A 288358-nucleotide genomic window follows, 5' to 3' on the forward strand; every position below is an offset into this window, starting at 1 on the left:
ATTACCACTATTCAAAGTATCTATAGAAGTGATTATTTTGAGCACAGGACCAATAGAGAGCTAAAACTGTAGTTGAGGGAGGGCCCTTCGGGGCCCCTCTGGCACAAGGGCCCCGATGCGGTCGCTACCTCTGCAACCCCTATTGCTACGCCCCTGCCCTCAGTTGTGAAGTGGTTAATATAAACTACAGAATAATATAGCACTTGTTTGCTACATTTAATAATATTATATCTAAGCCTACTTTTGATATAATGTGACGACTGGGGGGAAAGAAAGAAGGACGTACATATTTGTTTCCAAACTATGGGAAGGGAATAGAACAGCTGGGGGAGTTCTGCTGTCTGATAGAGATGGGAAGTTCGGATCTTTTCAATGATCCGGATGATTCGAATCGGATCATTGAAGAGATCCGGATCTTTGATTCGAATCTCGGATCATTTTACTACCGGAAGCATTCGGGGGTGAAATGAACAGCAGGACAGGTCGGTGGACAGGAGAAGGGGAGGGAGTGGACACACAGAGAAGGGGAGATGATGGACAGAGGGCAGGGAGTGGACAGAGAAGGGAGGAGGGACGAGCAGAGAGCAGAAATGTTTGCACACAATACCCACATGCTGAAGTCATATGCTTTACATATATTTCACCTATATGTTCATCTGTACACTTTGAAAGAAAAGGTCGCACAGTGAAAGAAAGCATTCCCAGAAGTGTAGTGCAGCTGTTTAGTGCCGAGTGCAGGAGGATTATATTGCCTTTCAATCACACTGTCTGCAAAGTTACTGAGCTGTGCTGAGCCAAAAGCTTCCAATGTGATCACTGTGCAGCACTACGGAACAGCCAGCCTATAATGAGCAGCACATTGCAGCCAGTATGTGTGCTCTACACATATCTGGCAGTGGCACCCATGTCCCCTCTCTTTCATCTACCTGTCTCGCTGCAAGGCTGCCTCCCATACAACAGAGCGATCCATCTCAGCTCTGCTTCCAGGACCCCGCTGCCCGCTGAGAGGGGGCGTGTCGCTCCTGGCCCCGCCCCTTTTGCGATCCGAATCACTCATTTTGATGATTCGGATGATCGACTCATAAAATAGATTCGGATCAAAGATCCGAATCGTTCATGATCCGGACAACACTACTGTCTGATCCTCCTACCCACCAACAAAATGGCCTCCTCTCACGGCGACATCCTGAAAGCCCGAGTTACGTAGTGACCCTCTGCCCTCAGTGGGAGGGCGTTCACTGACGGAGTAATGACGGCATATCGGAGAGCGAGTCGGCAGAGAACCTCAGCGAGCTGCTAGAGTGGAGCACCCGGGGCTTATTCTTCCGTCCCAGAAACCGGAGCGCCCGGGCTATAAGAAGGAAAAGGCGGCGGCTGGGAAGGTCTGTACGCGCACACCATAGAGGCCGCTGTGACCAGGACCCGCACCCTGCTCAGCCCGGGACAAGGTGAGCTCTCTAGGCCCTTTATGTCCCCAAACCGGCTTAAGACAGGCAGCTAATCCCAGCTCCTATCCCTTTCCCGGGGGAGAGGAGGGGGCGCATGTCTCCTACAAGAACCAGCAGATCTGGCACTACAGGGTGGTATGGGAGCCACAAGTTCCCTAAGCTTGGATAAAGTCAGCTGGCTATTTCCCAGTAATCCTTAGTGTTACATTTTATTTTGGGACCTTATAAAACTAATAAATCTTTTTATGTAAGGGGTGAAGGCTATTTGCTGCTCTGTACATTGCTGTCATATCATTACACCTATTTATAAAGCTTTACCACCATCATTCTTCAACAGATTACTGGCTTCTGGCTTGTAGAAGATATGCTGATTGCCTACAGCAGGGATGTCCAACTTAAGTCACACTGGCATGGATATGGCCCTCAAGGACTGGAGTTGGACTGCCTTTGGTAGATTGTTTAGATTGTTTTGCTCTAACAAAAGGCAGTTTTCTAATCAATAGATAAGAGACCGGATCTAAGTTTTGGTCTCCCAATACTTTCCTATTGGTTCTGGGTTACTCCAAACTGCTTGGGTATTCTGTTGTAAGATTCAACTTGCTAGGCTGTTTTTCCCCCTGTTTAAAGAGTACTTCCAGTAAAATAGACAGAACCGATGGTGGGCTCTGTCTGCATGAGGACGGAGGGGTTGCAGAGTTATATACCTGAAGTCTTTGGGCAGAGAGATGTTCTGCCCCCTCCTTGGCACTGCGGTAGCGCCATGTTTCCTAAGACTGCCAAAGGTCCTTTGGGAACCTCTGCCTGTGTGTCTGCAGCCCGCCCCCAGCTCAGTAGCCCCCAATCAGGACATGGCAGCCACGTCCTGATTGGTGGCTGCCGAGCTGGGGGCGGGCCGCAGCCATGCAGGTGGGTGTGCACAGAGCCCTGGCGGCTATTTGAAAAAAAAAAATCGCCTAGGCCCGTTCTGACAAGCAGGCGATCACCTGCTTGGTTGGATAATGACAGGAAAGGTGAGTATTTCACCCCACAACCCCCTGTCCCCCCAATCCTCCATCATGCTGACAAAGCCTGTCATTACAGGTTCTGTCTATTTTCACATAAGGTACCTTTTAAGAACTGTAACTTTGCACTTTCAAGCTTTTTGGCCCTGTAGAGTTCTGGTTAATCCCTATTCATTTTGATTCCTGTAGTGCAAAATATTCATGTAATAGATGTATTATAGGCGCTAGTCTACTTAAAAAGACCCAGCAGGAATTCTAATGGGGAACAGGTCTCCAATCACAGCACCGTCTACAGCACAGAGTGTTGTGATTGGCCAAATAGTGTGGGTATAGTTTACAACAACCTATTGGATGCCTATCAGTTTGAGAGGATGCAGGTTACCCAATCACATTAGCTGAATTTCCCTATGAGGTTTCCTGCTGGGTCCTCTAAAGTAGACGAGAGCCAAAAACTGAGCTTACAATTGGGCTATAGTCTACTTTAGAGGCCCCAGCAGGAAACTTAGCTAATGTGATTGGATGGACAGCACCCTCTTGAACTGCTAAGTTCCCAGTAGGTTGTAGAACAGAGTAACAAAGCAGCTCGGGGTGACCCAAACCACTAGGAATGTATAGGGGGATAAAAGAGATCGAAAAGCTCTCCTATTAAAAAGCCATGCTTGGTGTGATTTGCCTTCTTAAAACAGAAGTAAATTTGCAATAATTCAGCAATAAGTGAACATTTGTGGTTACCCACAATGCACCACTACTGAATATGCAAATTCTCTTTTTGCCCCTGTAAGCCTGGCTAACATCCAGAACCGCTGGTGTATAGCAAGCCTATAGTAAACAATGCCCACACTATTTGGCCGATCACAACACTGTGCTTTTATTGGAGAACTGTTCCTATGAGGATTCTGGCTGGGTCCCCTAAACCAGACCAGTGCCCAGTTTTACCAGTATATTTTGTAAAATGCAAAATACATTCACTGACAAAGACCTAGCAACTCCAACTTTGTAGATCTTAAAGTGAACCCAAGGTAATCCTTGGGTCAAACAGATACTTGCCTAAGAAGAGGGAAGCCTCTGGGTCCTGCAGAGACTTCCCATGCAGTCGTGCTGACTACAGTGGCTGCCCGGGACCCCCTGGAAATCACAACCCTCTTCATGTAAGAGCAAGGTCGTGCTTGCACAGTAGTAGCAAAGAGCTACTTGTGAATGAGTGGCTTCGGCTTACTGTGCAGGCTCAGCTGTATTTGTACAGGCGCAGTACGGCCACTTTCCTGCATGATGAGAAGCATGGTCAGAACCAGGAATCCACCAAGTTCTTGTCAGATTTCTTTTGGAGGTCCACAAGTGGCAATGGTGGTCTGATGGACAGCGTGAGAAGCCTTCAGAGTAACTGGTTTTTGACATGCACAAGTCAGTAACAACCTGCTCTAGCAAATTACCCTTAATTTCCCAGATGGATATTAATCAGGCAGTAGTAATCAATGTAACAACCTTGCCCTACTCAATGATTGCATTTCAGTAGAAATCTGAATCTAGAATCGTTCAAGTGTTTCATTGGCTGGTGGAATACATACAGTGGTACTTGAAAGTATTTTTAAGATTGTGATTTATTTATTTTTAAATAAAATCCTACGTAGAAAACCTTGGTAAACAAGTGAAACTAAAATTTGGTTATGTATTTACTAAAAAGTAAAAGGTCGATAACATATCTGCTTATGACAAAAATGAATCCTAAGGATAATCATATAACCTGAATGTAAAATCTGGTGTCTTCATTATTATTTAAAAAAGGGGGGTTGAGGAAAGCCTGATAACACATAAAAAATATTTGTGTATGTGTATCATGGCTTGAACAAAAAGGGTGCCTTAGGCCCCGTTCACATCACAAACGCGGATGGCCACGCATGCGGAACGCAACGCATGCCATCCGCGTTTGTGTGCGTTGCGTGGCTGATCCCATCACTGAAAAGTGAATGGGACAGCCACGCGTTTTTACAAAAAATGCGTGCAGCATTCGTTCCCGGACCGCACAGGTCCGGAACGCATGTGGTGTGAACATCAGACATTGCACTCTATGCAATGTCTGATGTCGTGCGTGTCGGCCACCTGCACGCGTTTCCAAAACGCGGCTGGAAACGCGTGCAGTGTGAACAGGGCCTAAGGACCTCAAAAAAAGTTGTTGAAGCCCATGAAACTAAAAGATTACAAGACTGTCTCTAAAGTGTTTGGACTTCATTGATCAACAGTTAAGATTGTGTACAAATGGAGAAAATTCAAGTCCATTGTTACCCTACCCAGAAGTGGTCAACCATCAAAGGTCGCTCCAGCTGCAACGTTGATAGTACATTAGGTTACATAGGTACCCGAGGTAGGTTCTATGCAGATGAAGGCCTGTCTAACATTGTCAAGTAGTGATGTTCATGAGTCCACCATCATTAGAACTCTGATCTGCAATGGTGTGTAGCTGGTTAGCAAAGAGAAAGCCACCACCAATTCCCCAAAATATTGCTAACCATTTATAGTTTACTTAACATCATGTGGATAAACCAGAATCAGGGTCGGACTGGGACACTAAGGGCCCACCAAGGAAGTTTCAGCCTGGGGCCCGCCCCCCTTGCCTCCCCCCCCCCCCCCCCCCCCCCATTTTGGGCACACATAAACATGTGCTCTACAAATTTTGCATGATTTCATGGTAGGGAATAGATTGTGAGTACTTATGAGGACAGTCTCCAATAGGGATATGTCCACATGCGGCTCGCAAAAATAAATGAGTGTCACCACGCACTGGAACATGGGCGTGGTCATGATGAGTCATGAGCAGACTTAAAGAAGAAAAGACAACACAAATTTCAAGCAGATCAAGCAATCATCTGCAGATCTGAAAATCCATCCTGGTGGATCTGATCTGCAGATGATTGTCAGTTAAATCATGTGTGTATGATGATCTGCAGATCTCATAGACTATCATTGCAATTTGCAGGAATGGATTTTTTGCAGGAACAGATCTTTTGCAGATACTGATCTTTTGTGTCTGTACAGCATCTGTGTGTGCAGCCTCTTGCAAAGATTTTTTTCTGATGTGGAGTTCAGCTCCATAGAAAAGACTGTGTAGAGTATGGCTCTCATACTACATGAAGGGTGGTACGATTGGTCTGTGATCTTTCATTTTCAAAAGACTATGGTCTGATGTGTGTATGGGGCCTTAGCCACAAAACTTAATGGCAATCCCAGGGACAGAATGCGAGGAACATTTAATTGGGGTCACAGATGACAATAAAAACTCCTAGAAGCTTCTAACCCATTTCTACACCTTTCAGAATTTGCACTGTATTCTGTCCAGGTCCATTGATAGTGTAACTTTTCCCATTCTTATTTTTAAAATTGTATACTGAATTTTTGCTATGCACACCTGTGATACTAAAGTGTTTTTTTTGTTTTCTGTTTTTACATGTGCACTATAGCTATTTAGAACGATATCTAACCACTGCTTAATTTTTGAGAAAAAGTTAGTCATTTGTGCCACCCATCAATCAATTTATGCGATTCAGATCAAATGTGTAAGTAATACCATTTCACTCTGAGTGCTTCGAGCTTTCTTTTTTAAGCACTTTAAACCAGTGCTTTAAAAGCTGTTGTGTGAGTGTTCTCACATGAGCGTTGAGCTTTTTTTCTAATTGCAAACACGGGTCCTGCACCATTTTCTGAGAGTTTGCGCTTCAATGGAAGGTATATGGAAATCGCAAAGTGCTTGGAAAAGCGGTTTTGTGAGCTGTTTTTAATTATAAATTACATTAAAGAGATTCCGTTCCAGGTCAGAGTGGACTTCCTGATTGTCTGCAAACAGAAAAGCTTACATCGCAAAACAAAACAAAAGTGCTTACAGAAATTGCAAATTGATCAAAAACAGTAAAATCGCTTCAAAAAGCACTCAGCACTTGCATTTTATTATGTGAACTAAAGGGGGTCCCATACACTGTTCGATTTCAGCAATCGATCGATTTGATTCGATAGAATCGATCGAAAAATCAGTGAATTGATTGATTTGCGGCCAATTTTGATCGATTTGATCTATCTGACTGGATTGGAAATCTAGGTTGATCTGCTGCTGGCAGCAGATCGATGGCTCAAAGAGTTACATTGGATCTAATGGTCTATCTGATGTGTGCCACACAATTGGAAATCTGTTCCTAGTGTGTGGCACACATCAGATTCCTGTCAGATTCGACTTGACAGGCATCGGACAGAAGTCTGATGGTCAAATCTGCAGCAAATCTATACGTGTATGGCCACCTTAACCACTTAAAGAGGAACTGTAACGACAAAACGGCCCCTGGGGGGTACTCACCTCGGGTGGGGGAAGCCTCAGGATCCTAATGAGGCTTCCCACGCCGTCCTGCGTCCCTCGGGGGTCTCGCTGTAGCCCTCCGTGCAGCGGTGACGCAATATTTACCTTCCTGGCTCCTGCGCAGGCGCTCTGATGCCTCTCGGCGCCGAAGTAGGCGGAAATACCCGATCGCCGTCGGGTCTGCTCTACTGCGCAGGCGCAAGTTTCCGGCGCCTGCGCAGTAGAGCGGACCCGACGGAGATCGTCTATTTCCGTGCCGAAAGTCGCCACAGCGCCCCCGTGGGACAGAGGATGACGTGGGAAGCCTCATTAGGATCCGGAGGCTTCCCCCACCCGAGGTGAGTACCCCCCAGGGGAGGTTTTTGTTGTTACAGAGTCTCTTTAAGGACCGGGCTGATTTTTGCTGATCTGTGCTGCGTGGGCTCTCCAGCCCACAGCACAGATCAGCAGTGAGGCAAGGCGGCCAGACTCCTCCCCCCCCCTTTTTTTCCCCACTAGGGGGATGACCTGCTGGGGGGGTCTGATCGCCGCCGCTCCGTGTGGCCACGGGGGGTCTCCTCAAAGCCCCCCTCCGCATCGATCTTCTGCCTCGCTCCCTTTCCCTCCCTCCCCTCCTTCCCCTGGGCGGCACAGGACAGCGATGCGTCCTGCGGCGCCTCTGATAGGCTTCAGCCTATCAGATGCCGGTGATCCCCGGCCAATCGGAGGCGATCTCCTTTACAGTGCTGCTGAGCGGCCGTTTCCATGTAATTCCACTTACGATCAGCCGCCGTTAGGCAGTAGTTAAGTGGTTAAAGAGAACCCGAGGTGGGTATTTTATATCTTAAGATAACAGAGGCATATTTTGTGCATTTATTAAATGCCTCTGTTTCTCTGTATTGCCGCCTCTAGTCCCCAACCCCCCTGGGGTCTGCTGTGCACCCCCCCCCCCCCCAAAAAAAAAGCGACAGGCTAGCAACAATCTGATTGTCGCTAGCCTTGTATTTACCTGCAGCCTATCGTTCTATATCGGCTTCCCCGCCACTGCCCGCCTCCGTGTGCTTCCTCCAATTGGAAGCTGAGCTGCGACCTGCCTGGGGGGGGGGCTACTTCCTGGGTCAGGATTTCTCAGATCTCTTGAGGCGAATAGAATAATCTATAATGCACGCTTAATTACATTTTAGAGGGCTAGTGATGGATTTAGTATATTTATATGTTGACTTGTCTTAAAATGGTAAACACACCTTTGCCCAACATCCTTGGGCGTGTGTACTGCCTAGAGTTATGTGTGCCTTATGTCTAGGTACTGCCTCAGTTAGGCTTGGTTCCCACTTGTGTAGAAAATGTACCTGATCTGTAAGTTTTCTACACCTCCTAGAAGCAGTTCCTATTAAAAATAGGAAAGGCTTCCAGTTGTGGAAAAATATTGCATACGGTCCCAACCAGTGCTGTGGAGGCAGTACAATTATTGGGTACCTGGAGTCAGAGGTTTTGTAAACTGAAGAGGTGGATGATTTTTGTACAGACACCATGGAGCGCAGTTTATCCTGAGCGGTTTAACTTTTACCCCCCCTATTTTGCATCATGTCTGATGCATGTCTGAAATGATCTATTGAACCAAACCGAAGAAAAGAAGAAAAAAAAAAAAAAACATTGTGTATTCCCAGCATAACGTCTCGACCAGCTTACAGTAGAAGTTTAATAGGATTATTGAAAAATAAGTTTTTAAAGTGATTGTATTGGTTTGACGAAAACTCAGTAATGGAAAAGCAAAGGGATTGTCAAGGGGGTTCAAAAAGCACCTGAACAAGCAAAAAGAGTCATGATTGTAAATTGACTTTTTTTTTTTTTTTAGTGGCCTACACACAAATGCTACTGTTTTCTGTCCACTATTTTTCAGAGCAACTCAAAAATAAAATATACATTTTAAAATAAAGTACAATCTTGTTATAGTAATCTCTGATATATAGTAAATGCCTGGCTATAGTAAACCCTGTCCCCCAGTCCCAACCATGCACCTGTATGAATATACAGTGTATGATGGTTCCTGATGTAGTAAACTACTTGGCCAAGTCCCTTGGAGTTTACTATAAAGGGATTGTACTGTATATGGCATATTGTGGACCTTGCTTTACAGAAAGTATCAGTTGTGCCACATTTCTAACTGTCTGAAGGGGAGCTTCAGTCTAATGTCCCTAACACAGCCTAGTGGTGGTTTGAGTAAGCAGACTCTTCTGTAGTTATGGGAGAATTCAGCAAAGCAGGTGATCTTAGCACTGAAGCTACGCGTTAGCCCTAATGTTGTAGTGTGCGCCAAGCACAAGGGTAATTCAGGGTTCCGGCAATCACAGGACCCTGAATTACTTCTCCCTCCAAGTTGCTACGGCTTGGAGGTGGAATAGTATTTAGCGCCGCTGGGAATTTGAGCGGCAGCAGGGTGTGACATCATTTGGTTCACCCTGCTCACCTGCGGCGCCATAACACACACAAATTCAGGAGTACCTGGAAGAAACCCAGGGGCATACTATATCAGCTCCATGCATGTAGTGTCCTGCTTGGCATCAACATTGGGGCAGCTTGGGTTTTACTGATTGATGGGGAATTAAACTTCAGGAATCAAATTTCAGCTTCTTTCACTTAAGGAATATTGCAAATATTAAGAGGATCCTTCAGAGGATCTTCTAATCCTAGTTCACACCTTCATCACATCACGGCTGGACTATTACAATGCCCTCTATGCAGGCCTCCCAAATAAAGACTTACACCGTCTGACGCTAGTACAGAATGCTGCCGCAAGACTGTTAACAAGCCAACCCAACCATTGCCACATACCACCAATCCATTGCTTGCTACACTGACTACCTATAAAATCGAGAATACTTGTAAAAAATTGGCATGCTCACATTCAAATCCCTATACTACCTAGGCTCCGGATACCTGAAGTTTTGTTGCAACTGCCTCACACCTCCTACAACCTCAGATCAAAAGATCTAATAACTTGACCATCCACAGAGTCCAATTTAAAAACCTTTGGAGCTAGAGTGTTGTGTCATTTTGCCAAACAGGTCCAACCCTGGACACATTTAAATCAAAACTAAAAAGCCACCTGTTTAGTCTGGCATTTATGATCACATAACTTTTCCCATGTACACATCACTATGTACTGATCTGAGACAAGCTTATGTGCTTTGGGTCCTCAGGGAGAAAATGGCTTTACAAATGTTTTGTTGTTGTTCTTATAGTAGTACTGCAAGGCAAGTTAACCACTTAGTTCTCTTTCACATTCTCTTCAGAAACTTTAGACGTGTGTGTACCTTTATGGAAGCACCAGAAACAGATTTGAAGCACTCTGGAAAGAATTAATCTAAAGAAGCGCATACATTATTAAATCAGGTAAGCAATTGGTATCTTCCCTAATTGACGTTTTAGTTTTTACCTCCTTGGCCTGCTTTTTATATTGGATTAAAACCTTTCAGGAATCTGATCCAATATTGATTGATCCATAGCTTGCAATTTGCATGCTACTATCTGTGTAAAGTTAGCATGTTCTGCCTGTTTCTGTTTGTGTTCCTTTTCAGTACCCCAGTTATCTGCCACATACCAAAAATGCATGGTACAGATTGACAAATCCCCCCTCCTGCCCCATACCTATTTCCACCTAACTCCATGAGAGATTGGGAAGATACACATCGGAGTAAAAATGGAAAAAATACACCTTTTATTTTGAAATATAATATTGTCACCATACTGTACATAATGAACTAAGGGTATATTTTAAATGTTGTAATAAGCGTGTCAAATGGGCAAATGTGTGGGTTTTATCCACAGTAACACATTTTATTTTAACCACTTCCCTACTAAGGGGTTTTTCCCCTTCTGTACCAGAGCAATTTTAAACTTTCAGTTCTCCTTCAATTTATTTGCCTATAACTTTATTAATATTAATTAGGCGTGGTACATTTTGCTAAGAATTATTTTATTCTAAATGCATTTTAATGGGAAAAATAAGAAAAAAAAAAGAGAAAATTCATTATCTGTTTTTAACAGCCATTTTAGTTTTAAAATAAATGCTACTGTAAGTAAAACCCAGTCATTTTATTTTCCAATTTGTCCCAGTTATTGCAACGTTCACAATATTTCCTTAGAACAACGTATGGTGTTGGAAATAAACAACAACAAAAACAAATAACATTGTAAAGCACTTTTCTCCCGTAGGACTCAAAGCGCATAAGCATGGCTCAGACCATCGTGGTACAGAGGAAGGATTTTATAAGTCCGGAAATGCCAGGCTAAACAGATGGCTTTTCAGTCTGGATTTGAATAGCTCCAGGGATGGTGCTGTCTTTACTGGGTGTGGCAGGGAGTTCCAAAGAGTAGGGGCAGCATGACAGAAGGCTCTGTCTCCAGATTTTTTGAGGTGCACTCTGGGAGTGACCAAGTTTATAGAACTTGCTGATCTGAGGTTGTGAAAGGTGTGGTGCAGCTTCAGCAAGTCCTTCATGTATCCAGGGCCCAGATTGTCCAGGGATTTGAATGTTAGCAGTCCAATCTTAAAGAGTATTCTCCATTCTATTGAATTCTCAATTCAAATAAAGGTGCATTTTTTTTTTTTTAGTTTTGCATCCATCACTATTTACAAGCCCATATTTTCAAAATTAACAGTAATATACCCTTTTGACATACATAATAAAAAAAGTTCAGTCCCTAAGGTAGCTTAGGCCCATTCACAAATGTAAAATGCTAGCGATTTCTTTTTTTTTTTTTTTTGTTACGTGATTTATGCGTAAATATCACTGGACATTTTTGTATTTTTTGAGTGATTGCGATTGAAGTACATTGCAATTGTGATTGCTTAAAAAAAACCCTACAAAAAATGCTGCATGTAGCACCTTTTGCGTCTAACGCTAATCGTGAATCGCTGGTGATTGTGGCAGTGAGATCACTGCTATGTAGTTAACATTGCGACAGCGCTCTCAAAAGCACCAGCATTCGCCGGCGATTAGCGGTTAACGCTCGCTAATCGCTTGAGTGCGAATGGACCCTAAGGTTGAAGAGACTGCCCAATAAATGCTGCATCTGTCCATTATCCACAAAGGCAGTGCTGATTCTACGAAAAAAATCATATATAGTAGAATCCCTTTTATAGTAAACTCCAGGGGACCAGGAAAAGTAGTTTACTATATCAGAAGTTTACTATATCAGAATTGGTCATACATTGTATATTCATTTATAAAGAGAGATCTGTTGCCTGCCCATACACCACAGGCCGATTCCTGATAGATTCCAGCATAAAAATCTTAAAATCTTTTGAGAATTTCCCTTGTGATGCAACATCCTCTGTCTCGCGGCCCCCTGTGCTGTTCTGTTCACACCCCCTTCCCCATCCCCCCCATCCCCTCACCGGTGCAGTATACTTTACTTGTCCACGATGGTGCTGGCTCCGTCTTCATACACACTTAGGCGTGTGTGATGTTACGCTGGGAACCACATGGGGTGCGTGTATGAAGGCTGAGCAGCAGTGGACATGCACAGGTAATAGATACTGCACTAAGCACCGTGGGGGGGGGGGGATTTTAATATTAGGGGAAACTGTGATGGGGATTCTGTGACGTTCGTCGCTTGTCCCAATATCGCACACAGTTAGTTGCACACTTAATCAAAAAAAAAGTTGGTCCTACATGTTGCATCATGTCTGATCGATATTTGGGAGCAATATTGGCCCAAAATTGGTTGCATTGTCAATCAGGCATGCGCTTTTATCCGATTAGATATTACTGAATATGATGATCAGTCGGCTGCCAAGACTGCCTGATGTGTGGCCGATTTAAGAGCTGAATAGCCGTGGAGCAATATTAGTTGCATACAGACTTCCCATGCCTCTCCATAAACTACTAGACAAAACCCTGGGACCAAATAGCCAGTGCACCTTACATATTCTCGCTTACACCTGATTTCTGAGGTTTACTTTGTCAGTGGAATTGGACAGGCTGGCTTCTAAGCGCTAGATTAGCTGTTCGCTTCTAGTCTAATATTAGTACATATTGTATTGTAGTGTTATAGAATGAGGTTTATTTGTGAAGTGATGTTTGCCTTCCAAATATAATTGCAGAAGTTCATACATGAAACTATATTTTACTGAAAGGTCTGTATGAGCCGTTTGCTGACTTTCAGGCAGAGCAATGGGAAAAAAGTCTTTACTGTACTTACTTGCTGCGATAGATGTGGAAAACTGGCTACACCAACGACAAATATTACAAGTGTGACACAAAGCGATTAGGGCCCTGCCCAGTGCAGATTAGTGTGCTTTTCATTTTGTACCAGTTTGTTTCTATGCATCAAGGTAAAGACACTACAGTGCCAGAAAATCAGTATATCTTTGACTTCCCCAACATTGGCATTTTAAAGACAACCTGAGGCTAAAAATTATACTACTCGGAGAGTAAAGCATCTGGATCTAAGGCCTGGTGCACACCAGAGGAGTTTTTCTGAGCGTTTTGAGTTTTTAAATCTGCTGCTAATGTTATCCTATGTGTCTGTGCACACTGGAGCAATGAGGTTTCGTAAAAAAACCCATAGCATTACATTGGGAAGAGCTTTTAGAGGTTTCAAAAGCTCTTCCCAATGTAATGCTATGGGGTTTTTTTACAAAACCTCATTGCTCCAGTGTGCACAGACACATAGGATAACATTAGCAGCAGATTTAAAAACTCAAAACGCTCAGAAAAACTCCTCTGGTGTGCACCAGGCCTAAGTGAGGCTTCCCTCTCTGTCCTCTAGTCCCTTGTTGCTGCTCACGGCCCCTCCAGCTGATCGGGGGCCACACTCCTCTTCTGACTGAAGTGTGCCTGTGCAGTAGCATAGAGCCGCTTGTGCATAAACAGCGCCGGCTAACTGTGCAGTACTGCCGCCCTAGTGCTTGAAGAGTAGCGTGGCCCCGATCGCATTACTGACACGCCTTTGTTGTCTGTAATCTTTTGGAGGATCCATGCTCTGTGATGGGGAACAGAGGACAGTGAGAGAAGCATCATTAGGAACCAGAGGCTGATTTTGTACCTGAGCTTTGGCTTGGTTATACTGAAGGTAGGAAAACTTCTAAATGTGTTGGATAGTCTCTAGCAGATTTCTGTCTGGTTTTGTTGTGTTTTTAATACAAACACCTTTTTCTATGGTGGCATTGTTCAGGAATAGAGCCATGTGAGTTGCACTTTAGGCAGGTGACCTCATGTACCAGAAGTTCTGTATTTAATACTGGGAGATGTTACACTTATTAATCTGATGTCTCCTTGCCAGGTTAGTGCTCTGTTAAAGGAGTTTGCAGTGTAGCCTTTCAATAATGCTATTCATTGCATTTATTGAGGCAACATTCGCATTGTGTGAAGGAGCCGGAAGAAAAAGCTTCTGAGTAATCACAAGCCCATTGTCTTATCTTAATTGTAATTCAGTGCTTCGCTGAAATGTTGCACTTTAAAAGTTTTTATGTGTACTGTAGCAAAAGAAACTTAGTGGATCCGAGAAACTTTTACACATTTCATAATTGTGCCCCTTACATATATTTTATAGGGCATTCCTCAAGCCAAATACTTTTTTTTTGTTTATTTTAATGCCCTAATTCCCTATAAACTAAACCAGCGACACCCACAGCTCCTCCAGCGCCTAGGCATTCTGAGTCCCATGTAGCAAGTGCTCATGGGAGCTCAGTCTGGGGAGGAGGAAGCTTTTCCCGAAGGAGGAGCCGTTACTAGCCACTCCTGAGCTTACCAGAGCTGCTGAGATTTCAGAGGTAAGGGGGCAGAGAGGGGAGGAGAAGAGAGGGGAGTGGAGTTTTTACAGGCTAGAGACAGAGTAGCTTGCCTGTGAAATGACAAGCAAAATATGGCTGCTCTCATTTGATCACAGGAAGAAATAATCAATCATATACTGTTTACAGCTGTTTGCAGCTGCATTTACTGTGTAAATCTAAACGTTAAGATATATAAACAAGTTACTTGCTACACTTAGTTTTTCATCTCGGATCCGCTTTAAGGTAGCTAGATACAGTTAATATAATTCATAGAAGCAAAGTAGTAAGAGGGTGTCCGGTATGACGAAATCGGCGTGATCCCCTGATGACGGCGAAACACCAAAACTAGTCTGGACGAGAGCGGGCTATGATGCACCAATGATCGCAAGTATTTCTTCTAGTACCACAAGGGTGGGAAGTGATTTATCCGGAGAGGGCCCTAAGTGGCATAGGACCCTCTGAATGTGAGTGACACTTGCAGATTCTTGTTTGAAGCTTTTATACACAAAGTTGCCTTTTGACATCTAGCCACTGAGAACCCCTCTTTGTTTCTTTGGGTGCACTGAGCTGCACTTACAAGCACGAATCATTCAGGAGAGATCTCTGGAGGTGGAATGGATCTACTGTATGCCTAAAGGTGGCCATACATGGTACAATTTTTTCATCCAATCTTACCAATTCTATGTAGTATAAGGGAATTGCCTAAATTATCCTTTCAGTATATTCACTTAATTTACCCTTATACTACATAGAAATGGTAAGATTGGATGAAAAAATTGTACCATGTATGGCCACTATAAGACTGTAAACGCCTAGCGCTGTGGCTTTCTATGACATATTGCTTCTGTGGATGAAAGAGGATATATCCCAGGCACAGCTGCGGTGGTTGTACTCTGAAAGAGCAAGGGCTACCATATTGGGGCGTCTATACTTAAAGCGGAATATAACCCTGCATTTCAACTTTGCTCTAAAACATTATTTACAGCATACTATATGCAACCAGCATTTTTTTTTTTTTAATACTAGACCAGCATTAGAAGGGTTACACACACAGCTATAAAGTTTCGTGGAGGGAAATGCAGACGCATCCGAAGTTTAGATAGATACATTTAAGTAAACACAATGTAACAAGTGTGGAATGTGACACACACTCTGCACTGTGCAGGAGCTGGAGGACAGCCAGAGAGTGTGTAACATTCACCACTTGTTACATTGTGTTTTCTTAAATGTATCTATCTAAACTTCGGATGCGTCTGCATTTCTCTCCACGGAACTATAAAGCTCTGTCTTCCATTGCTGGTCTAGTAAAAAAAAAGCTGTTTGCATATAATATGCTGTAAATGTTTTAGAGCAAAGTTGAAATGCAAGGTTATATTCCGCATTAAGAATCATAATAAATCTATTGGCCATAAACTAACATTTCTCGTACCATGGACTTTCCTATGATTAAAATCTTTGGATGCCTCAAATAGGCTTGTATTCATTTGTTGCATTGATAAAAGGACTTGTCTAATGTACAAATCCCTGTTCTGATGGAAAAGAAACAATAGATAGACAAATAAAAGCTAATAACAGCGAGTCAATTCGCTTCCAGCTAATGTATAAATGCAGCTACGGAGTAAGTGATTTGCTCCTGTCACTTTTGATTTAACTGCCAAGGCTTCCTTTTTGTGCTGGAACAGGTAATTACATATTAGATGAAGTCTCCACTCTAGATTGTCGGTTGGCTTTTTAAAGTAGAACTGAAGTTAAAAAAAAAGTCAGATACCTATGGAGAAGGAAGGCCTTGGATCCTAATGAGCCTTCTCCCTGTACCCTTTTGGTTCCTCGTTCCTGCGATTCACACGACTGAGTTGTATGGATCTGGTGGGTTGCATAGGAGAACAATGCCCTCAGCCAAGATGATGCATCAGGCAGATCATTGTCGGACGCATTGGTGGTGGTGGGGTGGATTTGGATGGCCACTGTGCAAAGGGCTACTTTTACTGAGTACGATGTTGCGTGCGTACTGGGTTTTAGTGCTACAGTAATGTCCAGGGTGGGACAGGCTTAATTGGAGGTGCTGATAGTCGCAACATTCTGTCATTTAAAGCGGAATATAACCCTGCATTTCAACTTTGCTCTAAAACATTATTTACAGTATATTATATGCAACCAGCATTTTTTTTTTTTACTAGACCAGCATTGGAAGGGTTACACAGGGCTTTCAAGTTCCTGGAGATTTCTGCAGAGGCATCCCAAGATAGATGACATAGATACATTTTGTTTACATAAATGTATCTAAGTGTTGAATGTGACTCATCTCTCTCACTGAGGAGTTAGAGGACAGCCAAAGAGTGTGTAACATTTCTCAATAGATACATACAACTAAATAGAATGTAACAATCTGAACTTCTGCATATCTCTCCACGGAACTTAAAACCTCTGTGTTTAACCCTTCCAATGCTGGTCTAGTAAACAAAAAATGCTTTTTGCATATAATATGCTGTAAATAATGTTTTAGAGCAAAGTTGAAATGCAGGGTTATATTCCGCTTTAACTTTAAGCAGTAACTATTGTGTCAAAACAAGTTTTTACTGACACATTGTTGTGTATTATTAAAAGTACAAAACAAATGAAACAAAAAATAAGAATTTATTTTTAGAAAATTGTAGTAAACAATCAGATGTCTTATGCTAGGTACGCACCATACAATTTCTGGCATAATTTACCTGCCAGATAGCTTATTTCCAACATGTCCGATCTGCATTTGGAACTATTTTTCGATTTTTCAGATTTTTTTTTATCGATTTTTGTTCAGTTCTATGAAAATCGATAAAAAATAAATAAATAAAAGATTAAAAAAAAAATCTGAAAATCGAAAATTGTATCGAAATTCAGATCGGACATGTAGGAAATAATCAATCTGTCATGGTACATCTGCCAGAAAATTGTATGGTGTGTACCTAGCATTATGCAAAGTGGGACTTCTGTTTCTATTCTCTGCCTGTGAGTTATCAGTGAAATGCTTTTATTGAGTCTGTCTTCTGTCAGATCTTTGTAGGCACTGGAGAAAACTGGTCTTATTCCACTGAGTAGAACCGCTCTTAAAACAAACCTTAAGTGAGAATAAACTGAGCTATACAATTACACATATACAAATAATTCTAAATATGATTTTGCTGGCATCTCATCTTATTTTGGTTTAAAGGGTTAGTAATGTAGGATTGAAACTCTTGCATCTGCTGTCGCACCTTATCTATTCAGCTCAGAGTAACGATTACCTGTTAATATATTTGAATATTTCATCTATTCCGCTTCTGTTGTGTTTTTTCAGTGTCATGCTAGTTTGATGACCTGTAATTAGTTATCAGGTCACCTAGAGAAACTGTGATGTATAGTCTTGGATTATTAACCCTGTTAGATCAAGTAAAGGGGCCCATACACTGGTCTATTTCAGCCATCGATTGATTCTATCTGATCGTTTGGAAATCGATTCTGTCGAATCAGCCGATCAATTTGCCGACGATTTTGGATGGATGGAAAGTCTAGGTCGATCTGCTGCTGGGAGCAGATTGATGGCCCATAGAGTTGCATTGGATCTAATGGTCCAATAATGCATTTACAACAATAACAACAATAATATTTATATAGCGCTTTTCTCCCTGGGGACTCAAAGCGCTGTGACCCTGCATTATGCAGTCTCAAAGGCTAGGGAAAAGAGGTGAGTTTTTAGCCTTTTTTTTTAAAGCTGTCCAGAGAAGGAGCCTCTCGTACTGATTGTGGAAGTGAGTTCCATAGAGTAGGGGCTGTGTAAGAAAAGGCCCGAGCACCAAATGTTAAGTGTATCCTGGGAATAATCAGCTTCATCTTGTTGGCAGAGCGGAGGGTGCGTGGAGGGGCATAAAGTTCCAATAGATCCGCTATGTATTTGGGTCCTATGTGGTGTAGAGCCTTGAATGTCAGCAGGCAGATCTTAAAATTGATTCTCCATTTTACTGGCAACCAGTGAAGAGTTTGCAGTACTGGGGTGATGTGTAAGCTGCGGGGGGCATTGGATAGGAGTCTGGCTGCAGAACCTTTTCTGTAGATCCGATGAACAGGGCGTTGGAGTAGTCTAGGCGGGAGGATACAAATGCATGAACCAGGGCAGGTAGGTCTTCAGCTGGGATAAGGTGTTTAATTTTCGCTATATTTCTTAGATGGAAGAAGGAAGACTTGACGACAGCTGATATCTGCTGTTTGAGTTTTAGATTTCCATCCAGGATCACCCCAACGTTTCGCACAGATACTGTACAGTATCTCCCCCAATTGCTAGTTTGAGGTGGTGAGCGTTTTGAACTTTATCCATCATGTGTGGACCACCTACCACCAACACCACTGTTTTGTCAGAGTTCAGCCTCTGCCAGCTGGTGTTCATCCAATTTTGTAAATCCACTAGACACGCATTTAGGGATGCTGATGGGTCTTGGGTGCCAGGCTTGAAGGACAGATACAGTTGTGTGTCATCTGCATAATAATGGTATCCTAGGCCATAGTTCTGGATTATTTTGCCCAGTGGGAGCATGTAGACTGCAAAGAGTAATGGTGATAGTACAGAACCCTGTGGAACTCCATAGGGAAGTGGCACTGGATTAGAGTAGTGTGTGCCCAGACATACTTGCTGTGTCCTGCCAGATAGGAAGGTCTGAAACCAGCTAAGAACAGTACCCCTTAGGCCACAGTAATTCTTCAGTCGCTGGATTAGTATTTCATGATCCACAGTATCAAATGCTGCAGACAAGTCAAGAAGAATCAAAATTGAGCAATCACCCTTGTCCCTTGCAGTAAGTAGATCATTCATTACTCGGACTAATGCCGTTTCAGTGCTGTGCCTTTTCCTGAATCCTGACTGAAAAGTATCAAAGATATTATCTGTAAGCCTGGCTTCCAGCTGGTTGGCGACTACTTTCTCGATAACTTTTGATAGGAATGGTAAGTTCGCCACAGGTCTGTAGTTGGTTACAGAATCAGGATCTAGTGATGGTTTCTTCAAGAGGGGTTTTATGATTGCTTTCTTTAGTTCTTCTGGGAAAAGTCCACTTTGCAAGGAGCACTGAGTGATTTTGTGTAGTGCTGGCCTGATTTAGATCGATTTCCAATAGATTTCATTCTAAAATCTATTGAAAATCTGTTCCTAGTGTGTGGCACACATCAGATTGACTCGACAGACATCTGACCAAAATCTATCTGATGGTCGAATCTGCTGCAAATCTATAAGGGTATGGCCACCTTTAGAGTGCTATTAATGTTTTAGATAAAATCTTGTCATTTCTGCTAAAATCTGGTCTATCCTCCATCTGCAAGCTTTGTTCTACCTGATTCAGTACGAGTCTTGGTTGCACACCGTGCTTCTGGTGGTCCCGGCGGGATTAATTGTATCAAGAAACTGAATTTTTTTAATCTGTGTACAATTTCTGTAATATTTTGTTTGCTGTGCTGCACCCAAATTACCTGCCTCATGACCCCCCCCCCCCCCCCCCCCCTCCACCTGGGACTTACAAAGATAAGCTATTTAATTTTCAGAGGTATATAGTCTATATATGGGCAGCTAATCCGATTAGATCAGAGAGGAATCTATCTGTTGGTCGATCTGGTGGCAATCGACCAGTGTATGGCTGCCTTAATTGTGGGTTAATGGCAAAAGTTAGGCACAGCAAATAACTGCTTTTGTTTGTTTTTACTTGTTTACTGCACTTGCACTTATGAAAATGTTTAACTCTATTAATGGCCTTTTCTTCAAATTCTTCTTAGTTGAGATTTACCGTATTTTTTTTTTTAACAAATGCAAATGCCCAGAGTAATGCTGGAAATACACGGCTCGATTTTGAGCCACTTAGATGGCTCGATTGATAATTTCCGACATGTTTGATCTCCCACCCGTTCGATTCCGCACTCTATCTTGCCTAGGGAACAATAGGAAAAGATAAAAACGATTGGAAGATAAGAAAATTGCCTGCATAATCGAGCGTGGAAAACGATCGGGCATGAAATCAAGCGGCAAAATCGGCCCATGTATTCCCAGCATTAATCAGCAAAGAACTTTACTGAAGGAAGTAGGGGACAAACTGAATAAATACATTGCAAAGTAAGACGTTAAAAAAATAGAAGATAAATCAAGATATTAATGATACTCGCCTGTGTAATTTGTTCATGTTTGATACACCGTGAGCTTTTGTGTCAACATATTTATGTGAAACAGACAGCCCCAACTGCCATCCTCTCTAAATCTACACAAGGTGTGGGTTGTATATATTTGCATAGAGGGAGATACTGCCACACAGACGTCCCTGATGATGATCTCTTTAAGAAAAGATAAAGTTTGTTTGTAGGGAAAGTGGTTATTGGCTACTAATTGGGTTGAAGTTCATTCCTGAGTTTAAGTTCCTTTTTTAAAGAGAACCCGAGATGGGCAGATGGGTCATAGAGGCATGTTCTCTGCCTCATGACATGCCTCTGTGTCCCCACGCTGCCACTTTCTGCCCCTCCACTGCCACGCTATACCCCCCCCCCCCCCCTGGAGGTAAACTATCTCGGAGGTAAACACAGGGAAAGGGATTCCCTGTTCAAAACGCCCGCCAGGGGCCTTCCCGCAGGGTTTCCAAAGCTGCCACTGGGCAGCTTTCTCTTCCCGGCCGCTCCCCCACCTCCCTGCACGCTGTGAGAGACACAGTTTCTCTTTGCAGCGTCATGATCTATAGGTCATGAAAGTGGGCCAGCGCGCCACACGGGAGTGGCGGTTTTTGCAGCACCCCGGATCAGGTAGCCTACTTGTGTTTTTGGATTGATTTTTTTTTTTTTTTTTTTTTTTTTTTTTTTTAACCCACCTCGGGCTCTTTTTGATTACATGTTTTCTGTACACTACACTGATAAGTGACAGAATGCCATGAAGGATACTGTGTAGAACTCTGCAGGTATTGTTGTGCCTGTACTGTAATCTGATAAACTTTAGTGATTCATTATTCGGTTTTGCCTTGTAGAAGATAATCGAGACCTGTCCATTTTCATAACTGGGCTTTGCTGCTTTAGCCAGGGCTATGTTTAGTGGAAGGACACCAATATTTACTTCAAATGTGAAAATATTTCTTTCTAATTTTTGGACTGGAGGATTGCATGTTGGAGTGGGTAAATTCTGTGGCTGGCATCCACACAGCCCCTTTGTACAGACTTTGCTGAGTGTACAGCATTGCATTGAACCCTTCACCAGCTGTCTTGGCCACAACAGATAGACAGTTCTGATAAATGGTGAAGTATGTTCCTGCATCCCAGTAAATCAGATTCATGAGTATTGCATATCTTGTCACCACAGGATATGCTGTACTGTACTTAGTAATCCGTATACTTGGGAGAGACACTGCCCTCTTAGAATCAAACTGTTACATGTACTATGGCCCTGATTAACCTGTGAAGATCTTTTTTTATTTTACTTATTTTCGTTAATTAGATAATATAGTGGCAGGCATCTAATAGCACTTGCTTTGTAGGCTTGTGTTTCCTTAAAAAAAGCTATCAAATGGTGCAACATGACATTTAGTGTCCCTTTTCTGGTTGGCTGTTTACATACTGTAAGTACTACCCTCAACATCATGACAAAACATTCTTATTGTTCTGTGTGGCACAATCCATAGAAGGTGTGGTTTAAACTTCAACTGTGCATGTGACTCTGTACCCTCTCCCCAGTTGTGTGCATACACCCCATGCACATTTTTAATTTCACACACCAGTGAGTGTGGATGGATATGCGCGAATTTTGGAACTATTTCCAGACAGCGTTTTACACATTTGCGCAAAACTCTATATTCGAGAAGAATCGGCAGTGACAATCGCTGCACACTGTCGCAGCATGCCACAGACTGAGAGGAGCATAAGTGAACTGTAAACCAGGGCTGTGAAGTCGGTTCAAAAATCATCCGACTCCTCAGTTTATGAAACCACCGACTCAGACTCCAGGTACCAAAAATAGCGCTGACTCCTTGACTCTGACTCCTTAGTCTAAAACTTACCAGGGCTGTGGATTTGGTACTAAAATCATCCAGCTCCCGACTTTGACTCCTCAGTTTATGAAAACTCCAACTCAGACTCCAGGTACCCAAAATTGCTCCGACTCCACATCCCTGCTGTAAAACGAAAAATGTCCATGAACTGCTAACTTATTGTACCCCTACCAGTGTTCTCCCCGGGCTCTTTTAACTGGGTGCTCCACCCGGCTAATTTTGTTGAGCACCCGGCTGTCATCGGATCGCCTCCTTATCCATCTCCTCTGCTGTAAGCAGAGTTGCACCAACCCTGCATTTCCCCATCTATCCCCACCCGGCAGTGGCGTAGCTAGAAACCTCTGGGCCCCGATGCGGAATCTGGATGTGGGCCCCCCCCTCCCGGAAACAGCCCCCCCCCCCGCAAACGCAATGTGGGGGCATTCACCAGAAAATAAACGCAATGTGGGGGCATTCACCAGAAAGTAATCGTTATGTGGGGAAAGTCACCAGAAAATAATTATGTGGGGGCAGTCACCACAAAATAATCGCTATGTGGGGGCAGTCACCACAAAATAATCGCTATGTGGGGGCAGTCACCACAAAATAATCGCTATGTGGGGGCAGTCACCACAAAATAATCGCTATGTGGGGGCAGTCACCACAAAATAATCGCTATGTGGGGGCAGTCACCACAAAATAATCGCTATGTGGGGGCAGTCACCACAAAATAATCGCTATGTGGGGGCAGTCACCAGAAAATAATCGCTATGTGGGGGCAGTCACCAGAAAACAATCGTTATGTGGGGGGCAGTCACCAGAAAATAATCGTTATGTGGGGAGCAGTCACCAGAAAATAAACCTGTACAAATAAAAAAAAATTCACTCACCTGGCCAGCCTCTGATGTGAGCTCCCCGACGTGCAGCCAGCCTCCCCCGTGCAGCTCCTCCAGCGACGAATCGATCCTGCAGCGGAGCAGCCAGTTTCTCCCTCGCTGACAGGCAGAGTGCAGGGCTACGGCAAGATGGCGCCCGAAGCCCTGTACTGGAGACACAAATAGTCTCTAGTGCAGAGCTTCGGCAGCCATCTTGCCGTAGCCCTGCTCTGCCTCCGGGAGAAACTGACTGCTCCGCTGCGCTGCAGGATCCTGCTCTGCCTCTGGGAGCCAGATTTTAACACCTGGGGGGTCCAGGCCCCCGGGCCCCTCCCTTGCCTCTTTAGGAGGCGGGCCCGGTCGCCACGGCGACCCCTGCGACCGCGGGCCCTACGTCCATGCCACCCGGCTACTTTTTCATGCCACCCGGCTGGGAAAAATTTCTGGGAGAACACTGCCTACCCGACCCCTTTTCATGTTCCCCATTTTCCCATGCTTTGGCAATGCATGTATGAATCTTGGTCATGCCAATAAAGCTATCTTTGATTTAAATGTCTCTGTAGGCTTCCCTGTGAGCACAAAACGCTTAGCCTGGAAGTTCATGGCTACTAACCCTTGTCAGCATTTCCCACACCTGTCCCAGGGTTATCTAAAATATATAACCACTATAGTGGTGTAATGTTATTTTTAGATCAGTGTTTGACAAAACCAGATGCTAGGGAGAGAGGGGAAATTTTCAAGCAAAGTACTAACAGTGAGGGCCTGAGCCCACTGATGCAGTTGTGTCCGCTTTTCAGTTACACTTCAATGTACAGATGCTGAAAAGCGGATAGAAGCTGATACAACTGCATCAGTGGGCTCAGGCCCCGAGTGATTTTGCTGGTTTGCACGCTGACCAAGAAATGACCAGTCTATAACTCTGTTAGGTTTATTGTAGGTGTGAGAGACAGAATAACAATGTTAAACTGTTAAAGTATTCGATCCCCTATTAAAAGATGTCATAGTACTTAGTGGCAAAACGGTTGTTGGCAATCCCTTTTTTAGTTCATGGATGTAAATGTCATAGCTTCCTAGTGTATTTTGGCCCAGAGAGAACAGCTCCCAGTGTTGCATTATTTACCCTCTTTGAACCCAGTGGAGATTGAGCAAGTTTATACGTATTTCAAAGCTTTTAAGTGGCAACATTTTTTTTTTTTCTCCATTTGCACGAAGTAAAATCGGCTGGAGGGATGATCTAACGTTTTGTTTTCCTCATCGTCCGGAAGCTTTTTCATTTTATGAAATGCAGCTGGTACAGTGCCCAGAATTGGCTGTGCTAGAAATCTATCTGGCTTCCTTTTAAGGCTCTGCGCTAGACAATGTTATTAAGTTAATATCTTTTGTGCTTGTATGTAGACCTCTAAGAGACCAGACTACCTCCTACAGTATCTGCACTAACCTCTGGCCATTTGCAGACAAGGAATATGTGCTGGGATATCACAGCATTAGTAAGGCCTGAAAAATGTTTTAGCTGTAATGTTGTGTTTGCACTTAGTGAGTGCCTTGTTCTAAGATTAGTCCAGCCCCAGCTCTTGTATACTTTGCTGTGTTAAAGGTGATTCTGCTCTCAGCATTCATTCTTACTTTTTGCTGACTTTAAAGGCAGTTTTCACACTTGACAAATTCGCATTCAGTTTTGTGCAGTGTACATTCATGTTAGACATCCCATACAAGTTAGTGTAATTTTTAGCTCTGGAACTACGGGATGGGCTGAGAACTGGGAAGGCTGCATGGTATCTAGAGTCTGTCCACTGCATAGGTAAGTGAATTTCCTGCGGTTCATCTTAAAGCGTAACCGTAAATGCCCTAAAAACAAACTGTTTCACTTACCTGGGGCTTCCCCAAGCCCCCAGCAGCCGTCCTGTCCCGCTCCGGTCCTGCACTGTCTTCCATTTTCCCGCCACAGTGCAGCTTCGTTACCGTCGACTTGCGGCAACTGCGCCTGCGCGGCCTGGGCTAAGCGTAGCTTTGTTCACGTTCCCACCCACGATTGCGGCCTGCGCACAGTGCAGGACGCTATTGCGGCCTGAAACACGAATAAAGCTTTGCATAGCCCGGCGGGAGAACGGAGGACCGCGCAGGATCGGAGCGGGACAGGGCGGCTGCTGGGGGATTGGGGAAGCCCTAGGTAAGGGAAACAATTTTGTTTTTAGGGAATTTACAGTTCCGCTTTAAAGGATACATTCTGGGTGCTTACAAATAAATTACTTGCCTGGGGCTTCCTCCAGCACCCGGCTGGTAGCTTGGGTTCCCCTCGTTGCAGCAGCCGACCTGCGGAGGTCGACAGCCTCTGCGCCTGCAAAGAACACTCCTAGCTGCGAGAGCAAGCACAAGCGGCTCGGCTGCACGCTTGCACAGGTGCAGAGGCTGCCGCCTTGCCAGGTCCATTGCTGCAACGGAGGGGACCCCGGGACACTGTCTGGGAGAGCAGTTGCCGCAAGGGACACATTAGCTTCTGTTTTGAAGATGGCTAATTTTATATTTAGTAATAACTTGTTGATTGTCTGATAGTTGTCCTTTGAAGCAGAGCGTCTGTCAAAACTGAAAAACAAATCTTCTTCTTTAATATTTCTAACAGGTAATTCTGAAATTGACACGTTTGCAGGTGTTCAGTTCATTTCTTTCCTTTCCTAGGTCGCCCACAACCATTAGTAACTTGTTTTTCACCCGTGTGTATTTTAAAAGCACGATGCTTTTAGTGTTCAGGCTTTTGCTTTGTCACTGCAAGCTAGATGCACGATGAAACATGAGATTAATGGCTGTGACTTGTCCTTAAATACACTCCTGACGCCTCGTACTTATTGTAAGGCTGCAATTTTTTTTTCCAGACTGAAATTTTCATTATCGGTGCTCCTTACACATGTTGAAAGGGAAATGTCTTATCAAAACAATAGCCTTGGAAATGTGTAAAGCTTATTATCCGGCAATTAATGTCAGTTTAAAGCAACAGGTTTTCCCCTTGTTGTCGGGTATCATTATATTTGTTCACCAACCATTCAGCAGTCATCTTTCTATTTTTCAAACACATAAATAAAACACGTTTTGAATATACTTAACCTTTGTTGTATACATCCAAAGCAAAGGCGCTATAACCTTTTAAAGCTAGTACTACAAAGCGGTGTTGCTCAAACAAGGCTGTGTTCAGTTCACTGGCTTTTAGTCAAAACCACCTGAAATGTTCAGTTTCCTAAATTTAACCTATAACAGAAAAAAATGCCCCTGGCCTGGGTGGTACTTTCCTCGGGAGGGGGAAGCCTCTGGATCTTATCGAGGCTGCCCCCGTCGTCCTCTGTCCCATGGTGATCTCGCTGGGCCCCTCCAAACGACGGGCATGTAAATATTTACCTTCCCGGCTCCAGTGCAGGCGCAGTAGTGGCTCTCAGCTCAGGATCAGGCGGAAATAGCCGATCCCAGTCTGGTCCACGCTACTGTGCAGGCGCATGTACTGCGGCAGCGCTGGAGCCGGGGAAGGTACATTTTGCAGGCACTACTGATCCTGCGCGACAGCTTGACAAATTTCCAGCAAGACCACCGTGGGACAGAGGAGGACGGGGAAAGCCTCGATTGGATCCAGAGGCTTCCCTCTCCTGAGGTAGGTACCCCCCAGGAGCACTTTTTTCATTAGTCTCTTTAAAGGATACCAGAGCCCAAGCCCCAATATAAAAAAAGACATGGTATGCAGTCAGGAGGGTGTGAGCTCTCACTTACCGCTCCCTCGTTTGCAACCTGTGTGCTTCCATTGCCCCCGTTCTAGACCCCATTAACGGCTCCCTTTAACTCTTCCTGTTCTGGAAACCACGGCTGTGGAGTCGGTACAAAAATCTTCCGACTCCAACTCAGACCCCTCAGGTTATGAAACCAGACTCCAACTCCAAGTACCCAAAATGATTCCGACTCCTTATTCTAATACTTACCATGGCTGTGGATTTGGTTCAAAAATCATCCGACTACTCCTCAGTTTATGAAATCTCCGACTCCAACTCTGACTCTGGGTACCCAAAATTGCTCCGACTCCAACTCCACAGCCCTGCTGTAAAAAATGAGACGCATATCTTTGCTACTAATGTACTATTTCTTAGCTGTACTACGCATACAAATCATTATATCACAAGTTTATTGTCCCTTCAGATACCCTTTAAAGACCATGTACACCCCTTCAAGGCAATGGATTTAAAGGATCTGCTGCTAAAGTCTTGGTGCCAGATACCTAAAGACCCCTTCAGAGGCCCTGATTTCTGATTAGGTCAGAGCTGTTTTGTCAGCATAAAAGGGATATTAGGATGGTAGTTTTAAGGGTATAGTAGATCAGTGTTAAGGTACCCAATATTTATTGATTTTTATTGTATTCATAAAGCGCCAACATATTACGCAGCGCTGATTTATCCCATTAGATTCCCGGCAGATTCGATCACTCTGAATTGGATGGTAGTCCATTCCTTTAAATGCCCAATTGAATTTTGATTAATTTTTACCAATAATTAATCGAAAGTGTCTATCGGACAGGACGAAAATGTAGTTCGATCAAGGGAGATGCAGAAGTAGCGGTAGAATTACCCCACCTACTGTTGCACCAAACAGTAAGATTCCCTGCTGGAATTTATTGAAATCGTTGTGCTGTGTGTGGTAGGAGTGATTTTTCTTCCAAACGTAATTCCTTTCACAAAGGTTTTTATCTTTTTGAACAGATTGGGTTGAAATCTATGTGTATGGCCAGCTTAATGTACTTCTTGTAATATATCATGCAGATAAACCAGTAAATCCAGTCTAGGCTAATTGTATTTTTAACCAGCACTAGTGGAATTTATCTATAGAAGTGTTTTTATCTTTCATTTCAAAGTTTACTTGTGTTTGCTGTTGCTAGCCGTGGGTGTGAATGAGCTGCACTCCAGTTCCTTATGTGCAATGCTGTGATAACAATTCACTTAATTATGACAGCTGCTTTTCACTGACCATATAAGCATTTATGGAATGTTTTACATCCGATACGTGGAATCCCTCAATCAGCCAGTTGGATAAATGATACCAAAAGATGTGGCTTTTAATAGATATCTGTAGAATAAACATAGCTTGTAATAGATGAAGCATTTAAATGGGGTGCTGAATAATATCCAGAAGTGTTGTAGCTACACCCCTATTGCGAATGGGTAGATATTACTGGTTTTAGGTCTCTTTCACAGTGGGGCGGTGTGTTTGATGCAACGTTAAGGTCGCATAACGTGCCCCTAATGCAACGCATTGAAAGTCTATAGCTTGGATGTTATAGTACATTCTTTAGCCCTGCGTTTGGTGTGCCGTTTTCGTCGCCCAGTGATGGAACAAAAACGGCGCATGCGTTGCATTAAAAAAATAAAAATACTGAGCATGTGCAACACACACAATGCAGCAGATTTATTGCTAAACGCACAGCATGCAGCACTTTCTAAATATTGCTACACGTTACACACACAACGCAACGTGTGCACTGTGAATGTCGCACAGACTTAATATTGCTGTGCGTTAGTCCACGTTAAAACATTTTCTAACGGGCGACTTTAACGTCACACTGTGAAAGAGGCCTTAAGGGTCTGGAAGATCAGGTTTGTGTTACGGGAGTGTGTGTTTAGTCAGTAATATGCTTAGGTTTAGGTCTCCTATTGTTTTCCAGTACAGAAAGAGTTGAGCATCAGTTATCTATGCAGAAGAGCTTTTCAGAGCCCTAAAGCCCAATCTACACGATACGATTCTATTTACGATTCGATTAAATCTGACATGTCCGATCCTGATTCGATTTGTTTCAATTCGATTTCCCATTGCAAAACAATGGCAAATTGAATCGAATCAGGATCGGACATGTCAGATTTAATAGAATCGTATCGTGTAGATTGGTCTTTAGGCCCAACTTTGGTCAGCTACAGTGCTGTTATCTAAAGCAATTAAACATCAAAGACACAGACAGATGTAGATAAGGTTTTACTGGAGGGAAGTTTAAAGGGTCATCAGCTCTGCTCTGTTTTATAGATTAAAATACAGAGTATTGTTTGTAATCGCAAATATGACAGAATAATGCAATGTTATATATAGATAGAGATATAGATATATATATCTGAAAATAAAAATCACTCTTCTTTTCCACTAATTTTTTACTATCTGGACTCTACATGCAATTCATTACATTATTCGTTTTTTTTTTTCGCTTCAATGTCATTTTAATGCATAACTGCATAAATATACATGCACGACCTAGACTGCTATTCTCCGCAGGAATGAGGAGTCGGAGCAATTTTTGGGTACCTGTTGTCGGATGATTTATGTACCGACTCCACAGCCCTGGTAAGTATTAGACTAAGGAGTCTGAGTTGAGGAGTTGTAGCAATTTTGGGTACCAGGAGTCAGAATTGGGGGTTTCCTAAACTGAAGAGTCTGATCTTTTTTGCACAGCCCTTGTCTCCTGCACTATTCAGGGCCTTGCTTGGTGGTCAGGCAAAAAAATGGAATTACAGTATGACATAACATGCAATTAAAACTTGATTCTTTTCTTTATTGTTCAGTTATCGTGCTTACTTTTGCTGCAAATTAATGTAATCTGTGTAAAGATCACCAGTATAAATCTGGTATTGAGCTTTAAAGGAAGGAATAGGTCTTTAGGATTTAGTCAATAAAATGGGTACAGTTCAGTGTAAAGTTAATTCTATTGTTCAGATAAGGGTTGTTTTGGACATGGCTGAGGTGAAATGAGGTTAGTTTTAAGTCAGGGGTGAAGATTAATGTTTTTCTGAATTTGGGGTTGTTAAAAGAGAAACCGTAACCAAGAATCCAATTAATCTCAATCAGTAGCTGATACCCCCTTTCCCATGAGAAATCTTTTCCTTTTCTCAAACGGATCCTCAGGGGGTCTGTATGGGTAATATTGTGGTGAAACCCCTCCCACAGTGTTATGTCAGGACCATCGTCCTGACAGTTTATGGTCTGTGAACTTCATTGCATTGTGGGAAATAACAGCTGTTTCCAACTGCCAAAAAAGCAAGCAGAATCTCCTTCCACTGACATCACCTGCCAGCAGTAAAAATGTTGCCATGTGATAAATGTCAGAATTGTAAATCGGGGAGAGGAAATATTTTACAATAGGCAAACACTGACTGACTAAATCATTTACACATAATTGTAAAAATGAAGCACTTTTTTTATTACAATATTTTCACTGGTGTTCCCCTTTAACTCGATCAGAGTTTTGGGAAAAAAATCTGTTATTTTTGGTGCATGTTATCTGTGGCAATATATGGTATACACCAAACATTCCATTTGGGATCCTGACCAGTATGTTGTATCGTAGTATATGGTGTATTATGGTATGATATCAAGTAAGCGAAGGTCCGCACAATCCAAAGTTCATTCAGGACGTATCCCAATCAGATAAAAGAGTACTTGACTGACATGTTTCGAACCTACATGGTTCTTAATCGTAGGTTCGAAAAATGTCAGTCAAGTATAGGCCTGAACGATTTTAGGAAAAAATTGAATTGAGCGATTTCTGTCCAAAATTACGATTTCGATTCGATTCACGATTTCCTACAAATCAAGCTTTGTTCCCCCCCTATGTGCCTGTTTGTTCCCCCTCTGTCCCCCTGTCTCTCCTTGTGCCCCCTTTGCCTCTTCATGCCTCCTCTGGGTCTCTCTCTTGCCTCCTTTGTGTCTCTGTGCCCACTCTGTCTCTCTGTGCCCCCTCTGTGTCTTTCTTTGTGCCCACTCTGTGTCTCCTGTCTCTCTCTCTGTGCTCACACTGTCTCTCTCTGTGCCTCCTCTGTCCCCCAAGTTGCATCAGTTCTGGACATAGCTTCAAGCACGAGTCCAGCGATGCCAGTCTATTCACTTCCCCTCCTGCAGGCTCTAATGCACGGCATACTTCCTGTATATCATGTGACATACAGAAACCCGAAGTTTTGCCAAGCACAAGAGGCGGCAGAGCGCGATAGAGGATGGAAGGTATGTCCAACGCTGCGGGCCGCACGTACTGGGACTTTGGGAAAGTTTGAAGGCGCTTCTTCAACGTTCCACATGTCAAAATGACGTGATCGCGATATTCGCCGCTTTAACGATTCTGAAATTGTGATCTTGGTGATCACGATTTCGATTTAAATTCGATTTATCTTTCAGGAGCGGTATTTTTTCCTTGTTTTATCTGGCATTCTGGTATGACTGCAATATGTATGAAAGCAGTCCCTTGGCTTGTTTAGTTTAGCTGCTTGACTACTTGTTATCTAGTAATAGTTGGAGCATGGTTTAGAAGTATTCAATAAAGTGTGACTGTGTTGTGTATTCCGGCCTTCACTTTACTATGTGTGGGGAAATTGCATAGTCAAGTTACAAAGCAGAAAACTGCTTGTCATAGGGAGTTGCCAGGCAGCTGTTCTTATATCCCTCTGGTTCATTCCTGGAAAGAACCTTTTAATGACCTACCTAGTCAGCTGACGGCTTATAAAGAAAAACATCTTGTGAAAATAGTTTCAACTGTCGGACCATCTATTTATAGTTTTCGGTACAACCAAGTGTTGCACTTGTATATCATGTTTCTTTGAAAAACCTGAAATATGAAACTTCATACGAACTAGTAGAAGTACGGTATATCATTGGCAATGCAAATATGATGCCTGTTGGCTGATGCCCTGAACATTACTAGTGATGTAAATTGCAATTCTGTGTTGGTAATTTTAGGTTTACAAAATTGGGTATAGAAAGATCTACAAAATAAGTACAATTGGAGCAAACTACAGCAATGAAAGAGTTTGGCAACTGCTGTACATGCCTCAGTTTTTATTAATCCAGTTTTGGACCATCTGTCTGATGGTGGAGTTTCTCAATACATTTATTTAATAAGACCTTCAGTGAAAAACAAGCCTTTTGGCTATTGGGGCTGGTCTTACAGAGTTCTCAGCCAACATGAGGTATGCTACAAAATCTGTCATTTGGGGTTCTGCTATAGTGAGCAACTCCCCTGGTGACCGGATCAGTGTCCTTAAAGGGAACCCGAGTTGATGGGGATATGGAGGCTGACATGTTTATTTCCTTTTAAATAATGCACATTGCCTGGCTGTCCTGCTGATCCTCTACCTCTAATACTTTAAGCCATAGACCCTGAACAAGCATGCAGATCATCTGTCTATGAAAAATGCGACTCTTTTAGCTGCATGCTTGTTTCAGGTGTGTGATTTAGACCCCACTGGCCATAAATATCAGCAGGATAGCCAGGCAACCGGTATTGTTTAATTGAAATAAATATGGTAGCTGCCATAGGTCTCACACCTTAGGTTCCTTTTAAAGAGAACCTGAACCAAGTAAAATTATTTACATATGATGTACCTGCAAATGAATATTACAAACTTCCCTTACCGTCAGTTCCCCTCAGAAGCTCAACATTTTCTTCTAACAACGATCCCTTCCAGTTCTAACAAGATTTTGTCATAACTGAAAACTATCAGTTGCTGTCCATTATAGCTGAAAGGACAACTGATGTATATGTTACAGCCAGAACCCGAAGTCTGGCCACTTCGGGTTCTGGCTGGTCTCGACGTGTAGGTTATTACGTCGGAACACCGGCTCATGCGGCCAATGTGGGAAACGGGCTTCAATTTCGGACTTTGGCCGGCCAGAAAGCGTTGTGACTTCAGGTGGGCGGCCAAGTCCCGAAGTCCCACTCACCGCCGCCAGGAAGCTCCGCTCACCTCTCCTCCCCCGCTGCCGCTACATACTCAGTCAGACCTCTGATCAGGGCGACCGTAGCAGGGAGGCAGAGAGGGGCATAGCAGGCTGCCAGCTCACGCGAGACCAGCAGGACCCGAATACTTCAATGCAGAAGTGACGTGACGGGACGTCATTGAACACTTCTGCATATGAAGTGTATGGGTCTGGGCAGGTAGCGTGCACGCTGCTCTGCCTTTCTCCGCCTCTCTGGTCTCCCTGATCGGAGGTCTGAATAGCGCCTCCAGCAAAGCTTCCCCAGCCCAGCAAAGACCCCACAGCCATGCACAGCCCCCCAGCAGAGCAGCCATAGCCATGCACAGCCCCCCAGCAGAGCAGCCATAGCCATGCACAGCCCCCCAGCAGAGCACCCATAGCCATGCACAGCCCCCCAGCAGAGCACCCACAGCAGACCTCACAGCCATGCACAGCCCCCCCAGCCATGCACAGCCCCCCAGCAGAGCACCCAAAGCCATGCACAGCCCCCCAGCAGAGCACCCACAGCAGACCCCACAGCCATGCACAGCCCCCCAGCAGAGCACCCATAGCCATGCACAGCCCCCCAGCAGAGCACCCACAGCAGACCTCACAGCCATGCACAGGCCCCCCAGCCATGCACAGCCCCCCGGCAGAGCACCCAAAGCCATGCACAGCCCCCCAGCAGAGCACCCACAGCAGACCCCACAGCCATGCACAGCCCCCCAGCAAAGACCCCACAGCCATGCACACCCCCCCCCCAGCCATGCACAGCCCCCCTGCAGAGCACCCACAGCCATGCACAGCCCCCCAGCAGAGGCCCCGCAGCCATGCACAGCCCCCCAGCAAAGGCCCCGCAGCCATGCCCACCCCCCAAGCAAAGGCCCCGCAGCCATGCACAGCAAAGGCCCCGCAGTGTGGACCAAGAATGGAATAGTGGGACCCGGGTCCTGAATGGTTAAAAAAAGCATGTAAATGAAAAGCTGTCAGGAATTAAAGTGCTAGAAGTTCAAGCAAGTGCAAGAAGGTGCAGATGCAGTATATAGTATAAGAGGTAGTATGCTAATGAGCATGTAAACCAGTTCCAAGGTGCATATAATATCGACAGGCTATCATGAATCAAGCAATTCCAGTGTGCACAATGATACATACATAGTCCTGGACAGGGTCCCCTGGTTATGATATGAGGCAGCCAGATAAATAAGGGCGGAGGGAGGCTAGGCAAACGCTCCACACGTGGCGTGGTCCACGTGACCACTTTGTCAGTAAAGGACAACTTAAAGAGAACCCGAGGTGGGTTTGAAGAATATTATCTGTATACAGAGGCTGGATCTGCCTATACAGCCCAGCCTCTGTTGCTATCCCAAACCCCCCTAAGGTCCCCCTGCACTCTGCAATCCCTCATAAATCACAGCCACGCTGCTGACAAACAGCTTGTCAGAGCTGGCTGTGTTTATCTCTATAGTGTCAGTCTGCTGCTCTCCCCGCCTCCTGCAGAACTCCTGTCCCCGCCTGCCTCCCTTCCCTCCCTGCTGATTGGAGGGAAGGGACGGGGGCAGGGACCGGAGCTATGCAGGAGGCGGGGGAGCAGCTGAGACTGACACTACAGATGTAAACACAGCCTCACAGCACGGCTGTGATTTATGAGGGATTGCAGAGTGCAGGGGGACCTTAGTGGGGTTTGAAATAGCAACAGAGGCTGGGCTGTATAGGCAGATCCAGCCTCTGTATGCAGATAACATTCTTTAAACACACCTCGGGTTCTCTTTAAGTGAGCAGAATATGGAGGCTGCCATGTTTATTTCCTTTTAAACAATACCAGTGACCTGGCAGCCCTGCTGGTCTGGCTGTGGAAGTGTCTGAATCACACCAGAAACAAGCAAGCAGCTAATCTGTCAGATCTGACAATAATGTCAAATGCCTGGTCTGCTGCATGCTTGTTCAGGGTCTATGGCTGAGAGTATTAGAGGCAGAGGGTCAGCAGGGCTGCCAGGCAACTGGTATTGCTATAAAGGAAATAAACATGGCAGCCTCCATATACCTCTCTCTTCTACTAGCCATGTAACTATGAGTTGGTGAGTTCAGCAGTAGGAATGGTCAATGCAATGGAAATAATTCCAATTTTATTCAAATGCTGCCAAGGAGGAATTTTATTGGTCCACTTTCATGCTGCAAAAATTTGCATGATCCTGTAACAACTCGGAATTATCTGCATCTCATTGACCACTTAAAGAGACACTGAAGCGAAAAAAAATGATATAATGAATTGGTTGTGTACTATGAATAATTACTAGAAGATTAGCAGCAAAGAAAATATTCTCATATTTTTATTTTCAGGTATATAGTGTTTTTTCTAACATTGCATCATTCTCTAATATGTGCAGATTACACAACACTCAGCCTTTTAAAATGATTCTTTCAGAGCAGTCTGAACTAATGACCTCTCCTCCTGGCAGAGAAAAAGTAAATAGTTACCTAACAGTTGAGATAATAAAAGTCAGAAAACAGCCCTCTCCATGACTTTGAAAGTCGTAGAACTTAAAGGGGAACTGAAGAGAGAGCTACATGGAGGCTGTCATGTTTATTTCCTTTTAATCAATACCAGCTGCCTGGCAGCCCTGCTGGTCTATTTCTCTGCAGTAGTATCTGAATAAAAACCAGAAACAAGCATGCAGCTAGTCTTATCAGATCTGACTTTAAAGTCTGAACCACTGAAACACCTGATCTGCTGAATGCTTGTTCAGGGGCTATGGTTAATAGTATTAGAGGCAGAGGATCAGCAGGGCTGCCAGGCAACTGGTATTGCTTAAAAAGAAATAAACATGGCAGCCTCCATATACCGCACTCTTCAGTTCCCCTTTAATGGCTTTTTTGTATAGATAACTAGAGTTTCTTAACTCTTCCTGTACTGGAAACAATTAGACTGATGTATCTGATCTTAATGTTTTATTTCTTAGCTGTACTGCACATACAAATCATAATATCATATTTTTTTTTTCGCTTCAGTGTCTCTTTAAGGTGTACTAAAATAGCTGCTAAATATGCACCAAATCTGCATGTGGTATTACTGGCTTGTTCCAAGTTCTGTATTGCAACAAAACCCAAACATTTTAAGTCTGTGTGTGTAAATTGCTTTTATGTCAATGTATGCTGTCTTTTGGCAACAGATGGTATGTTTCAATACTAAAGGGCAATACCAGAGTGCATGGCTGTGGGTGCTCTGCTGGGGGGCTGTGCATGGCTGTGGGTGCTCTGCTGGGGGGGGGGGGGGGGCTGAGCATGGCTGTTGGGTCTTTGCTGGGGGGCTGAGTGTTACCTAAACATTGAAGGTCAAGGTCGTCTTCACAAGAGGATCATGGGAGAGCATTGTCATTTATAACATGTGTTTTATGCATTGGAGAGGGAGCAAAAGCATAAGCCCATGCATGCCATATATATTTACCAATATGGCTACCTCATCACTACGGAGCCACAAAAAATAAGCAGTTTATTTAGCAATTTGTAGTACTCATCTAGGGGTGTGCCATGTCTATTTAAAAACTATAACCTTTGTTTATAGGTCTGCTTTACTGGGTCATGGGACTTGGTAACTGTAATGTTAGAGAATGTGTTTACTAATGCAGTGATGCAAGAAGCTTTTATTCTTGGGAAACCTGCTAATCACACCAGCAGATGCAGCTACAAACAAAAATAAAAGTAAAGTTGCTGTACATCACACTTACCCACTAAAAATGTCAGCTATTTTTTGTACAACTTATAATGAAAACCTATACAAAACACAATACGTATCCTTACAAAATATTGTAGCTACAGCTGTAGTTAATACTATGCTTCAGCAGCAGTGACATGGTGGATAACTCCCTTGCCTTGCAGCACTTGAGTCCCAGGGTTTATTTATGGCCTGGGCGGGTGGTTTCAATGTATTGGTTGATATATTTATTCCTGATGTTTACCAGCCTTGGCAACAATGAGTCGACATGTATATATTTGCTTTGCTAGTTATGTTCATATTGCTTTCAGGTAAAATAGACCAGAGCGGATGTATGACCTAGAATGTATCATTGCCAGGGCCTTGTTTTAGCTGAATTTATGGTATAAAGGTACAAAAAAATTCACACCAGCTTCAAAAAAGCTACTTGAAATTGTCAGATCAGGTATTTTTTTAACATTGTATGGCCACACTTTTGTTTATACAGGTAATACCCGGTTAATGAACGAGATAGGGACTGTAGGTTGGTTCTTAACCTGAATCTGTTCTTAAGTCGGAACATTGTGCCATCTCTGTCCCCTGTACCTCCTCTGTGCCCCCCTGTGCATCCAATGTCCCCCTTTGTGTCACCTCTGCCCTCTGTACCTGCTTATACAAGTTTAAAAGCCATTTTTTTAAAATCAATTTTCTAAAAAGCTACAAGTCCAATTTGAAAAAAAAAAAGTGACTTGTTCCCACGGAAACACAGAATCCATGCAGTTCGTATCAGCGGGTCGTTCGTAAGTTTGGCATTCGTAAGTTTGGGACTAGATAGTATATGATATTCTGTTCCTTTTAAAAGGAACCTGAGGTGAGAGTGATATGAAGGCTACCATATTTACTACCTTTTAACCTTCTGCCGCCCGCGTCACGCCAGTAGGCGTGGCCGCGGCGGCAGCCCCAGGACCGCCTAATTGGCGTAAAGTCCTGGGGCTCTGTTTTGCATGAGATCGCGCGCATGGTGCGCGTGCATCTCATGCTCGGAGGGCGGAGCTCCGCCCCGCCTTCAGTCTCCGAGCGGCTATTGCCGCTCGGGAGACTGTTAGACGGCGATCACGCCGTCTATTCACTAGGTGCAGCGCTGCGATGAGCAGCAGCGCTGCACTGGGGACAGCCGTGTGACACGGCTGTCCCCATGGGGGACAAGACAGCGATCGGCTCTCATAGGCAGAAGCCTATGACAGCCGATCGCCATAATTGGCTGGCTGTGGGGAGGGAGGGAGGGAGGGAGGGAGGGTAGAAATTTAAAGTAACAGGGTTTTTTAAAAAACAAAACAATATTTATTAAAAAAAAATAAACATGGGGGGAGCGATCAGACCCCACCAACAGAGAGCTCTGTTGGTGGGGAGAAAAGGGGGGGGGGGGATCACTTGTGTGCTGAGTTGTGCGGCCCTGCAGCTTGGCCTTAAAGCTGCAGTGGCCAATTTAGCTAAAAATTGCCTGGTCACTAGGGGGTTTAGCCCTGCAGTCCTCAAGTGGTTAAACCATGCCAGTTGCCTGGCAGTCCTTTTGATCTTTCTGGCATCTGTAGTGTGTGATTCACCCATATGAAACAAGCATGAGACTTATCCAGTCAGATGTAATTCAGAGCATGTGATCTGCATGCTTGTTCAGAGACTATGGCTAAAATTATTAGCAACAGAGAATTAGGACAGCCAGCCAGTCAGTATTGCATTATTTAAAGAGACTCTGCAACAACAAAAAAATCCCTTGGGGTTACTTACCTCAGGAGGGGGAAGCCACTGCATCCTGTTGAGGCTTCCCCAATCCTCTTAAGCACTTGCCGACCGCCCACTCATAACTCGCGTCGGCAAAGTGGTAGCTGCAGGACCAGCGACGCACATCTGCGTCGCCGGCTGCAGGCTAATTAATCAGGTAACAGCCGCTCGCGCGAGCGGCTGCTTCCTGCCAATTCACAGCAGGGGGCTCCGTGAATAGCCTGCGGGCTGCCGATCGCGGCTCACAGGCTAAATGTAAACACAAGCGGAAATAATCCGCTTTGTTTACATTTTTACAACGCTGCTAACCGTAGCAGCGTTGTACTAGATCAGCGATCCCCGGCCAATCAGCGGCCGGGGATCGCTGTCACATGACAGGCAGGAGCCTGTTAGAGGCTGCACAGGACAGATCCGTTCCTGTGCAGCCTCCGATCTCCGGGGCAGGGAGGGAAAAGAGGGAGAGGGGGAATCCTGCCGTGGAGGGGGTTTTGAGGTGCCCCCCCCCCGCCACCCACACACATGCAGGAGCGATCAGACCCCCCCCCAGCACATCATCCCCCTAGTGGGGAAAAAAGGGGGGTGATCTGGTCGCTCTGCCTGTTGTTTGATCTGTGCTGGGGTCTGTAGAGCCCACCCAGCACAGATCTTCGAAATCAGCGCTGGTTCTTAAGGGGGGTAAAGGCTGAGTCCTGAAGTGGTTAAAGGGAATCTGTGGTATTATAAAAATCAATCAAGCTGACACTTACCTGGGGCTTCTATCGGCCCCCTGCAGCTGTAATGTCCTGCTCCGTCCTCCACCCGTTCCCCACCGCCGGCCCCGGTTTAATATTCGTCTAAACAGACAAATAGTGGTCGCTCCCACTGGCGTCATCGGGAGCTTACTGTGCAGACGCAGTACGAAGTTTTCTTGTACTGCACCTGCGCAGTAAGCTCCCAATGAAGCGCGCGGCTATGGCCACGCAGCTGCAGTGTAATCACTCGAGTGATTACACCAGGACAGGCGGCGAGGAACGGAGCATCAAAGGAGGACGGCGTGGGACATTACCGCTGCAGGGGGCCGATAGAAGCCCCAGGTAAGTATCGGCTTTGATTTTTAGAATACCACAGAACCCCTTTAAGCCTCAGGGATCCATTCTCCCCCGAAAATACAGCTGACAAGGATGTCGGCTGTGGCACAGGTGCAGTAGTGCCTGCAATATATACATGCTGTGATCACGCGCAGGTGCAGTAGCGGCTTTCTCATTGGGCTCATGTGGAAATGGCCTAGCCCGATCAGGTCCGAGTCGCCTGTGCAGTAGAGCTGCCCGTTCAGGCCTCGATGTCTGCCAGCACTGGATCACGCAGAGGGAAAAGCACGGGGGAAACCTCATTAGGATCCAACGGCTTCCCTCTCCCGAGGTTAAGTACCCCCCGGGGGCTGTTTTTTTTGTTTTGTTACATATTTTATTTAAAGGTAAATATGTCAGCCTCCATATCCCTCTTTACTACACAAGAACTTCAGTATTGAAATTAAAATCAAGCACTTTTTTTCCAGAATTTTAGAAAAAAAAAAAAACACATTTTACAATTGTTCTTTTTAAACCTGTGGGAAAATTTTAGACAAGATCTGAGATTGTTCCTGAAAATTCGGAACAGTTGGATGTTTACAAAAGCAGCCTGTAATTTAATCTTTAGACTGTGATAATAAAATGTAAATATCTAAACTACTTCTGGTTCATTTTACAGATCTGGTCTCGTCATGGATGAAGAACCTCAACATTCACACTGTGCTGGCTGTGTCAACCGGCGTTGTATGATAAGACCAGAGATTGGAGTATCATGTGACCTTGTTGGCTGTCCTCATGTTTGTGGGGCAGTCTTTCACTCATGCAAAGTAGATGAACATCGAATTTTGTGCCCACTAGAAAGAGTGCCTTGTTTAAACAAAGAGTTTGGGTGTCCTTTTCTAATGACCCGAAACAAGCTAGCCGAACACTTACAGTACTGTCCTGCCAATGTAGTGTGCTGTACAATGGAGTGGAATAGATGGCCAGTAAGCTATGCAGATAGAACATCTTATGAAAACCTTAGTACGGATGTTGATAAAGTGGAACAGCTAGATCTGGCCTTAGCATTGCAAGATCAAAGAATGCTCCTGGAGTCTCTCAAAGTGGCAACAATGATGTCCAAAACAACTGAAAAACTTGAACCTCAAGAAAAGGTTTCTGTTAAAGCAGAAAACGATAAAATGCTTACGAATGATGTTTCTGGTGATGAAGATTCCTACAGTGCATTTTATCAGGCATCAGTTGAAACCACAAAGAGTTTAGCTGCTGCTCTGGACATATTAAACAACGCTACAAGAGACATCGCTATGCTTAATGGTAGGTTAAGAGATGCAAGCACTGAGATGAACAAACATTTCCAGCTTTCTGAGCAAAATGGCAGATCTGAGATCCTCACAGATCAGGACTTTGAAGAGGAAGACATCATTGAAGCATCTAGTGGCGTAGCATGCAGTTCCTTAAAGCATTTGCATCATAATGGTTCCAGTGACTTCTACCCAGGAACAAATGATAGTTATGTAGCAGAAAGTGAGGACATTCATTTGAATCAGTCGCCTGTATTGTGTAATGGCTTCCATAAAGATGGAGAGGCTAGGTTTACTGCTGAATCAATTCAAAATGGTGCAGGGGTATCTTTAGATACTGGTGAAAAGCTTGTAAACCATAGTAGTTCTTCGCTTAGTGTTGAACAGCACTCATCCCCAAGCATCACAAATGGTTCAGAGGAGAAAATATTGGATAAAAAGGATGAACAACGCTTAAGAAATGTTGCTATCTTTGGAAGAAGCCCATTTCTGGGTAATTCTTATTGGTTTAGGGCAAAGACTAAAGACAAGGCAGTGGACACATCTGACTTGGAAGTAGAAGAAGACCCCATGGGACTCAGTCGCATTGATTTAGTTACAGCAGCTTTTCTGTTCTGTTTAGGGGAGTCACCTGGAGGTAGAGGGATTTCTGACAAACGAAGTGTAGATGGCCACCATATTGACTGTGGAACACAGACGTTTTCATTTCCATCTGCCATATTAGCAACAAATACAATGGTTGGTGACATTGCATCAGCTTGTGCTTGTGACCATGCAAATCCTCAACTTTCCAATCCTAGTCCATTTCAGACACTGGGTCTGGACTTGGTTCTGGAGTATGTTGCAGGTTACCAAGTCAAACAGAGGTCTATGTTTACATTTGTATGTGGACAGCTATTTAGAAGAGATGAATTTTCTTCTCACTTTAAGAATGTTCATGCTGATATTCATGCAGGCTTGAATGGATGGATGGAACAAAGATGTCCGTTAGCATATTATGGTTGTACTTATTCACAACGTAGATTTTGCCCTTCAACGCAAGGATCAAAAATTATTCACGATCGACACTTGAAGTCTTTTGGAATTCAACCACACATGTCCAGCAACAACGACTCTACAAAAAACTCTTCACATATTTCTCCTTTGGATCATTTTAGTAGTTTGCCTTATGAAGTTCTGCAACACATTGCAGGGTTTCTTGATGGTTTTACTTTGTGCCAACTTTCAAGAGTTTCTAGACTTATGAGGGATGTTTGCTCAAGTTTGCTGCAGGCCAGAGGAATTGTTGTTCTGTTGTGGGAAAAGAGACAGTATCCACATGGAAGCTCTTGGCAAATAAAAGAAAAGGTCAGTTCTTTGAAACATTTCCCCCTTTTTTAAAGCTTATTGATTTTGGGAAAAACCTTGTCTTTTGCATAACATGGTAGATGTAGGCATAGACTTGTAAGATTTAAAAAAAAAATGACTTTGAAGTTTGTTGTGGTCACCTTGCATAGTGTTGTAGCATTTTGCATGACATTTAGGCCTCTTAAAAAAAAAAAAAAAAATAAAAAAAAAAAAATGGGAGACTACACACCATGCAATTTCCTATCAGATGGACGGGTCAAGTAGCTAATTTCTGACATCTAATTTCCGATTGTTTTTCTGATCACTTATATTCCAAATTGATCAGAAAAGCGATCGAAAATCAGACTGGACCTGTCAGAAATAAACAATTCGACCTGCCTATCTCACAGGAAATTGCATGGTGTGTACCAGACATTAAAGTGGCCATACATTACTAAATAGCTGTCAAATCTGACCAGAGAGGGATCTATTACCTGCCTCACACTGCACACAGATTTCTAATTGATTACAGCATGAAGTCCATTGGAAATAGTCCTCCACCTGCTGGGCCCCCAGGTCTCTCCCCATGTATTGTGTACCCCCTCCCGCGGGTTCACCTATCCTCTGGGGCATCTTTTCCATTGCCTCCAATCTTCTCTCTTGTTGCCAGAAGCATCTGTACCCCCATGACTCCGTGGCAGATGTGTGACCTCGTACATGCCAGCAGGACGTGGTACAGACTTGGGACAGTGGAGGAGACATGCTGGCAGATAGGTGACCCGGGGGGGGGGGTGCACATTACACATGGGGAGAGACTGGCTGGGGGTCGTTGAAAAAGTGAACCCTTTCGAGCAAGATCTCTACATCATGCTGGATCCATCATTTCAATCAATTTATGTCAGAAATCAAAATTACAATCAGGTGGCCACGTAGATCATTATGATCTATTCTGCCGGCTATCGATGTCGCAAATTTAATAATCTATGGGCACCTTACACTTCAGGCATGTTGAGAAGTTCAGCCTTCCATCTGCTTGCCACAGAACACCTTCTGGCTGCAAATGAATACAACTAAATGGCAGCGTTTGTAATGCTGGGAATACACCATGAGATTTTTGGGCAGATAGATGGTTCAATAGATAATTTGCGACATGTCCGATTTGATTTTCGATCGTTGTTCTGATCAATTTCTCATAGAAGTGAATGTGAATCGATCAGAAAAACGATTGTACAGTAAATCTGCTGAAAAATCTCATCGTGTATTTCCAGCATAACACCACATTTTTCAGTATTTTACATGCCATGCAATTATCTATGTAATGTCACTTTTTGGCTGACATTGTTTAAAATTATTAATTGGACCACACAGAAAATGTTGATCGATTGTGGTGGGAACTGCAGTAGATTCAATGGCCCATACCATTGCACTGCATAGATCACTGCAATTTTGTGGTCAATTGATAATCGATAGATTTCATACTAAAATATATTGAAAATCTACGTGCAGTGTGTGAAAGGAATATATTCCTCTCTGTTTAGATCAGAGAGGAATCTATCTTTTTGCTACATCAGGTAGCAATCTATGAATGAGTGGTCACTTTAAAGTACACCTGTAATAAAAAACAAAATGTGCCCCTAGGGCACAATCGGGCTCTGCAATTTCTGCCGGACCGAATGGAAAGCTGCAAGTGCGCCTGCTTGCTTGTCACATGCTTGTTATGGTTCTTGAGACTGCGCTGCACTTGTTGGTGGATTTTCTTGGGCTGCCAGTACTGGATTGGGGGGCTGAGAAGGACTGGGGAAGACTCCTCCTGAGGTTAGTATCCCCTAGGGACACTTTTTTTTTTTTCCACTAAAGGTTTACTTTAACTACTTCTGGACCTTGATAATTGAAATCTATGCCCTGTTTTGATGGTTACCTGGCAGCCAGGGAGTAGATTTCAATTAACCGCCGCTGCGCGCATCCGCCGATCTCGCCGCTGAATCCTCACCGTCTCCCATCGCAGCTCACTCACTCTGCCTGTCTGACGGCAGAGCCCTATGAGCGTGTCAGAAGCCGATTTCATTGGCTCCTGGCCCTGTATTTCCATGTAAGCAACTCCCTTTGGCTTACTTTGAAAGACAGGGCCAGGAGCCAATGAAAGAGGCTACTGGCCAGCTCACAGGAACTCTGCCATCAAGACGCCAGAGTGGGTGGCCCAGGTTCCTGACGTGCGGCGGGTATGTGCAGCGATTTGCCGTTTCTGTACCAGTGGTCTCTGATCCTCAAAGGGGCAGAGACCGCTGTTACTTAAGTAGTTAAAGGGAACGTTAACTGAGAGGGATATGGATGTTTCCTTTTAAACAATACCAGTTGCCTGGCAGTCCTGCTGATCTCTTTGCTGTAGCAGTATCTGAATCTCACGCCTGAAACAAGCATGCAGGTAATCCAGTCTGACTACCTGATCTGCATGCTTGTTAAGGGTCTGTGGCTAAAAGGATTAGAGAAACAGGATCACCAGGAGAGTCAGGCAACTGGTATTATTTAAAAAGGAAAAATCCATATCCTTCTCAGTTTAGGTTCCCTTTAAAGGTGGTCTTACACTGATGAAGAAAGAAAGCTGGAGTCTTTTATTGACTCAAATATAAGTCTACCCAGCAAAGTTAATGGCCGCGCTTGGGGACCAGGAGTTGTTGATGACTGCACTGCATAAAGTATTGCAGCCAATAACTGCTCTAGGTCCCCAAGTGCAGCACTTATTCCCTGCCCTTCAGTAAGCATTGCAGCCCAGTATCTTTCCCCCTACCCTTTCCTTGTTAGTTGTGGCTAGGACTTTCAGACCTGTGTTTTCTTGGCATTTCCTTTATCAAGCAAGTGCCACTTACCAAATAGGAATGTCACTAATCGTACACACAATACTCAGTGTTACAGCCATTGCCTGGAAAAAATGTCAGTATCTCACAGGCAATAGATGCCTCTAAAACCTTCTCACTTCAAAAGTAAGCTATACAAAGTAGTGCGTTTCCAAGCAAAAGGTGGGGGTGGGAGCGGTTTTAATGCACACTGTGGCTTGCTCTGCAAAGGTTGAGAGAAAAGTGTGTCAATACCCGTACTTTTATTTGAGTCAGACCTAAGTTTATAGACTTATAGTCAAGTATATACGGATATAAACATACTACCACTCTCAACATGTGGTGTTTTTTTTTTGTTTTTTGTTTTTGTACGGTCATCACATGACATGCATGATTTGCACACACTGCCATTCAGCTGCATGCAGTTGTAGCTGAAAGGTGCTCCTATCCGGCAGCCAGGAAGGCTGGCTTGTCTAATAAGCGCGCATTACTGGAAAAAGTATGCAGAGTAGTGATGGTCATGTCTAGGAGAAGTCATGGAGAAACGTGATCAGATTAGTCAGATGATACATATGGAAGTCTCTGATTTGTTAGTCCTGATCATGTGCTGAAGCAGGATGTGATCACAGCGCATCAAAGCTTTCCAAATCTATCAGTTGATCAAACTGATCACATGATTCTCCATGAGTTCTCCTAGACATGACCATCACTAATGTAGATACTTTAGTCTGTGGGGTCAATGTGCAGCCAGAACACAGTCTGCATACTCACCCTTGGTGATCAATTAATTGTAAATTTCACTGTTGGTGCACATTTGGTTGCAATTTGTAGGCATATTAATTCAAGTCACAGCTTATTTTCTCTGGTTTCAATCTTCATACAAATTGCAACCAACTTATATCAATTCGAAAATAAATTTTGAATCTTATTGATCATTTCGAGTAACCTACAGTAATCCAATCAGCCTTATTCAGTCATTTGTTGATAATAAACTGAAAGCTATATGGAAAGGGTGATGGAGAAATCACTACAAGCACATATGAATAGAAAGCCTTCCTCTGGAAACAGAAACAGCTTGACATTTACAGCCTCCTAGCACAATGGCCATCTGTTCAAGTTCATGTCTTGCAGGGTTTTTTTTCTTTACACACTCAAGTACATTCAAGCTCAAATATTTCTGATTGTAATTTTTAGGTTGAACATTATTGGGTTTTGTTCAATCCTGAAGCTCCTAAAAAGGCTATTAAGGCTCATTATAGTAAACTCTGATACAGTAAGCATTCAGGTATGCTAGGTACACAGCGCAATATCTGACAAATTTACTGTCAGATCGACTATTTCCAGCAAGTCCAAACGGAAATCAGATCGGACTTGTTGGAAATAGTCGATCTGACAGTAAATCTGTCAGAAAATTACATTGTGTATACCTAGCATAAGTTTCCAGGTCCTGGCCAAGCGCCATTTTAAGTTTATAGGAGTAATGCCTGGTTTAGTAAACGCTGATATAGTATGTTCTGCTTACAGCACAGGAGGAGAATGAGGTGAGCCAATGGCAGATGGGTGTATAGCACCTGCTGTCTGATTACTGAGGGAATAGCCTGTCATCTGTGGCCTGAGCATGGCCGCAATGCTACAGTATTATCCAAGGAGGCACAGAAATTGTGACAGAGGAGGATGCTAAATACTGTACCTGCATTAACTGGAGTGTGATTACTGCATTTAAATCCCTACAGTAGCACTGTGCATTTTGATCTAGCTTAGACGCTATCTGTGCTCGCTTGCTGAAGCCCTAAATAGACTTGTAGATTGACTGAATTAAGAGCCAGTAATTATAGTTTACTTTATGCGCTTGAGTATGATCATTTCTCATACAGTAAATTTCTGATAAAGCAACTTCTCCCAGTGCCTTGGAATTTACTTTAGAGAACCTGAGGTGACATACTGAAATCCTAATAGGACCCAGAGCCATGTCATGTGCACAATGAGATGCCTTTGGATCATTATATTGCTGCTGCCAACCCCCCCCCCTCCCCCCCCCACATTAAAAGATCGTCAGGCTAGTGACAATCTGCTTGTCACCAGCCTGCTTTGTGTATGTGAGGCTTGTCAGCCAGCCTCGTAGCATCTATAACACTATCCCCCCTCCCGCCACTCTCCGCCTCTGTTAGCTTCCTCCAATAGTAAGCAAGCCGTGACCGAGGAAGTACTCCTGTGTCGCGGCTTGGCTTCCCATTGGAGAAAGCTAACAGAGGCGGAGAGGGGCGAGGGGAGCGTGTTAACAAGGGGGAGAGGCTACGAGGCTAACTGACAAGCCTCACATAAACAAAGCAGGCTAGCAACAAGCAGATTGTCGCTAGCCTGGCTATCTTTTAAAGGAAACCAGAGATGAGCACTTTGGCACAAATTAAACCTATCCTCCGATAGATTTTACAAAATAAATACTATACCAGGTATTTTCGTCGCTCTGGTGTGCCTTTTTTTTTTTTTTAATATATATATATACTAAAACTCCATGCAAAACAGTTAATCACTGATGGTGTGCTCCTCTGTCCACATTTCTTTGCAGCCTGGAGGATACTGTAGCATTACAGCCATGCACAAGCAAGTCACAAATGATTGGCAATTCCCTCAGTAATCAGGCAGCAGCTTGCACAGGAAGCATAGGTCTCACTGGCTGGTGCCTTTGAGGTAATCCACACAGGCCCAGAGTAGCGTGCAGATAGCGAGCAGACTACAAGTCTGACCACGGCTCATGGGTCTCTGACGCATGCATCCGCCCATTTTGCACTTTAACCGGATACAGAATACCGCATCGGCAAAAGAAAAAAAAAAAAGTTTACTATAACCAGGCTTTACCCCCATATACTTCACTGCTGTGTGATATTACAGTGCATAGCACATAGATACAGGAGTATGGAGAGATTTTACTGGCATAACTCTGTTGTACTTCATGCAATGCAACAGTGGCCTCTGCTGTCTGACTCAAGAACTGCAGACACTGAATGCTCAGTATGAAATGGTAAACCTGGTGTTTCACTAAACAAAACAGATTTGCAATAGTTACATGTAAACTGTTAGTAGTCTGAATTCAGCCTACATCCTCATGACTTTTTCATCACTGTGCTGAATTAGCTTTTACTGTTAACCCGTGCTCAACTTCTTACACCCCTTCTGTGTAAGTCTGTATGATCAGAAGGCCATTGTTTGTATTACTATACGTGGTCATCATACTCCATGGGGCATATAGGGAAAGGAAGTTGTCCGTTTTATGCTCTCTAAGGAAAATTGGCCTTCATTATGGAGTATCAACCTTCTACACTCCTTTTTTTCTTTCAGAATACAGTGCTTTTATGGCAAATGTTTCACAATGAAAGTTCCTTGATGGCATTGGCCAAATATCTCATATTGTATAACATAGAAGCATGCTGATCTATTTATAACAGACTAAAGCCTTATACATATGCTCAATAAACATGACCCTTAGTGATCGTGGATTCATCTCTAGGGCCACATTTCAGGGAACAAGTACTGTATGGACATGCTATCCAACAATGGCTGAGCAGCGTGTACTGCTCACTGAAGAGGGAAGGAGGGACAACAGGTGGCACGTGTGCCAGAGGTGTGCTGTGCCAAAAGAAATGGAGATAATAGGCTCTATTCACAATCAGCAGTTCGTTAAAAGCATTTTTGGATGGTAAAATACCTCCTGTGGTATTTTACACTTTTTTTTCCCCCGACTATGCATACTGTCATCCCTTTACATGTGCTGTAGCCATGGTTCTTCTATGTGCTAAAATACAAATATGCACATCTAAAGGTATGCAGGGATACCCGCCGAATTGTCAGCTTCTTCTGCAATGATACAGTGAAAGACCCACCAGCATCCCTGTGGCATCCAATCAGCGTGAGAAGAAGGCTGTGTGGCTCTCCCTATTGGATGCCTGGCTCTCCCCAAAGGCTGTCTTTCAAGTTACCGCACAGAGACAGCAGAGGGAGAGCCAGTTATCGGCTGCTGTGATTTGGAGAAAAATTCCAAACACTTTTGGCAGAAAAATGACATGCGGAAATCTTTGTGAACTGACATTTCAAGAGGTAATTCCCGCACAAGTCAGTAATTTACCTCATTAGTTGGGAACAGTGATTTTTCTGTGCGGTGAGGGGTTTAGTGAATTGTAACTTGGAAAGGTGATCGGTAAAATCCGCTGTTTTGAGCATTACCAAATGCAGTAATGCTTTGTGAATAGAGCCCAATGTGCTTGTGTTTGCATTGGCTGAGTTTTCTCCAGTGTAGTGTTCCCCAAACCTGTCCTCAAGGCCCACCAACAGTGCATGTTTTGTGGAAATCCACAGAGGTCATTAATCAGATCTGATGAGACACCAATTACCTCACCTGTGCATGTTTGTGGTTTTCTGCAAAACATGTACTGTTGGTGGGCCTTGAGGACAGGGTTGGGGAGCTCTGCTCTAGTGTGTGTATGTAATGGACTTCATTTTAGATGTACATTAAATGATCGGAAACAAAGATTGCTTGAGTCCTATTAGAAGAAATCTCGGTACTTATCCGTTAGCCGGGCGCATCCGGCAGGTGGCGCTAATTACTATTCCCCCTCCAGGCCGACATGGATAGTAGGGAAAGATGTAACTCTGGTGGAGTTTTGTCGCCACCTGCCGGATGCGCCCGGCTAACGGATAAGTACCGAAATCTCATTACAAATGATGTTGTGGATGATTTTCCAATGTTCCTAGCATGCTCAGTATTGGGAACAGGATGGATTATGTCGAAGAGGGAAAAAGACCTAAATTCCAGACTTAAACAGGTGGGGCTTTCAGTCAGGATTTGAACACGTTCGGAGATGGGGCTGTTCTGCATTAGTGCACTAAAGAGATCCATAGTGCAGCAGTACCATAACAAGACTGAAAGGCTTTCAGGTACACCAGTCTTAAAAAGTATTCCCTGTTTTCATCTGTGCATATAGTTTTAGAAAGCAATTCAAACTTTAGGAAGACCAAGTGAAAATGGCTTTGCAGTGTTTACCTGCAAAAAATAAAGCAGGTATCATTTGTATGTAAGCTTGATAAAAATCAGTATCTGTTCCTCATCAAACCCTCTGCATCCCGCCAGAACCCTCCCCTTCATGACTGCGCTCCCCTCGGTGTAGGAACGCGGCTGTATTGTGCAGGTGCCTGTAGGGATTCGCATCTGTACAGTAGCATGGAGCCTCTCGTGTATGGAGGACATTGCCATGCCTGAGTGGCTCCATGCGGCTGTGCAGGCTGTACTTTGCCCTGCACAGTGCGACTGCTTTCATAACGGAGGAGAGTGCAGCTGTGAGCACCATATTTGACATTGTTGAATATTTGTAGAGTCCCAGAGCAGGAGCAGAAGGTAGTAAAAAAGATTGGATAAGCCTCTGGGCTATTGGAGGCTTCCCTCCACCTATGTAAGCATCTAGCTATATGCACAAAAAGCAGTTATTAGTAGACCTGATCAATGAGCTGTTTACTTTCTGGGTTTATTGTAAATTTGTTGTAAACAATATGCATCTTGAGCAAATCAAGCATGTTGCACACTCTTTGCAACAAACTCTGCAGATCAGCATCTCGTTGATCTCTGATGTGCCGCCCAATGTATATACTGCATCATTTCTTCTCGTCACCAAACGTATGATATCTCCCTCAGTCACAGATGCATTAAAGTAGCAAACCACTAGAGATGGTTAGTTACAGGCTAATAATATAAAAATGACATGCACATTTAATGGGAATTGTATGCAGCTCAAAACCGGGATAACCAAATATGTCCAATTCCAAGCTGTGTAAATTTGCAATGAATTTGCATGCAAGTTGGAATTATTAGCATAACATTGACCATCTTAAAGGAAACTTGAAGTGTGAGGGATATGGAGGCTGACATATTTATGTCCTTTTAAACAAAACTAGTCTGTTTCGCCTGCTGATCTCTTTGGCTGCAGTAGTGTCTGAATCGTAGATCTGAAACAAGAATGGGGCTCTTCCAATAAGACTTTAGTCAGAGCACCTGATCTGCAGGCTTGTTCAGGGTGTACAGTTTGAGCTCAAACCCACTAGAGCGATTTTCGGAGCGTTTAGAGAGCGACACAACCGCTGGCAAAATTGAATACACTTTTTAAAATTGCTACTGAAAACTCATGAAATCGCTTGCAAACTGCTCATACAAAACGCTAGCGATTGCGATTAGCGATAGCGTTTTGTAGTGGGTTCCAGGCCAAAGAGAAACGGTAAGTTAAAAGGGGAAAAAATCAATACATTGCAAAGTGAAAAGTAAAAAAATAGAAGAGAGCTCAAGAAATGATTGATATTCTCCATGTAATTTGTTCATATTGTTTAATCCACACTCGGCCTGCACATAATCCTCTTTACTGATTGCAGACAAGAAAAAAAACAGACAGCTCCAACTGCCATTATCTATAACCACACCCCCTAACAATGCGATAGGCTAAAAGGTTGTTTTTTTTCTTTCTAGATATACAGTGTATATGCACAGAGGGAGATACTGGTTGCTTGGCAGTTGGAAACAGCTGTTATTTCCCAGAACGCAACAAAGCCTACAGACGGTCAACTGTCAGGACCTAGGTCTAGGCATCACACAGTGGGAGGGGTTTCATGACAATATCAGTCTTAAGCTGGCCACTAATGGTCCAATTTCTAGCGAAAAATCGTTAGAGCGATCAGAAATTCTGATCGGATTGGTTGTAAATAATCTCCATTGGCGGACACAATCGATTATGAACGAGTGAAAAAAATGTCGCCCGAATGAAATTTCGTCGAACGAAAATTTGGATTTTCTTGGTGGTCGTGATAGATAGGAAGCAAAGATTGGTTAGTTGATGGTGTAGTGAACGATTTTTCGTCCGATCAGAATTTCTGATCGCTCGAACGATTTTTCGCTAGAAATTGGACAGTTAGTGGCCACCTTTACAGACCCACGATGATCTTTTAAACAAAAGGAAAAGCTTTTCCATAAGAATGGGGGTATCGACTGCTGATTGGGATGAAGTTTAGTCCTTGGTTACAGTTCCTTAAAGTATTAGAGGCAGTTGATCGGGAGGAGAGCCAGGCAGTTTGCATTGTTTAAAAGGAAATAAATATGGCTGCCTCCATATCCCTCTCCCTTGAGATGTCTTTTATCAAACCACCTAAACCTTTTCTTCTTTATTTTGGATGGACTGAGACCTCATCCTGGATACAGACCTAACGAGATTTGCCTCACTGCACTCATAGTTAAAAAACCAAAAATGACTAATGCAAGCTCTTTTGTAGATTTGTTATAATATAAAATACATTTTTTTTTGAATGTTCTATATTGTGTTCCCTTCAGGTATGGCGCTTCAGTACAGCATTCAGCACGGTGAAGGAATGGAAATTTGCTGATGTTGTCAGCATGGCCGACCATTTGAAGAAATGCACCTACAACACTGTGGAGAAAAGAGAAGAGGCCGTCCCTCTTCCCTGCATGTGTGTGACTCGGGAACTCACTAAAGATGGCCGCTCACTCCGATCAGTCTTGAAGTCTGTCTGGTCTTGAGACTGAACCCTTCACAAATACCAACACTCAAGCACCGTTTTTAATCTCTATACAGTTTTACATATGACACTTCTTTTTTTTTAAAGGGAATGTATAGTGACTCATTTTTTTAAAAATATATATGTATTTATTATGTGTAGCGCTAAGGTAGAGGGAAAACAAATCAGGGAAATGTGAAATGTCACAAGTGGATATTTCATACTTGCTTGGAGCTCCGCCTCCTATATAGAGCAGCGTCTCATTTCATTGCTGTGTACTAATGCTGGGTACACACTGAGATTTTCTGGCCAATTTACTGTCAGATCGATTATTTCCAGCATGTTCGATTTGCTGTCCGAGCATTTTCTGATCGATTTCCATTCACTTTAATAGGAAGTCGAGCGGAAAATGATCGTAAATCGATCGGAAAGCAAATAGGGCATGTTAGAAATAATCGATCTGAAAGTAAATCGGCCAGAAACTCTGTGTGTACCCAGCATAAAGGCAACTCCTTTGTATACAGTAGGATTTTATCTTTCCTTACCCTTTCAGCTATATGAATGGGTTGTGGGACTCGGTTGTCATTGTGTTAGATAGTTATCTACTATAGCAGAAAATCAGTCGCACAAGTAGGTGAAGTCTTCAGGCAAGTACGACATCTTTATTTGCAATGTTTCATTTTTTTGTCCAGTAAAAAAAGTAAAATGTATATTTAGTATTAAACATAATAAATAAAACAAGCATACTCACGAAGTGCTGTGCATTCCCTTTAAAGGAAGCTTCTAAGGAATGCTGTGGCCTGATTTAGATGCATTTGTTGCTGGAGGCTGCTATTGCTTAAAAGCAGTGCTAGTCGGGGCTGGCATACTACTATTCATGGTTGGTGAATAGCGATGGTCATGTCTAGAAGAACTCGTGGAGAAACATGTCTTTTGTTTGATCAGCTGATAGGGATGGTCCATGAGATGCAAAGAATTTCAAGTTGATGCAGCATTATGTAAATTTTGTGTGCAAATATATGCAGCTTCAAAATGATCCAATCAAATCCTGCTGAGAGGTCCATTTTCAAGCTGCATACAGAATTTGCATAATCCTGCATCAACTCAAAATTAATTGAATCTCATTGACCATCCCTATCAGCTAATAGATTTGTAAAGCTCTTATTTGCTGTGATCACTTCCTGCTTTTAGCACATGGTCATGACTAGCAAATCAGAAACTTGCATATCTATCACCTGACCAAACTGATCACATGCTTCTCCATTAGGTTTTCTAGACATGACCTTCACTATTCATGATGCTACTGAGGTGTTCCCTGGCCCTGGACTTCAGCAGCCACCAGCATCGGGGTTTCTGAGGGAGCAGCTATCTTGAAAGGTTCTCTTCTGTATTTAACAAATCACACTGTCACTGTGTATATATAAATAACAATGGCTTTGGAAGTGATGTTTATTTTTTTTATAAAAATGAATAGTTTAGATGTGTTAAAAAAAATGCCTTAAAGTTTATGGGAATTTGAACGTTGCTGGACACGGACTTTAGATATTTAAAAGGTGGAAATGACAATAACTTCCTTGACTCATCTTCTAGCACAGTTTGCTGTTATCCTTAGTAGTAGACAGAATTAAATTTTTACTTCACACGACCAAAAATAATGTTTGATCAGCTGTATATGTCAGCATTAAACCCAGTGTTGTCAACTTGCAGACGTCATTTGTTTTTCACATCTTCCCAGAGCTAGATGTTGGCCTGGGGTCTATTTGGGTAGCAGCTAACCTGACCTCTAATAGCACCATTTTTTCTTGGTTATCTTCATGTACCATGAAATATGCACTTACACTTGATGATCGTATGAGGAGTATTAACAAACTCTATAATCGCACTTTACTTCAAGGCGCTGAACATTTTCAGGCTGCATTAGGGATCAAGTTAAGTCACTTGAGCAGCATATAGTATTTTTTTTTTTTCTGCCTTTCAGGGAGATTTTTTTTGTTTTTAATTATCATCTTTGTGAGATGACATTTAAAGAAAAAAAAAGGTTTTGGATCTACATTGGGATTGAGCCTGTATTTCTAATTGTGTCTTCCATGGTCAGGCTCTACAGGAGTGCCTCACAGGCAAAAAGCACTGATTTGTGATTTTGTGGGTTCTTTTATCTTATAGTTTTTTTTTTGTTTCCCAAGCATAATCCACACCTTAGTGTGGGTCCTTAACCGTATCACTAAGTTTCATCAGCTCGCTTTTTTTAGGTCGAGAAAATTAGTTTGCATCATCATTACTTGTAAGAAGTGAAAAAAGAAAAATGGGACAGCCATATAAAAAATAAATAAATAAAAATGTAATGATGAAGACTAAAAGGATTTACTTAGCTTTAATCCAACAAATTGGTATTTACACATGGTAGAGAGGGGGAGGGGAGACGACAAAAGGCAGGGGGTGGGTTAAATATAGTGACCCCCAATGTTGCATTTGCTGTTAGATTTATCAACCTCTTTTTAATTCTAATTTTATGGGTGTATATATGCAAGTGACGTGTAGGAATGAAAAAATGGCAATACGTTCAGATTCTTTCATTTATCAGCTATTGTTATTTTATCTGCTTCCAATTTTGTAAAAGTTGGTTTATTCCTCTCTTTATTGGGATTTGGGGTATCTGTTTCATGATCAAATAAATCTGACATCGTAGTTAGCCAGTCATTTAAAGAAGTGGACATGTGTTTATGCCAGTTAACTGGTATAAGTTCTTTTATTACCATTGTGCCTATAGTGATCTTTTCTTTTATATATAGTTTTAATCTCGTTTCGCTTCTCACCAAAAAGGGCAAGGGTGTTGTTAACAATATTGGAGGTGATTAATTGATACATTTTCTGTATAATTTTGAAGATTGCTATAGAAGTAGAGGGAAAGATGGCCTTCCTATGAGGGGTCGATCCTTTAGTATTTAAATCCCTGCATTATTGTAGGGGGAGTAGGTAGAATGAAGGACATTTATCTTCAGAAAGATTGGTGAACTATAAATTCGATGGTTGCAGGAGTTGTAATACATGACTAAGACCTGAATATCACATAAGTCAATGCAAGACTGTGTATTTTCCATGCGGCACAGAGCCAGTGTGATAAGTAAAGCAACCACATGGCGCGGAGCACCAACCTCATGGCACAGAGCAAGACACAACCATGACTCTTTGAACTCCAGAATTACGAATGTCAGCTAATTTTGGACTAGTTTCTGTGTAGGAACTGAGTTAAATCAAAGAAGTACACTGTAATGCAACTTAGTGGTGTGAATAAGCACCTTTAAAAATAATTGATTCTTTGTCGTCCCCCCAACCCCCCATCCCCCTTTTTTTTGTGGAAAGTACAGCACAGCACAGTTATGAGATTCAGCCTTTAAGGTTCCACTGAGAGCATATTCTAACATTAACTTGTACTAAGAAAAGCAAATGTTCCTCTTTCTAGGAAAGCGAAGAAGGTGTCTAGCTAAGAAGGTGTCTTTACTTCACAGCTGTCTTCTCGCCCAAAACCAGGGAGGTCCTTGGCGAGTGTCTGCCATGTCTTCAGGGTTGTTTATCTCATGGTTATTGGTCACTATAAGCTATGGGAAAAACTAAGATGGTGGAAGACCTGTCAGAACTGCTGTTTTGACCTTCCCATAGGGATGACTACTGGAAGGGGCAGGATGTGGCAAGCATTTTGAGAGACATAACTTCCATGGCAATGATAGAAAAGACACTGGAGGAGGAAAGAAAATGACTAAGGACCAGTGTGAGCCTTCCTAAAGGTAAATGGCTACTTGCGTATTAGGCTGTCCACCAGCACCAGCTCTGTATTTCCCCCGCAGAAAACTTTAGTCAGGATAGCTGCTGATTTATCACAAACCAAACAGCTAATCTATTCCATGGACGGCAGCTCAGTGCCACCAACCAAAGATGTTTAGTAAAGCTGCAGGTGAAGGTCCTGGTGTGCAGTTTTAGAGTTTAAATACTTACGGATAGTATTTCCCACCGATGTGATGAATAAGCTGCTATCATACCGGACACTAGCGGTTTCTGTGGGGAAATACAGAGCCGGTGCTGGTGGACAACCTAATACAAAAGTAGTGATTTAACTTTGAAGGAAGGCTCGCACTGGTCCTCCGTCCTTTTCTTTCTACTCTGGATAAAAGTGAATATCATAGCTTTAGGTAAAGTAGGGCAGAATTTGACCTTCCAGTGAGTCTTCACCTTAGTTTAATACCCTGTTGTGAGGAAATAAGTTACTGGCTTGGCTGAGTTTCACTTGTTAGGCCCTGTTAACACATCACACCAACACCACAGTGCACACTGCTCTGCTCCACTCTAATCACTTTTGGCAAGTCTTCTTATTCACACTGAGGGCTCGTTTCCACTGTTGCGGTGCGTAATCGCCTGGATTCCACTGCGGACTAAATCGTATGCGGATGCGTTTCCGCATGCTGATTTCCCCGCGATTCCGCATGCGATTTCGCATGGCTAAGAAGCAGGCGAATTTAACCATGTCACTGCCTGTGTAAATTGTCATAGCAGTACATGCGAAATCGCGGGGAAAACCGCATGACAAAGCCGCACGCGAAATCTGATGGCTCTGCCGTGCAGATTTCCCCCACACACCAAAACGCACCCGCACGACGCACAAGTGGAAACAATCCCATCCACTTGTATTGCCTATACGAATCCGCATGCGGTGCCTGCATGCGGATTCGCTATAGTGGAAACGAGCCCTGAAAGTAGTGTGGGCCAGTATCCATTCCACAGCCCTTATTGGGTTGAATAAGGCCCACATAACACCATTCACCTTTTGATTTTATAAATGAGTAATAATGAAACCCAACTTTTGGAGACTAGATCAGTTTTGTTAGTATTACTGACTGTGTGTAACCTTTATATTCTTTAGACACCCGATACATTTTAGAAACATTGCTGTGAGATCTCAAAGTGGAGATCTCTCTACCACATTGATGCAAGACTGGCGTTTCAAAAAACAGTGATCAGCTGGTTGACTACTTTAGAATAAATGGTAGTTATTGGCTGTATGTAGTATAAAAGAAAGGTAAGATTGTGATCTACAGTCCTTATATGTGGAATACAGTCTTATCGAATTACTCCAAACAATATTTTCACTGTGTGATGCTTGTAAATGTCTTTATTGGCACAATAAAGCCCAGTGTCATTCTTCAGAGACACAACATAGGTATTGATGACATGCTTTTTACTGTGAGCTTTATTGTAGATGCGTTTTCAGATATTTACTGTTTATATCCTGGGATATTTGTTTAGTCTGGCTGGATTACAATAGTGTGCTTTGCCTTCTTAAAACAGAAGGTACTTGCGATAATTCAGTTTTAAGTGTGTAAAAAGGCAAACCACACTAAGCATTGCTTTTTAGTAGAAGGGCTTTTCTGTCTCTTTTAGGCCCCTATACGGTCCTAGTGGTTTTGGGTCACCCGAGCTGCTTTGTTACTCTGTTGGATTGCTCTAGAAAGAGAACCTTTAAGTTTTATATACCAAACCTTTTGTTTTTGGTGTAGAAGTCTATAAATTACTTGTCATTGATTATGACCAGGCTACCGATTTAATCTATTTTTTTAATAATACGGTAGTATTTCACTTTGCTGTTTTGAAAAAAATGTAACCTCGGCCTAGGTTAGTCTTCCAACCCTACAGCAGGCACCATCATTTGTTGGATATGATACGCACTGGCCCTCTGCACTCTGCTATTGCACACTAAAACTGTGCTACTCTCCTATGAAGATATTGAAATGTTGTGGGGTTTTGACATTTGCATAGCTCCACCTACCCTCACATAACTTTACATGGATAGTGCAAGCAGTTGCTCCAGCAAGAGGCAAAGCTCTGCACACAACTGAGTAGGAGGATTCTGGGAATGTATCAGTTGGACCTGGTGCCGAGTAGGTTTGCACAGTATCCTGCTCTGGTCAGGGATGCATTATTTATTTGAATGGTACACCTAACACAGCTGCACCAAGTCTACATCCTTGCTGAAGTTCCAGACACCAAGATTGTGCATCAGGCTTGTAATCTTGGCTCTGAACATTCCGGCACCAGGTGTTTTTACTGCAGACTTCAGGTTATTTCACCAGTTTTTATTTTTTTACTTTTTAAGTTGGTATGAGGTTTGCTATCACATGAAGGATTTTTATTTATTTATTTATTTTTTTTAAACACTGGGAGGTTTGTCAGAATATTGGATTAGGAAGGACTGATGTGACATGTAATGGGAATTGTATTTTACGTCGGGTTAAGAGGAGTAGCTAGGTCACGGAGGTGGAATGGTATTTTGTTAAGGGGGGGGGGGGGGGCTGAAATGGAGAGAGACAATTTTTGGCTTTTTCTAGTACTGCTCTTCACAGTTGTGCTGACCGCCTCATACCAAAACGAATGGTGCCAAGATGTCAGAAAACAGAAACGCTTGTGTCGTTCTAGATGAAATTTGCCTTCTTAAAACAGAAGGAAATTTGCAATAATTCAGCTAGAAGTAAACATTTGTGGTTACCCACAATGCACCACTACTGAATGTGTCGTTGTAGTGATGGTGGAATAGGAAGGGCAAGTGTTTGCCACAGACTTTGTGCAGGGGAGGTTAAAGGACAAACGAGGGATATGGAGGCTGCCATATTTATTTGCTTTTAAACCATACCAGTTGCCTGGCTATCCTGCTGGATCAACAGAGGATCTCTGCCTCTAATACTTTTAGCCATAGACCCTGAACAGGCATGCAGCAGATCAGAAGTTTCTGACATTGTCATATCTGACAACATTAGCAATCTGCTGTTCTGGTGTTATTCAGACACTACTACAGCCAAATAGATCAGCAGGGCTGTCAGGCAACTGGTATTATTTAAAAGGAAATAAATATGGCAGCCTCCATAGTCTTCTCACTACAGTTGTCCTTAAAGTGGATTCGAGATGAACTTTTACACATTGCATAATTGTGTTCCTTTCCCTTTGTTTATAGGGAATTCCTCAAGCCAAATAGTTTTTTGTTTTTGTTTTAATACTCTAATTCCCTATAAACTAACCAAGCCACGCCCACAGGTTTTCAGAGAGCCAAGGCTCTCTCAGACAGTAGCAAGGGCTCATGGGAGCTCAGTCTGGGCAGGAGGAGGGGGAGGTATTACCAGCCAGAGGTTTCAGAAGCAGAGGGGAGGAGGGAGTAGGAGGGGGGATTAGGTTTTTTTGCTCAAGATGCAGATTAACCTGCCTCTGTGTAATGTTTACAAACATGGCTGCTGTCATTGTATCACAGGAAGACATGATCATATTCTATTAAAGCTGTTTGCAGCTAAATTTGCTGTGTAAACTATGAAAAATATGTAAACTTTAGATAAGATATATAGACAAGTTACTTGTTAGTTTTTCATCTCGGATCCACTTTAAGTGTATCTTTGCTAAAAAAAAAAAAAAAATCAGGTCAGGTTCATGCTGAAAGCTGTTTTTTGTTTGGTTTTTTTTTAAATTATTATTAATCCCTGATCGTGTAAATTTATCTCATTCCATAAGGTTCTATCATCCTCTCCTTATTTTGCAGTGATTTTAAGTGGGGCTGCTAATAAAAGGAAAATGGCTAGCAGCCAGGGTTCATCTATGACTGAGGTCCAAAGATTGTGTACAGAGCAGATTTTGAATATGGATAGAAAGCAAAATATATTTCTAGACCTCAAAATGGGCAGCTATGTGAATGAAGTAAAAACATTGCTACCTTATTTTTGTGAATTCCAATGTCTGGGCCAACATTACTTTTAAACCGATTCATTTTAATTTCTGTGTTGGTTATATTATCTGGGTGATTTAAACAGTAGCGCTGGCAAAACTGTTTTGGTCCTTTGCGCTCCTCATTGTGAGTCCTCTGCTGTGCATGGGCTGTTCTAAGTTCAACACTGTCGGCAAAACATCTGTCCAGGGTTTAGGGCTATTTACACTCCTCTTTTACATGCATGCATGTTATGCACTCAAAAGAATTCCAACATCTATTCCAGATGGAAGACTCATCACCTCATGATTTAACTCATTACCTCTCTAGAAGTCAGTAAATCCCTGAGATATTTTCTCTGAGGCAGTGTAAGTGCTGATTAATAGAGGGATCAGCTGTTAGTGAATCTCAGAAGTAAGTAGATGGATTGGTGCCATAGTTTTTAAAGCCTTCTACAGGTACTAGAGGGAACTCAGCTGAGACAGTTATTTGAGGCCATGTGGGCCGATAATCTAACATTTGTACAGCGATGAACAAATGCATTGTTGTCCCTCCATACCTTGTGCGGCATAGCATTGGCCTTCCTCCCCTTGCCATAGAAACAGTACATGTTCATCTACAGCTGAGCAATGTTTCCGTACAGCGCTCATGCCTGGAACTGTCGCCATTGGGATTGGGTTTTGAGCTTTATAGGGAGCAGTTATTGTGCATCTGTACTAAACATCCTGTGATAGTAATATAGGTTTTGTAAAATGCCATTGAGAAAGAAGGGACTGGTTCACTATGTAGGAGTCTTGGAAGAGCAAGTAAGAGTGCGAGGCTATCTTTCACACGTAACTTTACACAGGCTACCAGCTTGCTTTTATGAGGGCTCTTTATCTGCCTACTGGCTAAACTGTGGCCTAGGTGATGTCATGTGAGGACTTTATATGTGCCATTATTTTGCATTATTCAGAGCAAGGCGTGCAGTTTTCTCCTTTTTTCACTTATGCAGGCTTGACATAGAAAGTAGAGGCTAGAACAGGTCAGATTTTACTATGAAACATATAAAATTAATTACTAATATTGCACTTGAAGATTTATTTTCAAAACGAGCAAACTGCAGCAAGTCCCTGTGGAATAGACCTGGTCAGGTGTATGTAGCTGGTGCACAATCCCTCTGTGGGGTCACCACTCCACACATGGTTCAATAAAGTAAATATGAAGGAGGCACTCAATTGGCTTCAAACTTGCGTTTTATCAAATCCCAGTAATACACGACATGTTTCGAGGCATATCCCCTTCATCAGATGTACACCTGATGAAGGACATGTTTCGAGGCATATCCCCTTCATCAGATGTACACCTGATGAAGGACATGTTTCGAGGCATATCCCCTTCATCAGATGTACACCTGATGAAGGACATGTTTCGAGGCATATCCCCTTCATCAGATGTACACCTGATGAAGGGGATATGTCCTGAAACATGTTGTATATTACTGGGATTTGATGAAAAGTACGTTTGAAGACAATTGAGTGCCTCCTTCGTATTTACTAGATTTATTTTCAAAGTCAGATAAGACATTGTCCTTGATTCATTAAACTGCGTTGCTAAAGCAGCACAGCTTAATGTGAGGGAGCGCTTGTTAAAATGAAGGAGCGTCCGTTATGCATGCCATGCAGGTGGTCCTATAGTAACTGTTAATTAACATAGCGGCCGCTAGTGAAATATCACGATACTTCATAGGACTACCCGCATTTAAAGTTACGCATGTTGCTATGTAAGCAACTTGTGTAACTAAGGAAAGCAAGGAGCGCTGCTATGTAAGGCGTGCATAGCAGCCACTCCCTCATTTTAACAAACGCTTCCTCCCTACTAATAAATCATGACCAATATTTTTAGAGCTAGCTGTAAATGTTAATGAGATTTAAAGGACAACTGTAGTGAGAGGGATATAGAGGCTGCCATATTATTTCCTTTTAAACAATACCAGTTGCCTGGCAGTCTGCTGATCTATTTGGCTGCAGTTGTGTCTGAATCGCACAAGAAACAAGCATGCGGCTAATCTTGTCAGATCCGACAATGTCAGAAACAGCTGATCTGCATATGCTTGTTCAGGGTCTATGGATGAAATTTGTCATGATTGGCATTAACATTAGATCAGAAGTTGGATGGGACAGAATTACACAACATAAAATTTTAGACCAACTGTGAAAGTGCATGGACCAGACTTTTCACCCTGCAGGTCACAGGATGCCACACTAGTCAGTAAAAGTTTAGGCATATGTAGCTTTTAAATGAGCATAAGACCAATTTACCAATAGTCTGAATAGATGGTATAGTTTCTTGAAATTTGGGCCTACATATGCTGCGTCTACTTTTTTAAGCACTCAGTAAGGATCAAGAGGCATGGAGTAGTTTTCCAGTGTCCAGCCTCAGTTACAGCACTGTGATTTTTACCATCATGACTAAATTGTCATGGTATTATTTAATGCTGTAAAGCTAATAATATCTTCCAGCTCTTCTCCCTCCTCTAAAAATAGTACAGCAAAGTGTGCTTGAACAATTCCTGTCACACAAGTTGTGACCTTCTGCATTTTAGAACCATCTATTTTGTAGTTAACACACTGATGCAAACAATCAGTACATTTTGTAGGTACCTTGAGATACAAGATAATTGGCCAATCCAACCTTTTACTACTGGATGGGAAAACAATCCTATAAATCTGGAGGGTGCCTCTGATGCTCCCTGTTCAAGGAATACTAACTGGCCATACTGAGCTATCCCAGAGAACTGGCTCTTTTCCTCAGAGGCAGCTGGGAGTATAGCTCTGGCTCCCCCTGCCCCACCTCACAGGCATGAATATACACGTTTGGTTGAGCCAGGCATGTATGGTCTTGGAAATGTTTCTAACAGATTGTGCTTGCATATACATATGACCGTTGTTCAATCTGGCCAGATCAGTGCAGAAAATACATTTATGAATGTTACTTAGTACTTTGGTATCGAAGTAAATACAGTATATAAGTATTAGATACTAAAAGACCTTTAGAGACGTAACTGATTACCTGCAACGCCATCTGCTCAATATCCTCTGAAGCATTGGTTCTGTGCCTCTGTTTTAATGCAGTTAACAGTGCAAATCTTCTCCCAGCAATTTGACAGCTTTCAAAAAATCTTCACCTAGGTCCATCTTCTACTCTAAAGTGAAATGTTTTTGTTTCACAACTTGATTTTTTTAGTTCTGAAAGATCTACACTGTAAGCCCTCTTGCACACTACAATTCCGATTTGCAATTTTGATGTGATTTTACAAGCGATTCCGATTTGCGATTATTTTTTTTTTTAAAATCGGTCCTGCATGCTGCGTTTTCTGCGTTTAATAGCATCCAGGGAGAATCAGAATCGGAAATTGGATTTGCGATTTGCAGTGTGCAAGAGGCTTAATATTTCAGCTACCAGTATAAGCATTTTTAACTTTTTAAGAAGTTACGACAAAGTGAATGTATGGAACTAGTAGGATAATTTCTGAAAGCTTATTTAATGATGCTAAGAGCCAAGTGCAGTAGCTTACACAACTAGTCAGTATTCTTCTTATTCTGTATTACTTAAAAGGAGCCCAAGGTGAGACATATGGAGGCTGCCATATTGTATTTCCAATGCAAATTGCTTGGCTGATCTCCTGTCTCGGATACTTTTTTTCATATACCCTGAACAAGCATGCAGATCAGATGTTTGACTTGTTTGACTGCATTTGTCGCATGCTTGTTTCAGGTGTGTTACTGCTGCATGCAAGATGCCAGGCAATTTGTTTGAAAGGAAACAAACATGGCCGTCTCCATATCCCTCTCAGGCCTGAAACACACCAGAGGAGTTTTTCTGAGCGTTTTGAGTTTTTAAATCTGCTGCTAATGTTCTCCTATGTGTCTGTGCACACTGGAGCAATGAGGTTTTGTAAAAAACCCCATAGCATTACATTGGGAAGAGCTTTTAGAGGTTTCAAAAGCTCTTCCCAATGTAATGCTATGGGGATTTTTACAAAACCTCATTGCTCCAGTGTGCACAGACACATAGGATAACCTTAGCAGCAGATTTAAAAACTCAAAACGCTCAGAAAAACTCCTCTGGTGTGTTTCAGGCCTCAGTTCTGTTTGTCTTAATACTAATACTGATTTTTACAACATCCTAACCCTAAAGATTACCCTTACATTATCCCTGGTATTGACCTCGTGTACTTATTTGAAAAATAAGCTTTCATATGACTTAGTTGTAGTTTTTGGGAGTCAATAGTTCTGATGGATTGGAATGTCACACCTGGCATTCTGAAATGGTTCATGGACATCACCACAATGTGATTTGTCATTTTCTTTACAGGGAATATCCAGGCAAATAAGACATCTACTTCCCCCTTGGCTTCCTCCAGCCCCTAGCAGCTGATCTGTCCCTCGCTGCAGCTCCGGTGGCAGAGGCCAACCTCGCCAGGTCGTCCTCTCCTGCGACGCTGTCTATTAAGTCCACGTGGTCCGGAGTGTACGGCGCAGGCACCATAGTTCTGCGCCTGCGCAGTAAACTCCGGACCATGTGGACTTGATTACCAGCAGTGCAGGCGCAGTAGTGGACAAGGACCTGGGGAGGTCTGCCGCTGCACCGGAGCTGCGGCGAGGGGCAGACCAGCTGCTAAGGGGCTGGATGAAGCCCCAGGGTAAGTAGATGTAGTGTTTTGTTTTTTTATTATTTGCCTGGACATTCCCTTTTAGTAATGACCACCCATTCTTCATTAAACTTTCACCCCCACGCACTTGTTGACCTAGGAGTGCTGCCACCCTTGCCCCATCAGAAGTATGGTTCTGTCTGCCTTATTTAGTAAGCTTTCATTTGTGAGAACTGTTCAGCTTTAATAATTTCCATGAATGTTGTGTGGGACTCGCTCAATGTTGAAGCCTTCTGATAGCTGGTGACTGGTCCTAATGTAAGCTATAGATGCATCTTCCTAAATGATCATCCCCTGCCAATATCTACTGCTATTCAGTTCCTTACTGTTTAACTTGTATTCATACATGGTGCATAGATCGTTACCAGTAACCTAATGAAGTCTCCACATTCAATTTAAACATGAAATAATTATCCGTAATGTTTAAATTCCGTTACTTATTGTGTTCAAAATGCTTTATTTTCAATTATACAGTATTTTGGTGTATAATAAAATCTAATAAAATTATTTCTAATTATGTCTATTTTGGTGTGTTTTTTGTATTTATACTAGGACTCTCTTGATTTAATTTTTGGTTTTTTTTTACCCCCTCATGTTACATGAAAAGTACAGTGGTGCTTGAAAATGTATGAACTCTTTAAAATGTTCAATATTTTTGTGTGAATGTGATACTTACCCGGGGCTTCCTCCAGCCCCATAAGCCCATTTCAGTCCCTCCGCCCTCCTGTGGTCTGCCATACAGTCACAATCAGCCCCGGTAACTGGTTCAGTTGCGTCACTTGGTCTTCTGCGCATGCGGCGGGAGGCCTGTGCATGCGCAGAAGACCCCGAATGGCGCGACTGAGCCTATGACTGGGGCTGATTGCGGCTAAATGGCAGACTGTGGGAGGACGGCGAGGGACTGAGACCGGCTTATGGGGCTGGAGGAAGCACCAGGTAAGTATTGAATCTTTGTATTCGAACAGAAGAGGAATTATTACTATTTGGTCATGTATTTATTGAAAAAATAAAAATATGGTCTGCCTGTGGCATAAATAGTCCTGAGGATTATGCTAAAATTTTGAAGGTAAAATTGGGATCTGATGTTTTGAGTCAATGAGATATCGGTCTTGAATGGGGCAAATTGATTGTTACCATGCTGAAATGGCACGAGTTAAATGTTGCTACTAGGGTTGCCATGGTATGACTGTATACCGCGGTTTGATTGTGCATGGTAATCATACCATGCCCAATCGCATTTTACCGGTTTCCGCAGGGGGTGAAGCGACGCAGCGGTGGGGATGTGACGCAATGGCAGGTGCACCATCAGCGGCAGGAGTAAACGGATACTCACTTTGCCGGGGGTCCTGTGCGCATGTACTACATACTTCTTCCTACTTCCTGTTCTTGTGTTCCATCTCCCTGTAACAGCCCCCTGTTACAGGGAGATTGAACGCAAGGACAAGAAGAAAGAAGTACGTAAGTGATTGAAGGACCCCCGGCAAGTGAGTATTTGTTTACCCCCGCTGCTCGTCGCCCCCCCCCTCCCCCCACACCTGGCTATCTTTATTGTGGGCACCTATTCCTGGCTATATATACTGGCTGCGCCTATCCCTGGCTACCTATACTGCGGCCACCTATTACTGGCTACACCTTTTCCTGGCTATCTATACTGTGGCCACCTATTACTGGCTACACCCATCCCTGGCTACCTATACTGCAGCCACCTAATACTGGTTGCACCTATTCTTGGCTACTTATACTGGGTGCACCTATGCCTAACTAGCTATACTGGAGGCATCTATACCTGGCTACCATATGGGGTGGTGTGAGTGGAGCTGTGAAAAACACAGGGGATTTGGGCGCAGCTGGTGCCGCCATAGTTCGCAATAGAAGTTATGGCTATAGCGGCGCTCAGTGAGTAATTTGGGCGCCGTCAAAAGCCAGAGCACAAATTACTATAAAAACATGAATTCGTCTGCCAGCAATAGCTGGAAGCCGAATAACATCTTTCACCACTTGCCATGTTGACCTGGAGGGGGAATGGTATTTAACGCTGCAAGGACTTCTGCAGGAGCAGGGTAAACCGTTTTACAGCTGTACACTGCGCCCAGATCTGGCGGCCTAGGCATATGTATGCCGAGGGGCACATCTGGCTACCATATGTGTGTGTGTGTGTGTGTGTGTCCGGGTCCAAATAATTGTATAATACCGTCATACCGTGGTATTTTTTTTTTGACTGTTATCATACCGTGGATTTTTATACTGTTGCAAACCTAGTTGCTATGTGCGCTACTCACATCAGTGCGACTTAATTACAACGGGGGCATTCTATGTGTGTTACTGGCAGTGTAGCGTGTGTTCCTTACCAATGGCTGATACTTTTAAGTGCAGTGTCATAGTGATGTATCACTACTGCGATACTTCACTGGCGCATCTGCTACTACTGTTTTAGGTAAAAAAAGAAAGCATAACATTTAAATTCTATTTAAACACTTACATATAAGTAGTATGTTTCTCTCTGAGTAATATGAGCGGTAAATTACTATTTTTTTACTATATTCCTGTCCCTTACAGTAGGTAGTAAATATAATTCAGTTTTTGGACTAGTAGTCCACTTCCTCATGGGAGATTCTCAGTATTTCCTTTGCATTTTTTTTTGCAAAAGTATGCTCTGGAAAAGATAAATACTGTACAAAGATGGCAGTCAGTCTCCCTACCTGTGTGCACACTGTTTTGACAGTTGAGTTAAGCTACTGCCATTTAGAAAGTGCTTTTGAATTCATTTGGCAGAGGAAGACGGCTAGCGTTTACGTTTGTCTTGCTCTCACATTAGTATAGCAGAGCTGTCGGCAGGAAGCGGTGGTGTGTGGCGGCCGCCAGCGGAGATATTGGCGTGGGACCTTTTCCGAGGATATTGGCAGGTAAGTATTTCTGGTTAATTAAGATTAATAAAGGACTTTTTTTAGTCGTTTTTATTTCATCATATTTTATCATTTAACCCTTTGTGGAAATGGGTAAGGGGTACTTTGTGCCCTTATACTAATTTCTCCTGGGAGGGGGGCATCCCAGATGCCACCATGAACAAACCCCCCCCCCCTCCTCACCAGGGAGTTGGCGACCCCCACCTCCTGGGGCACCGGAGGTGGGGGAAGAGCCTCTTATCCATGGATTGGACAAGGGCTTTGGCGAGGGGAAGGTTTGGCCGCTCTTCTCCCCCAGAGCCCCCACATATCATGGACCATGCAGGCTGGAGTAGCTCAGGGTGCGAAGCCCCACTCGGCTGGGGCTCTGCATTCTGGCTATCCCAGCCTGCATGGGGGACAAGGGGTTACCAAGGCTTGGCAGGGGGGGACCCCACGACTTTTTTTTATTTATTTTTATTTAATATATATGTAGACAGCGCTCCTCTTCTTACATCTCAACCTGCAGGATTAGAAACCTGGACATAGTGTATTACTGTTAAACTTTACACACTGACACCCCAGTGTTTTATAGTGCTCCACACGTGCTCCACACTCAGTGCAATAATCCACACGGCCCCTATAGAAATGCAGGCTCACCAGATGTAATCCACCTCGTTTTTCAGGTGGGTCTCTCACATGAATCAATAAGCCAACGGACTAGCAGCTTCAGATCTCCAAAAGAGTTTAATCCAGAATCCTCTTAAAATCACAATAAAAACAACAAGGCCAACATAGCGTAAAACCATAAAACAATAGCTGCCAATGCCCTGCGCTAAGATGCACTCACGTCATAGGGATGAATATTGCACATATCAGGCCTCACATGAGCCTTACAGTGTCACCTCCAATGCGGTTTCGGCGTCCCGTCTCCGCTGTGTCGCTTCCCCTCGTATATAGATTACAACCGGCTTGCGTGTATATAGATTACAACCAGTGACGTCAGCCTCTGATGAGTCCTTGACGGACGAAACGCCAGACGTCACTGGGAGCAGGTTGGGGAACGCAAGCCGGTTGTAATCTATATACGAGGGGAAGCGCCACAGCGGAGACGGGACGCCGAAACCGCATTGGAGGTGACACTGTAAGGCTCATGTGAGGCCTGATATGTGCAATATTCATCCCTATGACGTGAGTGCATCTTAGCGCAGGGCATTGGCAGCTATTGTTTTATGGTTTTACGCTATGTTGGCCTTGTTGTTTTTATTGTGATTTTAAGAGGATTCTGGATTAAACTCTTTTGGAGATCTGAAGCTGCTAGTCCGTTGGCTTATTGATTCATGTGAGAGACCCACCTGAAAAACTAGGTGGATTACATCTGGTGAGCCTGCATTTCTATAGGGGCCGTGTGGATTATTGCACTGAGTGTGGAGCACTATAAAACACTGGGGTGTCAGTGTGTAAAGTTTAACAGTAATACACTATGTCCAGGTTTCTAATCCTGCAGGTTGAGATGTAAGAAGAGGAGCGCTGTCTACATATATATTAATTGACTGATCTGTGGATTCATGATAGCGAAGACTCTGAACTCTGTTGATATATGTTAAAAACAAACAAGTAGTGCATGGAAATTTGAGAGGGTGGGCGCATTCTGCACTATTATAATTTATTTTTATTTGCCACCCTCTGAACATAAAAAAAAAGTTTGAAAAAATAGGAAAAGATGCCAGGGATCTTTATGCAGCCACATTGCGGCTGTATAGCGATCCCTGGCCAAAGGGTTGCGGTTCCAGGGGGTCTGTACACACTGTGTATGGACCCCCTGGAAACCTCGTCATGAAAATTAATTGCTCTTTCTTTTGATATATGTAAATTTACACTACCATTAGGTTTGTTACATTATCTGTCATTTACCGCATTTAAATGTATACTTTTTTCCTCTTGTAACCTTAAAATCAATTTTCTCAAACTATAAGGTTTTTTTGAAAGTTTTTTTGTCTGTCTGTCAGAAGAAAAAAAACAGCGATGGGCTGTGTGTATTGAGCCGCTCTGGCTTCAGTCACCTCGGCTCTGCCTCTCGTGACTTACTTGACCAATTAGCCACTCCCCCCTCCATTCACAGAGCGGCTCATTACCCGGATCATTACACACAGCCCATCACTGTTTGTTTGTTTTTCTGACAGACTCGTATGGCTGGAGAGGGAGAGCAGCTCATTGCGCAGCAGATTCTGCGCTGACAGCTACCTCCCTCAATGCCTGCGTGCGGGGGTCCTTTAGATGTGATTGGCTAGTGATGGAAAGACTGGCAGCGCGTGAGTTTTTACTATACAGTTTGGACAGTTAGGCAGAGCAGGGCTAAACCATTTGTTTTATCAGTTTTTTTCCCCTAACACCTGACAAGGCTCCCCCTGCTTTGGCTTTACAGTTAAAAAAGTACGTCAGCGCTACTGCAGAGACTGACGGAGTGAAGCTACAGTGATATATGGCAAATTAAAGGGCCATGTCAGAAAATAAAAAAGACACAGTAAGGCTTTTGTATACTTGATGTATCTACTGTGAGGTTATTAAAAATGAAATGATTCGCGGGAGTGGTCCTTTAAGGAAATATAACTCCCACAATGCATTGCAGGAGTCTTACAGCCACAGTCATGACTCAAAGGAAAATGCATTGTGGGACTTGTAGTTCCTTAACAGCTGGAGGGCCAAGTTTGCCCATGCCTGGGTTAGGCCCAGTTCACAATAGCGTATTTTCCGGAATGTAACCGGAACGTATAATGTACAGATGGAACAAATTTGAAAGGATCTAATGTTAACCTATGGATCCATTCACATGCGTCCGTTGGTACGGATACGTTCCGGTCCCCGGACCTAAAAATTGCTGCAGGCCCTAATTTTCCAGACCGTTCTGCTTAGCGGAACAGATCCGGACAAAAATGCTGCAGCATTGGGGCAATGGAAAACAGAACGTTTCTTTACACTAGTGAAGAAACAGACTGTTCCATGGGGGATGGGGTGACTCAAATCTAGCGATGGGAGGGTGCAGCAGCTGGGCGGGTGAGGTAAGGTTTATACATACCTGATCTACTGTAGCAGCCGGCGGTAGAGGCTTCCGCATCATGTGACTGACGCGTCATGTGACTAGTCACATGATGCGCTGTGTAGTCACAGCAGAAGAAGAGGAAGCCTCTATCGCTGGTTGCTACGGAAAATTGGGTATGCATTGCTGAGTGAAAATGGATCCGATCAATCATTGATGAGATCCGTTTTCACTATGTGAACCAGGCTATTTACTGAGCCATCCAGATCGAACACGGTAAATCCAACGCTGGACATTTGGGCGCAGCAGCGCAGGAGACTTGGGCGCAGCCGGCGCCACCATAGGCCGTAATAGGAACTACGGCTATCGCAGGCACAGGGAGTAACTTCAGCGCCGTCAGAAGACGGACCTGAAGTTGCTTTTAAAACAATAATTCGGTTTCCAGCAATTGCTGGAAGCCGAATTATTTCATTTCCCCACTATCCATGTTGGCCTGGAGGGGGAATAGTAATTAACATGGCCCGGACTTGTGCGGCAGCAGAATCAGTCATATACTGGCTGTGTCCTGTGCCCAAGTCTCCGGCGCCGTTCTCTCTCGTACGCATCCAGATCCGGTGTAGCGGAGATCGGATCTGCTCACCATATCCTTTTGGCTCAGAATGCAGATGTGAACCAGGCCTTACACAGGTGCAGTGAAAAGGTGACTGCTGGCACAACAATGTGTGGTCACACAGGTGCAGTGAAAAGGTTGCAGTGACTGTTCGTACAACAATGTGCGGTTACACAGGTGCAGTGACTGGTATATAAAACTGCGTGCTGTTACACAGGTGCAGTGAAAGGTATGCACAGCACGGACTGGTATTGCAAATGTGCAGCTGTCATACACACGGGTACAGTAAAAAGGTATGCAGTGACTGGTATATACAACTGCATGCTGTTACACAAGTGCAGTGAAAGGTATGCACGGAGTGGTATTACAAATGTGCAGCTGTCACTCACAGCTGCAGTGAAAGGTACTGACTGCTTGTATAATATGTGCAGTCACACACACAGATGCAGTGAAAAGGTAGGCACTGAAAGTGCTGGAAAAAGGAAAGAAAAAAAAAAGAGTGCTCTCTGGTGCATTAACTTTTTAATATGCCTAGTCTCAAAAAATGGAATAAAACGTACAATGTTCAATTAAAAAGTGTGCTTATCACACTATAAAGTGTACATCACCGTCTCCTTCAGTTCTTAACAACACTCTGTGCGCCTCCACACTGTGGCCAATAGTGAGGGGAACCCTAGGAATTCCAGCGCCAGCGGGGACAGGATCATGGAGAAACCTCGGCAGCTGCCCTGCACCTATTGCGTCATGACGCGTTTCGGCGTTCCACGCATTTGGCAGATGACGCAATAGCACAGGAGACGCGTATAAAACAGCGTCCCGTTGCCCAGCAACAGTCGCCCTTACTGTAAGGCGGCCGCACTGGGTCAAACGGAGGAGGAGCGTGGGCTCGCATGGATTGGCGGCAAAAAATGGAAAGGGGCAGCCCGATTGGGTCGCATTGGGACGCCGTGTCCTCGCCATGCTCCTACAATCGTGGCAGTAGAGTTCCGTATAATAACAGTGGGAACTCTACAGTGGCCGCAAGTGATCAAGATTATACCGGTGGTTAAACACAGTATATAAAAGTATAAAATATATATATATATATATATATATATATATATATGTTGTAAAAAAGTGAATGGAAATGGAATGACCGCAGATATAAAAGGTATAAAAAGGATTTTTGTATATAAATATATACCTATATACATGACCACATTAGTAACAAGAAGGGTCCCCGAACCATTGCTCACAGTTCAAATTTAAATATTGCACATAAATAAATACATATACACTACCAAGAAACAATAGCCATATAATTAAAAAATGCATTCACTCTGATGGTCCAATTTATAAGCGCTTAGTAATAAGCAAATTAGCAATGCAATCCATTACTGACAGAGTATCCTGCAGTAGGGTCTGATAAATAGAGACTCAACTGCAGCTTCTACCACCGATGCTGACAGGGTTTCCTGCAGTAGAGTCTGGAGACAAGGCAAAGCCTCTGAATTCACAATATACTAACATCCTAACACTTGAACCAAGATGCATCCTTGCATAAAAAAGTACTGGGAAAAGTTAACCAATAGGGGGACAGTATAAGCACCAACAATGAATTGGGTCTTAGGAAGGAGGGGAAGGGTCAGCTGTGACTGTGTCTATTCCTTACCACAAAGGGGAAGGAAAGGGGGGAGCGGTTAGGGGAAACGGGGTGGGGGGGAACAAAATTAAAAAATTAAAATGAGAATAAAAATAAAAAATGATGGGGGGGGGGGGGGGCGCAGGGCATAGGTGTCGTGGAAAAAATGCGGTAGTAAAAATGGATGTGTTGGGGCCTTACTATTAGATGTATGTGGCCGCCTCCAACCCTTTCTTCAATCCTACTGGGTTTAAGGAATTGAATTTAAAAATCCAAAAGGATTCACGTTCACACAACTTCTTCAATCTTAGCCCTTTGTTGAGGTTTTTTAAAATCACCTCTATACCCATCACTGTCAGACTGTCAACCTGTCCCTCATGGGCCTCCTGAAAGTGTCTGGGAACTGTATGTTTCACACATCCATCTTTTATTTTTCTTCTATGTTCCCCTAGTCTTTGCCGCAGGGGCCTTGTAGTTCTACCAACATAAAATTTGTTCGGACACCCACATAATAATAAATAAACCACAAAGGAGGAGCCACAGTTAATAAATTATTTCACCTTCACTGTATCCCCATTGCCATCAAGAATTTCTGAAGTGCGATGTTGGATGAATCTACAACACCCACATAACTTCTGGGTTGTCAGGCAGCTCATTTTTCAACAATGGGTCCTGCAATACAATATCTTAATTTTTCTTTACAATATTTTTAATTTTAATTGCACTTTTGTTATAAGTGGTGACAAAGGAAGGACCTCTTTTATTATTTCTACATACTTTAGGCTTACTAGATGACAGGTATTCTTTTCTTCTTTTGCTCTTATCTTTAACCCCAACCCTAAAATCATCCATTACACTAGAGATAAATTTCCCTTCGTAACCCTTCTGTAAATACTTATTGGCAAGGACCCTGCTTTGTTCATCATAGTCCTTGTTTAGTGAGCAGTTCCTTCTCAGCCGACAAAACTGGCTTTTTGGTATATTGTGAATCCATCTTGGATGGTGACAACTTGACACATGCAAGTAGGAGTTCCCTGCTGTTAGCTTGAAATGTGTCTTAGACTGTATACATTTGAGTTATCAGCCATTAGGGTATGATCCAAGAATATGATACTCTCATTATCTATTATATGGGTGAATGACAGATTGAAACTATTATTATTACAGTATTCAACAAACTGTCAAATTCTTTCTTCCTACCATCCCAAATAATCAATATATCGTCGATAAATCGAGTATAAAATACAACATGCTTTTTAAATGGATTGTCACCCCAAATATACGTTTTCTCCTAGAACGCCATATAAAGGTTGGCAAAACTTGGGGCAAATCCTGCCCCCATGGACGTACCGCAGGTCTGTAAATAAATAGAATTCATAAACAAAAAAATAATTGTGAGCTAAAGCAAACCTGAGCAAGTCAATAACAAAATTGATCTGATCTAGTAAGAGGTCTTGATAGACCCCAAGAAAATATCTGGCCGCCTCCAGACCTTTTTCGTGTGGTATACACGTATACAATGAGGTCACATAAAGGGACGCCCAGCAATAGCTATCCTCCCATCTGTAGTCAGAAAGTAAATCAAGCACATTCTGGGAATCCCTGGTGTAGGCCTCAGTGCTCAACACACATGGCTGCAAAAAATAGTCGACATATGATGAGATATTTTCATGCAACCCCCCCATTCCAGCCACTATTGGTCTTCCGGGTGGATTGTTAGTATCTTTGTGTATCGTTGGGATTATAAAAGAATATGGGGTTTAAACAAGCTAGATCCGTGACCATTTGTCGAGACATTGTTGGGAAAGGTTCTGGGATCCTTTCTTGCTTTCCAATAGGTATTGGGAACACTTTCTTCCCTCTCATTATGATCTCTACTCGAGGATTTTTTGGAAAACTTTATAGTTACATAGTTAACTATGTAACTATAAATTTTTTTCAAAAAAAACCTTTACTGTCACCCATCCATTTTCATCCTGAGTGTTTCTATCCAATGCCTCTACTATAGCATTCTGAACCACCTCCATAGCAGCTTGATCATTTTCCTTGTGTTTCTCTTGATCAGAGATACTTCTAGAATCCGCTATTTTTGTGGGCCCTCAAGAGTTCATACCCTCCCATTGGAACACATGACCCAGGGCATAGTCTACTCTGTCCCTCTCAAATTTCCTGAGTTTCTTGTCTAAAAGATCTTTTTTAAACTCATTGACCGATGTGTCAATTTTATTTTTCCACCCTCTAAATTCCTTCATTTCTTTGTAACTTTCGAGTTCAATGAGAATGTCAGGAATGATGGCACAGGTTTTTTTAAGATTTCTTTCTCTTTGGACCACCACAATTTTCATCCAAGTGGTGGTACAGTATTCTGCCGCCTTCTGCCACAATTTATGCAAATCATTCTCAAGGAAATCGCACCCCTTTTTATTGTGCAAACCTGTAGGGGAAATATGAAAATCAATATATTCTTGCAAAAATGAAGAATCCAACCACTGTGTACATTCATAATTTCTAGCATCTTCCGGCTCCCTGAACAGTTTTATCATATCATCAACTTTACATTTCATTTGCAAATCACCATCAATCAATAACAGGTTCAGCATGATTCCTATATAAAAATCTCTGCGGTTCAACAACCACTATAGCATTTATCATTTTTAATAACTCAAGATTGTAATTTTTAAATCTCTCCAATTTGGGAGTATCACCACACTCTTCCATTCTATAAAAGTCAGCTCTCAAAACTGTACCCAAACTGTACCGTGATGTTGAAAGGCAAGTGGTGTCATCTCTGGCATACAGCGTTGGGTCAAGGGTCCATCTGACCACGTGGTCTGCAAAGCACGGTCAGGCCTGCCTGAAGACTAAGTCAGTCCCCACACACATCATCTCTGCCTGCACTGGCACTGGCACTGCCTGCCCCAAGACTAAGTCCCCACACAGCATCTCTGCCTGCAGGCCGCTTGACTGCCTTCTCTGCCACCACCAACAGGGTCCAGGACTCCAGGCAGATTCCTGAATTTTTAAGGCCGCTGCTAGCAGCAGCCACTATAATAATTTTTCTGGTACGTGTACATGCCTGCCTAATTTTTCTGGCTGCACTGCAGCTGCAACAACAAAACAAAAGGCATGTACATGTGTCAATTCCCCTTTGTGATCGTTACCTTGCCGCGGTGAAGGGGCATGTGTATCACAACGAAGCAATGACTGCCGGCTATATGAGTGTCTCGGGGGGGGGGGGGGGTGGACACACACCCAAGATAACAAGGTCGTTGCTTCATTGTGGACAGACCAAATTCGATCAGCTGGACAATCACTGTTCTGTCATTGAGCTACCTCAGCCCGGCGACCATATGGGCTGGAAAGCCGCCATCACCTGCACTCTCGTTATGGTGCACAACACACCAGTCCAGCACGCCCGTCACTACACAAACTGCTGTGTGCGGTGTGTTACACAGTGAGTTTGGTCTGTCAGTGTGAAGCGGTACACTAATTGCACTACCTTATGTATACACATGCAAGATGTTTTAAAGCACTTTAGGCTTCCAATTTAGCATGCAATGTGATTTCTGCCCTTAAAACGCTGCTGTGTGTCAAATCCAGATTTTTCCCCGGGACTTTTGGCGTGTATCCCACTCCCCTATGCAAAAACTTAGATGTTAGACCCCTTGAAACATCTTTCCCATCACTTTTATGGCCAGCATAAATGTTTCTAATTTTCGAAGTTCGCCTCCCCATTGAAGTCTATTGCGGTTCACGGACGTTCGCGTGAACCAAACTTTTTGAACATCCGAAAATCGGATGTTTGAGCCATCTCTAGAGCTCAATGGCTCTTTTGCACAGATAACAACTAGAGTTTCTTAACTCTTTCTGTACTGGAAACAATATTAGACTTATGTCTCTGCTCCTAATGTTTTTTTTCTTAGCTGTACTACACATACCAATCATTATATCAGCCCAGAGATCAATGAATGGGAACATTGATCACTGTGGCCATGTTGTGGCCAAATAATAAAACTACATGCACATACATTTTTATTACAAAAAGACACAATAAATTACATTTAAAATTAACTGTTTACCTCCCACACCCAAAAAATACCCAAATAAAAATTTTAACTAAAAATAAATAAAAAAATTACAATTTAAAAAAACAAAAACATAAATAGTTACCTAAGGGTCTGAACTTTTTTTTAATATGCATGTGAAAAGGGTATACAACTAATATTTTTTTAAATGATAAGTTTGTAAATAGTGATGAACGCAAAACAAAAAAATGCACCTTTATTTCCAAATAAAATATTGGTGCCATACATTGTGATAGGGACATAATTTAAATGGTGTAATAACCGGGACAGGGGCGTAGCAATAGGGGGTGCAGAGGTAGCGACCGCATCGGGGCCCCGAAGGGCCCTCCGTTAACTACAGAATTAGCTCTCTATTGGTCCTATGCTCATAATAATGACTTCTGTAGATACTTTGAATAGTGGTAATCATTAACAAACTGTTCCCCATTCCCTTCTTGCACCTCTGACACTGTAGTTGCCATTGGCAGATTTTGGTGCGCCGTATAAATTGTTATGTATAGAGTGCATGGGGGGCCCCATTGTAAAACTTGCATCGGGGCCCACAGCTCCTTAGCTACGCCACTGAACCGGGACAAATGGGCAAATAAAATACGTGGGTTTCAATTATGGTAGCATGTATTATTTTAAAGCTATAATGGCTGAAAACTGAGAAATAATGTATTTTTTCCTTTTCTTTCTTAATATACCTGTTAAAATGATTTAGAAAAAAATAATTCTTAGCAAAATGTACCATCCAAAGAAAGCCTAATTGGTGGTAGAAAAAACAAGATCAATTCATTGTGATAAGTAGTGGTAAAGTTATTGGCGAATGAATGGGAGGTGAAAATTGCTCGGATGCATAAGGAGAAAAAACGACTGAAGGCTGAAGTGGTTAAATAATGACTGTTTCGCAAGATACACATCTTTATGAATGTGAGAACTTTCTTGAAAATAAGTTTCCTCATGCCTGTTGAAGTCAGTTCATTTGGCGGAAATATGTTTTTGCCAGCCAATATAATTCTGTGCATATTCTCATCTGTGTTATTTCTCAATTTGATACAAGTTTTTATCATGCCCAATCTTCAATGCATAAAAATATTATTTGTTTAAAAATGTGAAACGTCGTGAACATTATGACACAATGAAAATTGACATATTTGGTTATTACTAGCATGGTACACACCTTCAATTATAACCGATCACTGACCAATTTTTCCACCTCCATGTAGTATGAGAGTTTACCTACACAGTCTGTTCATTGTAGTCAATATATGGTGACCCTCTCCTTCCCTTCCTGTACTCAGCGCATACTCAGAGCCCCTGATGAGTCAGGTGATATGATGAAACCGGTATGGGCAGAGCCAAGGCACACACGCGCTGAGTACAGGAAGGGAAGGAGAGGAGAGACGCTGAAATCCGTCCATTGGAACCTACAGGAAGCGTTTAGAGCAGGCTTTCTCAACCAGGGTTCCTTGAGGACTCTGCAGAGGTTCCTTGGCATTTTACCCCATCGTGGGGGAAGTATAATAGAGCACACTATAATAGGTGGTACTGTAACAAGAAGCACAATTGGGGGGTCAGGAGACAGTATAATGAGCGGCAGTGTAATAGGTGATAGTGAAATTAGCAGCCTAACCTACTTAAAGACCATGCCTCCTGAAAAATAAATGAAGGGGTTCCTCGAGACCAAAAAATTGTTTGCAGGGGTTCCTTGAGATCCAAAAGTTATTTGCAGGGTTCCTCCAAGGTAAAAAGGTTGAGAAAGGCTGGTTTAGAGGCTGTAATTTCTGCAAAAGGAAGATCCACTAAATATTGAGTTCATTATTTTTTTTTGTGGTGCTCAAATTTATGCACCTGCCTAATTTTGTTTAAACAATTATTGCGCACTTTCTATAAATGCAATAAACTGTATTTCACTTCTCAAATATCACTGTGTGTGTTTCCTATATGATATATTTAACTGACATTTTTTATCGTAACAACCAACTATTTAAACAGGAAAATCATGACAATTAACAAGGTTGCCCAAACTTTTGCATCCCACTGTATGTATATGTAGAGAGTTTAGCCTGTCTAATTCCTTATTTGTCTCTAATTACAAGTTGTAATTTGATCTCTCCCCTGTGTCACTTGACTGCCATGGCAGAGATGGCAGATAAGCTAATTTAAAAGCACAGGATGTTAACAATATAACCATTTGGTCCCCAACTGCTTCTGAGCTAAGTGCCTTACTGTTACCTATTTTTGCCTGGATTTTGACTACTCTTATGCCTGCAGCTTGCCCCGACCTCTGCCTGGATTATGACTACTCTCTGCCTGCCGCTGGCCTGTACTTACCTCTGCCTGGATTTTTTACTATTCTCTGCCGGCCTCCTGTACCGACCTCTGCCTGGAGTTTGACTACTCTCTGCCTGTCGCCTGCACCAACCTCTGCCTGGATTTTGACTACTCTCTGCCTGCCGCCTGCCGCCTAATACTGATAGCAAAAGGAATAAAGACCGAAAGAAATCACGCTTCTACTACCCTGATTGTGATGTCGCCCTTTGTGCCATTCCCTGTTTCAAAATATACCACACATATGAGGTGTATTAGGTATATACTGTATGTACATACTGTATAGTCTGGTGCCTTAATTGTACAGACTATTAATAAAGCTTATTCATAAATGTAAATGGCCTCAATGAACCTACTAAGCGAGCTCACATTCTTTATCGTTGTCATAAGGAACGGGCTAAAATTATTTTATTACAGGAGACACACTTCATGAAAGGGAAAACACCAGTTATGTCACATAATAGGTACTATCCTCATTGGATTAGCAGTGATTATGAAGGGGGTAAATCCCGAGGTGTAGCAATCGCCTTCCATAGAACTTGTCAATTTGAATTAAAAGATAGTAAGATAGATAAGAATGGGAGATTCATATTCATTAAAGTAGTACTCTCAGGAGTTCTTTTCACTATCGCTAGCATTTATTTACCCAACCTAGATCAAACTAAAGCTCTTAATTCTATTCTCCTACAATTAGATGAATATAAAGAAGGGAGGGTAATTATTGGAGGGGACATTAATTTGACCCTAAATCCACTATTGGATACTTCCAGAGGGGTATCCTCTATCTCTAATAAAAAAAACTCCGCCCCCTAAAAAAACTACTCTTTGAACTCCAGCTTGTAGACGTTTGGAGGATTGCTAATCCAAAAACTAAAGACTACACATTTTTCTCCAAACCTCACGAAAGTTACAGTAGAATAGACCTATTCCTAATCTCACACAATATGCTTTCATGGAAGATTTCCTCACATATTGGTTCACAATTATGGTCCAATCATTCTCCAGTTTTCTTACAATTTAAAATCCCGGGAGTTAAACCCACTCAATTTAACTGGAAACTGAATACGGTTCTGTTACAGGATCAGGAATGTAGAGCTCGCTTGGCACAGGCATTACAGGACTATATTGCTACAAATGTCCAAGGGGAGGAAGTTTCTGCAGTGTCTCAGTGGTATGCTCATAAATGCGTGATGAGAGGGGTTTTAATCCAATTAGGCTCCCAACGAAAAAAAGAAAGAGCATCAAAAATCATCTCTCTCTTATCAGAATTACAACGGCTTGAACAGCTACATAAAACTGTAATTTCGGATCAGACCTTTGGGAAGTTACAAGAGACTCGTGACTCCCTTAAAAAGATTCTAGAACAATCTAAATTAGATAATTTGCGGAGGTACAGAGGGAAGCTTTATGAGCATGCTAACAAATGTGGACGTATGTTGGCTTTTTCCTTGAGACAAAAGAGAGCTTCCACATATATACCAACTACCTTTAATGCACAAAAACGTAAGGTACATTCATCAGAGGAAATTGTCAGAGTGTTTCATACATATTATAATTCACTTTATAACTTGCACGTTTCTAACCCCTCCCCAGGACACTTAGAAAATTTTATGGCTCATAATAAACTCCCAGCATTGTCCAAAACGCAAATAGAGACACTAAATGAACCCATTACAGAAGATGAATTCTTTTTAGCAGTTACTTCACTCAAACCGGGAAAAGCGGCGGGCCCTGATGGGTTCTCCTCTGAGTATTTCAAACAATTTAAGGGTCAATTAGCCCCATTATTTACATCAGCTTTTAATGAGGTAGGTATGGGCACTAGTCTCCCTGCAGAAGCGAAGGAAGCCCATATCTCAATCATCCCGAAACCAGGCAAGGACCCCCTTCATAGTTCCAACTATCGACCAGTTTCTCTCATTAATGTTGATTTAAAAATGTACTCCAAAATATTAGCCAATCGATTATTACCTATTATTCCTGACATTATACATCCAGATCAGGTTGGTTTTGTCCCCGGGCGAGAACCTAGAGACAACACCATAAAAACACTTCTCCTTTCTAATTATTTGCAATCAGCTAAAACACCCGCTCTCCTTCTATCACTTGATGCAGAGAAGGCCTTTGATAGGCTTTCTTGGAATTTCTTGAAGGCCTCTCTGACTTAACTTGGTTTTCCACCTGGTTCTAGATTTTTTGATCAAATCTTCGCCCTTTATGACAAACCCACAGCTAAGTTAAAAATAAATGGTCACCTTTCAGATACCGTATGTATTAATAATGGAACCCGCCAGGGTTGCCCGCTTTCTCCCCTATTATATATAGTATCTATGGAACACTTGGCAATAGCTCTCAGAAATAATTTAGATGTACATGGTGTCTCTGTAGGTCGAGATCAATATAAGCTTTCCATCTTTGCTGATGATTTACTACTGTATATTACAAATCCAATGATCTCCCTCCCGAATGTCATTAAAACTATACAAGTTTTTGGGGATCTTAGCAATTTTAAGATTAACACCTCAAAATGTGAAGCACTAAATTTAACACTATCTCCTAGTTTATATAACACCCTGAGAGAAGCTTTCCCCTTTTCATGGAGAGATGATCAAATCACTTATTTAGGCCTAAAAATCACAAAAGATCCTGCTTTTCTTTTTAAGGAAAATTTTCTCTCTTTATTGACTAGATTCCAGGAGGATCTGCAACGATGGAAGGCTGTGTTGCATTCTTGGTCTGGACGTATCAATATCATAAAAATGAACTTGATGCCCAGATTGCTTTACCCCCTCCAGACATTGCCTATCTATATTCCTGCATCTTTTTTCCATAAAATCACTTCTTTATGGCTTAACTATATTTGGGGTGGTAAACATCATAGATTAGCCAAGAATATCCTTTATAGAGCGAAAGAGGCAGGCGGCCTAGCCCTTCCAAAACCTAAATTCTATCAATTAGCCACACATTTAACGAGAATTAGGGATTGGGCACTGGGAACTCGTCACTGGGTGCAGATAGAAAATAGGTTATCAGATATGGGTCTCAAATCATCTCTTTGGGTCTATCCTGATAGAAGATTGTTATCTAGGAAATGGCCAAATATTACTAAATTGACTCTTCAACTATGGGATAGATTACTAAGACAACATAGAGTTTCCTCATATTTTGGACCTCTAACACCTATTTGGAATAATATTGTCTTTCCCCCCCGGCAGGGTTGGACTGGGACACCAAGGGCCCACCAAGGAAGTTTCAGCCTGGGGCCCACCCCCCTCTCCTCCTCCCTCCCCCCCCCCCCCCCATTTTGGGCTCACATACACATGTACTCTAGAAATTTTGCATGACTTTATGGTAGGGAATAGATTGTGAGCAATTCTGAGGACAGTCTCCAATAGGGATATGTGTAAATGCGGCGCGCAGCTAAATGGGCGTCACCACGCACTGGAACATCGACGTGGTCATGATGAGTCATGGGCAGACTTAAAAAAAAAAATACAAAACACAAAATAAGTAGCGGCGTTATTCACAGAGATTAGGTCTGACCAGATACATTTTAGATAAAATATTCAAGTAGTTACATGCCTCATGATAATTCATCAAGTAGTCAAATGGCAGCAGATACCCCCACAAAATGCAATCAGGTTGACGGCAGATACCCCCACACAATGCAATCAGGTTGGTGGCAGATATCCCCACACAATGCAATCAGGTTGACGGCAGATACCCCCACAAAATGCAATCAGGTTGACGGCAGATACCCCCACAAAATGCAATCAGGTTGACGGCAGATACCCCCACAAAATGCAATCAGTTTGGCTGCAGATACCCCCACACAATGCAATCAGGTTGGCTGCAGATACCCCCACAAAATGCAATCAGGTTAGCTGCAGATACCCCCACAAAATGTAATCAGGTTGGCTGCAGATACCCCCCCAAAATGCAATCAGGTTGGCTGCAGATACCCCCACAAAATGCAATCAGGTTGGCTGCAGATACCAGGGCTGTGGAGTCGGTACAAAAATCTTCCGACTCCAACTCCGACTCCTCAGTTTCTGAAACCACGACTCCAACTCCGACTCCGGGTACCCAAAATTGCTCAGACTCCGACTCCTTAGTCTGATACTTAACAGAGCTGTGGATTTTGTACAAAAATCATGCGACTCCGACTCCCGACTCCGACTCCTCAGTTTCTGAAACCACGACTCTGACTCCGACTCCGGGTGCCCAAAATTGCCCCAACTCCGACTCCTCGACTCCGACTCCAACTCCACAGCCCTGGCAGATACCCCCACACAATGCAATCAGGTTGGCTGCAGATACCCCCACACAATGCAATCAGGTTGGCTGCAGATACCCCCACACAATGCAATCAGGTTGGCTGCAGATACCCCCACACAATGCAATCAGGTTGGCTGCAGATACCCCCACACAATGCAATCAGGTTGGCTGCAGATACCCCCACACAATGCAATCAGGTTGGTGGCAGAGATACCCCCACACAATGCAATCAGGTTGGCTGCAGATACCCCCACACAATGCAATCAGGTTGGTGGCAGAGATACCCCCACACAATGCAATCAGGTTGGCGGCAGATACCCCCACACAATGCAATCAGGTTGGTGGCAGAGATACCCCCACACAATGCAATCAGGTTGGTGGCAGAGATACCCCCACACAATGCAATCAGGTTGGTGGCAGAGATACCCCCACACAATGCAAGTCCCCCCCAGCTTGGAAGGGGGGGCAGAGGGCACAGATCAGCGGGGAAGCCTCCCCCCCTCCCTCACCTAGGGCCCCCCCCTTCCGCGCACCCCCCTCCTCCTGGGGGCCCCAGAGCTAAGAGGGAGGGGGGCACAGCTTGGAAGGGGGGGAATTGGGCACAGAGCGGCGGGGAGAGGGGGAAGCGTCCCCCCCTCCCTCACCTAGGGCCCCCCCCTTCCGCGCACCCCCCTCCTCGAGAAGTGCAGCCAGCAGCGAGCGGAGAATAGCTTACCAGCTTCAGATGATGCTATCTCTGCTCCGCTCCGCATGCCGCTGCTGCCCTGCTGGTCTCTGTCTCCTGTAGTGACGCTGTCCAATCACGCTCTCGCAGGAAGTACTGCGAGAGCGTGATTGGACAGCGTCCCACACTACAGTCAGAGACCAGCAGGGCAGCGGCATGCGGACTCGGAGCGGAGCAGAGATAGCATCATCTCTGTAGCTATTCTCCGCTCGCTGCTGGCTCAGCCTGGCTGCACTTCTGGAGGAGGGGGGTGCGCGGAAGGAGGGGGGCCCTAGGTGAGGGAGGGGGGGACGCTTCCCCCCCTCCCCGCCGCTCTGTGCCCAATTCCCCCCCTTCCAAGCTGTGCCCCCCTCCCTCTTAGCTCTCGGGCCCCCAGGAGGAGGGGCAGTCGGGGCCCACCGATGGGACCATCGGTGGTTCGGCGGCTCTGTCCGAGCCTGCCCCCCGGTTTTGGCTCTTCATACGTGATTCGGACAGCTATGGGTGATCAGCTAACATTAAGGGACTTGATGCCTGAAAATTTGACACCAACTAGGCAAGAGCTACAATCTAGAGGAAATATATCTAATATCCCACAGTTTGAGTACCTCCAGCTGGTACATTTTCTTAGACAATGTCTGAAAGGGGGATATTTGAATAGAGAACTTACTGAGGTGGAGAAACAACTCTTCTCTACCCCTCCTGAAAAAAAAGCACTATAACATGTTGAGGGATATGACATATGATTCCTTGCCAGCATATATCACCAAATGGCATACTGAAATAGACATGAATTTCACAGATAAAGAATGGGAGAAAGCTTTTATTTTTGCCAACATTTCATCCATTTCAAATAGAGGGAAGGAAAACGCATTTAAAATTTTGTCTAGATGGTATAAAGTTCCTGTGGTCTTACACAAAATATATCCAGAAGAATCCTCATTGTGCTGGAGATGCCTTCAGGAAGAGGGAACAATGGTACACGTTTGGTATTCTTGTTCTAAATTGCAACAGTTTTGGACTAATACCGTATATACTCGCATACAAGCCGAATTTTTGACCCCCAAAAAGGGGGCCAAAAGTTGGGGGTTCGGCTTGTATGCGAGTCATGGTGGTCCGCGGGTCCCCCCCTCTGCTGGTCCGCGGGTCCCCCGCTCCCCCCATGGCCGCCGCCGCCGCTATTACCTGGCTGCATCTTCTATTTCAATCTCCGTTCTTGTAAACATTCAGAGCAGCGCGCCCGGCGCTGCTACTGTGACGAGGCAGGAAAGAGCGTCCTGTTACTATGGGAACCGCTCTTTCCTGGCTCACCGCTTGTCACAGTAGCAGCGCCGGGCGCGCTGCTCTGAATGTTTACAAGAACGGAGATTGAAATAGAAGATGCAGCCAGGTAATAGCGGCGGCGGCCATGGGGAGCGGGGACTGGCTAAACTGGGGCACGTAACTAGCTTTACTGAGCGCTATACTAGCTAAACTGGGGCGCTATACTAGCTATACTGAGCGCTATACTAGCTAAACTGGGGCACTATACTAGCTAAACTGAGGCACTATACTAGCTAAACTGGGGCACTATACTAGCTATACTGAGCACTATACTAGCTAAACTGGGGCACTATACTAGCTAAACTGGGGCACTATACTAGCTATACTGAGCGCTATACTAGCTAAACTGGGGCACTATACTAGCTAAACTGAGGCACTATACTAGCTAAACTGGGGCACTATACTAGCTATACTGAGCACTATACTAGCTAAACTGGGGCACTATACTAGCTAAACTGGGGCACTATACTAGCTAAACTGGGGCACTATACTAGCTATACTGAGCACTATACTAGCTATACTGGGGCACTATACTAGCTATACTGAGCACTATACTAGCTATACTGGGGCACTTTACTAGCTATACTGAGCACTATACTAGCTATACTGAGCACTATACTAGCTAAACTGGGGCACTATACTGAGCACTATACTAGCTATACTGAGCACTATACTAGCTAAACTGGGGCACTATACTAGCTATACTGAGCACTATACTAGCTATACTGAGCACTATACTGAGCACTATACTAGCTAAACTGGGGCACTTTACTAGCTATACTAAGCACTATACTAGCTGTACTGGGCAGTATACTAGCTAAACTGGGGCACTTTACTAGCTATACTGAGCACTATACTAGCTATACTGAGCACTATTCTAGCTATACTGGGCACTATACTAGCTATACTGGGGCACTACCTACCCATACTGGACACTTTACTAGCTATACTAAGACACACTCGGGGAATAAGGCGGCCAGCATTTCCTACCCCCGGCTTATATGGGGGTCAATCATTTTCCCCTGGTTTTTCAGGGAAAAGTTGGGGGGTCGGCTTATATGCGGGTCGGCTTATATGCGAGTATATACGGTATATGTAAAATTATTAGAGATTGTCTAAATATAGACATTGACAATTCTCCCCAAACACTGCTGCTGCTAATGCTCCCTATGCCAATCCGTAAGTTTAAAAAATCCATATTAAGACATTTTTTTATCAGCAGCTCGTCTTACGATTCCTAAATTTTGGAAAACTACCAAGATCCCATCTATTGCGGATTGGCACAGAGAGATGCAATATATTGAACACATGGAACAATTGGTTCAAGAAACACACAATTGACAATTATCACATGCTAACTCATGGTTAATGTGACATATATATCTGGAATCAGAGGAGGGCAAAGAAATGTTAAGTTCTTAAAGGAGAAAAGGAGTTCTGGGGAAGTGGGGGAATGCGTTGCCCAGATTTGGATGAACTCCAACTACCTTAAATTTTGGATGATAAATGAGCTCATCAGCTGGTAGGGAGACCTGTTCGTAAATACTGACTGCTGCAGATAGTCTACTCAGTTATTATAATACCTAATAAATGTTCGCCTGTGACCCACCGAAGGGGAACACCGGGGGAAGGGGAGGGGGGCGAGGTTGGGATGGGGGGGTTAAAATATTGGAATTTAGAAGATGTATAATATGCGGTTGTTCTTGATTAATAGCACTTTGCCCTTTTTTTTTCACTTTTGCACTTATGATGTGATTATAATTTTCAGAATGTGTATCTGTATACTTGTGATATATTTCACTTTGCACAAAATAGCCCTTTGTACTTGTATATCTATGCAACACTTCTTATTCCAATAAAAACTTTTTGAATTCAAAAAAAAAAAGCTTATTCATGAATTTAATTATTTCAACAATTTTTTGTTCCAGTCTTTTATTTATATGCAGAATGTCTACCAGGCCTTTATTTTGATATATTTTGGTGAGTTAAGACTTAAGAATTGGAGGCCTAAAATTCTTGAAGAAAATGTGCCACTTTTAGACCCCTAAATCCAGACAGAAATGCACCGCCAGGGAGGTTAACCACGTGACTGTGGGCTTACACCCCCTAGTGACCAGGGTATCTTTTACAATTTAGGACTCTGCAGCTTTAAGGCCTCGCTGCAGGGCCGTACAACTCAGCACACAAGTGATTTCGCCCCCCCCTTTTCTGTTGGTGGGCTCTGATCCTTGCCAATTGTTAGTGCTGTGCTTATCCTTTCCTCAGGATTAACATATAAATATATTACAGTCCTTACTTCCAACGGGATGCGTTGCTTCTAGATTACCAATCTGTATATAGTTTACAAAATGTATATCCGTATATAGTTTACAAAATGTAACAACAGTTGCGATCACTCCTTAACAGTCCTTCACTCTAATCCAGTGTAGCCTTTATGAGAAAACGCCTTAATAAAATAATTATATATAGTATAGCCCGTATTTAATTTTCTATCACCCTTTTGTGACAAACCAGCGACTGCCACTCAAACCAAGGTGTGCATACACATGAAGGTCCACCACCTGCGGGCTCAGGCACTCCCCACCCACTTGTCCCTAAAGCCACATACACACGTTATATAAAACTTGGCCTAGGGAGCCAATGATGACCGCCTCTGCCAAGGATCCATTGTGCATACAGCAGCCTGTAACTTCTGCGGCCATCAATCCACCTGGTGGATCAATTCAGCCAAGCAATGGCCAAGGTCTTCTCCGCTTCCCCGCCTCCGGAGTTACATCACTCACATGCCACTCCATCGCGCCTTCACCCCTTACATACGTAGTAACAGAACATGTTGCTCGTCTATAGGCTAGTGACAGTGTCAGCCCAGCAATGTCGCCCAAGGGATCTGTTCCCAATTCTAGGTGACATAAAGTTCTGCCCATAATTATTCATACCCCTGGCCAGGGCAGTTTCTAGGCTAAATTGCACCCAGGGCGAGGGTGTAAAAATCGTGCCCCCTCCCTCTCACCCCCATGGAGTAGTGAACCTTTACTCTTTAGGGACAGTCACACAGCCACAGGTCACAAGTAGAACTGCCTACTTTCTAGTGACCATCCGCTCATCCAGGAGGAAGAAGGGACCAGGAAAACACACAGGCAAAGAGAGACCGGAAAGCCGACTCCTCCATGGGTGCTGCGCAGTGACATCCTGCAGTACCGCTACTGGACATCAGGTGTCATCACGCGATGGTGATGTGACGATGACTTGACATCTGACGCAGACAGCCCAGGAGGAATCAAGGAAGGTGATCACACTGGTAATCTTCTTTCATTTGGCTGCACTGCTGGTCGCCCTGCCCGCACTGCTCAAGAAACGTCCCTGCCCCTGGCAAATTTTGACTTAAAGTTACTTTTATTCGACCAGCAAGTAATTTTTTGTCGGGAAATGACATAGGTGCCTCCAAAAAGATAATAAGAGGATGTACAAGAGGCATTATTGTGAAAAAACGGTGGAAACGTTTCTCAGCTTTTATTTGTGGTTGAGAAAAAGTGTCCAGTCCAAACTTATTCATACCCTTCTCAATTATCAACAGAAAAGCCTTTTTGGCTATTACAGCAATCAAACGCTTCCTATAATTGCAGACCAGCTTTTTGCATGTCTCCACAGGTATTTTTGCCCATTCATCTTTAGCAATGAGCTCCAAATCTTTCAGGTTGGAGAGTCTTCTTGCAATCACCCTGATTTTTCACTCCCCCCACAGATTCTCGATTGAATTCAAGTCAGGACTCTGGCTAGGCCACTCAAAAACTTTAATTTCTTTTGTCTGCTAAGCATTTCTTCTCCACTTTTTCTTTGTGTTTTGGGTCATTGTCATGCTGCAATGTCCACTGGTGCCCAAGGCCAAGTTTCCCTGCAGACTGCCTGATGTTGTTGTTGATGAGAATCCTCATGTATTGCTCTTTTTTCATGGTGCCGTTTACTGTGATTAGGTTCCCTGGTCCATTGGCTGAAAAACACCCCCAAAGTAGTAGGTTCCTACCACCGTGTTTGACAGTGGGGATGGTGTTCCTTGGGTTGAAGGCTTCTCCTTTTTTACACCAAATGAATGAAACATAATTGTGACCAAACAATTAAATTTTTTATTTCATCTGACCCTAACACAGAAGACCAGAAGTCTTCTTCTTTGTCCAGATGAGCATTCGCAAACGTCAAGCGAGATTTTGTGTGCCTTATCTGGAGAAGTGGCGTTCTTCTTGGTCTGCATCCGTGGAACCCAGCAGTGTACAGTGTCCGTTAGATTGTCTGCCTTGAGACATTGCCACTACCAGAGCCCAGATTCACCAGGATGGCCTTGGTGGTGATCCTTGGATTCTTTTTCACCTCTCTCTTACTATCCTCCTGTCCAGCACAGGTGTCACTTTTGGCTTCTGACCACGTCCTCTGAGATTTTCCACAGTGCAGAACATCTTGTATTTTTTAATAATACTTTGCACAGTAGCCACTGGAACTTGAAAACTTTTAGAAATGGCCTTGTAGCCCTTTCCTGGCTTGTGAGCAGCCACAATGCGCAGCCACAGGTCCTCATTAAGCTTCTTTGTCTTAGGCCACATACACACATCAGACCATAGTCTTTTGAAAATGAAAGATCACAGACCAATTTTACCCCCTTCCATGTAGTATGAGAGCTTTACCTTCACAGTCTTTTCTATGGAGCTGAACTCTACATCAGAAAAAAATCTTTGCAAGATGCTGCACATACAGATGCTGTACAGACACAAAAGATCAGTATCTGCAAAAGATCTGTTCCTGCCCAAAATCCATTCCTGCAAATTGCAATGATAGTCTATGAGATCTGCAGATCATCATACACACATGATTTAACTGACATTCATCTGCAGATCAGATCCACCAGGATGGATTTTCAGATCTGCAGATGATTGCTTGATCTGCAGATGAATGTCAGTTAAATCATGTGTGTATGATGATCTGCAGATCCCATAGACTATCATTGCAATTTGCAGGAATGGATTTTTGGCAGGAACAGATCTTTTGCAGATACTGATCTTTTGTGTCTGTACAGCATCTGTGTGTGCAGCATCTTGCAAAGATTTTTTTCTGATGTGGAGTTCAGCTCCATAGAAAAGACTGTGTAGAGTATGGCTCTCATCAGTGGCGGACATACGGCCGTGCCGCCGCACGAGGGCCCCTGAAGTTCCGTTTTCTTCAGGGGCCCATTAAGTTTTTTTTTTTTAATATATATATATATTTTTTTTTATTTTATTTTCCCCCGGGGGGCCCCGACTCCTATCCTCCCTCCCTCACCTCGGGGGGCCCCCCTCCCGGTATGCGCGGCGAGCGGCAAATCCGGGTCTCCAGGCAGACGCTAGAGGGCTCCGCCGGCAGCCGCTTGGTCTCCAATATGTCGACAGAGTTGGCGACATATTGGAGACCAAGCGGCTGGGCCTCTAGCGTCTGCCTGGAGCCCTGAAGACTTCCTGCATTTGCCGCTCGCTCGCTCTCCCGCCGCGCATATCGGGAGGGGGGCCCTCCGAGGTGAGGAAGGGAGGGAGGATGGGAGTCGGGCCCCCCCACCCGGATACTCAAAGGGCTACCTGCCTACCCACCCGGCTTCCTTCCTACCTACCCACCCGGCTACCTAACCACCCACCAGGCTTCCTACCTACCTACCCACCCGGCTACCTAACCACCCACCTGGCTTCCAACCTACCTACCCACCCGGCTACCTACCCACCCACCCGGTTACCTAACCACCTACCCACCCGGCCACCTACCCACCCACCAGGCTTCCTACCTACCCACCCGGCTACCTACCCACCCACCAGGCTTCCTACCTACCTACCTACCCACCCGGCTACCTAACCACCCACCAGGCTTCCTACCTACCTACCCACCCGGCTACCTACCTAACCACCCACCTGGCTACCTACCTACCCACCCGGCTACCTACCCACCCGGCTACCTACCTACCTACCCACCCGGCTACCTACCCACCTGGCTACCTACCTACCCACCCACCAGGCTTCCTACCTACCCACCCGGCTACCTACCCACCCACCAGGCTTCCTACCTACCTACCCACCCGGCTACCTAACCACCCACCAGGCTTCCTACCTACCCACCCACCTACCTAACCACCCACCTGGCTACCTACCTACCCACCCGGCTACCTACCTAACCACCCACCCGGCTACCTACCCACCCACCAGGCTACCTACCCACCCGGCTACCTACCTACCCACCCGGCTACCTAACCACCCACCAGGCTTCCTACCTACCCACCCGGCTACCTACCCACCCACCAGGCTTCCTACCTACCTACCCACCCGGCTACCTACCTAACCACCCACCTGGCTACCTACCTACCCACCCGGCTACCTACCTAACCACCCACCCGGCTACCTACCCACCCACCAGGCTACCTACCCACCAGGCTACCTACCCACCCGGCTACCTACCTACCCACCAGGCTTCCTACCTACCCACCCGGCTACCTACCCACCCACCAGGCTTCCTACCTACCCACCCGGCTACCTACCTACCCACCCAGCTACCTACCTAACCACCCACCCGGCTACCTACCAGGCTAGTTACCAACCCACCCACCAGGCTACCTACCCACCCACCAGGCTACCAACCTACCCACCCACTCACCAGGCTACCTACCTACCCACCCACCAGGCTACCTACCTACCGGGCTAGTTACCAACCCACCCACCAGGCTACCTACCCACCCACCCACTCACCCACCCACCAGGCTACCTATCCACCCAACCACCCATGGGAGCTGCGCGCCGGATGGAGGCTGGGACAGGAGGTCTGCTGCTGCAGGTGAGTAAATGTTTTAGTTTTTTTATTTATATTAGCAGGTGTATGTTCTGGGCAGGTCTGCCACATGATTGCATGTATTTTCTGCGCAAATCTGCCGACATGATTGCATGTATTTTCTGGGCATATCTGCCGACTTGATTGCACGTATTTTCTGGGCATATCTGCCGACTTGATTGCACGTATTTTCTGGGCATATCTGCCGACTTGATTGCACGTATTTTCTGGGCATATCTGCCGACTTGATTGCACGTATTTTCGGGGCATATCTGCCGACTTGATTGCACGTATTTTCTGGGCATATCTGCCGACATGATTGCACGTATTTTCTGGGCATATCTGCCGACATGATTGCACGTATTTTCTGGGCATATCTGCCGACATGATTGCACATATTTTCTGGGCATATCTGCCGACTTGATTGCACGTATTTTCTGGGCATATCTGCCGACTTGATTGCACGTATTTTCTGGGCATATCTGCCGACTTGATTGCACGTATTTTCTGGGCATATCTGCCGAAATGATTGCACGTATTTTCTGGGCATATCTGCTGACATGATGTGTATTTTCTTGAGAAAACCTGCACAATTATGTGAATTTTCTGGGGAAAGGGTCACCAAAACTTGGGCCCACTGTCTTTGCGTTGCACTTTTCAAGGGAACCTGAGGTGAGAATAATCTTGAGGCTGCCATATTTCTCTCCTTTTAAGCAATACCAGTTGCCTGGCTGCCGTGCTGGTCCTCTGCCTCTTATTCTTTCAACCATAGACCCTGAACAAGCATGCAGCAGGTCAGGGGTTTCTGACAATATTGTCAGAACTGAGAAGATTAGCTGCATGCTTGTTGCTGGTGTAATTCAGTTTATTACTGCAGCCAAATAGATCAGCAGGGTCAGCAGGCAACTAGTATTGATTAAAAGGAAATAAACCCTCACCCCGGGTTCGCTTTAAGTTAGTTAGCTCCGCCCTCATCCAGTCATTGCCACGCCCATTTTTTGCCGCGGCGCATACCGCAAGCAGCGCAGCCACGAGGAGCACTGGAGCTGCGGCGAGGGACATATCGGCTGCCAGGAACTGGGGGAAGCTCCAGGTAAGTAGATCTTGTTTTTTATTTTTCTTCTCTAATGTATCCTTTAAAGTGTACCTGAGACCAAAAAATTAAAGTATTTATATGTACCTAGGGCTTCCTCCAGCCCCCTTTATGCCATGGGCTTCCTTGCCATCCTCCACTGGCTGGCCCATTAAATCTTCGATTTGCGATGTACTGCTCACGTGCGGCCTGGATGTGCATGCCACTATCGTGCTCTCATCACGAGTGCGATAGGGGCTCGCGTGCGGCCAAGCCATGCATTAGATCACAACTGGAGGTTTTATCTGGATGGCCAAAGGAGGATCGAATTGGCCCAGGACAGTGAGAAAGACCATGGCATAAAGAAGGCTATAAGAAGGTAGTATAGATGCTTTTATTTTTTGGTCTCAGGGTTCCTTTAAGTATCTTATACTTTCCAATGCCTACAATAAACTTTTTATTATTAATATGATACTGACAGTTTCCACAATGCTGTATAGCGTATATTGTCTTGTCATTTATTCCTCAGAGAGTTGCAATCTAATCCCTACCATACCAATATGTCTATGGGGATGCCAATTACTTTTCTGTTTTAGGATATGGAACTTATTTGATAAACAGGTGAGTTTGCACAGCTATGTGCGGGTAATGAGGGAGGTCATACCTAACGACTTGCCACGCACACTGTACTCTGCCATGCACTAACGTGTGTATGTTATAGAAGCATGGAACATTCTCTCCGGACTTTGAGCTCAGGCACCATGCACAACTTCCCCTCCCAGATGACCCCGCACAGCACACATACTGTCTGTGTAGCCCTTCCCACCTCTTGTCTCTCACTGAGCATGCGCAGAGCTATACATGCTGAGCTCCTGCAGGAAGGAACTGGAAGCTGTAGACTCGGCGAACTGGAAGCTGTAGCCGGCGAATTGGGTGACAGAGATTATCGCTGCACGGTGCACGGGGTTCTTGTTCAGACAAGTGACTGTCCTGCCTGCTGTGTGTACCAGCCGGGCCTTCACCATGCCGCCCACCATTCATCACCCGGGCAGCTCTGGTAATTGTAGTGTGTTTCTGAATGAGGCAACTCTCTCGCAGCCTTACATAATGATGTCCATGTGTTTCGCTGTCTCCTGGCCAGTTGGTGACCAGATTGTCTCATTACACATGCAGAACATGACTCATCGGTGATCAGCCTTCTACAATTATTTCCGTTGTTCTGAAATAAGTCGGTGCTATGTCTGTGTTTTAGAAGCTTGCTATGAATGAAGAACTTTGTTTATTGCATTGTCTAAATGTGGCCACACATGATACAATAAAATGACCCAATATTATGGCAATTCGTATTAATCGGTTATACAGGAAAATAGAAAGCTTTGTTTAATTTGTTTTGAGAAATCTGATGGAAATAAATATATATGTATGTGTGGAACGAATGGGAATGGTGGAATCTTCTGATCAATTTTTATTAAAGTTGAATAGTGTAGAGATGGCCACAATACAATTTGATGAACAAATGCAAATGCTTATTCGTGTAAATGATTGGAAATGATCAATTATTATTAAGTTTGGGACCACTAATGGAAAAAAAAAATCTCTTAAACAATCCGATCAAATTAACAATTTCAGCCTGCTGCTATTTTTCACCTTATGGATGAGAGGAATTTTCACATTTCGGGGCTCCTCCCTTTCATTCCCCAATAACTCTATCGCTACTTATCACAAAGAAATGATTTATACCTTGTTTTTTCTGCCACCAATGAGGCTTTCTTTGGGTGGTACATTATGTTAAGAGTTTTATTCTAAATGCATTTTAACGGGAATAATAAGAAAATAAAAAATGGAAAAAAATTAATCGTTTCTCAGTTTTTAGCCATTATAGTTTTAAAATACTACATGCTACCGTAATTAAAATCCACACATATTATTTGCCTATTTGTCTCGGTTATTGCAACGTTAAAATTATATCCTTCGTATAATGTATGGTGACAATATTTAATTTGGAAATAAAGGTGCATTTTTTCAGTTTTACATCCATCACTAATTTTTATACCATAAATTAATAATATTATTATTATTATTATTATTTATATAGCGCCGACATATTACGCAGCGCTGTACAGTGTATATATATATATATATCTTATCACTAACTGTCCCTCAAAGGAGCTCACAATCTAATCCCTACCATTGCCATATGTCTATATTATGTAGTGTAAGTACTGTAGTCTAGGGCCAATTTTTAGGGGGAGCCAATTAACTTATCCGTATGTTTTTGGAATGTGGGAGGAAACCGGAGTGCCCGGAGGAAACCCACGCAGACACGGAGAGAACATACAAACTCTTTGCAGATAGTGCCCTGGCTGGGAATCGAACCAGGGACCCAGCGCTGCAAGGCGAGAGAGCTAACCACTACGCCACCGTGCTGCCCAATATGCCCTCTTGACATACATATTACACATTTTGATTCCCTAAACACAGTAGGTGTAATTTTACTATTTGGGTACAAGATGTCCCCATTGAGCGCTTCCTATTCTCGTACGCTATAGGAAGCAACATTGTTGCTACATTGTAACTAGGGAAGTGACACAGGCATCAATGGTGGCCTGCGGGGAGTATAATGAATGAGAACTTTATTCCCATTATATATATCTAACGATCGGCGGCGGGAGGAAGCGCAGCAGCTCTATTTAAGAATAACTACTGTTTTTGAACAAAAACAGTGTTTATTCTCGGCGGACGAGAACGGATTGGCTCCTGGCAACATCGCGATTACGGGCATCCGCCCGCATGATCGCCTGCACAGATCCCCAAGCTGCAGGGACTTGACTATCGTGTCCATGCGGCTGCGTGAGGCGTACTTCCCAGCTGCAAAAATGGTTAATGAAATCGAATAAATTGGTACGGGATATCAACTTACATAATCATCTCTCCGTCTCACCTTGAAATTATGCCAAACTATGTACTAGAAAGATCTAAGGGAGCCAGAACCTATTCCTAATAATAATCAATTTATTGCATATGACCAGTATCAAAAAACACACAACAGTGGACAAGACACACTAGATCTTTCGAGTACATAGGTTAATGAAATCGATCCGAAATTTGCATCGTTCCCATCAATCTGTTGGTATTGGTTTGGAGATTTTTGTCCATTAGTGGTCCCAGATGATCATTTCCCATCGTTCATATACATAATGCTTTGTAAACTATGGTTAGGCAAATTGTACTGTTAGTGGCCACCTTAAAATTGTCAATTTCTTAATGGATTGAGGCAAGCAATTTTTTTTTTTTTAGGGAAATTCAGCTACCGTGATTGGGTGGATGGCACTCTCTTGAAATTGCTAGGTTAGCAATAGATTGTAGTAAACTACTCCCACACTATTTGCCCAATCACAATGCTTTGTGCTGTGGTTGGAAAACTGTTCCCTATGGGCCCGGGGTTTCCTGCTAGGTCCCCTAAATTAGGCTAGCTACACAAATTGAACATACGTGTGTGGTACTTTGTAACATTTGAAAAATATGACTAATCAAAAAAATGGATTGTAATTTTTAACTTTAAAAGACTTTTTAAAAATGGTATTGCGTGTTGCCACCTTTATTCTTACTTGTTCTGATTTATATAGTGGCAGCACCTTCAGCAGTACTGTATATTTGTGTGAATGGTTGACATTTGGGCTGTGTGCTGCATAAGCTAGTTCTTGAGACTGTAAAGCTGAGTACTCACCACCCAACAGATCCAGCGACGTCCCCTTGATGACGAGCTTTCGTTGCTTCCTCTTCCTGCTTGTGACGTTACACGACAGGTGCAAATGGGAAGTCAAGCGATCGTGGTACTTTGCGCGGAGCCGCCGGGGTTCTAAAAGGTTCGTTCCGCCATGCCGGTCGTAATCGCCATGCATCGCTTAATATTGTTTGTGTTATAAGCACCTGTACCCACATCACTCAAAAATCACTGGTCGTCAAACAAATCGTTGTGACAATTGTGTGGTGCGAATGGCTTTAACTGATCTAGCAGATCTGGACATGATGCTTTAATAACTTGCTGTCCCATGGCGAAAGCTTGCAACCCTCACCTGGTGGGTTGCAGCTACAAATCATGCAACCCACTCCGGTGAATCTGTGCCCTTATTAATTTTAAAGAGAATCTGTAAGAAGAGAAAGTGCCCTAATGGGGTACTTACTTTGGGAGGGGGAAGTCTCTGGAATCTTATGAGGCTTCCCCCGTCCCTACGTTCTAATGCTTTCAGCCGCCAAAAATTGTCGACGGTGCTGGGCTGCAGGATCAGAACAATCATGAGTGAGCCTTGAGCAGGCACAGTAGCGGCTTTTGTTCAGGCTCAGGCCGAAATAGCCAAGCACAATCTAATCTGATCTACTGTGCAGGCACATGGTGTCATGAGCAGTAGAGCGGATCTTATCGACTCGGCTATTTCCACCTGAGCCCGAACGAACGCTGCTACTGTGCATGCGCGAGATTGACACAGGATTGCGGATTTTCAGTGGCTGACATCGCTGGAACGGAGGGTCCAAGGAGGATGGGGGAAGTCTCATTAGGTTCAAGAGGCTTGCCCCTCCCACGTTTAGTACCCAATAGAGGCACTATTCTCTTTAAAGGCGTTGATCACTAATGATCCAATTTTACCTTCCAATTGAAGGTAATTCCAATCAGATTGGTTACTGTTGATGGTACCAATCAACAACAAACAATGGGATCGTCGGTCCATTTTTCGCATTGATCGTATCTGAAATGATTAGTTTGGTTATAACTTTTATTCCATTTGAGTCCTATAGATGATTTCTGATTGCTTCCTTTCTGATCAGAAAGTTGATCGCTTGATAAAATTGGATCATTGGTGGGTGCCTTAAAGGTGCCAATTAACGGTGGTTATTTATTATTATTTTTATTTAACTGTTCAGTGTTTCACTCAGATGCGATCATTTGATCAAAATTTTACTATCAATTTGTAGAGAAAACCACACAGTATGTGGTGAAAATCGTCATCAAAAATTCTATGGTCAACTGGAATACAGAAATGTGTCAATCGGAAGGTTGAATCTAATATGATCGTATCTGAAAATAGAAAATACACTAGTAATCAACCCACTTGTGAGAGCGATAGCTAATTACCTTCTGATTACTTATGATCGCACATATCTAATCAGATGGTTGCATCTGCGGAAAATATTGTACAGTTAATGGGCATCCTATAGTGCATGCATACATTCATTTTTGATTGGCTAATAACTGTCCAATTTTACCATCTCCATTTAGTATGAGACAACAGATTTTGAATATTATGAACAGATTTTGTAGGTACAGAGAGCTCAATATAGAAGACTGAGAGCTCAATATAGTGTAGTATTTGTGTGGTTCACAAAGAATATTATAAAGCTAATGAGAAGTATGCTCACAATCACAGGTTACCGCACAGGCAACCACTATCAAAGTAGGTGGGGAGAATTAGAACCTGATCCCACTCAGGTTTAAGAAGTCATTTTTTGTAAACAGAAGAAAGGGGGTCCCCTCCACCTAAGTGAACAAGAATTTGCAGATATTTGAACAGAGGCGCCAAAAAAGGATAAAAAAAAGTCTAAAAACTGCTTAAAAGGGGGAAGCTATGGTGGACTTACCTCAGAGGCGCTTGGCTGCACTACAGACTCACAGTTGTTTTCTCCATTATTTGCCTGATGAAGTGGGATTGTTACCTGCGAAACACGTTGCATTGTGGTGCTTCTAATGTTATTTTTTAATTGAAATAACGGTCTTATGTCTGATCTACGAGGGAGGTGAGTCCCTCCATTTTAAAATTTTTAACGTTTTTATCCTTTTTTGGCGATTGTGTTGAAATATCTGCACATTGTGTATGTAAGTTCTTATACTGCATGGAAGTGGTAAAATAGTGTACCAGGCTTTAAAGAGAAACTCCGACTAAGAATTGAACTTTATCCCAATCAGTAGCTGATACCCCCTTTTACGTGAGAAATCTATTCCTTTTCACAAACAGACCATCAGGGGGCGCTGTATGGCCGATATTGTGGTGAAACCCCTCCCACAAAGAAATTCTGAGTTCGTATTCTTGGCAGTTTCCTGTCTGTGAACCTTGCTGCATTGTGGGAAATAGGTGTTAACTGCTGTTTCCAACTGCCAAAAAAATATGTAGCAGCTACATCACCTGCCAACAGTAAAAATGTCACCATGTAATAATTGTCAGAATGTAAATCAGGGATTTAAAAGATTTTACAATGGGCAAACACTGACTAAATCATCTATACATAATTATTGTAAAAATGAAGCACTTTTTTATTGCATTATTTTCACTTGAGTTCCTCTTCAAAGTGCATCGGCACCCTAGAATGATTATGACCTCTCTGCTTCTGTTCCTGCAGCTGTCACACATGCCACTCTTCATGAAGAGCTGGATGCCATCCTCCGTGAGCGTATCATGGTGCTGGATGGTGGTATGGGCACCATGATTCAGAGGCATTCTCTCTCAGAAGAAGAATTTAGGGGGCTGGAGTTTGTAGACCATGGCAAGCTTTTAAAAGGAAATAACGATCTGTTAAGCATCACCCAACCTGACATTATCTACAAAATTCACAAGGTATCTGTCTATATCTATTTAAAACATGTCGTCTGTATAGATGTTTAGATTGTAGTTTTCTCTCATTTGCATAATATCACATATTTAACTATAGGGCCTAAATTATTGCTCATAGTCAGAAATATAGGCTTGTTCATTTTTTGACTGCCAACATCCAAGCCTGTGCTTACTCGTGTAATCCATGGAGTTAACTTTTTTCATTTGTGAAGGAAAACCAATTAGACTGGTGACCGAGCTTACAATATGGACGCACAATGTATATGCATCTAGATTCTTTTGAGGAATAGGGGAGCTTCCTGAGCCAACTACTCAGTAGAATTCAAAAAGCACAATTGCACTGAAGGGTAGGACAACACGTTTCGCTGTAGTTCCTCGCTTCCTCAGGACAGTAGTACTCAACAAATGGTGCCAAGTGGATTTGGTAATAAGACATGAGTGACATAGAGGTTTACAAAAGACAAGCAACCTCTTGATATGACGCTTAGCACGATTACTTAACTTCTTTGGTCAACCATGGCAAGGCCTGTTCTGAGTTGATCCTGTCCTGTTCAAGTCGCTGTGTATAATTTTTGCCACTATGCCATTTTCAGGGCGTCTTCTTATAACCTTGGCCATCTTTATGTAGAGCAATAAAGAGTCATATCTTCAGTGTTGTCTCATGAAAAGATGTAATAAAATATTTACAAAAACGTGTGCTGAAAAGTTACCCCTTCGGCTTATTTGCGAGTCAGTGGAGCAAAACAGATGGTGGAGCCGGTTTTGTTACTGGCAGAGGAGCATAAGGATTGTGCACTAGTGATCCTGCTCTCACCATCTTGCTCCCTGATGTGTCCAATCCCCCCATCCCCTGCAACATGGTGTGCAGAGTGCGCTGCTCGAATCTACCTGTGTCCTCTGGCTTGTGGAGCAGAGCGTGCAAGCAATGTGTCAGCGGTGCAGTGATCGTGGATTCTTCCTGTGTGGCAATCGCTGTCTCATATCTATGATGCCATCTAGTGGCTTCTTGAGACACAGCTGTATGATCCTGGAGCACATCTGGCTTTTGGGAGGGGGGCTGGCTTGTACTGGGGGAACATCTGGCTACTGTGGAGGGGACAATATTGGGGAGGGGGCTTATACGCAAGTCAATCAGCTTTTCCTGGTTTCTGAGGGAAAAGTGGGTACCTTGGCTTATATACGGGTCGGCTTATATGTAAGTATATACGGTACATAGAAATAATTTAACACAAACCTGTAACCTTTTTATTTTTAAAGTTAGATACCTAAGTATAATAAAAGCCTCTTAGGGCCCTTTTCCACTAGCAAATGCAGGTGCCTGCTTTTGCGATTGTGCAAGCTGCTTTTTCCGCTGCATGCTAATGCACCGTATAGCTATCAGGAACGGAGCACAATGAGAATCGGGCAAGTTGGTGATTGCGGCGGGAAAAAAGAGCGCGCACTGTAGGGCTTTTTTTCACATCTAAAATCAAAATCGCTGATGCTAGCGGTTTTTCTATTATGTGCACAATTGTTTTTTCCCCCCTCTTGGCGCTTACCTACGCGCTACGATTTTGTGTAAAGCGCTTTTGCAGAGCGATTTGTTTTTTCACTGCCTGATGCAAGTCAGGACGTGAACTCTCTGACCCAGAAAAGAATAAATACAATGTATTATTCTTAAAAGCGCGAACTCAATCGCTGCAAAAGCTGTTTTGTGTTTTTCCTATACCTTCCATTATAACAAAATCACCCCAAAAATGGTGCAGGCAGCGTTTTGGTCAGCGGAACGCTGACGAAACACGCAGATATGAACAGTCCCATAAGGATTCATTGCACAAGCACTTTGAAGATGATTTTCAAAATTGCAGGCACTGAAAAAAATAGCAAACGCCCTAGGTGTGAACAAGCCCTAAATCTCGGTGCACTATTGATCGGCAAAACAGCCGTTCTCTGCTTTTTGAAGTGGATCGAAGCTAGTGGAAAAGGGCCCTAAATAGTTCATAGGCATCGGTGTCCATCCACAAGCCCACTGTTGCTGCTGACAAGAGCTTGTCACATATGTCCTCATGGCCATTACCCTCACTGTACAACCACGCAAGTACAGCTGTGCACATATAGAGGGGAGCACAGCTGCAAACAAGAAGAGGGTCCGGACCAGCGGCTTTGTTGTCAAGGAGATTTGGGAAGCTTTTTGTCCATCCAGAGGCTTCTCTCTAAGTACAGTATCTAATTTTTGTTGTTGTCATAGTTACAGGTTTGCTTAAAAGGACAACTGAAGCAAGGGGGATATGGAAGCTGCTATATTTATTTCCTTTTAAGCAATACTAGTTGCCTGGTGGCAATGCTGATCCTCTGCCTCCAATATTTTTAGCCATAGACCCTGAACAAGCATGCAGCAGATATGGTGTTGCTGACATTGTCAGGTCTGAGAAGATTAGCTGCATGCTTGTTTCTGGTTTTATTCAGACACTACTGCAGCCAAATAGATCCCCAGGACTGCCATTTAACTGGTATTGTGTAAAATGAAATAAATATGGCAGCCTCCATATCCTTTTCACTGCAGTTGTCCTTTAAGGATTGCATTTTTTTTTTTTTAAATTTTTATAGTAAAGGTGGAGTTATACGTTTATGTTCACACTGCTTTCCATTAAATACGGCACTTTGACCTTGCAATTCACTTGTTGTTATAGTTTGGGTGTCGTGAGAACTTTTGTATTTGTCACAGAATGCTTGATATGTTTTTTTTTTTTTTTTTTTTTTTTTTTGTAGGAGTATTTGCTCAGCGGAGCAGACATAGTGGAAACCAACACGTTTAGCAGCACCAGTATCGCACAAGCTGACTATGGCCTTGAACACATGGTGAGAAGCTTATCAATATTGTGAACTCTGCTTGTGTAGCCACATGTATCTCACTAATCCCATTGTACACTGTGTTCTAACAAAGTGTTCCTTGTTACACTAATTATCAGAGGAGGTTATTGTGTAATGCTGACAGTCAGTTCTGAGTGAAATTGATATTTTTGCAAAGTCTGAATCTTATACAGCATTTAATGCTGTTAAAAAAAATCAGAAGATGTAAACCTATATTTTTCTGATGTCACATTGTTTAAATCATTCTACACTTAAAATTTCCGCTCCTTGGTCAAGAGTATTAGATTTTCACAGTCGACCGTTTTTCACGTTTGTGTAAATCTGGCCATACACAGTAAATTGTTCCGACCTATTTGATTAGTTTGATCCAGTTTTCTGGTAATACCTAATTGATCAAATTGTGACCACTTTTCCGACAGTTTTATGGATCTAAAGGGTGGAAAATCTTTATTGACTGGTTGAAAGTGGGAACATTAGGGAATCTTCAGCTGCATAGCATTGTTTTTTTTCTGATGAAATCAAGTAAAATTTGAGAGAAACCTCATAACCGCTACCCACATTTCTGATCCGAGAGCGATCAGCTGCTTGCTAATTAGGGCTGTCATCTACCCACTTTTGGCTATTTTAGCGTTAGAGGAATGTGAATCGGGAGGCTATATACAGTGAAAGCTCAGCTATCCACTCTACTTTATGCGGTAATAAACCTTTGTGTTTTGTTTTTGTTTTTTTTTGTTTGTTTTTTTTCCCCTTTTAAAAAATTTGTTTTAATGACTGTATCTCAACATTAATACAGCATTTATGGCAAGTATAGTGTAGGTATAGTACTGTATAATCTAGGCCTACTTTTAAAATAGTCCACAAGTCTCACCAGCACACCACAAGTTAAAGCACACCATTTATTGTGCCAATTTCCACAGTATTCCAACAATTGTTTCGGGGGCCACGCAGGGTCCCCCTTTTATCAAGGCAGATGTGGTTACTTTGATGGTGGATGGTGTGCCTGCTTCATCTGGAAAATACTACTGTTAACATAAACTTTCAAGCATCTTGAAACTACTACTACTACTACTACTACTTATCCAGCATCAGCCGATCATTGTTTGTGCCTTTTTTCTGTGTCCTCAAGTTATTTGTCACAAGCTTCTCTTCTAACGCAGGCTTACCGTTTAAATAAGATCTCAGCAGAGGTAGCCAGAAGAGCTGCGGATGATGTGAGTTGCGAGACAGGTGAGAATCTTCAGCTTGCGTGTTTGTTTATTAAAAAACAAAGCCAGGATGTCCTGAATGTATCGCAAAAAAAAACAAAACGCTTATTGTGGAAGTTGCATGTTGTAAAATTAATAATTTGCAAACCTCTCAGCAATACTTGATCTGGATTCATCCAGGTGATGATGGCAAATCCTCAGGGCCGGTTGTAGACTTTTCTCTGCGTGAGGCAAACTTGTGAGGATGCGCCCCCACCCCCCCCGATTTGGAATGATCGCACAGCATCCTACAATTTACTCTGCTTCATTTAATGAACTCACCCTCAGCCACTCCATTCCTCCTCAGGAAGGTACACGCAGTACAAGAATGCTGCCCCTAAAATCTTTGCGCCTGATGCAAATATTTCACCTTGCTTCATGAGATAACTGACCCTGCAAATCCTAACCAATTAATAGCAGAAAATATATGCAATGATTGTTTAGTCATGCGGGTCTCAAGTCCAGTCTTATTATAGAATGAGCCTCAGGGAAAGTAGTGCAGGTAGCTGCCCTTTTATGTTTAAGAAGCACTAAGACGTTAGAGAAATGGGGGATAGCCTGGAAAGTAACAGCCGGTTTCAATCGGCATGTGATTGCATTTGGAGTGAATGGTACCACTACAATTTATTTAGATGGTAGCAGTGCGGCATGCATGCGCCAATAGTACAAAATCCGGTGACGTACTTCCTGTACAGCAGGGAGCACTTCACTGAGCGGGGGGAGGACCTAACCAATTATCCTGTTGGTGCACTCTGCCGCAGGGTGTTTAAATGATGTGGTGCGATTGTCCTGTGGCAGGCTCTCCTGCCTCAGTGTTGTCCTGCTTTCTACAGGGAGTAGATTCCTATAAAATACTGTAGCAGGGATCTTGTACGGCTTGAGGAAGAAGAGCCCCCCCCCCCCCCCTCCTTATTGCACTTTTCCTTATGTAACCACACCTCCTTCCTCCCCCTCCCATGTTGTTTCCCCTCACCCTTACCCCAATTATAACTCCTCATCTTCCCTTTCATCATGTGACATCTCTCCTGACTCTCACCCCTATCCTTCTGTCTCCCCTAAACATTTCACCTCTGCGGACCCACACTTAACTTCCCCTTTTTTATTTTTCCTTCAGCCTTGTTACTGATCCTTGCCTTCAGTTACCCAGTTGTCCCTAATCTAGCCTCATATTACTGATGTTAATCAGGGGCAAGCTGTGTGATATTTTTACTTGCGGTGTGCTTAAAAGTTTAGGGCTCATTCACACTACAGAGCGCATACACGAACCCGATTTTGTGCATGCGTTGCCATTGTGCGGCCATCGCACAGAATACACGTTGTGCTGCGCTAGGAGAGCAGACGTTGGCAGCCATCCAATCAGGAGAATGTGTGCTATTAGATGTTCCCATAAGCGTTACATCGTATTACATCTTAACGCATGGGAACACACACCTGTAATGTGAATGGTAACATGAAAGTCTATGGACTTTCATGTTGCCATGTAGATCATACTCTCTGTGCGTTGCGTCAAAACTGACAGCGCAGCACATAGTGTGAATGAGAGAGAGTTCAGTTACAATGGAGGATGCAGAGGTGGAGACTTTACTAGGACCCCTGGACCTGAGGCATTCACATGGGGCCCTCCTTCATTAGGTACATTAGCTCCTTATTGGTGCTGTAGTGGTACTGATTGCCTCGGTGTGCTTTGAATAGTGCTTATCATTAACAAACCATTCCTTTCCCACTGCTTACTTACACTTCTCTTACACAGGCTATCTTTGGAAAGCCAGTTTTGGCAGTCTGCATCATCCCCCAGCACCTGGCAGAGGATCTGTCCCTTTCCGCAGCTCCAGGGTTGGCATCTGCATCGGAGGGTACCCCGGGACACCAGAGCTGCGGCGAGAGACATATCGGCTGCCAGGGGCTGGAGGAAGCTCCAGGCAAGTAGAATATTTTTTTCCACGGACATTCCCTTTAAAGTGAACCCGAGGTGAAAATAAACCGATGAGATAAATAATAGTATTTATGCTCCTACTCCTACAGCAAAATAAAGCAAGTAAAACAGCCTGGTTATGAATATGCTTTGTACTGTACATACTAGGCCTGAACGATTTTAGGAAAAGATTGAATTGCACAATTTCTGCCAGAAATTGCGATTTCGATGGACGATTTTCTATGCACAACGACGGATCAGCACACCGATGGGCAGTATGGGTTCCCCGAGTATAGGTAGCCACGTATAGGTGCCCCCAGTATAGTTTAGCCAACTATAGGTGCCCTAGGAAAGGTTTGCTAGCTATAGGTGCACCAATATAGGTAAGCCATGTATAGTTGCCGCAGTTCAGGTTAGCCAGAATAGGTGCTGCAATATAGGTTGGCCAGAATGGGTGCTGCAGTATAGGTGCCTCAGTACAGGTTAACCAGTGTATAGGTGTCACAGTACAGACTAGCCAGTGTATAGGTGTCACAATACAGGTTATCCAGCATAGGTGCCACAATACAGGTTAGCCAAATTCCCCCCCCCCCCCTTGTGTATATAGGCAGATCCCTCTTTAGTGTACATAGCCAGATCCCTCCCCCATTGTGTATAAAGCCAGATTCCACCCTGCTTTTGTGTATATAGCTAGATCCCCCCCCCCCCCCAGTGTATATAGTCAGATCCGCAAAGTGTATATAGCTAGATCCGCCGCTCCCTTAGTGTATATAGCCAGATCCACCCCTTAGTAGTGGATATAGCCAGATCCCACCCCTTAGTGTAAATAACCCCCCCCCCCCCCAGGTCTATATAGCCAGATCCGCCGCCCCTTAGTGTATATGGCCAGATCCCACCCCTTAGTGTAAATAGATTCCCTCCCCCCCCCCCTTAGTGTATATAGCCAGATCCGTCCCCCTTAGTGTATATAGCCAGATCCCACCCCTTAGTGTATATAGCCAGATCCCGGTCTATTTTCCCCTTGCTGCTGTTGGCCGATGTTACGTACTTTGCTCCCAGCCCTCTCCTCCGCTCCCCGCCCCCGCCTCCAGTAAAGTTCCAATTTCATTCGGCCCCTCACCGCATTGGAATGCCGCGCAGTGAGCCACCGTGAAGAGGGAACAAGTGTACACATAGTAACGCGGGGCCTGTGCCAGGAAGTGTGACATCACTTCCTGGCAGCCAGCGTTACTAGGAAACGCTCGCTGCCTCCACCATGGCTCACCCTGCAATGTGGTGAGGCATGTGGAATATAAACTTTTATGGTGGAGGGGGCCGGGAGCAGAGGAGGTGGCCGGGAACAGAACAGATAGCAGCGAAAACCGCCGCTTAGACGATCTGAAGAACGTCTTGGGCCTGTTAAAACCGGAAATCGCTCAGCCCTAGTATGTGTACACGTTTATCTCATCCTGTCACATGTCGCCTAAGGACACCTGAAGAGAGGGATATGGGCATATTTGTTTCATTTAAATTATAACAGTTGCCTGACAGTCCTGTTGATCTGTTTGGCTGCATTAGTGTCTGAATCTTACTCCTGAATCAAGCATGCAGTTAAGCGGACCCAAACCAAACATTTTTTTAATTCAAAATATTTAGTTGCACCACTCTGACACATACAAAGATAAATAAACACTCCTTCAAGCCTATGAGCATTTCAGTGCATGCTTTTCACCCTTCTCTTTGCACAGCTAGGGTTATACAGGTGGCAGCCATTAGCAATTCCTCCTTTGCTGGACACCTCCTACTCCACCAGTTTGCCGGATTCTGTCCTGGCAATATGAAAGGAAGAGAGGGGTTTCTCCAATAAATGTAAAATATTTTATATTTGTCATCATGCAGCTGAAAAAGGCTGCTATTTATTATTCTAATTTAGAAAATAGATTTTATTTCTGAAATCTTGTATTTTTATTTTGGGTCCACTTTAATCCAGTCAGTCTTCATTCAGAGCACCTGATCTGCATACTTGTTCATGGTCTACGGCAGAGGATTAGCAGGACAGCCAGGTAGTCTGCATTGTTTAAAAGGAAATAAATATGGCAGTCTCCATATCCCTCCCCGTTCAGATGTCCTTTAAAGGAAAGATCTGAGCTTAAAAACAGATCTACTTACCTGGGGCTTCCTCCAGGCTCTGGCAGCCGATCTGTCCCTTGCCGCATCTCCGCTCCCAGCCGGTGGCCCAGGGTTCCCTCCTTTTGCAAGTGACGACCTAGGCAGGTTAGCATCTTCTGCACGGGCATGCTGCTTGCGATCGTGCTCATGTGGCTTGGAGTGTTCTGTGCAGGGACAGATGTGCTGTGCCTGTACAGAACGCTCCAGACCACGTGAGTGCGAATCGTTGCGGCCGCAGGCGCAGAAGATGCCGACCATGCAATGGAGGGAACCCCGAGCCACCGGCTCGGAGCGGAGCTGCGGCGAGGGACAGATCGGCTGCCAGGGGCTGGAGGAAGCCCCAGGTGAGTAGCTCTGTGTAGCATGTCATTTTAGGAATGGCAGCGGTAATGGAGAGAATATGTGCACTTACTGTAGCAGTATAGGAATGGTGATGTTTAACCTATGTCTTATTGTTAGCAAATAGTTTTTACTTTTTTTTTTTTTCTTTGTAGGAATCAAAAGATATGTGGCTGGAGCAATGGGTCCAACAAACAAGACTTTGTCTGTCTCTCCCTCTGTTGAAAGACCCGATTACAGAAATATTAGTAAGTTGATGTTTTATGATACTTGAGAGAGGCGATGTGGCACTTGAGAGAGGCGATGTGGCATCCTTATTTTGAAGCACACCTGATGTGAAAATAAACTGATTACCCCTAAACAGGACTTTCCTTGAATCCTACATTGGTTTTCATACCAGATGTCAGCCTATGAATTTAGACATTTTTCTTCTCTGATTTTAAAGCGAATCCGGAAAAAACAGAGGCGCCATAGGCCCCTTATTTTTCTTGCTGCATATCGTGGCAGCCTGCTGCTGATCAGACTCCTCCGGTCGATGAAATTGACCTTCTTTGCTGCACACTGACTGGGGGAGGGGGGCGGGGTCAGTGGTGTTAGGGTAATAGGGTAAGGCAAAGGTAGAGGGAGTGTTCTGTTCGAGAGTAGGTTTAGCCTTCGTAAAATATTGGTAAACATTACCTATATTTTACTAACGGAATCCAGCTTTAGAATATCGTTAATTGTAGCGATATTCTACCAGCGGCGATCCCCTGCACCCCTTTTTTTCATGTATTCAATGGAAAGATCTCAATTAATAGTTTCTAAAGTAACTTCCCTCCTTCATTTGTCTACCACAAGTGAACTGAATTATGACTGGGAATCCCATGTATCTGCACATGGGGTATGACAGACATTTGGGATCCTTATATACGTCTAGCTGTGAACAGTCCAGGCAGCATGAATGAAGAAGCACTCGCTGCAGAAGACATGGGGATTTTTTTTTTTTGTGTGGCCTAAACTTGCTATCATATCAAATGTCCGTTCATATTTAGTTCGACCTCAATAGTGCACAGCAGAGCGTTGCACTCTTGTTGCCAGTTAGATCTCCTTGTTACCAGTCCAACCATGAATATCCTCATATATTGCAGAGTCCACAGAGGTGCATACCTGAGAGAATTGGTAAAGCTACCTCTCCAGCTCCATGCTGTGCCACCCCTCAGTTAAGCTTCACCCTCCTGTGTGTATTCACTGCAGTGTTCTCCAGGTCCACATCATACCGGTGTCCTCCACCAGAAAAATGTTCAAGGCTGATTGATGGTAATGGGAGGCAGAAACCAGAATGGGGCTGGATGACTGTGCTAATGCGGGGCATGGCGAATACCAGAGCGCATGTGGGAAGGAAAAGGTTGGACTGAGGAGACTGTGCACCATGTGCTGTATTACGGGGAAGCACGTGGCAGCAGGGAGTAGACCTTGGCGGTGGGGGGAGTAAAGGCCCCCCCCCCCCCCCCTTGGTTTATAGTCTACTCCAACAAATGTTTTACCTATTTGAGTAAAGTTGGGAGGCTCAAATTCTACTTAGATTAGTTTACATCAGAGCAGAGGTTTCAAACTCAAATACAAAGTGGGCCGACATTGAAAACTGCAACCAAGTCGCGGGCTAACTTCAGTGTCTAGTGGGCACCTCCCTCCCTGGTGTCTAATGCACACCCCCCCCCCCCCCTCCACTATATAGTTCCGTGGCGAGCGCTGTAATAACAGCGCAGGAGGTTTGGGTACAGCCGGTGCCACCATAGACTGTAAAAGGAATTACGGATATAGCAGCGCACAGTGAGTGATCTGGGCGCCTTCGGAAGACTGAGCACAAATTACTCAAATAACACTGTAATTTGCCTGCCTGTAATAGCTCGCAGCCAAATTACATCTTTCCCCCACTATGCATGGCGGCCTGGAGGGGGAATCGTTATTAACGCCGCAGGGACTTGTGCAGGAGCAGGGTAAGCTGTTCATCGGCTTTCCCCTTTGCCGAAATCTCCCAGTGGCTATATTATAGGTATGCATTTCTAGTGCAAACCCTTCCTCTCCTATATAGTTCCTTGTTGTCTTGTGATCAGGGCTGTGAAGTGGGTACAAAAATCGGACTCCTCAGTTTATGAAACCACTGACTCTGAATACCCAAAAATGTCTCCAACTCCAGAGTCCTGCCAATGCCCCCCTTACCTTCCTCACCTGTACTGTTCCCTGATGTCCAGTGAGCCCTCCTCCCTCCCCTATACTGTTACCTGATGTCTAGTGACCTCCCCTATACTTTTCCCTGATGTCTAGTGACCCCCCCCCCCCCATACAGTTCCCAGGTGTCTAGTGCTTTCCCCTTCCTCCCCAAATGACGTCCCTGGTGATCTAGGGATTCACCTCCAGTATGGCTTTCCTGGTGGTCTAGAGTGGACCAAACCTAATGCAAAATATGAAAACCACTTGAGGGCCAAATTTGATGGCTTTGCGGGCTAGACTTGGCCCTTAGGCCAGAGTTTGACATGTATGCATTAGGGCATATTCTGTATTTCTAGTTTAAAAGCCAGTGAAATCAAGTATGGTCAGCAACACCCCAGTAATTAAAGATCAATTACATTTATTTCGTATACGCATCAGCACAAAGTAACAGCAGCAGCAACAGACTGTTTTGATGGTCAGTCCTTTTTCAAGCTGCTATTGACCATCCCAAACCCCAGGCTGCCGCTGATGCTGCTGTCACTTTGTGCTGATGTTTATATGAAATAGTACCTTTTTGTTACACTTATTTAATGTTTTGCGTTCTTTGTTTTTGTTTTATTTTGTTTTTCAGCTCACTACTGTTTGAAATCACAGTACTGTTTAGGTCCAGGCTTATCAAAATGGTACAGTATTTGGTATAATGTAGGTCTTCCTGTTTTCCAGCTTTTGATGAACTTGTGGATGCTTATGCAGAGCAGGCCAGAGGTCTTCTGGATGGTGGGGCTGACCTTTTACTAGTCGAGACTATTTTTGATACAGCTAATGCTAAAGTAAGTGGTAACCATAACAGTCAGTTTATTTTTCTTTTCAAAGGCTACATGCCATAGTTAGGGATATTGTTGATAGACTATTGAGTTTAGATTACTTTCATTTTTTTTTTTTATGTCTCAGCTATACAAGTTGAAGTTAAACCGGGGTTGACCTGATTTCAATCTGTGCTTGTCCCGAGGACAAAGGTTCTTGTACACTAGCCCAAAGTGATAGCTAACATCAACCTGCAGATAAACTTATGCTGCAGAATAGCATCTCGCGTAGCTGGTCTGACATGCATCGCCGGTTGCCCACTGGCATCCACAGGGGGCATGGCCTTTGGCCTTAGTCAGGCTTTCAATGCACCTTATTGTAGGATTATGGGAGTGTTATTCACCTGTAAATAATCAGTTCCACTTTTATCCCATCATATGTGCATCTTATTTGTAGTAAATCTCAGGAAAAGGTTTGAAGCTTGAGAATAGTGGTATTCAAGGTTGCACTGTACACCAAATTATAGACTGTCACCATGGTTACAAAGACTAAATTTGACAATTTTAGAGATTCATAGCCGGCTGCTAATTAAAAACAGATCACTTTCTTTTTTTTTTTTAGAAATATCAATGTAATAAAATACAAAATAACCCGTAAAGTAGAGACCTGCACAGGGTTGAGTTTTCAGACCCACACCCCTAGGTCTCTGCCTGCAAATGACCCACCACCTGGTTTTCTGGTGGTTCCCAAACCTGCACCTGTCTCTCAAGTGCTTGGACCTGCAACCCGACACATAAACCAAACCCGCTTGTAGCTTTTTCTATTGGAATAAACACTGAAAGCACCAACATCCCTATCCCTTTTAATAATCCTACCAAGTAGTAAAAATATGTGGACAAATATATTAAAGACATCTAAATCATAAATGGCAACAAATTCTCCCTAAATTACTTCAGTAGAGGAAAAATTTATGCAAGTTGAAGTGAGTGGACCATTAGTATGCCTAATGAAGTGTACAGAATGGCTGAGTATTTGCTTCTAATGCTGATATGTAGAGATGTTCGATCTGATGCAAATAATACCTGTATATATACATAGTTAATGTTATTTTTTTACAGCTTGGAATTGGGCCAATCAAATTTACTTCCTGCTGAGTATGATTAGCCCAATTCAAAATGCACTCGGTTTGGATTTCTTAGCATCTCGCTGACCATTTCTAGTTATGTATTCACCTGGTTATTCCTTTGTGAGCTCCCTCTTTGCATGCCATAGGATCTGCATTTATGTACTCGTGATGTACAGGTGTGCCTGTGGCTAAGGTGTCTTTGTCCTGTTGCAATTTGTATTGTAGACCAAAAGGGTGAGAGCTGTTGATGTATTTTTCTGCATGATATATCACTTTACACAGAGGTGCACAGTACAGGTAGGGCCCCGGGCACTCACACCGCCCGGCATCCCGCTCTGAAAAACACAACCTTTTGGGCAGGAGCAGCGCGGACAGCCCCCCAATGCTTTCACCACCTGGAGGACCATCCACAACTGCCCCCACCACCAAGGAGATTTCCCACAAAACCTCCTCCCCAATTCATACAAAGAAACACACAGTAGGTAAGAGCACTTCCAAGCAGCACCTGCCTTATAAATGGTCTGCAGAGGCCTGTCAGCAAATTAGAGGCATAGTGTGTGCATTCAGACTGCAGTGCCAATTTATGCAAGGGCTGAACTGACCCCAATAAACGCCTCAAAATTAAAAGGAGGCCTTCAACTACATATATAAGGTTGAACTCTAGTATTGATAAAAACAACTTGCATTAAATTTACCTTCAGTTTATCGGGGTCAGTTCAGCCCTTGCATAATTTGGTACTGCAGTTTAAATGCACATAATGCTCCTCTAGTTTGCTGACAGGCCTCTGCAGACCATTTATGAGGCAGGTGCTGCTTGGAAGTAAGTGCTCTTCACCTACTGTGTGTTTTTTGATGTATCACTTTTGCCAACTTTATAATACTAGGATGGAAAACACACACACACACACACACACACACACACACACACACACACACACACACACACACACACACACACACACACACACACACACACACACACACACACACACACACACACACACACACACACACACACACACACACACACACACACACACACACACACACACACACACACACACACACACACACACACACACACACACACACACACACACACACACACACACACACACACACACCCCTTTCCCAGGACAGATCCATTTTGTTCTCCAAGCTGGAAGCCAGAAAAGAAAAAAAGCTTTTTCTTAATTGCAGGTATTGCATTACCTCATCAGTGGTAGTACAGCAGCATAGTACAACAAAGCCATCTGACTTTCAAAGGTCTCTAGCATCAAAGTTCATGCTGATGTGAGCACTGCAACGTGGTGAAGGCAAAGGCCTGTGATACGCTTTGATTAGCAGCTTAGAAATCAAAATACTTTTGTAGTTTTAGTCATTTAAAGACCAATTCCAGAGAAAAAAATATTTTTAAGTTTCGAAAAGTGTAGTTGGGGTTTATGTATATAGAATATCTTTATTTTTCATTATGTTTCTTCTTAGTCTTTGTCTTAGCAGGCAGTAACACAATCCAACGCAAGCATTCCAAATTTACATATGCAGCTAAAACTTTTTTTTTTTTTTTAAGCTTGGCGAGATTGAGGTGGGAGGATGTAGGATCTGTTAGGCTTGTGCTGCTGTCTTATGTCCTCACTGTGAAGAGTTCTGCTTCCTTTCTCAGTGATGACAGTTAGATTGCCCAGCAAGCTCATGGTGAAACAGAATTCCTTGGAATGTAAGGGGCTGCAAAGGACCGAAAAGCCCTCTTACTAAAATGTTATGCAAAACAAAACTTTGGCCTTCTGAAAAAGGTACTGTATATTCTGGCGTATAAGACGACTTTTTAACCCTTGAAAATCTTCTGAAAAGCCAGCGGTCCTCTTATACGCCGGGTGTCTGGGTGATACGCCCTATTCTGTGACTGACTTTCAGATGCTGAGGACTGTAGTGAAGCGGCGGAGGCACACGTGTGAGATCTGAGAGGCAGAGGAGGAGGAAAATAGGATACAGGGGGGCAGAGGGGTAAAAGAGGCGTGTTTTATGGACACAGCGCAATCTATTCTTCCATACCGCTCTGACAAACAGGTAGACAAGAGGAGAGCTGACCAATCCGCTTAGGGAGAGTTGACCAATTCAACCAGTCAATCACCTATATACTGGGTACCACATACAGTACAGCACTGTATCTGTTCATACATAGCACCAGTATGATTTTTTTATTTGGTGTGAGTTGGAAGAGGGGTAGTCTTGTACAGCGATTATATCCCAAACTCTATATTTTAACTGGAAAAGTTGGGGGGTTGTATTATACCCAGGAATATACGGTATTTGCAATTATTCAGGTTGGAGTGATCTCGGAGATGACTCCGTGCATCACTGCTGAATATGCAAATTATCCTTTGTTGTCCCTGTAAGTTAAATACACCACCAGATCCGCTGGAATGCAATGATTTCTCAGCTAGTTAAATGTACATAGCCACAATAATCCAACATGCATACAGAGCGTTACAGATTGGTTGATCCTCATCAGTGCATGGCATGGATTAATGTAGCTCTATGGTGGGGTAGGACTTGAAACACCCAGAGTTAGACTACCCCAGCAAGCTCATGGTGAACCAGACCTCCTAAGAGTGTGTAAGGGGCTACAAAGGACCAAAGCCCTCTTACTAAAATGTTATGCAAAACAAAAGTTTGATCTTCTTAAAAAAGAAGGAATTTACGATTATTCAGGTTGGAGTGCGTTCTAAGATGTCTCCCACAATGCATCACTGCTGAATATGAAAATCGTCCTTTGTTGTCCATGTAAGCTAAACACACCTCCAGAACTGCTGGAATGCAATGATGTGTCAGCTTGTTAATTGTACAGAGCCACAATAATCCAACATACATTGTACAGAGGAACTGTGAGACAGCAAATAAAAAAAAAATCTGATTTCTCATCTTCCTATTTTTAGTGTTTGTGTCTGAGCTCATGTTCAGGTGCTTTCCTCCCCAAATAGAAGAGTTTCTTGCAGTTTAGATCTTCTAAGCTAGAGGTGTTTTTTTTTTTTTTTTTTTTTTTGTTTGCCTTCCTGCCCAATGGAAACGCTTAAAATGTGCATTTACTTTGCAGTTTGCTAAAATAAAGGTGCTCTGATTAGGCAGTTTAGACATTTTGTACCAGAACTCAATCACTGACACTACTCATTTCCACTACTGTAGTTGTTTTCCTTGCTGTATTTGCCTTCAATAAGGTTGATTCATAAAAGGCTGTGCGGCAAAACAATCTGGTCGGGAAAATGCAGCATTCGGTATTTTAGACTTTTGTGTGCTAATTCATAAAAATTTTCACAGGTGCGGTAAAAGTTTGGTGAATTACCGAAGCCCGTAGACAACAACCTGTTAGTAACAGCAGGAGAGATTTACAAGCTGTTCCATGCAGTGAGGACATTGCAATAGAAGAGGCGTCCCAGACATCCCTTTTTAGATGTATTTGTTTTGTTATACTGCCTCTGCTTGCTTTGAATCTATTAGTCTTTCTTAACATTCTGTTTAATTGCCATAGCTTAGAAGAACTTCAAGAAACTTTACACATGCCATGCTTAGGTTATTTTCCCAACTAGCTCCTACATATCTTCAAAACAGGAACCCAAGAGGTTAAACAGCCACACAGCCTAAGGTATTCAGGGGTAGCCTGTTTTGTTCCATTCTCGCTCTGCTGCTACCTGGTGGGTTTAAAAGCTTGTCCAACTGGCGAAGGCTGCGGGACCTATCAGATTCCATCAGTCAGACTTGCAGGAGAACGGGCTATTTCTATTGGCTCCCTGCTCCTGTCAGTCAGAGCTGCTTCTGCTTGTGAGTCACGGCTCCCAGCACAGTCTCCGCACTCTTTACCACTTCAAAGCAGACGGTATTGCTTCGTGGCTTTTCCGCTTGTTGTAGGCTTTATGAATCGACCCCATTGAAGAGATTTTCTACACTTCTTGCCTGAACTGTGGGGTCACTGACAGCAATAAAATCAAACCATTTTTATCACTTTTTATTGAAGATGAACTGCTTAAAAATAATTGCTCTCTTTGAAGCACAATTTCACAAGAGCTGTCTTTTTTTTTTTTTTAGTTGGGTCCATTATGGCAAGCTAATGTTTTTAGTAAAGTCTGATGAACGTAAAGGAACACTATCGATTTACATATTTTTTTCCAATTGAGATAGAAATTGTTTGGAAAGTGCTGCTAAGTACTGGTTTATACATTTCACTAGCAACCTCTTTGTTGACTGTTATCAAAATACTTTCAAACTTTACTGGCCCAAAAACTGACGGCAGAATGAACCATGAGGGGAGGGGAAATTCCCCTCACACTTGATCAGTTAAGTGTGTGTGTAAGCTCCCAGCAGCTGCTGTGTTCTGTGTTTCTGACTGAAGTGTCTGAAGAGAGCAGAGGAAACTTGTTATGAACATTTGTAATTGTCACAGCTTTTCCTACTGTTTTTGCTTTCAGAGAAAAATACTCTGTAGTCTGATATGCAACACTGACTGTGCATTGAAGCAGACACCCATTCTACAATTGATTTGTCCCAATATAGCTAAATCCTACACTCAATAAATTAAAGCTTTTGCCTCTGATATTTAACATGAAAAGTAGGAAAATGTTTACACAGCTACTAAGACATTATTTGTACATTGTCATTTTAGAACACTTGGGTATCGATAGTATTCCTTTAAAGGAGAGGTCCAAGGTAAAACAAAAATCAAAATCCACTTACCTGGGGCTTCCTCCAGCCCCTGGCAGCCGTCCTTTGCCCTCACCGCTGCTCCGCTCACTGCCGGTGTCCTCCGCTGAAGAAGCCGACCTCGCCAGGTCGGCTTCATATGCGCTCCACGACGCTGGTCACATGGTTTAGCCGACGTCCTCAGGTCTCTACTGCGCTGGCTGGAGGAAGCCCCAGGTAACTGGATTTTGATTTTGATTTTACCTTTGATGTATCCTTTAAAATTTACCAGATATTTGAGCATTGGCTGAAATCCTGCCTTCTAAGAATTCCTAAACTGTTCTCACCGTAATAGTCTGGGTCCCTACGAAGCACAGCTCTAGAGTTGTCCCTGCATTATACCTGGGAACATTTGGAGGGGCTGAACTTGTGATACAGGGGCAGTGCTTATAGCTTACTGCTGTCCTCCTTTACGCAGAGAAATACCATATATGGGATAACCATGGGATGTCTTGAGGCTTGCTGTTGTTTGAAATTATTATTATAGTGTATTACTATAGCATTAAAGCCTTTTACAGAGTTCATAGTCCTATTAACTGTCCCTTAGAATAGGTCAGAGTCTATTGCATGTCTCTTGTGGCTGTTGTAGACTACAGTTAATTCTGGGGTGGAATGGAGTACGGTATGTATTATTGTATGTAGTACTGTGGTATCATGTCCATGCACTTGCAATTCATTACAATACATGGTTGATGTATATGTTGAAACCTCATTGTGTTCTTTCTTTAGGCGGCTCTGTTTGCCATCCAGAAACTGTTTGAAGATGAGTACAAGCCTACGCCTGTTTTTGTAAGTGTTAGTTTGCACATTATGAACAATTTCAGTTGTGTTTTGGCTGTATTTATGCCTTAATCAGGGAGTCGGCACCACCCTGTTTTATCAGAACAAATAATAAGCATAGGTCGCAGGTTGTAAGAATTGCTCTATATAATCACTGCCCTTAATGAGGTCCTGTAGTGTAGTGAGATAAAAATGGAGGTTGCCATATTTATTTCAATGTAATATAAATTCCCTAGGAAAGGGGTAGGGGTTGGCGGGGAAAAGATGTGATTTATGGCGATTATCTCATCATTAACTGTAAGGCAAAGTAAGGTAAAAACAAAACTGCACATAATCTTAAAGTGGACCTGAACTCTTGCACAGGACAGAAGGAAAACTGAGAAATGCACCCTGTATGTATTTAGTGAGTTTAGCCAGTCTTATTCCCCCTTATTTGTGTCTAATCACAAGTTGTAATTTGATCTCTCCCTTGAGTTGTTTGACTGCCATGGCAAAGATGGCAGTTAAGCTAATTTGAAAGCACAGGTTGTTAACAATATATCTGCTTCCATGAATCAGGAAGGAGAAACAGTGCAGATGTATTGCAGGCTTTGTATCAGCTGTAACAAATAATTTTTTTGTTTAAAGGTTATTATGGTGTTGTTTCTTTTAGAGCAGAGACGACGTTCTGAGTTCAGGTCCGCTTTAACCCTATATTTAACAGGTACCTAAATCTAACCATAACCCTGAGCCTTTATCTTTTCTCCTAACCTCTAGATATTTTCACCTAACCCTAAGTGAAAGCATCAGCTGAATCCTAACCTGACCCGTCACTAAACTCCGTAACCATTTAAACTGTTTATTTGTATCACATTCCGAGATTCTGACATTCATGCAATCTAGTGCCCAGATCACCAGCCTGAAAATGTCCAGCTATGGCTACTCAGAGACATGGTCAGTAAGGTGCAAATAATACAATCATGAATACAAATGTAATGCAGATTGTATGCAGCTTAAAAACTGGGCCAATCCAAATTGACAGAAACTGTAGTTGGCTCTACTCCAGGTAACATAGCATTTAACTAAGATTTTCGGGCATGCCAGAATTGTTTGCTTGTCAGTGAACATCTCTAGCTGCTGTCCAGTCGCCTATTTAAGTCTGGCAGTCCTTGCATGTTTGTACCGAGCAGTGGAAGAGGGGAAGATACATGTAGAGATCCCAGTAACAATTTAAAGCAAACCTATGTGTTTAATTAAGGCTAGGTTCACAGTAGGACATTATGGTGCTGCGTTATAAAGTCTTATAACACAGTTTACCACAATGCAATTAAAAGTCTATGCGACATTAGCGTCACATTGTAACGTGTAGCGTTATGGTAATGCACTGCTGCAGTCAGGGGCGCCTCTGGCCATTTTGTCACTCCAGGCAAGGAAACCTGTGGCACCCCCCCCCCCCTTCCCCGCCCTCTCCATGAAAATATTCGCAACGGCAGCTTTTCACCAGAAAGTAATCGTATTACAGTAGTGGTTCAGCGCAATACTACGATCCGCCGATCTACCGCCACTATACCACTGTGTCCAATTGTAAAAATGTACTGCTTGATTGTACTTTTGGTACATTTTTGCCATGGATTGATTGAAATTCTGATCGATGTGGTGGTTGATAATCGCCAGATTCGATCATTTTGAAAGAATCTGTCTGTAAAAATGAATGCATGTATTGGCAGCTATAGGCTAGGGTTACTAATAACAAGATTGGGTGATTCAATTGTAAGGGTAAGATTGGGAGGGGGGGGGGAGGGGGCAAAATAGAGAGTAACAAGGAACATTTATAATTACTTTTTTCCTGGCGGACTCAGTGCTGACTCGCTCAGTAGGCAGTAGCAGTGTTAGGGAGTCTTGCCCAAGGTCTCCTACTGAATAGGTGCTGGCTTACTGAGTAGGAAGAAGCAGAGATTTGAACCCAGGTTGCCTGTGCCAGAGGCAGAGCCCTTAACAATTACACTATCCAGAGAGAGGAGGAAAAGCACTTTTATTTTGCTTTCCTTTAAGACAAGAAGACAGCCAGCACTAGGGGAGGGGGGAGTGGAGAGAGACTGAGAATAGCCTGAGATGGAGCAGACAGCTTAGCTGTATTGCAGCCACATCACACAGCCTGTAATGTGACTCCTGTCCTGCCAGTCTCTCACACAAGGCTGCAGCAGCCCTCCTGGGGTCTAAGGACTGTCTAAATCTTTTCAACCTGTGTAATAATACATACCTCCCAATTTTTTGAGATGAAAAAAAGAGTGACACTTCTGCCATGCCCCTGCCACACCCCTGATCACTCCCCCGTCACACCCATAGTCACGCATACCATACAGATTTCATAAGAAAAATGTTGTTTTATAATTCAAACCACACTGGTCCTTTCTCTCCTGGGTCATTTTCCTTCATATTACATTTTAAAATTAGTAATATATCAATGTAAAGGATGGGACTAAAGTTTACAATCAAACACATTTTTAGTAGAGATATACTGTATATATTTACATAGAAAGAGGGACAAAATCCTGAAAGAGGGACACATGAGGAGGAAAGAGGGACAGAGTGACAGGGCTTCCAAAGAGGGACTGTCCTTCCAAAAGAGGGACATTTGGGAGCTATGACCTTATCTAGCTGACCACATGCAGTCTTTACAATGGTAAGAAAGCAGAGAGTTTTTTTTCTAAGGACACTGTAGGAGGCAAGCCTCTCTTCTGCATCATGCTGTGTACATTTACCAGCTTGCCATCAAATTGTACATTTATTTCCCTCAACTAGCCTAGTGCTTCACATTGTTGGCTCTCCATAAACCACAGACTTATACACCGTACTAGCAGCCTTGGGAAAAAAAAATCTCCCTCCTTCCTCCTGGCTAGTCCCGTTCTGGAATGCACACAAAGACACCATCCTCCTCTTAAGTCATAAGGAGGGGCGGGCAGGACAGGAGTCACACAGACACACTCTAGATCCTGAGATAACACTAACATTAGGGAATGCCATACAAAGTGTTGTAGACAAAAGGTTTGTAGATTCCTTATTTGAGGCTGAGCAGTAGAGGCTTTCATTAGAACTTTTTATCTCCGTTCCCTAAGTTGTCAGCCTCTAAGGACAGAAAAAATAAACTTTTTTCCCCTCAAATTGCCCTGCAATAAATCTGCCACTCTAGGCAATTAGCTGGTCAGCTGGTCTCTAGAAGCGCCTCTGGCTGCAGTGCATTAGCTCTAAATGCATACGTTACCAGGTACAGGAAAGCAAACTTTTCATTGCCTGTATGCTTTAATGTACCTACTTTATTCGAAGGTAACAGCGTTAATCTGCATTACCACTTTTTGTTGCATTGTAATGTTGCATTGCGACTTTACCGATGCATCAACGCAACATCCTACTGTGAACCTAGCCTGAAAAAAGTTCTATACTTGCCTCAGTATGGCCCAGAGGCTTCTCTGATCCTCACGCACACCACCAATGCTTGCCAGAGATACTAGTCTTCTTCGCAGCTGCGCTCTCGTCCATCAATGAGCGTGGCCACTCAGCACAGGTGCATACTTGTGCCTCCGCAGTGCGCCCGTGCTTGTACACTGACAGGAGCTCGATACTGTCAACATATTCAACACGCCTTTCTCAAATATGTTCAGTGAGTCCCAGCACTGGATCAGTGGGCACCAGGAGAATCTGGGAAGCCACTAAGGTAAGTATTCGATCCTATTTATTTACTTGGCTTGAGGTACCCTTTAAGGAGCCTGTCATACAGGAGTAGCAGTGAGATATCATGCAGTGTATGATCTATCCTTTTTTTTTGTTTTTAATAATTGTCTGACATGTATTTCTTTGTATCTAAATTATTTTGTTAATGTTTTAGGTTTCTGGAACCATTGTAGACAAGAGTGGGCGGACACTGTCTGGTCAGACGGGGGAAGCTTTTGTGATTAGCGTGTCTCATGCAGCGCCACTCTGGTAAGAGTACCAGTACTTACTCCTGGGGTTCCTGTATAGAGCTTGGAACAAAAAAAAATGATCTTTTGTCCATCGCAACCAATCGCGTGACCACTAGTTTGACATTTTTATTAAAAGGTGTAATTAAAATAAGTGTCCATGTTAATGCATAAATAAAGGCAATTGTGTTAATAATGTAAGTGGTTAAATTAGATGGTAAGGTTCCATTGGTTGATTTAACAAGTGTTTTCGTGCTTGAATAGGGGCAAGCTAGAATATGCTTGAGGTTTTTGGAAGTGTCAGTCATGTCTTTTGAAAGCACTTGGGTTGATATAGGCTGCAGTCAGAGATTTTCTTATTAACCACTTTGCATTCCTGGGTGCAAGAGACGGTAAGCCTAAACTATTTTAGGAAAATATTGAATTGCCTGATTTCTGTCAGAAATTGCGATTTTGATTCACGATTATCTTTAAATCATCTGTACACACACACACTAGATTTTCATCCAAGGTAGCCAGGTATAGGTGTCCCATGTATAGAAAGCCAGATATAGGTGCCTCCAGTATAGTTTAGCCAGCTACAGGTGCTCCAGTATAGGTTAGCCAGCCATAGGTGCCAATGTACAGGTTAACCAGCCATAGGTGCCGTAGTACAGGTTAGTCAATCATAGGTGCCGCAATATAGGTTTGGCAGTATAGGTGCCATAGTACAGGTTAGCCAGCTATAGGTGCCACAGTAGAGGTTAGTCAGCTATAGGTGCTGCAGTAGAGGTTAGCCAGTATAGGTGCCGCAGTAGAGGTTAGCCAGTATAGGTGCCGCAGTAGAGGTTAGCCAGTATAGGTGCCGCAGTAGAGGTTAGCCAGTATAGGTGCCACAGTAGAGGTTAGTCAGCTATAGGTGCCGCAGTAGAGGTTAGCCAGTATAGGTGCCGCAGTAGAGGTTAGCCAGTATAGGTGCCGCAGTAGAGGTTAGCCAGTATAGGTGCCGCAGTAGAGGTTAGCCAGTATAGGTGCCGCAGTAGAGGTTAGCCAGTATAGGTGCCGCAGTAGAGGTTAGCCAGTATAGGTGCCGCAGTAGAGGTTAGCCAGTATAGGTGCCGCAGTAGAGGTTAGCCAGTATAGGTGCCGCAGTAGAGGTTAGCCAGTATAGGTGCCGCAGTAGAGGTTAGCCAGTATAGGTGCCGCAGTAGAGGTTAGCCAGTATAGGTGCCGCAGTAGAGGTTAGCCAGTATAGGTGCCGCAGTAGAGGTTAGCCAGTATAGGTGCCGCAGTAGAGGTTAGCCAGTATAGGTGCCGCAGTAGAGGTTAGCCAGTATAGGTGCCGCAGTAGAGGTTAGCCAGTATAGGTGCCGCAGTAGAGGTTAGCCAGTATAGGTGCCGCAGTAGAGGTTAGCCAGTATAGGTGCCGCAGTAGAGGTTAGCCAGTATAGGTGCCGCAGTAGAGGTTAGCCAGTATAGGTGCCGCAGTAGAGGTTAGCCAGTATAGGTGCCGCAGTAGAGGTTAGCCAGTATAGGTGCCGCAGTAGAGGTTAGCCAGTATAGGTGCCGCAGTAGAGGTTAGCCAGTATAGGTGCCGCAGTAGAGGTTAGCCAGTATAGGTGCCGCAGTAGAGGTTAGCCAGTATAGGTGCCGCAGTAGAGGTTAGCCAGTATAGGTGCCGCAGTAGAGGTTAGCCAGTATAGGTGCCGCAGTAGAGGTTAGCCAGTATAGGTGCCGCAGTAGAGGTTAGCCAGTATAGGTGCCGCAGTAGAGGTTAGCCAGTATAGGTGCCGCAGTAGAGGTTAGCCAGTATAGGTGCCGCAGTAGAGGTTAGCCAGTATAGGTGCCGCAGTAGAGGTTAGCCAGTATAGGTGCCGCAGTAGAGGTTAGCCAGTATAGGTGACGCAGTAGAGGTTAGCCAGTATAGGTGACGCAGTAGAGGTTAGCCAGTATAGGTGACGCAGTAGAGGTTAGCCAGTATAGGTGACGCAGTACAGGTTAGCCAGTATAGGTGACGCAGTACAGGTTAGCCAGTATAGGTGACGCAGTAGAGGTTAGCCAGTATAGGTGCCGCAGTAGAGGTTAGCCAGTATAGGTGCCGCAGTAGAGGTTAGCCAGTATAGGTGCCGCAGTAGAGGTTAGCCAGTATAGATGCCGCAGTAAAGGTTAGCCAGTATAGGCAGTCACCATGTAGACAAGAGCGGCTGGGCACATCCAGTTAAAACAGCTTTTATTTGAAACTATTAAAAATTCAGCATCAGCAGCACAATAATGCCAGGAGAGAGAGGGATAAGCATGTAAGAATGGACCATTCTTACATGCTTATCCCTCTCTCTCCTGGCATTATTGTGCAGCTGATGCTGAATTTTTAATAGTTTCAAATAAAAGCTGTTTTAACTGGATGTGCCCAGCCGCTCTTGTCTACATGGTGACTGGCTTCGTGGAACTGACGTCTTTTTGGCTTTGAGCACTCTGGAGTGTCGCTCTGCAGTGGTCCTGTGCACTTCTCTCTCTATAGAGGTTAGCCAGTATAGGTGCCGCAGTACAGGTTAGCCAGTATAGGTGCCGCAGTACAGGTTAACCAGTATAGGTGCCGCAGTACAGGTTAACCAGTATAGGTGCCGCAGTACAGGTTAACCAGTATAGGTGCCGCAGTACAGGTTAACCAGTATAGGTGCCGCAGTACAGGTTAACCAGTATAGGTGCCGCAGTACAGGTTAACCAGTATAGGTGCCGCAGTACAGGTTAACCAGTATAGATGCCGCAGTACAGGTCAGCCAGTATAGGTGCCGCAGTACAGGTTTCCATTATTGATGCTTTAAAGGGAGAAAAAACATTGTCTCAGTTGTGATTATGTGCATTCTGCATTCTGTGCTAGTATTTCAAGATGCTGCTTGTTTATCAGCTTGAAAAATTCATGAATATTTTTGCATGCCTTGCAAAACAAGTTACTTGCGATCTAAGGTTTTACTGTATATAAGAAAAAAAGCACAAAGTGATACCGCTGAATAATTGGGAAACATTTCTTGCAGTTTAAAGGAAAAAGAAACTGTTTAGTTCTAAATATGAATAGTGTAGCTGTATCTGCAGGCCCACATTTACCTCACAGGAGCCTATAGGCACAGATATCCTGGCACCCTAGACTTTGCCATCCATGAACCTACAAAAACCTTCTGAACTGTATCCCAAGTGTGCTGGCTGGCCCAGCTGTCACTTCTCTTTTAGTTCTCTTGTCAGTCATAGGTAGCTACAGGTACCCCTTAGTATTATGTAGCCATATCATCCACAGTATTAAGTAGCTAGAGGTGCCCCTGACTGAAGGGAGAGCTGGTCAATGGAATGCCAAGGCCCGGGTGAGTAAGCTCTCATTTACACTCTGCTTAGAACTCTGCATAGGTAAGGCAGGAAGGAGGCACTTGGGGAGGGGAATGAGCCGCCTTTTAATTATCAGGCACCTGTAGGCATGTGCCTACAATGCCATATGGTAAATCCAGGCCTGTTTAGCTGTTTGTGTTTTTTTGAGACAAAGAAAAAAAGTAATGCTCCAACATTTTCTCCAAGTAGATTGGACACTTGTGTGTGAGTCTCTGCTCGTTGCTGCTGGCTGAGAAAGATGTTGCTATACAGCAGTAGCACACAGGAAGTTATAGGCTATACCTCAGATAGGATGTACATTTGTGGAGTGAAGGGAAGGGAGGGTTGCTCTAGATTTGATGACTCTGCCATGTAACCATACTTGGTGTAAAGCAGGGTGCAGTGCAGTCACCCTATCTGGCATAGAGAAGCTTTTGTTACCCATTAACATATAAATCAGGCTGACATCACCTAAAGCAGGGGTCTCAAACTCAATTTACCTCAGGGGCCGCAGGAGGCAAAGTCAAGATGAGGCTGGGCCGCATAAGGAATTTCACAATCGTGGCGCATCGCCGCCTCTGCCCGCCCCTCTCACTCTTCCTTCACAGAGAGGGGCGGCGATTGACGTCAGGAGCCCCTTCCAGGAAATGCCAGCGGATTGCCCCCCCCCCCCGGGCGATTTGGTGGCTCTGCAGCCCTCGTTTAGCGGCGGGGATGCGGCGGATTACTTGGGAGCACTGAAGCGAACTATAAGGAAGCTTTTGCTGGCGAGGGCCACAAAATATTGTATCGAGGGCCACAAATGGCCTGCGGGCCGCGAGTTTGAGACCCCTGGCCTAAGGTATTCATATGGTGGAGAATAAATCTTGTAATATTGTAGATGAGCTTTTAGCAGTTCTACAGTTGATGTATTCTTGCACTTCATTAGTGTTTTTTTTTACTTTTCAGCATTGGCTTAAACTGTGCTTTGGGAGCTGTTGAAATGAGACCTTTCATTGAAGCCATTGGGAAATGCACCACCTGCTATGTCATTTGTTATCCAAACGCAGGTAAGCAGGGCTTTGTTCTCTAGCACTGCAATCTAGTTGTGCTGTGGGACGATTGCAATTACTTTTTAGAAGATTAGCTATGAATTTCACTAAAGTTCCCAATAACCTCAGCTGCAGAAAGTTACTTTCTGTGTTGTGCTAAATGAGCTGCTAAACCTTGAAGGACAAGTGAAGCATGGTATATGGAGGCCGCCATATTTATTTCCTACTGCCTTACTATCCTGCTGATCCTCTGCCTCAACTACTTTCAGCCATAGACCCTGAACAAGCATGCAGCAGATCAGGTGTTTCTGACATAATTGTCAGATCTGACATGATTAGCTGCATTCTACTTTCTGGTACGACTCAGACACCACTGCAGTCAAATAGATCAGCAGGGCTGTGAGGCAACTGACATTGCTTAAAAGCAAATAAATATGGCAGCCTCCATATCCCTCTCACTTCAGTTGTCCTGTAAAGAGAAACTCCGACCAAGAATTGAACTTTATCCCAATCAGTAGCTGGTACCCCCTTTTACATGAGAAATCTATTCCTTTTCACAAACAGACCACCAGGGGGCGCTGTATGACTGATATTGTGGTGAAACCCCTCCCACAAGAAACTGAGTAGTACTCCTGGCAGTTTCCTGTCTGTGAACCTTGCTGCATTGTGGGAGATAGCTGTTTACAGCTGTTTCCAACTGCCAAAAAAGAATGCAGCAGCTACATCTGCCAACAGTAAAAATGTCACCATGTAATTAATGTCAGAATGTAAATCAGGGTTTTAAAAGATTTTACAATGGGCAAACACTGACTAAATCATGTATACATAATTATTGTAAAAATGAAGCCATTTTTTTTATTACATTATCTTCACTGGAGTTCCTCTTTAAGGTGGCCGTACACGATACCATCAAATCGATCAATTTACTTTTTGTTTTTTTGTTACATACCGGTAAATCACATAAAAAATTTTTTATAAGGGAAAACTATACCGTAGATTTTCCTGTTTTTCTTTTGAAAAAGATCTGATTGGTTGTGATGGAAAAATCAGGTTGATTGCTTTGAAAATTGAATGGTGTATGCTAGGTTTAATGAAATAATCTAATAGATATAAAACAAATGATTAGTTATTGAAATAAATGTAAGTTAATCAATGAAAAAAACATAGTTAAAAGTCAATTAGACAAAAAAAAAGAGAACTTATGTAATTTGAAAAGTCTAAAGAATGAACTAAATATTTGTGAACAAATGGTTGTGTGTCACGGGAAAAAATGATGTATATAATATAATCCAAAAATGAAAAATCACCAGGTCCTCTACACCCCACCTGTGTACATATATGCTGTATGGTACCTCAGCCCAAAATTTTTTTTTTTTTTTTTTTTTTTTGGAGGCGTCCTATGAATTTGCTAGCTTCACGTGCATTAAGCCGGCCATTTTTCAATTTTTCCTGTGTGCGACTGTGGGCTCGTCCAGGGCTGTTTCTAAGTCCTATGTCACCCCCCAAAACAAACACACACACACACACACACACACACACACCATGTGGCGTATAAAGTGTGTGCTTAATACAGGGAAGCCCCTGAGATGCAAACAATCCGCCCATCCTGTTGCATATCTTTGTACAACCCCTTCCTGCACTCCCCCAGCTTACTGTGTAAATGCAGAGTATAGCACAGCACAAGCTTTGTACTCCTCTCTCTTCTGGACTTCAATGCTGTGCTTCCCACTTTTCACTCACCAGTCGGCCTAGGGTACAGACGGAGGCACAGTAAGACAGAGAGATGCACAGGCAGGCAGAGGTAGAACAAGGGGACAGGAGGAGTAACAAGTGGACCGGAGGTACAGGGGGACCAAAGGAGGAACAGGGCATAGGGGGTAGAGGTGGCATGGGGACAAAAGGAAATACAAAGGGGGACAGAAAAAATGCACAAAGGGGCAGAGGTGGCACGGGGGACAGAAGGAGACACTGGGACAGAGGGAGGCACGGAAGGGGGCAGGGGGGGAGGAGAGGTGGCACAGAGGGACTCTGTGGAGGGTGCCTGCAACGTAAATCCAGACCTTGTGTTGACTGCTTTCCAGGGACCTGCGATTCTGCTGCTCCTCAGAACACCAAACCTCCTGCTGCTGAACACACCCAGCAGAAACAGGAGATGGAACACCCCTGGGAGCGGGGCTTAATCTAGGGCAATGAACCCCCACAAAAGATGGCACTCCAGGCAATGGCCCTGGGCTCATCACATGTAATGTAGGCTATTAGCATAAATGAGCAAACTAAAAAATGTTTGCTTGCTATTGCATTCCCCTGCATCTGAAGGCTTGCCGCTGCTCTCCTCCTCCCTACTCTATAGTATGGTGTATGCTGCTCGGCAGAGTCCAGTATGTATGTCTGCATTTGGTATCATGATACATACTGAAGAAAATAGCTGGATTGTGCCCATTGTCTCAAATCTGTTCACAATCCTATTAATCTTGTTCCATTACTGTCACAAATGGGGTTGGTCACTTGAGACTGGTCTTTGTCTCAAGGTATGGGAGGAATGCCAGACTTTGTTCTTAAATCCATATATATATATATATATATATATATATATATATATATATATATATATATATATATATATATATATATATATATATATATATATATATATATATATATATATATATATATATATATATATAATATTGTTATATAAAAATAGTTTACTGACTCCTGTCAGATGTCCTATTCGGTCAGATGTTATTTTCTGTTGTGACAAATGTAGCTACCGTAAATGTCGAATCTGATTTTTCGCATCCATTAACAAGCCCGTTGACTTTTTTTAAACTCCATTAGGTCTACCTAACACATTTGGGGGCTATGATGAAACACCAGAAGTGACTGCCAAGAACATCAAGGTACGTAACCCTCTTCCAATTGCCTTCTCTTAGCCTTTGGTCATTGTGATTGGATTAAATGTTTTATTTGGTGTACAAAAGTAATAATTTTTAATAAAACTAAAGGCCCCAATCTGCCCTATTGGCTGATTGCCTCTCCCAAAGTAATTGTGGTAGGGCTGTTTAAGGTAGGATAAAGGTGATGAGAAATTATTTCAGCCCTAATCTCAAACAAATCTCTGATTCAAGACTGATCTTGTGTTGAGTCTGGTTACAGAATTTAGTTATGGGAGAAACTTTGTGAGGGATGGTCAGTGAGATGCAAATCATTGTGTTCATGGAGAATGATGCAAATTCTATATGCAAATTTAAGCACCTTAAAATGGACAAATCAAATCTTGCTGTGGTGGAATTGGATTAGTCCATTTTCTAGCTGCCTCATTTGCACAATCCTTCAACTACAAAAGCATATGGTCAAAGGTTCCCATAAACTGTACAATTTTTCCTTCAGATTCCATCTAGCTGGGCAATTTTTATGATCAAATTGTATAGAAAACTGCACCATGTGTGGTGCAAATTGATGTGAAACAATTCATTGGTTGATTGAGAAAAGGAAAAAATATTGATCAGAAAGTTGTATTTTATGATCGAATTGGAATGTAAAACCTTCTTAAATTGTTCTGTTAATGGGTACAATCGAAATTGCCCTCCGATTAGTGTTGATCATTACATTCGCATGGACAGATTGAATCTGGAGGAAAAATTGTATCGTTAAAGTGACACAGAAGTGAAAAAAACCCTCATGATATAATGAATTAGTTGTGCAGTACGGATAATTAATAGAACATTAGTAGCAAAGAAAAGTATATTTATGTTCAGGTATATAGCTTTTTTTTTTTTTTTTTTTTTTTTTTTATAACATTGCATCATTCTCTAATAATTGCAGTTTCCACAACAGGGGGGGCTGGGGTAGAGATTTCAAGACCATGGCCCATATGCAATTCACCTTTTCTCCTGAGTTTTCTCCTATTTTAAACTTGTAAATAAAACGCTTTTAAGGTGCCCGATTGATCAAAAAGGATCCTTTGGGCCCACTAACTGAGGGAAAACCACCAACCAATAGGATCAGATGAATTGAATTATTGGTTAGCATTTTTCTCTTAGTTGGCCCGAACGACCATTTCTGATGGATCGCAAAAACCAGCTTGAACGGTCAATCGTCCAGGCGATTGTAGCATTAACGGGCACCTTTAGATTAAAGGGAACCTAAACTTAGAGGGAAATGGATATTTCCTTTTAAACAATGCCAGATGCCTGGTAATCCTGCTGATCTCTTTGCTGCAATAGTGGCTGAATCACACACCTGAAAAAAGCATTCAGCTAATCCAGTCTGATTTCAGTCAGAGCACCTGATCTGAATGCTTATTCGGGGGCTGTGGCTAAAAAGTATTAGAGACACAGGATCAGCAGGAGAGTCAGGTAACTGGTATTATTTTAAAAAGGAAAAATACATGCCCTTCTCAGTTTAGGTTCCCTTTTAAGAGTCCTTTAGTTACACCAACTGGCAAAAAGTAAAACCTCTTGGCCAGTAGGATTGTAAGCTCACCCACCAACGCCAAGGTAGACTCTTTTGGGGTGGGACCTACACTACTCTGGCCTACTCTAACTGGTGCTAGTCACCCTAATAGCCCTATTCTGTTGGATGCTATCTCCGGCGCCTAAAATAGCACTCATGCGTATGTGCACCCCGCTCCCATCCTACATCTCCTACTCTAATTGGTGCTGCTCACCAATCTACCTTGTTCTAGATTAGACCTACCCGCACACACACAGTCAACACTAGTTGACACACTAGGCAATATGTGTGTTTTCAAATTCATATGCAAGTCGGATAAAATAGGACATACACAAGCAATACTCCTTAGATGCAGTTGGTGGTCAAATTCATGTGCAAGTCAGAAGAAATGGATACACAGGCAGTACTCATGAAATGCACTTATTGGTCAAATTCATGTGCAAGTCAGATGGAATGGGACACACACAGGCAATACACGTTGGATGCAGTTGGTGGTAAAATTAATGTACAAGTCAGATGGAATAACACTTACATAGGCATTACACGTTAGATGCAGTTGGGGGTCAAATTCATGTGCAAGTCAGATGAAATGGAACATATACAGTAGCAAGAAATAGTATGTGAACCCTTTGGAATTATATGGCTTTCTGCACAAATTGGTCATAAAATGTTATCTGATCTTAATCTAAATCACAACATTAGACTATCACAGTCTGCTTAAACGAATACCTCACAAATAATTAAATGTTTACATATTTTTGAGCACACCATGTAAACATTCATAGTGCAGGTGGGATGGGGGATCAGGTCCTGATGCCCAACAGGTGACATTAGTTGTGAATGTGTATATGCCCTAATAAAGACTTGTCAGTGCTGTTTTAATAAATGCAGTCCTGCTGAGAATGTTGCTTTGAAAAATACTGGTTTATTGGTTCCCTTAATGACCATCTATGACCACTTTATTTCTTCTGTGCAGGAGTTTGCATTGGATGGTTTGGTGAATATTGTTGGAGGATGTTGTGGCACTACTCCTGCACACATCAAGTATGTCTAAATAATTTTACTTTAACTTTTTTAATATTATTTGAGCTCATACAGTGGTTTGCAAAAGTGTTCCACATTTTGTCATATTACTGCCACAAACATGAATCAATTTTATTGGAATTCCTAGTGAAAGACCAATACAAAGTGGTGTACACGTGAGAAGTGGAACGATAATCATACATGATTTCAAAACATTTTTTTGCAAATAAATAACTGCAAAGTGTGGTGTGCGTAATAACTCAGCCTTCTTTGGTCTGAGTGCAGTCAGTTGCCCATAGACATTGCCTGATGAGTGCTAATGACTAAATAGAGTGCACCTGTGTGTAATCTAATGTCAGTACAAATACAGCTGCTCTGTGACAGCCTCAGAGGTTGTCTAAGAGAATATTGGGAGCAGCAACACCATGAAGTCCAAAGAACACACCAGGCAGGTATTTTTTCGACTACAAAAAGATTTTCAAAGCCCATCCCACGGATTACTGTTCAAGCGATCATTCAGAAATGGAAGGAGTATGGCACAACAGACAAGGCCGTCAACCTGAACTCACAGGCCGAACAAGGAGAGCGCTGATCAGAAATGCAGTCAAGAGGCCCATGGTGACTCTGGACGAGCTGCAGAGATCTACAGCTCTGGTGGGGGAATCTGTCCATAGGACAACTATTAGTCGTGCACTGCACAAAGTTGGCCTTTATGGAAGAGTGGCAAAAAGAAAGCCATTGTTAACAGAAAAGCATAAGAAGTCCCATTTGCAGTTTGCCACAAGCCATGTGGGGGACACAGCAAACATGTGGAAGAAGGTGCTCTGGTTAGATGAGACCAAAATGGAACTTTTTAGCCAAAATGCTGTGTGTGGCGGAAAACTAACGCTTCACATCACTCTGAACACACCATCCCCACTGTCAAATGTGGTGGTGGCAGCATTATGCTCTGGGGGTGCTTCTCTTCAGCAAGGACAGGCAAGCTGGTCAGAGTTGATGGGAAGATGGATGGAGCCAAATGCAGGGCAATCTTGGAAGAAAACCTCTTGGAGTCTGCAAAAGACTTGAGACTGGGGCGGAGGTACACCTTCAAGCAGGACAACAACCCTAAACATAAAGCCAGGGCAACAATGGAATGGTTTAAAACAAAACATATCCCTGTGTTAGAATGGCCCAGTCAAAGTCCAGATCTAAATCCAATCAGAATCTGTGGCAAGATCTGAAAACTGCTGTTCACAAACGCTGTCCATCTAATCTGACTGAACTGGAGCTGTTTAGCAAATAAGGATTTCAGCAAGGATTTCAGTCTCTAGATGTGCAAAGCTGGTAGAGACGTACCCTAAAAGACTGGCAGCTGTAATTGCAGCAAAAGGTGGTTCTACAAAGTATTGACTCAGGGGACTGACGAATTATGCACACCCCACTTTGCAGTTGTTGTTTTTTTAAATGTTTGGAACCATGTATGATTTTCGTTCCACTTCTTACGTGTACACCACTTTGTATTGGTCTTTCACGTGGAATTCCAAAAAATTGATTCATGTTTGTGGCAGTAATATGACAAAATGTAGAAAAATTCAAGGGGGCCGAATACTTTTGCAAACCACTGTATTCTTTCAGAGCAACTTCAGAAAAGCAGAATATAAACTAGTAAATTGCTAGCCATTTGCAATAAACATTACAAGTGTGTAAAGGAAGTAAATTTACTTAGGAGTCCTAGGTTTACTTGTGCTTGTGTTTTTTTTCCTCTGTTTCTCTCTGAACGCTTGATATAGCTTGACTTAGTCACAGAACATTTATATTGCGTTTTTCTCCTGGCGGACTCACAGTGCCAGAGCTGCAGCCACTAGGGGGCGCTCTATAGGCAGTAGCAGTGTCAGGGAGTCTTACCCAAGGTTTCCTTACTGAATAGGTGCTGGCTTACTGAACAGGAAGTGCCAAAATTTGAACTCTGGACTCCTGTGTCAGAGGCAGAGCCCTTAACCAGTACTCTATCCAGCCAGCTTGATCTTCCTAATATATGTGTTTAGTGTGTCTGTTCCTTTGATGGAAACTTGAAATAAATAAAAAAAAAATTGGCCATTTACTTACCTGGGGCTTCCCCAAGCCCCCTGAAGTCCTCCTGGTTCCTTGCCGCCATCCCTTACTGCTCAGTTCCCTCAGTGTCACTCTCTGAACACTGGATGTGCAGCCTCGTGCTGCCCACCTTCTCCAACACGCACCTGGGAGCGGGAACATTCTGCCCTTGCGCAGTAAGCAAAAATTGCTAGCAATTGAGCAATCAACTTGCTGAGTCGCCTGGTTTATGGAGGGGACACTAGTAGAATTGAGCAGTGCGGTATGACTGTGAGGGACCAGGAAGCCTTCAGGGGGTTGGAAGAAGCCCCAGGTAAGTAACGGCCATTTTTTTTTTTTCAGTTGAGAATCCCTTTCAATCGTATGCTGAAACATAATAGAGACAACAACAACATATTAACTTCCATAGCAGTATGATTCTTTCCATATTTTGTTTCTGAAAGTGGTAATATTTTCTCTGGAAAGAATAATACCACCAAGTATAGGCAGCCAAACCCCCCCCCCCCCCACCTCTCCCCAGTTTAGGAATCCAGGGAGAGACCCCCGAATGTAGGTAGTCCGTGTACCCCCAAATTTAGTCAGAAAGCCCCTGCTGTAGGTGGCCAAAAAAGAGCCATATAGATAGGGCACTTTAACACTGGTGCGGCAAATTGCCGCACTGCTACCACAGCCTAATGAAGGTCTATAGGGGAGTTCAGACTTCCCACGTTGCGGTATGCTACGCCGGAAGTGCCAAATTTAATGCCAGCACAGAACTACGTTACCGCAGGGATCCTGCGGCGGCCCGGAAGTCATGTTAGTCTATAGCAACGCAGGTTTTTTTTTTTTTTTTGAAAAGTTGACGTCCCTGCTTGCATGCGCGGAAGCCTATTTTTACAATACACTTCCGTTCACTTCTGCATACCTGAAGCAGGAAGTGACCGCAAGCATGCTTGGACAATTGCCATACAGGGAACACAGTGTACTAATGCGGTGTTCCCTGTTTTTTTGGCAGTGCGACGGGCGTGACAACATCACATTGCTGATGCCAGTTTATAGTCTGAAAGCAGCCACAGCCAGAGTGTGCCCCCCTCCCAAGTATGGATAGCCAGATAGCACCACAATGTATAGGTAGGGCAGAGAGTTCCTTCCCCTCATTTTTAGGTAGCCAGGCAGTACCCTCCCAGTTTAGGTAGACAGAAAGTGCTCTTCCCCTTATAGGCAGCCAGAGAGTCCCCACCCGTGCAGGTAGCCAGAGTGTTCTCCTTACCCCCGTTCAGTTAAGGTAGCCAGTGGGTGCCCCCCCCTCCCCATTTTGTATTGGCCTCCAGATTGTGCCCCCATCCCCTTTGCAAAGACCGCAGGGAGCCTTTAGATCACTCACCTTCCGGGATACGGCCACGTCCTGGAATGCTTCCTCCTGTCCTGCGGTGTCGCTGCATCTCTATGCTGAGATCGCCCTCTGTTGCCATGTGAAAAATGCCGATTTTCTGCATGCTGGTGGAGCTTCTGGCAGATGGAGAGAAGACAAGCTGCCGCAGTTGAATCCCAGCGAGGTGTGTGATCAACAGCTCTGTGTTCTCCCCCAAAAAATTTTTGAGCCGGGTGGCATGAAAAACTAGATGGGTGGGGCACGATGAGAAAATGCAGGGCCGGTGCTTCTGTGCACAACTTTGCTTACAGCATAGGAGGAAGTGAGCCGATCAGTGTTGCCAACTCATCCCTTTAAATATGGACACTTATGAATTATACATGTCTTGTGGCTAGTTAGAGGCAGTTTAGGCACTGATTATGTGTGAGCAGCCCCAGAACCTGTATAACTTAGATGTGTCAGTGTTTAAAGGGATGAGTTGGCAACCCTGGAGCCGATGACAGCCGGGTGCTTACCAAAACTAGCCAGGTGAAGCACCCGACTACAAGGGCCTGAGGAGAACACTGGCTCTACTGCGATTGCTGCACCTGGCCCTCCTAGCGGTATCCACAAGTGTAGCTCAGGGCTACAGCTAATGGCTGTAAAAAGAATCCCAAGCTACACTTTGGGGTACCGCTAAGGAGTTAAAACCCAATTCCATTAGCAGATTTTTAATTAGGGACAGGGCGGAAAGTAGAGCCTTCTGTTGGATTTTTATTATGGTCTTCTGTCCTAATCTGTGAGACTTTTTAATCAAATGTTCAATGAGATGATTATAATTCTAAGTTGGAGATTTATGTTAATTATATGCAAATGTATCTATTATTTCCATCAACTTTTTACTAAAGTATCTTTTATATTTCAGGGAAATTGCAGAAGCTGTGAAACACTGCAAGCCAAGGATTCCTCCAAAATCTGTTTTTGATGGTTACATGTTGCTTTCTGGTTAGTAAATGACAATCCTGTATATAAAATAAGAAGCTTTGTAATCAGTGCAGTGTTAAAATGGCAGAAACCTTACTTTCGCCTCATCAGACCGAGGCAAGACATTGGGTTTATTATGGCAAGTGTTAGGCGAGCTTTACAGTGGCCTAACACACGCATTATAATGTGTGAACTGCAACTTCAGTCTCGAACATAGTCTTTAGTACAAAGCCTGCATGCAGCGAGTTACAACAACACAATCAGTTACAATGCAGTACTGTGATCAGCCCCATAGAATTGTATGGGCAGTCAGTTAACATGCAGAATTATTCTGCAATGTTACTGAGCACTGTGAATTAGGAATTAGCTCTCCCCCCCCCTTTTTTTTTTATTGTATTTTTATGGTACACTTTGTAAACAGAGCATCAAAAACACTATGGAGTGATTGAGTAAATTAGAGTTTTTTGTTGAACTCCATTTCTTTGAACTCTTCTCGCCCTGTTTACTGCCACTATAAGTTACATAATGTCCTTGACTTGTAACGTATATCTATCTGTCCTTGTATTGTTTTGTTTGTGTCTGTTAAGCAACTGCCAAGTCAAATTCCTTGTAAGTGCAAGCTTATTTGGCCAAATAAATTGATTCTGATGATAGGCATTAAGGCTCTAAAAAGCCCTAGTAGCACCATTTTACCCACATCCCAGCAAACCTCCAAGTCACCTGAAGTAATGTTGATCCAATAGTATCCCCTAACGTCTACGCATATATTCCAAACAATGTGGTCCTCCAGCTACCTTGGCCACATCCTCTAGCAACTACCCTGCCTGGCACTTGGGCACCTCAAATCACATACCATGAGAGTTATCCGATATGCCATGTGGAAGGCATTAAATTTCCTCCACTGGAGGAAGAATATCCTTAGTCCCCAAACAAAAATCAGTCTTAGTAGACATGGATTTAAACTGGTCAGAAAAGCAGGAAAAATCTTTACCATCAGGAAGGCGCCATCTCCAGATATCAGTGCTTACTGTAAACCTTGACAGCCATTCCAAAAATTGAGGATCGGATCGGGAGCCTTTACTGAGTTTATCTTTGTATGGGTCAATAATAGCATTAAAGTGACCTGCTATATAAGTATTAGGTTGTCCAAGTTATTTCTTAGTTTGGCAGCCAGATAGTCTAGTACTGCAATATTAAAGGGAGAAGGGACGTAGAGCGATACAACCATTAGTGTTTTTCCTTCAATGTTTAGAGTTACCATGGTGAACTTGCTGCCTGGATCAACACATAATACAGCAAGATGATTACCAACTATAGGATCGTTAAATGAAGGGGGATGCAGGGGGAAATTCCATTGATGTTAGCAGAAAGATCGTTAAAAGATTTGTCAACACGGGGGGCGTTGAAAGAATTGATCCGATTTGATTATTCTTGACTGTCTTTAAAAATACACAGGAACATCGTCGTTCATTGGCCGTCTGTAACAATCGTTAACTGCTTTTCTTCAATAGATAGTAAAAAGATAGTTACATAATGTCGATTGGAATGACCATTTGTCTGTGATTTTGACAGATTTAATCTTGCCATGAGTATGGTCCTTTACGTCTCAAAGTCAAAACTTTGTCACGTTGACCACAGCCACGCAATTTGTCCAGCAAAATTATCACAGCCCTCCAAAACTAAATTCTCAGTGCAGATGATTTCCTAAGGGGGCCCATACATATTTAGATTGCCACTAACAGATCAGACCCTCTTGAATTTCAATAGATTTCACCATAAAATCTATTGAAAGTCTTATCGGTTGGCAGCGTTGCACTGTTCAATGCCTTGATACACTATGGGCCATCAATCTACTGCTGCTCCTCTGCTATGTCTGATCAACTGAAATTTTCCCTCAGATCTTTATTTTGAGTACTTTATGCCATGGATCAATTGAAATTAGGATTGGTGAATCTTGTTGCATCATAGGTTTCCAACAGATTCAGAGTGATCGAATCTGCTGGTAAAAATTGATGTGTGTGTGTGTGGCCTGCTTTACCCTCATTTTAGTAGATAAGCATTTTCTACTTCTTGTACACAAACCGTACATGGTACATGTCTTATTTTCTTTACTATCTATAATTAAGTTTCTTTCCTTGTGCAGGTTTGGAGCCTTTCAGGATAGGACCTTACACAAACTTTGTGAATATTGGGGAGAGATGTAATGTGGCTGGGTCAAGAAAATTTGCCAAACTTATCATGGCAGGAAATTATGAGGTATGATGCTTTTGTTTTATTTTGCAGCTTTAAATGTGAACCAACATTCACAGTAATTCCAATCTCTTGTAAAATTATACATATCTATATAGCTCAGGGTACAGGCTCATCATTTTAAAGTAGACCTGAACTCTTGCACAGACAGACGAAAAACATAGAGAGATGCACTTTGCATGCATTTTAGAGAGTTTAGCCTGTCTAATTCGCCCTCATCTGTGACTAACCACACGTTGTAATTTGATCCCTCAGCTGTGACAGCTGACTGCTACGCAGAGCGCTAATTTGCCCATTCACTACAGCAAAATGCACGGCAGCGCAGATGGTCGTGCAATCACAGGTGCTGCGTTCCGATCAAACGGCCATCTGCACTTGAAAGTGTGAACGAGGCCTAAATCTGACAATGAAAAGCAAATACAATTGCTTTTTAAAATGCTGCAGGGTGGTTAATCTTACAGTTGCCTATCATCCTGTGGGTTAGACTGAATACACCTATTCTTTAATATACTGGCGCGCCCCCTCTGAGCATATTATGGTTTATGAGACATAATACATTCAGATACATAATATGCACACGTGTATATAAGCTCTGATCAGCACCATAATTAAAACCACTGCCAGGAGGGTGAAGTAAATCAGGGCTGTGGAGTTGGAGTCGGGGCACTTTTGGGTACCTGGAGTTGGAGTCTGAGTTGGTGATTTTATAAACTGAGTAGTCAGGAGTCAGATGATTTTTGTACCAAATCCACAGCCCTAGTAAGTATTAGACTAAGGAGGTGAAGTCGAGGAATCTGACCCATTTTGGGTACCGGGAGTCGGAGTCAGTGGTTTCATAAACGGGAGTTGTCAGATGATTTTGGTAACGACTCCACAGCGCTGCAGTAAATAACACTGATTATATTGTTACAGTTTTTATTTTAGGACCGATTACATCCCTGCAGTAATGATTGCTGGAAACAATTCTTGATCTTTTCAGATGGTCTTTCCAACACAATCCCACTATTAAACCATCTGCCAAGCAGCAAAGAATTTGTTAGTCTAAAAATATTGTATAATTTACATTTTAAGTTACTATAGTTGAAATCAGGGGCGCCTTTAGGCATAGGCAGTACAGGCCATTGCCTGGAGTGCAATTGGTCCTGGGGGCGCCATGTTGCTGGATTAAGCCCCACCCCCTTAATGAAGCCCTGCCTCTGACTATGGGTGTTGTATTACTTGCTTCTGCTGCATCTGCTTAGCGTAAGTTGCAGGCAGCTGCCACTGTGTCCCTCTGATGGCCCATACTCACGAGGGACTTTTGTCGCCTCAACACGCGGCGCGCGCGTGTTGCGGCGACAGGTCGCCCGTGAGTATGGGCCGTCGCGCGCACCCCGAACTGTCGCCCGCCGCTCATGTCGCCATGCGATTGAAAGTTTCAATCGCATGGCGACAGTCGCCGCCGCACCTCCCCCGCAACTGTCGCTAGTCCGCGTGAGTACGCGGACTAGCGACAGCAACCTCCATTGTATCAAATGGAGCTTCCGGCGGGGGGAGGAGGAACGTCGGCGACAGCTTCCGCCTCGCCGCTGGTCCCTCTTCCGCGTGTGTACGCGGAGGGACCTGGCGAGAAGCTGTCGCCGGCCTGTCGCCCACACGCTCACGTGTGCTGGCGACAGGCAACATTTGCAGCCCGTGAGTACGGGCCTTGAGTCTTGTGCATCCTTTTTCCCCTTTTGTGCCTCCTTCTGTCTCCTTGTGCCATGTCTGACCTGCTTTCTCTCCTTCTGTCTCCCTTTATGCCTCCTGTCTCCCTTTGTGCTGCCTTCTGTCTCCATGTGCCTCCTTCAGTCCCTTGTGCCATGTCTGACCTGCTTTCTCTCCTTCTGTCTCCCTTTATGCCTCCTGTCTCCCTTTGTGCTGCCTTCTGTCTCCATGTGCCTCCTTCAGTCCCCCTGTGCCACCTCTGCCTCCTTCTGTGACCCCTTTGTGCCTCCTTCTGTCCCCCTGTGCCTCCTTATGCCCCCTTGTGCCTTTCTTTGTCCCCTTGTGCTACTTCTTCCCCCCCTGTTCCTCCTTCAGTCCCACTCTGCCTCCTTCCATCCTCATGTGCCTCCCTCTGTCTCCCTTTGTGCCTCATTCTGCCTCCATGTGCCTCTTCAGTCCCCATATGCCACCTCTGTCCCCTTTTCCCTCCCTTTGTTTCCTTCTGTACCTCCTTTTGTGCCCCTTTGTGCCTTCTTCTGTCTCCCTGTTGCTCTGTCTGTCCCGCTCTGACTCCTTCTGTCTTCCTGTGCCTCCCTACATCCCCCTCTGCCTTCTTTTGTCCCCCCTTTGTGCCTCCTTCTGTCCCTCTTTGTACATCCTTCTGTTCCCTTTTGTGCCTTCTATTGTATCCCTGTGCTTCCTTCTGCCCCCCTTTGTGCTTTTTCTGTCCCCCATTGTGCCTCCTTCTGCCCCCTTTATTCCTCTGCTGTCCCCTGTGTGCCTCCTTCATTCCTCCTGTGCCTCCTTTTGTCCCCCTTTATGCCTTAATCTGTCCCCCATTGTGCCTCCTTCTGCCCCCATTGTGCCTCCTTCTGTCCTTTTTTGTGCCTCCTTCTGGCCCTCATGCATTCTTCTATCCTCCTGTACCTCCCGCTGCCCCTCTGTGTACCTCCTTCTGTCCTCCTGTGCCTCCTTCTGTCCTCCTTTGTGTGCCTCCTTTTCTACCCTTATGCCTCCTTCTGTCCTCCTTTGTGACTTCTTCTGACCCTCGTGCCTCCTTCTGTCCCCCTGTGCCTTCCTATGTCCCCCTGTGTGCCTTCTTCAGTCCTCCTGTGCCTCTTCTGTCCCCTTTTGTGCCTCCTTCTGTCCCCCTTTGTGCCTCATGAAAGTGGAGCCCTGCCTATGTGTATTTTCTTGTGAAACACTGCCCACATTATGTGTATATGTTTTGGTGAAACGCTGTCCGCACCCACGGGGGTGGGTGGGGGGGTTGCCACAGATTTTCTCGCTTGGAGTGACAAAATGGCTAGAGGCGCCCCTGGTTGAAATAACTGTACAGTGGTCAGCAACAATTAAACTACCGACAGGAGGTCATTACAGTGTCACCTGTCACATAAGATAACATTTCTCTGTCTCTACATGCTCTGTAACTACATTCCTAAAGGTGGCCACTATCCGTCCAATTTCTAGTGAAAAATTGTTTGAGAGATCAGAAATTCTGATCAAATTGGTTGTAAATAATCTCCTTTGATGGGCACAATCGATTAAACGATTATAAAAATAATCATCCAATTGGAGTTTCGTCAAACCAAAATTTGGATTTTCTTGTTGGTTGTGATAGGAAGCAAATATTGGTTCGTTGATGGTGACGTGAATGATTTCACTTCCAATCAGAATTATCTGATCCCACAAACAATTTTTCGCTAGAAATTGGATTCTTAGTGGCCACCTTTAGACAGTTCAGATTTAAATGGTGCCTCCTATGGTTCTTTTTTTAACCTTCTGATAAATGTTTGCTGGTAGTTCTTGCTTGATACTCGAGAGAACTGTCCCATTACAATCTGAAATGTATAACCATCCTAATGTCTTCTTTTAACAGGAAGCTTTGTCAATTGCTAAAGCACAAGTAGAGATGGGCGCACAGGTTCTGGATATAAACATGGATGATGGAATGCTGGACGGTCCAAGAGCCATGGCAAAATTCTGCAATTTTGTTGCATCTGAACCAGATATTGCCAGGGTGAGTCATTCCTTTTCATTTAATTGACTTGTTTGCCCCGTGTCTTGCTATATACTTATGTACAAGGTTTTTACCAAGAGCAACTGGCAACAATTGCAAAATGGCACGACCTGTAGATGTTTAGCTAAATACACAACTGAAATGTTGTTTTGTGATCATTTTAGATGACAGTTTGGCAATGATTGGCTATATCTTAAACAGCCTATTTTATTCAATGGAGGCAGAAGGGAAGGATGAGGACTACAGTAGAAGAACAGTATCATATGGGCGATTTTGATCATATCAAATAGACCAGATAATGTTTCTATTGTGCAGGTTCAAGAACATTTGGGAAATAGTGATCACAACATAACATTTGATCTGGTAACTGATAGGTCGCAGAGCAGCGGGATAACTAAAATTATGAATTTTTGAAAAGCATAGTTCAATCAACTCAGGCATGTACTAAGTTTGGACTGGGATAATATACTACAAGAGAAGGACACTGAAGGGAAATTGCAAACTTTTAAAATTATTCTCAATCAATATTGTAGTAAATATATCCCATATGGAAACAAAATGTCTAGGAATAAAAAAGGCCTCTATGGATGAATAGAAAGATTAGAGATAAAATTAAGTGGAAAAAAGAATGCCTATAAGGTCCTAAAACAGGAGGGGACCGAGGCTGTATGAAGCAATTAGAGTGCAATAAAACTTGTAAAAAAATAAATTAGGCTGGCAAAGATTGAAGCTGAAAATCAAATCGCTAGGGATATCAAATTAACCCAAAGAAGTTTTAGAAGTACATTAAGGTTGACGGTATTGGACTCCCAAAGGATGAGGGTGGGAACTAAATGGTAGATGACCAAGGTAAGGCGGAGTTATTAAATGCTTTCTTTGTTTCTGTCTTTACGAGGGAAACATCGCTGTTGCAAATTACAGCTGATGGGTTTCAATCTTACAATTGTAATATTAGATACTTAGCGCAGGAAGAAGTGAAGGCAAGACTAAATAAATTTAAATATAGATAAGACTCCTGGCCCGGATGGCATATGTCCTCGGGTCCTAAGGGAATTACGTTCAATTATCAATAAACCCCTTTATCTTATCTTTTGCTACTCTCTATCAACTAGCAGAGTTCCAATAGATTGGCATAAAGCACACTGTTTCCCATTATTTAAGAAAGCAAAAAAATCAGATCTGGGAAATTATAGACCTGTAAGGTTAACGTAAGTTGTCTGCAAACTATTTGAGGTGTTTCTAAGAGATACTTTACAAGACTTCATAGCAGAAAATATTCTTATTTCTCAGCATCAGCATGGGTTTACTAAGAACAGGTCCTGTTTGACTAACATGCTCAGCTTTTATGATGTAGTGAATGCTATTGTGGATATTGGGAATGATGTAGATGTGACATACTTGGACTTAGCAAAGGCCTTCGACTCTGTTGCCAACAAAAGTCTGGTGCAAAAGTGGAGGATGCAAGGACTGGGGAAGAGTCTGTGTGCATGGATAGGTAACTGGGTAATGGACAGAAAACAGTTGTGATCAATGGATCTTATTCAAAATGGGTGACTTTTAGCAGTGAGGTCCCACAGGGGTCAATACTACAGGGATTGGACAAAATAATGGAAACACCTTGAAAATCAACAAAATATATTTTAATACGTTGTAGGTCCACCTTTTGCGGCAATTACAGCCTCAATTCTCTGAGGTATTGATTCATACAAATTGTGAATTGTTTCCAAAGGAATTTCAGCCCATTCTTCAGTTAAAACACCCTCCAGTTCTTTTTGAGACGATGGTGGCGGAAATCGACTTCTTACTTGAATCTCTAATAACGACCATAAATGCTCGATAATGTTGAGGTCAGGGGATTGTGGTGGCCACATGAGATGCTCAACTTTATTAGAATGTTCCTTGTGCTATTCTTTAACAATTCTAGCTGTATGGATTGGGGCATTATCATCTTGAAAGATGGCATTCCCCTCCAGAAACCGTTCTTGAACCATAGGATGAACTTGGTCGCCCAAAATTCCTAAATGGTCTCGGCTGTTAATTCTTCCATGAAGGGAAATCATTGGCCCGGCGGATTTCCAAGAAATAGCACCCCAGATCATCACAGAACCCCCGCCATGTTTTACGGTTGGGAGAAGGCAGTCTGGATGAAATGCTTCTTTCGGCTGTCTCCAAACATACACTCGGCCGGAGGTTGGAAATAAGGTAAACAATGATTCATCAGAGAAAATCACATTTTTCCACTGCTCGAGGGACCAATTCTGGTGGTTTCTACACCACTCTAAACTCTTCGAAACATTTGTCTTTGAGAGCAGAGGTTTTCTAATTGCAGTTCTTCCGTGAAATCCAGATTTGTGCAGCTCCTGACGAACAGTTTTTGTGGAAACTGGGTTCTTTAGGTGTTCATTCAGCTCTGCAGTGATTTTAGGAGCCGTGGTCTTACGAGCTTTTCTAACAATTCGATTTAGAGTCAGACGGTCTCTCTGACAACTTCGACTATCGGCCTCAACTGTGCTTTGCTGAGGATGTTTTTCCTTCTCTTTCAAAGGCAGTCATTACTTTTCAGACAGTACATCTTGAAATGCCAAGCATTCGGGCAGTTTCTGTTACAGTAGCGCCCGCCATACGAGCACCAACAATTTGGATTCTTTGAAAGACTGAGAGATCTGCTATTTTTATAAATTATAACCCAACTTTGGTTTAAATATCTGTAAAAAAATTATTTTTTTTAAACATATCAAATAACAAAAATAATAAACAAAAAAAATTTAACATGTCAAGTTTTGATTGCTTAAAGGGAACCAGAGACGAAGCACCCTCGTGTATTTTACCATATATATCAGTGGGAACATTAGAGAAAACACCTACCCTGCTCTCATTGTTTCATTCTTTACTGCTGAGCCTGCTTCTAATCAGCCCTGATAAAATCCCTGACTTAGCATTCAGTCTGGCTTTGCTCAGGAATGATTATAGCTGAGTCTGCCTTTTCTGGTGTCTTTTCAAGCCCAAGCCTGCCCCCTTGTGGCTCTGCTCAGGAATCATAGCTGAGACATAGCAAGGCCAGACTGAATGCTCAGTCGGGGATTTTATTAGGTTTTCACCATGATGTTGCGCTCAGTCCTCAATCTTCCTGAGAGAGGTGTGAGACATGTGAGAGGTGACCGGTGCCGATGTGGTATTGTGATACGCAAATGATAGTGTTTTATGTACACAGTTTTAACTTGGAGGCCATTGGGTGCCTTATTAAAGCAGTTTTACGCAATGAAAAGTTTTTTGGTGTTTTTAGGATATAAGCAGCAAGGATTTATTGATATGCAGAAGTGAAAACAATGATCCGGTGAGCAGGGGCACAAAGGGGGTGTGTGATCTCCATGTCCTGTTGGTGATTATTTACGTTTCCCTCACGCAGTGTGTGTAAGCACAAGGGTGTACTGATGAGGCAATATTTCACAATGAGGAGGCCTGCTCTGCTGTGGTTTTATTTTTAAGGTTCTACAGATTGATGTGATCGTGTGTGGACCATTGGCGCGACTATTGTTCTAACTTTTAATTGGGGATTTTATTAGGTCTGATTAGAAGCAAGCTGAGCAGTGAAGAATGAAACAGAGAGCAGGGTAGGTGTTTTCTCTAACGTTCCCACTGAAATATATGGTAAAATACATGAGGGTGCTTCGTCTTTGGTTCTTTTTAAAACCTGTTCAAAGATTATGATGCCAAAATGTTAGGTGTTTGCATTATTTTGTCCAACACCTGTAGGTCCAGTGCTCTTCAATTTATTTATTAATGACCTAGTAGATGCAGTAGTAAGCAATGTTGCTATTTTTGCAGATGATACAACATTGTGCAGAATCATCAAGTCTCAGGAAGATAGTGACATATTGCAACAGGATCTGGATAGGATGGCTATATGGGCACATAAATGGCTGATGAAATTCAATGTTGAAAAATGTAAAGTCATGTGTTTTGGTCAGACCAATGGTCTAGCACATACAAAATAAATGGGATACAGATGGGGACGTCAAACTTGGAGAGGGACTTAGGAGTACTGATCGACAACAAGTTAAATAATCGTATTCAGTGCCAACACGCTGCAGCTAAAGCAAATACAATTTTGGGATGCATTAAAAGGGAAATAATAACTCGGGATGCTAGCGTAATATAAGGGCTGTGGAGTCGGAGTCGTGGAGTCGGGCAATTTTGGGTGCCTGGAGTCGGAGTCAGGAAAAAATGCTCCGACTCCGACTCCTAATGAATTTGTAACTGTAATTAAAATAGAAAATATGATAAAATGTTCCATTTCTCAGATAATAGTCATTAAAAATAATGTATATATACACTATATATACAGTAATAGCTGTGCTTAGTCCACAAAAATGAAATAAACCAATCAAAATTAGTTACTTGTGCTGCTTCAATAAAGCAGTCCCCGTATTTTTAAGGTCAGATATACATATCTGATTGTGACTGTATATATGATGTGTACACAGGAATCTCTTATATATACTAAATAACATCTATGCTCTAAGAATAAAGCCTGATGTGTAGCTGTGTCACTAATAGAGATGGTCAACGAGATGGAAATAATTCTGCATTGATGCTGATTTATGCAAATGTATGCACTCCCTTTGCTGATGAAATCAAATAATTTGATATGTTAAAATTTGGTTTGGTGACTACAAATTAAAGGGTAACTGAGACGGAGGAAAAGTAAAGTTTTATACATACCTGGGGCTTCCTCCAGATCCCTTCAGGCTAATCGGTCCCTCGCTGTCCTCCACCACCCGGATCTTCTGCTATGAGTCCTGGTAATTCAGCCAGTCAGCGCTGTCCGGCCGCATGTCGCTCCCACAGCCAGGAACATTCTGCACCTGCGCAATAGTGCTGCACAGGTGTAGTATGCTCCTGGCGGCGGAGTGTGTGCATGCGCACTACGCCCGACTGGCTCAAGTACCTGGACTCATAGCAGAAGATCCAGGTGGTGGAGGAGGACAACAAGGGACTGATTATCCTGAAGGCGGCTGGAGGAAGCCCCAGGTATGTATAAAACTTTAATTTCATCTGTAACAGGTTTACTTTGTTACACAGTAGTACTATACTCTACATATGCACTCCCCACAGAGCTGCAGGGAATTCACTGAGAATGCTGTGCACATTGAACACAGAGGTGTTGTCTGTTTACAATCTCCTCATTCCCCTGCAGAGTACCTGCACATCATTCTTACATGTACCCACACTTGCCTAGGGCCTGATAGATGTTCTTTGTTCCGGTTTGTACCTTTTACAAGTACTCTTACCAAGGACTAGTTTTAGTCTAAAGGGAATAAATATAGTAGTCTACATATCCTTCTCACTTCAGTTGTCTTGTAAAATTCCTAAGCGTTGGCAGTTAAGAGACGAATTTCACGTTACATACTTTTAATCAACAAAATTGTAATATGCAAATTAGAGGAGTCGGAGTCGAGGAGTCGGAGTCGGTGGAATCCTAAACTGAGGAGTCGGAGTCGGTGGATTTTTGGACCGACTCCACAGCCCTGCGTAATATTGCCCCCGTTTAACTCTCTCTGGTAAGGCCACATCTGGAATATGGAATTCAGTTCTGGACACCACATTACAGGAAAGATATTGCAGTTTTAGAGCAGGTGCAGAGACGAGCAACAAAATTGATACGTGGGATGGAAGGTCTCACTTACCAAGAAAGGTTAGATAAATTGGGTTTATTTAGTCTGGAGAAAAGACGCCTTAGAGGGGATCTAATTAACATGTATAAATATGTCAGAGTTCAGTATAAAAAGCTTGGCGGATGAGCTTTTTGTCCCTAGGCTTTTACAAAGGACTAGGGGACATGATATGCGCATGGAGGAAAAATGTTTTAGCCATTCATTTAGGAAAGGGTTCTTTACAGTAAGAGTGATTAAAATGTGGAATGCATTGCCACAGGAAGTAGTTATGGCAAAATCTATATCTGCATTTAAAGTGGGCTTAGATGCTTTCCTTGTGTTGAAAGACATCCATGGCTATAATTACTAGGTAATGCCCAATGATGTTGATCCAGGGATTTTATCTGGTTGCCATTTGGAGTCGGGAAGAAATTTTTTTCCCTTTTTGGGCTAATTGACATATGTCTTTTTTTTCAACCCCAATTAAAAAAAAAAAAAAAAAAAACCCAAAAAAAACCTATGTGCACAGCTTTACTGTCTGGTCAATTTAGACAGGTTTTTTTTTCCCATCTCTGCTTTTTTCACTATCTGTGGAGTAGTGAGAAGGAAGTGCTTTGTAAGCAACGTAAGCCGTGCTGACATTTGGGTTGACCAGTTGTTCCAAAATGCTAACTAGGCAAAATTCTGGACCGGGGAGCCAAAGATTTCTGCACAGGTACTTCTCCAAGTACACCAACTATGGACCTTGAGTGACCAGTACAGCTCATCTGCTATTATGTAACTGTTTTTGTTCTTCTGTGTGCTGAATCCTGCCCTGCGTAGGCTGTGCTTTGCTGTATGCAGGCTCTGCTGCTGTCTCCAGATGATCATGGCCCATCAATACTTCTTTCCCTTATGTGAGATCACCTACCTCTGTGCTCTCCCACCTCAGTCAGGGCGAATTTTCACTCTTGGTTTGTGCATTCACCTTGTGGCCAGATTGGGTTGGTGGATGGAAGTTTGGCCTGTGAAACTGTAATGGTGCTATGTCCACTCAGTTATTCACACACTACCTCCACCATATGCAGTATGTGTCTGAAGAGGTGATATGTTGGGAGGTCTGCTGAGTGGAGATAAAGATAGCAAGTGATGATGATGAGGTTGAACGAAGAGTGATAATTTTCTGCCTGTTCCTATGTTACAATAATTCCTAATGTCTTTTCCACTTACATTATTTGAACCATTGTACGTAGGTCTGTATAGGTCAACTTTAACAAGTAAAGAAGTATGCCGTACTGTATACTATTAACTACACTTACATTATTTTAGCTTTACTATGTCTCTTAAATCCATGTCCCAATGTTGTTTTACTTTCAGTTAAATCCCAAGTACAGGAAAAAGTGAATTTTGTTTTCTATATTATGGGACAGAATGAGAGCCTCTTAAGATTTTGCTGTTCGTCTATGCCCTGTTGTGGAGATTTTTTACTCTTGGGACCTCTATCAATCACCAGAGCATTAAACTGAGCCCTGGTGGTCCCTGGAACAGGAAGATGACCATAGTAATGAAGACTTGACAGAACATCTAAGCGTACATAAGCACATGCAATGCTTGTCCCACAAAATCATGTCTGTAACATTTTTATCCCAAGGGAATAAGGCACTCTGTAAAAATAAAATACATTCTCAAAGGCTGGGGAAAGTAAATGAGTTTTATGACTGTTTCTCTAGTAATTTCCAGGGTTGGGTCTGTAGCGTTTGCACAGGTTAACTTTGTCCCTTATGAGCTGTACACACACATTCTGCAGCAGTATTTTGTCGTCCTAGTCATTGTGATGCTTCATGCAGACTCTATTAGTCAATTGCTGCAGTCCTGTTATCTTTGTTGAATAGAGGTGTTAATTTATGTTATTACCTCTTTGTTTGCAGGTTCCTTTATGTATCGACTCATCTAACTTTGAAGTCATTGAGGCAGGGCTGAAATGCTGTCAGGGTAAATGTATAGTGAACAGTATAAGCCTGAAAGAGGGAGAAGAGGACTTCCTTACAAAAGCCCGAAAGATAAAGCAGTTTGGTGCAGCAGTGGTCATCATGGCTTTTGATGAAGTTGGACAGGTATGTAAGGTCTTCTTCTACCACATCCCTTTATAGTAAATCTTTTAAAGAAAGGTTAAACTTTTGTTGAAAAATTGATGTAGCATACACCGTTGCTGCACACGCTGTTTTGTAATATGTAATATTATTAAATTGCTCTTACTACTATGCCCCTACGCTATTTCAAAGTTAAAATAATATTCAAATGTACTACAATATACTCTCGGCAACTGTCATTCATAGAGGTTAATAATTTTGATAATACATAGTAGGGGTTTAAATACTCCATACATTCTAGATATAAATACATATTTATTAGCATATAGATCATAAAAATCTTTAAATGATGATCTAACTTTAAAGAGACTCTGTATCAAAATGTTCAGCCTTAGTTCTTCTATCCTATAAGTTCCTTTGCCTGTTCTAATGTGCTCTGGCTTACTGCAGCCTTTCCTAATTGCACAGTGACTGTGTTATCTATGTTATATGATCTAATCTATTTTCTTCTGTCGGCACAGTCGGGCTAAGGCTGGAATGCGTGGAATGTGCAGGGCTGCTTGTGATTTGTAGAAGCTATGCACACCCCCTCCAGGCCCCCAGCAGGCTCTGTATGACTCACACACTCTGCTTATGCGAGCCTATCACAAGCTGGTTAGTTTGTTTGTAACCACTGCCTAAAACTGGCAATTACAAGCCAGGTTTGCAACAGAGAGTGGCAGAAACAGCACAGAGGGGCCCAGGAGAACATAATGAATAGAATGGTATGCTTTTTGCTGTAAAAATGTTAGAGTAAAGATTCTCTTTAATACAGTTTTATAAAGGTTGGATGCGACTTCCAGTGACTTTGTTGGTTGGATCTCAGTCCACCAGGTACTGGAAGATTCAGCTCCATGGAAAATTGCAGACAATGAGCAATATTATAGTGTTTATTTGCATACATCTTATATTGCATTGTTGAATAAGATTTATGGCATACACTGTTCTATAATAGTTATTCTGCTCTGTTGAAATTGGTCTAATAGTTTGTTTGATGTAATAATCATACTGCTATTGATATGCCTTTTTATGAAAATGGCTGTATTTAAAAACCCCAATAAAAATTATTGAAACCTTACTTCTATGCCCTCATATTACCTAATTCCTAATAATAGGCACCCAATAATAATACACATTACCTAATAATATCGCCTAATAGAATCACTTTTATTCTCCAGGCTATACGAATGGTAAGGTGGCCATACAGAGTACAACCAAATCATTAAGATTTTCATTTTATTTGATGAAATCAGGGCTTTGGAGTTGGTACAAAAATCTTCTGACTCCTTAGTTTAGAATTCCACTGACTCAGACTCTTCCAATTTGCATATTACAATTTTGTTGATTGAAAGTATGTAACGTCACTGCCAAAGCTTAGGAATTTTAAAGCTATATTAAGATGGCATTTGCTTTTGGGAACTGAAAGCTCATTGCCAGACAACTGACACTACCCTGTCAGCCATCATGGCCTGTCGATGTGAATTCCCCCATCAAGTTGTCTGTATATAATAAGATTAACTGAAGCCCCATATCAGCTGGGTTCCAGCATGTAGCCGAAAAAAGGCCTCTGCCTTTCATATCTGATATAGAAAAGGCCAAGGCCATTTTCTGCAAGGAGGCGGATCTATGCACTAGAGCCCGGCTGATATGGGGTTCCATTGAATTCTGTTAAACAGACAAATTACAGGAACTCAAAATCAGTAAAAATCTGTTCATTGGTGGGGATCTCAACAATTCTCTCAACCCAAGTTTAGACTCCAGCAAGAAAAATAATGGAAAATACGATGACTGCTTTATTGCAGCAGCACAAGTAACTATTTTTTGATTAGTTTATTTAATTTTGTGGACAAAACACTGCTATTACTGTATATATAAGTTATTTATGATGACTATTATCTGAGTAATAGAACATTTTAACATATGTTCACTTTTAATTACAGTTTACATTTATGAGTCAGTCAGTGTATTTTTTCCAGTGTACCAAAAAATTGCTTCGACTCCACAGCCCTGGATGAAATGATTGATTGCATAGGAAATTCCACTTTTTTCTTGATTAATTCTGTAGAAATATTTGATATATACCTAAGTGGGTGTAGTGAAATCGATCTCTAAAATAAGTATATTTTTTTCACACCATGTGTAGCTATGTTTAGAAATCCATTCCATTGTTATTGTGGGGAGGTTAAAATAGATAATGTAGGATAAGAAAAAAAATGTAATTTGCTTTTTTTAAAATTCAGAATCAGAATCAGAATTATTTATTTCGCCAAGCATGACAGGATCATGCCTGGAATTGGGTTTGGCACATTACAAAGCTCAACGTCTACAAGGACATGAATAACAGTGCATTAAACAAGAGAGATACATGATAAAATTCCTTGCGGATGTTCTTGCCCGAAGAAATGAAATATGTCATAGTCCTGTTTAGTTAATGTATACATTACCGGTATAATATATGGTATGCTAAGCATTGTATTTGTTGCCCCATTCAGTATTGATTATCTAATTGTCTCTCTTCACTAAGGCTACAGATGCAGAGAATAAGGTCAGCATCTGCACAAGAGCCTATAACCTCTTGGTTAACAAATTGAATTTTAATCCTAATGATATCATTTTCGACCCAAATATTCTGACAATTGGCACTGGCATGGAAGAGCACGACAAGTATGCCATCCATTATATTGAAGCTACTAGAATGATAAAGGTGAGTGGCAGTCAGTATTCATACAGACTTTGATTATTTTTTTTTTTACCTACTTTATTCGCTTTTTAACTTTTTTCATTGCATGCATTAGTAGACCAGTGCTTTATGTTTGCATTTGAGCAGCAGCTCTCCTGAAAACTAAGCAGAGTTCATAAAATCTTTGTGTGGCTGTGCAAACTCATGGCTTCAGTAACATCAGATATCTGCATTGTTGTTGTACAGGATACTCTAAAGGGGGCGAAGGTCAGTGGTGGCCTTTCCAACCTCTCCTTTTCATTTCGTGGGATGGAGGCTATTCGTGAAGCAATGCACGGGGTGTTTCTTTATCATGCTATTAAGGTAAGAGTGCATCTAGGAAGCTCAGGCATAGCAGGATTATTATTTAGGCCATGTTCACAGTGGCTATTGCATTCCCTGCGACAGCAGGAGCGTAACGAATCTGGTAAGCAATGCCGCACATTGTGCTCGCGTTGCATCTGGTTTAGTGAATCCTTCTTCAGAGGGTTAGTGGGTATAAATTTTGTACATCTATCAGTCTCAGCACTGGTTTTCCTCAGGGCTGTGTGCAGAGCCCCCTACTCTATACTCTCTACACTCATGATTGTGTTCCTGCCCAGCATAGTAACACTATCATTAAAGTGGTTCAGAGATAAACTTTTACTCATTGCATAATCGTGTTCCGCACATATAGTTTATAGGGCATTCCTTAACCCAAATACTTTTTTTGTAATACTCTAATTCCCTATAAACTAAACAAGCCTCGCCCACGGCTTTTCCAGAGTGCCTTGGCACTCTCAGATCCATGTAGCAAGGGCTTATGGGAACTCAGTCTGGGCAAGATGAGGAGGAGATTACTAGCCAGACAGTGCAGAAGCAGAGGGGAGGAGGGAGGAGGAAAGGGGATTGAGCTGAGGGCTAGAGATGCAGTTGCAGCTTGCCTGTGTGTAATATAACAAACAAAACATGGCCGGTCTCATTGTATTATAGGTATAAGTAAACATAAACTGATGAAGCTTTTTATAGCTAGATTTTCTGTGTAAACTATCTAAACTTTAGATAAGATATATAGACATGTTACTTGTTATAGTTAGTTTTTCATCTCAGATCCGCTTTAAGTTTGCTTAAAGGAGTTATCCGGCAAAATGTATGAAAATAAGCACTACTTACCGGGGGCTTCCTCCAGCCCCATTCTCCCAGCACGTCCCTCGCCGCATCTCTCACCACAGCTGTTCGCCGCATCTCTCACCACAGCTGTTCGCCGCAGCTCGCTCCCCGGCGATGACATCAGGGCGACCTCCGGGTCGGGCTGTACTGCACTGTCAATCACCGCCTCGTGGGCCGGAGCGGACTGCGCAGGGGCAGCTGGACGCAGCGACACAGGGAGATTATTATAGAGCAGGGCTTTTCAACCCTGTCCTCAAGTACCATCAACAGTGCATGTTTTGTGGAAATCCACAGAGGCAGTTAATCAGCTCTACTGAGACACGAATTACCTCACCTGTGAATGTTTGTGGTTTTCTGCAAAGCATGCAATGTTGGTGGTACTTGAGGACAGGGTTGAAAAGCCCTGTTATAGAGTATTTATGTGGCAAAAGTGAAAAGATACCGGGCACCAGCTGGATTGCAAAAGCTAATTTATTTCATCCCATCCATAGACAGACACCATAGATCAGGCAGTAGGTCTAAGGGCCCGTTCACACTGCACGCGTTTCCAGCCGCGTTTTGGAAACGCGTGCAGGTGGCCGACACGCAGGACATCAGACATTGCATAGAGTGCAATGTCTGATGTTCACACTGCATGCGTTCCGGACCTGTGCGGTCCGGGAACGCATGCTGCACGCAGATTTTACAAAAACGCGCGGCTGTCCCATTCACTTTTCAGTGATGGGATCAGCCACGCAACGCATACGAACGCGGATGGCGTGCGTTCGTACACGTTGCGGTCCGCATGCGTGGCCGTCCGCATTTTGCAGTCTGAACGGGCCCTTACAGCCGTTTCGCAAGCTGGCAATGCTTGCTTCCTCAGAGACCTCTGGTGCCCGGTATCTTTTCACTTTTGCCACACAATTGAGGTCTTAAAAACCGGAGGCACAGTGAGCAAGTGCTAAGGACCCCCCAGAAGGTTGCCTTGCCAGTGCAGCATTTGGTGCCGATTGTTCTTCTGTCTACATATCACGAGTTATAGAGTATTTACTATGGACCTTTTCCTGATAGTGATTCTGTTCCATCACAGATTGGATCGTTCTTGATCAGAAAAAAAAAAATATTTTCGTTTTTCATTTGATTTGATCGTTTGTCAAATGCGAAAAATTAACGTTGTTATACCATGTACGGGCACCATAAGCTGGGACACTGCAATTATCCATTGGAGGTTGCTTAGATCAAGGCCCTGATATAGTGTGTTTGTTGGCCAGGCGTGAATGGTGTTTGGCAGGTGTCAGGGTGACTGAGGAAAAGCATGATGCAGATTCAATGCAGGGATGTGACCTGTGACTCAGCTGATTCATGATTTTATGCTAGGAATACACCGTTCTTTTTAAGCTGATTAGATGGTTCGATAGATAATTTCCGACATGTCCGGTCTCCCTCTTGAATCTTTGGCCGCTCGTTTTCTATAGAAGTGAATGGAAAATAAGAGAATCGTTTGCAGGATTGAGCGGCAAAAAGGATCGAGAGCAGAAACGCATGGCAGAAACGAACCGTGTATTCCCAGCACTAGGGGTGGGAGGGAATTGCAGTTTGTAGGGGAGTTTAACCACTTGAGGACCGCAGTGTTAAACCCCCCCCCCCCCCCCCCCAAGACCAGGCCATTTTTCTTGAAATTGGCCACTGCAGCTTTAAGGCCAAGCTGCAGGGCCGCACAACTCAGCACACAAGTGATTCCACACCCCCCCCCCCCTCTTTTTTTCTCCCCACCAACAGCTCTCTGTTGGTGGATTCTGATCGCTCCCCCAGTGTTTGTTTGTTTTTTTAATCAATATTTTATTATTTTTATGTTTCTTTATTTTATTTCATCCCCGCTCCCTCCCTACCCCTGCCAGCCAATCGGCGTGGCCGGCTGTCCATAGGCTTCAGCCTATGACAGCGGATCACTTCCGCACTAACAGAGGGGACAGCCATGTCACATGGCTGTCCCCAGTACAGCGCTGCTGCAGATCGCAATGCTGTACAGCATAATTAGATGGCGTCTAACAGTCTCCAAGCGACGATCGCTGCTGGGAGACTGAAGGCGGAGCTCCTCTCCACCTTCCAAGCAGGAGATACTAGTGCAGCCTGGCGCGATCTCCAGCTAGCCCCATAGAGAGGCGTGGAGCGGTATTGGGGCTGCCGCCGCATTCACGCCAATTGGCATGGATCGGTCGGCAAGTTGTTAAACATAAAGTCCATATGCAATTCACTTTTTCTCCGGGGCTTTCTCCTAGGTGATATTTTTAAACTTGTAGATAAAATGCCTTTTAAGCCACTAGAAAGAAAATACTCCAAATAATTCTGATAGCACTTTTTCGTCTACTTTTTGGTACTTGAGTAGTTGAAAAGTGCTGGAAAGTTATTTTAAATTGAAAATGAAAAATGATCTCCTAGGAGAAAACTCAGGTGATAAAGTAAATTGCATATGGCCCTTACTGTTCAATTTGGATCTTGCAATAAAGGTTGCTATATTTCCATACGTCTGCTGATCACCATTTTTATTATTTTCTTAAATTTTATTTTTGTACTGTGAAAATTGAAATTCCCTGAATTGCATGTGTATGGATCGAGCCATGTCTGTCACCAGAATGCTTTCAGTTTCTAGTAAGAGACTGAATACTTTCATTTCTCTACTTTCCCACACTCTCATCTAGTTATGAGCCATACAAGAATTTACCTCATAAAGCCATGGTTTCACACTGCCTTGGAAGTACATAACATTTTTTTTAACAAGGCGTTTTCACATCATTCTGTAAATAAATTATATAGCATTTTAACCAATTTCGGACCGACGCAGTACAAATCTACGTCGGGCGGGTGGCGCTGTGGTTCTGACCGGACGTAAGCTCTACGACCCATTCACCGCACGTCCACCCCCATTCCCGCCGCTCTCGCAGCTTTCTACCTGCTGCAATGTGCTGCCCTGCTGCCTCTATGGCGGCAGAGCACTGTGAGCCGGACAGGAGCCATTCTCATTGGCTCCTGGCCCTGTCATTACTGTAAGCCAATCCCATTGGCTTACATTGAGTGACAGGGTCAGGAGCCAATGAAAGCGGCTCTTGACCAACGCACAGCGCTCTGCCGTCATAGAGACGTCCGAGAGAGCAGCCTACGGCGGGGAAAGAGTTGCGGGAGCGGCGGATTTTTGCGGTGATTCGTCGGTATGCTGCGTTTTAGTGTACCAGCAGCCTCTGATCCTCAACCTATCTTAGTTCCTGGACGTAGTTTCTACGTCCAGGAACCATGCGCGCTCCCGCGGCCGATCGCGCGTGCATGCACGCTCCCGGCCCGCGGTTCGTTAGCCAGGCAATCAGTGAATCGGGCTATGGTGCCTGATCGCTGATTCCTCTCCCCCACTGAAAAAGCGACAGCTTCTCTCGGAAGCTGCGCTTTTTCTGGATGTTGCCTCCCCCATGCGTCTCTCTAAGCGTATATTACACTTAGAGTGACGTCATGTAAACAAACTCATGGCCGCCATCTTGTGGCCAAAAAGTAAAACTACAACTCAAAGTAAAAAAAAAAAAAATAAACACACATTTACATTATAAATCTATTGTTTACATCCCACCCTCCCAAAAATACCCAAATTAAATGTTTAATATAAAAAAAAAACATTACAATAAAAAGAAAAAAACATGTAAATATTTACCTAAGGGTCTAAACTTTTAAAATATCAATGTAAAGATGAAATATTTCTATATATTTTTTTATTTTAAACTTGTAAATAGTGATAGATGGAAAACGGAAAAAATGCACCTTTATTTCCAAATAAAATATTGTCGCCACACATTGTGATAGGGACATAATTTTAACGGTGTAATAACCGGGACATATGGGCAAATACAATACGTGAGTTTTAATTATGGAGGTGTATTATTTTAAAGCTATAATGGCTGAAAACTGAGAAATTATTTTTTTTCCCGTTTTTTTTTTCTTATTCTTCCTGTTAAAATGCATTTACATTAAAGTGGCTCTTAGCAAAATGTACCCCCCAAAGAAAGCCTAATTGGTGGCGGAAAAAACAAGATATAGATCAGTTCATTGTGATAAGTAGTGATAAAGTTATAGGCTAATCAATGGGAGGTGAACATTGCTCAAGTGAAAACGACGGAACGTGAATGGGTTAAGGGGGTAGTGGTTAACAATAATCTTGAAAAAACCCAAAGCAAAATAATAATGCAACATTTGTGATGTGAGATCTCTGTTTGGAATATCTAGTGGTGCTTTAAAGTTTTATTTATTTATTTTTGTTTTGTTTTCTATATGTGTGACTTAAAAGTAGATAAGGAAACCAAATTAAATGAATAAAGAAATGATTTTAGTTGGCCATGCAATAATTAAAAAAGGATTGGTTTATTGATTTTAAATGTCAGAGAATATGTGTGTTTTGATGTTTGTTTCTTCTGTAGATTGGGATGGACATGGGGATTGTAAATGCTGGCAGCCTTCCTGTATATGATGACATTGATAAGGAACTCCTCCGGCTGTGCGAAGATCTGATCTGGAATAAGGATCCTGAAGCAACAGAGAAACTTCTGAAGTATGCTCAGGTACTGCACTTTCCAGAGATTATTATTGCCATTATTAATACTGGTGCCTAATGACTGTGTGTTGTGCAGAGAATTACGTGGGACCTTGTGATAAGCAAGTAATTTGGGCACCGGCAGTGCTTCGGTAAAATGGGCACTGCACAGACAGCAATGTTAAAGGGTACCAGTTGGGGCCAGTCTGACGCAGAACGCTCCCGGCCATGGAAGCGGGACCGGGGTGCTGCCGGGCTGCACATCCGCAGTATGCCTAGTATTCTGGGGCAAATTGTGGAAGATTCAGGAGGTTGAGGAGAATGGTGAGGGAATGATCAGCCTGGAGGAAGCCCTAGGTATGCATCATTTTCTTTAATTGCGGTTATACTGGTGCTTGGTGGGTAATAAATCTTGTAGGCAGGGAAGATATCAGCAGAGGGTGAGTTTTAGCGCTGAAGGCAACCCTGATATTGGTGGAGATTGTGGCAGGCATGCCCAGAAGACCCCGATTGACACGACTGAACCAGTTACCAGGGCTAATGCGGCTGAACGGCAGACCGCAGGAGGACAGCGAAGGTGTGCTTATGGGGCTGGTGGAAGCTTTGGTATGTATCGAATCTTTCTTACTCTTTGTCTCTGGTTTCATTTAATATTGTATGTCTAATATTTTGACACTTGTAAGAATAGCTATGGGTGGTAAAATTACTCCTATGTTAAGTAGTGCGCACAACAGGGCAGACTTTTCAAACTCAGAGCGAGTATAATTGGAGAAAAATTGCTACAGATGTGAAATATGCATCCAAATCAAGGTTTCTGATTGGTCACTTTTAGCATCTGCTCTACATTTGCACCTTGACCTTTTATCGCATGGTATTTTAAAATGTGTCCTTCTGTCTGTTCTAGCACTCTTTTCTTCTATTAAAGGAAGACTGAAGTGAGATGAATATGGGAGCTGCTGACTTTATTTCCTTAAAGGACCACTGTTCTTAAATTTAAGATATACGTAAACACATACAAATAAGTATGTTTCTTCCAGAGTAAAATGAGCCATAAATTACTTTTTTTGTATGTTGCTGTCACTTACAGTAAGTAGAAATCTGAAATTGCTGACAGGTTTTGGGCTGGTCCATCTCTCCATAGGGGATTCTCAACATGGCCTTTATTCTTTATAAGCACACTCCCTGAAAAAGATTAATACAAAGATGCTGGCCAGCCTCCCTGCTCAACGTACACTTTTTTTTTGGGGGGGGGGCAGTTGGACGGAGCAACTGCCATTCACGAAGTGCTTTTGAAAATAAAGAAAACCCTGAGAAACCCCCAAGAGGACATGGGCTAGTCCAAAACCTGTTGGTTCTGTTAGATTTCTACTACTTACTGTGACAGCAAAATATGAGAAAACACAGAAGAAAAGTAATTTATGGCTCATTTTACTTGGAGAAATGTACTTCTTATCTGTATATATTTACTTATGTTTTAATTTTTAAGATTTTTACTACAATGGTCCTTTAAAGTGAACCTGAAGTGAATAAACTCACTTTAAACACTTGAGGGCCGTGGGCTTTACCCCCCTTAAAGCGGAATATAACCCTGCATTTCAACTTTGCTCTAAAACATTATTTACAGTATATTATATGCAACCAGCATTTTTCTTTTTTACTAGACCAGCATTGGAAGGGTTACACAGGGCTTTAAAGTCCCTGGAGATTTTTGCAGACGCATCCGAACTTCAGTTAGATACTTTTTGTTTACAAATAAGTAAGTGTTGTGACTCATCTCTCTCACTGAGAAGGAGCTTGGAGGACAGCCAAAGAGTGTGTAACTGTTTATCAATAGATACATCTAACTAAATAGAATGTAACTATCTGAACGTCTGCACCGAACTTAAAACCTCTGTGTTTAACCCTTCCAATGCTGGTCTACTAAAAAAAAATGCTTTTTGCATATAATATGCTGTAAATAATGTTTTAGAGCAAAGTTGAAATGCAGGGTTATATTCCGCTTTAAGGATCAGAGCCTTTTTCTCCATTCAGACCACTGCAGCTTTCAGGGTTTATTGCTCGCTCATACAACCTACCACCTAAATGAATTTTGGCTCCTTTTCTTGTCACCAATAAAGCTTTCTTTTGGTGCTATTTGATTGCTGCTGCGATTTTTACTTTTTATTATATTCATCAAAAAAGACATGAATTTTGTCAAAAAAATGATTTATTTTTTTTTAACTTTCTGTGCTGACATTTTTCAAATAAAGTAAAATTTCTGTATACATGCAGCACGAAAAATGTGGACAAACATGTTTTTGATTAAAAAAAAACCCCATTCAGCCTATATTTATTGGTTTGGGTAAAAGTTATAGCGTTTACAAACTATGGTGCAAAAAGTGAATATTCCCATTTTCAAGCATCTCTGACTATTCTGACCACCTGTCATGTTTTATGAGGGGCTAAAATTCCAGGATAGTATAAATACCCCCCAAATGACCCCATTTTGGAAAGAAGACATCCCAAAGTATTCACTGAGAGGCATAGTGAGTTCATAGAAATTATTTTTTGTCACAAGTTAGCGGAAAATGACACTTTGTGACAAAAAAAAGGAAAAAAGTTTCTATTTCTTCTAACTTGCGACAAAAAAAAAATGAAATCTGCCACTGACTCACCATGCTCCTGTTTACTGTCCTGACATTTTGGGGGGTGCTAAATTGTAAGCACCCCTGTAAAGCCTAAAGGTGCTCATTGGACTTTTGACCCCTTAGCGTAGTTAGGCTGCAAAAAAGTGCCACACATGTGGTATTGCCGTACTCAGTAGAAGTAGTATAATGTATTTTGGGGTGTATTTTTACACATACTGATGCTGGGTGGGAGAAATATCTCTGTAAATGACAATTTTTTAATTTTTTTTTACACACAATTGTCCATTTACAGAGAGAATTCTCCCACTCAGCATGGGTATGTGTAAAAATACACCCCAAAACACATTATACTACTTCTCCTGAGTACGGCGATACCACATGTGTGGCACTTTTTTGCACCCTAACTGCGCTAAGGGGCCCAAAGTCCAATAAGTACCTTTAGGATTTCACAGGTCATTTTGAGGCATTTGTTTTCTAGACTACTCCTCACGGTTTAGGGCCCCTAAAATGCCAGGGCAGTATAGGAACCCCACAAGTGACCTCATTTTAGAAACAAGACACCCCAAGGTATTCCGTTAGGTGTATGGCGAGTTCATAGAAGATTTTATTTTTTGTCACAAGTTAGTGAAAAATGACACTTTGTGAAAAAAAACAAACAATAAAAATCAATTTCCGCTAACTTTTGACAAAAAATAAAATCTTCTATGAACTCGTCATACACCTAACAGAATACCTTGGGGTGTCTTTTTTCTAAAATGGGGTCATTTGTGGGGTTCCTATACCGCCCTGGCATTTTACGGGCCAAAAACTGTGAGTAGTCTGGAAACCAAATGTCTCAAAATGACTGTTCAGGGGTATAAGCATCTGCAAATTTTGATGACCGGTGGTCTATGAGGGGGCGAATTTTGTGGAACCGGTCATAAGCAGGGTGGCCTTTTAAATGACAGGTTGTATCAGGCCTGATCTGATGGATAGGAGTGCTAGGGGGTGACAGAAGGTGATTGATGGGTGTCTCAGGGGGTGGTTAGAGGGGAAAATAGATGCAATCAATGCACTGGGGAGGTGATCGGAAAGGGGTCTGAGGGGGATCTGAGGGTTTGGCCGAGTGATCAGGAGCCCACACGGGGCAAATTAGGGCCTGATCTGATGGGTAGGTGTGCTAGGGGGTGACAGGAGGTGATTGATGGGTGTCTCAAGGTGTGATTAGATGGGGGAATAGATGCAAGCAATGCACTAGTGAGGTGATCAGGGCTGGGGTCTGAGGGCGTTCTGAGGCTGTGGGCGGGTGATTGAGTGCCCTAGGGGCAGATAGGGGTCTAATCTGATAGGTAGCAGTGACAGGGGGTGATTGATGGGTAATTAGTGGGTGTTTAGGGTAGAGAACAGATGTAAACACTGCACTTGGGAGGTGATCGGACGTCGGATCTGCGGGCGATCTATTGGTGTGGGTGGGTGATCAGATTGCCCGCAAGGGGCAGGTTAGGGGCTGATTGATGGGTGGCAGTGACAGGGGGTGATTGATGGGTGGCAGTGACAGGGGGTGATTGATGGGTGACTGACAGGTGATCAGTGGGTTATTACAGGGAAGCACAGATGTAAATATTGCACTGGCGAATTGATAAGGGGGGGGTCTGAGAGCAATCTGAGCGTGTAGGCGGGTGATTGGGTGCCCGCAAGGGGCAGATTAGGGTCTGATCTGATGGGTAACAGTGACAGGTGGTGATAGGGGGTGATTGATGGGTGATTGATATGTAATTAGTGGGTGTTTAGGGTAGAGAACAGATGTAAACACTGCACTTGGGAGGTGATCTGAAGTCGGATCTGCGGGCGATCTATTGGAGTGGGTGGGTGATCAGATTGCCCGCAAGGGGCAGGTTAGGGGCTGATTGATGGGTGGCAGTGATTGATGGGTGATTGACAGGTGATCAGGGGGGATAGATGCATACAGTACACAGGGGGGGGGGGGTCTGGGGAGAATCTGAGTGGTGGGGGGGTGATCAGGAGTCCCCAGGGTGCAGTTAGGGACCTAATAAAAAAATAGCGTTGACAGATAGTGACAGGGAGTGATTGATGGGTGATTAGGGGGGTGATTGGGTGCAAACAGGGGGGGTCTGAGGGGTGCTGTGGGCGATCAGGGGGCAGGGGGGGAATCGGTGTGCTTGCGTGCAGACTAGGGTGGCTGCAGCCTGCCCTGGTGGTCCCTCGGACACTGGGACCACCAGGGCAGGAGGCAGCCTGTATAATACACTTTGTGTACATTACAAAGTGTATTATACACTTTGTATGCGGCGATCCGGGTTCTAGTAACCCGCCGGCGCTTCCGAACGGCCGGCGGGTTACAGCGCAAGGGGGCGGAGCCAGTCCCCGGCGGAGGATCGCGTTACGAATGACGCGATCGCTCCGCCCATGCCCGTACAAGGACTGCCGCCTCTGTGCATGCGGCGGTCCTTGTGGGATCCACTTTCCGGCCGCCCCTGTGCAGTGGGCGGTCGGTAAGTGGTTAAAGTGAACCTTAGGCCAGAAAAAAAAATGAGTTTTACTCACCTGGGGCTTCTACCAGCCCCCTGCAGCAGTCCTGTGCCCTTGCAGCCACTCACTAATCCTCTGGTCCCCCGCTGCCAGCTAGTTTCGTTTTTGCAGACAGGCCCGTCAGGACTGGCCATGCGTAGCTTTTTCCGCATTCCCGACTGTAATTAGCGCTATTGCGGGCCGCAACGCGTACAAAAATACGCGTTGTCGCATATCTATGCGTGCGTAATGCGGCATAATGCGTGCGTAATGCGGCATCTATGCGTGCGTAATGCGGTACGTTTTGCAGCCCGCAATAGCGCTAATTACAGTTGGGAATGCGGAAATAGCTACGCGTGGCCAGTCCTGACGGGCCTGTCGGCAAAAACGAAACTAGCTGGCAGTGGGGGACCAGAGGATTAGTGAGTGGCTGCGAGGGCACAGGACTGCTGCAGGGGGCTGGTAGAAGCCCCAGGTGAGTAAAACTCATTTTTTTTTCTAGCTTAAGTGTCCCTTTAAGTTGGATACTTATCTATGTAGAGGGAAGGGATACCATAGTGCCTTCCAGGACCTCCGATCCTTCCGTTGTCCTAGTGCCGACCTTTTCCTCTAAAGTTATTTGACTTGCTAGGTTGGATACCTCTTCAGCTCTCCTCGGCCAGCCTTCGGAAGTGCTCACATCCTGGATTGTTGCAGCATACGCATGATGTCTTTGGAAGCACCCGGAGATACAAATACTTACGAAGGCTGCCTTAGTAATACCAAAGACACAGCCAGTCACAGGCCTTCTACCGGGGATGGCACTGGAACGACAGTACTGCCCGAGGACCTGGAAGGCTCCATGGTATCCAGAGCCTTCCCTCTACACAGATATCTGTGCAACTTTGGGTGTAATTTAAATTGTGTAGGCGGCACATCTGATTTTCATTCTTGTTCCAGCTCTGTTATACAGGCAGGGAATTTATACAATAGTCTGGCAAATAGCATTTTCATACGAGTGTCATCAGTAGGTATTTTATAGTCCATTCTCTACAGGTTTCCTATTTTAATAAATTGCAGTGCTTCTATTTGCTGTAAGTGCACGTTGTTTTCCTAGGGTAAGTCTCTACATGGCTCAGTCCTTACCTGAATGTTGTATTGGAATATGGAATGAAGAAAGAATGAATGAGATGGCATGTTAATCGTATGATGAACCATTGCCTCACACTGAGCTACACAAATGTTTCTGCCTTTCCAACAACCTCTTTACCTCACTGGAATCTAAAGCCACAGTATATGTGCACATGTGGTCTTGCAGCAATGTGTGACAGCATACATATTTTGGTAACTTCTTTTTTTTCTAGACAACAGGTAAAGGAGGTAAAAAGGTCATCCAGACTGATGAATGGAGGAATGGGACTGTGGAGGAGAGACTGGAATATGCTCTTGTTAAGGTAAATAATTTTTTATTTAGCATAAAGATTGGTAATGTAAAGTGAATTGATTTCAACTTGGTGAAATCAGAGTTGAGAAAGCTGGATTGTGATTGGTTACCGTAGCTTAACTAATGTGAACATGTCAGGAGAAATGTATATGTGCTGCCATTATTACATAGTGTCGTTACTTAGGCACTCAACATTGAGTGCCGAAACTGGGCGCCGTCATAGCACTAGTTCTATGCTGCGCGCCCCGTGCAACAGTATTTCGGGAATCCAGCCATTGCCAGACCCCAAATTACACCTCCCTCCGACTAGCAACTCAGAGGGGGAATAGTATTTAGCGCCGCCAGGAATTTGAGCGGCAGCAGGGTGAGCCGTCATTTGGCTCACCCTGTGCCTAGCTCACCGGCGCCATAATAATACATACGCACTTAGTTGGGTTGAAAAAAGACAAATGCTCATAGTTCAACCAGAAAATAATGTACAACACTAACATCTCCCAGCTGATCCAGAGGAATGCAAAAAAACCCCTATTTTAAAAAAATAAATTGCCAGCCTCCGGCTGTTATGGTAATCCTGTGACTTTTCCATCTAGTAAGTCCCTGAACAAGTTGACAGCCAATCAGCTTCTCTGAACAAGCCGGCTGTCAATCAAAAAAACCTACCCACCAGATACTTCCAGAGGAGTACTGAAGCTAAATGACTAGTATAAGAGAACTAGCAACTTTAGCAAAATAAACAGTGACAGCATAACTTTACTACTTTGAAATCAGGTTTTCTTTAACCGCTTCCGGACGCGTACGTTAAAAAGGGGCGCTGGGAAAAAAGGGCGCGGGGTTTTAAACGATAAGCATGGATAACGTTTAAAAATGTATTGTACTGTATTTCGTTTAAAATTAATGTTTTATAAAGTTATAAATCATTAAATAATGTGCATTAAATCGGCAATTGTAAAAACGTTAATCTTTCGTTTAAATAGTGAAACGTATAATAACGTTTAAAAAAAAATTACTAAGTAACCCTCCCTGTACCTACCCCTAACCCCTAGACCCCCCTGTTGATGCCTAAACCTAAGACCCCCCTGTTGGTGCCTAAACCTAAGACCCCCTGTTGGTGCCTAAACCTAAGACCCCCCTGTTGGTGCCTAAACCTAAGACCCCCCTGTTGGTGCCTAAACCTAAGACCCCCCTGTTGGTGCCTAAACCTAAGACCTCCCTGTTGGTGCCTAAACCTAAGACCCCCCCCCTGTGATAAGCATTAATAACGTTTCAAAAACATATTGTGCGTTTTTTTCGTTTAAAAATAATGTAAAAAAAAATTGTACTATTTTTCGTTTAAAAATAATGTTTGAAAAAAATATTGTACTGTTTTTTATTTAAAAATAATATTAAAAAATGTATAAATCATTAAATAATGTATAATCATGAGAAGCAGTAATAAAACATTAAGTCTCCGGGCGCCGCTTTTAAAACGTTATTTTTCTCCGGCGCCCTTTTTTCCTATCGGGCGCCCATTTAACGATATTTATTATGGGAGTGAATGGCGGCGCCCGATTTGTCCACTAGCCTCCTGCGCCCTTTTTTACTGTTACCCTTCCGGACTGCCAGAGTTGAAATTTCATGTTCGTTCACAACAGCCGTTTCTGTCACTGTTGCTGATCCAGTGATGCTGCAGCCCTCTCGCTGTGCTGACAGCACAGCTCCGTATTTTGGTTTGGAGCCATCACTGTGAGCCAATCACAGTAATCAAACCTCGTTTTAGAGGGGAAAAAGTATTTGAGGCCAGAGACGCCAAGTACTAAGGTATTTAAGGATAGCTAAAGTCACAGCTCAAAGTTTTTCAATCCTAATGTCAATTATCTTTGTGAAACCAAAAGTACGGTAAAAGGCCAGGAAACTGCTCATAGGTGTCACCAAGACTAATGGGAAGCATTCTATGCCATATTTGCCATTACTTTTGCCTCTTCTGTTTCAGATTTGCCTCTGCATCTTCCTTTCAGTTGGGGCTGGTGCACACCAGAGTGGGTCTGGAGCATTTTTAAAATGCTTGCAGGGGGAAAACCGTTTGGCTAATGAAAGTGAATGGGCTAGTGCACACCAGAGCGGTTCATTTTTTCCCCAAATGCTAACTCGGGGGCTGCAGGATTTTTTTTTTTATTTCTGAGGCATTTCTGCCTCGATGTTAAAGTATAGGAAAGTGGAAAACCGTTCTGAAAAACGCTAGATCGGAGTGGTTTTCCAGGTGGTTTTGTTACAGTAGCTGTTCAGTAACAGCTTTACTGTAAAAATATTTGAAATCTGCTACACAAAAACGCTCAAACGCTAGGCATGTTTAGAAAACTTTCCTAAAATTGCTATGAAATCTGCTTCAAAAACCTCTAGCGTTTGGCGGATCTGCTAGAGGTTTTTTGTGTGCACTGGGCCTTAGTAGTTTTTGCAGTAGGTGCAGCTGAGAGCATCCCAGTGAGTTTTGGAGATTGCTTAAAGGGAACCTTAACTGTAAAAAAAAAAAGTTTTCCTTACCTGGGGCATCTACCGGCCCCTGCAGCCATCCTGTGCCCTCGCAGTCACTCATGGCTCCTCTGGTCCCCCGCTGCCAGCTAGTTGACTAGACTGGAAGTCGGCCGGCCGCCATGCGTATGTTTTTACGCATCCCTGCTGGTGCAGGAAGCTATTGCAGACATCAACAAGTAAATTTTTACGCGTTACGGGTGTAATGCATAAAATGTTATGCATTACACTCGTAACGCGTAAAAATGTACTTGTTGATATCTGCAATAGCTTCCTGCACCAGCAGGGATGCGTAAAAATGTACGCATGGCGGCGGTCCGACTCCCAGTCAGCAAAAACGAATCTAGCTGGCAGCTCTGGGACCAGAGGAGCCATGAGTGACTGTGAGGGCACAGGATGGCTGCAGGGGGCTGGTAGCTGCCCCAGGTGAGTAAAATTATTATTTTTTTTTTACAGTTAAGGTTCCCTTTAAACAACTCCTCACTTCAAAAAGGACTTGCCAAAAGTGAATGTTCTATATTTTCTGTCTGTAGGGGATTGAGAAGTATGTTATAGAGGACACAGAAGAAGCAAGGATTAATAAGGATAAATACCCAAGACCCCTTCACATCATTGAAGGACCTCTGATGAATGGCATGAAGGTGGTTGGAGAACTGTTTGGAGCTGGGAAGATGTTCTTACCTCAGGTACTAAATTAATGTTCACTAAATGTCTGGCTGCTCATAAAAAGAAAAAACAATTATTTTTTTTACTGCTGGCATAGCTATTTAACTGCTTACCTTCTATACGACATGTATATATTTTTTATTATTATTATTATTATTATTATTATTATTACAACTTCTTGACTTATTTATTCCAATAATAAAGTGGTACTTTGTCAGCGCTAGGTAGGAAATAGATTTCTACTTTAATCAATTGGTTTGTATAATACAATTAAAATTGCATAAGATGTAACAACTGTTATAATAAATAACAAATCTACACGCACACTGGCACGCACCAGTCACACCCACTACCCTGCTGCAGCAGGTAAAAAATAAAAACAATAAAAAAATCTTATGTCAAAAGTGACAAAAAGTGAAAAAATGGACAAAGATGGCAATCTTCAAGGTTGAGGGATGATAATGAGGCCACTTATATCTGTATTATTTTCTCAATAGGATTCCATACAACTATCTTATATGGTGCAATCTGTAATGGCTATTCTCAATCGTTCTAACGAGTAAATAGTAGTGAGAATTTTGAATGAGCTCAACGACTTATTAGGACAATCCAGTACTGTCCTTCATATATCCACAGGCGTTCAATAGTATTATAAACTTGTATAATGTCCCATGAATAAGAGTATATTACTCACAGTCTCTGCAGATGATCAGATGGCAGCTGGCAAGCTGGTTATAGCAGTGATGTCTGGCAAGCTGACCCGGCTCTGGTGGGGATAGTGCAGCACTTAGATGGAAACTGATGTCCACAGTTATCCCGATCTCCGCTGCACTCCGGTGTGCAGACAGGATACACCTCCTTCCTCGATGATGCTCGTGACGCCATGGACAGCTTAGCCAATCGCTGACGCGCTTCCGAAGGTCTGCCTTCCTTTCTCAAAGCTGACTGCGAGTTGGAGGGTTCACTCTTTGAAAGGGTTTCCACAGTCTGCTTTGAGAGAGGAAGGCAGACCTTCCGAAACGCGTCAGCGATTGGCTAAGCTGTCCGTGATGTCACAAACATCATCGAGGAAGGAGGTGTATCCTGTCTGCACATCGGAGTGTAGCGGAGATCAGGATAACTGTGGACATCAGTTTGCTGGCTGGTCCAGCTGTCACTTTTCTCTTACTTTCTTTGTCCATCATAGGTAGCTACAGGCATCCCTTAGCATTAGGTAGCCAGAGAAACCCTCATTATTAAGTAGCTATTGGTGCCTCCAATTGAAGGGAGATCTAGTCAGTGGAATGCCGAGAGCTGGTTGAGTAACCTCTCATTTACGCTCTGCTCAGGACTGTGCATTGGGAAGCAGGCTACCTTTCCATCATTGGGCACTTGTAGGCACATACCTATAGTGCCTTATGGTAAATCCGGGCCTGGGGGTAGCGCTGGTGGGGTACAGGGCCCTTGAAGGGCGACTACCTGAAAGCACAGTCTCTGTCTAACTTACATATGTAGAATATTAAAATGTATTTGCTATTAGTGCTATATAACCTACACAATGAATATGCTTAACCTAGTAGGATCCCAGTCATTGATGTGGTAATTGCATGACTAATTATGGTGCTATTGAAAGATGCCAGAAAACACTGGGCTCTGTAAATGATAAAAAAAATAAAGCCAGATACTAAAGCAGTATGGTTGCAGACAAGTTTAAAATGGTCTTATTGCACACATTTATATAAAAATGCTAAATGTATAGAAAGTAGGAATACATGTAACTAAATGACTTTCTCTTTCTGGATTTGGATTTCTATGTGGCCTTTCCTAATTTGTTAGTTCAGATAGAGATAGAACCAGTCTAAGAATGTGTTAATCACTGTTCTGAATTGAATTTGAAAAGCATTATATTGATTATTGGTTATGAATATTGGTTAATGGAACTTTTCATCTGACCATTATCTTTATGCAGGTCATAAAATCTGCACGAGTGATGAAAAAGTCAGTGGGGCATCTTATTCCTTTCATGGAGAAGGAAAGAGAGGAGATGAGAGCTCTGTCAGGAAGTGTGGAAGAAGATGTGAGTCCTGTTATACTTTCCTGTCATATACGAAGAAGAGAATGTTGCTTTGGTAGTGTATTATGTTTTTTTACAAGGCTGTGATGAAATTTTTTTTTAAGGCCCATTACTGCAAGATGCTTCTCTGGGTCCCAAACTGTGCCTGACAGTATTCTGTTATGGTGTCTCTGCCTCTATATGGCGCCAACTTTTCCACAGTCCTTTACAGAGTATATTGGACATTTTACTGTCTCTCAGCATGGCTCAGAAGCTTATCTAAAGAAAAAGACGCGATTTACTGTATTTTTTGGACTATAAGACGCTCCTGACCATAAGACTCACCTAGGTTTAGAGGACAAAAACCAGGGGAAAAAAATATAGTAACCTGGTGCATCCATGGTGAAGGGGCATCTTGTGGATTATACCCCCTTTGTACCTCATGCCCCCTTGTACCTCTTGTGTCTCCCTGTATTCACCTCTGTCCTACTTGTTTCCTCCTCTATTCCCCCTTGTGTCCGCCTGTGTCCCCCGTTTGTCCCCCTGTGTCCACCTCCGCATGGGCACAGTACAGGGAGTCCCCAACATTGCGGCGGGTTGGAGGCTCATATTGGCAGGAGTTCACAAGTCAGGAATAACCTGCATCTGGACTATAACACGCAGTGACTCCCCCCTCCCCCCCCCCCCCCCCCACACACACACACATACACACTTTTGGGGTAGAAAAAGTGATTCTTATAGTCCAAAAAATACAGTACTAAGTCAAGCTGTTATTCTACATTTGAGGCGCTCACAGGGCAGGCCAGCATACAACAAAAAAATAAAAGAAACCCAGCTTAACCCACATGAAGCCAGTGGATACAAGGAATGCCTCCAGCTAAGACATTGAGAGATGGAGTTGGCTCCACATGTCCACTGTGTTAAAAAGAGCCAGCCTCAAGCACAATCTCATTCTTGGGTCCCTGCACTTATGTTGAATGCTGATGTATCCCACCAAGGCTGGTGAGTGAACTCATCTAAGGTCACCGGCTCTAAACCTTATGGGTTGTAGTTAACAGCAGGGGTGAGGACCAACGTGAGAATATCTCTATATTACTGTACCCATGTTATGATCATGTCTGCAGCGTTTACTGCTGGCTGCAGTGGTATGGTAACCCAAGCAGTTCTGGTGTCATTACATGCATTTTCTTGCATAGTTTGGTTTGCACTTAAACTAGTTGCTGATTCCATCTGCAGTCGCTCTGAAGTTAATGACAGTTTAATATGCTTTTGTGTAAACAAACATTGTCTGCTGCAATGGAGGGGCAATCCCTTTCCTGCAGGCTGCATATCATTGTCTGCCTTTTCCTGCTGTCAGCCTGTGATTAATTACCATTCACTTGTGTGGGAATCTGCAGGTCTGCTCCCATTGGATGACCTCAGTATAAAGAACTGCTTCCTGCAATGCTTGATGGGCTACCATAGTCTCAGATTCTGTCTGTTACTCTGCCCGTCCCCCACCTCGTTCCTAGTCCGTGTGGACTGCGCTGACTCCTGCGAAGGGGTCAGCGAGTCCTCCTAGTTCTGCTCTTGTTCTAGAAGTTGTTACTCTGCTCGTCTTGTGTCATATATTGGTTCATCGCCAATATATACGCATACTTGCGCATTTTGTTATTTTCTTTGTATTCGTGTTACGTTGATACATCAGTGTCGCTGATATATACGTACACGAACTGTTTATTTCCTGTGTTCAGTTAGTCAGCCTTCCAGCACGTTTTGGTAGTTTGCGCGTATCGTGAGCACCTGTGCTGAGCTAGTATCCTGTCCCTGGTCCTGTTTGTGGATTGCGTTCATCTCTGCGAAGAGATAGCGAATCCTTCTGAGTCCTGTTCCCTGTATTACTCCAGTCTTAGTCAGAGTTCCTGCTTATGTCATATATCGGTTCATTGCCGATATATACATATGTTAGTCAGACGTTACAAATAGTTTCATTGATAGCTGTAATTGTAATACGCTAGGAAATCATACTTATTGTATATTTCTCTGTGTTACGTTCGTCTATCTTGATCCTGCTATTTCCTGACTATCCTGTCCTGTCTTTGTGAGGCACGCCATTGCTGCAAACGCATTGGCTGCCTCATTCCAGTCTGTTTTATTGTGGACGCTTGCTGTCACTAAGTAGTGGCTAGTTAAGCAAGCGTTCATTCTGTCTACCTGTCCTGATCTCCTCAGTCCTGGTTTATGCGCTCAGCGCTACTTTGCGCTGAGACGTTATTACGAAAGTATTGTTTGTGGCTGTTCGGATCTGCGCCGGCTCTGTGCACCACAATCTCCTATTGGAGTCAGTCCTCTCCTCCACTAAACTGGGGATATCCTGATTCCTTGTGCTTGTGTGTGTACCTCCTTCACGTCAGCTTATGTGTTGCATGCTGACTGTGGAGAATACACCTCCAAGCTTAACATTATGGTAGCCCCCTTACCAATCCCTATTGTGGGGGGGATTTCCAGAAATTATGACACGGTTTGTCAGGGGTCCTGCTCCTTTAAAAAATTTGAAAAGCTTGGTCCTGAAGTTACAGACAAATTTATATCAGAATTGGTTAAAGTTCTGGCCAATCCCGACTTTCAGGCTTCTGCAATTTCTACCTGGTCTGATTGGATCGTTTGTGCTCTTTTTAAGGGCACACTTTTTGATTGGGCAATCGATGTCTTAGATCACACTCAGTTTAGACAAAGTCCTTTGCAATTTATAGCTTTTGTAATTCACAATTGGTTGCGCATAGATCCATTGCCTTTTCCTCTTAATGAACTCCTGGCAGCAGGCCAATCAGCTGCTCCTTCAATTGCTTGCAAAAATGATCAGCAAGCAGAAAGTGTTACTGATAATTTTCCTGCAGCTTTGAATAAATCACCAAAAACAGCAAGGTCAAAGGCAAAACGCAAACGTTCTAAGAAACGTGTCCAATCTGCAGAATCGTTATCTTTAGCGACTGCACATCAGACCTGCAATGAGATTCTGCCATTAACAGATAATGAAACGCAATTGTCTTTCAGGGGAGTTAAATGGACTTATGAAACTACTAATGAACTTTCATCACTGGCTAGGGAAAATAAAGATTTTTGTTTAAAAGAATTATCTGAGTATGATTATGAGGATATATTACAGAGTATTGAACAAATCAATCTATTCGTGCAGCAAGAAAAATTTGCATACACTACAGTCCAACACTTGCTACAGGTATTGGAGATCCTTAAGAATAAGAAATCTGCCAATCGCCTGCTAAATAATCCAATGTATGTTTCTGCCATAACCACATTTGCAAACTGTGATCTGCCTGTTAAGTATGCTTGGAATCCTCCATTTGAGAAAGGAGAGATGGAAGCTCTGGTCAATGAATGGAAGAATGATTCAAGTTCATTTTGTCAATTTTACAGTGCAAAAAGTGAATTAGTATTGAATGCATGCATTAAGTCTGCCTATAACCTAATAAAAACTGGTGTGTGTGGGTATGACTTTGTGGCTCCATTGATCGATGTGTGGAAAATGATTTTGGACGATTTTTATGCGATTCAATCAGTTGATACCAGGGAAGACACACTGTCAATTGGAGACTGTCCCACTTCTCCAGTTACTGAGTCCCTGCCATGTTTTGTGAATGTTCCTGTAACTCCACCCTGTACCATGGATAACTCAGTGTTACTTCTCAGTAAAACAGAAGCCACTGATACTTTCTTAACTTTGCCCTGCACAAATTTCTGAGCAGAGAATCCAGAGGTCCTGCTGACTTCTGAGTCCAGCCTAGCCAGTACTCATGAGTCTTTGTTCAGTGCAACAGACACCAGAAAAATCTTGCCTGTCTCTGCAAACACTTCTGCAGAAATTACCTGTGTTAATAAAGTTCAACTCCTGTCTGATCCAGCAGATGCCAATAGATGCACTACATCAGTTTCCGAGTCCCAGCAATCCTGTCCAGAAACCTCAGAACCCCAGCATCTGAATTTTCCAATTTCACAATTGAATGGTGATTCAGATGCGCAAACATTGTGTTTTGAGCTTCCTGTTTCTACACCTCACTCTAGTTTCATGAATAACTCAGAGCGTCTGCTATGTGAATCCGAAATCGCAGAATTATTACCGTGTTCAGAAAATGTTCCAGTGAACTTGCCCTGTACCATGAATTGTGCAGTAGATCTCTCCAATGAAACTCAGGTCACAGAATCATTATGCTGTCCAGCAGGTGCTTCCATGGTTTTGCCCTGCAATATGGACTGTTCAGTGATCCTGTCCAGTGAAGCTGTGGTCGCAGAGTCTTATGCTTCACCCAGTACTTTGGATACTTCAAACCCTCTAGCAGAGAAGTCTGAGGCACTGCTTACCTCAGTTGGTGTTGCAGTAATATTCACTTGTCTAGCAGCTGTTTTGGAATTACAGTCTGCTCTAATAAAACTTGATGAATGTCTGCCCAGCGAAGCAGAAGCCATTGAAATATTGTCCTCGTCAGCAAGTGTGTTAGATACCTTGCCCTGTACACAGTCTGATTTAACCAATGTTGTTGAGTCCCTCTCCAGTGTTGTAACAACCGAGGAACTCCAGCCCTCTCCCCTGAATGTTTCAAAAGTCTTGCCCTGTAACATGGATAATTCTGATTCTCTGGTCAAAATAATAGAAATCTCAGAATTTCAGTCCGGTCTAATGAGTGTTCCTGAAACCCAGCCCTGTATCCTGAAAGATTCTGGTTCTCTGGCCACTGTGGCAGAGGTTCCAGAGTCCCCTTCCTGTCCAGGGAATTCCTCAGTTTTGCCTAGTCCAGTGGGGGCTGCTGCAATACTGACTTGTTCTGCAGCGCCTCATGAGCTCCAATCCAGTGTATTAGATGAGTCTCTGTCCAGTCCAGAGGTAGTTGTGGAGTCCCTGTCTGGTTCGGTGCATACATCAGAAGATTTGTCCTGTCTTGTTGGTGCCCCTGAATCTGATTTGTTACTGACTTTGCTGGAATCGGCGACATCTAAGTCTGATCCTGCATTCTCGTGTAAAAGTCCAGTGGTTGCGAAGTCTAGCCATGATGATTTTTTTTTGGCCAGTCCTGATTTTGGTCCTGTCTTGGCTGACCCTGAGGCTCACAGTTCCTTGACATGCCCAGAGGTTTCTCTTGTGCCAGTGTGCCCAGATGTTCTTTGTTTGCCAGAATGCCCAAGTGTGTCTAAGGTGTTAGCGTGCTCTGATGCTTCCTTAGTGGGAACATGTTCTGATGTTGCCAGTCTGCCTGCATGCCCAGAGATGGTTCTGGTCCCTGAAAGCCCTGATCTTGATGTTTGTCCTTGTGGCCCTGACTCGGGAATTGCCCTAGGTTCCATAAGGGTTCTTGATAGTTCTCCATGTGAGCCTAAGGGGCGTTCTGACCTATGGGGATCTCTTTGGAGCTTCAAGGTGTTCTGGGAGGTCTCTGAGAAAACTTGTCCTGGTGCCTTGGACTGGTTCAATAGTGGGTTTTGTGTTGGTAAAGATAGTCCCGGTGGGCATTGCAAAGGCTTTGGCGTTTTTGAACGGTTCCTGGAAGGCGGTGGGTATCGCTCAGGGAGTTTCGGAGGGCTTTCTTCTGGAAATCATGGTTCTGATGGGTGTCACACTGGGGCTTGTAGTACTGATGGGCATGGTTCTGTAGGTTCTGGTTCTGATGGGTCCAGTCTTGTGGGGCCTGATTCTGGAATTTGGTCTTGCCGGGCTGTCCCGGTCATCATGAATTATCAGTCAGATTGTTTTGTTGGGAATTTCAGTTTTGAAAAGCGTCTGGTATCCGCTTTTAAGGGGGGGGGGGGGGGGGTAATGCTATGATCATGTCTGCAGCGTTTACTGCTGGCTGCAGTGGTATGGTAACCCAAGCAGTTCTGGTGTCATTACATGCATTTTCTTGCATAGTTTGGTTTGCACTTAAACTAGTTGCTGATTCCATCTGCAGTCGCTCTGAAGTTAATGACAGTTTAATATGCTTTTGTGTAAACAAACATTGTCTGCTGCAATGGAGGGGCAATCCCTTTCCTGCAGGCTGCATATCATTGTCTGCCTTTTCCTGCTGTCAGCCTGTGATTAATTACCATTCACTTGTGTGGGAATCTGCAGGTCTGCTCCCATTGGATGACCTCAGTATAAAGAACTGCTTCCTGCAATGCTTGATGGGCTACCATAGTCTCAGATTCTGTCTGTTACTCTGCCCGTCCCCCACCTCGTTCCTAGTCCGTGTGGACTGCGCTGACTCCTGCGAAGGGGTCAGCGAGTCCTCCTAGTTCTGCTCTTGTTCTAGAAGTTGTTACTCTGCTCGTCTTGTGTCATATATTGGTTCATCGCCAATATATACGCATACTTGCGCATTTTGTTATTTTCTTTGTATTCGTGTTACGTTGATACATCAGTGTCGCTGATATATACGTACACGAACTGTTTATTTCCTGTGTTCAGTTAGTCAGCCTTCCAGCACGTTTTGGTCGTTTGCGCGTATCGTGAGCACCTGTGCTGAGCTAGTATCCTGTCCCTGGTCCTGTTTGTGGATTGCGTTCATCTCTGCGAAGAGATAGCGAATCCTTCTGAGTCCTGTTCCCTGTATTACTCCAGTCTTAGTCAGAGTTCCTGCTTATGTCATATATCGGTTCATTGCCGATATATACATATGTTAGTCAGACGTTACAAATAGTTTCATTGATAGCTGTAATTGTAATACGCTAGGAAATCATACTTATTGTATATTTGTCTGTGTTACGTTCGTCTATCTTGATCCTGCTATTTCCTGACTATCCTGTCCTGTCTTTGTGAGGCACGCCATTGCTGCAAACGCATTGGCTGCCTCATTCCAGTCTGTTTTATTGTGGACGCTTGCTGTCACTAAGTAGTGGCTAGTTAAGCAAGCGTTCATTCTGTCTACCTGTCCTGATCTCCTCAGTCCTGGTTTATGCGCTCAGCGCTACTTTGCGCTTATACGTTATTACGAAAGTATTGTTTGTGGCTGTTCGGATCTGCGCCGGCTCTGTGCGCCACAATCTCCTATTGGAGTCAGTCCTCTCCTCCACTAAACTGGGGATATCCTGATTCCTTGTGCTTGTGTGTGTACCTCCTTCACGTCAGCTCATGTGTTGCATGCTGACTGTGGAGAATACACCTCCAAGCTTAACAACCCACGAGATTAAACCAAAAAGTGTTCCTTCATTCAGTCAAGCTAATTAACTGAGAATCTTACAGGGTGGGGCAGATAAATAAATATCCATCAATATGAGGGTGAGCCAAATTGCCATTGTGAAGTTCCCATACTCTTTGAGAGACTATTGTTAACTCACTATTGGTGTTCTTGGTTTGTTTGAAACTCGCAACAAACAAGCAGATAACATACACAATCCATTCAGATAGTTTGGCTTATCCCCTCCTCAGTGGTTCTCCATGATCAATTAATATCCACTGAATTGGAAGGTAGGTGTGGAAAAAAGTGGACAACATAAACTTTTCTTTTGAGCTGTACCACTGCCTTTTTTTGTTCTCACTGAACTGCTGCATTGCTCCTGAATATCTCTATATTCGATTCCGTTGTGTTTAGAATCCATACCAAGGCACGATAGTACTGGCAACAGTAAAAGGAGATGTACATGACATTGGCAAGAATATAGTAGGCGTGGTGCTCGGCTGCAACAATTTCAGGTATTACTCTTGTATTTCTTCAGCAGTCACCTTGCTACGTGCTAACTGGGGGTCCTGGTCGATTTTGGTCATTTAATCAAATCTGTCCCTTGAAATGTTTGTTACACTTTCTGTGTTCCCCAACCCATCAATACACAATCCTGATTTTTAATTTATTACACACAATTGATCCTATCAGAAGTTATTAAAATATAACTTTTATTAATTAATTATTAAAAAAAAATTTCTATTTGTTTTCATTTTATAATGCATTTACCAAGCCCAGATCAGGTCCCTAGTACTGTGTTGAGCATCTACACCAATTTCCAATTTTTAGTGATCCTGCTCAGAGACCAAATACTGGGTAAATTGCTTTTACTTGCTACATATAAGTTAATAAACCCCCCACCAATCCGACATGTTTCGACCCCTTAATTGGGGTCGTCGTCAGGGAAAAAGTGCTTAGTGCAAAGAGTTGCTAGTGCATATAGAAAGAGAAAGCATTATATATACATTACAGTAAAGAAAACAAAGAAGAAGAGCGTGTGCTCTCCAGCTCTATCAGCATTGAAATGAATGTCTGCCTGTGCTGCCTTTATACTGGCCTGGGGGGTGGTTTCAATCATAGTCTACTCCACCCTTTTTTTTGTTTCTCCCATTGGTCAGGCTTCCTATCAATCATCATTCCTCCGTTTCCATTGGCCAATATATTCATTCCCATAGATCTTACTACAGCCACACATATGTATCTATAAACTCCAGACTCCCTGGAGCATCTACTTACATATCCAACAAGAAATCCTCCAAATTTCAGGTTTCTATCGATGTCCTAAGTGTAAAAACGCCACACCGCGCAGTGTCTCCCATACAATAACATTGGAGAGTGCTGATTGGTAGGTTCACCCCCACATGATCATCACATGTTTTACTCATCCAATCACAGTTCTCCCTAGTGTTGCCATGGGTACAGAGGCTTTTCATTACGTTAAACTCCGACATAATGCGGAGTTTACGGTCACTCCCACTATCCTGCGTCATCACCCCACTCCTACGCTGCGCTTCGCAGCGTTGCCATAGATACCAGGGTACATCCCCAGTGTTTACTTGCGGCGGTTGAGCGTACAGATCCGCTCCGCCCCTCCGCTTCGCACTGGAGCGCATATTCCTCCTTCCTTCATCCTGTTTGCGTGTCACTGTCTTAAGGAAGTATCCTGACGCGCGAGCTGTCATCTTTTATTCCTCCTACCCACTGGCATTCTAGATTACAGTACAAATCACATTTTTCATGTATTCCAACTCACTTCTATAGTTTCTTCACCTACTTAATCCATATACTTGATTTATATTATGTTATCACCTATAGTTTACCATATATATATTCCTGGCATAAAGGAGATTTATCATTATGGCTCACAGTTGTCCAGTCAAATATATTCATTACAAGGGATAAAAAATCAAGTTTTTATTTCTATAAATATCATTAAAAATAGAAGTAACATTGACATTGATGGGTTTACTGTTTTTTTATATATTAATAAATTCATTGCATGTGTGATCATTCAATCCATTGTCATTATATTGATGGGGTAACATGGTAATTCTCTTTATTAAAATTAGTAAGTTTTAGAGATCTAGATACATTGCATAGCCGTATATATTACTTTTTTTTACTTTTTAAATGAATGGGGTGTATGTAAAGCCTTCATTCAGACCACCTGGGTTCAAGGTACCCAGGCGGTAAATCCATTTTGCCTCCAGTTGACGCAATTTAAGGTCCAGGTTTCCCCCTCTAGGTCCCATTTTCCACTGTTGGATGACACAAAACTTGAGGCATGAGGTGTCCCCTCCATGAATTTCCCTGAAATGCCTCGATACCGGTGTATCTTTTGGATTCAACAGTGGAAAATGGGACCTAGAGGGGGAAACCTGGACCTTAAATTGCGTCAACTGGAGGCAAAATGGATTTACCGCCTGGGTACCTTGAACCCAGGTGGTCTGAATGAAGGCTTTACATACACCCCATTCATTTAAAAAGTAAAAAAAAGTAATATATACGGCTATGCAATGTATCTAGATCTCTAAAACTTACTAATTTTAATAAAGAGAATTACCATGTTACCCCATCAATATAATGACAATGGATTGAATGATCACACATGCAATGAATTTATTAATATATAAAAAAACAGTAAACCCATCAATGTCAATGTTACTTCTATTTTTAATGATATTTATAGAAATAAAAACTTGATTTTTTATCCCTTGTAATGAATATATTTGACTGGACAACTGTGAGCCATAATGATAAATCTCCTTTATGCCAGGAATATATATATGGTAAACTATAGGTGATAACATAATATAAATCAAGTATATGGATTAAGTAGGTGAAGAAACTATAGAAGTGAGTTGGAATACATGAAAAATGTGATTTGTACTGTAATCTAGAATGCCAGTGGGTAGGAGGAATAAAAGATGACAGCTCGCGCGTCAGGATACTTCCTTAAGACAGTGACACGCAAACAGGATGAAGGAAGGAGGAATATGCGCTCCAGTGCGAAGCGGAGGGGCGGAGCGGATCTGTACGCTCAACCGCCGCAAGTAAACACTGGGGATGTACCCTGGTATCTATGGCAACGCTGCGAAGCGCAGCGTAGGAGTGGGGTGATGACGCAGGATAGTGGGAGTGACCGTAAACTCCGCATTATGTCGGAGTTTAACGTAATGAAAAGCCTCTGTACCCATGGCAACACTAGGGAGAACTGTGATTGGATGAGTAAAACATGTGATGATCATGTGGGGGTGAACCTACCAATCAGCACTCTCCAATGTTATTGTATGGGAGACACTGCGCGGTGTGGCGTTTTTACACTTAGGACATCGATAGAAACCTGAAATTTGGAGGATTTCTTGTTGGATATGTAAGTAGATGCTCCAGGGAGTCTGGAGTTTATAGATACATATGTGTGGCTGTAGTAAGATCTATGGGAATGAATATATTGGCCAATGGAAACGGAGGAATGATGATTGATAGGAAGCCTGACCAATGGGAGAAACAAAAAAAAGGGTGGAGTAGACTATGATTGAAACCACCCCCCAGGCCAGTATAAAGGCAGCACAGGCAGACATTCATTTCAATGCTGATAGAGCTGGAGAGCACACGCTCTTCTTCTTTGTTTTCTTTACTGTAATGTATATATAATGCTTTCTCTTTCTATATGCACTAGCAACTCTTTGCACTAAGCACTTTTTCCCTGACGACGACCCCAATTAAGGGGTCGAAACATGTCGGATTGGTGGGGGGTTTATTAACTTATATGTAGCAAGTAAAAGCAATTTACCCAGTATTTGGTCTCTGAGCAGGATCACTAAAAATTGGAAATTGGTGTAGATGCTCAACACAGTACTAGGGACCTGATCTGGGCTTGGTAAATGCATTATAAAATGAAAACAAATAGAAATTTTTTTTTAATAATTAATTAATAAAAGTTATATTTTAATAACTTCTGATAGGATCAATTGTGTGTAATAAATTCCCCAACCCATCAGCAGCTGATTGATTACTTATAAAGGTCTGCAAAGTTTATTCCAAATGCAATGTTGTTTAAAGAATGTGAAGGGGTCTTTTAAGGTAAATGTTACAGGTGATTCTTTCCCACTCCTATGTTTTGATTACAGGGTGATTGACCTGGGTGTTATGACTCCATGTGACAAGATTCTGCGTGCAGCTATTGAAAATAAAGCAGGTGAGGAATAATCACGGACCGTTTGTGCCTGAACTTTTACCATCTCAGGCACTTAGAAAAAGCTCTTGCAGTGTGAACCAACCCTTACACTTGGAGAGGTTTCCCAACTTCCTTTCTGGTCAGGATGTGAAGTCTCACAGAAAGGGAAACCGTACAGCAATAAAAACCCAAAAGAGGGTATAGTCCCTTAGCCAACTAAGCCCAGATCCATGGAAACTTTATTTGAGGTTTGAATAAGTACTTTTCACACTTTAATGACCGGAGACTCCTCCCCTTCACCATCACAGTGAAAATTGCATTGATATGGTTTTCTTTAAATTTGTACGTTCATGGACAGTGGAAACTGCTGAATTCACAATCTTTTTTAAACTGCTGCTACCCTATAATAAATGGGAGACCTTCCTACCCACTTGAACCATAAACATAAATAAATAAAAATAGGGAGCGCTAGGTACTACTTATGATAATGTTAAAATTATTCTATTTATAAGAACTGTAATAACAACAATACAATATACTATACTTCCATAACATAGGAACCTCCTGGTGTCCTCTTAAAAGTGAGGGCCCTCATAACAAATGGGTGGGCATACATAAAATGATGAAAATGGTACAGGATTCCTCCGTTCTATAGAAAGAAAGATGTCGTGTCAGTAGATACCACTGCTTGGGTCATAAGTGGGTAGTGGGGGCCAGATAGACTGGAGCTGGTGCCATCTTCAGTCTATCTAGCACCCACTTATGACCCATGTTCCTATGTTATGGATGTCGTGAGTAGATGTATTCAGTGTCTGATCATAGAAGTATAGTATATTGTATTGTTCTTATTGCAGTTCTTATAAATAAAATACTTAATTTTAATGTTATTTGAAGCACCTAGCACTCCCTATTTTTATTGAATAATTATTATTTTTTTAATTTGTATTGGGATTTTTTTTTCTGTTTACATGTGGAAACATTGACTGTCCTTAGTCACCAGTTAAGGTGGCCATACACTGGTCGATTTGCCATCAGATCGACCAACAGATAGATCCCTCTCTGATCGAATCTGAACAGAGAGGGATCGTATGGCTGCCTTTACTGCAAACAGATTGTGAATCGATTTCAGCATGAAACGATTCACCATCTGTGAAGCTGTTTAAACTTCCTGCCGGGACAGGAAGTGAAGCCAGCCGGATCCCGGAGCCCAGCGGAGAAGAAGACAGCGGAGACCAAGGGACTCACGCCGGCGAAGCAGGTAATGTATTGCCGCTAGCGTCGGTCGTTGAGCATTTGAATGCCGCTATCGACGCACTCCCGACCCGCCGGCGATCAAGCAAAATCTTCAGCACGGATGGCTCGACGGGAATCGACGGGGACGATTGATTTCGGACGGAAATCGATCGTTCTGTCAGCGTTTGCGCAACGATTTCACAGCGGATTCGATCAGTGATCGAATCTGCTGTATATCGGCGGTAAATTGTTAGGTGTATGGGCCCCTTAACAGTGAATTATTACCAATCTCTATCACAGAAGTTTGTTTGTACAGTTTTGCTTCACATTTAGCTGATTGATTGCTGATATGGAGGCTTTACCTGGACATGGCTTAGGTGTTTGTATGTTTATTATTCTTGTAGATGTAATTGGCTTGTCTGGTCTGATCACTCCTTCTCTTGATGAAATGATCTTTGTTGCCAAGGAGATGGAAAGGCTGTCAATAAAGATCCCATTACTGATTGGTGGAGCCACCACATCTAAGTAAGTAATTTCACATAGCAGTCCATTGCTTTTATTGCCGTTTTAAACAATAATGCATTTTGGGCATTCTTAACCAGAGGTTTATACCCCCCTAGTGACCAGGCCGTTTTTTACAATTCCGCATTTAAAGGGGCGCTGTGGTGAAAATTAGGTGTCTGCCATAACCCTGTTATCATGTACCTAACATTAGGAGCTTCAGCTGCCAAGCATGTTATTTTTTTAAATGTGTCCTTGAAAGGTTATACAGAGCAGATGCAGATATCCTTCCCAATGCATCTAAGCTAAGCATCTAAGCTAACCCCCCTCTGCCAAGACAGGCTGAGTTTAACAGCTGATTTATGTGCTCGCTCTCTCTCTCTCTCTCTCTCTCTCTCTCTCTCTCTGGTGTACGGGACATGCAGGCTGTGTGCTGGGGAAGTTCATAACACCGCAAACAGAATAGCCAAGTGAGTGTAAATGGGACTGTAAAGTCATTTACCTTGCTTATTTGTTTATCTAATGGTGGGCATAGACGGGTCGATCCGGCGGCCGATTAGCCGCCGGATCGACTCCAGCCGCGTCCCCGCTCGTGCGCGCGGATCGATTCCTGCTTGTCCCCGCCGGCGGTCCTTATCAGCCGCTCGATTCCCTGCCATTGTCCGGGAATCGAGCAGGCGCGGGTCGAGCGGCATGATCGGGCCAGCTGAATATTATCAGCTGGCTGGATCAGCTGATCGATACACGGTACAGAAACGTAGCGTGTATCCCCAGCATAACGTCTTCAGCATTCCAGCGTCAGCTTCAGCAGAGAGTTGCTATGGAGCAGCCCCAGTCAGCAGAGGAAGGGGGGATGGGCAGGATCTCTATCTCTATAACCTTTTCAAGCATTTGAAAAAGCAAAAGCTGCTTGGTTTTTGATGCTTCTAAATTAGGTACATGCTAAGAGGGTTATGCCTGAAAAACAATTTTCGTTAAAGTGCCCCTTTAACAACTTTAACGGTTTACTGCTCGGTCGTACAACTTGGCACCCAAATTAATTTTGCCTCCCTTTCTTCTCACAAATAGAGCTTTCTTTTGGGGGTATGTGATTGCTGCTGCGTATCATAGTTTTTTTTGTTTTTTTTTAATGAATAAAAAAAAAGGCTAAAATGTTTGCATTTTTTTTTTATCCCTCCTTCCTTCCCTGCTTAACTGGCTCTACACTACGATACATACACTACACTATAGTTACATAGACATATGCCTATGATAGGGATTAGATTGTGAGCCCAACAGAGGGGACAGTTAAGTGACAAGTCAATCCTCCTTGAAAGCAGGAAGTAGAAACAGTGCAGATTTATTTCAGGATTCCTATCAGCTGTAACAAAAAAATGTTTTTCTTTAAGGCTGCTTCCACACAGGGATGTTACAGGCGAACGTTAGTGCAGCCTGTAACGCTCCCCAACTCACAGCAATACAAAGTCAATGGGGCTGTTCACACTGCCCACGTTGTGTTACATGTAACGCTGCACGTTCTTCAGAACGTGCAGCATACTATAGCGTTCCAGCGGCTTAAGCCGCGTTAGACTGTTTGCACATGCTCAGTGTTGTGGCGGAGAGAGGAGGCGGGGAGAGGCCACTACGTAGCCGCGCACATGGCTACTCAATATGCACTGCACTGGTGGCCGCTGATTGGCTGCCGGTACCACGTGATGCGGAGTGTTTCACTCCGCATCACGTGGTCCCGCCGGCCAATCAGCGCCACTCTCGCTACCCTAATGCGGAAAGAGCCGCTTAACTCGGCTCACTCAACGTCCTCTACACCGGCAGGCGTTGCGTTAGGGGACGTTATGCGACCATAATGTCCACTATAACGCAACGTCCCGGTGTGTAACTAGCCTAAAGGGGAATCCAAGGTGAGAGGGATATGAAGGCTGCCATATTCTATTCTTTTTTTTTTTTTTTTTTTATTATTTATACAATGCCAGTTGTCTGGCAGCCCTATTGATCTTCAAACATAAGTAGTGTCTGAGTCAAAACCCTGGAACGTGCATATGGCTAATCCAGTAAAACCCTAGTCAGAGTACTTGCTGCATGCTTGTTCAGGGTCTATAGGTGGCCACTAAAAGATCAATTTTTTTTTTTATTTTTTTTTTATTGGACATGTTTCATTCAGACCAATTTTATCAAGAATTGTATGGTGTGGCATTTATTGTGAAATTGTATTCAACCAGAAAAAATTGTATTCAACTATTCAGTACATTTTTCTCTCAATTTTTCTAGCCAACCAGTTTTTTCGGCGTTTACGATTTTTTAATCCTGAAATTGCAGTAATCGAAAATGCTTGAATCAAATCAAAATAATAATAAAAAAAAAAAATTATGGAGTTGCAACCTTTAGAGACACAGGATCAGCAGGACTGCCAGGCAACTGGTATTGTTTAAAAGAAAATAAATCTGGTAGCCTCCATATCCCTCTCACTTCGGGCTCCCTTTGAAGGTTATTATGCTGTTGCTTATCTTTTAGAGCAGAGAGGAAGTTCTGAGTTCAGGTGCGCTTTAACTCATGCCCAGTTAAAGGTCAAATCCTCAAGGCAATCATGTTGATTAGTGTACACTATACTGTATTTGCTTTGGAGGTGTACTTGCCAGGTTCAAAACCTCCAACATGCAGCTGTGCTAGCCTGCAGCAGTACACCTATCCACACACAGTTACATTGAACTTAGCAGCAAGTTTTTGTAAAGGTAATGAAAAAAAAAATCCACGTTACTCACCAAATTCTTTTGAATCACAGTACACAGCAGTGTACTGTGAGGAATTACTCCTTATCCATTGAAGTTCCCCAGTCCTGTAGTGTGCAGCAAGCCGCTGGGTCCTCTCACTATAGGATGCGGTGCTGTGGTTTACAAACAGGACTGCATCCTATGCTTTCTATGTAGAACTCTATCCACATTGCTTTGCACCATATTGCTTTTCATTTCTGTGGCATCTCCTGGTCAGACAGACAATTGGAGAGGTAACTTTTAGGGAACAAATTACTTATTTTAGACTAAAAATAAAAAAAGAAAAGAAAAGATAACCTATGCATCAGCGGCACTCAGTGACTAATTTTGGTGTCCTGTCCCCTTAGCAGAAAAACACAAATATGTAATGTGTTCACCTCCATGTGACAGTGGGATGGTGTCAAACATGGAGGTGGACACATTACATATTTGGTGTTTTCTGCTAAGGGGACAGAACATCTTCACCGTTTTGACGGGACCATGTATTGTCAAATCTTGGATGAGCACCTTCTTCCCTCATTCAGGTCATTGAAAATGGGTTGTGGATGGATATTCCAGCATGACAATGACCCAAAACACACAGACAAGGTGACAAAGAAGTGGTTCAAGAAGAAGCACATAAAGGTCCTGGAATGGCCTAGCCAGTCTACAGACCTTAGTCCAATAATCTGTGGAGGGAGCTGAAGGTTTGAGTTGCCAATCATCAGCTTTGAAACTTCACTTGGACTTTACTTACCTGACTTGGAGGGGAACTGCAAAAAGATGTGGGCAAAAATACCCCCTGAGATGTGTACGAACCTGGTGGCCATCTACAAGTAATGTCTGACCTCTGTGATTGCAAACAAGGGTTCTGCCACCAAGTACCAAATCCTCTTTTGATAGGAAATGAAATACTTATTTTACTCATTACAATGCACATCAAGCTCTGACTCTGGGGCACTGGGTTTTTGAGGGTTCTTTTGTTGTTGCTCTGTCACTAACAGCTGCGCTGGATGGTGTAATGGTTAACCTTTTGCCGACCGCAACCACGCCGATGGGTGTGGCCGCGGCGGCAGCTCCAGGACCGCCTAACGGCAATCGGTGTACAGTCCTGGGGCTCTGTTTAGCAGGAGATCGCGCGCACCTCCTGCTTGGTGGACCGAGCTGAGCTCCGCCTTCAGTCTCGGAGCGGCCATCGCTGTTTGGAAGACTGTTACACGGCGAAACCGCCGTGTGTTTACTTGTACAGTGCTGCGATCAGCAGCAGCGCTGTACTGGGGACAGCCGTGAGACACGGCTGTCCCCCTGGGGGACAAGAGAGCGATCGGCTCTCATAGGCAGAAGCCTATGACAGCCGATCGCCGTGATTGGCCGGCTGGGGGGAGGGAGGGGATTTAGTTAAAAAAAATTTAAAAAAAATCTGAAAAAAATATTTAAAAAAAAAAACACAAAACACAAAAAAAACACAATCAGCAGGTGATCAAATACTTATTTCACTCACTGTATGTCATGGCTGGGATACGCAAGATCCTTCACCGACAGTTCATGCCATGGTATTTCACAAAATAAAAGGAAAACACAGTTTGTCATGGAAGGATTATACAGTTGTTCACAATCTTCCAAACATATTAGATTGTTTTGTTTTCTTTCCCTTTGTAGGACCCACACTGCTGTTAAGATAGCCCCCCGCTATAGTGCACCAGTAATCCATTGTCTGGATGCATCCAAAAGTGTTGTGGTTGTAAGTTGCTAATTTATATTATTCACCATGCATAACAGCACAATTACTGTAGTGAATTAGGTGAGGTATTATGACAACATTGATATCATTAAATTTTTTCCATTAGTGCTCACAGCTTCTGGATGAGAATTCTAAGGATGATTTGATTGAAGAAATAAGTGAAGAGTATGAAGATCTACGACAAGATCATTACGATTCTTTGAAGGTAAATTTTGGGCCATGACACATTTCTAGAAGTCTGAAGTTTTAGTTGGATTAAAGCAAGGGCAAAGCCAAAATGTGCATTCTTTCCATTCTACCTCCAAGCTTCATGGGCTGTAGTCCAAACAGAACTACTTGCAGGTGTATACATGCCAGTTACATTATTTCTCCAACGTTAAAGCTACCCGAGAACCTCTAATTATTTTTTTTTAATGAACCCCCCTCTCTTTTCTCCCAGGGATCATAATAGTGTACTATTGGGTGTGCAAGGTTTGGTGTGAGAGGCATTACTTACCTACGGGGAGCTGTTCCAGTGGCCTATTGCCCTTATGGTGGTCACCATCTCCTCCACACAGTGCCTCATTTACCCGGCGCGCCTCAATGCATTCTGGGAGATGTAGTCCGTAGATGCGAGTACAAAGATATACTCATCCGGCGAATCTGGCAAAATAAAAATGCAACACTGTGTAGAGGAAATGGCGACCATATAGACAAGCCTCCACAGGGACAGCCCCCCCCCCCCCTTTTAGATAAGTAATACACACTAAACCACACTATGCAAACATCCCTTATTAGAAGGTTAATTTAAAAAAAATGCCATTAGAGGTGTTCACTTCTTTTTAACTACCTGTTGCAAGGTGTGGTCAGTGGTGGAGTATGTACTTGTGGTTCAAAAATGGCTGTTTTGAGGAAGTGTGTATTTGGTATAGCTCATTGGTGAGGACCTGCAGGCACCAGGAAAGGCAAGACGAGGAATTATGTATAAACACCTAGCTGATCCGGCTCTTATAGCCACAAGAAACTGAGGCCCCCCCCATTCTTACCTGAGAAAACATCTGAAAATGGTTGACTTCATTATAAACCGTGAGGGTTTTTACTCCTCCGCGGCCAGTCCTGTCCCCACATTAGTTTGCCAACTGTTTTGAGGCCACCATTGCCTCTGACTTTCCCTGACCACATGCAAAGTTTACATATGGAGCATGCTGGGGGTTGGAGAGATTGGAGGACTAGTATAGCTAACTCTTCCCAATCCAGCTTTTTACTATACTTTTATCAAAAGTTCAACCTAATGTCCCCACTGACCACTTCTTGTCCTCCACTAAAGAAGACCCAGAAAGTGAAACATGAAAGAGGCACTCTAGTGACATACTGTATAGTAGAATGCAGTAAGTTATTCAGGTTACCTACTTAAGGATTCAGAATTGTCATTCTTCTTTGATAAATATGTTATCTTAACCTCTTCACTCGCCTCTTGTTCTATTTAAGTGGCAATTGTACCTCCCAGCCCTTTCCCCTTCCCAACAGACTTCACTGCACACTCAACCAGCTGTGGGATAGTGACTGGAGTATAAACTGAGAGTTGATATAAAATCATATTTTGAAGTTTACAAATCTGATTATACTGAGATGCATACTTTATACAGTATGTAGTCATTAAGGATATAGTTAGATACTAGGATGCAAGGGGACTGACTGGGACAGAACCCCAGAACTAGGATGGGAATGCTGGTTCTAATGACTCAGAAGGAAAATGACATTGGCAGTGTCGGGATGGCTGGGAGAGAAGGCCGGGATACATTCGTGGTTCTCATACTGAGGTGCGGCTACGTGTGGTGGGCCATAGGCATATGTTATGATTTCTGGTCATACTACATGTTGTTTAATTTCTTCATAATGTTACAGGAAAGAAGATACCTAACCCTACAACAAGCTAGAGAGAAGGGATTCCATATTGACTGGCTTTCCCATCCTGTTCCAGGTACTTTTCTTCCACATGCAACTTCAGCTGCTTTGGTAATGACAAAATAGTTTTTATTTTTCCATTGGTAGACTGTAAAATGTTTTAAATGACTTTAGGAAGAGCATTAAAAAACATTTTAAATAAACCACAACTCTTGGCCTGGACAATCCTGCATGCTTTATTTTCCTGGCAAACAACCCCCACAGCACATTATCACAGAAACAGGAACAGTCAGCGAAGAAATTCCATCACAGTGAATTTATTAGAAGAAAAATGCAATTGATAAAGAAAATGCTTTAAGGGCTCATTCACATTGTATTCTGCTCGCGTTGGGGGTTTTTTTTTTCGATTCCCGGCGCTTGGGTGGGTGTTCCGTTTTTTGAAAAGCGCTTTTCCCGAGCGTATTTTAATTTGCTCCCTGACGCAAGTCAGGAAGTGAACTCTTTGACCCGGGAAAATAATGTATTTATTCTTTACGACGAAGCGAACCCAATCGCCCCAAAAAGTGATTTTGTGAGCGTTTAGCGCTCTTCCTATACCTTCCAATATAGCGAAATCGCCCCAAATTGGTCCAGGCACCGCTTTACTGAACACACAGCGCACGAACAGCACTGATATGAACCTTCTCATAGAGATTCATTGCACAAGTGTTTTGGGGGCAATTTTGAAAATTGCTTGCGCTCGTAAAAAGGGTAAAAACGCCCCAAGTGTGAACAAGCCCTTAGGGTTTAATTCCAAATGACAAGTGGTAGGGTAAGACAGTGATTGTGTGTGTTAGAACTACAGTGAAGAACATCCAGACACCTCATCTTTTAGCATGTTTTTGATTGTTTGTTTGTGTGCCTGGTCCAGCATTTGGTAAATGAACTCTTAGAAATACAAAAACATTATTGATTGGTCTCTGTCATACATAGACCACTTCTTTCACATGTTTTATTATGAGTGTGCCCCTCTGTGACCTGTTTAAAGGACAACTGAAGTGACGGATATAAGGGCTGACAAGTTTATTTGCTTTTAAACAATACCAGTTGCCTGGCTTCCCTGCTGTTCCTCTGCTTCTAATACGATTAGCAATTGACCCTGAACAAAGCATGCAGCAAATCGGGTGTTTCTGACATTGTCAGATTTGACAAGATTAGCTGCATGCTTGTTTCTGGTGTTGTTCAACCTCCATATCCCTCTCACTTTATTTGTCCATTAAGGATTCCTCTGTCTTCCAACTTATGAAAGCCAAGGCTGTTCTGGGGTAGTATTATAAGCGTAATCTGTGTCTAATATTCAAATTACTTATTAGTCCATTGATAGTCACAGAATTATTGATCAGAAACTTGGTTTACACCTGCTGTTGTCACCATTAGTGGGTGTAGATGGGTCATCTTGCTACTCCTTTAGGTTTAACTCTGTCTCAGCAATCATTTTTTTTACTTCCCAAACTATTTAAAAATATGCTATGTTAAAACTGTCGCCACCTTGGCCTCCAGTGGATTTTGATCCCTGGGACACGTTTGGATGCAGTGGTGGTCGTTTGGACTCCAGCTGTGCATTTTCGCTAAAAGGTTTGGGATCATGTTCGATGTTGGCTCACTTCCACAAATCAAATTAATCAATAATCCATAACCTGCCTGGATATCCGATTGCCATTAGACTAAGCATACTGTCCACTGCCTATTTACCAAAGTAGATGGTTTAGACATATGCTGGAATTCAAACTACCAAAGCCAAAAGTACTTTTTTGCCTGATGTCCATTCTGTCTATAAAATGTGCATTACTGCTTGCTGCTCTTCGTTGATGCCGAAGTAGAGAGGAGTAGCTGTTTGATCAGTTTCTAGCGTAATTTTCTAGGAACAAAGTTAAAACTTTAGCGATATGACCACAGAAACACTGTGTTTCTGCATTTGTGCCTGGAAAGTTAGACTGCCAATTCAATCAAAACAATCAAAAAATAGATAATTATTAACTTGACCTCTTTGAAACTGAGATATTGTCCTTGGGTGAAGCCGGTGGTAAATTTGGATTGTACACTTCATTCCAGTTGTCTGATCTGCTCACTCCAGGAATAAAACTGAACAATGGGAATTGGGTTAAAGGAAAACTATAGTGTGAGAGACAGAGAATGTCATTCTTGTTTTGTTTTTAAAAATATTTCCCTGGCTGTTGTGCTTTAAGGCAAGTGTGTTTCCATTGGCTGCATGCTGGTTTCAGGTGTTCCTGTCAGAAGCTTGTGAAGTGAAAAGTTCAGAATTAGCTGCTCAAACTTCAGGGATTTACAATGATCAGTCAAAACATTAAGGCCGGTTGCAGACTTGTCAAGTGCGGTGCAAGCACTGCATCACACTGCAGCAATCTGCCTTCATATAACCCTGCACCATGGTGCAGCCACAGGGTCATATGCATGGTGCCACCCCATAGCTAGGGACATACTCCCTGCTGGGCCGGAAAGTGTCACTGGGATTTCAGTCGGTCCGCGCATGCACTCCGCGTCGCACCACGCTCCTGTCATGCACACTTACTGTGTCTCCCATTGACTTCCGTTGGCACAGATCATCCTGTGATGTGCTGCAGACTTTGCGTCGGGATTGCATCATTTTTGATACTTACAAATTGTGCAAGTCTCCACAGACTTGCATGGCACTAGCGGCAGTAATGCGGCACACAAGTGTGCAAGGTGTCCTAAACCACCTAATCCTGTGTCACCAAACAGCTCTGACCCTTCAAGGCATGGACTCCCCAAGACCTCTGAAGGTGTCTTCTATTACAGACATGAATACATGTGTTGGCATCCTTACAGCTCCTTGCCTCATGGCTTCTAAATGTGATTACGTGAAAAATAATGGTCTCATATAAACCTGTATACAGTATAGAGATTTACTCCATGTGTAGTGTGAATGCTATAACATAGCAGATACAAAGACAGGTTAACCATGCAGTAAAAGATCCTCCTACCTCCAATAGGGATATAACTACACAGTCCCAAACTACAGTATATACCGGTATGTATTTCATGCTAGTGAGCCTCAAATGTTCCAGCATTCTCTTTATTTTTAAGTAGTAAAATACAGTAGTGATGTGCAAATGTGATAACTTGCAGCAGTTGAGTCCAGGGCTGTGGAGTCGGTCCAAAAATCCACCGACTCTGACTCCGACTCCTCAGTTTAGGATTCCACCGACTCAGACTCCGACTCCTCAGTTTAGGATTCCTCCGACTCCTCGACTCCGACTCCTCTAATTTGCATATTACAATTTTGTTGATTAAAAGTATGTAACATGAAATTCGTCTCTTAACTGCCAACGCTTAGGAATTTTACAAGACAACTGAAGTGAGAAGGATATGTAGACTACTATATTTATTCCCTTTAGATTAAAACTAGTCCTTGGTAAGAGTACTTGTAAAAGGTACAAACCGGAACAAAGAACATCTATCAGGCCCTAGGCAATGTAACTGTGGGTACATGTAAGAATGATGTGCAGGTACTCTGCAGGGGAATGAGGAGATTCTTCCTCTATTACACATTCTTCATGCACAATCTGAACCAGGTTTATGGGTGATAGACAACACCTCTGTGTTCAATGTGCACAGCATTCTCAGTGGATTCCCTGCAGCTCTGTGGGGAGTGCATATGTAGAGTATAGTACTACTGTGTAACAAAGTAAACCTGAGACAGATGAAATTAAAGTTTTATACATACCTGGGGCTTCCTCCAGCCGTCTTCAGGATAATCAGTCCCTTGTTGTCCTCCTCCACCACCTAGATCTTCTGCTATGAGTCCAGGTACTTGAGCCAGTTGGGCGTAGTGCGCATGCACACACTCCACCGCCAGGAGCATACTATACCTGTGCAGCACTATTGCGCAGGTGCAGAATGTTCCTGGCTGTGGGAGTGGCATGCGGCCGGACAGCGCTGACTGGCTGAATTACCAGGACTCATAGCAGAAGATCCGGGTGGTGGAGGACAGCGAGGGACTGATTAGCCTGAAGGGGGCTGGAGGAAGCCCCAGGTATGTATAAAACTTTACTTTTCATCCGTCTCAGGTACCCTATAATTTGTAGTCACCAAACCAAATTTTAACAACATATCAAATTATTTGATTTCATCAGCAAAGGGAGTGCATACATTTGCATAAATCAGCATCCTATTAGTGACACAGCTACACATCAGGCTTTATTATTCTTACAGCATAGATGTTATTTAGTGTATACATAAGAGATTCCTGTGTACACATCATATATACAGTCACAATCAGATATGTATATCTGACCTTAAAAATACAGGGACTGCTTTATTGAAGCAGCACAAGTAACTAATTTTGATTGGTTTATTTCATTTTTGTGGACTAAGCACAGCTATTACTGTATATATACTGTATATATACATTATTTTTAATGACTATTATCTGAAAAATAGAACATTTTATCATATTTTCTTTTTTAATTACTGTTACAAATTCATTAGGAGTCGGAGTCGGTGCATTTTTTCCCGACTCCGACTCCAGGCACCCAAAATTGCCCGACTCCACGACTCCGACTCCACAGCCCTGGTTGAGTCTGATCACAATCACTGTCAGTTGAGTGTAATAATGCAGTTAGCACATTTAATTACTTCTACATTCTTTATGCAGTAAAACCAAAGCTAATTGGAACACAAGCTTTCCGAAATTACGACTTGGAAAAGCTGAGTCAGTACATTGATTGGAAACCATTCTTTGATGTATGGCAACTCAGAGGAAGATACCCCAACAGAGGTTTCCCAAAAATCTTTAATGACAAGACTGTGGGTAAGGAATACTGTGTGTGTGCATATAGTTCATAACGCAAGGTTATATCTTTTTTTTTTTTACTTTTTTTTAACGTTTAATCTATGGACAGAACTTAAAGAGTAACTGTCGGGCATAAAATAAAAAATCAATTCTTTATTTTTATCTGGTAAACAAGTAATAAGGATGCTAATCCGGCAATCCAAAAGTTAAAATCACTATTACTTTTCTTGTTGATAAATTATCATTCCCCAGTTTACATGACTCTTTTTTGGTACACAGAAAATTTGGTACACAAAAGAGAAGTTGCAGGGCATGCTGGGTTGTCTTTTTTTTTTTTTTTTCTTCTTTTTTTTTTTTTTTGCTTCTCTACTTCCCCTCAGACTTAAAGGGAAGGTTCACGCAGTTAAAAAAAATCCAAATCCACTTACCTGGGGCTTCCTCCAGCCCGTGGCAGGCAGGACGTGCCCTCGGCGCTGCTCCGCAGGCTCCCGGTGTTCTTCGGTGGCGCGCCCGACCTGGCAAAGCCGGTTGCCAGGTCGGGCTCTTCTGCGCTCCAAAATGAGCCTCATGGGGGCGCGCTGATGTCATCGGACGTCCTCCAGGCTGTACTGCGCGGGCGCAGAACTACTGCGCCTGCGCAGTACAGCCCGGAGGACGTCCGATGACGTCAGCACGCCCTCTTGAGGCGCACGATGGAGCGCCGAAGAGCCCGACCTGGCAGCCGGCCTGGCCAGGTCGGGCGCGCCACCGGAGACCACCGGAAGCCTGCGGAGCGGCGCCGAGGGCACGTCCTGCCTGCCACGGGCTGGAGGAAGCCCCAGGTAAGTGGATTTGGATTTTTTTTTTATTGTACCGCGGATCTTTCCTTTAACTAATGCAGCCTGATTGGCTGAAGCCTCTTTCCCTTCTGTTTTCCCCTCCCACACCTCTATTCCTCTCTGATTGGCCAACATTTCTCAGGCTGAAACACTGCACTTTCTATAGTGAAGGGCGGCCAAATCAGGCAGAGGAGACTAAGGGTGGATGTTACATCACAACTGGCTTCAAAATAGCCACAGTAAATATGGAAACTGTCTAGAATAGGATTCTTTACTTTTCCTTTATAAAATTCACAGGAATCATTACGTGGACAGTGCAATACATATGTTATGTAAGTAGAGCAAGTATTTATCTACTTATATATTTGTTTTTTCTTCCTGAGATAGTATGGCTGACAGCTCCTCTTTAATCATAAACCTTGGATTACCCTAATATTCTGTCTTGCCGCATGCCTGCCTTCCCAATATCTGGGAAAATGCTCAGAAACACAAAGTAGGACATACAATATCATGTCAGGTGCAATGGAATCCATGTTTTGTTTGTAAGTGATGTATCTGTGTGCATTCTATGATACCTTCCAGGCTGCACTGGAGGTACTTTGCTCTTTCTAGAATGCTTAATGCAACTGCGCTTTTCACATGTTGGTAGTCTTGCCTCATGAGTCATGAGAGCTGGTTCACACTCGAGCGCTTTTCAGCGCTTTGCCGATCGCTGGCAATTTAAATCAATTGCCAAAGCGCTACATGCAGCGCTTTGGGGGCAATTGTGTTGTTGTTCCTGTTTTATTGAACGGGAAGCAAAACGCAAATCATGGTGAAAAACGATTGCGATTCACGCTTTGAGTGTGAACCGCCTCTGTTTTTCACAGTTATTTGGTTATTATGTTTGTCACATTCATTAGTGGAGATGAGAAACCATGCTCCCAGATTTTGCCTGTTAGGCAAAGTACTGATGCAAAAGACAGGAAATAATGGTTTATTACATCTGTTTATTCAGTTTCTTATTGCTACAACATTTTGTTAGATACTGTAACTCTGAAATGAGGTGACTGTTAATTCTAGTCCACAGGTGTCATACACAAGGCCCATGGGTCGAATGCTCTTCCTTGCCATTTTATGTGGCCCTCGAGAGCTTCAAATGTGTATCACTGTAAGCAGTAGAGAATGACAGTGCACTGCCCTCCCATCCAGAGGATGGCAGTGTTTCTGATTAAAACATTGTCAGTTTGTGCCTGGGTGCAGCAACAACCCATGGGTCCTCCTGCGCAATTAGCATAGGTTCCCCTCCTTGGATCCAACTCCCCCCCCCCCCCCCCCACCTCTCCCATGTGGCTGGTAAAACACACACATACCTCCTCCATACCCCCCCCCCCCCCCCCCCCCCAATTAACTACCTTCTTCCAACATAGCAGGGTAGCGGAGCAGTGTAATATTTATCTGCTCCAGTGCTGTCACATCTCTTCTGTTCTTCCTAGCAGCTGCGTGCCCTGTACGTCCATACCTCCAGCTTCCAATCACATGACCTGCATTTAGAGCCAGAGGTATGCAGCACAGAGCATATGCGGCTGCCAGGAAGATTAGAGAAGACCCAACACAGCACTGGAGCAGTTGAATATTAAACTTCTCCACTGCACCACTCTGCAGAAGTGGGAGGAGCAGGGATGACTCCCCCAGTCACCATAGTTAGGGCAGTTTTTGACAATTTGGCCCAGGACTTAGACTATGTTTTAGATTTTGGCCCCTTACATGATTAAGCTTGACACCCCTGATCTAGCCATCATTTAATGCAGCTATAAAAGAGCAGATCTGTACCCATCAAGCTTCTGAATGGCTGTAATGACCGGTTCACACTGGCAATTTGGTGGGAAACGGATCTGTGAAAACTGATCTAATTACCGGTCGATCGGATCCATTTTCACTCCGTTGCCGTTCAGCTGCTTCGGTTCCATTTCCCCACATCCCCCACCCACCAGACCTACATTCCCAACCCCCATCCCCAAGTGGATTTTGCGCCTTGGAATGGTCAGTTACTTCACTAGTGTGAAGAAACGTTCAGTTTTCTCATTCCGTTTCCGTTCTGCTGGGTTCAGTGGTACAGAAAAATTGCTGCAGGAGGAAACTTGCGGTCCATTCAGCAGATCGTGCAGGAAACGGATCCATTCACCAGACTGATGTGAATGGATCCATAGGTTAACATTGCATCCGATCCAGGAACGGACCCTTTTTTAACGCTAATGTGAACCGGGCATTACACCCACATCCATTTTACGCTGCAGCATTTTGCCTGACAGGGAAAATATGAAAGCCAAATTGCTTGCTGTAATGTAGCGTTTTTACAGATCAATACCCATAGCTATTTTTTAGCTACAATAAATTAGCTACAGTACTGTAGTATTGCTTTCTTAATACGCAGCACTACAGCATCTGTTTTGTCATACAGAGTCTATACAATGCTTTTTATAAACAAGCTTTTACGCAGGTTCTGAGTTGGTTTTATAACCTTGTTATTTACAGGAGAAGAAGCAAAAAGAGTTTATGATGATGCTCAGAAATTACTGCAGATTCTGATCCGTGAAAGAAAGTTTGAAGCTCGAGGTGTTGTAGGCATCTGGCCTGCTCAGAGCGTGCAGGATGACATTTTACTATATGCTGCAGAGGACGTACTTCATGCCTCCGAACCCATCGCCACTTTCTACTGCCTAAGACAGCAGGTGACTAGTGGTGATTTTTCCTCACAATATGTTGGCACAGGAAGCACATTGACAGCCAGCTGAGCCTGAATCATAGGCTGCATTAAAGGACAACTGAAGTGGGAATAATATGAAGGCTTCTATATTTATTTCTTTTTAAACAATACCAGTTGCCTGGCAGCCCTGCTGATCTATATGGCTGCAGTAGTGTCTGAAAAACACTAGATACAAGCATGCAGCTAATCTTGTCAGATAAAACAATAATATCAGAAACACCTGATCTGCTGTATTCTTGTTCAGGGTCTATGGCTAAAAGTTTTTGAGGCAGAGGTTCAGCAGGATAGCCAGGCAACTGGTATGGCTTAAAAGGAAATAAATATGGCAGCCTCCATATCCCTCTCGCTTCAGTTGTCCTTTAAAGCGTACCAGAGACTATGTAATAATAAAAGTTTTATACATACCTGGGGCTTCCTCCAGCCCCATGCGCACGGATCGCTCCCACACCACTGCCCTCAGGCTTCTGTATCGCTGGTACCGGGTCTTGTAACTTCGGCCAGTCTGCTCCACTGCACCACTCTCAGAAGTGGGAGGAGAGTGGTGCCTTTCTAAACAGTCAGAGAAGTGACGACAATAAACACACATTGCTGGAAGCTAATGCTGGTTATACACTGGTCGATTATAGGACAATGGATTGACCTATCGGCAATCGATTGACCTATCAACTCTTAGAATCGATTCATAATGAATGAATCGATTGAACATGAATGGATTTTTTTGCCCATACACTAGGGTCGAATTTTTTTTCCCTTTTTCCACCTTGAATCAATCAGAGGCTATTTTCATTCACAAAATAAGCACCATGATTAATCAGATCAAGTAAAGGTCTATCGAATACATAATGAAAAGCTCTCGATTCTTGTTCCATTGATTGAAATAACCCGACTAACTCGATCGATTCATTTCGTGAATTTGATTGAATACCGGCTGATAAGAAGCGATTCTACATCAAAATGACAACTTGAGATTTGTTCCATTCGATTCATGTATCGGTTATAATAATCGATCAAAGTAAAAAAATCGACCAGTGTTAGGCCACCCAATATTTGTGTTCTGTTTGGCAGAACGGACTGAACTGATCCGTTTCAACCGACTGATGTGAACAGATCCTACGAATTAACCCTCTGTTAATCAGTACGATCTGTTCACATCATTTGGTTGAAATGGATCAGTGCAGTACGTTCTGTCCATTGGAATCTGTTCCTTTCCGTTAACTGATTTTACGTCTGTTCTCAGATATGGGGGGAGGCAGGCAGGCAGGCAGTCAACAGATCCCCCTCTGATCAGATTTAATTAGAGAGAGATCTATCTGATGGTTGATCTGGTGGCAGATCGAGTGATGTATGGCCACCTTAAAAGTAGTGGGGGCACAAGCAGAGACCAGCACAGTCTATAACTTGTTTACTATGGATATTAGGGTTAATTTCCTGTATCTGAAAAAAGTGGGGTAAAACAGATAAAGGGACCCTGATCGGTGGCAAAAAAAAAAAGAAATCTGGACTTACCAGGGGCTTCCTCCAGCCCACTGTAGCCCACAAGGTCCCCCGGCATTCTCCTGGCCCATTACGCAGTCTCACTGGCGGGTCCGGTGATGCGGTGACTTCGGGTGAAGTCCCGCATGCGCGCCCCCCACCATGCACCTGTTGTGTCATTACACCGTTTGCTGTAGGAGTCCTGCGCATTCGTGGTTCTATAAAGACTGCATGCACAGGATTCTCACGTACGTGAGGACAACTTCACCTAAAGTCGTGCTTGCGCATCCCCGACGTGTCATCACGCTGGTCGCCATAAGAGTCCTGCGGCCCATGGAAGATGCCAAGGGAGCTTGTGAGCTGGAGGAAGCCTCAGGTAAGTCCAGTTTTATTTTCCTTGCCACTGCTTAAGGTCCCTTTACATTATATTGCATTATTGGTCACGGTCCCATGTACTTGTAGTTCACAAATCAAAGTTCACAAATAAGAGGCGCCCACAGTTGTGAGTGCTACAGACTTAGGCACTTTGTTATTGACCTGTGGAAGCGAGCCAGTACCTGTGAAACGTGTTGTCTTTTTGTGCATCATTAAAACATTTTTACTTACATGGTTTGTCCGTTTATGGAGGTAGGACCAAATTACTCCTCTTTACTTACCTGGGGCTTCTTCTAGCACCTAGAAGTCATGTGTGTCCCTTGTTGCAGCTCCGGTTTTCTCCAGGGCAAAGCTAGATTTTATCCATCGCCTCGTATATCTTTTAAAGAGAACCCGAGGCGGGGTTCTTACATCGCAATCCCCATACAGAGGCTGGGTCTGTCTATAGAGCCCAGCCTCTGTTGCTAGTTAGTTTCCTCCAAAGCCCCCCGCGTGCTGTCAGACCCCATAAAACACAGCCTCGCTGGCGACACGCAGCGTGTCGCAGCCGGCTGTGTTTATCTCACTAATGTCAGTCTCCGCTCTCCCCGCCTCCTGTATCGCTCCGGTCCCCGCCCACGTCCCTTCCCTCCCTGCTGATTGGAGGGAAGGGACGCGGGCGGGGACCGCAGCGATTCAGGAGGCGGGGGAGCAGCCGAGACTGACATTCGTGAGGTAAACACAGCCGCATAGCGCGGCTGTGTTTTATGGGGTCTGACAGCGCGCGGGGGGGTCTTTGGAGGAAACTAACTAGCAACAGAGGCTGGGCTCTATAGACAGACCCAGCCTTTGTATGCAGATTGCTATGTAAGAACCCCGCCTCGGGTTCTCTTTAAGGTGAAAAGCATACACTGAAACATTATTCAGCTAATGGAAAAAAAAACTGATAAATTGTATGTTGTCTGATATGTTTCAGGCAGAGAAAGATTCAGCATCTACAGAACCCTACTACTGCCTGTCTGACTTCATTGCCCCTCGGGAATCTGGGGTGCGCGACTATCTGGGTATTTTTGCTGTAGCCATCTTTGGTGTAGAGGAGCTAAGTAAAATGTATGAGAACAAGGGAGATGACTACAATAGCATCATGGTGAAAGCCTTGGGAGACAGGTTAGCAGAGGTAAGGCAAAACATGTCTGCAACCCTTGTCCGTTCATATGTTATTGGTGTGTGTTCTTTCAATGCCTTTTGTTACAACTTGAAATCATCCTTGTTTTATAAAGGCATTTGCAGAGGAGCTCCATGAAAGAGTCAGGAAGGAGCTATGGGGTTTCTGTGATTCTGAGGATCTGAGTGTTGCAGACTTGCGTAAGATACGATATGAAGGCATTCGTCCAGCCCCAGGATACCCCAGCCAGCCGGATCACACTGAAAAGCTTATCATGTGGACCCTGGCAAATATAGAGGATTGCACAGGTAGGATATCTGTGAAATTACATGTAAGAACAACCAATGCTCAGTCTACAAAAGTATTAATATACCGGTAGTACTCTTTGGACAAAGAAGCGTCTCTTCTTCACCAGTGTCAATGTCCATATATACCATTTTTTCCACAACCATGATGACTTGCTACTTTTCATCATCATGAGGGCTTGATAACTTTTTCAATATTTTATATTGGAATTTTGCACATTTGACTAGGCAAATGAGGTGATGTAAAAACTCAGTTTAGACAAGATTTTTGGTTTAAAGTGAAAGCATCTTTGTAGATCTTCTGTAGCATTGTATTGTGAATGGATTTTTGAGAGAGAAGACAGGAAGTTGAGGCCACAGAAAAGGCTTGAGTGTCACTGGGACAGGAAGTGCGAGATAATTTTGCTGCCGCCCTTCCCTCTTCTATCCAATGAATCTATAATGAACCATAGTAAAAAAAACTATTTATTTATACAGTTTTTTTTTCCTTGTAGGAATACAGCTCACAGAATCCCTTGCGATGTCTCCAGCTGCCGCTGTCTCTGGTTTACTGTTCTCTAGTCCAATGTCCAAGTATTTTGCCGTTGGAAAAATTGGCAAAGATCAGGTATGTCTTCTAGAAAACCTATTTTTTGACATACAATACACTGCTTTAATTTAACCATGTTATGCCATGTGCTGAATGGTTCACATGTGAGAACACGTGCTCCAGTGGCGCACGTGTTGTGTTATAGTGGAATGGTTGGACTTTTGTGCACTAAAGGTGCACAGATAAGAAGTTTTATTGCATCAATTTATAGAAAGCTTGCAAGTGGCAACAACATGGCCAAATTGGTTCAGATTCCTGCTGATCTTTGGAAAACCATTGTTCCCTGGATTTACTACGGGGCACATAGTGTATGGCCGGCTAGGCACCCTGTATTACTCGATATTGGATCGGATTCCAGCAGATACTTGATATCAGTTGTACTACCTTTGTACTTCTCAATTCAGTACAAAGTTCGGCAGCCATCAATCACATACTGCTTGAATATCAAATCTAATCTAGCTAATGTCTGCTGCAGTGATGTTCATTGAACTGTAATGTATTACTATTGAAGGGGTAGTATCCTAATTACATTAAGCATTGGCTGTACTCCCAGTCAGTTGTTACTCCCAGTCAGTCCTCCTCATCCCTCTCTCTCATCACATGACCCAGTCAATCCGAACACTCTACCTGCCCAACCAGTGCTCTCCCGTCAACTGTAGCTTCCTCACATGTACCCCTTTTGCCCCAAGTCAGCCCTTCCTCTATCCTCATTTGCCAAGGACCCCCAGTTAACTTTACCTTGTTCACGAGCACTACCAGGTAGCCCATTGCCCTCCCATATCTCTAGATCTTTTCATGGGCATGGGATGGAGAGAGGTGCTGTCCTCTGCCGTACTATCCTCCTCCATTGATCATCAGTAGGGATGTGACGTGACTTGCCAGAATTTTCTCTACAGTTCTGGATATTGAGGGCTGACCTGGATTTTAGCTCGGCTCTAAAGGTGCCCATACATCAGGTGATTTATGGGCAGATCATGCTTAATCCTTGTAGTGATAGTTGAGCACTCCCCAGATACTCCTTTGATGTGCCACGGTAAAGCCACTGCACACTGGCTCACTTCTCAAATTGTGGAGATAAAACCAGCACCATCTAGTAAATATAAGCTCTTTTATTGGCAATCCACAGCTGTAAATACAATGTTTCAGGGCAGCCGCCCCTTTGTCAAGCTTAACTGTTAGCCATAGTGATGGCTAACCGCTCAGCTTGACAAAGGGGCGGCTGCCCTGAAACGTTGTGTTTACAGCTGTGGATTGCCAATAAAAGAGCTTATATTTACTAGATGGTGCCGGTTTTATCTCCACAATTGGGCAGATCATGCTTGGCGCAGTATACTTTACCAGTCTCTGTCCGCCACTGGCTCCGAGCTCTGTGCGCATACATGCTGCCCACATGTTTGCCGGCGTAACAGCAATCACGTGGGGTGTGTGTATGTAGATTGCAGACGGATCCCGGAGCAAGGGGCGGACACACAGGTAAAGTATACTGCGCCAGGAAGGAGTGGCGATGCCAGGGGTTTCATCGCTCCTCCCGATATCGCAGGCCGTTACTGCCACGCACCCGATCGACCACACCAGCCCAACATCTTGCAGCATGTGCGACCAATATCTGCCCAAAATTGACGTCAGCGGCATAATATCTATAATTTTCTGTTGCAGGTTGAAGATTATTCTCGCAGGAAAGGTTTATTAGTGGAAGAGGTGGAGAAATGGCTTGGCCCTATTCTTAGCTATGACCCCGATGAATAACAAAGATCATGGAAATGGACCCCACATAAGCTGCTGCTCGTTTACCACTTCTCAGTAATGCTAGAAAAGAAAACTTTGAAGTGTAAACTTATTTTTCATTACCGGCAATCATTTTCTTCTGAGATCCGTGTTATTACCTTTTTTGAATATGCCTTTAGCTGGACCTTTACAATGACCACTTAAATGCTTCTACCTCTTTTTTTTGGGAAGTCTTTGGATAGGTTTAGACACTACAGTCATTTGATGTAAAATGCCTAAATTAGGCAACAAATCGAATTATGTAGGTGAGATCTCTGACTCTCTAATTCCTCTCTGACCAGGTAAAACCTCTGTTTTTAAACACAAAAATAAGCCATCAGGGTTTGTGAACTGTGTGACTGGCTGTTGTTACAGCTTCAAGACTAGCTACTGTACATCACTGAACTCTGTAGAGCAGAAATCATTTTATACTGCCACAATTTGCCTTCATGTTTGGTGCACTTTATTGCAAATAAAATGTATTAAAATGTTCAATATTGCCTAAAATATGATGTTGTGGGCATGGTACATAAGGGGAAGTCAAGCAAACAAAAGAACTTGTAGATGGATACCTAAATATTTTCTACATGCAAAATCTGCATCATTTCAGAGAGAGGACGTGAAGTGTATTGTACAGTGTTATAATTCAAGTGAGACATTTTCAGCTTGATACTGTGGACAAGGAAAAAAACACTGACCCTTTCACTACTGTGTGTGTCCCCGTTGGACAGATTTTACTTAAAGGACACCTGAAGCGAGAGGGATATGGAGGCTGCCATATTTATTTCCTTTTAAGCAATACCAATTGCCTGGCTGTCCTGCTGATCTGGCTGTCCTGCCTCTAATACTTTTAGCCATTGACCCTGAACAAGCATATGCAAATCAGGTGGTTCTTACATTATTGTCAGATCTCACAAGATAACTGCATGCTTGTTTTAGGTGTGTTAAAGGTCACTTTCAGTCCCTACACACAACCAACCCCTAAAAGGAGATATCATACACTTCCGTTTTTGATAAATCAAACACAGATCAAATTTGTAAATTATAGACCATATAATTAAACACAAAATAAAAATATGTATCCAGTTATTTTTTTCCCTGTAAATGTATTAGCTTACATATTAGAAATTATTGAGAAGCAAAGGCTAATTGCAAAGGTGAGGGATGGAAGAGATGGGGAGGAGGCAGAAAAACATAAAGTAAACTAACAGTATGAATATACATATAATGAAATGGGGGGGGGGGGGGGGGGGGAAACACAACCTTTTTATACAAATCATAGCATATAGTAAAATATAACTTTGCATCAAACCGATGATGCACTTGAAATCAGAACTCTAAACATGAAATGAGAAGTAATCCATTTCTGGAGAATAGATAACAGGCGAAGCAGCTCAGTGCACACTGTGTGCCACATAGCACCAGGTATCAGCGCGTGTGGGTAGATCCGTCCCCCTTCCTAATGGTAGCTTGTTTCAATTAAAACATTATGTGAATTGTCAGACCGAATTAGTGGTCTATCTATTATTGTGTCCCTGTGGGTCCTTTTATATAGGGAAAACTGAGAGACCCTTATGGAGGCGGATATCTGAACATATACAGAACGTGAGCAATGAGGAGTCTCTCACTCCCATAGCTCGACACGTAAGACAATGTCAAAAATGTACAATCAATAGATTGCGTTTTGTGGGCCTTGATAGAATTCATAGAACTATATGGGGGGGGGGTCAATTTTGATTGTTTGCTCCTTCAGAGAGAAACTAGATGGATATACAATTTAAAAGCATGCCAATCTTCGGGCCTTAATGAGACTTTTTTAGTTTCACTCACTTTTTACCCCGTTGAATCCATCCTGATGGTCTGCTGATTGGTCCTTCTCCTCCCCTTTAACCTTATGTTTGGTCCCCCATGAGCATACCCCCCAACCGTCCCGTTTTCGTCAGGATTCTCCCGATTTGGGGGGGCCCTCCCGCTATCCCGGGCCCCCCCTCTTGAATCCCGACAGCTGGGCAGAGAATGGAGGCGGAAAAACTGATCGAGACTCCAGCCGCGGTACTGAGGGATGCGGGAGCCCGACTTCAATACTTCCTCCCTCCCTCCCTCTCTGAATGCCCCCCTCCCTGTAGGCAGAGTGAGCGCAGTGGGCAGTCGGGTCCTCTTACCGCTGATGCACGCGTACACTGACTCTGGCATCGGACCTCCATGTGCTTCCTGTTTACTATGACGTCACAGGAAGCACATGGAGGGTCCGATGCCAGAGACAGTGTACACTCTGCCTACAGGGAGGGGAGGGGGGCACACGGGCATACATCAGGGGGGCATTCAGAGAGGGAGGGAGGAAGTATTGAAGTCGGGCTCCCGCATCCCTCAGTACCGCGGCTGGAGCCTCGATTAGTTTTTCCGCCTCCATTCCCCAGGCACCCTGCACCCTCCTTCCCCAGGCACCCTGCACCCTCCTTCCCCAGGCACCCTGCACCCTCCTTCCCCAGGCACCCTGCGCCCTCCTTCCCCAGGCACCCTGCACCCTTCCCCAGTGTCAGTGTACCCTGGCCCCTGCCCCAGGCACCCTGCCCCTGCACCCTTTCCCAGGCACCCAGTGCCTGGCCCCTGTCCCAGGCACCCAGTGCCTGGCCCTGTCCCAGGCACCCAATGCCTGGTCCCTGCTCCAGGCACCCAGTCCCTGCCCCAGGCACCCAGTCCCTGCCCCAGGCACCCAGTCCCTGCCCCAGGCACCCAGTCCCTGCCCCAGGCACCCAGTCCCTGCCCCAGGCACCCAGTCCCTGTCCCTGCCCCAGGCACCCAGTCCCTGCATCATGCACCCAGTCCCTGCACCATGCACCCAGTCCCTGCACCATGCACCCAGTCCCTGCACCATGCACCCAGTCCCTGCACCAGGCACCCAGTCCCTGCACCCTGCTCCAGGCACCCAGTCCCTGCACCCTGCTCCAGGCACCCAGTCCCTGCTCCAGGCACCCAGTCCCTGCTCCAGGCACCCAGTCCCTGCTCCAGGCACCCAGTCCCTGCTCCAGGCACCCAGTCCCTGCACCCTGTCCCTGCCCCAAGCACCCTGCTCCAGGCACCCAGTCCTTGCACCCTGCTCCCTGGCCCCTGCCCCAGGCACCATGTCCCTGCACCCTGTCAACACCCTCCTCCTTCCCACTGACACCCTCCTCCTACCCACTGGCACCTTCCTCCCCCACCCACTAGCACCCTCATTTCCAGCCAGTGTCACCCTCTCTCATCCACTGGCACCCTCCCCGCACACTCCCTTCCATTGTCACCCTCTTGCAAATGCAGGGGTGTGGCTTAAGGCCGCACAGGGGGCATGGCTTAAGTGTCCCTCTTTCACATCTTCAAAAGTTGGGAGGTATGCATGAGACATTTTTTGCTTCCTGCGTAGGGCTGCGATGCTTTTCACTGTTTAGCATATGATGGGCTTTTTTCATGCTAGTTTACATGCATGTCTGGATGCTTTGGAGCTCTGGACATGTATGTCCCCGTCCAGCCACATTATATATTTATTGGGTTGGTTCAGGAGTTTATTGTTAATTAAGTATACTTTTTGATCTTTTTTGATTTTTGCAGATAATTAATGTAAACCCTAGTCGCTGAGGGTGACTGGTATGTGTGTAGCGCTGCTGGGTTGCGTCATGTGGTTGCTGGGACGCGGCGGTGAGAGGTATGCCACACTTCCTCTCCTTGGTCCGCACGCGTAATTCCCGCTCATGACGCGTACTCTCGCTGGGCCCCGATTGGCTGCCACAATGAATTTAAATGGTCGCATAGCACGGCAAGACACGCCTTCTGATGACGCCGTGAGAACGGCAAAACATGTAAAGGACGTGCTTGCATGAGACGCCGTCCTCTCCCGCAACACTTCCCGCTGCCCTTCTGCACAGGACTTGCATGCCCTTTCTCCTAAGCCTGGCTATACATCGATGACTGATCCCATAGGACATCCATGCTTTCTCCAGCAGTTCGAACTTACATGGATACAAGCTGTCATTTTCCATCCAGACAGCAAGTGGACGATTTGGAGACTTTTGTTTTGATTGCAGCTTAGCGGATCCAGGTGGTTTTTCTCACTAGCAGTGGACTACTCAAGCTCTGTTCCTAAGATGGTGGAGTGATGAGATACTACTGTTGCATAATCCATTTGATGTGAACTGTTGCTAATTCATGCTGCATCTAACCTGAGTTCTGCTTGTACTGCTTTGCTCTCTATCTTATATCAACTGTGGCTGCTGGATTGAACCGCTTTCTGTCCCGAATACATAGGCTTGGAGTAGGCTTTAGTGAGAACTGCTTGCCATTTTTTAATGTTATTTCATCATATACATTTTTCTGAGCTTTCCATCGCTCATCCTGGCCAGGAGTATGTTTGTTGGTATGCGTGACATGTGACAGCGTGAAGGGATAGCCATCTCATGGTGTTTTTAATTTAATCCTTCAGTCATTTATGTGAGTTTTTTTCAATAAATGTTTACTATTTTATATACCTTTTGAGGTCTTCCAGATTATTTTTGCATATTAGTGAGCTCCTGTAGTCAAATTATTGCCCCATTCAACGTGTATATGGTATCAGCGCGGCTATAGCTAGAATGCGTCTCGCGGCCACGTATTGGTAATTCGGGTGCTTACAAAATTGTCTTGCTTTACTTAAATATGACCAGCCTGTTATTCCACTTTGTGCTCATATTACATAATCCAGATATATCGGACTACAAAAAAACTAGAGGCAAACAAGACACACTTCACGTTGACTGTATTCATGAACAATACAAAAAATATACTGGCATTGAAAACAGACACCAGTTCACAACTGTGCCTCATTTCAGCATCCCGATAACCCCAGAAACATAAAAGGTTCGTAGGCCCCAGCTCTGTGTAATATGTTGGCGCTTTATAAATACAATAAATAAATAAAATAAATCCAAGCGCTAATTAGGCCACCTGAGCGGGCTCGTGTGGAGGATTTAACTTACCCAGGGTTCCTTCTTCTTTAATCCGTGTCTAATTGCATGTCACATTGTTTTCCAAGTCTTGTCACGTGACTAAAACACTTCCTCTTTCAACCCAGAAAGAGGAAGCGTGGTAGTCACGTGGCATGACTTGGAACACGATGTGACAATTAGACACAGATTAAAGAAGGAACCCCCTGAGTAAGTTCATTCCTCCACACCAGCCCGCTCGGGTGCACTAATTAGCGCTTGGATGCCAAATGATTTTGAGTCAAAATCAATTCAGAATCCATTTGGAGCTCATCACTGGTCTCAGGGACTCCCCGTGTGGTTCAGTCACCAGTGGGTCTGGTCCCTTCACAAGATTTTTGGGCTCCGACTCGAAGGACCAATTTTGTGAAGGAAATACATCTAGATCAAACTCAGAATTAACATAAGTAGATTTATTGCTCATATGAGAAGGCAAGATATAACTGTCCCTTGGTTCTAGACATCATGACCCGAGTAGTAGCAGTTCTAACACAGTGTCTAACGTGAGGCTTCAGAGACTTGTCTGTCTCGGCTGGCAATAACCCAACCTTACATAGAGGTATATTTCCTGACTTAACCTAGCCCCTGGACCATATTGTGTTGACTGAACATTTGGGCTTGACCTTCATTACCTCATCCAAGAAGTACCCTGGGTTCGGTCCCACGAGGTCCAGCCAGTAACCAGCCTCCTTATACATCAATTTAGACAGAGGTCTTTTGTTTCCCTGTGTGGTCTCGAGGACTCCCTGTACGGTTCAGTCACCAGTGGGTCTGGTCCCTTCACAAGATTTTTGGGCTCCTACTCAAAGGTCCACTTTTGTGATGGAAATTCATCTAGATCAAACTCCAACTCGAAGGACCAATTTTGCAAAGGAGATTCATCTAGATCAAACTCAGAATCAACATAAGAAGATTAATTGCTCATATGAGGAGGCAAGATAGAACTGTCCCTTGGTTCTAGACATCATGACCCGTGCAGTATGGCTGCTCACACATTGTCTAGCCTGAGGGTTCAGAGACTTGTCTGTCTCAGCTGGCAATAACTCTACTTTACATAGAGGTATATTTCCTTACTTAACCTAGCCCCTGGACCATAATTTGTTGACTGAACATTTGGATTCGACCATCATTACCACGTTCAATAAGTATGCTAGGTGTGGTCTCACAGGGTCCAGCCAGTAACCAGCCTCTTTATGGCAATTCAGACAGAGGTCTTTTTGTCAGAGTCCCTCAGGGACTACCGTGTACGGTTCAGTAACCAGTGGGTCTGGTCCCTTCACAAAAATTTCGGGTTCCAGCTCAAAGGACCAATTCTGTAAAGGAAATTCACCTTGATCACATTCAGGATCAACATAAGATTTATTGCTTATATGAGAAGGCAAGCTATTCTCCCGATTCTCGTCCTTCATCTCTTGCTCTAATTGTTGCTGCTCACCAATCTACCTTGTTCTAGATTAGGCCTACTGTGAAAGAAATTCACTAAGACCACACTCAGGATCAAGTTAAGAAGATTTATTGTTGATATGAGGAGGCAAGATATAACTGTACCTTGGTTCTAGACATCATGACCCGTGCAGTAGGGCTGCTCACACAATGTCTAGCCTGAGGGTTCTGAGACTTGTCTGTCTCAGCTTGCAATAACCCAACTTTACATATAGGTATATTTCCTGACTTAGGCCAGCCTCTCGACCATAATTCGTTGACTGAACGTTTGGGCTTCAACTTTATTACCACTTCCAATAAGTATGCTAGGGTCTAGTCTTACAGGGTCCAGACAGTGACTGGCCTATTTTACGTCAATTCAGACAGTGGTCTATTATTTTAGAGTCCCTGTGTAATCTCAGGGCCTCCCTGTAAGGTTCAGTCAACTGTGGGTTTGGTCCCTTCACAAGATTTTTGGGTTCTGGCTTGAAGCACGAATTTTGTGAAGGAAATTCACCAAGATCACTCCCAGGATCTACATAAGAAGTTGTATTGCTCATATAAGGAGACAATAGATAACTGTCCCTTGGTTCTAGATATCATGACCTTTGTAGTAGGCCTGCTCACACAATGTCAATCTTGTCTGTCTCAGCTGGCAATAACCCAACTTTATATAGAGGTATATTTTCTGGACCATAATTCCTTGACTGTTTGGACTTGACAATTATTACCATGTCCAATAAGTATGCTAGGTGTGGGCTCACAGGGTCCAGCCGGTAACTAGCCTCTTTTTACATCAATTCAGACATAGATGTTTCAGAGTCCCTGTTTGGGCTCAGGCACTCCCTGTATGGTTCAGTCACCTGTGGGTCTGGACCCTTCAAAAGATTTTTGGGTTCCGGCTCAAAGGACCAATTCTGTGAAGGAAATTCCCCTAGATCACACTCAGGATCAACATAAGATTTATTGTTCATATAAGGAGGCAAGATATACAGTGGGTTGCAAAAGTATTCGCCCCCCTTGAAGTTTTCCACATTTTGTCACATCACCGCCACAAAAATGCATCAATTTTATTCTAATTCCACGTGAAAGACCAATACAAAGTGGTGTACATGTGAGAAGTGGATTGAAAATCATACATCATTCCAAACATTTTTTACAGATAAATAACTGCAAAGTGGGGTATGCGTAATTATTCGGCCCCCTGAGTCAATACTTTGTAGAACCACCTTTTTGCTGCAATTACAGCTGCCAGTCTTTTAGGGTATGTCTCTACCAGCTTTGCACATCTAGAGACTGAAATCCTTGCCCATTCTTCTTTGCAAAAGAGCTCCAGCTCAGTCAGATTAGATGGACAGCGTTTGTGAACAGCAGTTTTCAGATCTTGCCACAGATTCTCAATTGGATTTAGATCTGGACTTTGACTAGGACATTCTAAGGGCTCGTTTCCACTATTGCGGTGCGGAATCGCCTGGATTCCACCGCTGATGAAATTGCATGCGGATGCGATTCCCCATGCTTTTTTTGCTGCGAATTCGCATAGGTGAGGGTATATGCAATTTTACCCATGTCACTGCCTGTGTGAATTTACATTGGTACCTATGCGAATTCGCGGCAAAAAACCGCATGGGGAAATCGCATGTGATTTCCCTATTAAATACATTGCATGCGATTCGCATGCATTCCACTCGCAGGCAAATTCTGCGGCTCTTTTGTGCGTTTTTTCACCGCTGAAAAAATGCACCTCAACAACGCTACAGTGGATTCGCGATAGTGGAAACGAGCCCTAACACATAGATATGTTTTGTTTTAAACCTTTCCATTGTTGCCCTGGCTTTATGTTTAGGGTCATTGTACTGCTGGAAGGTGAACCTCCGCCCCAGTCTCAAGTCTTTTGCAGACTCCAAGAGGTTTTCTTCCAAGTTTGCCCTGTATTTGGCTCCATCCATCTTCCCATCAACTCTGACCAGCTTCCCTGTCCCTGCTGAAGAGAAGCACCCCTAGAGCATGATGCTGGCACCATCATATTTGACAGTGGGGATGGTGTGTTCTGAGTGATGTACAGTGTTAGTTTTCCACCACACATAGCGTTTTGCATTTTGGCCAAAAAGTTCCATTTTGGTCTCGTCTGACCAGAGCACCTTCTTCCACATGGTTGCTGTGTCCCCCACATAGCTTGTGGCAAACTGAAAACGGGACTTCTTATGCTTTCTGTCAGGGCTGTGGAGTCGGTCCAAAAATCCACCGACTCCGACTCCTCTAATTTGCATATTACAATTTTGTTGATGAACAGTATGTAACATGAAATTCGTCTCTTAACTGCCAATGCTTAGGAATTTTACAAGACCACTGAAGTGAGAAGGATATGTAGACTACTATATTTATTCCCTTTAGACTAAAACTAGTCCTTGGTAAGAGTACTTGTAAAATGTACAAACCGGAACAAAGAACCTCTATCAGGCCCTAGGCAATGTAACTGTGGGTACATGTAAGAGTGATGTGCAGGTACTCTGCAGGGGAATAAGGAGATTCTTCCTCTATTACACATTATTCATGTACAATCTGAACATGGATCAGGCCCTAGGCAATGTAACTGTGGGTACATGTAAGAGTGATATGCCGGTACTCTGCAGAAGAATGAGGGGATTCTTCCTCTATTACACATTCTTCATGCACAATCTGAACATGGATCAGGCCCTAGGCAATGTAACTGTGGGTACATGTAAGAATGATGTGCAGGTACTCTGCAGGAGAATGAGGAGATTCTTCCTCTATTACACATTCTTCATGCACAATCTGAACCAGGTTTATGGGTGACAGACAACACTCCTCTGTTCAATGTGCACAGCATTCTCAGTGGATTCCCTGCAGCTCTGTGGAGAGTGCATATGTAAAGTATAGTACTACTGTGTAACAAAGTAAACCTGAGACAGATGAAATTAAAGTTTTATACACACATGGGGCTTCCTCCAGCCCCCTTCAGGCTAATCAGTCCCTCGCTGTCCTCCTCCGCCACCTGGATATTCTGCTATGAGTCCAGGTACTTGAGCCAGTCTGGTGTAGTGCGCATGCACACACTCCACCGCCGGGAGCGTACTACACCTGCGCAGCACTATTGCGCAGGTGCAGAATACTCCTGGCTGTGGAAGCGGCACTTAGCCAGACTGTGCTGACTGGCTGAATTACCAGGACTCAAAGCAGAAGATCCAGTTGGTGGAGGTGGACAGCGAGGGACTGATTAGCATGAAGGGGGCTGGAAGAAGCCCCAGGTATGTATAACACTTTTTTCATCCGTCTCAGGTACCCTTTAATTTGTAGTCACCAAACCAAATTTTAACAACATATCAAATTATTTGATTTCATGAGCAAAGTGCGTACATTTGCATAAACCAGCATCAACTCAGAATTATTTCCCTCTCATTGACCATCTCTATTAGTGACACGGCTACACATCAGGCTTTATTCTTACAGCATAGACGTTATTTAATATATATAAGAGATTCCTGTGTACACATTATATATATGTATATATACTGTACAGTCACAATCAGTTATGTATATCTGACTTTAAAAATACGGGGACTGCTTTATTGAAGCAGCACAAGTAACTAATTTTGATTGGTTTATTTCGTTTTTGTGGACTAAGCACAGCTATTACTGTATGTATAGATTATTTATGACTATTATCTGAGAAATAGAACATTTTATCATATTTTCTATTTTAATTACAGTTACAAATTCATTAGAAGTCGGAGTTGGAGTCGGTGCATTTTTCCCGACTCCAGGAACCCAAAATTGCTCCGACTCCACGACTCCGACTCCACAGCCCTGCTTTCTGTTAACAATGGCTTTCTTCTTGCCACTCTTCCATAAAGGCCAACTTTGAACAGTGCATGACTAATAGTTGTCCTATGGACAGAGTCTCCCACCTGAGCTGTAGATCTCTGAAGCTCGTCCAGAGTCACCATGGGCCTCTTGACTGCATTTCTGATCAGCGCTCTCCTTGTTCGGCCTGTGAGTTGAGGTGGATGGCCTTGTCTTGGTAGGTTTACAGTTGTGCCATACTCCTTCCTTTTCTGAATGATCGCTTGAACAGTGCTCCGTGGGATGTTCAAGGCTTTGGAAATCTTTTTGTAGCCTAAGCCTGCTTTAAATTCTCAACAACTTGATCCCTGACCTGTCTTGTGTGTTCGTTGGACTTCACGGTGTTGTTGCTCCCAATATTCTCTTAGACAACCTCTGAGGCCGTCACAGAGCAGCTGTATTTGTACTGACATTAGATTACACACAGGTGCTCTCTATTTAGTCATTAGCACTCATCAGGCAATGTCTATAGGCAGCTGACTGCACACAGATCAAAGGGGGCAGATTAATTATGCACACACCACTTTGCAGTTATTTGTAAAAAATGTTTGGAATCATGTATGATTTTTGTTTCACTTCTCATGTGTACACCACTTTGTGTTGGTCTTTCATGTGGAATTCCAATAAAATTGATTCAGGTTTGTGGCAGTAATCTGACAAAATGTGGAAAACTTAAAGGGGGCCGAATACTTTTGCAACCCACTGTAACTGGTTCTTGGTTCTAGACATCATGACCCATGCAGTAGGACTGCTCACACAATGTCTAGCCTGAAGGTTCAGAGATTTATCTGTCTCGGCTGGCAATAACCCAACTTTACATAGAGGTATATTTCCTGACTTAACCCAGCCCCTGGACCATGATTCATTGACTGAACGTTTGGGCTTGACCTTTATTACCACATCCAAGAAGTATGCTGGGTGTGGTCTCACGGGGTCCAGCCAGTGACCGGCCTCTTTTTTACATCAATTTGAACAGAGGTCTTTTGTTTCACAGTCCCTATGTGGTCTAAGGCAGTGGTGAGCTCTGAATGTATTCCGAATTGATTTCGTCTCGAAATCATTCGCAATCCAATCGCTAATTAGGCCCCCTGAGCGAGCTAGTGTGGAGGATTTAATTTACCCAGGGTTCCTTCTTCTTTAATCCGTGTCTAATTGTGTGTCACGTCACCTTCCAAGTCTTGTCACGTGACTAACATGCTTCCTCTTTCAACCCAGAAGGAGGAAGCGTGTTAGTCACGTGACGCGACTTGAAACGCGACGTGACACGCAATTAGACATGGATTAAAGAAGAAGGAACCCTGTGTAAGTTAACTCCTCCACACAGCCCGCTCAGGTGCACTAATTACCACTTGGATTCTGAATCATTTAGAGCCAAAGTGAATTCGGAATCCATTTGGAGCTCATAACTGATCTCAGGGACTTCCCATACGGTTTAGTCACCGGTGGGTTTGGTCCCTCCACGAGGTGTTTGGCTCCCTGCTCGAAGGACCAATCTTGTGAAGGAAATTCACCTAGATCATACAGGATCAACATAAGATTTATTGCTCATTCGAGGAGGCAAGATATAACTGTCCCTTGGTTCTAAACATCATGACTGTAGGGACCAGACCCAAAGTTGACTGAGCCGTACGGGAAGTCCCTGAGACTGCACAGGGACTCTAAAACAAAATGCCTCAGTCTGAATTGACGTAAAATTAGGCTGTTAGCCGACTAGACCCTGTGAGACTACAACCAGTCTACTTCTTGGACGTGGTAATACAGGTCAAGCCCAAACGTTTAACAAATCATGGTCCAGGGGCTGGATTAAGTCAGCAAATATACCTCTATTTAAAGTTGGATTATTGCCAGCAGAGACAGACAAGTCTTTGACACCTCGGCTAGACAATGTGAGAGCAGCTCCACTGCACGGCTCATGATGTTTAGAACCAAGGGACAGTTATATCCTGCCTCCTCATATGAGCAATAATTCTTCTTAACTTGAAGATGTCCAGCAGTGACTGTCAAGCTGATCAAATTTGGTCTGACCACAATGAAGCAACGACCTTATCTTTGGTGTGCCACCCCCAACAGAGACACTCATACAGCCGGCGGTCATTGCTTCATTGTGATATGCAAGCCCCTTCACCGCGGCAAGGTAATGATCACGAAGGGGAATGGGCGTATGTACATCCCTTTTGTTTTGTTGTTGCAGCCGCCCGCAGTGCAGCCAGAAAAATTAGGCAGGCATGTACACGCACCAGAAAAATTAGTATAGCTAGCAGCGGCCTTAAAAATTCAGGAATCCGCCTGGAGTCCTGGATCCTGTTGGTGGTGGCGGAGAAGGCAAGCAGCCTGCAGGCAGAGATGCTGTGTGTGGAGACTGACTTAGTCTTCGGTCGTGCAGTAGCCCTCCGGGATCCATGCCTGATAAAGGTGAGGTACTGAACACTTTTGTGACTTAGGTGACTTCTCTTCTCAGTGACAATGCCTCCAGCTGCACTGAAGGTCCTTTCTGACAGGACACTTGCGGCAGGGCAAGAGAGAAGTTGGATGGCAAATTGGGACAGCTCTGGCCACAGGTCAAGCCTGCGAACCCAGTAGTTCAAGGGTTCATCGTCGCTTCTCGCAGTGTCTACATCCACAGTTTAGGCCAGGTAGTCGGCTACCTGCCGGTCCAGGCGTTGGTGGAGGGTGGATCCGGAAGGGCTACAGCGAGGCGTTGGACTAAAGAATGTCCGCATGTCCGACCTCACCCTGTCCTTGCCTGCGTGGACTTTGGAGGAGGAGGATTACTGCCAGTGGTACCTTTATTGCGTTGTGCTGTCACATCACCCTTAAACGCATTGTAAAACATCATTGCCAGCTTGTTCTGCAAGTGCTGCATCCTTTCCGCCTTCTGTTGAGTTGGTAACAGGTCCGCCACTTTGTGCCTGTACCGAGGGTCTAGTAGCGTGGCCACCCAGTACAGGTCATTCCCCTTGAGTTTTTTGATACGGGGGTCCCTCAATAGGCTGGACAACATGAAAGAGTCCATCTGCACAAAGTTGGATCCAGACGTACGCTCCATCTCCTCTTGCTCTTCCTGAGTGACGTCACGCAAGTCCTCTTCCTCCCCCCAGCCACGAACAATACCACGGGAACGTGGAGCAGCAAAAGACTGCTGCAGTTGTTCTTCTGCTGCCGCCTCTTCCTCCTCCACAGAAACACCTTCCTCATCCAAGTCTGACTCCTCTCCTTCCCCACACGACTCCTCTTCTTCCTCCTCCTCCCCCCTCTGTGCTGCCTCAGGTGTCGAGGAAACATCTGGTTCGGATGAAAATTTCTACCACGACTCCTCCTGCCGTAACTGTTCTTCTTCACGCTCCTCCACAGCTTGATCCACCACTCTGCGCACGGCACGCTCCAGGAAGTAAGCGTAGGGGATCAAGTCGCTGATGGTGCCTTCAGCGCGACTCACCAGGTTGGACACCTCCTCAAACGGCTGCATAATCCTGCATGCATTTCGCATCAGTGTCCAGTTCGGTGGCCAGAACATCACCCATCTTCCCAGTTTGTGTCCTTCTACTGTAATTGTACAGGTACTGGGTGACGGCTTTCTCTTGGTCTAGCAGGTGAGAGAACATAAGCAGGGTGGAATTCCAGCGAGTCGGGCTATCGCAAATGAGGCGTCTCACCGGCAAGTTGTTTCTCCACTGAATGTCCGCAAAGCGTGCCATGGCCGTGTAAGACTGCCTGAAATGCCCACACAACTTCCTGGCCTGCTTCAGGACGTCCTCTAAGCCTGGGTACTCTGACACAAATCTTTGCATGACCAGATTCAGCACATGTGCCATGCAGGGTACATGTGTCAGCTTTCCCAAATTCAAAGCAGAAAGGAGATTGCTGCCGTTGTCACACACCACGTTGCCGATCTCTGCTCCATCTCTTTGTTAAGAGCAGCCAGGAGAGCTGGTCCAGTGTGACTCTCCGCTTTGAGGCAAGACATGTCTAAAATGGCGTGACACCGTCGTACCTGGCATGCAGCGTAGGCTCTGGGGAGATGGGGCTGTGTAGCTGGAGAGGAGGAGATGGCAGCACCACTAGAGTTGAACTGCCACTCAGCCAAGGAGGAGGATGACCGCGAAGAGGATGTAGCAGGAGGAGAGGAGGTGGCAGGAGGCCTACCTGCAAGACGTGGAGGTGTCACAAGTTGGTCCGCTGCGCAGCCACGTACTTCATGCTTGCCATCGGTCACCAGGTTGACCCAATGGGCTGTGTACGTAATGTAGCGGCCCTGCCCATGCTTGGCAGACCAGGCATCCGTGGTCAGGTGGACCCTTGACCCAACGCTCTTCGCAAGAGATGACACCACTTGCCGCTCAACTGCACGGTACAGTTTGGGTATGGCCTTTTGTGAAAAATAATTGCGGCCAGGTATCTTCCACTGCGGTGTCCCAATGGCCACAAATTTACGGAAAGCCTCTGACTCCACCAGCTTGTATGGTAATAGCTGGCAAGCTAATAGTTCCGCCACGCCAACTGTCAGACGCCGGGCAAGAGGGTGACTGGCAGAAATTGGCTTCTTCCATTCAAAGACTTCCTTCACGGACACCTGGCTACTGCTGTGGGCAGAGGAGCAAGAACCGCTCAAGGGCAGAGGCGGTGTGGAGGAGGGTGGCTGTAAAGGTGCAAGGGAGAAAGCGGCTGAAGATGATGCACCTGAAGGAGGAAGAGGAGAAGGAGGAAGGCTTGTCTTTTGGGTGCTGCTTTTCCTCAGGTGTTCTTCCCATTGCTGTTTGTGCCTTTTCTCCAGGTGCCTTCGTAAGGCACTTTTCCCTACGTGAGTGGTGGCCTTTCCATGGCTCAATTTTTGGAGGCAGAGAGAACAGATGGCTTTGCTCCGATCTGAGGTACACATGTTAAAAACATTTCCAAACCGCTGATCCCCCCTGGGGTGATGGCACTATGGTGGCATCAGCAGCTGACGTTGAAGGGCATGTTGGCTGACTGTCCATAGCTGGCGATACATGGCGCCGGACACTGCCCCAGCTGTTTCTGAGGACGAGCTCCCTCTGCTTTCATGGACTCGTCTCCTCCTCCTCCTCTTTGGCTCCCCCTCTGAACTGTCCCCCTGGTCATCTCCTCTATTGGAAACATACGTGGCATCCGTATAATCGTCATCATAATCCTCCTGCCCAGCTTCTCTTTCCTCAGACACCTCCACAACTGCACCAACATCAGGCGCTTCATCATCCCCCTCCTCACACGTTACGTCCATACTATCGCCACCTAACTCAGACGTATGAGGTGGTGTAACTTGCTTAGCGCCTTTGTTTTGTAGCAGTATTGGCTGTGAATCAGTGATTTTCACACCAAATAACTCCTGTGAAATGTCAAATGCAGCGGATGTGGTGCTTGTAGTAGCGCTGGTGGCTGCGGGAGATGAGGTGTTCTGTGTTAAATACTCAACCACGTCCTCACAATTTTGGGAAGTGATGGCACGTGCCTTCTTCTGAGCACTGTACTTTGGGCCACGTCCGCACGAAATCACATCAACACGACCTCACACAGACCTGCCGGTGCCAGGTGGCCTTCCTCTGGGTCTGCCTCTACCTCTTCCTGGTTTGTCCATTTTGTCCATCTTGGGGGGGGAGGGGGGGGGGGGGATGCTAGGTATATGCAGTGAGGTGGATTCACTCAACACAAAAGGTAGTTAGATGCAGTGAGGTGGGTTCACTCAACACAAACTGTAGTTAGATAAACACTAAAGGTAGTTAGATGCAGTGAGGTGGGTTTACTCAACACAAAAGGTAGTTAGATGCAGTGAGGTGGGTTCACTCAACACTAAAGGTAGTTAGATGCAGTGAGGTGGGTTCACTCAACACAAAAGGTAGTTAGATGCAGTGAGGTGGGTTCACTCAACACAAAAGGTAGTTAGATGCAGTGAGGTGGGTTCACTCAACACAAAAGGTAGTTAGATGCAGTGAGGTGGGTTCACTCAACACAAAGGTAGTTAGATGAATACTAAAGGTAGTTAGATGCAGTGAGGTGGGTTCACTCAACACAAAAGGTAGTTAGATGCAGTGAGGTGGGTTCACTGAACACTAAAGGTGGTTAGATGCAGTGAGGTGGGTTCACTCAACACAAACAGTAGTTAGATGAACACTAAAGGTAGTTAGATGCAGTGAGGTGGGTTCACCGAACACTAAAGGTAGTTAGATGCAGTGAGGTGGGTTCACTCAACACAACAGTTAGGTATATACAGTGAGGTGGGTTCACTGAGCACTAAAAGTAGTTAGATGCAGTGAGGTGGGTTCACTCAACACAAAAGGTAGTTAGATGCAGTGAGGTGGGTTCACTCAACACAAAGGTAGTTAGATGCAGTGAGGTGGGTTCACTCAACACAAAGGTAGTTAGATGCAGTGAGGTGGGTTTACTGAACACTAAAGGTAGTTAGATGCAGTGAGGTGCGTTCACTCAACACAACAGCTAGTTAGATGCAGTGAGGTGGGTTCACTGAACACTAAAGGTAGTTAGATGCAGTGAGGTGGGTTCACTCAACACAACAGCTAGTTAGATGCAGTGAGGTGGGTTCACCGAACACTAAAGGTAGTTAGATGCAGTGAGGTGGGTTCACTCAACACAACAGTTAGGTATATACAGTGAGGTGGGTTCACTGAGCACTAAAAGTAGTTAGATGCAGTGAGGTGGGTTCACTCAACACAAAAGGTAGGTAGATGCAGTGAGGTGGGTTCACTCAACACAAAGGTAGTTAGATGCAGTGAGGTGGGTTCACTCAACACAACAGCTAGGTATATGCAGTGAGATAGGGTTCACTGAACACAAAGGTAGTTAGATGCAGTGAGGTGGGTTCACTCAACACAACAGTTAGGTATATGCAGTGAGGTGGGTTCACTGAACACAAAGGTAGTTAGATGCAGTGAGATAGGGTTCACTGAACACAAAAGGTAGTTAGATGCAGTGAGGTGGGTTCACTCAACACAAAAGGTAGTTAGATGCAGTGAGGTGGGTTCACTCAACACAAAGGTAGTTAGATGAATACTAAAGGTAGTTAGATGCAGTGAGGTGGGTTCACTCAACACAAAAGGTAGTTAGATGCAGTGAGGTGGGTTCACCGAACACTAAACGTAGTTAGATGCAGTGAGGTGGGTTCACTCAACACAAAAGGTAGTTAGATGCAGTGAGGTGGGTTCACTCAACACAAAAGGTAGGTATATGCAGTGAGGTGGGTTCACTCAACACAAAGGTAGTTAGATGCAGTGAGGTGGGTTCACTCAACACAACAGCTAGTTAGATGCAGTGAGGTGTGTTCACTGAACATTAAAGGTAGTTAGATGCAGTGAGGTGGGTTCACTCAACACAACAGCTAGGTATATGCAGTGAGGTTGTTTCACTGAACACAAAGGTAGTTAGATGCAGTGAGGTGGGTTCACTCAACACAACAGTTAGGTATATGCAGTGAGGTGGGTTCACTGAACACAAAGGTAGTTAGATGCAGTGAGGTAGGGTTCACTCAACACAAAAGGTAGTTAGATGCAGTGAGGTGGGTTCACTCAACACAAACTGTAGTTAGATGAACACTAAAGGTAGTTAGATGCAGTGAGGTGGGTTCACTCAACACAACAGCTAGTTAGATGCAGTGAGGTGGGTTCACTGAACACTAAAGGTAGTTAGATGCAGTGAGGTAGGTTCACTCAACACAAACGGTAGTTAGATGAACACTAAAGGTAGTTAGATGCAGTGAGGTGGGTTCACTGAACACAACAGCTAGGTATATGCAGTGAGGTGGGTTCACTGAACACAAAGGTAGTTAGATGCAGTGAGGTGGGTTCACTCAACACAACAGCTAGGTATATGCAATGAGGTGTGTTCACTGAACACAAAGGTAGTTAGATGCAGTGAGGTAGGGTTCACTCAACACAAAAGGTAGTTAGATGCAGTGAGGGGGGTTCACTCAACACGAACAGCAGTGAGGTGGGTTCACTGAACACAAAGGTAGTTAGATGCAGTGAGGTGGGTTCACTTAACACAAAAGGTAGTTAGATGCAGTGAGGGGGGTTCACTCAACACAACAGTTAGGTATATGCAGTGAGGTGGGTTCACTGAACACAAAGGTAGTTAGATGCAGTGAGGTGCGTTCACTCAACACAACAGCTAGTTGGATGCAGTGAGGTGGGTTCACTGAACACAAAGGTAGTTAGATGCAGTGAGGTAGGTTCACTCAACACAAACGGTAGTTAGATGAACACAAAAGGTAGTTCGATGCAGTGAGGTGGGTTTACTCAACACAACAGCTAGGTATATGCAGTGAGGTGGTTTCACTGAACACAAAGGTAGTTAGATGCAGTGAGGTGGGTTCACTCAACACAACAGTTAGGTATATGCAGTGAGGTGGGTTCACTGAACACAAAGGTAGTTAGATGCAGTGAGGTGGGTTCACTCAACACAAAAGGTAGTTAGATGCAGTGAGGTGGGTTCACTCAACACAAAGGTAGTTAGATGAATACTAAAGGTAGTTAGATGCAGTGAAGTGGGTTCACTCAACACAAAAGGTAGTTAGATGCAGTGAGGTGGGTTCACTCAACACAAAGGTAGTTAGATGAATACTAAAGGTAGTTAGATGCAGTGAGGTGGGTTCACTCAACACAAAAGGTAGTTAGATGCAGTGAGGTGGGTTCACCGAACACTAAAGGTAGTTAGATGCAGTGAGGTGGGTTCACTCAACACAACAGTTAGGTATATGCAGTGAGGTGGGTTCACTGAGCACTAAAGGTAGTTAGATGCAGTGAGGTAGGTTCACTCAACACAAACGGTAGTTAGATGAGCACTAAAGGTAGTTAGATGCAGTGAGGTGGGTTCACTCAACACAAAAGGTAGTTAGATGCAGTGAGGTGGGTTCACTCAACACAAAAGGTAGGTATATGCAGTGAGGTGGGTTCACTCAACACAAAGGTAGTTAGATGCAGTGAGGTGGGTTCACTCAACACAACAGCTAGTTAGATGCAGTGAGGTGTGTTCACTGAACACTAAAGGTAGTTAGATGCAGTGAGGTAGGTTCACTCAACACAAACGGTAGTTAGATGAACACAAAAGGTAGTTAGATGCAGTGAGGTGGGTTCACTCAACACAACAGCTAGGTATATGCAGTGAGGTTGTTTCACTGAACACAAAGGTAGTTAGATGCAGTGAGGTGGGTTCACTCAACACAACAGTTAGGTATATGCAGTGAGGTGGGTTCACTGAACACAAAGGTAGTTAGATGCAGTGAGGTAGGGTTCACTCAACACAAAAGGTAGTTAGATGCAGTGAGGTGGGTTCACTCAACACAAACTGTAGTTAGATGAACACTAAAGGTAGTTAGATGCAGTGAGGTGGGTTCACTCAACACAACAGTTAGGTATATGCAGTGAGGTGGGTTCACTGAGCACTAAAGGTAGTTAGATGCAGTGAGGTAGGTTCACTCAACACAAACGGTAGTTAGATGAGCACTAAAGGTAGTTAGATGCAGTGAGGTGGGTTCACTCAACACAAAAGGTAGTTAGATGCAGTGAGGTGGGTTCACTCAACACAAAAGGTAGGTATATGCAGTGAGGTGGGTTCACTCAACACAAAGGTAGTTAGATGCAGTGAGGTGGGTTCACTCAACACAACAGCTAGTTAGATGCAGTGAGGTGTGTTCACTGAACACTAAAGGTAGTTAGATGCAGTGAGGTAGGTTCACTCAACACAAACGGTAGTTAGATGAACACAAAAGGTAGTTAGATGCAGTGAGGTGGGTTCACTCAACACAACAGCTAGGTATATGCAGTGAGGTTGTTTCACTGAACACAAAGGTAGTTAGATGCAGTGAGGTGGGTTCACTCAACACAACAGTTAGGTATATGCAGTGAGGTGGGTTCACTGAACACAAAGGTAGTTAGATGCAGTGAGGTAGGGTTCACTCAACACAAAAGGTAGTTAGATGCAGTGAGGTGGGTTCACTCAACACAAACTGTAGTTAGATGAACACTAAAGGTAGTTAGATGCAGTGAGGTGGGTTCACTCAACACAACAGCTAGTTAGATGCAGTGAGGTGGGTTCACTGAACACTAAAGGTAGTTAGATGCAGTGAGGTAGGTTCACTCAACACAAACGGTAGTTAGATGAACACTAAAGGTAGTTAGATGCAGTGAGGTGGGTTCACTCAACACAACAGCTAGGTATATGCAGTGAGGTTGTTTCACTGAACACAAAGGTAGTTAGATGCAGTGAGGTGGGTTCACTCAACACAACAGTTAGGTATATGCAGTGAGGTGGGTTCACTCAACACAAAGGTAGTTAGATGCAGTGAGGTAGGGTTCAGTCAACACAAAAGGTAGTTAGATGCAGTGAGGTGGGTTCACTCAACACAAACTGTAGTTAGATGAACACTAAAGGTAGTAAGATGCAGTGAGGTGGGTTCACTCAACACAACAGCTAGTTAGATGCAGTGAGGTGGGTTCACTGAACACTAAAGGTAGTTAGATGCAGTGAGGTAGGTTCACTCAACACAAACGGTAGTTAGATGAACACTAAAGGTAGTTAGATGCAGTGAGGTGGGTTCACTGAACACAACAGCTAGGTATATGCAGTGAGGTGGGTTCACTGAACACAAAGGTAGTTAGATGCAGTGAGGTGGGTTCACTCAACACAACAGCTAGGTATATGCAATGAGGTGTGTTCACTGAACACTAAAGGTAGATAGATGCAGTGAGGTAGGTTCACTCAACACAAACGGTAGTTAGATGAACACAAAAGGTAGTTAGATGCAGTGAGGTGGGTTCACTCAACACAACAGCTAGGTATATGCAATGAGGTGTGTTCACTGAACACAAAGGTAGTTAGATGCAGTGAGGTGGGTTCACTCAACTCAACAGCTAGGTATATGCAATGAGGTGTGTTCACTGAACACAAAGGTAGTTAGATGCAGTGAGGTAGGGTTCACTCAACACAAAAGGTAGTTAGATGCAGTGAGGTGGGTTCACTCAACACAAAAGGTAGGTATATGCAGTGAGGTGGGTTCACTCAACACAAAAGGTAGTTAGATGCAGTGAGGTGGGTTCACTCAACACAAAGGTAGTTAGATGAATACTAAAGGTAGTTAGATGCAGTGAGGTGGGTTCACTCAACACAAAAGGTAGTTAGATGCAGTGAGGTGGGTTCACTGAACACTAAAGGTGGTTAGATGCAGTGAGGTGGGTTCACTCAACACAAACAGTAGTTAGATGAACACTAAAGGTAGTTAGATGCAGTGAGGTGGGTTCACCGAACACTAAAGGTAGTTAGATGCAGTGAGGTGGGTTCACTCAACACAACAGTTAGGTATATACAGTGAGGTGGGTTCACTGAGCACTAAAAGTAGTTAGATGCAGTGAGGTGGGTTCACTCAACACAAAAGGTAGTTAGATGCAGTGAGGTGGGTTCACTCAACACAAAGGTAGTTAGATGCAGTGAGGTGGGTTCACTCAACACAAAGGTAGTTAGATGCAGTGAGGTGGGTTTACTGAACACTAAAGGTAGTTAGATGCAGTGAGGTGCGTTCACTCAACACAACAGCTAGTTAGATGCAGTGAGGTGGGTTCACTGAACACTAAAGGTAGTTAGATGCAGTGAGGTGGGTTCACTCAACACAACAGCTAGTTAGATGCAGTGAGGTGGGTTCACCGAACACTAAAGTTAGTTAGATGCAGTGAGGTGGGTTCACTCAACACAACAGTTAGGTATATACAGTGAGGTGGGTTCACTGAGCACTAAAAGTAGTTAGATGCAGTGAGGTGGGTTCACTCAACACAAAAGGTAGGTAGATGCAGTGAGGTGGGTTCACTCAACACAAAGGTAGTTAGATGCAGTGAGGTGGGTTCACTCAACACAACAGCTAGGTATATGCAGTGAGGTGGTTTCACTGAACACAAAGGTAGTTAGATGCAGTGAGGTGGGTTCACTCAACACAACAGTTAGGTATATGCAGTGAGGTGGGTTCACTGAACACAAAGGTAGTTAGATGCAGTGAGATAGGGTTCACTGAACACAAAGGTAGTTAGATGCAGTGAGGTGGGTTCACTCAACACAACAGTTAGGTATATGCAGTGAGGTGGGTTCACTGAACACAAAGGTAGTTAGATGCAGTGAGATAGGGTTCACTGAACACAAAAGGTAGTTAGATGCAGTGAGGTGGGTTCACTCAACACAAAAGGTAGTTAGATGCAGTGAGGTGGGTTCACTCAACACAAAGGTAGTTAGATGAATACTAAAGGTAGTTAGATGCAGTGAGGTGGGTTCACTCAACACAAAAGGTAGTTAGATGCAGTGAGGTGGGTTCACCGAACACTAAACGTAGTTAGATGCAGTGAGGTGGGTTCACTCAACACAAAAGGTAGTTAGATGCAGTGAGGTGGGTTCACTCAACACAAAAGGTAGGTATATGCAGTGAGGTGGGTTCACTCAACACAAAGGTAGTTAGATGCAGTGAGGTGGGTTCACTCAACACAACAGCTAGTTAGATGCAGTGAGGTGTGTTCACTGAACATTAAAGGTAGTTAGATGCAGTGAGGTGGGTTCACTCAACACAACAGCTAGGTATATGCAGTGAGGTTGTTTCACTGAACACAAAGGTAGTTAGATGCAGTGAGGTGGGTTCACTCAACACAACAGTTAGGTATATGCAGTGAGGTGGGTTCACTGAACACAAAGGTAGTTAGATGCAGTGAGGTAGGGTTCACTCAACACAAAAGGTAGTTAGATGCAGTGAGGTGGGTTCACTCAACACAAACTGTAGTTAGATGAACACTAAAGGTAGTTAGATGCAGTGAGGTGGGTTCACTCAACACAACAGCTAGTTAGATGCAGTGAGGTGGGTTCACTGAACACTAAAGGTAGTTAGATGCAGTGAGGTAGGTTCACTCAACACAAACGGTAGTTAGATGAACACTAAAGGTAGTTAGATGCAGTGAGGTGGGTTCACTGAACACAACAGCTAGGTATATGCAGTGAGGTGGGTTCACTGAACACAAAGGTAGTTAGATGCAGTGAGGTGGGTTCACTCAACACAACAGCTAGGTATATGCAATGAGGTGTGTTCACTGAACACAAAGGTAGTTAGATGCAGTGAGGTAGGGTTCACTCAACACAAAAGGTAGTTAGATGCAGTGAGGGGGGTTCACTCAACACGAACAGCAGTGAGGTGGGTTCACTGAACACAAAGGTAGTTAGATGCAGTGAGGTGGGTTCACTTAACACAAAAGGTAGTTAGATGCAGTGAGGGGGGTTCACTCAACACAACAGTTAGGTATATGCAGTGAGGTGGGTTCACTGAACACAAAGGTAGTTAGATGCAGTGAGGTGCGTTCACTCAACACAACAGCTAGTTGGATGCAGTGAGGTGGGTTCACTGAACACAAAGGTAGTTAGATGCAGTGAGGTAGGTTCACTCAACACAAACGGTAGTTAGATGAACACAAAAGGTAGTTCGATGCAGTGAGGTGGGTTTACTCAACACAACAGCTAGGTATATGCAGTGAGGTGGTTTCACTGAACACAAAGGTAGTTAGATGCAGTGAGGTGGGTTCACTCAACACAACAGTTAGGTATATGCAGTGAGGTGGGTTCACTGAACACAAAGGTAGTTAGATGCAGTGAGGTGGGTTCACTCAACACAAAAGGTAGTTAGATGCAGTGAGGTGGGTTCACTCAACACAAAGGTAGTTAGATGAATACTAAAGGTAGTTAGATGCAGTGAAGTGGGTTCACTCAACACAAAAGGTAGTTAGATGCAGTGAGGTGGGTTCACTCAACACAAAGGTAGTTAGATGAATACTAAAGGTAGTTAGATGCAGTGAGGTGGGTTCACTCAACACAAAAGGTAGTTAGATGCAGTGAGGTGGGTTCACCGAACACTAAAGGTAGTTAGATGCAGTGAGGTGGGTTCACTCAACACAACAGTTAGGTATATGCAGTGAGGTGGGTTCACTGAGCACTAAAGGTAGTTAGATGCAGTGAGGTAGGTTCACTCAACACAAACGGTAGTTAGATGAGCACTAAAGGTAGTTAGATGCAGTGAGGTGGGTTCACTCAACACAAAAGGTAGTTAGATGCAGTGAGGTGGGTTCACTCAACACAAAAGGTAGGTATATGCAGTGAGGTGGGTTCACTCAACACAAAGGTAGTTAGATGCAGTGAGGTGGGTTCACTCAACACAACAGCTAGTTAGATGCAGTGAGGTGTGTTCACTGAACACTAAAGGTAGTTAGATGCAGTGAGGTAGGTTCACTCAACACAAACGGTAGTTAGATGAACACAAAAGGTAGTTAGATGCAGTGAGGTGGGTTCACTCAACACAACAGCTAGGTATATGCAGTGAGGTTGTTTCACTGAACACAAAGGTAGTTAGATGCAGTGAGGTGGGTTCACTCAACACAACAGTTAGGTATATGCAGTGAGGTGGGTTCACTGAACACAAAGGTAGTTAGATGCAGTGAGGTAGGGTTCACTCAACACAAAAGGTAGTTAGATGCAGTGAGGTGGGTTCACTCAACACAAACTGTAGTTAGATGAACACTAAAGGTAGTTAGATGCAGTGAGGTGGGTTCACTCAACACAACAGTTAGGTATATGCAGTGAGGTGGGTTCACTGAGCACTAAAGGTAGTTAGATGCAGTGAGGTAGGTTCACTCAACACAAACGGTAGTTAGATGAGCACTAAAGGTAGTTAGATGCAGTGAGGTGGGTTCACTCAACACAAAAGGTAGTTAGATGCAGTGAGGTGGGTTCACTCAACACAAAAGGTAGGTATATGCAGTGAGGTGGGTTCACTCAACACAAAGGTAGTTAGATGCAGTGAGGTGGGTTCACTCAACACAACAGCTAGTTAGATGCAGTGAGGTGTGTTCACTGAACACTAAAAGTAGTTAGATGCAGTGAGGTAGGTTCACTCAACACAAACGGTAGTTAGATGAACACAAAAGGTAGTTAGATGCAGTGAGGTGGGTTCACTCAACACAACAGCTAGGTATATGCAGTGAGGTTGTTTCACTGAACACAAAGGTAGTTAGATGCAGTGAGGTGGGTTCACTCAACACAACAGTTAGGTATATGCAGTGAGGTGGGTTCACTGAACACAAAGGTAGTTAGATGCAGTGAGGTAGGGTTCACTCAACACAAAAGGTAGTTAGATGCAGTGAGGTGGGTTCACTCAACACAAACTGTAGTTAGATGAACACTAAAGGTAGTTAGATGCAGTGAGGTGGGTTCACTCAACACAACAGCTAGTTAGATGCAGTGAGGTGGGTTCACTGAACACTAAAGGTAGTTAGATGCAGTGAGGTAGGTTCACTCAACACAAACGGTAGTTAGATGAACACTAAAGGTAGTTAGATGCAGTGAGGTGGGTTCACTCAACACAACAGCTAGGTATATGCAGTGAGGTTGTTTCACTGAACACAAAGGTAGTTAGATGCAGTGAGGTGGGTTCACTCAACACAACAATTAGGTATATGCAGTGAGGTGGGTTCACTCAACACAAAGGTAGTTAGATGCAGTGAGGTAGGGTTCAGTCAACACAAAAGGTAGTTAGATGCAGTGAGGTGGGTTCACTCAACACAAACTGTAGTTAGATGAACACTAAAGGTAGTAAGATGCAGTGAGGTGGGTTCACTCAACACAACAGCTAGTTAGATGCAGTGAGGTGGGTTCACTGAACACTAAAGGTAGTTAGATGCAGTGAGGTAGGTTCACTCAACACAAACGGTAGTTAGATGAACACTAAAGGTAGTTAGATGCAGTGAGGTGGGTTCACTGAACACAACAGCTAGGTATATGCAGTGAGGTGGGTTCACTGAACACAAAGGTAGTTAGATGCAGTGAGGTGGGTTCACTCAACACAACAGCTAGGTATATGCAATGAGGTGTGTTCACTGAACACTAAAGGTAGATAGATGCAGTGAGGTAGGTTCACTCAACACAAACGGTAGTTAGATGAACACAAAAGGTAGTTAGATGCAGTGAGGTGGGTTCACTCAACACAACAACTAGGTATATGCAATGAGGTGTGTTCACTGAACACAAAGGTAGTTAGATGCAGTGAGGTGGGTTCACTCAACACAACAGCTAGGTATATGCAATGAGGTGTGTTCACTGAACACAAAGGTAGTTAGATGCAGTGAGGTAGGGTTCACTCAACACAAAAGGTAGTTAGATGCAGTGAGGTGGGTTCACTCAACACAAAAGGTAGGTATATGCAGTGAGGTGGGTTCACTCAACACAAAGGTAGTTAGATGCAGTGAGGTGGGTTCACTCAACACAACAGCTAGTTAGATGCAGTGAGGTGTGTTCACTGAACACTAAAGGTAGTTAGATGCAGTGAGGTAGGTTCACTCAACACAAACGGTAGTTAGATGAACACAAAAGGTAGTTAGATGCAGTGAGGTGGGTTCACTCAACACAACAGCTAGGTATATGCAGTGAGGTTGTTTCACTGAACACAAAGGTAGTTAGATGCAGTGAGGTGGGTTCACTCAACACAACAGTTAGGTATATGCAGTGAGGTGGGTTCACTGAACACAAAGGTAGTTAGATGCAGTGAGGTAGGGTTCACTCAACACAAAAGGTAGTTAGATGCAGTGAGGTGGGTTCACTCAACACAAACTGTAGTTAGATGAACACTAAAGGTAGTTAGATGCAGTGAGGTGGGTTCACTCAACACAACAGCTAGTTAGATGCAGTGAGGTGGGTTCACTGAACACTAAAGGTAGTTAGATGCAGTGAGGTAGGTTCACTCAACACAAACGGTAGTTAGATGAACACTAAAGGTAGTTAGATGCAGTGAGGTGGGTTCACTCAACACAACAGCTAGGTATATGCAGTGAGGTTGTTTCACTGAACACAAAGGTAGTTAGATGCAGTGAGGTGGGTTCACTCAACACAACAGCTAGGTATATGCAATGAGGTGTGTTCACTGAACACAAAGGTAGTTAGATGCAGTGAGGTAGGGTTCACTCAACACAAAAGGTAGTTAGATGCAGTGAGGTGGGTTCACTCAACACAAACAGCAGTGAGGTGGGTTCACTCAACACAAAGGTAGTTAGATGAATACTAAAGGTAGTTAGATGCAGTGAGGTGGGTTCACTCAACACAAAAGGTAGTTAGATGCAGTGAGGTGGGTTCACCGAACACTAAACGTAGTTAGATGCAGTGAGGTGGGTTCACTCAACACAAACGGTAGTTAGATGAGCACTAAAGGTAGTTAGATGCAGTGAGGTGGGTTCACTTAACACAAAAGGTAGTTAGATGCAGTGAGGTGGGTTCACTCAACACAAAAGGTAGGTATATGCAGTGAGGTGGGTTCACTCAACACAAAGGTAGTTAGATGCAGTGAGGTGGGTTCACTCAACACAACAGCTAGTTAGATGCAGTGAGGTGTGTTCACTGAACACTAAAGGTAGTTAGATGCAGTGAGGTAGGTTCACTCAACACAAACGGTAGTTAGATGAACACAAAAGGTAGTTAGATGCAGTGAGGTGGGTTCACTCAACACAACAGTTAGGTATATGCAGTGAGGTGGGTTCACTGAACACAAAGGTAGTTAGATGCAGTGAGGTAGGGTTCACTCAACACAAAAGGTAGTTAGATGCAGTGAGGTGGGTTCACTCAACACAAACTGTAGTTAGATGAACACTAAAGGTAGTTAGATGCAGTGAGGTGGGTTCACTCAACACAACAGCTAGTTAGATGCAGTGAGGTGGGTTCACTGAACACTAAAGGTAGTTAGATGCAGTGAGGTAGGTTCACTCAACACAAACGGTAGTTAGATTAACACTAAAGGTAGTTAGATACAGTGAGGTAGGTTCACTGAACACAACAGCTAGGTATATGCAGTGAGGTGGGTTCACTGAACACAAAGGTAGTTAGATGCAGTGAGGTGGGTTCACTCAACACAACAGCTAGGTATATGCAGTGAGGTGGTTTCACTGAACACAAAGGTAGTTAGATGCAGTGAGGTGGGTTCACTCAACACAACAGCTAGGTATATGCAATGAGGTGTGTTCACTGAACACAAAGGTAGTTAGATGCAGTGAGGTAGGGTTCACTCAACACAAAAGGTAGTTAGATGCAGTGAGGTGGGTTCACTCAACACGAACAGCAGTGAGGTGGGTTCACTCAACACAAAGGTAGTTAGATGCAGTGAGGTGGGTTCACTTAACACAACAGGTAGTTAGATGCAGTGAGGGGGGTTCACTCAACACAACAGTTAGGTATATGCAGTGAGGTGGGTTCACTGAACACAAAGGTAGTTAGATGCAGTGAGGTGCGTTCACTCAACACAACAGCTAGTTAGATGCAGTGAGGTGGGTTCACTGAACACTAAAGGTAGTTAGATGCAGTGAGGTGGGTTCACTCAACACAACAGCTAGTTGGATGCAGTGAGGTGGGTTCACTGAACACAAAGGTAGTTAGATGCAGTGAGGTAGGTTCACTCAACACAAATGGTAGTTAGATGAACACAAAAGGTAGTTCGATGCAGTGAGGTGGGTTCACTCAACACAACAGCTAGGTATATGCAGTGAGGTGGTTTCACTGAACACAAAGGTAGTTAGATGCAGTGAGGTGGGTTCACTCAACACAACAGTTAGGTATATGCAGTGAGGTGGGTTCACTGAACACAAAGGTAGTTAGATGCAGTGAGGTGGGTTCACTCAACACAAACTGTAGTTAGATGAACACTAAAGGTAGTTAGATGCAGTGAAGTGGGTTCACTCAACACAAAAGGTAGTTAGATGCAGTGAGGTGGGTTCACTCAACACAAAGGTAGTTAGATGAATACTAAAGGTAGTTAGATGCAGTGAGGTGGGTTCACTCAACACAAAAGGTAGTTAGATGCAGTGAGGTGGGTTCACCGAACACTAAAGGTAGTTAGATGCAGTGAGGTGGGTTCACTCAACACAACAGTTAGGTATATGCAGTGAGGTGGGTTCACTGAGCACTAAAGGTAGTTAGATGCAGTGAGGTAGGTTCACTCAACACAAACGGTAGTTAGATGAGCACTAAAGGTAGTTAGATGCAGTGAGGTGGGTTCACTCAACACAAAAGGTAGTTAGATGCAGTGAGGTGGGTTCACTCAACACAAAAGGTAGGTATATGCAGTGAGGTGGGTTCACTCAACACAAAGGTAGTTAGATGCAGTGAGGTGGGTTCACTCAACACAACAGTTAGGTATATGCAGTGAGGTGGGTTCACTGAACACAAAGGTAGTTAGATGCAGTGAGGTAGGGTTCACTCAACACAAAAGGTAGTTAGATGCAATGAGGTGGTTTCACTCAACACAAACTGTAGTTAGATGAACACTAAAGGTAGTTAGATGCAGTGAGGTGGGTTCACTCAACACAACAGCTAGTTAGATGCAGTGAGGTGGGTTCACTGAACACTAAAGGTAGTTAGATGCAGTGAGGTAGGTTCACTCAACACAAACGGTAGTTAGATGAACACTAAAGGTAGTTAGATGCAGTGAGGTGGGTTCACTCAACACAACAGCTAGGTATATGCAGTGAGGTTGTTTCACTGAACACAAAGGTAGTTAGATGCAGTGAGGTGGGTTCACTCAACACAACAGTTAGGTATATGCAGTGAGGTGGGTTCACTCAACACAAAGGTAGTTAGATGCAGTGAGGTGGGTTCACTCAACACAAACTGTAGTTAGATGAACACTAAAGGTAGTTAGATGCAGTGAGGTGGGTTCACTGAACACAACAGCTAGGTATATGCAGTGAGGTGGGTTCACTGAACACAAAGGTAGTTAGATGCAGTGAGGTGGGTTCACTCAACACAACAGCTAGGTATATGCAATGAGGTGTGTTCACTGAACACAAAGGTAGTTAGATGCAGTGAGGTAGGGTTCACTCAACACAAAAGGTAGTTAGATGCAGTGAGGTGGGTTCACTCAACACAAACAGCAGTGAGGTGGGTTCACTGAACACAAAGGTAGTTAGATGCAGTGAGGTGGGTTCACGTAACACAAAAGGTAGTTAGATGCAGTGAGGGGGGTTCACTCAACACAACAGTTAGGTATATGCAGTGAGGTTGGTTCACTGAACACAAAGGTAGTTAGATGCAGTGAGGTGGGTTTACTCAACAGTAAAGGTAGTTAGATGCAGTGAGCTGGGTTCACTCAACAGTAAAGGTAGTTAAATGCAGTGAGGTGGGTTCACTCAACACTAAAGGTAGTTAGATGCAGTGAGGTGGGTTCACTCAACACAACAGCTAGTTAGATGCAGTGAGGGGGGTTCACTCAACACAAAAGGTAGTTAGATGCAGTGAGGTGGGTTCACTCAACACAACAGCTAGGTATATGCGGTGAGGTGGGTTCACTACTGAACACTAAAGGTAGTTAGATGCAGTGAGGTGGATTCACTCAACACAACAGCTAGGTATATGCAGTGAGGTGGGTTCACTGAACACAAAGGTAGTTAGATGCAGTGAGGTAGGGTTCACTCAACACAAAAGGTAGTTAGATGCAGTGAGGTGGGTTCACTGAACACAAAGGTAATTAGATGCAGTGAGGTGGGTTCACTCAACACAACAGCTAGGTATATGCAGTGAGGTGGGTTCACTGAACACAAAGGTAGTTAGATGCAGTGAGGTGGGTTCACTCAACATAAAAGGTAGTTAGATGCAGTGAGGGGGGTTCACTCAACACAACAGCTAGGTATATGCAGTGAGGTGGATTCACTGAACACAAAGGTAGTTAGATGCAGTGAGGTGGGTTCACTCAACACAAAAGGTAGTTAGATGCAGTGAGGTGGGTTCACTCAACACAACAGCTAGGTATATGCAGTGAGGTGGGTTCACTCAACACAAAGGTAGGTATATGCAGTGATGAGGTGGGTTAACTAAACACAACAGGTACTAGTAGGTATATGCAGTACTGGGTAATACAATGTGCAGCTCCCTGTCACACACACAGGTAGTCACTGAATGTGCTGCTGGCAGTGGCACACACACAGTATGAATTAGCAATGCTGTCTATGCAACACAAGTGTCAGTTTGACACACACAAAAAAATGATCACAAGAACAGGATTAGCTCTGAAAAGAGCTGTTGAGGGGGGCTTTTAAAGCAATAAGATTCAGCCAGGAGCAAGCTAACAAGCCAAGAGCCTAACTAATCTTTCCCTATGAGAAAAAGTCTGCAGAAGCTCTCCCTAGTCTGTCTATTTGCAGGCACACGAGTGAGTGTAATGGCTGGCGAGCCTGCCCTATATAAGGGGGGGGGGGCTCCAGGGCTGAGTGTAGCCAGATTGGCTAAAATGTGTGCCTGCTGACTGTGATGTAGAGGGTCAAAGTTGACCCTTATAGTGCATTATGGGGCGAATCGAACTTCCGAGAAAGTTCGCCGGCGAAGGCAAACCACCCAAAGTTCGCCTGGAACCGTTCGAACTGTTCGGGACATCTCTACTGGTATTACAATACAATGTGCAGCTGTACCACACGCAGGTGCAGTGAAAAGGTAGGCACTGAATGTGCTGGGCCTGGCACATTATAGCAATTAGCAAGGGCCAGCTGCTATGCAAGTATCAGTGGGCCACACAAAAAAAAAAAACACATCACAAGAACATTATCTCTCAAAAGAGCTGTTTTGGGGTGCTTTTTAGCAATAAATATCAGCAAGGAGCAAGCTAACAAGCCTAACAAGAGCCTAACTAAGCTTTCCCTATCTCTGCAGCAACCTCTCCCTTCTCTCACTAACACAGCAGCACACAGAGGGCTTGATTCACTAAAGCGTGCTAACACCGTTAGCATGCCTAATAGCTTTGCACGTGCAAACTAGGGTGCTAAGTAATTACTGATCGCAAGCTATTTTAGCGCGCGTAAAGCTTTGCTCGCATCGATTCGCGTGCAAAATCAGCCACTTTGCGTGCAGAGTATGCTTATCATGCTACTTAGTACGCAAATCGGCTGATTTTGCACACAAAGCATTGCGCGCAAAACTTTATGCGCGCAGTGCTAAACTTAACACGCGACAACTCTTATGCGCATATTAGCGCGTGCAAAGCCAGTTTGCACGTGCTAAGTGGCTTTTCACTGACGTGCTAACACTTAGCACGCTTTAGTGAATCAAGCTCAGAGTGAGAAATTGGCCGATGCTGCTGCCTTTTATAAAAGGGGGGGAGGCTCCAGGAGGGAGTGCAGCCTGATTGGCTGCCATGTGTCTGCTGACTGTGATGTAGAGGGTCAAAGTTTAGTCCAATGATGTAGTATAGGGGCGGGTCGAACTCGCATATAGTTCACGCTTGATCGCGAACCTGCAATGTTCGCGCAAAGAAATTTTCGCGAAATTGCAAATGCGAACCGTTCGGGCCATTTCTACTCAACAGGTGAAAAACAGCAGCTATCTGCAGTTGGTTTGTGGATAGTCATCGCTAACACAAGAGCTCAGTGAGGACCTGCGGCTGTGCATTGTGGCTACTCACAAGTCAGGAAAGGGATACAAGACCATTTCTAAATGTTTTCACATTCCAGTGGTTACAGTGCAAAATAGTATTAAAAAATACAATATGTTCCGCACTGTGGAAAATCTCAGAGGACATGGTCCGAAGCCAAAAGTGACACTTTGCTGGCCAGGAGGATAGTGAGAGAGGTGAAAAAGAATCCAATGATCACCACCAAGGCCATCCTGGTAAATCTAGGGTCAGCTGGTGTCAATGTTTTAAGGCAAACAATCCACAGGACCCTGCACACTGCTTGGTTCCACGGATGCAGACCAAGGAGGATGCCACGTCTCGAGATAAGGCACACAAAAGCTCGCTTGGCTTATGCAAAATACTCATCTGGACAAAGAAGAAGAATTCTGGTCTTCTGTGTTATGGTCAGATGAAACAAAAATTGAATTGTTTGGTCACAATGATGTTTCCTTCATTTGGCTTAAATGAATACTGTAGGGGGGGGTCTGGGGAAAATGAGTTGAACTTACCCGGGGCTTCTAATGGTCCCCCGCAGACATTCTGTGCCCGTGCAGCCACTCACCGATGCTCCGGCCCCGCCTCCAGTTCACTTCTGGAATTTCAGACTTTAAAGTCTGAAAACCACTGCGCCTGCATCACTGTGCCCTCGCTCCCACTGATGTCACCAGGAGCGTACTGCGCAATCCCAGTATGGTCTGTGCCTGCACAGTACGCTCCTGGTGACATCAGTGGTAGCGAGGACACGGCAACACAGGCACAGTGGGTTTCAGACTTTAAAGTCTGAAATTCCAGAAGTGACCCGGAGGCGGAGCCGGAGCATCGGTGAGTGGCTGCGTGGGTACAGGATTTCTGCGGTGGACCATTAGAAGCCACGGGTAAGTTCAACTAATTTTCCCCCGACCCCCCCCTACAGTATCCCTTTAAAAAAGAAGAAGCCTTCAACCCAAAGAACACAATCCCCACTGTCAAACATGGTGGTGGGAACCTAATGCTTTGGGGGTGCTTTTCAGCCAATGGAACAGGGAACCTAATCACAGTAAACAGGAGTAGAGATGGCCCGAAACCTCCGATTTTCAGTTCGCGAACCCACCGCGAAAGTTCGGTCTGCACGAACTTTCGCGAACCGCAATAGACTTCAATGGGGAGGCGGACTTTGAAAACTAGAAAAATGTATGCTGGCCACAAAAGTGATGGAAAAGATGTTTCATGGGGTCTAACACCTGGAGGGGGGCATGGCGGAGTGGGATAGATGCCAAAAAGTCCCGGGGAAAAATCTGGATTGGATGCAAAGCAGCGGTTTAAGGGCAGAAATCACATTGGGCCTGATTCACAAAGCAGTGCAAACACTTTGCACGCCAGTGAAAAGACCTCTATCATGCCTAAACTCAGTTTAGGCGTTATAAGAAGAAACTCTCGAAATTCCCGCGCGCAAAGTGTTGCGCGCACAGCGCGATGCGCGAAGGCGCCCTACCAGCACAAAGCGGTGCTAACTCAGCGGTGCAAAGGTTATCACGCCTAAAGTCTTTTAGGCGTGATAACTGAGTTATCACCGCTTTGTGAATCAGGCCCCTTGAATGCTAAATTGCAGGCCTAAAGTGCTTTAAAACATCTTACATGTGTATACATCAATCAGGGAGTGTAATTAGAGTACTGCTTCACACTGACACACCAAATTCACTTTAAGAATCTGTTATGGAGGGCAAGTCTGCCATCCATTCAAGTGAAAGGTATGCACTGACTGCCAGGTATAATACAATGTGCAGTCAAAGATGCAGTGAACAGTCAAAGATGCAGTGAAAGGTATGCAGTGACTGCAAACAGCTGTTTGTGTAGTGACGGCCATGCTGGACTGGTGCGCACCATGACGAGAGTGCAGGTGATGGCGGCTTTCCAGCCCATATGGTAGCCGGGCTGAGGTAGCTGAATAACAGAACAGTGACTGTCCAGCTGATCAAATTTGGTCTGTCCACAATGAAGCAACGACCTTATTATCTTTGGTGTGCCACCCCCCAGACACTCATATAGACTGCGTGCGCTCACGTAGGTAGGTCGGTGCACTGTGAACAACAGGTAGGTAGGTATATGCAGTAATGGGTATTACAATGTGCACCTGTCACACACAGGTAGCGGACAGGCACAGTGACACTGCGTGCACTCAACTCACGTAGGTAGGTGGGTGCACTGTGAACAACAGGTAGGTAGGTATATGCAGTAATGGGTATTACAATGTGCACCTGTCACATACAGACAGGTAGCGGACAGGCACAGTGATACTGCGTGCGCTCACGTAGGTAGGTGGGTGCACTGTGAACAACAGGTAGGTAGGTATATGCAGTAATGGGTATTACAATGTGCACCTGTCACACACACAGGTAGTCACTGAATGTGCTGGGCCTGGCAGTGGCACAAACAGTATGAATTATCAATGCTGTCTATGCAACACAAGTGTCAGTGGGACACACAGAAAAAAAAAATAGATCGCAAGAACAAGATTAGCTCTCAAAAGAGCTGTTGTGGGGTGCTATTTTAGCAATAAGAATCAGCAAGGAGCAAGCTAAGAAGCCTACAAGAGCCTAACTAATCTTTCCCTATGAGAGGCAGGAGCAGCTGTCCCTTCTCTATTTACTGCAGGCACACGAGTGAGTATAATGGCTGGCGGTGCCTGCCTTTTATAAGGGGGGGGGGGGGTGGAGTGGCTCCAGGAGGGAGTGTAGCCAGATTGTCTTCAATGGTGCCTGCTGACTGTGATGTAGAGGGTCAAAGTTGACCCTAATGGTGCATTATGGGGGCGAACTGAACTTCTGGAAAAGTTCGCGTTCACTGGCGAACGTAAACCACCGGAAATTCGCCGGGAACCGTTCGCCGGCGAACCGTTCGGGCCATCTCTAAACAGAACCATGAAAAAAGAGCAATACATGAGGATTCTCACTGACAACATCAGGCAGTTGGCAGAGAAACTTGGCCTTTGGCCTTACTTACTGTTTGAAAAAAAAAGTAACTTTCAGTCAAAATTTGCCAGGGGTATGAATAATTATGGGCAGCACTGTATATGCACAGATCGATGCTTTTTTTTTTTTTTTGCCAGAGTTCTGCTTACAGGTTCTTGCAGTTTACTATTTTTCCACTAGGTGTCAGCGCTCACACAAGTCAGCAGGGTTATTACAGTAGTAATTGCTTCAGAGATTGTGGAGTTAGTAACACAGTGTAACAATGAAATGTGGTCAGAAATGAAATATCTGAAAGGCCATGGGTGAGAATGTGCGATATTCTGAAGTTATAATAACGGATATATTTCATTTGATACTTGTTATTTATATGCAGAGCAGTAAAATTGGTCAGTGATTGGCCAATCAAAATGGCATGTGTGTGCACCCTTACAATATTAACCCTTTAATGACCCAGCTATTTCACACTTTCATGACTAGAGAAAAATGTAATTTTTGGAGTGTTGAGATTCAGTGTCTGATAGCTGCAACTTCTTTGTGTATCGACACAGATGTAACACAAGACAGGAAACTGACAGGGCTTGTCAGCCGTCAGATTTATTAAATAAACTCTAAAAGGCCCTTATTTAATTTACTTTTTTTCTTAAGTTTTCCCTAGGTGATATTGTCACAAGTTATCAATAAAATGTCAGAAACACCTGATCTACATGTTCAGGCTCTATGGTTAAAAGAATTAGAATAGAGGCAGAGGATCAGCAGGACAGCCAGGCAACTGGTAGTGCTTACAAGGAAATAAATATTGCAGCCTCCTTATCTCTCTCGCACTGCCGGGCCGAGACAGAGGCAAGAGAGGCTCCAGCCTCAGGGCGCAGTGCAGTGCATAACTCACTGAGCTATCATTCCCCTAATTCATAAAGCATTACTGCATGCGGTAATGCTGAACACAGCAGACTTTCCCAGAGCACTTAGCAAAGTGTCAATTCATAAAGCTTGTTACCGCATGAAAAACTGAAATTGCCGAGCAGTGAGTTAAATTACCGACTTGGCTATAATTACCTCCAACACATGTCAGTAAATTGTCGGCAAATGTTAATTAATAAAGCCTTCAACAAGCAGTAAGTCAGAGGATAATTACCGACACCTCTGATGAGGTCTTAGCAATGCAAGTCTCTGCGAGTCTGTGCAGGGAACCGAAGTCTCTGTAAATCTGTGCTGGGAACTGAAGTCTTTGTGAGTCTGCGCAGGGAACCGAAGTCTCTGTGAGTCTGTGCAGGGAACCGAAGTTTCTGTGAGTCTGTGCAGGGAACCAAAGTCTCTGTGAGTCTGTGCAGGGAACCAAAGTCTCTGTGAGTCTGTGCAGGGAACCAAAGTCTCTGTGAGTCTGTGCAGGGAACCAAAGTCTCTGTGAGTCTGTGCAGGGAACCTTAGTCTCTGTGAGTCTGTGCAGGGAACCAAAGTCTCTGTGAGTCTGTGCAGGGAACCGAAGTCTCTGTGAGTCTGTGCAGGGAACCGTAATTACAGCTTTTTTTTTTTTTTCTTCTTCTTGCAAACTCTCAGCAGCGATAATACGCCATATCCCAACCAGAAATTGGCTTCATCAGCACCTTCCCCTTGTTGGGTAAATACTTGCATCACGGTTTACCATATCTTTTATTTAGTAATCTTATTTGAATTACAAAATATTAGAAATATAGTAAAATAATACAAAGTAATGACAGATTACTGTTCACTCAGACATCCCACTTACCACACCCCATACATACCTCATACATCCTCCTTATACTTCCCCCCAAAAAACTTAGACACTTCTAGGTCCTCTCCTCCTCCTTACAAAAACAAGGAAGTATAAGGAAGTCAGACAACACTCTCCTCCCAAATCCGTTTCATAACAATCCAGCAAGTAGCATCAGACCTTTCAGTCACATCATCTTCCCCTATCCAAACTCTATTATTTAGAAATGCTATAATATCCTTTTTCCATTCTCCAAGGGAGAGTGGTTCCAGATTTTTCCATTTTTTAATAATAAGCTTCCTAGCTATGCTTACCCCCAAGTCTACCAATAGTTTTTGCTCAGGACCACCTTCTGCTTCTTTTGTATCCTTAATCCCAAAGATTGCCCAGTTTACATCTAATGTAACCCCAGGGATTAAGTACCCGGAGCAAAATTCCTCCATCCCTTTCCAGAAGCCCTCCACCACAGGGCAACTCCACATCATATGCAAGAAGGTACCGGAATCCTGTCCGCACTTCCAGCAGGTTTCATCGACAGCTAAGCCGTATCTGAACATACGAACTGGCGACAGGTACCATCTGGCTTATAATTTATATTGGGCAAGCTGAATATAGGTGTCCAATATACTCCAGATTTTTTAAAAAAAACTCTAGCCCATAATTCTCCATTCATTTTAATTCCTTCATTTTTTTCCCAACTGTCACAGAATCGTGGGAGGACCCTGTGGAGGGTGGCATCCAGCACTTTATAAATGTTTGAGAGAGTCCTCGGTGGCCTTTGTTTTAATAGGAACCATCTTTCAAAATAGTTTACGTTGTTGCTAATAACACCCTCCTTTCTCTCCAAATTCTTCCAATATCTCTTTAGTTGTACAGCAACAAAATAATTAATTTTATGGGAATCAAGTAAGGGAGAGATAGCTAGTTCACTATTACCTACTAAGTCTATAAGTCTCATATCCATAGGAAGATTATTAGCCTTACACCAAGCCTTGTCTTTAGTTGGTCCAAAATCTGGATTCTTTACGATTGATATCGGTGGGGATATTCCATCAAAATGCCGCCACCTCTCAATTACTTTAGCTAAAATTGACACCGTTGGTTGGATATGGGGATGGGAGGGAACTAACAAAGAAGCTTGTATCTGAGCTGGGATCCATGAAAGGAGAAGGTCCCGGCCGAGGCAGCTCCCCTCCATTCTTACCCATAATCTATTGTCCTCATTTATTCTCCAATCCAGCACACGAGCTAGATGAATACTAGTATTATATCTGTAGATGTCTGGAACTGCCATACCCCCAAAATCCTTACCCCTTGAAGTAATGGAGAAGGCTATTCTACGCCATGACCTTGCCCAAATAAAATTTTGGAACATCTTGTTCCATTCTTGAAACCATTTGCTGGGTAGGGACACAGGCAGACACTGTAACAGGAACAGTAATCTAGGCAATATCTTCATCTTTACACTTGCTATTCTACCAATAACATTAAAAAAAAGGAGATCCCAGGTTTTCAATGCTTCCCTACATACTGCTACTATTTTCCCATAATTGGATCTATATAAATATCTTGATTCAGCGCAAATTCTTACACCCAAATATTTGATTGACTGACTGTCCCAACCAAAATTTATACTGTCCTGAATAGCTTTCTTGGTTCCAGGGGAGCAGCCCAAATCAAGAATTATAGATTTTTGTTCATTAATTTTAAAATTAGTGGCCATCCCAAACTGAGTGAACCATGTCATACAATGTTTCAAAGAGATCCCTGGATTGGTCAAAATGAGGAGTATATCATCAGCGTAAGCAATCAATTTTATTTCCTCCCCTTCATTCACTATCCCCTTTATAAAGGGATCCCTTTGGATAGCTCTGATAAGGGGCTCTAGACTCAAATTGAACAGCACTGGAGAGAGAGGGCATCCTTGCCGAACTCCATTAGTTAGACTAAAGCTCTCAGATAGACAGCCATTTTTCTTGACTCTTGCTGATTGATTGGAGTACAAATGTATTATTCTGTCAACAAAACAGGGGCCCAGGCCAATCCTCTTAAGAACATCAAATATAAAACCCCTAGATACCCTATCAAAAAGCTTTTTCTGCATCGATAGTGGCTAATATTGCTTCTTTATTACTCAATTTACAACCATTCACCACATTAATAGCCGTATAAATGTTGTCTTTAACATGTCTTTGTTTTCGAAAGCCAGCCTGTTGATTCCCCAGAACCAGTTCCGTTATTTCACCCAGTCTTGCAGCTAAGATCCTGGAATATATTTTGACATCACAATTCATAATTGATATGGGATGAAAATCTTCACTCGCCATAAGAGATTTACCTTCTTTTGGTATTTGGGAAATTGTAGCCTCATTAGCTCTATCTGAAAAAGTCCCACCACCCCCCTTATCGTTCACCAATGTACAAAAATGCGGAGCTAAGGAGTTTGAAAAAAGCTTTAAAAATTCTACCGGAAAACCATCTGGTCCTGGACATTTGTCATTTCTCAAGCTTCTTACTGCTTCAACAAACTCCATCTCCTGTATAGGGGCCTCAAGAATCTCACTAGTTTTTTTATCTAGGACTTGCATGGCCACATGCTTCTTGAGTTCTTTACTCTTCGAGTCCCCTATGATCTCTGACAGATTATATAGTTTCTGATAAAACTGTGCGAAAACAGACCCTATCTTATGTGTTGTGAATTGTAAAGTCCCATTCTTGTCGCAGATTTTTTCAATAAAATTAGAACTGTGGTCCTTTTTGAGCAAATTTGCTAATACTTTCCCCAATCTATTCTTTCCAAGGTGATATCTTTTTCTTAATGTCCTATATTGTCTACGATAACGGGAATCCAGTAGATTATTAAGCTCCCCCCTGACACTGGTCAGGTTATCCCATGTTGACCTATTTGGGGTTTTTTATGTTGGTTTTCTACCTCATTTAAGTCCTTTAGTAGTTTATCAATCTTTTCTTTCCTTTTTCCTCCTTCCACTAAACTTCATAAATATACCCCTAAGCACACATTTAAGGGTATCCCAAAGCAGTTTTTCCGACACACCAGGTGTGCTGTTAATTTTATAAAATACAATAATAGTAGTGCGAATTTCTGCTTTAACATTCTCATCTATTAATAGATCTGTATCCAAACTCCAAGATCTAGTTTGTGCTGTCCCCCCAAAACCATTTATAGTAATTCTCACTGCGGCATGGTCTGATAAGGACCTAACCCCAATTTCGGCATCAATTATCCATTAGACCTGGTCCTGGGAAACCAAAAAGAAGTCTAGCCTCAAGAACATATTATGGGTTTTGGAATAATATGTATAGTCTCTTACCCCTAAGTTGAGTATTCGCCAAGCATCAAATAGTTTATGATGTCTCACCGTGTCATTATACCTGGCTCTGTCCCTCTTTGATATACTTATCGACTCACCAGTGCTATCCAAAACGGGGTCTGTCGCCAAATTAAAATCCCCCCCAATTATAATCCTTCCTTTCCCTCTGCATTTGACCAAATCCAGGAACTCTATTATCACCCTGACCTGACCCCGATTCGGGGCATATAGGTTGGCTAAGGTAATCTGTGTGCCCCTGACCCTTCCCAGCACTACAAGGAATCTTCCTTCCGGGTCTCTGAAGATCTGATCTGTCTTAAAGTCTAGAATGGAACTAATCACGATAGAGACTCCACCTGCCTTCTTTCTAGGGTTGGCATTATTAATCCAATTTACCATATTTTTTATTAACAATTTTAGGGATTTTTCCTTCTTTAAAGTGTGTCTCTTGCAAAAAACCTATGTCTATTTTGTTTCGCAACTGTTCATCTATTATTCTCCCTCTTTTAAGTCCCGAATTAGCACCCCTTACATTCAGGGATTCAATCCTTAACCATTTGCCGACCGCGCACTCATACCGCGCGTCGGCAAAGTGGCAGCTGCAGGACCAGCGACGCAGTATTGCGTCGCCAGCTGCAGGCTGATTAATCAGGAAGCAGCCGCTCGTGCGAGCGGCTGCTTCCTGTCAATTCACGGCGGGGGGCTCCGTGAATAGCCTGCGGGCCGCCGATGGCGGCTCGCAGGCTAAATGTAAACACAAGCGGAAATAATCCGCTTTGTTTACATTGTACGGCGCTGCTGCGCAGCAGCGCCGTAAGGCAGATCGGCGATCCCCGGCCAATCAGCGGCCGGGGATCGCCACCATGTGACAGGGGACGTCCTGTCACTGGCTGCACAGGACGGATAGCGTCCTGTGCAGCCCGGAACACCAGGGGGGCCAGGTAGGAGAGGGAGGGGGGGGGGATTTCGCCACGGAGGGGGGCTTTGAGGTGGCCTCCCGCAACACCGGCAGGCAGGAGCGATCAGACCCCCCCCCCAGCACATCATCCCCATAGTGGGGGAAAAAGGGGGGCGATCTGATCGCTCTGGATGCACCCTGATCTGTGCTGGGGGCTGTAGAGCCCACCCAGCACAGATCACAAATAACAACGCTGGTCCTTAAGGGGGGGTAAAGGGTGGGTCCTCAAGTGGTTAAAATATCCATCTTTATTTGTAAAGTGCATAAAAAAAATGAAGGGGAGGACTCGGAGGAGGGACCCACCGAACACTCACACATGCATACAACACCACTCATCCCCATTCTAGATCCAACACAAAAGGGTTGATCATAAACTGATCGACTAAATCTGTCAACCTGTGTCCCACGGACACCAATGCTGGCGCACATCTGCTAGTGCGACAGCAGAACCTAAGACCCATCTGCTAGATGGCAGGGACAGCTCCCCTTCCAACTGGAACTAAAGCACCCTCCATTAAGCCTAAGCCGTGCGGCCCTTGAGTAGCTTGCATAACCTTATTTTTTTGGCAACAACCATTCCTCTATGCGAAAGTCTTGTAAGAAAAAAAGTGAAGCCGGCACCATCAATAGCTCTTTAACATTTATTTAAAGACTGTCATAGGGTACACATAGTACAAAACGACGTTTCGGAGCGGTGTATGTGCTCCTTTATCAAGCCATGACAGTCTATTACAATGCAGTAGTGAACAGTTTAAATACCACACCTTAACATTCAAATGCACCAATCAGTGGCTGCAAGTCCATGTCAGCCAATCTCATGTCGCTATATAGTAGCGGACCTGATGGGGAACTCATGTAAATGCAAGCGAACCAATGACAATTGAGAACACTCACCTGCAATATGTGTGTAATCCCCAAGTACGCCCATCTCCGCCGGTGTAGCCCACTGTCCGACGTCATAGCCGGCGGAAACACCCACCCGTCCAGACGGACGAGATGGGGAACTATGTGGCGGATGGGCGGTGCCGTAGCGTCACGTGGACGCTACCAGGGAGACAGCGAGGACGCAGCGGAGTCCACTCGGCTTCCGCCCTCCTCCAACAGACAGGACAAATGTCACTGTCTAAGCCGGGTGATCACGTGGACTATGTCCATCAATCAGCCGGCACTTGGCTCCCAATAGGAAACCCGGCAACCGGCTTGCCGTGTTTCCTAGGAGATGTAAACAACCCTGAGGCTACGTATGGGCGCACTGGGGAAAAACACACACACGCACATAGCAGCACAGACCAGTATAGCTGTTAGCAGGCAGGCCAAACAACAATGCCATCACATTGATAAATTGTATTTGTAAAAAATATAAAGAAAGGACATAAAATAAAATAATAAATGAAACAAGATAAAGAATAAAAAAATTATAAAATCATAAAAAAGGGGTTAGATCATATTCATGGTTTAAACCATGTGGTTCTATAGTATCTAATGTGCGTATCCAATGAGCCTCACGGAATAACAGCCGCCTGTGTCTGTCACCTCCCCGTTTAAGGGGGGGGACCCCATCTATAATTTGACAGCGCAGCTGGCTAACCTTATGTTTTAATGCAGCGAAGTGGCAGGCTACAGGCTGCTCCACGAGGCCTTCTCGGATAGCATGTTTATGTGCAGATAGTCTAACTTTAAATTTTTGAGTAGTCTCTCCTACATAGATGAGTCCACAAGGACACTTAAGTATGTAAATCGCATACTGTGAATCACAGTTATATATTCCCTTAATATTAAACCGCTTTCCTGATCGTGGATGTGTAAAGGAGTTACTCCTGATGACCGAGTTGCAGTGCACGCAGTTAAGGCAAGGGTACATGTTGCCGGGTTTCCTATTGGGAGCCAAGTGCCGGCTGATTGGTGGACATAGTCCACGTGATCACCTGGCTTAGACAGTGACGTTTGTCCTGTCTGTTGGAGGAGGGCGGAGCCCGAGTGGACTCCGCCGCGTCCTCGCTGTCTCCCTGGTAGCGTCCACATGACGCTACGGCACCGCCCGACACCGGCGGAGATGGGCGTACTTGGGGATTACACACATATTGCAGGTGAGTGTTCTCAATTGTCATTGGTTCGCTTGCATCTACATGAGTTCCCCATCAGGTCCACTACTATATAGCGACATGAGATTGGCTGACATGGACTTGCAGCCACTGATTGGTGTATTTGAAAAGATGTGGTATTTAAACTGTTCACTACTGCATTGTAATAGACTGTCATGGCTTGATAAAGGAGCACGTACACCGCTCCGAAACGTCGTTTTGTACTATGTGTACCCTATGACAGTCTTCAAATAAACATTAAAGAGCTATTGATGGTGCCGGCTTCACTTTCTTCTTACAAGATTCTCGAGTGGTGATCGAGCTAGCCTGGGCACATCCAACCTAATCCGTGGGGTTGTGCATTCCTTCATACTGCTATCTATGCGAAAGTCTGTAAGCTCAAGGATCTGGGAGATCTGATCCAGGGGGTCGCCATCCTTAATCAAGAACGATTTGCCCTTTATTGTAATATTTACTGAAAGGGGAAATCCCCATCTGTAGCGTCCTCCTTTCTGTATTACCCTATCCAAGATTGGTTTTAACAGCCTTCTTCGCATAATCGTAATTACAGCTTGTAACAAAAGAGAGATAACGCCACACTTCTGCTGTATCGCTCAATGGGCTGCAGTAATTTACCGAACTTCAAAGGCAGCTGTGAAAATCTTTATGAATTAGCACACAAAGGTCTAAAATACAGAATGCGGTATTTTACCTCCCAGATTTTTTTTTACTGCAAAGCCTTTTATGAGTTGAGACCATTTTGCTTCAAGAAGAGAGAAATAAGGAAAGGGGATACATGGCAGTGACTGCTAGCCAGATAACTTACACTAATAGCAATCAGTGTGTGACAGCTGGGGTGGGAGGGATAGGGGGGCGCACTTTGGTGTCTCAGTCTTGGGTACTGGATGACCTTGTCCTGGCTCTGCTCTCTCGCTTCAGTTGCCCCAGCTCTGTTTAACCACTGAACCACCTTAGCGGTATGGATGAGCTCAGCTCAGCAGCGATCGAGGGGATCAGAGCGCTGCCGGGGGACTTGGGGAACATGTGTAGCTAGCCTAGTGCTAGCTACACTATTTACAACACATTTAAAACAAAAATTCCCCTACCGCAGACGCATGTCCGCAAAAATTGAACGCCAGGGAGGTTAATGACAAGCTGATAAAAACGTCCTGCTAGAGCCTCTTAATGGCTCCAGGATGATTATAAGTCAGACAGTGCTGCTGCCGCTGTGCGCATGCACGCGTGCAAGTGCGCGCTCTCTTGTGTGCACGTACATTCCCGTGCGCGTGCACGTGAAAATAGTGAAAAAAAAAAAAAAACACCAAAGAAAAAGTACACCTTTATTTCCAAATATTATATTGTCACCATACTTTTAAAAATGTTTGGATCAAGGGCGTATAATTTAAGTTATATAGATAGTCAATCTGTCTAGGTAGTTTTATGCCTAAATAAGTAATGAATGCATTTTCATAATTTAACTGCCACTTTTCTAAGTTCGGGTGGTATTTACTTGCTGATTTAGAGGAGAGGAAAAGTAATTCACTTTTGTGAAAATTTATTATTTATTTATGTTATCTACATCTGTCTCTGGATCTGCTACAAGTAACATGATATCATCAGCAAACAGTGCAGACAGGAGTTTTTGTTTACCAATTGCTATACCCTCAAATATTTGGTTTTGTGTGAAGGAGCGCGACAAAGGTTCTAGAGCTAGATTAAATAATAGTGGAGATAGTGGACAGCCTTGTCGAACTCCTCTTCCCAGATGGAAAGTAGATTAAATTGTTCCCATTAGGGAAATATTAGCCTGGGGTCGGACATGCATGAGGCCCACATATGACAAAAATCTTCCCGGAAAGCTTAGTTTCTGCAAAACCTCCATTAGCCATGACCATTCGATGCTATCGTAAGGCTTTCTCAGCGTCTAGCGCAGGCTTTCTCAACCAGGGTTCCCTGGAACCCCAGGGTTCCTTGAGGACTCTGCAGGGGTTCCTTGGCATTTTCCCCCATCGTGGAGGAAGTATAATAGAGCACACTATAATAGGGAGTACTGTAAAAAGAAGCACTAAATTGGGGTCAGAATAATAATGAGCACACTATAATGAGTGGCAGTGTAATAAGGGGTAGTGAAATTAACAGCCTCACCTACTTTTAAAGACCATGCTTCCTGAAAAATAAATGCAGGGGTTCCTCAACATTAACCACTTGAAGACCCACCCTTTACCCCCCCTTAAGGACCAGCGCTGGTTTGATTGATCTGTGCTGGGTGGGCTCTGCAGCCCCCAGCACAGATCAGGGTGCAGGCAGGGAGATCAGATTGCCCCCCTTTTTTCCCCCCTATGGGGATGATGTGCTGGGGGGGTCTGATCTCTCCTGCCTGCTGTGGGTGGCGGGGGGGGCACCTCAAAGCCCCCCTCCGCGGCGAAATTCCCCCCTCCCTCTCCTACCTGCTGCCTCCCCCGGTGATCGGGGCTGCACAGGACGGCTATCCGTCCTGTGCAGCCAGTGACAGGACGTCCCCTGTCACATGGCGGCGATCCCCGGCCGCTGATTGGCCGGGGATCGCCGATCTGCCTTACGGCGCTGCTGCGCAGCAGCGCCGTACAAATGTAAACAAAGCGGATTATTTCCGCTTGTGTTTACATCTAGCCTGCGAGCCGCCATCGGCGGCCCGCAGGCTATTCACGGAGCCCCCCGCCGTGATTTGACAGGAAGCAGCCGCTCGTACGAGCGGCTGCTTCCTGATTAATTAGGCTGCAGCTGGCGACGCAGTACTGCGTCGCTGGTCCTGCAGCTGCCACTTTGCCGACACACGTTATGAGTGTGCGGTCGGCAAGTGGTTAAAACATTGTTTGCAGGGGTTCCTTGCGATCCAAAAGTTTTTTGCAGGGTTCTTCCAGGGTAAAAAGGTTGAGAAAGACTGGTCTAGCGCCAAGAGAGCCCCTAATATATCTTTACCTTCTCTGGACCCGCCACTAGTCAAAACAGTCAGAGCTCTCCTAATATTGGTTACTGGATTTCTTTCTTTAACAAATCCCACTTATGCATCATCAATTAGCCCCGGAAGAAAATCTGATAATCTGTCAGCCAGTATCTTTGATAACAACTTAAAATCTATATATTCAAAAGTGATATGGGCCTGTATGAAGCTGGGTCCAATTACAGCCATAAAAGTTTTTTCGTCAGAATACAACTTTTGAGGAAAGGGGAGAGGAAGGACAAGGTCAATAGTTCATGTATTTTCACTCTGGGACACTTAATAGACTGCTACTGGTTAGAGACAGTAAAACATTCAACCTAGTTTGTGAATCCTATCCTACTAATCTTACTAATATTATAAATGGGAAAGTTTGGATGTTTGTATGTTTGTTACTTGATCATTGATGCCAAAGACCACAAAGCTCACAAACTAGGTCATTGAGTAATTGTGTGTTAGAAAAAGTGGGCAGAGCCAACACTAGCCAAATACGTACCTGGGCAACCAGCTAGTATAATAAATAGGAAAGTTTGGATGTTTGTTACTCGATCATGCAAAAATGGCTGAACGGATTTGAATTAAATTTGGCACACAAATAGTACATTACCTGGAATAACACATAGGATACTTTTTATTCCCATAACCCAAAAATGGGCGGAGACAAATACAAATGTAAACCGCAGCCATTCAAATGCCCGTTCACACTTGCGTTTTGGCAAGTAAACGGACCGGATCCTGATCGGATCCTGATCGGATCCTGACCTGATCAGAACCGTACGGTTCCGATCCAGGTCCGGTCCGTTTGTATCAGGCATGCATCAGGCTGCCATCCGGATCCGTGGGCAAAAAATAGTTAAATATAAATTAAAAAATGTTCGGGTCAGCAGAAGGTGCACCTGGTGCACATGTACAATCAGGTTCCTCCGCTGTAGGCATCACCTCCACCTCCGATATTCTGCCAAACAGCTCCAGCACCTCTGTCACTGCTGCTCCACTCCAGACATGCTTGGCCCATGTGTCCCCATCCGAAATGGCCGCTTGGATACGCCTAGGAAGTGGGGTAGAACGTTAGGTTTTTGTAGGCAGTGTGTTCTGTGCCTTCCGTTTCCCATTGGTTTCTGTGTCCTGATGGTGCTGTCAGGCTCAGGTCAGGCTCCGGTCAGGATGCGTGGGCCGGAGATCCGGACACAAAAAATAGCGCATGTTGGAAAAGAGTCCGGAGTCCGGATCCGGTCCGGCTCCGTACTGTACGGAACGTACGTATGTGAACGTCCGCATAGCCTTTGCATTGCTATGCGGAACATACGTTCCGTTTGTACAGTATGCGGTCCGGATCAGATCCGGAAAATCTGGATAGCGAACGCTAATGTGAACCGGGCCTTACACTGTTAATGGCAGGGTTCTCAAACTCTACACAGTTGGTCACTGGGTGACTGGGATTAATATTCAAAAAAGTGGGTGGAGCCTACAAAAGTCAATCAAAATTCACCTATTGATTTTCAAGGGGAATATGCAATTGCTGCCATTCTTGCACTGTTAATGGCACAAGCCTTAAACCTGGTACAGTTGGTCATTGGGAGACTGGGGTTCAATTCAGAAAAAGGGGTGGAGCCACAAACAGCCAATCAGATTTGTTTCATTTCAATGTAAATTATTGATGCCAGAGACTGCAAAGCTCACAAACTTGGTCATTGAGTAATTATGTGTTAGGGTTAGAAAAAGTGGGCGGAGCCAACACCAGCCAAATACATACCCGAGCAATGTTGGGACATCAGTGGGCTGAGAAAAATACAAATTTAATTGAGAAAATGTAAACTGCAGCCATTCTTACACTGTAAATGGAAGGTTCTCAAACTTTGCACAGTTGGTCACTCAGTGACTGGGGGTTAATATTCAGAAAAGTGAGTGGAGCCTACAAAAGCCAATCAAAATTCACCTATTGATTTTCAAGGGGAATATTTACATTGACATTCTAGCACTGTTAATGGCACAAGCCTCTTGCACTGTTAATCACCTGTACCTGGTAAAGTTGGCCACTGGGTGATTGGGGTTCAAATTCATAAAGGGGTGGAGCCACAGCCAATCAGATTTATTTTATTTCAATGCAAATTATTGATGCCAAAGACCGCAAAGCTCACAATCTTGGTCATTGAATAATTGTGTGTTAGGATTAGAAAAAGTGGGAGGAGCCAACACCGGCCAAATACATACCCGGGCAACACCGAGCCACCAGCTAGTGTTTAAATATAAAAAAAAAACTTGGGATACTTAAAAAAGTCATTTTGAGGAGTAGGAGGATAAATATAATTGCTTATCTCATCAGTTTATTTTCACCTCGGGTTCACTTTAAGGTTCCCATTAGTATCCACTGGACCTTGTGTAAAGCCTCAGTGCTGTAGGAGACAGGTCTGCTGGTCCTGGTTGTGCACCGTTCATAACCCACCTTCACACCGCTACTGGCATCTAGTATCCACTGGCCTCTGTGTAAAACCCCAGTGCTGTAGGAGACAGGTCTGCTGGTCCTGGTAGTGCACCGTTCATAACCCACCTTCACACCACTGCTGGCATCTAGTATCCACTGGCCTCTGTGTAAAACCCCAGTGCTGTAGGAGACAGGTCTGCTGGTCCTAGTAGTGCACCAACAATAACCCACCTTCACACCACTAATGGCATCTAGTAGCCACTGGCCTCTGTGTAAAACCTCAGTGCTGTAGGAGACAGGTCTGCTGGTCCTAGTAGTGCACCAACAATAACCCACCTTCACACCGCTACTGGCATCTAGTATCCACTGGCCTCTGTGTAAAACCTCAGTGCTGTAGGAGACAGGTCTGCTGGTCCTAGTAGTGCACCAACAATAACCCACTTTCACACCGCTACTGGCATCTAGTATCCACTGGCCTCTGTGTAAAGCCTCAGTGCCGTAGGAGACAGGTCTGCTGGTCCTGGTAGTGCACCGTTCATAACCCACCTTCACACCGCTACTGGCATCTAGTATCCACTGGCCCCTGTGTAAATCCTCTGTGCTGTAGAAGACCGGTCTGCTGGTCCTAGTAGTGCACCGACCATAACCCAATAATCCTTCACACCACTACTGGCATCTAGTATCCACTACTGCCCCCTGTATAAGGCCTCAGTGCAGAATCAGTGTTTTTTTGATCACTTACGGCAGCCACTACACACCATTGCACAAAGATTGCCACTGAGAGGACTAACATTTATGTCCTGGAGCTGTCAACTAGTAAAAACAAAGATATTCTCACCTGACGTAATCACTAAAGGTCTTTGTGGTTGTTTACGGACTGTGGTGTATTAAAGTGGCATTTTGTATGTCAGTGTAAAGGAGGCGTAACCCTTACACTACCTGATCAACATGTACACACGCCGGATGTTTTAAAGCACTTTACTCCACCAATTTAGGAATGTAATGTGATTTCTGCCTTTTAGCGATTAAAACATGACTCTGCGCCAACTCCGTAATTTTCGGTGGGACATTTGCCATGGATTCCCCTACGGTATGCAACAGTCCAGGTGTTTGGCCCTTGGAAACAACTTTTTCATTATTTTTGTGGCCAGAAACAGTGTTTGTAGGTTTTAAAATTCTCCTGCCCATTGAAGTCTATGCAGATTCGCAGATTCGCAGAGGTGCCATACTTGTAGGGGTCAAAACCTCTGCTCAGCTGTAGTTTGCACACATTGCATATGGTAAACTTGCTGTCCAATGAGGGCAGAGTGAAAAACCGCCAGATTGGGAAGGTGAAGATTCACCTGCGGCCTGAATGGGATGCTGCGGCTTTTCTCCCTGTGGCGGTTAGGGGTTGAGTGGTGAGGCTGGTGGTAGCGGCAGAAGGATGTGGTGGGTCCCGCATACCATGGCCACTGTCTGCAATGCTGATCCTCTGTGCCAAACCCACTGGTGGATGGTAGTCACGGTCCTTCATCCCATCATCAACATCATAGCCCCCCTCCTCAAAACCCAGAACATCCTCCTCAAACTCGTTGCGGCTAATAGCCCTGAGTTCAATCGTGGCGCCTGGAGCGAAAAGCTCGCTGACTGAGGGTAGGCTGCCCGCTGGGGTCGAAACTGACACGGCGGACCTTCTGAGGGTGGCCGTAATGTTGCTCCCTGTCCTCTTGCCCTTGCTGCCCCTCCCCCGGCTGCCGGTGCCAGCAGACATAGTACAACTTATACGTGATGATGTCACCAGATGATGTGGGGTACTTTTACTTTAATGAAATCGGGGTTGGACTCAAATCAAATCAGCATGGAGTGACAGACCGCAGAGTAGAGGACAGACAGTGCACACTATCTGTCTAACTGTCACACTGACAATACTCAGCACAGCAGCACTACAGTAATCTGTAGTAAGCTAACACAGTACTACTCTCTCTAACAACTAACTGCAGTACTAACTAACTATATATTACAATACAATAACACAGTAATCCTATTCCCTAACCTATACTGTCCTGCTGGCCTGCACAGCACACGCAGACACAGACAGGACCTAACTGAGTGAATGAAATCAAACAATTACACTAGCTAGCTAAAAAAAACAATAGAACAATAGTGTAGTTAAGGTGTTTAGCACTCAAAGCTTTAAGTTTATCACTGTATACAGACAGCACTTGCTAAGCCAACAGCACTGGAGCAAGTCTGTCAGTGACCAGCCAGCCACACAAGCAAGGACAATCTGTTTCATCATGCCAGCCCTCCTTATAACACAGGGGGGCTGGCCAGGGTTCCCTTCTGTGATTGGGTGCCAGGGCTTAGGCTGGGAGGCCTCTGATTGGCTCAATGAGGTCAGGTGGGGCTGGCCAGAGTTCCCCTCTGTGATTGGTTGCTAGGGGTTCTGCAGGGAGCCCTCTGATTGGCTGGGAGCCCTCTGATTGGCTCAATTACATTATCTCCCTTGTTACAGTACCCAGATCCGGATATCCATCGGATATCCGCGGGTTTCTGGATTATGCGACCAGATACCCGCATAGAGCTTTCCAGATATTGGCCCAGGTATCTCGATCTGGATCCGACCCGGATAGAGTAAAAATGGACCGGTACCCGGGTTTACCCGGGTACCCGGATCCGGATGAGCATCCCTGATGTACACACACCAGAAAAATTATTATTATCTTTGGTAGCAGCCGCTGCAAGAATCCACCTGGAGTCCTGGACCCTGTCGGAAGTGGCGGAGAAGGCAGTCAATCGGCCTGCAGGCAGAGATGCTGTGTGGGGACTGACTTAGTCTTTGGGCAGGCAGCAGCGGCGTGCAGGCAGAGATGCTGTATGGGGAGTGACTTAGTCTTCGGGCAGGCAGTAGCCCTCCGGGATCCATGCCTCATATTAATTTTAATAAAGGTGAGGTACTGAACACTTTTTTGACCTAGGCGACTGCTGCCTGTTATTTTTTCCATATTAGGGTATGCAGTACTACTAACAATATTCAATAGTGGCAGACAGTGTGTGTAATCACAGGGCTGTGTACTTTGACGCACGCACGCACGCACGCACGCACGCACGCACGCACACACACACACACACACACACACACACACACACACACACACACACACCCTATAGTACTTTCAATTACAAATACAGTTGCAAGCTAAGCACTGCTTATGATAAACAGTGTGCTGGCTTGTAATAGATAGAAGAGGATGGTAGAGCTGCAAGGCCCAGCAGTTACTGTGGCCTGGCTTGTATGTAGTGTGTAAACCACACAAACAGATATCAATAACAGATACAGTAGCAAGCTAAGCAAAGCTTATGATAGACAGTGTGCTGGCTTGCTTGCATTATAGAATAGAAGCATATACTGTAGTAGAACTACACAGCCCAGCAATGACTGTCGCCGGCCTGTATGCAGTGTGTTCAGTGTCTCACACCAAAAAATAAATAAAACAGCACTCAAAAGGGCTTTTGATTTTGCGTGCTTTCAGCAATCAGAAATAAACAGATAAACAGAAGAGCCTAACTAACTGTCCCTGTCTCTCTTTTCCACACACTACATCAGCAGCACCAGAACTGAAAACAAGGCTGGCGCTGCTGCATTTTTATAGGGGAGGTGAGGGTCTGTGGGTAAGTGCAGCCTGATTGGCTGCCATGTGTCTGCTGACTGTGATGTAGGGGGTCAAAGTTTAGCCCAATGACGAGGTATGGGGGCGGATTGACCCACTCTATCTGTTCGCTACCCGCCACAAACGCGGGGCCATCTCTACAGTTCAGTAGGACTGCCAAATAACTGGTACTGTTTAAAAGGAAATAAATATAGCAGCCACCCTCTCACTTCAGGTTCCCTGTAAAGAAAACACCTAACCAATGCTGCAACTAGCGTTAGTATTTCTCATACGTCACTAAAATTCATCTTAATAAGCCACTTCCTCCTGTGACCTATTAAATACAAGCTAGAAACCAAATACAATGTTATCTAACAGGCAGGCTCTGGAAACAGCCCATCTAAGTGTATTTGTGGTAAAGACTCTCATTAACGTGCTCTACCTGAGGTGTAGGTTCCAGCCAAGGTAATGATTCTGTGATAAACATGCTGAAGTAGCATGCTTGCGTGAGAAAGACAGATGTACCAGAGCATGCCAGGCAAAATGATTGCCATTAGGTAACAGCTACCTACAGGGGCGTCTGAGTCACTAGGCAACTATAAATTTTTGCCTATGGCGCCGTGGGTCTAAGTGGGCGCCTTCTCGCCAAGTCGCCGCTCTGTCCGTTTGTTTAATTTTTTTTTTCTTCTTTCAGCCAGCCAGGTCGGCGCCGGCTGTGACAGGCAGCTCAGCCTGTGCCCGGCGCCGCCTACTGGTCCGCCCCCTTCCTCTCCTGAGTCTCTGAGCAAGCAGCACGCACATTAGTTCATATGTGCGGTGCCGCCGCCTACTGGTCCGCCCCCTCTCCCCGCCCCCTCTCCCTCTCTGTGCAGACTAGCGTGCGGCCTCCGCACGCTAGTTCGTTTACACGTCGGCGCCGCCCCTAACTCCGCCCCCCGCCTGTCACACGTGTTGTGACGCAGGGACCAGTCACCAGTGCTACCGCCGGCTGGCTACACCTGACTGCGCAGTGTGCGCACAAACTATCAGAGGCAACACACCTCACAGTGAGTGCGAAGATCTGCAGATCTGCTGCTCATGATGATTTTTTTATATGCATCCGGATTCCTGGCTAGCCCTGATTCCGAGGGGCACCTGTCGCTATCTAACCTGGGGGGGTCCCTGTCACTATCTAACCTGGGGGGGTCCCTGTCACTATCTAACCTGGGGGGGTCCCTGTCACTATCTAACCTGGGGGTCGCTGTCTCTAACCTGGGGGGTCACTGTCTCTATCTAACCTGGGGGTCCCTGTCACTATCTAACCTGGGGGGTCCCTGTCACTATCTAACCTGGGGGTTGCTGTCTCTAACCTGGGGGTCGCTGTCACTATCTAACCTGGGGGTCGCTGTCTCTAACCTGGGGGTCGCTGTCACTATCTAACCTGGGGGTCGCTGTCACTATCTAACCTGGGGGTCGCTGTCTCTATCTAACCTGGGGGTCCCTGTCACTATCTAACCTGGGGGGGTCCCTGTCACTATCTAACCTGGGGGGGTCCCTGTCACTATCTAACCTGGGGGTCGCTGTCTCTATCTAACCTGGGGGTCCCTGTCACTATCTAACCTGGGGGGTCGCTGTCACTATCTAACCTGGGGGTTGCTGTCTCTAACCTGGGGGTCGCTGTCACTATCTAAACTGGGGGTTCATGTCACTACACACACTGGGGGTCGCCAGTCACTAACTGAACTGGGAGCTCCTGTCACTACCTGAACTGGGGGGCACCTGTCACTACCTAAACTGGGGGCTCCTGTCACTACCTAAACTGGGGGGCACCTGTCACTACATACACTGGGGGCTCCTGTCACTACTTAAACTGGTGGGTACCTGTCACTACCTAAACTGGGGGGCTCCTGGCACTACCTAAACTAGGGGGCACCTCTCACTACCTAAACTATCTAGGCCAACCAGCCCAGAATCACTGGCAAAAAGGCCACAGCATCACCACCAGTCAGGCCAGCATTTAATTCAACCAGCCAGCCCAGCCACAGCTTCGCCGCCAGCCAGCCCAGCCACAGCATCACCGCCAGTCAGGCCACAGCAGGCCTTCCAGCCCACACATCATCCCCAATCCAGACAAAAATAGTATTGCCAGCCAGGCACAGCAGCCAGTAGAGGAGAATTCAGAAGCCAGGTGAGAGGTGTCTACCATATTAAGGGGGCATTCTGCCCATTTATGTGAAATGCTGTCTATTTATGTGCCTCATGACTGCTGAATTTGTCTTGTTGGGGGCCTCATGGTTACTGGATTTGTCTTGTTGGTGGCCTCATGATTGCTGAATTTGTCTTGTTGGGGGCCTCATGATTTGTTGGGGGCCTTAAGATTGCTGAATTTGTCTTGCTCGGGGCCTCATGATTGCTGAATTTGTCTTGTTGGGGGACTCATGATTTATTGGGGGCCTCAAGATTGCTGAATTTGTCTTGTTGGTGGCCTCATGATTGCTGAATTTGTCTTGTTGGGGGCCTCATGATTTGTTGAGGGCCTCAAGATTGCTGAATTTGTCTTGTTGGGGGCCTCATGATTGCTAACTGCGAGACTATGGGAAAAGCAGAATCATCATCATATGAGACAATAGCATTAAACCTACTTTTTTTTAGCTTTTTAAAACAGAAAATAAAACTGGGGGGTTCTAAAAAAAATACATTTTTCAGGAGTAGGATGGATGAAATTGTTTATCTTCACAGTTTATTTTCAACTTGGATTTTCCATAATGTTCATGTATGAGTTAAAATGTTTGTATTTAGTTTAAATTGCTGTTGGCACTTTGCGATTGATAAGTGACTTTTCGCCACCACTGTCCTAATCTAATGTCCCACCATTGCTAAGTTCATGTAAACTTGTCTCCACCCGTGACCACACCCACATTTTGGTCTATGACCACACACATTTTTCGCGCAACGAAGCCCCAATTATTGGGGGGGGGGGGGGTAACTGTGGATAATCAGCACCGGGTGCCAAATACCCTAGGTATGCCACTGCCTCATAGTGAGTGGCGTGCCCCCTCTTGATATTATATGCCCCACTCTCCCCTGGCTGGCCCTGAGATTTGAGTGTGGAGGGGGGGGGGGGGGGGGGCGCCACAGGTTTTCTTGCCTGGAGTGACAAAGTGGCTAGAAACACCCCTGGCTACCTAAGCCAAGTGATATGTGGCTGTACACGGTGTTATATAAAGGAAGAGGTTAAAGACATTGCAGGCATTATGGAAACAAAAATAAATGTGTGTCGTGGGCTGTTCAAACACTGAAGAATTATTTTGCCAAGTAAGAATTACTTATGAAAATACATTTCTTAACATCTTGGGGATAGAGCACAAGAGAAACAGTGCCAAGAGAAACAGGCAGCTTAGATTTATGTTGTACTAAAACGTCTTGTGTTTCCAAAGACATAGTGGCAGCACTCAGTCGCGGGCTACTGCGTATTTCCACTCCAGTTATCAAGCAGATATTAAGAGCAGAGAGCAGAGCTTGTAAGCATTATTAATAATGTGCTGGCTCAAGCATTTTGTCTATTTCACAAAATTTGTACCAAAATAGATACCCTCTAATGTTTATTCACCGCTGTTATGTATAAAATCTCAATACAAATTATTGAAATGAATAAAGTGCTGGTTGTATCTGATCTTCTGTGAACTATGGAAGGCATTTTGGTTTGGAAATAGGATGAATAAACAACTGACAAGGCCTTTCCCCATAAAACCGCACCCACAACAGGTTAGAAAAGTATCAAAAAGCTTTATCGTATCACAATTAGGTTCCACAATAAAAACAATTCAAATACATATCCAGGGTACACACCATAAGAATAAATATATCTGGAAATATAATATTGTAATATCACAAAACTTCCACTACAACCCACTATAATGAATTGGAGTACGGATCAAATAGGTACAGTAAGCTGACGTGCTAACAATGAAAAACACACCTATCAACAGAGGTGCCAGTGCTAGTGAATGAGGATGCCCCCTGTGTGCACCGCATTGTGCTCACATCAAGGCATGCCCAAGAAAATGAAGTGCGAGTAATTGTGAAAAGAGCAGACCAAAACAATTGGATCAAACCAATTGGATCCGAAAGGAACAGTGTGCAAAGAGTGACCACGGGGCTGGACGGCGCCAGCTGACAAACAACGTGCAGAGAGTGTGAGTGAAAAGAGCTTACCAACCGCTGAAGAGTGGAGTGGAAGTGTGGTGTGCCCTGGAAGTGCCTTCGCGATTCGCCTCCACTGCGGCTTCTACGGGGCTTCTACGGAGTTGCATCAAGAACCTCCCATTAATCCACTCGTCATCATCAGTATTACAAATGTGGAAATACAATAGAGAGAGCGCTTACAACATTATACAAGCATGGAGAAATGCAGACAAGGCATGATCAAGAATAGTGAATCATGGGGATCAGGCGTACCCTGACAGCACCGTTTGGGAGGGGGGGGTCCCTTCATCAGAGGGTATAGACTGAGGCTCATTCTTGGTGGCAGGAAGGAGCCTCAGTCTGTACCCTCTGAGGAAGGGACCCCGAAACGGTGCTGTCAGGGTATATATTGACTGCTATTGTTTTTATTTGTTTGTACTGCTGCATACTTTTTTTCAATATACACTTTATGCATTCAATCTTTGCTGGTGTGCGAGTCAATCTTTTCTAGTATGTTTGTAGGACTGTCACTACGGTCTGGTTTATAGACTCAGCACCCCACATTTGCTGCTCCTTCTTCTATACTTGATGTTAACCCTTTCATGACAGGTGTGCAAACCTTTTTCATTCAATTGTATCAGCTAATCTATAACAACCAATCACAGTTGTATCGGTTGCTATGAGCTATTGCATCATCACTGTTAATTTGCAGCCTAAGGGTACTTTCTCAGTGACACATTGATTTGCATTGTATTTTTCTTCTCTCTACCTTTAAAGGGGTTCTTTCGTAAATGAGGAAAAAATAAAAAGTGGTTTATGCATAAACTATTAAACATCCTTCTAAAATAGTGTAAAAAGTCTTTTTAAATGATTTCATCCATACAACATGTAATGTAAACAGTGACGGATGATGGACTGGAAGGCTAATCAATTTGTTAGGGGTGTTTTGTTTTTTTTACTTTTATTTCACAACCATAACTCCTGCCTACCTAGGGCTTGATTCACAAAAGAGTGCTAACTGATAGCACGGGCGTTTTTGCGCAAATTTACGCGCGCAAACGATATCGGTTTTGTGCAAAAAATCACGTTTGCGTGCGAAAACAGTTATTGTTTCGCGTGAAAATTCACGATCGTGCGCAATGCAAAAATTCACGCGAAAACGTCCGTGCTATCAGTTAGCACTCTTTTGTGAATCAAGCCCCTAGTTTTCTTTTCAGTGGTATAATCCACTTCTGGCAGGAATCACCGTTATAGCTGTAACAGCTGAGCTCCCCTGAGCTCCTCAGCATGTGCTTACATTATTGCTAGGCAACCAGAGGTCTGTACAGAGAGTCATTTGTGCAAAGAGTCATAAACTGCTGGGAGAATCAGCCAGAATCAGTCCCATCTACACCATATGATTCTTTGTCAGATTCGATTCAATTTGATTTGATTCATTGATTCGATTTGATTCAATCTGACATGTCCGATTCATGATTCAATTCAATTTGATTTTTACACTATTTTAGAAGGATGTTTAATAGTTTATGCATGAACTAAGTACTATTCAAAGTCTATGAACAATTCACATCTCATCAGTTGGGATTAGAGATGTTGGCGAACAGCTCGCCAGCGAATCTCTATGGGCAGTCTGGCCCTGTACTACTTCCGTGTCGCAATGTCCCGGAGTAGTATGCATGCCCTGGCCTGGACGCGTTCGTTAGTATGCAAAGCATGCCCAGCCACAGGCGCGCAATCAAGGATGCGCACCGCTGGGCCAGGGCATGCATACTAATGAACGAGTCCAGGCCAGGGTATGCGTACCACTCTGGGACATTGTGACCCGGAAGTAGTACAGGGCCAGCTATTCGCGGCGAGCAGCTTGCGAGCTGTTCGCCTACATCTCTAGTTGTTATACAACATAGTAACATTAGTAATCTGAGTATTTTCTTGCTTGTGGGGGGCTTAGAAAGTATTTTTTTTCAAGGTGTGAAAATTTCAACTTGGAGAAAACTAAGGAGAAAAAGTTAATTGCATATGGGTCCGGATGCTACAATTTGGCTGTTTCTCCCCTAATTATGATTGTGCACATACCACCAGGCTGAGCAGGGCGGATTTGTACTCTTTACCGCCAAAGGCCACTGTCACCAGCCGCCCCCTTCAGTATAGGTAGCGAAATAACCGCTCCCCTTCCCTCCAGTATAATTAACCAGATGACCTCTTCCCCCCTTCCTTCTACTATAGGTAGCTTGATGACCCCCCCCCCCCCCCAGTATAGGTAGCCAGATTACCTCTCCCCCCTTTCCCTCCAGTACCCAGATGACTCCCTTAATCCCTCCTCCCCCCCTCACCCCTCAGGATAGGTAGCCACCAGCCACAATGCAAACATGCACAGAGAGCAAGGTGGCTGCTGCACAGGTGGCTAGCCGCAGAGTACTGTGGTCAGGCGCTCGCCTGATCTCCCTGCATTGCAGCATTTACAAGTTTGCAAATGCTGCACCAGTTTAGACTGCTGCTTTGGTGCCCTTGCTCCTGTGGTGCCCTAAGCCATGGCCTAGGTGGCCTTAGCCTAAATCCGGCCCTGAGGCTGAGGGGGCATCAGGCAAGCTGCAGTCTCCTTAATATGAGAGCTGGAGGAGTGAGGCTTCCGACATGGCTGCTGCTCAGGATCTTGCAAGCTACGGTAAACAGGGTGAGCGCAGCATCGGGCAGGCTGCGATCTTAACAGAGAGCCGGAGGAGAGAGGCTCCCACATGGCTGCAACTGAGCAGTGTGCAGCCCTGACAATCATAGCTGCCTGCTTTATTACTGGCGGCATTAGTCTTGTGGACGGGACCATGGTGCCATCATTGGGCCAATCACTAAACTCTCTTAGTAACAGCTATTTCAGTGATTGGCCCAATGACGGTGCCATGGTCCTGCCCGTGAGACCATTCCACCTGGGTCTTGGCGGAAACATTACTGGTGACAGGCAGGTTCCTTATAAAAACATTGCAGTCAAGAAAAGAGTGCCCATATGGGGTTAACCCAGTTCATAACGAATAGTCACAAATTAACCACTTGAGGACCCACCCTTTACCCCCCCTTAAGGACCAGCGCTGGTTTGATTGATCTGTGCTGGGTGGGCTCTGCAGCCCCCAGCACAGATCAGGGTGCAGGCAGGGAGATCAGATTGCCCCCCTTTTTTCCCCCCTATGGGGATGATGTGCTGGGGGGGTCTGATCTCTCCTGCCTGCTGTGGGTGGCGGGGGGGGGGGGCACCTCAAAGCCCCCCTCCGCGGCGAAATTCCCCCCTCCCTCTCCTACCTGCTCCCCCCCCTGGGATCCGGGCTGCACAGGACGCTATCCGTCCTGTGCAGCCAGTGACAGGACGTCCCCTGTCACATGGCGGCGATCCCCGGCCGCTGATTGGCCGGGGATCGCCGATCTGCCTTACGGCGCTGCTGCGCAGCAGCGCCGTACAAATGTAAACAAAGCGGATTATTTCCGCTTGTGTTTACATCTAGCCTGCGAGCCGCCATCGGCGGCCCGCAGGCTATTCACGGAGCCCCCCGCCGTGATTTGACAGGAAGCAGCCGCTCGTACGAGCGGCTGCTTCCTGATTAATTAGGCTGCAGCTGGCGACGCAGTACTGCGTCGCTGGTCCTGCAGCTGCCACTTTGCCGACGCACGTTATGAGTGTGCGGTCGGCAAGTGGTTAACAGTTAGTGAACTTACAATATTTTGCTCACTGATTATAGGTTTGAGACTATTCGTTATGAACTGGAATAACCCAATATGGGAACTCTTTTCTTGACTGCAATGTTTTTATAAGGAACCTGCCTGTCACCAGTAATGTTTCCGCTGAGACCCGGGTGGAATCCGTGGTTTCCGGGTTTTGGCGCTTGTTCCCCGCTGGTGATGCTGCGGTGCAAACACAGGCCGCACATTCTGATAGGCGCAGAGCACATTCCAGGTACGCCTTCCGCATATATAAACAATAGTCAGCTGACTCCGGTCGATACAGCTGACATCTAGGTAGGTGTAGGTGTGATTGGATGTGCGGAGGGTGACCGGCCACTGATTGGATGAAAGCTGTATTTAAGCCTGCATAGTGCTCCCAGTCATCGCCCGTGATAAGCATAGCTGTGGCTAGTTGCTGGGTGCGCACTCACTTGTTAGATTACTAGATCTTGACCCTTGGCTTCTATTTCACTATTCTTGTCTGCTGTTATTAACCTTTGCTTTGATTTCTGGAAACCCTTGCCTGCTGCCTGGATTGATCTCTGCCTGTTTACTGGATACTAGGCATGGTCGGAATGCCAATTTCCGTTTCCGCGATAATTCTGCATACCGCCGTTAATAAATTCCGCTACCATTACATTCCGGCGGTATTCCGCGGTATTCCGTATATATGTTTCCGTAATTTTTTTCCGGATTTCCGTAACTTTGGGAAGCGTTACTCAGTCTGTCATTTGCTCATTTGTTACATCGTTTTTGGTTTCTTCTGCCAGTTAAGATGATCGTGAGGATTGTGTATAAGAGTGTATTGTCAATAAAGTTGTTGTATATACTGTAAATTTGTGAGAAGCATGATAGGTCGCTAGGATATGTTTGCTAATGTATGATTGGTTTATCTTTTTAAGCAGCCCTATGGCCTAGTGCACACCGGAGCGTTTCCGCTGCGGTTTGCGATCCGCTTGCGGGTGCGGATCCGTTTGGGTAATGTATTTCAATGGGCTGGTGCACACCAGAGCGGGAGGCGTTTTGCAGAAACGCATACTCCCGGGCTGCTGCAGATTTTGGATTGCGGAGGCGTTTCTGCCTCAATGTTAAGTATAGGAAAACCGCAAACTGCTCTGAAAAACGGCAGTTCAGAGCGGTTTGCCAGGCGTTTTTTGTTACAGTAGCCTTTCAGTAACAGCTTTACTGTAACAATATATGAAATCTACTACACCAAAATCGCTACACAAAACCGCAAAACGCTAGCTGAAACGCTACAGAAAAAGAAGAAAAAGCATTTCAAAATCTGCTAGCATTTTGCGGATCTGCTAGCGGTTTTTGGTGTGCACCAGGCCTATTTGTTTAGCAATTCCGCAATTTTCCGTGGAATTCCGAGGATTTCCGCGTTCCGGCGGCTACACTGATTGGTTCATTCATTCCGAATCCACTGATTGGCTTAAAAATACCGCTTGGCAGTATTGCGGAAATCCGGTTCCGTGTACTGCAAATTCCGGATTCCGCATACCGGCACGGAAATGCAAATTCCGGCCGGTAATGCGGAATTATCAATTCCGTCAATTCCGGATGAGCATCCCTACTGGATACGCCTGCCTGCTGTCTGGACTGACCTTTGCCTGTTTACTGGATACTCTTGCCAACTGCCTGGACCGACCTCTGCCTGTTACTGGATACCCTTGTCTGCCGCCTGGACTGACCACTGCCTGTTTGCTGCATATTCTTGCATGCTACCTGGACTGATCGCTAAGTATACTTGAACTAATCCTTGCCAGTTGTTGAATGCCTTGCATGTGGATCTTTCATGAACTCTCTCATTACCTGGATTATCCTTTACCCATTGAATAACATTGCAAGTGACTTTGCATGAACTCTCTCCTGAAACCTGGAACCTTTTTTGCCTGTTCCTGAAACATCTGTCATTACTGACAATTGTCGCTGAGAGCCTCATCCTTCTGAATCAAGGTAATAACCCTGTGTGATGCTAATGAACTATTGAACTGTGTTACTAACCTCATTAGGGTTCTAGCAGGTTATTGTCCTCTCTACTTCAGTCTGTATACCTTGCACATTAAGGCCTGGGGGTAACTGTAGTCAGGAGACAAATAACGTGTCCTGTTCACGCGGGGGCTTGTCTATAGGTGAAGACATGGGTCGGGCTCAGAGTCACGGCAATAGTTTGGGTCATAGAGACTGATTTAGGTCATAACCTGTCAAGCCTTACAGTTTTACTAATTGACCCCAGAGGGTTACAGATTAATTTACACTTAATAGTGTTTGCTCCTGATTGAGTTAGTTTGTCTTTATTGCTTATCAATAGGTGGGCTGTGTTCAAATCCATTGGTACAGTAACCACATCTGGAGATGTCACATCTGCAGGATGGATCAGATCTATGAGATGCGGCGCATGGAGGCATTTTGTATATAAACAGACATCCTACCAAAGAAGGAAGTCTGTTTTGACTCCAGGTGGTGGGGATACATGCTGGAAGTCAGACGGCACTGGATTCTGGAAGTGATTCAGAAGCAAGGCTGGATTTATACTTTTTTGTGCCCCTAGGCAAAGTATATTGGGGCTCCCCTTCCAAGTGCACCAGCACCCCTCTTATTCCATGTGCCACCCTTTTTCCATGTGTATCATCCCTGTACTGCAGCCCCTCTCTTTCATGCGCAGCTCTGTTGGGCATCACCTTCCCTTTTCATGTGTTGCTCCCCATTTGCAACCTTTTCTTTCATATGTAACAACCCCTATTCCATGTCCAGGTGCCCCCGGGGCTGCACCTACTCAAGGCCCGAGACTTGGGGAACTGTCCAGAAATCCAGGCCCTGTTTACAAGACAAAGACCTGGCAGGTTATTATAACTTTACATGTGAAGGTTATCCTATGGTCATCCAAAATTATGTCTTCAAAGAAAACTTCGGAGAAAAAGTGAATTGAATAAGGGCTAGAGAGGTTACTTGAATACCAGCATTTCCCATGTCTGGCCTGTATATTCTCCATGATAGAGATGGCTCGAAACTCCAATTTTAGGTTCGTGAACCTCGAACGCTAACATCCGCAAAAGTTCAGGTTCGCCCGAACTTTGCGAACCGCAATAGACTTCAATGGGCAGGAGAACTCTTAAAACTTCAAACTTCCAATTCTGGCCACAAAAGTGATGGAAAAGATGTTTCAAGGGGTCTAACACCTGGAGGGGGGCATGGCGGAGTGGGATAGATGCCAAAAGTCCCGGGGAAAATTTATGGATTTGATGCACAGCAGGGTTTTAAGGGCAGAAATCACATTGCATGCTAAATTGGAGGCATAAAGTGATTTAAAGCATCTTGTGTGTATATACATCAATCAGGGAGTGTAATTAGAGTACTGCTTCACACTGACACACCAAACTCACTGTATAACGCACCGCAAACAGCTGTTTGTGTAGTGTTGGCCGTGCTGGACTGGTTAGGTAATGTCTGACTGCCTTATCAACTTTCGATGGTTCTTTCTCTACCATTGTTAAAGCTTACATCTATTCCACTGCGGTGTCTCAATGGCCACAAATTTTCGGAAGGCCTCAGAGTCCACCAGCTGGTATGGTAACAGCTGGTGAGCTAACAGTTCCTCCAAGCCAGCTGTCAGACGCCGGGCAAGGGGGTGACTGGCAGACATTGGCTTCTTTTGCTCAAAGATTTCCTTAACGGACACCTGGCTGCTGTGGAAAGAGGAGCAGGAACGGCTACCACCACACATCCAAGGAAGGCAGCAGGAACGGCACGCAAGTCCCGACTCAGGGAGGTAGTGACAAAAAAGAACAATACAGGAGGCCTCTTTCGAGGCCTAGCTGTATAATGATGAGACAAATACACTTGAAATCCTTTAATGAGAATCTGTTATGGAGGGCAAGTCTGCCATCCATTCAAGTGAAAGGTATGCGCTGACTGCCAGGTATAATACAATGTGCAGTCACAGATGCAGTGAAAGGTATTCAGTGACTGCTGGTATAACAATATGCAGTCACACAGGGGCAGTGAAAATGGATGCACTGACTGCTGGTATATAAAACAGCGTGCGGTCACACAGATGCAGTTAAAGGTATGCACGGACTGGTATATAAAACAGCATGCGGTCGCACAGGTGCAGTGAAAAGGTATGTATGGACTGGTATATAAAACAGGTGGAGTGAAAAGGTATACACGGACTGGTATATAAAACAGCGTGCAGTCACATAGGTGCAGTGAAAGGTACGCACAGACTGGTATATAAAACAACATGTAGCAGTCACACTAGGCACTGAATGTGCTGGGCCTGGCACAGTATAGCAATTAGCAAGGGCCAGCTGCCACAGACAGGGCTGTATATGCAGTGTCAGTGGGCCACACAAAAAAAACACATCACAAAAACATTAGCTCTCAAAAGAGCTGTTTTGGGGTGCTTTTCATCAACAAATTCCAGCAAGGAGCAAGCTAACAGACCTAACTATCACTTTCCCTATCTCTCCAATGTCTCTCCCTTCTCTCACTAATACTGCAGCACACAGAGTGAGAACATAGCCGACGCTGCTGTCGAATATAAGGTGGGGGGGGCTCCAGGATGGAGTGCAGCCTAATTGGATGCCATGTGTCTGCTGACTGTGATGTAGAGGGTAAAAGTTTAGCCCAATGATGTAGTATAGGGGGCGGGTCGAACTCGCATAAAGTTCGCATTTGATCGCGGACGCGAACCAGCAATGTTTGCGCGAATAAGTTCGCATGCAAACTGTTCGGGCCATCTCTAGTCCTCGGTCCCCAGCCTGGTTGTGACCCTGTATGTCTGAAAATACTCTCCCTCATGCACAACAGCATGCAGGCACAAAGACCTGGGTCACAGCCACAATCTTGCTGTATGTGGAATATGCTGCAAATACATTCAGTTAATGCCTGGAATCAAAACAGGCTTCACCTTTAGTTGGATGTCTGTATATATCATATCAATTGCAGCATTTCAAATTATTTTAGTTGTTTGTGTTGTCTTCTCTTAGCGCTATATAAGAACCAAAATCCAGCGCCAATTGTCGCCCAGCCACGTTAGTCTCTTAAACCTTTTCAGCACTCTGCAATTGAAAAAGTACCAAAAAGTAAGAGAAAAGGTACTGTCAAAATTATTACAAGTATTTTCTTGGTAATTAGTAGAGATGGCCCAAACCTCCAATTTTCGGTTCGCGAACCTCGTTCGCGAACTTTCGCAGAAGGTCCGGTTTGCGCAAACTTTCGCAAACCGCAATAGTCTTCAATGGGGAGGCAGACTTTGAAAACTAGAAAAAAATGCTGTGATGGAAAAGATGTTTGAAGGGGGGGGGGGGGCATGGCGGAGTGGGATAGACTCCAAAAGTCCCGGGGAAAAGTCTGGATTGGACGCAAAGCAGTGTTTTAAAGAGAATCTGTATTGTTAAAATCGCACAAAAGTAAACATACCAGTGCGTTAGGGGACATCTCCTATTACCCTCTGTCACAATTTCGCCGCTCCCCGCCGCATTAAAAGTGGTTAAAAACAGTTTTAAAAAGTCTGTTTATAAACAAACAAAATGGCCACCAAAACAGGAAGTAGGTTGATGTACAGTATGTCCACACATAGAAAATACATCCATACACAAGCAGGCTGTATACAGCCTTCCTTTTGAATCTCAAGAGATCATTTGTGTGTTTCTTTCCCCCCTGAGGGGGGAGTGCATAGCAGAACCACAACACTGAAGAACTTGGCAGCCTTCCAGACACAGGCTGACAAGTCTGACAGGGGAAAGATACATTGATTTATTACAGAGACTGTGATCGTACAAAGTGCTGCAGTAAGCCAGAACACATTAGAATAGCTTTTGGAACTTGTAGGATGATAAAAAACAGGATGCAATTTTTTGTTACGGAGTCTCTTTAAGGGAAGAAATCACATTGAATGCTAAATTGCAGGCCTAAAGTGCTTTAAAACATCTTGCATGTGTATACATCAATCAGGGAGTGTAATTAGAGTACTGCTTCACACTGATACACCAAACTCACTGTGTAATGCACCGCAAACAGCTGTTTGTGTAGTGACGGCCATGCTGGACTGGTGCGCACCATGGCAAGAGTGCAGGATGTGGCGGTGTTCAAGCCCATATGGTCACCGGGCTGTGGTAGCTCAATGATAGATCAACAGTGACTGTCCAGCTGTTTAAATTTGGTCTGTCCACAATGAAGCAACAACCTTATTATCTTCTTGTATGTAGGTAGGCATAGGTAGGTGTCCCAGTATAGGTAGGTAGGCATAGGTAGGTGCCCTAGTATAGGTAGGTAGGCATAGGTAGGTGCCCCAGTAGTTATCTAGGCATAGGTAGGAGTTCCAGTATAGGTAGGTAGGCATAGGTAGGTGCCCCAGTAGTTAGCTAGGCATAGGCAGGTGCCCTAGTATAGGTAGGTAGGCATAGGTAGGTGCCCCAGTAGTTAGCTAGGCATAGGTAGGAGTCCCAGTATAGGTAGGTAGGCATAGGTAGGTGCCCCAGTAGTTAGCTAGGCATAGGTAGGAGTCCCAGTATAGGTAGGTAGGCATAGGTAGGTATCCCAGTAGTTAGGTAGGCATAGGTAGGTGTCCCAGTAGTTAGCTAGGCATAGGTAGGAGTCCCAGTATAGGTAGGTAGGCATAGGTAGGTCCCCTAGTATAGGTGGGTAGGTAGGCATAAGTAGGTGCCCCAGTAGTTAGGTAGGCATAGGTAGGTGTCCCAGTATAGATCGTTAGGCAGGGCCTGGCTGGCACAGTAATAACAATTACCAAGGTCCAGCTGCAACAGATAGGGCTGTATAATGTCAGTGTCAGTGGGCAACACATCAGGAGAACATTAGCTCTCAAAAGAGCTGTTGAGGGGAGCTATTATAGCAATACGATTCAGCCAGGAGCAAGCTAACAAGCCAAGAGCCTAACTAATCTTTCCCTATGAGAAACAGTCTGAAGCAGCTCGCCCTACTCTCACTATTGCAGGCACACGAGTGAGTGTAATGGCCGGCGGAGCCTGCCTTAAATAAGGGGGGGGGGAAGTGGCTCAAGGCAGACGGACACCGTGACACAGGACAGGTAATGTATAAATGCACACACATTTATACATTAGGGCAACAGCGCTGGGGGTTTTCATTAATTGTCCCAATACCGCTCGCCTTTACCGCTCGGCACCAGACTGCCCATTGTGACGCGTCCACAATGACCCGATATCTTGCAGCATGTCTGACCGATATATGCAACCAATTTCGTCCCGAAATCGGTTGCGTTGTCGGTTGGGGATACACTTGGCGGCACCGATTTTCAGTTCCAATTATAATAATCGAATTGGATAGTTGATCGGTCACCTGATGTATGGATACCTTAACCAAGGCAGATACTATTGCTGTTTGTGAGGTAGTATTATTTTATCTTTTCGGCAATCATAGATCAGCACAACTGGCTTGATACTAAAGTAGGAATTTGATTATAATGACATAAAATAATAAAATGGCTTATACATTAATGCTATGAGTAAAATCGTTTTTCTAATGAATGTGGTGTTCCCTTTGAATCCTGTTTGGTTTCTGGCTTCTGTCCCATTGTCACTGCTTGCAGGTCAGACTTCTGACACATCAAAATTTTGTTTGCATCAGGGAACATTTTAGGAGACATCTAATCCCTAGAAGCGCGAGGCTTTGATCATTGTCCATAGCGTTTGGGAACTGTTAATCTGTTTAGTTTATCTAACGATCACAAGACATTGTGAAAATGGGCACAGAGTGCCTAGCGGTTATTGTGCCATTGTTCTTGGAGAAATTCAGGCTATAATTGCTTTGCAAGGTCTTAACTGCAAATATATGTTAAAGTGGATCCGAGGTGAACTTTTACTCATTGCATAATTGTGTTCCTTTCCTATTGTTTATAGGGCATTCCTCAAGCCAAATACTTTTTTGTTTTTGTTTTAATACTCTAATTCCCTATAAACTAAATAAACCACGCCCACAGGTTTTCAGAGAGCCTTGGCAGTAGCAAGGGCTCATGGGAGCTCAGTCTTTAGATAAGATATATAGTCAAGTTACTTATTATAGTTAGTTTTACATCTCAGATCCGCTTTAAAGTAGATCCGAGATGAACTTTTACTCATTGCATAATTGTGTTCCTTTCCTATTGTTTATAGGGCATTCCTCAAGCCAAATACTTTTTTGTTTTAATACTTTAATTCCCTATAAACTAAACAAGCCCCACCCACTGCTTTCAGATTGCCTTGGCATTTTCAGACAGTAGCAAGGGCTCATGGGAGCTCAGTTGGGGAAAAGGAGGGGGAGGTATTACTAGCCAGAGATTTCAGAGGCAGAGAGGAGGAAGGAGAAGGAGGGGGGATTAGTTTTTTTTTCATAGGCTGAGTACTGAAGATGCAGATAAGCTTGCCTGTGTGTAATGTTCACAAACAACATGGCTGCTGTCGTATCACAGGAAGAAATAATCATATTCTATTGTAGCTGTTTGCAGCTAGCTTTGCTGTCTAAACCATCTAAACTTTAGATAAGATGTATAGACAAGTTACTTATTATAGTTAGTTTTTCATCTCAGATCCGATTTAAGAATATAGTAGGAGAGGGGGATGGTTGGCCATACCTGATATCTGTGGCTGTTATAATGTGGTCAATTGGAGAATAGAATAATAATATAGAATAATATATGGGTTATGGTAGAAAAAAGCAGGGCTGTGGAGTCGGTCCAAAAATCCTCCGACTCCGACTCCTCAGTTTAGGATTCCACTGACTCCGACTCCTCGACTCCGACTCCTCTAATTTGCATATTACAATTTTGTTGATTAAAAGTATGTAACGTGAAATTCGTCTCTAACTGCCAACGCTTAGGAATTTTACAAGACAACTGAAGTGAGAAGGATATGTAGACTACTATATTTATTCCCTTTAGACTAAAACTAGTCCTTGGTAAGAGTACTTGTAAAAGGTACAAACCGGGAACAAAGAACATCTATCAGGCCCTAGGCAATGTAAGTGTGGGTACATGTAAGAATGATGTGCAGGTACTCTGCAGGGGAATGAGGGGATTCTTCCTCTATTACACATTCTTCATGCACAATCTGAACAAGGTTTATGGGTGACAGACTACACCTCTGTGTTCAATGTGCACAACATTCTCAGTGGATTCCCTGCAGCTCTGTGGGGAGAGCATATGTAGAGTATAGTACTACTGTGTAACAAAGTAAACCTGAGACAGATGAAATTAAAGTTTTATACATACCTGGGGCTTCCTCCATAATCAGTCCCTCGTTGTCCTCCTCCACCACCTGGATCTTCTGCTAGGAGTCCAGGTACTTGAGCCAGTCGGGCGTAGTGCACATGCATACACTCCGCCGCCAGGAGCATACTACACCTGTACAGCACTATTGCGCAGGTGCAGAATGTTCCTGGCTGTAGGAGCGGCACGTGGCTGGACTGCGCTGACTGGCTGAATTACCAGGACTCATAGCAGAAGATCCAGGTGGTGGAGGACAGCGAGGGACTGATTGGCCTGAAGGGGGCTGGAGGAAGCCCCAGGTATGTATAAAACTTTACTTTTCATCCGTCTCAGGTACCCTTTAGGCTAGTTACACACCAGGACGTTGCGTTTAGGGGACGTTATAGGGCACATAACGTGCCCGTAACGCAACGCCTGGTGCTTGCTGGTGTGGATGTCGGAGTGAGCCGCGTTGTGCAGCTCACTCTGGCGTCCGTGATGCCGTGATGCGTACTCTTTGATGCATGCGGCATCACGTGGTCCCGCCCGGCCAATCGCCGCACAGAGCGGCCGCTCCAGGAAGTAAACACTGCACGTCACTGAGTGCAGTGAATATTAATTAGCCATGTGCCCGGCCGCTCTCCCCTCCTCCCCAACATAACTGAGCATGTGCAAGCAGTCTGTATAACGCACAGCATGCAGCACTTTGCTGCGTTACAATGTAACGCAACGTGGGCAGTGTGAAAAGCCCACTTGTGTTACATTGCTGTGCGTTGGGGGAGCGTTACAGGCTGCACTAATGTGCGCCTGTAACAAGCCTGTGTGGAAGCAGCCTTAATTTGTAGTCACCAAACCAAATTTTAACAACATATCAAATTATTTGATTTCATGAGCAAAGGGAGTGCATACATTTGCATAAATCAGCATCAATGCAGAATTATTTCCATCTCATTGACCATCTCTATTAGTGACACAGCTACACATCAGGCTTTATTCTTACAGCATAGATGTTATTTAGTATATAAAAGAGATTCCTGTGTGCACATCATATATACAGTCACAATCAGATATGTATATCTGACCTTAAAAATACGGGGACTGCTTTATTGAAGCAGCAAAAGTAATTAATTTTGATTGGGTTATTTCATTTTTGTGGACTAAGCACAGCTATTACTGTATATATACTGTATATATACATTATTTTTGATGACTATTATCTGAGAAATAGAACATTTTATCATATTTTCTATTTTTAATTACAGTTACAAATTCATTAGGAGTCGGAGTCGGTGAATTTTTTCCTAACTCCGACTCCAGGCACCCAAAATTGCCCTGACTCTACGACTCCAACTCCGACTCCACAGCCCTGGAAAAAAGGGAGTCAACATGGAATCAGTCTTTTCTTGGATCCCTGAAGATGTATGCCATCAATTTAAATTAGTCACACACCTTTGTACAATTAACAAGCTGACGTATCATTGCATTCCAGCGGATCTGGAGGTGTGTTTAGCTTCTAAGGGCAACAATGGTTGATTTGCATATTTCAGCAGGGATGCCTTGGGAGACATCTCAATCTCACTCCAACCTGAATTATCACAAATACTTTCTGTTTTAAGAAAGCAAACTGTTTTTTTTCCCCACATCTTTTCATTAAACCCACTTTAAAGGTTCTTTAGGATTATCTAATTGACAACAGATAAAAATCTGGCGTCTCCACTTGAACTGTTCTAATTGAGAATAAAAACTTCCTAGCAGCAAAAAAGATCTTAGAAGTGGTGGGGAATAAGGAATTAGGAATACCAAGTCTTTTAGATAAAGGAAGCCCTCTGCAACCATGGAGAATAATGCAACTAAAAAGCTTAATTATCTGTTGTTACAGATTGCCCAGCAAGCTCATGGTGCACCAGAACTCCTACAAGTGTAAACGGGGCTGAAAGAGATCAAAAAGCCCCCTTACTACAATGCTGTGCAAAACATAAGTTTGCCTCCTTAAAACAGAAGGTATTAGCGATTATTCAGGTTGGAGTGAGCTTTGAGGTCAGGGCTGGACCTCCCATGACGCAGGCTGAAGCACCTGCTTCAGACGGTGTTAACTTGGGGGTGGCGGGGTGTGGGGTTGGGAACCGGGTTGCCTGGCAGAAGTAGGGATAGGGGCCGACTTCATTCCTCTCTCTCCGTAGGCTTCCTTCTTGTTCCCTCTGCAGAGTGGCACTTTGTGAATGACTCACCTATCCTGCTCCATGAGGCGCGTTCATCCGCTCTGGCAGCCACCTCCTCTCTATGTACGGTTTCTCTGCATGATACATGATACACGTGTCATACAGAGAACAGGCAGCCAGAGAGGAGCTGGCTGCTGGAGTGGAAGGATGTGTCACATGGAGGAGAACAGGTGAGTCATTTACAAAATACACTGCTGTGGCACTCTACAGGGATGACAGGAGGGCGGCCCATGAAGAGGGAGGGATGAATGATGTTGGCTCCCCTCCCTGCAGTTTCACCCACCTCCTCCCACCCTGGCAGTGGCCCCTATACCTGGCTACCTATACTGCCTCCAATATAGGTAGCCAGGTATAGGTGCCCCCAATATAGGTAGCCAGGTATAGGTGCCCCCAGTATAGGTAGCCAGGTATAGGTGCCCCTGGTATATGAAGCCAGGTATAGGTACCTTTAACCTATAGTGGGGCCACCTATACCTGGCTTCCTATAGCGGGGGCACCTATACCTAGCTTCCTATACTGCGGGCACCCCATACCTATCTATACTGAGGGTAGGTTTTTTTGTTTGTTTGTTTTGATCACACCAAATCAGGGGGAAGGGGGGGGATGGGGCATCCTCACCAGTTTACTTCAGGCAGCAAAAAGTGTAGAACCTGTTTGAGGTGTCCCACAGTGCATTCACTGCTGAATACGCAAATCATCTCTTGTTGTCCCTGACAGCTAAGCATGTCTCCAACCATTGGAATGCAATGATGTGTCGGCTTGTTAATATTACAGAGGCAAACTAATCCAACATGCATACAGACTGTTATGCTGGGAATAAACGGGTCGATTCTGGCACTCGATTCTGCGCCCAATCGTTTTTGCTGCTCAATTCTGCAGGCGATTCTCTTATCTTCTGCTCGTTTTTCTTATCTTTTTCCATTGTGCTCAATGCAGAATCGAGCGCAGAATCGATCGGGCGGGAGATCGGACATTTCGGAAATTATCTATTGAGCCATCTAAATGACTCAGAATAGAGACGTGTATTCCCAGCATTACAGATTGGTTGATCCTCATCAGTGTATGGCAGGAATTAATTTCAGCTCTATGGGGTAGGACTTAAAACACCCAGAGTTACAGATTGCCCAGCAAGCTCATGGTGGTATCAGAACTCCTAGGAGTGTGTAAGGGGTGGAAAGAGATCAAAAAGCCTTCTTGATATAATGCTGATAATGCTGTTCAAAACAGAAGTTTGCCTTCTTAAAACAGAAGATATTTGCAATTATTCAGGTTAGAGTGAGCTTTGAAGTGTCCCACAGTGCATCACTGCTGAATATACAAATCATCTCTTTGTTGTCCCTAATAGCTAAACACACCCCCAGAACCTCTGGAATGCAATGATGCGTCAGCTTGTTGATATTACAGAGCCACACTATTCCAACATGTATAAAGACTTTTTCGGAGTGCCTGCGTGGGCTCCTCCGTGTACTCCGGTTTCCTCCCACATCCCAAAAACATACAGATAAGTTGATTGCCTTCCCTCTAAATTGGCCCTAGACTATGTTACATACACTACACAATACATACATAGACATAAGACTATGATAGTAATTAGACTGTGAGCCCCTCTGAGGGACAGTTGAGTGAGAGACGACAATATACTCTGTACAGCGCTGCGTAAGATGTTGGTGCAATATAAATACTAAAAATACTAAATAATAATAATAATGAAAGGTACAGATTGCCCAACAAGCTCATGATGAACCAGAATTCCTAGGAGTGTGTAAGGGGCTGAAAGCCTCCCTACTATAATTCTGTGCAAAACAGAAGTTTGCCTTCTTAATTATCTGAAAAACAACACAAATCTCAGTATATCAGAACTATCAGTATATCTGACAGAAATCCACATGTGGTGGAGCTGCCCTATAATTAGAAAATCCTGACTGGCAGTAGAGTCCTTCTGTCAGGAAAGAGGCCAAACAAGCTTTGCCCTTTCACCACTAGCGATGATTTTAGGATTTATCAAAACTGAAGATGGCAAATAATATTAAATTAATAATAGACATAAGTACCCAGATTGCTAAAATATGATCTCTCAAATCTGGAAAAATACTGGGCTTATATCTTTTGAGAGAATGCTTGGAAAAGATGTGTTGTTTTTGGGGAAGAACTCGTAATGGAAGAAGAAGTGCCTGACTACACGCCCTCAAAGAAAAACTGGTTGCAGCTAAGAAATATACGGTCCGAATTATTGAATGAGAATGGTTGAGCTGAATAAAAAGGAAGGGAAGGGAAGGTACAAAAGGGAGGCGTAAACAAGGGAAGTATACATGGATGTAAAGGTATGAATAAAGATGAATGTGTGAGGTCTGGTTTGAATGAAGACAAAGCACTGTCCCTCTCCTTGGTTGTGTTTCTTGGGTTTATTTTGACTTTTTTTATATATATATATATATATATATTTCTGTTTAAGAGAAGGGGCACTCACCCTTCCTTAAATTTTATTTGGAAGTCCCTTCCCACCTCTGCCTAAGACAGAAAACAAACATTCTTTGTAAAAAAAAAAAAAATGACCTGCTGGAAAGCTGTGACACAGTTGGGCTCTATTCACAAAACTTCTCATAAATGACTTATTTATCCCCTAATTGATAAAAATTATCTTTCAGCACGTTCACAAGCAAAATAATCACTCAAAGTAAGTTATTCCTGATTAACTTCAGTTCAATATTACTTTTCTTACCTTAATTATATTATATTTTTGCTCTTTGGGAGCTTACAAATGTAACAAGGATAATTTGAAAACAGGTGAAAAAGCTCTGTGAATCATGTCCAATTTGGAGTTAAAAAACCTGGGGAGACACTATGGAGGGCAGTGGAAGTATGGGACACATAGTTAAGGGTGGCAGATGTGACCTGTGAAAGGCTGGTAAGGTTGGCCTTTATTTGTGACTCGATGCCAGTTTCTATACTTGGTGAAAATACCTCCGTTGCACTGTAAGTTGCACAGTTCTTGGATTAGACATTTTACGACTTGGACATGATGTGATAATGCAATTTACAGAAGAGAGCACAGGAAATCAACATTGTGTAAAATGTTCTCACACTTGGCACAGACCGACACTTGGTAGAACTTAAGGGGTTTGGCATTCTGACATGCTCATCCCTTGACAGTGATTAGCTCAGTCCATAAAATTGTTTACACAAATTGGTCCCTGGATAACTTTCATCCCCTTTCATTACCTTGATTATACAAAGAAGCAGTTGTAAAGGAGAAATAATAACATACTTGGTGAATAACAACTGAAGAAAAGTAGACTCAGGACTGCAGGCAGTGTGAATCTGTATTTCAGCAGGGCAGATTTAGGGCTGTTTCTCAACACGAGGTGGATAGATTCACAAAATGTTTCTCATGAATGATCCCCTCTTATCTGCTTTCCTGTTATCTATTCAATAACATAAGACTCAAGCACTTTCCAAGCTAAAAAAGTGGTTCTTGATTGACTTGAATTTGATATGACTTTTTTCATCTTATTTTTAGTACTTTTTTTATGTTGCGTGGTTTAAAGGATACCTTAGTCCTTAATTAATGCTGTAATTGATGATCTCTGTGTGTGGAGGGAGGTGCGCATAGGATTACCACACCTCCCGTAGCCTGGCGTCTCTCTCTGTTCATTAGTAAACCGGCCCGTTCAAAAGTCCTGGTCGACGAGGTTGGTGCAGGCGCAGTATGTGCACGGGAGTGCGAACGTACTCCAGGGGGAAGACATAGCCAGAGCAAGCACTGGACTAGAGGTCGCGGTGGAGTGCAGTCACCAGATGCCCAAGTGGACATACTGTGCATGTGTGTGCAGTATCTCTGTGTCAGAGGGCACAAATGCCTGGTACGTCCTCCCGTGGGAGTGCACACATACAGTGGCTTGCAAAAGTATTCGGCCCCCTTGAAGTTTTCCACATTTTGTCACATTACTGCCACAAACATGAATCAATTTTATTGGAATTCCACGTGAAACTGCGACATTCGTTACCTTTGAATGACCCTCATGATGGATCACATGGTCAACAGTAGCTCAAAAGTTCACTAAAGTCAATGGACTCCCATCATTTGCGATGGTGAAAGATAGATCGGTAATGATACGGTCTCTCTATGGATACCCAGCTTAGGGCTTAGGCCAATTGATGCTCAACCCTCCTACCGGGTCAACAGAAGGTGTAGCACAAATGAGAGATAAAAGAGCGCAGAGGAAGGGGACGGGGGGGGGGGGGGGGGGGGGGGTTGGGACACGGGCGCAGGGCTGGTTTCAGCAGGGGCTGTGAGGCAAACTTTGTCAATTGCAATAAACATTTCTCCAACCTATGAACTGGAGCTGTTTTGCAAAGAAGAATGGGCAAGGATTTCAGTCTCTAGATGTGCAAAGCTGGTAGAGACATACCCTAAAAGACTGGCAGCTGTAAATTGCAGCAAAAGGTGGTTCTACAAAGTATTGACTCGGGGCTGAATAATTACGCACACCCCACTTTGCAGTTATTGATTTGTAAAAAATGTTTGGAATCATGTATGATTTTTGTTCCACTTCTCACATGTACACCACTTTGTATTGGTCTTTCACGTGGAATTCCAATAAAATTGATTCATGTTTTTAGCAGTAATGTCACAAAATGTGGAAAACTTCAAGGGGGCCGAATACTTTTGCAAGCTACTGTACTCTTGCAGACATTCTGTGCCTGCACCGACCCTGCCGACCAGGACTATGGAACAGGGGAGTTTACAGATGAACAGAGACAGACGCCGGGCTACGGGAGGTGTGGTATGCCTATGCGCACACACAGATCATCAATTACAGAATTAATTAAGGACTAAGGTATCCTTTAGAGGTTTCATATGAAGAAGGTGAATAAGGTGAAGAACAGACTACTTTATTTTACCTAGAATAGTCCCTATTGCAATGACTAATAGTTGGGGTAGTGATATGATATAGTCTCTGTTGATCAGCGCAAATAAATTCTTCCCATCGGTTCACAAACTTCAATAACTTCAAAAACCTCCACCACACCTCTTGTGAGCGCACTCATCGGCTCTTTGGATCATATAAAATGATCATATGCGTTCTGTCAAACAAACGTATGCCCCTCTGGTCAAAACTGGGCTCTTCTTTGCAACATCTTCAAATCCTCATTTGCATAACCTAAAACATAAAACTGCTCCACATAGCGTAATACCGTTTCCAATAAAAATGTATTCTGCTTAAAATCAATTTAAAATACACTCACGTATTAACCATGATGTCTATGACAGGCATACAGGTAAGCGCAGGATAGGAAAGGTAGCGGACCGCGACTGGCCGTTCACTCCACATAGCACCGCCGTCCCGCTGTCATCCGCGCACTTCCGCACTCCCTCGCCTCCTCTGTAGCTCCTCCCCAACCGGTTTCGTCCACGTGACTTTCTCAAGGGGTTCGAAGGTAACGGGCTGCGACGCATTACTTTATCACGCTCACGCGCTCCGCCTACTTTCTCTCAATGCCTGCACCTGCCCGTTTTACATTCTTAATGATACAAACAACAATTGTATGCAAATAATGAAATAAAAAACTTAAGATAATGTTATCTTTGTTTGTATGTTACTTCTACATTTGTTTGACATATTTCTCAAAGTTTGTGAGCACCCATTCATACCGCATTCATTCACACTCATACTTAAAGGGGAACTCCTACTGCTCAGACCACTTTCCACATTAATTAGTTGCTATAATTGGGGTAGTTATATGGTTTATTAGCAGATCTATGAAAGGTTATATTCAAAAGGATTTATAAGTGCATTATGCAAATTGAGAAATGTATAGGTTGCAACAGAAAGCTTAATATAAATCAGGTTTTGAGGGCTACAGCATTTTATTATACAATCAAGTCCTCTTCAGATGCTTAGGGCATAGTTAATTTCCTGGTGGTTTATCAGAGGTCATCTGGAAGTAATGAAGATTAAGCTGTTTAGTGAATGATTTGGTAGCGTACATGCAGAATATGCAATTGATATCACTGTGCTTTTACAAACCGCATTGCTGTATAATTCTGTGGAATGATGTGTTATGAGCAGGCAGAAAGGCAACCCATGCATCCCATAATAGATATCACTGATGAGTGCACAGGCCATAGATATATGTCTATCCATTAGAAGGAACCTCTGATATACAGTTCTCATCATTGGAATTATGGTGCCCGTTTTAAACCATACAATTAGCCCTAGACCTTTTTTTTTTTCTCCTAACCATGAAACTGTCTATATGGCACTATGTATGCAGATAGGAAGTGTTCTCCTGACACCTGTCAAATCCAGATTCATTCATCAGATTTCCAGATTTTGAAGCATATCTCATGCCCCAGAAAAATTGTGAGCGGGACATGAGTGAGGCCGCTACAGCGGACTTTCTATACTGGGGCACCACCTATATCTGACTACAGGCTACCTATACTGGGCCACCACCTATACCTGGCTACCTATACTGGGGCACCACCTATACTTGGCTACTTATACTGTGGCGCCTATAGCTTTCTACCTATTCTGGGGGCACCTGTACCTGGCTAACCTATACTGGTGCACCACCCATATCAGGCTACCTATACAGGGGCAACTATACCAGGCTACCTATACCGGGGTGCCATCTATAGTTGAATACCTATACTGGGGCACCTGTATCTTTCTGGCCTATACTGGGGCACCAGCTATACCAGGCTACCTATACTGGAGGCATCTACACCAGGCTACCTATACTGGGGCCCCACCTATAGCTGGCTACTTATACTGGGGGAACCTATACCTGTCTACCTATACTGGGGGCACCTATGCCTGGATACCTATACTGGGGACACCTATACCTGGCTAGGGCAGGGGGACGAGCTGAGACAGAAGGGGACAAGAGGTAACACAGAAGGATAAAAGAGGCACAAGGGAAACAGAGGCGGACAAAATAGGCACAGGGAGAAAAGAGATGATATGGGAACATGAGGTCACACAGAGGGACACAAAAGAGGCACAAACTGAGGTGAGACAGAGGGTGACAAAAGAGGCACAGGAAGAAAAGAGGAGGACAAAAGAGAATGGATAAAGGGTAAGAATGGACCTACAAGTCCCTATCTCATTTGTTAACCGGGGACTACCTGTATTTTACTAGTATTTGGTTCCACCCACAACATGCCATGGTCACGCCCAATTTTTGCCACATCACGTTGATTCTTCAGTGTCGAGGCCATGCACATTTTTTGCTGCAGCGCACTTCGCACACGGACACTAGGGTGGCTAGTGGGTGGGCACAGCAACCAGTGGGTGGACCCAAGGAGAGGGGGGGGGGAAGGTCTGATGATGTGTGAGGGGCCCCAAAATTTCTGATGGCGGCCCTGGTCACCATAGGGGGAGGATGAGGAACATAGAGAAGAAGGTGCCCATCAAGGTTTTGTTAGGAGTTCCATGATCTTAATTTATGCCCTTGATTTTTCGCTGATGTTGGAACTTGGAAATGAAAGTTTCAGCAGTGGACATTCTGTGAGCTTACGTGGACTACCACTTTGAAAATGAGCCGGTGTTCTCTTTGGTTTCCGCTTCACAACCACAGATCTAACCTTGGAGGCATATTTAGTTGAGCAGAAATGTAATTGGAAGGATGGCATCCTGTGACAGTGGCATGTTGAAAGGGCTGTATGCTTGACTTTATGCACCTATTAATAATGGTTGTAGATGAACCTATTAATTAAGACAACAAAATACTGAACATTTATATTGTGCTTTTCTCCAGGCGGACTCAAGGCAACAGAGCTGTAGGGCGCGCTCAGTGGGCAGTAGCAGTGTTGCTGTAGTGTCATCTTACAAAAAGCCCTGCATATCACTTATGGCCCATACTCACGGGCAGCAAATGTTGCCTGTCGCCAGCACACGTGAGCGTGTGGGCGACAGGCCGGCGACAGCTCCTCACCAGGTCCCTCCGCGTACACACGCGGAAGAGGGACCAGCGGCATGACGGAAGCTGTCGCCGACGTTCCTCCTCCCCCCGCCGGAAGCTCTGTGTACCTCAATGGAGGTTGCTGTCGCTAGTCCGCGTACTCACGCGGACTAGCAACAGCTGCGGCGGAGTTGCGGCGGCGACTGTCGCCAGGCGATTGAACTTTTCAATCGCCTGGCGACATCAGCGACGGGCGACAGTTCGGGGTGCGCGCCCGTTGCGGGCGACAGTTCGGGGTGCACGCGGCCCATACTCACGGGCGACCTGTCGCCGCAACACGCGCGCGCCGCGTGTTGAGGCGACAAAAGTCCCTCGTGAGTAATGGCCATTAGGTCGGAAGTGGTCAGTGGAGACAACAATAGCACCACCAAACAGCAAACATGAGTTCTTATCCTTTCCTAGATTATCAAGAGTATAAGAAGAAGTTTTGACTAGAATTTCACTTTTAAACTTTTAGCCTAGATAGCTGCTTTAAATTACATTTAAAGATGTCTGCAGTGATTTACATTTCTATAAATTTATGGCAATAAGTGGCTGAGATTTATTGAAGTACATTCATTGGCACGCAGAAGGCTTTGTTTTGCTTTTAGATAATCTCTGATTCTCATCCAAGACAAAGTTCTTCTCAGAATCATACAGGATGTGACTTTGGCAAGATAATTTCCTCAATTTTGTTAACCTATCTGTACAGAGCGCACATTAGTATTTTATGGTGATTAAGACAATGAAAGCCATTCATGAGAAGACATGTTTGTTGGCACAAATTGTGCTGTGATTCTCACCCTTTCTTATATCTTTACATAAAGCAGCTTTACTATTAGCGTACCCATGGTGGTGAGATTACACTGAGCTGCCTCAGCATATAGTGTCATGCATGACAGAGATAACCATTGTGTATGAAATATGCCTTTAACTATAGCCATAGACAACAGATATATTAAAGAGGGACTGTCTGTAACCAAGGATTGAACTTCATCCCAATCAGTAGCCAATATCGCCTTTCCCACAAGAAATCTTTACTTTTCACTTCAACAGATCATCAGGGGGCTCTGTATGACTGATATTGTATTGAAACCCCTCCGACAAGGTGATGTCAGCACCTAGGTACTGACATCACACCATGGGAGCCTTGTTGCATTGTGGGAAATAACGGCTGTTTACAACTGCCAAAAAAGCAGCATCTCCTTCCACAGACATATGCCAGCAGTAAAGATGTCACCATGAGATACATTTCAGAATGCAAATCAGAGAAAGAGAAAAGATTTTACAATCGTCAAACACTGACTAAATCACTTACAAATAATTATTATAAAAATAAATTAAATTAAAATAAAATAATGTTTTTTTTTCCATTACGTTATTTTTACTGCTATTTTTACTGTTATTTTTACTACTCTTTCTTTTTAGATATAGTCTGCTTAGGTAAAATTCACAGAGAAGCATATGTGGGATCGTGAGATCAGTTTGTGTCTGGCTTGTTCCGATCATGTGATCATGTCTCACTTCTGCATCCTTTGTACACTAAAACAGGAAGAAATGAGACTTGATCATGACCAGAAAATCAGAGAGATCCAAAATAATCACATGATGGTCATATTAATCACATGGTTCTTCATAAACTCTATTTGAAAACTCATGTAACAGAAATTGAATGTGGGGGAGCCAGATTTGTTTTTCACAATTCCTCCTATAGGTAAAATCATGTTTGAGAAAACAGGAAGGAAAACGTACTTGGTGCAAATGCAAGGAATTCAAATCCTTTGTAGCCCAGCAAACAGCCTGTGTGTTCTTCCAGATCAGGCTTTACCAGGCTAAGTTGATTAGCCTTTTATTTCCCATCTGACCATACCTCTTGGGCATGTGCCACAGTAGACCAGTAGACAATAGATTACCTACCAGAATAGACATTAAAGTAGGTAGTATAATTAGGAAATGTTTTCTGGTGTGAGTCCTGGGCAGTAAGCTACTTCCTACCAATGCTTTATTACTTTTAATTACTTTATACTGCTAGTGTACCTTAGTGTATCTCAGGGACGGATCTAGACCAAGTTGTGCCTGGGGCAAGGTCCCCATCCAGTTTTGGTGCCTAAAGGTCAGGTTTTGGTGCCTAAAGATCAAGTTTTGGCACCTAAACTGCCATTCCCCATCCAGATTTTGCCGCCTTTTTAAGAATTCGACAAACTGCGCCTGGGGCAAGAGAGCCACCTGCCCCCCCCCCCCCTAGATCCGTCCCTGGTGTATCTTGTATTTCTTGTGTTGCATTTTGACACCCAGGTGTGGTCATAAAGAAGTTACCCTTGGGTCCTTGCTATGCCAGTATTCCCAGAGAGAGCAGCCAATACCACTTTGGACAAGGATAGAGAGGACAGTAATGTGGGAAGTTTACTTTTGCCCAACATGCATATAGTGGTTGTCTGCTTTGCAGCAATATCAGCTACATGAGAAGTTTGTTCCTGTTCATAGTTCTGTTATTACACCTTGGAAGGCTCTCCTGTTTCCTCCTACTACTTTTGTTTTTCTTTTTTGATTCATATGTATTTGAACTTTGTGTCCATATAGGTAACTGTGAACATTTATTGAAGGACAACTGAAGCAAGGGGTACATGGAGGCTGACATATTTATTTCCTTGTAAACCAGTCTGGCAGTCCTGCTGATCTATTTGGCTGCAGCAGTTTCTGAATAACACTAGAAACAAGCATACAGCTAATCTTGTCAGATCTGACAATAATGTCAGAAACACCTGATCTGCTGCATGCTTGTTCAGTGTCTATGGCTTAAAGTATTAGAGGCAGAGAATCAGCAGGACAGCCAGGCAACTGGTATTGCTAAAAAGGAAATAAATATGGCAGGCTCCATATTCCTCTTGCTTTAGTGGTCCTTAAACAACAGCAGTGACAACTAATGCTTCTTTGTTGGTCTGATCAAAGTTTCTTTCTGCAAATGTCATAGTTCTATAGTAGTAGACAATCCGTGTTTCTTAGCCTTTTGGAAGAATATGCCTGAAAAGAACAGCTATACCATAAAGAAATGCTACATGGTAAGTATGGATGGCCTGTCTTCATCATATTGAATCGGAAGTGAGTGAGAGGGCAGTGGTTTCTTATCTCCCTGGAAAGCATAAAAATGTATGAAAAGCAGACAATGTAGAGGTTCTGCAACCATTGCCTTGGAGCATGGAAGCTGTGGTATGAATTAACCAGGACAAGAAATGCTTGTTTTCTTTGTCGATAACTATCCATTTGTCTTCTTTTGAATGAATACTTGAAGCATCAATTTGGTGCTATAAGAATATAACTGGTAGTTACTTGCTCACACACATACTGCTGAATCAAAAGGAGGAAATACCTCTCTAAGGTATTCAGCTAGCATACTCTAAGATGGACCCATAATTAGGACACCATAAAAATAAGGCGTGATACCACAAATCCCAAAAAGCAGGGTTCGCATAAATTGTTCACAAATGATGCCACATATATTCCAACAATAGTAATGAAACATTAAATGTACCCCAATAAGTAATAATAATCTGAGAAAAGCTGCAAAAAAAGCATCCAATAACAGTAGTTTATATGGTTAGGTTGCACAAAGTCTTTACAATAGCTTTACCACCAGTCCAAGTGGCTAGCAGCTGACAGATAGCACACGATAAGGTTGCTTTTAAAAAAAAAAACAAATCTGTAGAATATTTTTAATGTCCACAGATTCTCACATCATTGTCGGGCTTGAGAAATTGCATGGTTATAGTTACTGGCCAACTAGAATCTCTGATGGTTGTTACCTCTTGATAGTCTTGATATTTTGTAATGAACTGCTTATTTCTGCACTGGCTGGAATCCAATATGGAATCCAGTATGGCGTAATAACCAGTTCGAAATCTGTTGGGTTCAGAATACTTCTTAAAGCGGATCCGAGATGAAAAACTAACTATAGCAAGTAACTTGTCTATATATCTTATCTAAAGTTTAGATAGTTTACACAGCAAAGATAGCTGCAAACAGCTTGAAAAGAAAATGATTATTTCTTCCTGTGATACAATGACAGCAGCCATGTTGTTTGTAAACATTAAACACAGGCAAGCTTATCTGCATCTTCAGCACTCAGTCTGTGAAAAAAACCTACCCCCCCCTCCACCTCCCTCCTCCCCTCTTACTCTGAAATCTCTGGCTAGTAATACCTCCCCCTCCTCCTGCCCAGACTGAGCT

The 288358-nt window shown here is 44.0% G+C and overlaps 2 protein-coding genes across 2 annotated transcripts; both read left to right on the top strand.

Moving 5' to 3' along the window:
- The first annotated feature begins 1175 nt into the window (after window positions 1-1175).
- FBXO30 (F-box protein 30) lies at window positions 1176-64304 on the top strand. Its single transcript, XM_068232143.1, has 4 exons — window positions 1176-1448; window positions 10058-10157; window positions 40329-42300; window positions 52468-64304. Exons 3-4 carry the CDS (start codon window positions 40342-40344, stop codon window positions 52672-52674), a joined length of 2166 nt encoding a protein of 721 aa, XP_068088244.1. The 5' UTR covers window positions 1176-1448; window positions 10058-10157; window positions 40329-40341; the 3' UTR covers window positions 52675-64304.
- Window positions 64305-94709: 30405 nt separating this feature from the next.
- MTR (5-methyltetrahydrofolate-homocysteine methyltransferase) lies at window positions 94710-204592 on the top strand. Its single transcript, XM_068232142.1, has 33 exons — window positions 94710-94880; window positions 100214-100428; window positions 103174-103263; window positions 104433-104502; window positions 109074-109166; window positions 111832-111938; window positions 118499-118558; window positions 122412-122506; window positions 126766-126866; window positions 129687-129748; window positions 132280-132347; window positions 136655-136734; window positions 138857-138969; window positions 142529-142669; window positions 150231-150416; window positions 152956-153135; window positions 153358-153474; window positions 158733-158873; window positions 165324-165413; window positions 168442-168594; window positions 170523-170630; window positions 178163-178263; window positions 181921-181988; window positions 183605-183725; window positions 188105-188186; window positions 188293-188391; window positions 190071-190146; window positions 194746-194901; window positions 198216-198412; window positions 201251-201451; window positions 201555-201747; window positions 202239-202351; window positions 203990-204592. The coding sequence occupies exons 1-33, from the start codon at window positions 94847-94849 to the stop codon at window positions 204077-204079; spliced, it is 3801 nt and encodes a 1266-aa protein (XP_068088243.1). The 5' UTR covers window positions 94710-94846; the 3' UTR covers window positions 204080-204592.
- The last annotated feature ends 83766 nt before the right edge of the window (window positions 204593-288358 follow it).

Source organism: Hyperolius riggenbachi, chromosome 4, assembly GCF_040937935.1.
Source record: "Hyperolius riggenbachi isolate aHypRig1 chromosome 4, aHypRig1.pri, whole genome shotgun sequence".
Classification (NCBI taxonomy): domain Eukaryota; kingdom Metazoa; phylum Chordata; class Amphibia; order Anura; family Hyperoliidae; genus Hyperolius; species Hyperolius riggenbachi.

Excerpts from the sequence above, each read along its gene's own strand:
- FBXO30 (XM_068232143.1), top strand. The coding sequence starts at position 40,342 with ATGGATGAAGAACCTCAACATTCACACTGTGCTGGCTGTGTCAACCGG. Across the intron at positions 42,301-52,467 it reads CTTGGCAAATAAAAGAAAAG|GTATGGCGCTTCAGTACAGC; the intron begins GTCAGTTCTTTG and ends TGTTCCCTTCAG.
- MTR (XM_068232142.1), top strand. The coding sequence starts at position 94,847 with ATGCCGCCCACCATTCATCACCCGGGCAGCTCTG. Across the intron at positions 158,874-165,323 it reads AACTTCTGAAGTATGCTCAG|ACAACAGGTAAAGGAGGTAA; the intron begins GTACTGCACTTT and ends TTTTTTTTCTAG. Across the intron at positions 188,187-188,292 it reads CATCCAAAAGTGTTGTGGTT|TGCTCACAGCTTCTGGATGA; the intron begins GTAAGTTGCTAA and ends TTTTTCCATTAG.